Source organism: Peromyscus leucopus, chromosome 17 (genome assembly GCF_004664715.2).
Source record: "Peromyscus leucopus breed LL Stock chromosome 17, UCI_PerLeu_2.1, whole genome shotgun sequence".
Classification (NCBI taxonomy): domain Eukaryota; kingdom Metazoa; phylum Chordata; class Mammalia; order Rodentia; family Cricetidae; genus Peromyscus; species Peromyscus leucopus.
The window spans coordinates 20,092,508-20,378,745 of record NC_051077.1 but is presented as its reverse complement, the minus strand read 5'-3'; the positions used below and the strand labels follow the sequence as shown (position 1 = coordinate 20,378,745).

Here is a 286,238-nt window from a genome sequence, read left to right as displayed (position 1 = left end):
TGAGTGAAGGGATGCTGTCACTGGCTTCCGATATGTTTTTCAAGAAGAGAGACGGTATTTTCACAAGGGGTCCATCTGCCGATTTTGTTTTTTTTTGGTTTTTCGAGGCCGGGTCTCTCTGCGTAGCTTTGCAGCCTTTCCTGGGACTCGCTCTGTAGACCAGGCCGTCCTCGATCTCACAGAGATCCGTCTGCCTCTGCCTCCCGAGTGCTGGGATTAAAGGCATGCACCACCACCGCTCCACAGGACTACTGAATTTTGTGACACAAGGGCCGGGAAGTTTGGGCAAGTCTTTATCAATTCGAAAGATGTATTTTTACGTGTGTGCCCGTGTGTAGGCCATGTGAGTGCAGGTGCTCACAGAGACCAGAAGAGGGTGTCAGATTCCCCTGAAGATGAAGCTCCAGGCAGTTGCCTTCAGCCTGACATGGATGCTGGGAACTGAACTTGGGTCCTCCGGGAAGCAAGATAGCTCATCTGAAGCCTAAGCCTGTAGCTAGTAAGTTCCTTTGGGTGTGGGCACCCGAAACAACGATACTTCTAGAAGGCTCGTTGCATTCAGAAAATAAGTGCTCCTTTACACCCTGGCCTGATTGGAGGCCCCTGTGGATCCAGAATCCAGGTCCTCCACTCTGCAGATTTAACTTCACAGTGGCAGGCCTGAGAGTTACTGCACTATCCCCTGGCAGAAAAACTGAGAAGAGGGCCTCAAAAGACGTACTGTGGCATCTTTCAACAATTATTTATTAGAAGACAAAATATATTTTACCAATGGAATGAAGCATGGCATGACTTGGTATTTTAACATTTTGGCCTATACTGTGGTTTTTGCCTTTACTGGGATTCAAAGTTTCAGCTATGTGGGAACTTCTTAACTGTATAAAAATGGAAGTGTTTGCTTCTTTTACTCTAGTTCAGTTGAGTGAAGAGGCTTAACTTTCATCAGATCTTAACACCCCTCTAAATAAACACTAAGAACTATTATATTTGTAATCCTTTAAATTTTGTATCTGTAAACATTATTTTAAACTCCAGTTTTACTCTGTATAATTATATTGTTCCCATTCACAATCCATTTTGGCAATAAAATTTTCATATTTATTTCTGATCTTCATTGACTTATTCCTCATTCTAAACTCAAGAATTAGGGAACTCAGCAGTACTACTCTTAGAAATTTACAGCACATTTACCCGGATGAGAATTTCCTAGCAATACTATTCATACCTGTTCATTAATGGCCAAAGACTGGAAACAACTAAAATATTCATCAACAAAATCTATGGCTTGCACATCCACTGAGAATAATGTAAACAGAATGTAGTTAGATGCAAAAACATTGGTGAATTTCACAAAATAATATTGAGAGGAAGTCAGAAGGAATGCATACTATGAATTTCCACATAATAAAATTGTGTTTTGGAATTTGTAATAAACATGACCAAAGTGCGATTTACATGGAAATCAGAATGATGATTCCCTTTAGTAGGAAAGTAGTTTTCATCAATGTGTTGTAAGATTTTAAAAGATAGGTTTTTATTTATTTATTTTGTGTTTTTGTTTGTGTGTGTGTGTGTGTGTGTGCTGTGTGAGTGCAGGTGCTCACAGAGACCAGAAGAGGATCTCTTGAAGATAGAGCTATAGGGGATCGTGGGCTGCTTGAAATGGGTGCTGGGAACTGAACTTGGGTCCTCTTGGAGAACAAGTGCTCTTAACTGGTGAGCCATCTCTCCAGTCCCCTGCTGTGAAATTTTTAGATGATAGTTATTTTCTCCTTTGTGTTTTTTTCTGTGATTTTAAATTTTCTTTTTTTTTTTTTTTTTAAGATTTATTTATTATGTATACAGCATTCTGTCTGCATGTTCACCTGCAGGCCAGAAGAGGGTGCCAGATCTCATTGCAGATGGTTATGAGCCACCATGTGGTTGCTGGGAATTGAACTCAGGACCTCTGAAAGAACACCCAGTGCTCTTAACCTCTGAGTCATCTCTCCAGCCTGATTTTAAATTTTCAACAGTCAACATGTATTACTTACTTCTGGCAGGGAAACTAGATGTTAATTTTTTTTAAAAATGCTATCTTCTCACTTTATCCAAAAATTTACTTTTTTGGTTTCAGTTCCCTATAGTTAACCTTGGCCTAAAAAACAAACAAACAAACAAAGAACCAGAATAAACAGTTCAAACTTTAAGTTGTCTGCTATTCTCATTAGTATTATAAAATTTCATGCTGGCCCTAACTCATTTTGCCTGGAGTCAGAGGAGTTGCCAGCCAGACACAGAGGGAGGAGGAGATGAATGTGCCATGCTAATAAAGGTACCTCCATGTGGCAGAGTGTAAATAAGAAATATGGATTGATTTAAAATCTGTTTGGGAGGCATCTAGGCAGTGGGACCAGGTCCTGTGCTCATTGCATGAGCTGGCTGTTTGAAACCTGGGGCTTATGCAGGGACGCTTGGCTCAGTCTGGGAGGAGGGGACTGGACTTGCCTGGACTGAGTCTACCAGATCGATCTCAGTCCTTCGGGGAGGCTTTGCCCTGGAGGAGGTGGGAATGGGGGGCGGGGGAAGGAGGGGAATCCATTGGCTGATATGTAGAACTGAATGGTATTGTAAAAAAAAAAAAAAAAAAAAAGAAAAAAGAAAAAAGAAATGTGGATTGATTTAAAATGTAAGAGCTAGTTAGTAATAAGCCTGAGCTAGCGGCTGAGTATTTATAATTGATATTAACTCTCTGTGTCGTTACTTGGGAATTGGCAGGCAGGAAAGAAAAGTTCACCTATACTTGGGGGCCTAGGTTAAGACCAAACACTACTGTTTTTTTTTTTTTTTTAAAAAGTAGCAGTAAAATGACTTTTAATGACATTCAGCTATACTTACAGATCAGTGCCTTGCTCAGCCATCATCAGAGAAGCTTCCTCCTGCAACAGATGGGAACACATATAGAGACCCACAGCCAGACATTATGTAAAAAGTGAGAGACCTTGAAACACACAGCCCTAAATGGGATGTCTCCATCCAATCCCTCCCCTCAGGGTTCAGAGAAACCCGTGGAAGAGGAGACAGAGAATGTGTAAGAGCCAGAGGGAACAGAGAACCAAGAAAACAGGCCCTCTAAATCAACATGAGCAAAGCTCATATCAACTTACACAGTCTGAAGCCTCATGCACAGGGCCTGCATGAGTCCGAACCAGGTCTTCTGCACATGCACTGTGTCTTCCAGATTAGTGTTTTTATGAGATTCCTGAGTGTGTGAATGAGTGGGTCTCTGATTCTTATGCCTTCTCTTGGGCTCTCTTCCTTCTGTTTGTTTTGTCCGGTTCCAATGTGTTAGCTTTTGTTTCATCTTATTATATTATAATATTACATTATAATTTTCCCTTAGAAGCCTGTTTGTTTCCTAATGAGAGACAGAAGAGAGTGGGTCCAGATGGGCAGAGATGGGGAGGAACTGGGAGGAGTAGAGAGAGTGAGGAAACCATAATCAGGATTTTATGAGGAAAAACATATTTTCAATGAAAGGAAAAATAAACAGATTAAATATTAACACAAGTAAATTAACCCCAATACACTTCCCAAAGCAAAGTTGCTGATACTCCCAAAGCAAAGTTGCTGATACCACACTTTCTGGCCACACTAAAAATTAATCTGAAAGATAAAGAGCAGAAGAAAAATACCCTTCTAAATTGTTAGGAAATTAAAAAGCCTTTTCCAGACTGGAAAGACGGCCCGGTGGGTAGGAGAGCTTGCTCCAGATGTTTGACCTCCAGCACTTAGGTAAAAACTGCATGTGGTCCATGCCTCTGTGATCCTAGCACTAAGGGGACAGAGGCAGGAGGATTACTGGAGCTTGCTGGCTGCCAGCCTCACTCCAAGTTCAGCAGACAATGATAGAGAAGGATACTCCATGTTCTCCTTTGGCTCCCATATGCATACACAGGAGCAACATGCACAGACACATATATTATGCACACACCACACACACATACAACACACACACACACAACACACACACACACACACACAGTATTTTTCCAAATCATTTTTGAGATAAATAGATAAATGCTAAGCCTACTTTGGTAGCCGCAGAACACCTTCCTGTACCAAAAGATGCTAGAATGTAGAGGTGAAGGCTGCCTGTTGGCACCAGCTCGACTTCTCCATGTTCAGTGAGTTGTGTTGATGCTGTCTTCAGCGAAGGAGCCTTGCTGTCCCTTTGTGGAGAGCAGCCTACCGTCTTGGCTAGTTTTATGTCAACTGAAAAAATATTTCCTTTGTCTTTTGATATGTATGCTGCACTTTCTTTTGTTTCCTTTAGAGGGCTAATAAGTATAAATATTTTTGTTAACTAATGCTAAAACATACTCTGCACAGACTCAAATGAAAATAGTGTCTGTTAATTTCTCAGTCCTTTACTTAAAGAAATTAACCCAATTTTCATTACTTTTGTTAATATCATCTGGAATTTTAATTCTATATTTTATTTAAATTACTACTACTACTATTATATATATACACACACACACACACACACATATATATATATATATATATATATTTTGTTTTTTTGAGACAGGGTTTATCTGTGTAATTTTGGTGCCTGCCCTGGATCTCACTCTGTAGACCAGGCTGGCCTTGAACTCATAGAGATCCACTTGTCTTTGCCTCCCGAGTGCTGGGATTAAAGGCGTGCTCCACCCCCACCTGGCTAGCAAAGATTTTCTTATACACCATGTAATAATACTAAATCAGACTGGAGAGATGTCTCAGAGGTTAAGAGCACTGACTGTTCTTCTAGAGGTCCTGAGTTCAATTCCCAGCAACCACATGGTGGCTCACAACTGTCTGTAATGAGATCTGGTGCCCTCTTCTGTCCTGCAGGGACACATGCAGGCAGAACACTGTATACATAATAAATAAATAAATCTTTAAAAAAATACTAAATCTTACAATACGCTCCATAGTCACAGTTTACTCTTGTTCTAATACTGTTTAAATCATTTTCTTTAAATCAATCCTCTCATGAGGATTTTATCTGTAACCACACTTTATGGTTTATCATCACATCTCTTTAGGGAACCTAGAACACTTTCTTGGCTTTGTCTTATTTTTCATAACCTTAACATTTTAAAGGATTAAAAAAAAGTTTGTATTTTTGCATGGGTGTTTTGTCCTAGTGAGTTTAAGTGCACCATGCATGTTCAGGTGCCCACAGATGCCAGAAGGTGTCAGATCCCCTGGAGCTGGAGTTACAGGCATTATTTGACATACCAGGCATACCGGAGTGTCCGGAACTGTGCTCAGGTCCTCTGCGAGGGCAACACCTGCTCCTAACTGCTGAGCCATCTCACTCAGCCCTATGGCCTTCACATTACAAATGAAAATTTAAAAAAATAAAAAAGATTTATTATTTCTCTCTAGGTGTATATGTCTGTGTAAATGTACGCCACATACATGTGGGTGCTCAAGAAGCCAGATAGGACGGTGGATCCCCTAGAGCTGGAATTATAGATAGTAATGAATCTTCTGATATGGATATATGGGTTTGGGGAACAGTGTGCTGATCCTCTTTCGGAAGAACAGCAAGTGCTCTTTTGTTTTGTTTTGTTTTTTTTCTCTTTCTGTTTTTTTGAGACAGCAAGTGCTTCTAATTGCTAAGCCATCTTTCCATCTCCCAACCTTACCATTTTAAACAAAAACTCTAAAGCAAACATCATACTTCTTGGCCAGCAACTGGGTGCTTTCTCACTTCGACCAGCAAAAAAGCTAGGATGTGTGTGTGTGTGTCTGGCCCCATGTTACTGCTTCCCTCGACAGCACAAGCAAAGTTCTGTGCCGTTCAACGGCGTCTGCAATGAGGTGGGCATAGAGCCAGGAGGACGCCAAGTTTGAGATCAGCCCCGAAGGCATAGCAAAGCCTTTTCTCAAAAAAGCTTCAGACAAACAAAAAAAGAAGAACAAAATGGCATCTTCTCTGGCTGGAAGCTCATCAAACCTTGTCCACGCAGTCTTCCTCCCATATCATTGGGATGACAATTTTTCTTGCTCTGTACCTTCTGTATTCTTCCTGTGTTTGTCTGCATGTGGAATGCATGTAGTATACGTTTGTGTGCATAGGCACGTACAATCCTTATGCATGTGGTGTACCTGTGTGTGCATAATTGTGTGCTGTGCTCATGCACACGTATGCATTTGGAGGCCAGGTTTTTTTGTTTTTTATTTATTTATTTATTTATTTATTTATTTATTTATTTATTTATTTTTCATTCACTATCTACCTTATTTGTTGAGTCAAGGTTTTGTATCAACCTTGAACCCCAAGCATGGAGCTTACTGGTTTAGCAAAATTAGGCCAGAGCAATCCAGGGATCTGTCTGTCTTTCCACTGACCCCCAGGATCGTAGACACGTGCCACTATCCCTGGATCTTACATCTTACTGGGGAGCCAAGCTGCGTTCCTCACGCGTGCATAGCAAGGACTTTACTGACTGAATCGCCTTCGAGCCCTCTATCTTTAATCTTAATGGGAGGAAATCTGGTTCTATTCTAAAACTCTATTTTTACTTTAATTATGGTACCTTAAAAATAATTTCCAAAATTAACTCTGCTTCCTTCCCCTAGGTATGAGTGGCTCTCAGATGTTAGCAATATAAAATGGGGAATTTTTAATCTAAAGTTTGTAGTGTTAGCAGTCACTGCAAGAATTTAGTCAAGGTCACAGTGAACTCCATTTTAGCAGACGCTGAAAATGCCATGTTTAAATTTGATAAGATCCTTCCAGGGTCTGGAAATTGAGGTCCAAAGATCTTTTCTTAAAACTTGCCCAAAGCCACATAGCTATCACTTAAGTAAATATTTATATTTATGTTACACCATATTCCTTTTTTCCCCATGAAGGTCCCCAATCTCTTTATTCTCTCTGCTTTATACTCTTATTTCAAATGAGATTGTATTCGATTTGAATTGATATATAAAGATGAGGGTCAGTTCCTAGGTATGTCTTACAATTTGTTTTCTTATTCTTAATTCAAGACATCTTTATCAGAAATACTGGCCTGTTGACTCCATTCCTATTTCTTATCCTGTCTCCCTACCCTTCTTCCTTACGGGGTAGATAAAACTGGCGTACATACTTGGAAAAGCTCGCATCAAAATGGTTTTCTACGGAAAGCTTTCTGGTCCTTTCTGGATTTTTGCTGTTGCTGTTGTTTTGGGGTCTCACTGGATAGCCCTGGCTCTGCTCTGACTCCCCACCTTCCTGCCTTCGCTTCTTGATGGCTGAAATCACAGGCACCCAGCTTCCTGACCTTTAGGTTTTCATATTTTTCAGGGGGACCGCAGTATTTGTACATGTTATCAGACAAACGCTCTTTCCATCATGGCACCTCATTTGGGTTTCCCAGCTATCCCCCAGAAGTGGCATTGCTTCAGTCTTTTTTTTTTTTTTTTTTTGATTGAAGACTTTGAGGCACAGGTGAAATAATTTCCTAAACATACACAAATAATGTGTAGAAGAAGGAGAACTCAAACCTACAGAGATCAGATCTAAAACCCGCTTCTTCTCTCCTCTTCTACAGGAGTAGAAGTTTGAGAAAGGGTAAGTAATTTTCCCTAAACCTCAAAAACTAGTTTGTTGGGAGTTTTAAGATACTAGTCATGTTCTAACTTTCATAAGCCAAAGTCTTCACAGTTTTGAAGCAATGAACTGTAATTTCAAGATAGTTATTGGTACATGGAAAGTGCTGTTCACCAAACACTGTGAAATTCAATCCAAATAAGCGATAGCTGCAGCCGAGGGGCTGTTTGTTTATTGGCAAGAAAGCTGCCAGCTTGAATCTTCTAGTATCTTCTCCATATGGCGAGTGATGGAGAAGAGACATGTAATTGAAAGTCAAACAGGCTTCTAATTCACTAGGGGAATTCAACAGTAGTGTTGACTTTGCTGTGGCTTAAAAAATGACTGCATCTCCTCAAACCCTCTTGATGTGAAAATCCCGACCCTGGGGAAAATGTACAAATTGATTTCAGAAACAATAAACTTCTGGGAACAAAGAGGGGGGGAAATCTTGTTCTACTTAGAGTCATCATAGTTAAAATTCCTCTGCTGAACTGTGATCTCTGTTGGGATATGTTGGCAGGACCTTGCTCTGAATGATCTCCAAGAGTGGCATGCCAGGAAGGCGGATAGAATGGTGATGATGCTCAGCATCAATCCTTAGCAGCTGGGAGCTCTTCACCCCCCACCATGGGTACCCTGAGTGACTGCAGCCCCAGGAGCACAAGCTTAGAAAACACTCTTCGCCCTTGAAAACTCTCCATAGCCCCGTCCCAAGAAGAGATAGTGTAGGAACCGCAGTTCCAATAGGAAGATGGTCCAACAAGATGGGCGGTGGCAGCCACAGCCACATCGGCGGCAGCAGAGATCAAGGCATTGGTGGAGTGGTAACTCGCCCTTATTCCTTATTCACAGGAAAGGATCTGTTCTCCTGCTACTCACCAAGCCTGCCTGCAGTTCTTGAACTCTTCAGTGTTCGGGATGTAAATGTCAAGTCAGGCCATCAGATTCAGCAACCAGTCAATCAGTCAGTTATTCAATGAACCAACAGCGGATAGGTTTATGTTTTACTTTATGTTGCATGCACTATTTATTGCAAATTTAAGTTTAGTTGTTTACCTTATATTTTTTTAAAAAAGATTTATTTATTTATTTATTATGTACATAGTGTTCTGCCTGCATGCAAGACAGAAGAGGACACCAGATCCCATTATAGATGGTTGTGAGTCACCATGTGTTTGCTGGGAATTGAACTCAGGACCTCTGGAAGAGCAACCAGTGCTCTTAACCTCTGAGCCATCTCTCCAGCCCTGTTTACCTTATATTTTATCTGTCATTCTCACCTCCATGGTGAGGTGACTTTATTCCTTGATCATTTTGTCAGCCAAAGTCTCTGACAGGCCTCACAGGAGCTAAAGCGAACATAAGTCTATTTTTTCTATAATCTTATAGTATCTGTGTTTTTACCTTATCTCTTTATATTCTTATGTTGTCGCATCTGTGTGTGTGCAGGTATATGCCTGTACATGTATCTGTGGAGGCATGTATATGTCTATACACGTATGTGCATGTGGAGGCCAGAGGACAACCTCAGTTACTGTTTCTCAGGGATTGTCCACCTTGGTTTTTGTTTTGGAGACAGTGTCTGTCACTCATCTGGGATTTATCAAATAAGCTGGGCAGGCTGGCCAGTGAGCAACAGGGACCTACCTGTCTCTACTTCGAAGAATGCTCTGCCGTATCTGGTTTCTGCTCCATCCCATGAGTTTTAGGAATGGAACTCAAGGCCTCACTCATGAAGAACAAATGGTGCTCCACCATGTACTTCTCTCTTTATATCCCTCCCCTCCCCCAGTGTAGCCATGGAAATAGGAACGCTCGCCTGGGACCAGAGCAAACTAGGCCCAGCAAAGGCAAGCTGAGATGCTGCCCCTCCTGACACACCCTGTCACATGGTCTTTGTATGGGACACATTCTAGAACAGGAGTTCCGGTCTACAGAACTGGGTATTCTTCTTTTCTTTTCTTTTCTCTTTTCTTTTCTTTTCTTTTCTTTTCTTTTTTCTTTTTCTTTCCTTTCCTTCTTTCTTTCTTTCTTCCTTCCTTCCTTTCCTTCCTTCCTTCCTTCCTTCCTTTCTTTCTTTCTTTCTTTCTTCCTTCCTTTCTTTCTCTTTTGTGGTTTTTCAAGATAGGGTTTCTCTGTGTAGTTTTGGGGATATTCTTAATTCAATAACGCTTTGTTTTTGTTTTGTTTTTAAGAAAGAATTTTGCGGTGCAGTTGGGCTAGCCTTGAACTCATGATCCTCGTGTCTCAGCTCCTGAGTCTTGGTATGATAGGTGAGTACCCCAGGTCTAGTTGAACACGTTTGTTTTCTTTATATGGTTTCTTTGTGTAGCCCTAGCCATCCTGGAACTCGCTCTGTAGGCCAAGCTGGTCTCGAACTCACAGAGATCGGCCTGTCTCTGCCTCCCAAATTCTGGGATTAAAGGTGCGAATTACCACCACCCTGCTCCTTTAATCAATTAATGGTGTATAATATGAAGAGATTTTCTAATGTGAAATTTTATTCATTTATTTATTTATATGAGTGCTCTATTTGCATGATGGAAGAGGGCATCACACAGAAGAGGGCATTAGCTCCCATTATAGATGGCTGTGAGCCACCATATGGGTGCTGGGAGTTGAACTCAGGACCCCTGGAAGAGCAGACAGTGCTCTTAACCACTGAACCATTTCTCCGGCCCCTGTCAAATTATCTTTATAACATTCACTTAAGTCTTATGTGGAAATACTTTTAATTTCCAAGAATTGTTTCCTTTCTCAACTCATTTGTTTTGTAGGCCTGCATCTTTTTCAGGCTCTTGGTGAATATAGTTTTATTCTTTGCATATTTTCCTTGTATAAAATGATAGGCTTTAGCTGGGTGGTGGCAGCGGCGGCGGCGGCGGCTTTAATCCCAGCACTTGAGAGGCAGAGGCAGGTGAATCTCTGAGTTTGAGGCCTACAGAGCGAGTTCCAGGATGGCCAGAGTTACCCAGGGAAATTCTAGCCCCACCCCCACCCCCACCAAAAAAAGATAAGGCTTCCTGATAATGTTTCCATGAATGTATGTCCTGTGTGCCCCATCCTCCCTTCCCTTTCCTCTGGTCTTCTTCCTTTGTGTAGTTTTTTTGTTTTGTTTTTGTCTTTTGAGACAGGTCTCTCTGTGAATTCCTGGCTGTCCTAGAGCTTACTTATGTAGACTAGGCTGGCCTCGAACTCAGAGATCCATCTGCCTCTGCCTTCCATGTGCTGGGATTAAAGGTGTGTACCACCATGCTTGGCTGTCTTTGTGTTTTTAGATCTCCAAATACAATTATTAGATGTTTGAAGGGAGTTTCTGCTTCTCATGAAATACATTTATTTCTTCTGCCATTTTTCTTAAAGCTTATCTTCATGTTCTTCTTTTGAAATTCTGGGACTGTGCATCATCTCCCTGCTCCGTGTGTGTGTGTGTGTGTGTGTGTGTGTGTGTGTGTGTGTGTGTGTGTGCGCGCGCGCGTGTGCGTGTGCGTGTGTGTGTGTGTGTGTGTGTGTCCCCATGTCCTTGTGTGTAGGCCAGAGCCAGAGGTCAACATCAGGTGTTTTTTTAGTATTTGAGATAAGATCTCTTAGTAAACTCAGATTCTGCCAAGTCTAGCTAAGCTGTCTGGCCAGTGAATCCTAATGATCTGCCAACCTCTGCCTCCCCAGCCCTGGGGTTTCAGGTGTGTACTGGTGTTCCTAGCTTTTATATGTGTGCTAGGGCACCCAATTCAGGTCCTTATGCTTGCACAGTAAGTACTTTGCCAACTGAGTCATCTCCACAGCTCCACGACTAAAAATTGTTATAGGAATTTAGCAGAATCACTGTATGGGTAGATATTAGAAAGAAGAGCTGTTTTTTTTAGAAGTACTTTGACCTTGAAGAATCCTTGTGGAAAACAGCGATTGTTTCTCGTGATCTGTATAATTGTTTTGTGGAAGGGACTTTGTAGCCATCCCATGACTTTGGTCACAAGACACCTCAGGCAAACCTGAGGCTCTTGTATTATTGTGTATTGCCCAGGATACATAATAATAGGACTAGAGGCATGGAGGCATGTGATGCTCTCCTTCAGCAAGACATGTAAATTGAGATTAGGGACCTTTGTATGAGGAAATACTTTGTGTAACTTTCAATAAATATACCTTTGTATGGCTGTTCGGGGTTCAGTCCATCAGAAGAGGCTGTGCCTTCCTGCTGATACATAGGCCTTAAAAACTCATTGTGGAAAAAAAAAAACTCATTGTGGCGGTATCTTCTTTCTTTAATTGACCCGTGCTACATGGTGCACCCTGACCAAAAAATGTTAATGAAAAAATTGTAAAAGTTAACAAATATTGACTAGAAAGACTATGACTCTTAACTTTGGTATACAAAGGAGATATCCGGTCTGGCATTTATATGGCTTTCATGCTATTTTTCATTTTTTGTTTGTATCAGGTATCAATCAGCCCATTGATCTAGTTTTAGTATATAAGCTACAGAAAACTTGAAACATTGTCTAAAAGGATAAAAAGCCCTTACTTTACCCAATAACAGCAAGGTCTGAATAAAATTATAATTAAGGTTGGAAGTTGTTAAAAACGGATTTATTCAATTCAGAATTGTCAGGGTGTGAGACCAAAATGAGCCATCTTAGAAATAAGACTAAAATGCTTTCACCCTAAAACTAAGGCCTAAGATTTCTCCTTTTGGGAATAAGCCATTAGTTACTGCAAACCAGTCAGTTCAGATTCCAGAAACCAGGAAGTGTAAAAGTACAGAGTCACAAGATAGTCACAAGGTAAAGACCTGCCAGACTATGGAATGTCCTCTTCCTGGTTTCCAGGGTAACTGACCACAGAAATGCCCCCACCTGAGGGCAGCCAATGAGAAATGGTGGCAGGCAACCACTCCCTTAGAAGTAATTTCTAGAAGTCCCTAGAAGCCAGCCAATCAGAATTGTATCCATACTAGCACCCCTAAATGATGTAACCTTGTGACTTTTCCCTTTAAAAACTGAGCTTGCAGACAGGTGGGCACTTCCTCCAGCCTCCACTGCGTTGGATGTATTGGACGAAGTCCCTGCCTAGGCTTGTATATCCAGAATTAAACCTTGCTTTTGCATTCCAGCATGCTCGTCTTTGGTGGTCTCTCTGGGGGTCACGATCTGGGCACAACAAGGGGAAGATGAAGAGTAGCCAAATCCTGTTTATTGCATGTTATATAGGAAAAGGTAAATTAAGACACTGGATGCCACCTGGAAAGAGTGATCAGCCTAATGCATTAAACATTGTATCACAGTGGCATAGCCGTTAGCCCTGAAAACACTGATTCTTTTTGTCTTTGTGAGCAAATGAAGACAGTGTTCAAAAGGAGAAATAAGAGTAGTGTGGAACATGGAAAAAATAATAAACCAACTTGAGACAGTGTCCATTACAGCTGAACCATGTGCTGCCCTTACTCATCTGGTGTATCTATATTTGAGGATAAAGCCTTGTGAGAGGTAATTAAGGTCAAACAGTAAATAACTCCACAACTCTACTTTGATAGCACTGGTGTCCTACTAAGAGGGGGTACACACGTGGGGACTCTGTACACAAGCAGAACCTAGAGGTCGTGGGAGGACACAGGACAGGGTGGCCACTTGAAGTCAGAAAGAGTGGTCTCACCAGGAGCCAACCCTGAAGGTACCTTGATATCAGAGCTTTTAGATCTGTGAGAAAACACATTTCTGTCGCTTAGCCTCCTGCTCAGTGGTAGTTTGTTAAAGTAGCCTGTATTAGTTATTTACTTGTCTTGTTGTGATAAAAAACAAAAACAAAACAAAACACAACACCTGGCAAAGCCCCTTAAGAAAGCAGTAATTTATTTTGGCTCACAGTCTGAGGATACAGTGCGTCATGGTGGGAAGTCATTCGGATAGGAGCTCGAGGCAATTGGTCACATTTCATCCACAGTCCAGAAGCAGAGCTGTGAATGCTGGTCCTTGGCAGTCTTCTTTCCCTTTGGTCCAGCAGTTAGGATGGGTCTTCCCTCTTTAATTAGCCCAACCTGGAAAATACCTAGAAAAAAATCTCAGACATGCCCAGAGAGTTGTCTTCAAGGCGTTTATAGATCCTGTCAAGTTGACACTCAGTATAAACCATCACAGAGCCTGAGCTGACTGATACAGGGTCCTTTTATTAGCCTGCTAAGATCCTTTACAAACGTTTTCAAAGAATGCTGCTCAACTTTTCAGTCTCATCCCTTTCTTTTGTACTTGTTTGCTCTATTTTAATCATTTCTGGTCATTGTTGTAGTGGTAGCTTTAATCAATAAAATCTCATGAGTTAGGGATCTAACTCCATGTAGAATGGTTTGTTTAGTATGTGAAAAATCCTCGTTTTGATCTCCAGTACCAATAAATAAATAAGAATTAGTGTTTGTGACATTTTTTAGACTAATGAGGAAAAATATAGTACCATGTGATTTTTGTTCTTTGGAAAGACCATTAGAGTTACAATATAAAAGGTTTCTCACAGGTTCACATGTTGAAGGCCTAGTGTCTAGTTGGGTTGAACTATTTGGTGAACTGGTAGAAACTTCAGTAGGTGAGTCCCGACTGGGAGAAGTAGGTCACTGGGGACATGACTTTGAAGGACATCTTCTTCCTAATTCCTTTCTCTCCTCTCTTTGCTTTCTGGCCACAGCAAGATGAACCACTTTGCTCTGACATTTTTTTCTGACATTTTAAGAAGGCCCAGAAACAATGGAGCTATCCAGCCGTGGACTGAAATATCTAGAACCATGAATCAAAAAAGTAACTTTCTTCTGTTTATATTGTTTCACTTAAGTATTTGTCATACTAATGAGAAACTAACAGGACACTCCCCCCACCTCCAACACATACACAAAATACAATTTCTAACTCTGATTTAGAGTCAGTTTGCCAGTACCTTTATTTCTGCACACATTAGAATTGCTTTCTTTATATTTATGCATGTAAAACTATTTGAAAACCAGTGACCTTCCTTATCAGCCTACAGAGGTTATGGTGTCTTTTCCTACAAAGTAGTTAAATGAAGCTATTATTATTTGTAAACCTCTTAAGATTTCTATATTAAATATCATTGGTTTCAGTACCTCACATGGTGATATATATAAATGTTGTTTTTTTAGTTGCATACAAATAAAATTCTGAAAATTCTTATAGGTAATCAACAAATCCAATGTAAAAGAAAAGACTCAAATGAGTACTAATTATTAATGATATGTGAAATGCTGTCTTACATGTGAAGTCATTAGTTTTTAGTGGCAACTTATGACACCCTCAGAAAGCTCTTAGCTTCTGAGTTTGTTTTTTGTCTATAAAAAGAAAGTATTCCCAGATCCTGTTTGTAGTTTCTTCTTAGATACACGGTTCACAGGAGAAATTGAGAGTCTTAGGATATGACTTCTAAAATTCTTTCAAGTTCCAAATTCTCTTATTCATATGCTGTGTCTTAGAGTTTCCATTGCTGCGAAGAGACAACATGACCATAACTCTTTCTTTTTCTTTTTGGTTTTTCAAGACAGGGTTTCTCTGTGTAGCTTTGCGCCTTTCCTGGAACTCACTTGGTAGACCAGGCTGGCCTCTAACTCACAGATCCTCCTGCCTCTGCCTCCCGAGTGCTGGGATTAAAGGCATGCGCCACCACTGCCCAGCCACAGTAACTCTTATAAAGGAAAACATTTAATTGGGAATGGCTTACAGTTTCAGGGGTTCAGTCCATTATTGTCATTGAGAGAAGCATGGCAACATCCAGGCAGACATGGTGCTGGAGGAGGAGCTAAGAGTTCTACATCTTGAGCTGCAAACAGGGAATGAACTGTTTATCATTCTGGGTGTAGCTTGAGCATATGAGACCTCAAAGCTAACTCACAATGACACACTTCCTCAAACAAGGCCACACCTCCTAATAGTGCCATTTCCTATAAGTCAAACATTCAAACACATGAGTCTATGGAGATTATACCTATTCAAACTACCACATGCCATAACTCAGTCTGAGCTATATGGCATACTGGAACATTCCAGTACTTTGCCTCGAGACCATACCTTCGGGCACTGGAACATTCCAAATTGCAGGATCTATGAACAAAAGCCAGAGAATACAAACAATGGAGAAAAGATACAGCCTTATTAACTCTCCTAAGGGAAAGGTGGTAGACACATCTTTGAGACACAGGTGTGTTAGTATATTCTAGGTGATCTGTGTTAACATAGGAGTGTTCTCTAAGAGAAAGAACTGGATACTGAGAGTGGTGAGCATAGTATTGTGTGCAGGATTTCTGGATAACAGCAAGTCAGTATCAATTGGATTTCCATGACTGTAAACCAGGTAGGGCTATCAGAGTAGTCTTTGCAATGAATACCAAGAGCCCTGGAGGGTTGAATAAGCTCAACAAAGGCAATCTGGACTATAGTTTCCCAGACAGGGATTCAGGACCAAGGTCTGTTTCCAGAAGAGAGAGATGCATGGGGACCAAGCAAATGAGTGGGTCCATTAGATTGGCTCAGCCTGGAAGTCAGGAATTATCTAAGATCTATGAGAAATGCACTTGGTGGAATTCTTGTGTTGAGTGGGAGATTAAACTAGACAAACCAACTAGGTTTCTCATTTCTTATTTCTCCTCTTTCTTCACTCAGTCAGGATCTCTCTTATCCCAGGCTGGCCTCAACCTCATTGTGTAGCTAAAGATGGTGTATCCATGCCGGGCGGTGGTGGCGCACGCCTTTAATCCCAGCACTCGGGAGGCAGAGGCAGGCGGATCTCTGTGAGTTCGAGGCCAGCCTGGGCTACCAAGTGAGTTCCAGGAAAGGCGCAAAGCTACACAGAGAAACCCTGTCTCGAAAAACCAAAAAAAAAAAAAAAAAAAAAGATGGTGTATCCTACAACACCTGGTTTTGTGTGGTACTTGAGATCAGCCCAAACTCAGGACTTTGTGCATGCTAGGCTGACCTACCCTTTCCTTCCCTTAAAAAAAAAATCAAAGTAAACTTCCTAGGATGATGAACCAGGAGTTGGGGTGGGGCAGCTTCTCATGTTAACCTCCACTAGAAATATAGTTCACTCGCATTGCTTCTTCTTCTTCTTCTTTTTTTTTTAAGATTTATTTATTTATTATGTATACAGGAGAGGGTGCCAGATCTCATTACAGATGGTTATGAGCCACCATGTGGGTGCTGGGAATTGAACTCATGACCTCTGGAAGAGCAGTCAGTGCTCTTAACCTCTGAGCCATCTCTCCAGCCCCTCACGTTGCTTCTTATATGCTAGGTCACATTTGAGTTGATGTCCCCCGACCTCACTTTCCGTGACTTCTGTCTTCCTTTTGCTGAGTTCCTTGAATTCTGATTACTGGTTTGTGTGCCACTGATTTGATTTCCCATTTTATTGACTTTTCCAGTTTTGAGGATGGAACCTAGGACATTGTGCATCTAGCCGAGCACTCTACCACCAATCTATATCATTAGCTTGCTTGATGTCTCATTTCCGATATGAAACACTGTCCAAGCTTGAAAATCTCCCTGGACACAGTTCTGATGTTCATCTCCTGTGCCTCCCATTACTACCTAATGAGACTTTCCTTGTGCCTCAGGGGACACACTAGATGGGCTGTTTTAATTCAGCCTTACTGCTGAGAGGGGAAAGTTGGACAGAGTTCTCCATCATGATGCCCGTCTTCTGTGTAGATTCTAAACGAGGCAGGAAGTGACCTGAGCCAAGTACTTCCAAACTATACTTTTCAAGAAGAGAGCATTTGAGGACAAAGATTAAATTATAGGAATGTAGAGAGGAGAATGAGATGAAGCTATTTTTTGAGCAGCGGCTAAAGATATACTTGGAAAAGGGAGACGACTGTCGTAGGTTTGAGTTCCCAGAAGCGAACTCTGTGTCATGGATTCATGTGTAAGTCATCTATTAAAGAGGTTGCTTCTAAGAGAAGCTGGCAAGGGAGTAGGGGCTGTGGGACAAAGACTGGAAAGAGGCCGAGCAAAGCTGAGCATTTAGTATTACATTAATTTCTTACTGCAGACTAGTGACAATGATTTATCATCTCACAGTTTCTGAAAACCCTCAAATTCGGGCACAGGAAATAGGCTTCTCTGTCCAGGGTCTCATGTGGAGCTGTGGTCTGCCTGAGACTTAGAGTCCTCATCTACACTCACTGTTGATGATATTCACTTTCCTGTAGCTGTAGAATTCACAATGACTTGTTTCTTCAAAGTAGACAACGCAGTATCTTTTTGATATTAGGAAAAGGTACAAGTTCCCTTTTAAAGATGCGCCTACTACATCAGACTTGCCCCCAGCTAATCTTCTTTTTTATGAATCAAAGGCAGCTGATGAGAGACCATAGTTATCTGTACAGAATCTTCTCACTTTTTCCAGATGATGTGACACAATCATCAGAGGACTATTTTATCACATCCACAGGTTCTGTATATACCCAAGGGTGGGGTACTACTGCCCTCTTGGAATTCTGCCTAGAAATCATAGGTGTATTTCAAACTTCACTGTGATCTCCTTGGGAGCTCTGGAGTAGAACTCATGCTACAGAAATTGTGAGAGTTTGGAGTAAGGCAGCTTGACTTTCATGCCTTCTCCCCAGTCAGTAAGACTTCTGGGGCCAAGTATGAGATTCTCAACATCTTGGACTCTACAGGGATGGGCAGAGGCTCTGGTAGTTCCTAGGCAGTCCCATGAAGAAACTTGCAGGTTCAAGCGTGATAAACAAAAGACAAAGGAGGGATACATGTGAATAAAAAAGGCATTGTATGCCCACTCTACAAGAAAGAACTCAAACCAGACACTGCTCGGGTAACCAGAAACCAAAGACTAGATAGCCCAGAGACCTAGGGTAAAACCAACACTACAGCTCGAAAAAAAAAAAAAAAAAAAAATGATCCCCAGGCTGGAGAGATGGCTTAGAGATTAAGAGCATTAGCTGCTTTCCCAGAGGTCCTGAGTTCAATTCCCAGCAACCACATGGTGTCTCACAACCACCTGTAATGAGATCTGGTGCCCTCTTCTGGCCTGCAGGCATACGTGCAGGCAGAGCACTAGACATGATAAATAAATACATCTTTAAAAAAATGATCCCCAATGACGTTCTGTTGTACTCACAGATCAATGCCTTATCTAGTCATCATCAGAGAGGCTTCCTCTGGCAGCAGATGGGAACAATGTAGAGACCCACAGCCAGACATTATGCGGGGAGAGAGTCTAAATTGGAGGTCTCCATCAAATTCCTCCCCTTAGAGCTCACTTTGAACCCACTCCTACAGGCCTGGAAGCTGTCGTTGTCCTCAGTCTTTCTCCGAACTCAACTACTGACTACAATCTATGAATGGCAATGAAGCAAGTAGATGGTGGTGGTTGTGGTTTGAATGAAATGTCCCTCTGTAGTCTTGGACATTTAAATACTTGGTCCCAGTTGGTGGTGCTGTTTGGGTATGTTTAGGATGTGTGTGGCCTTGCTGGAGGAAGTATGTCATTGTGGTAGGCTTTGAGGTTTCCAAAGCCATGCCTCGTCGTTCACTATTCACTCTCCCTGCTTGGTGTGTGTAGTTAAGATATGAGCTCTCAGTTTGCTGTTCGAGCTCTCATGTTTTCCTGCCATGATGGCGATGGACTCTTTGCCCATGAGAACTGTAAGCCCAAATAAACCTTTCCTTCATAAATTGCCCTGGTCCATGGTGTTTTCTCACAGCAATAGAAAAGTAACTAATACAGTGGGGGAGCTGGTGAATCCCCACACAGGCAAGAAGGACACATATCACCTGTATAGGATTTATGAACCATCAAAAAAATTACCCACAAGTCAGTCTGGTTTTTATTATCACTGTGTAGTGATAATAAAATTTAACATAGTGTCAGTATTAACCTATTTCTTCAAGCTAGTGTAAAGATCCACTCCAACTTGGTATCTCTCAGCACAATATAAGGTCATGATGACCTTACCCATGACCACTTCTCTCAACAGTAAGTATATAGTCTGATCTCTGTTTGAGCCTCAGCCCCTGGGAGGATTTCCCCTCACCACCATTTTCCAGGACCACTCCTCATGGGACTGTAGTCCAGCCATGTCCATCTGTGGCTCCTTCCATTGACTGGCCCTCCATGAGCTGTTACAGTAATTAAGCTCACCATGTCTCTGGCCAGTAAGAGGCACCATTTTGCCTTTACTGTTCCAGAATACCATTATCCCCATTGTCATGAAGAGAACAGTTCCATTATGGCATCTTGGCAGTCAAGAGCCCACAATTACATCAAAGGTTCTGTGTTCTTCTTCCAATATAGAACAGTATAGTATAGTACAGTATAGTACTATACATATGTAGCTGGAAGTTTTCCTGTGTCCTGCAGCCACTCAGTCCCAAGTAAACACACAGAGGCTTATATTAATTACAAACTGTTTGGTCTATAGCTCAGGCTTCTTGCTAGCTAGATCTTACATCTTAAATCAACCCATTTTTATTAATCTATATATCACCATGTATCTCATGACTTTATCTGTGTTTATTACATTTGGTCCTCTAAGGCTTTCAGTGTCTCCCCTCACTCCACCTTTCTCCCCCTTGTCTCTTTGCTTGGATTTCCCACCTGCCTATAACCTGTCTTGCCACAGGCCAAAGCAGCTACCTTATTAACCAATGGTAGCAACACATATTTACAGCATACAGAAAGACTATTCCACAGCACATGTGCATGTATATATATAAAACAGTATATTATATACTATTAAATTTAATTTTAGGTGAAAGGAGTGTCTTCTGGCTCTGTGCTGGAAACATGGATAACTGGCAGACTCATGATCCTTAAGTAATAGATTCATCCTGACACAGTTTTGTCTCTGTGACTTTTTTTTTTTTTTTTTTTGGTTTTTTTCAAGACAGGGTTTCTCTGTGTAGCTTTGTGCCTTTCCTGGAACTCACTTGGTAGCCCAGGCTGGCCTCGAACTCACAGAGATCCGCCTGCCTCTGCCTTCCGAGTGCTGGGATTAATGGCGTGCGCCACCACCGCCCGGCTCTGTGACTTTTAATACCACCCTCAACACTCTGCCAAAGCATTTCTGGCATCTCCATCTCTTTTAATGTGGGCTACCCCCACCAAGTTTCCAAAAGCCATTTTTTTTTAAAGATTTATTTATTTATTATGTATAGTGTCTGTTTGCATGTACACCTGCATGCCAGAAGAGGGCACCAGATCTCATTACAGATGGTTTTGAGCCACCATGTGGCTGCTGAGACTTGAACTCAGGACCTCTGGAAGAGCAGGCAGTGCTCTTAACCTCTGAGCCATCTCTCCAGCTCCCAAAAGCCATTTCAATAGCACATTAGAGTGGATTCCACTGCCAGGGCATGAATCTTAAGTCACAGGATAGTACTTTGATATCACTAGTCTCTTCATCATCTAGCTTAACATACTGACCTTCATTGCATTACCAGACTGACTCCTGGGCTGATCTTCTGACCTTGAAACTCCCTCAGTGAGTACTCTATTTCCTTAGCAGGACCAATACCCCATAGTCAGGTCACAGTGAGATTTGTCTCTTATTATTGGTCCAGTGACAAGGAAGGGAGCAGGTCACTGAAGCAGAAATGAGTAAGTACTGTCTTGGGAAACACATGACATCTGCTTGTAGCACGAATCTTAAAAGGTCTTATTAACAAAAAAAAAAAAAAAAAAAAAAAAAAAAAAAAACCCTGAGCCAGGTATTGGGATGAACACTCAAAGATCAGAGAGACAGAACAAGCTGCAGCTAACCTCACCTCGCCAACTTCTCAGCCAATCCTGTTTCCTCAAACTGGAAGCCTCTGAGTCCTCATCTGGACTGAATCTGAACTTCACTGCTGCTAAAAGCCTAAAAGCTTAACCAGACTAGTTCCTGGTCCTCATGCCTTATATACCTTTCTGCTTCCTACCATCACTCCCAGGGATTAAAGGCTCACTTCCTGGGATTAAAGGCGTGTGTCACCATGCCTGGCTGTTTCCAGTGTGGCTTTGAACTCACAGAGATCCGATGGATCTCTGCCTTCAGAATGCTAGGATTAAAGGTGCGTGTGCCACCATTTTCTGGCCTCTCTATATAGTGGCTGTTCTGTTCTCTGACCCCAGATAAGTTTATTAGGGCGCACAATATATTGGGGTACACAATATCACCACATCTGCTTTACTTAAAGTCTCTCTGTCATCTATAAGCAAGGGACAAACTGCTGTTCGGTAACAAGAGAATGGCCCCTTCAGCAGACACAGAGGGCTTGAGGTTCTTAAGAGCATCTATCCGATCTTGCTATCCTGTCTCAGGTTCACACTCCTCTCCAACAAGACCCTGCCTCTGGCCTTGAAGATTCGATGAAGCTGCAAACTGAGGTTTCTCTGAAGCTTCCCCCTTTTGCAGTTATGGGCTGGCCCGGTCTTAAGCACTGCACCCTCTGCTTTCCGGGAGGAGAGAGGTTTTTAAGTGGTACCCAGGAGGCTTTCTGACTTTCACACCTGAGCTTGTCATTTTTCTCTGCAGTGCATCAGTGATGCACAGAAGCAGTCATCCCGTCTCGCAGTCCATATCATTACCATTTCTTTCATTTTCAGAAAACAAAGAAATCGCACAAGTCAGTTCCTCTCCTTCTTCTGTGTCTTATTCCATTTCACCACCGAAAACATCTCAAGTCCACAGTATGCAGGGATTATCTGTCCTCCACTTATTCCACTCATGAGGGAACCCTAGTGGCACATGGCCATTCATGCTCCAAGTTAGAACCCCATACATCTCAGTTACTTTTCTGTTGCTGTAATAAAACACCAGGACCAACATGATTTATAAAAGAGTTTATTGGGGGATTATGGTTCCCAAGGATTAGAGTCTTGCTGTGGAATAATGCCTTTGTACTCTGGTCTAATAAAATGCTGATTGGCTAGTAGCCAGGCAGGAAGTAGAAGCAGGATAAGCAGACAAGGAGAATTCTGGGAAGAGGAAGGCTGAGTCAGGAGACACCAGCCTGCCATCCAGGGAGTAGCATGTAAGGACATACAGGTAAAGCCATGGAACACGTGGCGACATATAGATGAACAGAAATGGGCTGAGTTTAAATGTAAGAGCTAGTCAGTGGTAGGCCTGGGCTAATGGCCGAGCAGTTTTAATTAATATAAGCCTCTGTGTGTTTACTTGGGTCTGAGCAGCTGCAGATCAGGTGGGACACAGGAAAACTTTCAACTACAGAGTCTAGAGGTGCAGGTGGCTGGAACAGAAGCTGAGAGTTCACATCTCTAACTACAAACACGAATGAGAGAGGGATAACTTGAAATGTTGGGAGTCTTTTGAAACCTCAAAGCCCACCTCAGTGACATACTTCTTCCCACAAGGCCACACCCTCTAATCCTCCCCAAATAGCCACCAACTGGGACCATGTATTCAAATGGCTGAGACTTATAGGAGGACATTTCATTCAAATCACCACACCATGTTTAGAGTCAGTTCCTAGGGCCCCTTTCAAAATCTACTCCCTTTGGTTCAGTTTCCTTAAAAGCAGACTGAAATAAGGGTTTGTGAGGCAGGGCTTTAATAACAGGCATCCCCTGGAGAGACACACGAGGAAGTAGAGAAACAGGACAGAGAAATGGAAGGTGGAAGCAAGTGTGCAACTTAAGGGCAAAGCCTCACGTGTTGGTTAGGAACTCAGGAGTGGAAGTAGAGGGTGGGAGTGGGCTGGAGGAATATGGATGACAGAGGAATCAGGAGACTTCTGTATTGTGTCTATTGAATCAGGGTGGCAAGGAGTCTGTGTGTGTATGCGGGGTATATGTGTGTGTGCATGTAGTGTGGTGTTTAGTGGTTCCTCAGTGTCAGAGAGCTTCTTCTGACCCACACTTGTTTTTTTTTTTTTTTTTTTTTTTGATTTTTCAAGACAGGGTTTTTCTGTGTAGCTTTGCACCTTTTCTGGAACTTGCTCTGTAGACCAGGCTGGCCTCGAACTCACAAAGATCCGCCTGGCTCTGCCTCCCGAGTACTGGGATTAAAGGTGTGCGCCACCACCGCCCAGCTGGCCCACACTTGTATTTCCACTTATTCATTTGCCATCAGAACAAATGTGCCCATATTTCAATATTAATAGTATAAAGGATCACGGTGACTAGTTCTCTGCCCTTTGCTTCACTGGGGATGAATTGCTACACCATGCTTATTTATAGTCACACAAAGCAAATAGGACAGTGGACATCGATGGATCTTTAATGCATACCCATCAGCCTAAGGCCTCATTAACAAGTGCTTTGGATGGGATCACATATAATCATAGTTAAGAACCAAACCAAAGGCCAGCTCTTAGAAATTATCCAAATAAGAACTAACATCTGGTAGTTCTGATAGTGGGCAGTGGCATGAAGTTGACCAAGTGACATCCTTTATTGGGCTGGTGTATCCAGTAAAATTATTATATGCCAAAGAATTTTTTAGGAGGCTTGTACTGATGAATAGTCTGCATATCTTCTTAAGCTTAAAAATTAGTGGAGGAGGCACATAAACATATAGTTGTATATGACAGTTGTACTATGTGTAAAAATAGAGGCATAAATGGGCTCTACATACTGTATAGTTACTTAGAGGATGTCTTATTGTAGCCTCAAGAGTACTCGGGAAACTAAGGTGATAGATAACAGAGACAGAAGACCCCGGAATCTGTGGTCTTTCTCCATAGAGATGAAGTGGGAGTGTTAAGCTGTATCTGCTTCTGACTGCCGAAGCTTCAGAATGACCGAGGACATGGCTTAAACTGTCACTGATCCCCCACCCCTCCCACAGCTGAGGACTGAACCCAGGGCCTTGCACTTGCTAAGCAAGTGCTCTACCACTTGAGCTAAAACCCCAACCCCTGTCATTGATTCCAAAAGGCCTATCGTGATGGCTGCCTACAAATACAAATTGTTTCCATCATAGATGCTGGGGCAGGGAGTAAGAGCTTAAAGGCTACCTGCTTTAGGAAGATCTTCCTAGACTCTACAGTTAATTTTTTTCCTGCATATTCTACCTCCTATGACATTCATCACATTATATAATATATTGCAGTTTGTGCCCCCTTCCTAACTTGTGTGTCAGAATTTTGGATTTAGAGGCTCTATCCCATTTATCTGGGGCTCTCTAACGCATCTGGTGGAATAATTTACATGTGAGGTGACAATTACCAAATATTTATAGATAAATGAGGGAGTAAACAAAATGGCAAGACCTTATTACGGAGTTGGGGAGGTGAATTGTGTTTTATGAAAATGTAATTACAGTATTACAGACTCAGGTCTTCAGTCATATTCAGAATAATAAGGAAGGGCTTTGAAGCTATACCATCAAAGATATAGAACTGAAAATGAAGGATGATATTTCAGAATAATAAATGAGTGAATTGAGCATCAACTACATGCAAGATATAAGATTAAACAAGAATGATGAAATCCTGCCCGCTGTGTGTATACAAAACAATAAGGAAGCAACTATACTGTGAAAACTGTGTAGTATTCAATGAACTTGTGTACTAGGAGGACCTAATTTGAGGGACCTGTAAATGTGACAGGCAGAGACATGCAGAATGAGCTCAAGCATATTCATTCTTTAGAGGTACTATGGTCTCCCCCACTCCCCACACACACACACACAAAAGAAAGAAAAAAAAAAAAGCCGGACGGTGGTGGCGCATGCCTTTAATCCCAGCACTCGGGAGGCTAGAGCCAGGCAGATCTCTGTGAGTTCAAGGCCAGCCTGGTCTACAGAGCAAGATCCAGGGACAGGAACCAAAACTACACAGAGAAACCCTGTCTCAAAAAAAAAAAAAAAAAAAAAAAAGAAAAGAAAAGAAAAAGAAAAGGGAAAGGGCCTTCTAGAGAGGAACAACTCATCTGAAGACCCGTTAGAGAAGTAACTTGATACTCTGATTCAAGAAATTAAAACTATACCAAATTAAATATACAAGAAACAACATGCTTGTAACTAGGTTCCATCCAAGGCCTGATTAAAACCACAAAAACAATTTCAAATGCATATATTCACAAGGACAAACAATACAGAGTTAATAATGAACTTTTGATGTTAGTACATTTTGGGAAAATAGTATGCAGACTGAGGAATGATAGCTATAATAAAACAGAGAAAATTGAAACCTACATCTTTGTTTTGAAGGATTTTAAAAAAGAACAAATGCATTTCCTGTAGAACCAAAGAAAGAGTTAGATCCCGGAATCCCAGGAACAGTGGATGATTAGAGATAAGTAAAGAGGCTAAAGTTGATGGTTATTTGAAAAATATGAACATAAAACACACTCTCTGGTTCTCCTCCTCAGGTTTCAGAGCTAGACATAACTCCTCAACTCCTGCAGGACAGGGCACCAGATGCTTATAATCTCGAGAAATTAAAATGAAGATTTACGCTCGAGGCAGTCACACAGAATGATCATGTGGGTCAGTGTAGAAAGTTTGCCTCACATGTATGAAGCATATGTCAGAAGAATCCACACCAGTAAGCCTCTCCGACAGAAGACACTTGAAGACAAAGGTGAAACTATCCAAGAGGCTACAGGGAAGAACAAAACCACAACAGAACAGCAGTTAGGCAAATGAGGGACAGGAAAACACCAAATACCACAGAGTCAACAAAATGACAGGAATAAACGCATCCCTTTCGAGAATAACTGGTATTAATAATATCAGTTCATTAACTAAAGGGCACAGACTAGCAGATTGGGTTGGGAACTAGATTTCGTTAATCTGTTGTCTCCAAGAAGCACACCTCCACCATCAAAGATAGGAACCAGTTTAGGGCGAGAGAAGGTATTCCAAGCAAATGGAGGCAGGAAGTAAGTAGATGCCACTGTTCTAATGTCTCATGAAATAGACTTCAAACCAGTACTAGTCAGAAGGCCACTTTGCACTGATTAAGGGGGAAAACCCATCAAGAGTACATTACAATTCTAAACATGGATACATTAAACATAAGTCAACCAATTTCATAGAACAGATACCACTATCTATAAAGTCAAAGATTAGCTACAACACAATATTAGTGGGTGACTTCAGGATCTCACTCTCGCCAACAGGCCATTGCTGCTTCCTCATGTGTCTTGGGTTCCAGAACCCCAACTAGGGGCATCAAGGCAATGAAAAAAAGGAGAGACACATATACAGAAATGCTATCAGGTGGTCTGGGCTGTCGGATGAAGATGCCTGCTATTGCTGTATGAAAACCCGATAATAGTTGGCATGGCTCGTGTCCTTCAGAGACGCTCTTGGGGCTGCTTTTTAGAATGACTTTGTACTATGACTGTCCAGCCTCCCCAAATCCCAAGAATCAAAGGAAACAGATACGAGTGGTCTTCCCAGCGTGGGCACCATGGCTGTGGTACCTGTGCTGGGGAAGCCATCCCCTGGGCTGACAGTGAAGGACTCAGGTTAACCAGGCAGTTGACTGGGCGGTTGAGTCAGAGGCTCAAGCGTTAGGATGGGCAGTTCCTTCATTGTCCAGTGGATGTCTACAGCCGGATCTGCCTGCTTTCCCTGGCTATCTTCTCCTGCCCTTCATCTGTGCCACCACAGCTGCTGCCAGCTCCTGCTTGGTGCCCTGAGTAAAATCTCACACATGAAAACTTTCAAGTTTTACATGGTGAAGAAGGAGGAGGAGGAGGGAGAGAGAGAAGAAGAAAAAGAGAGAAGAAAAGGAGAGGAGAGTGTGGTGTGTGTGTGTGTGTGTGTGTGTGTGTGTGTATGGTTTGCGCAGGCAAGTATGGAGGCCCAAAACCGACTTTTGGTAGTTGGTTCTCTCCTTCCACCTTGCTTTTGAGCACGGTCTCTTGTTTCTACTCTGCTAAGCATTCCAGGCAAGGTGATCTACAGATTCCAGCAGACTCTCTTCTCTCTGCTTCCCACCTCTCTAGAAGAATGTTGAGATTGTTGGGTGGTGGCGTGGGCACACGCCTTTAATCCAGCACTTGGGAGGAAGAGCCAGGTGGATCTCTGTGAGTTCGAGGCCAGCCTGGGTTACAGAGTGAGTTCCAGGACAGGCAACAAAACTACACAGAGAAACCCTGTCTCAACAAAACCAAGAGTGCTGGGATAACAGCTGAGCCATCAGCTCTGCCTTGTTTTACAGGGTTTGTGGGACTCAAACTTAGGCCATCAGCTTGTATGACAAATGTTTTCTACCACTGAGCCATCTGTTTTTCCCCCTTGAAAATTCTTTGGAAGACTTACTTGTTTTTGTTTATATGGATGGGTGAGTGTCTGAAGTGGTGTTGGATCCCCTGGAACTGGAGTTATGGGTGGTAGTGAGCCACCAGGGGGATGCTGGGTCCTCTACAAAGAGCAGCAAGTGCTCTTGATTCCTGAGCCATCGACCCAGCCCCCTCTTCTTTATTTTTGGCTGGGATCGAACCTAGGGCAAGGCAAACATTCTATCAGAAAGTGTTTTGAGCCAAAGTCCCAGTTCATGTTTAAAAAAATATTAAATTAATTGAAAAGAAAAGGAAGCCATATCACTTCCTGTTTCCTCCTCCCAAGTGCTGGGATTAAAGCCACTGCCTGGCTTCTAGGGCTAACTAGTGGCTAGCTCCGCCCTCTGATCTCCAGGCAAGCTTTATTTGTTAGAGCACAAACAAAATATCACCCCATGGAGTCTTTAAAGAGGTAACTAAGTTCGAATGAGGACATTAGGGTGGGTCCTAATCCAATATGGCTGCCCTCTTAAGGAGAAAGAATTGGGACACATGGGCACAGAGGGAGAGCCCAGGGAGAAGGTGGCTATTTACAGGCCAGAGAGTCCCCTGAAGGAACCAACACTATTGACACCTTGAACTCAGACTTCTTACCTCTAGAACTGTGAGAACATACATTTCTGTCATTTTAGTCTCCTGGTCTGTGGTGCTCTGTTATGGCGGTCCTGCAGACTGAGTCAATGGGAAACAAAAGGCTTTCTCTTTAAGATCAGGATCAAGGTAAGGATGTCCCCTTGCCAATCCTACTTAACATCCCATTGAAAGTCATAGCAGATACAATAGGAAAGAAAAGAAATGTATATGGATTTGGGGAAAATAAAACCGTCCTTGTTTACAGGTGAAAGGATTATTTACATGCAAAATCCCAGTGAATAAATAGCAACAAACTCCCAAGCCCCAACCTTGTCATAGCAAGGTTTCAGGATAAAAGGTTAATATATATACACACTATGTTATATATTATCGTGTATGTATATATACTATTATATAATATTACATTATAATATATAGTATAATATTATACCTGCATGAATAAACGGCTTTTTTTACGTGCTAACAATGAACAGCCACACCTCCTAATCTTTCCCAAAGGGTTCCTACAACCGGGGATCAAACATTCAAATATAAGAGTCTATGGGAGCCGTTCTCATCCAAACCATCCCAGGAGGATCATCTCAATATTGTCAAGATGTCACTTCTTTGCCAGCAAGTTAGACCCCCATTAGTAGATTCCGTGAAAGCCCAACCAAATGCTCAGAAAACTGTGCTATAGATATAATTGAGTTTAATTTTTTTTTACAGTATAAATGTTTTCATCTGCATACATGTACATGTCACAAAATTTAAAAAAAAATCTGTAAATCTCCCTTGCTTGTCCTTCCAGAATGAATCTAGATAGATAGAGTCTTTTGCCTATGCCTGGACTATATACTGTAAAAAAATTTAGACTTAACTATATAACTGATGAGGCAGGAAGAGTCTTGCTCGATGTCAGTGGTAGGTGTCGCAGTAGAGAGAGAAATTCACCAAGATGCTAAGCCTTCATTTTTCAGAGGAGCAGAGGGACTCAGTCCCGTTACTTTATTTACACATGCACAAGATGAATTGGGGCTGGGAAAGGTTCCAACTACCAAAGTTATCTTGCTCTTGCTGCCCGAGAGAGCAGACAACCCACACAAATCTCAGTCCCTTTTGATTATGGCTAGTTAGGTTTGCCAGGAGCATCTTCGGATCAAGGTTGGTGCCGCTGCTAGCTCCCGCGTAGCACCAAGTGCAGATTCTCCAGAGAGACAACATTTCTTCAAGGTCCAAATGGTCTCAAAACAATTTCTCAGGCTCTGCTGACTTACCCAAACATAGCAAAGGCTTTGCTGAAACATTTCTCTGAAAGCCAGACACAAAGACTTTACTGTACATTTTACTTAAGGTCAGACATAAAGCCTTTACTTACATTATCACTACAGAGGAGGAGCGAAACCCGGTTCTCTTTTCCATGTTTTACCCTGTGAGAGTGGATAAGAGAAAGGACCGTCTTTTTGTGCCAGACAGTAGAAAGATGGACAGACGGATGGTCTGACCAGGAGGGGGTTAGGTGAACACTGTTATACAGACCGGGAAGAGTTACTCACTTCTTTGGGAGGGAGGGGATCAAAGTCGTAGGAGAGTCATTACTCTTTATGGATCACTGTCTGGAATCTATCCAGTCATGCTTCCAAGGCATTAATCAGGAATAGGGACTGCTCTAAGAAAATATCCCAAACTGGAGAATTTATAAACAGAACTTAGGCTTAACCTTTCTGAAGGCTTCTGGGAAGTCCTATTAATAACTTTGATATAGTGTCAGCGTAGAAACTCAGTTCTCACTTCACAGAGGTAAGAGTTTGTTCCGTTGCCATTTGAGTGACCACAGTCTGGGAACACAGTTAAATTACCCCAAATTCCACGCTTCAGTGTGGTAATAGTTTGATAAGGTTTTTATATTAACAGTCACTTTTAAAATGCCCTGGTGGAACGTTTACATAGGGGGGTTATAGCAAAGTGGGGAACCGGGTGTGGTGGTGTACCCATTTCAGCAGTCAGGAGACAGAAGCAGGTGACTCTGTGAGTTTGCAGCTGGTCTGGTTTCCATAGTGAGTTCCAGGCCAGCAGGGCCACATAGTGAGAACCCATCTCAAAAGGCAGGCAGACAGACAGACAGATGAAACAAGACAGGGAAACCGCTGCAATAAGCTTTAGGTGCTATCAACAGCATTCTTAGCCCTTTGGTTTTTAAACTAGTGGACTTCCTGTACATTCCAAAGAGTTTGCATCATGATCACAAAGATATTAGGCCAGGGACATCAGAAGCCAGTGAGTGGCCATTAAGAGGGCTAAAGATGTCCTAAGATGAATCAGCTGTGGACTGGTAACATTCTAACCCCTTCCTGTCACTGAAGTTGTTCCCCACCCCCCACCCCCCAGACAGGGTTTCTCTGTGTAGCTTTGCACCTTTCCTCAACTCACTCTGTAGCCCAGGCTGGCCTCGAACTCACAGAGATCCACCTGGTTTGGCCTCCTGAGGGCTGGGATTAAAGGTGTGCGCCACCATGCCCGGCATATTACTGAGGTTCTAATCAGCTCATCACTCCCGCACAATGTTATGGTGGGAAGAGTTGTTCTCTTTTGCTCGCAGTAGCTTGCTTGACGTCCTGGCGAGAACCACCGAAAGGAGGGATTGTTTTAGTTCAGGGTTTCAGAGGTCTTAGCCCATCGTCATATGGCCCCATGCAATTGTGCAGAGCATCATGATAACTGGGCAGAGCTTTTCACCTCATGGCCCACAGGATGCAGAGAGCTGCAACAGAAAGAGCTGGGGAAGATAGACTACCTCGTACAAGAACAATCCCCCAGTGACCTGCTTCCTCTAACCAGGCAGGAAGTTCTACCGATTCCCAATAGTTGATTCAAATGTAATCCATCATTTGATCAAATCATTCATTAGGGTAGAGCCCTCTTGATTTTATTATCTCTAGAAACATCTTCACAGATATACCAAGAGGTGTGCCTTGTTGGTTTTAAATATGGCGCTTGTTACATTGCGAGAAAGGTCATGAGGCATGACAAAACCCAGTATCAGAGCTTTATTAGGAGGAGGGGGACAGAAGAGAGTGACCAGGCCCGTGAAAGACACGTGGGCCCGCGCGGGGTGGGGTGGGGACCAAAAGAGAAGGGAGAAGTCTGGCTTGATAAGGATTTCCCTGGACATGTGCATGTGGGCTTACGGAGCTAGGGCACGTATGCGCAGATTGCGTAATCACACAAGCGCGCTGATGTCGTAAGACCCCTTCCTTAGCTACTGAACTGCGCATGTGCGGTCATATAGCTGGAGGAGTGGCAGAATGCTAACATGCCTGACCACTTTCCTGAGCATTTCTCAAACTGTCAAGATGAAAAAACAAAACAAAACATAAAACAGCCCAAAGAGCCAGCTGATGAACTGGTGAATTTGGAATCTAAAGAGAGCTCCTTGCTTCAAAGATGGCTTCTTCCTTCTGCGTACTCACATAGAGCTTGCTTAAGCTAGCTGCGCAAGAGGTGATAGAGGGCTGACTTGAGGAGAAAGCATGCACATAGCTGTTGAGCAAGTAGGAGCCGGGGAGAAGGGCTAGGAAAGAAAGTGTCAGGGCAGCTCTGCCTTGCTTGCTCACCCTTTACAGTGAGGGCTTTTTCTCCCAGACGGAAGATTGAGGAAGCTGTGTTCAAATTAGAATTGCCTCTCCGTGTTATGAAAGAATCTAGGATCGAAAAGTCTTTGCATTTTTATGTGCAAGCCCAGCTGTAATGCAATAATTTGCATGTATATAGCGACATCCATCTAAGGCATGAACGCACCTCCCCAGCACTAACCCATTAATTCTCACATCCTTGAAAAGGAGCTGGGGAGCAATGATTATTCCCACTTCACAAATAAGAAAAATGTAGCCACGAGAGGCTAAGTGATTCGGTGAGAATAGATTGAACCCGTGGAGGGATTAATAGTGGTGTTAATACAACTGTCTTGGAAATGAGTTATGAGTGATTGGTTCAACATAGGTCGACACGAAGATACCTCAGAATTTTTAGTAAATTGGCATCTCACTTTGGCTTTATAACCAACCGACTCTGATGATTATTCAGGTTTTAGTCAACCTGAATGATGAATAACCAAATTTATGTCATGGGATTTCAAGTCACATTCCTCTCTATTAACTTTAGAGTCCAGGAGTCACAGACTCTATCATAGAATTATAAGATCAGGACAATGACAAAGAACAGCTCTCAGTTGAAACAGATTACAAACAGTAAGCAGTTTAGTTTCCAAACTCCTGGTAGCCAACTTTAAAAGAAGGACTTGGGGCAAGGGCAGTAGCATGTGAGCCTGTACCCCCAACTATTCGGGAGCTAAAAGTGTTGTGGGGTAGCCACCAGAGACAAGTACTAGGACACAGGTTTAAGCCAATATAAAGTTTTTATTGACTGGTGGTGTGCCGAGTGGCAAGACTACCACAGAGCCGATATCCAATGCAAAACACACAGAGATTTATTGATAACAAGCAAGCCCGGGCTTGGTCTTCCCTCATCTACTTGCTGCATGGGAGTGTTGGACATGGTCACACCACTGGCTGGTGACTGCACTGGATATTTGGGGTCTCAGTGTAGCCCCAAGCCCTTCTCAGGGTGAGTTTTTAAGCACAAAACCACATCCTGGGTTGACAGTTAACCATAAGCAGAACTACAGAAGCCAAAAAGCAAGGACCACCACGGAGACCGAATCCCATATGTAAAAGCAAAGAGCCTTTATTTCAAACTCCGGGGCTTGGTCCCTCTGTCTGTCCAGTGCAGTGGTGAGAGCAGAGAGCCCTGAGCCCAGGCAGGGTGGGATTTTTTTTTATCATAGCAGAGATTGTGGTGAGGGGATTTTCAGGGTTCAGGACTCTGATTGGCTGACAATTGTCTAGGGGTATTTGTAAAACAAAAAAATAGGTGTGTGCTAGACTCAGGGACATCTGGCCACTTATCTAATGGTTAGAATGTTTGGAAAATTAGATACTTCCCATCCCTGAGGGGAAAAAAAAAGCTTTTCCTGGATTTGGGTGTTGCCTGCCAGTAAGTCTATCACAGAAGCTGTGTCTGGGCCCCTAAGCCTGTCATGGCAGCTGTGTGGTCAAGCTGTTTTGGGGCCACTCCACAGTTAATACATAGTTAATACATTTAGAAGATTTCTAAGAACTATGGACTTGGATGGATTAGGTCTTTGTTTTCCTTTTGGCAGGTGGTTCTGTCTATATGCTGCCTTTTTTGTTCGTTTGTTTGTTTGTTTGAGACAGGGTTTCTTTGTGTAGCCCTGGCTGTCCTGGAACTGGATTTGTAAGCCAGGCTGGTCTTGAACTCACTGAGACCTGCCTGCCTCTGCCTCCTGAGTGATGGGATTAAAGGTGTGCACCACCACGGCTCAATCTATATGCTAACTTTTATGGCATGAATGATACTTCCAACATGGTGTCCTTTGTGCTATAGTCTTGGCTTCTGTGACATTCCCCACTGGTTCTATGGGCATGTGTCAAACTGTAGAGTCATCTGGGGGCAGGGAGTTATATTGACTTTTTAGGAGTTCTTTTTTACATAGATAAGCAGGCAGTTGTACAAGCAGGGTCCTATAGTTGGAGCTAGGAATAAAAGGATTAATGGTCTAGCCATGACTGTAAGTAGAGTAGTTAACCAGGGGGACAGGAGAGAAAGATTGGTTTCAGTTGTTAGATTCTTGATGTCATTTGTTTGTTTGTTTGTTTCTCCAGACAGGGTTTCTCTGTGTAGCCTTGTAGTCTTGGCTGTCTTGGAACTCACTCTGTAGACCAGGCTGGCCTTGAGTTCACAGAGGTCCTCTACCTGCTTCTGTCTCTTGAGTGCTGGGATTCAAGGTGTGTGCCACCACTGGCTGGCATCTTTTTTTTTAAGGTTGTTTTTTGCCATGGCTGTATTAGTGAGGGTTCTCCAGAGTCACAGAATGTATGAAATGAATCTCTCTCTCTCTCTCTCTCTCTCTCTCTCTCTCTCTCTCTCTCTCTCTCTCATATATTTATATATAATATATATATAAAATTTAATTTATTGGAATGATTTATAGGCTACAGTCTAACTAATTCAACAATGGCTCACTGTGAATGGAAAGTCCAAGTTGCTCAGTCCCATGAGGCTCGGTGTCTCAGCTGGTCTGGAATCCCAAAGAACTAGGCTCCAATTATGTGCTGACAAGTCGAGGGCAATCAGGCAAAGAATGAACACACCCACTTCCTTCTTCCATTGTCCTTCCAGCAAGAAGGTGTGGCTCAGATTAAAAGTGTGCCATCCAGCCTCAAGATCTGGATTAAAGGCATGTTGTCTTCCTGCCTCAAGATCTAGATCACAGGTGTGCCCTCCATTTTTGGATTGTCGTTCATTCCAGATATAGTCAAGTTGACAATCAAGAATAGCCATCACAATGACTAAACCTCTTTTTTAAATTGTCCCTGACTGATTAGCATAGAGGTAAGAAGTTTCTCTCAGTGTCATATAGAGACCTCCTTGTCCAATTCTCTTCAATCCTGATGAACAACCTCAGCTAAAGAATCTGGCTGGAATTTCAGATGGGAAGCAGAATTTTCTAGATGGTCCAGGTCTGTATCTACATAAGCTTTAAGTGCCTTAGGGTTTTAATCCCTCCTAAATAGGGCTGAAGTTCCAACTGCAGTGGAGCCCAGGAATGAGAATGGGATGGCTCATTGTGCATGGTGAAGCCCAGAATTTAGATAGAATTTAGATTTAGGTGGGCCCTACCCTCTTTTCCATTATAGATGAGTACCTGTTTTATAACATGCACAAAGACACAAGGAGTGGGTTCTCCTTCAGTGTAAACAATTCAGAAGATGCACACTTGGTCAAACCATTAATGCAAGCAAGTCACGTAGTCTCTGGGGCCTGGCAATACATTTGATTGCCATTTCTGGAATTGACTTGCTGGGTACGGCTACAGGAATCTGCATAGGGGGAATTATATAGGGGTATTTTGGTGACATTAAACAGGCACCCTTCCCCTGGAGGTCCCCCAGGGTGAGCTTAGGTTGGTCCCTTTTATGGTTACTAGGGTTGGAAGTGGAACATATTGTTTGATTAGTTTCAATCCCAACATAATATGAGGGCTTGGGGTCCAAGCATAACCAGCAATCCTGACCTATGTCTGGTTGAGAATGGCTGAGGAAATGATATAGTCTTTTTAGCATCCCTAACACTGATAGGCTGGCTTCTGTTGCTTCCTGGGCCTTTATCTTTGAGGTCACCAAAGGAATTCCTGAGGAAATTGGAGTTTTGGGGCTTGCCATCTTTGGGGGCTTGTATTCCAGGGGTACTCAGATGGGTTGGTTTGGGCCAATGGGCTGGGTGACTCTAGGTGCAGGTATCGTTTGGATAGTGAATTTGCTGCGTGGATCTGGAGCATTTAGGAATGACCTGGCTCCCCAGGTTCTAATGGTTTTCCAGTTATGACCTTCAGCTTCCTGCTGGGCCCTAACCATTATGGATATTGGATTGTATTGCCCGTGACCACAGCTAGGTACTATAAAGGGATCCATGTGCTCCCAGGAGAACTTGGTTTTGTAATCCCACTGGGCACAATGATATTTGCCTAGCTTCTGGCAGCTCAGAGTGGGTGGTGGTGGTGGTGGAAGGTATTAGCTGGACTGGCATAGTACTGGATAGATAGAGCCGCACCCCCCCCCCCCCCGGCCCTGCCACTTCACCAGTGGACCGGCAAACCCAGGGGTGTGTTCCTTCACAGAAGTGAGTGAACCACCCCCCAGTAGCCTCTGGATGTAATAGTTTACAGAAATCTATCTGGAAGGTGGGTTGGATCTTAGTGGATAGATTGGCTATGAATTCCCCAGTTTTGATCTTTTTAAATTCTCATACCCAAGGTCCTGGGTTATGGGAGGGGGGTTGGCTTTTCCCATGGGGAGACAAAAAAGGACAAAGTAGGACAACCACAATTACCTTCATTACTGTTTTGGGTTGAGATTCTTTTTACCCACACAAAGTCTCCAGGCTGGAACTTGTGGGCAGGCTCAGACACAGGCAAGGGTGCAGCCTCTTCAACACTCTGATGACTATCCTCTGGGTCTTTTGCAGGGCCTACAAGGACTTGAGAGTGAAAGACCCTAGCCCTTCAGGCTTACACCCCCAAGCCTCAGGAAAAGAAAAACTTCAAGCACCAGGAAATGAGAAACTAAAAATCTAGTTCCAAGGGCAACCTGACTTAGCCATTGTTCAATCTCCCCTGCAACCATATAACAATGTAAAGAGATTTCTGTTAAGAGATGTGCTCAACTGTGACTGGGATAGTTGCAGGTGTTCCAGGAAGGACCACTGTGACCTTTGTGTAAACCCCACTCCTGCCCTGATACCCTCCTTAAGGTTTCAGGAAGAATGTACCTGTTGATGTACCCCCTCTGTGATCACTCTGTGATCAGACCATGATCTTGTGAAATGAAATTGTATGGGAATTGTAATCTTGTGGGTTTTGTGGGTTTTTCCTTTATAAGTCCTTATGGGGCTGCAGTAAGATGCAACTTTTGCTCTTGGGAGCAGAGGAACCCTTCTGTACAGAAGCTTAATAAATCCTCCTGCTATTGCATCAACTGGACTGGAGTCTGGGTTCTTGGGGCGCCCACTTGAGACCCTAAACTTTGGGGTCCAACAGAGAGAATGGCTGGTAGTTCTTAATACAGGGTTCACCTGACCCTTAGAAGGGTAAAAGGTAGAGGTTGGCCCAATTTTCACTGGTTTCAAGGACATATTTTAAAGGTATTTGTTTGTTTGTTTATTTATTTATTTACCCTTTTTTTTACCTGTCTTGAGCTTTGGAGTTTTTTTTTTTTGGTTTTTCGAGACAGGGTTTCTCTGTGTAGCTTTGCGCCTTTCCTAGAACTCACTTGGTAGCCCAGGCTGGCCTCGAACTCACGGAGATCCGCCTGCCTCTGCCTCCCGAGTGCTGGGATTAAAGGCGTGCGCCACCACCGCCCGGCGAGCTTTGGAGTTTTTACTGGAGTTTTTAAATCAACATTTAGGACCTTTGTCAAATTTAGGGAAACTTTGGTCATTATAGATGTAACCAACCGTCTTATTAAATAAGAAACACAGAAATAATGCAAAAGAGAAAGCCGAGAGGTCAGAGCTCAGAGCTAAAATCTCACCCTTCCGCCTGCGGTGTCCCAGCTTCCCGAAGGAGACCCCCTTTCTTGTCGGTTCGTCTATTTAAAGTATTTTGTTCTGCCTTCTCATTGGTTGCAAACCCAAACACGTGACTGCCTCGTCACTGTCTGAATGTACAGCCCCCCCTAGGTCTTAAAGACATATGTCTCCAATGCTGGCTATATCCCTGAACACACAGATATCTATGGGATTAAAGGTGTGTACCACCACCGCCACACTCTTGCTATGGCTCTAATAGCTCTGACCCCCGGGCAACTTTATTTATTAACATACAATCAAAATCACATTTCAGTACAATTAGATTACCACCACAGGTCATGAAGACCAGGCCACTGTTGGACCCCAGGGAAAGGCACAACTCAAATCCCGGCATGATTTCTCGGTTTGAGTGATGAAGCAGTTTTAGTTGCCTCCAGATGTGTGGCCTGGTGGAGCTTGGAGACCATCTGTCTTCTAATAATGGCAGAGTACCGGTCTCTCCTCTGGCAAGGCCATCACCCCTGTGTTTCCTGTCTGGCATCTTTTCTTTTGGTCCACGTGGTTTCTTTGGTAGGTTGGGCTCTGGGTCAGTTCAGGTTCAGGCAGCATAAAGAAGATCTGGAGAGCCCCACTGGGTCTAGGGTGGCCAAGTCTGTTGTCCTGTTCCTTTGGGCCTCTGGGTATTCTCCTTTTTCACCTCCTTTCCAGCTGAGGTAAGCAGGGTCTCCCCGTTATAGAGGGCACTATGGACGTGGGCTGTCGCAAGTGCAGACCGACTATCTGTGTAGACAATCTTTACCCCAGCACAGTGCCTGGGCAAATACCAGGTGAAGGGTTTGGGTTTCTCTGGGTGACTTAGCAGGGCCAAAAGGATTCGGGTCTGCAACAAGACGGCCCGGGTCTCAAGGTGAGGTGGGTGGTGGTAGTGGGGTGGTGTCCTGAACCAGAGAAAGCCACTGGTCAGTACAGGGGAAAACTGGTCAGCGTGGCTGGGGTTCATGTTTCAGTCTGAACCATCACTGAGTCACCCAGCCTCTGAAAGTGGGCCAGCTGATTTCACAGAAGGTCTGGAGCTTTTCTCTTTGAGGAACAGACATACCCATCCTTGTCTGTAAAACTCTCCTTTGGGCCATGGCAACCGACTCTCACCATAGATGCTGGCATCGCCATAGCAACAGCAGCAGCCTCTGCAGTAGCCATAGTCACTGCCAGGAGTGGGGCACGGCGCAGCACTGCTGTGAGCCTGTGGGAAGTCATTCCAGGGGCAGCCGTGGGTGGCTGCGGTCCCAGGACATCTCACGCTCCCTTTTATTTTAGATCTGGTTTTCCAACCAACTGTCAGAAACACACAGGGAGACAGTAAAGACAACTAGGGGTGGCCATCACACATTCACACACCTAACAGATCTGGGGAGTCCAGTGATGTCTCACACGGGTCCTGGACACTAGATCAGCCACTGTGTCTGACCTCTTCTTTGTACTCTAAACAGAAGGCGTCTTAACCAGACTTACCTCCAGAGGTGACAGACAAGGTGACTTTTTACTTCCTTTCCTTTTGGGGTGGAAGCGTCAGACTCCTCTGAAGTGCTAGGCAGTAATTGATCCGAGTGAGCCCTGGGGCTCTGGAATATCTCAGGTTGTACACCCCCAGGAGCCCTTGACCACCACATTCTACCAGACTCCAAGGGGCTCCAGGACCCCTGGTGTGACAAGGTCTGATCTCTTGGAATCTTGGTGGCACCTCCAGAAATGTCGTGAGTTATTCACTAGAGAGGACTACTTAGACATGGGTTTACACCAACACAAAGTCTTTATTAGCAGGCCGGCAACTACATGGGGTGTTCGGGATCCCAAGGCAGCCCTAAGCTTTCCTCAGGGTGAGTTTTTAAGCACAAAATCACATCCTGGGTTGACACACCTCAGTTAGTAAGAACAATTAGCCTGAAGCAGAACTACAGAAGCCAAAAGCAAGGTGAGTACATGTAAGGACTTTCCCAAAACTACGGGCATTGATTGATAGACCCCAGACCCAGGGTACTACCTTCTCGGTGGGGCGCCCCAAGAACCCAGACTCCGGTCCAGTTGATGCAAACACCAAGAGGTTTATTGATGCAGCTGTACAGTCGGGCTACTCTCCTCCCAAGAGCAAGAGTCAGCCCACTGCAGCCACATGGGTACTTTTAAAGGAAAAATCCACAAAAGCCATAAGATCACAATTCCCATGCAATTTCGTTTAGATTGATTTATGTCTAGAGGCTAATTTCTCAAGATCATGGTCTGATCACAGGGTGGGTACAATCACGTCTGCATGCACATTCTTCCCGAAACCTTAAGGGGGATATCAGGGTGGGAGTGAAGGTTACACAAAGGTTACAGTGGTCTTTCCTGGAACACTTGCAATTATCTCAGTCACAGTTGAGCGCATCTCTTAATAGAAATCTCTTTACATTGTTACATTGTGGCGGGGTGGTTGGGTAATGGCTGAGTCAGTTTTCCCTTGGAACTAGCTTTTTAGTTCCTCATTCTCCTGGGGCTTGGTGTGTGTGTGTGTGTGTGTGTGTGTGTGTGTGTGTGTGTGTGTGTGTGTGTATGTAAGCCTGAAGGGTTAGGGTCTTTCATGATGAATTAGGTCTTTGTTTTCATCTTGGTAGGTGGTGCTGTCTGTCTACATGCTGACTTGTGGCCTCAATGGTACTTCTATCATGGAGTCAGTTGTGCTAAGTGAGGTCTGGGGGCCTGTTACAAAAGCAGGATTATGAACAACAGATGGATACCTACTCTATAAATACATACGTACATACTATAGTGATAATAAAGATTTGGGGGCATGCAGCTTTTTTGGGGAGGTTATCGTCAGAAACATGCTAAAGGAATTTAACTACAGGAAAGAACAAAGATGTTAAATGGCCAGTACATGGACTATATCTCGATTGTATCGGTGGGTAATGGACTTTATTACTTGGGACCTTTCCTCTGTGAAACTATGTAGAATATACTTCAGAATTGTCTCATTAGGGACAAAACAGTTGAACTGATGTTTTTTGTTTGTTTGTTTTTCTTTACTTATGATTTGTTTGTTTTGAGACAAGGTTTTACTACATAGTCTGAACTGGCCTGTAACACTGTCACTTAGCTTGACCTCCAACTAGTGACCCTCCTCTTTCAGGACCCCCTGGTGCTAGTGTTCCAGGGATGCTCTACCAGACCTGGCAAGAGGCGAGGCTTTTATTTACCTCTTCCTGCTCCTCTTCAGATGAACATAGCTCCCGTGGCTCTTCTGTCTGCTCTGCGGTCAGAGCAGCTCCTGCAGTCATAGGAAGCCCCAGACAGGCACGTTAGGAAGACTCTGCTAATGCTGACATCTCACATCTAGAGCTACTTATGACCCTCAGGGTGAGGGCATTGGGTAAGACCAAGGCCCTGACTGCATCCACTACAATATTCAATAGTCAACACACCTACCGAATACCTATAATAGACTGGATGCTTTGTCAGATGGGACAATTTCTCTGAAGTATAAATTTTGATTATGGCATTCTCTAGATATTTGTCTTGCAATTCAGATCTGCACCAAATTGGTTGCACTATGAGGAGAAATGCAGAGGAACTTGTGAGAGGTAGAAAAACACAGTGTAGCTGGGTGGTGGTGGCGGTGGCGGCGGCGGTGGCGCCGCACGCCATTAATCCCAGCACTCGGGAGGCAGAGCCAGGCGGATCTCGGTGAGGCACCAAAACTACATAGAGAAACCCTGACTCGAAAAACCAAAAAAAGAAAAAAAAAAGAAAGAAAGAAAAGAAAAAGAAAAACACAGTGTAGTCTTAATGTATTCTTTCCAACCAGGTTTGGCTGAGCGGTGATTCCCTCACCAGCCTGCTTCTCTCTGCATCCCAGTGTCTAAGGTAGGACTGGGTGTGTAACAAGGGCAGGCGGAGTCCTCTTGTGCAATGACCCTTCTTCAGTTACGCTTCAATTATTTTTTCATCTAATCAGCTATTGCAGAAGCTGATTGGAGTTCCTATTTCTTCTCTCTTAAACTGACTCAAAGACACGTGTTCTTTCTTCTTATCACTTTGCCTTTTTTTTTTTTTTTTTTCTGTTTTCAACCCGACACTCCATTGTCAGAATCAATCTTTCCTGTGACACAGCTCATATAGCGTCTCCTCCCCTGGTCCGCTGCTCTCACCAAAATGGCTCTTCTGTGATGACGCTGGACTCATAAGATTTACCACTCTTGTCTTGTAGTCATGACATTTTCTGCTCTTTTTCTGACTTTCAAAGTGAAGGGAGGTGAATTTTCCCGTAGGCTAGTGGATTGCTAATGAGAAAAGACATATGCTGCCCTGGTAGCATTTTAGACAGAGCTCTCCAGAGTCAATGCAGTAACAGAAGAATGGTGAAAAATATTAAGTTAATGCCACATCTGTTTGACCTGATAGCCTTCCTCTGAGGTGGACAAAGACATTAAGAAAGATGCACCAGTAGGAGCAGGCAGAGCTGTGGGAGGTAGCCCGCATGAGCAAAGCCAAAAGCAGCAATAACAACAACAAAATGATTCTCTAATTCTAACCACTGAAGGTAAGGACACACGGGGCCAAAGACACAGACTGGATCCATAACTGACTTTTGCTCCATGCTTTCGCTTTTGGAGACACTCCGTATACTGTGATATTAGCTGTTGCTGATGGGGAAAGAGGAAAGGGAGTGGAGATTTGGCATTTTCATGCTTCAGAAAAACAATACCAGAGTTGGGAATATAATTCAGTTGAGAGAACTCTCTGAGCATGGGTGAGCATCGTGAGTATCACAGGAAAACAACACAATTTCAAATGGAAACTGCAAGAGCATTACTCTTTGAGGACTCTTAGCCAGAAAGGAAAGGCAAACAATAGAATGGCTTCCATGGGTGGTGATATTGCGTTCCCCAATATATCGTGCACCCTAATAAATTTATCTGCTGTCAGAGAACAGAACAGCCACTAGACAGACACAGAGGCCAGAAAATGGTGGCACTCACACCTTTAATCCTAGCCTTCTGAAGGCAGAGTGTAGCTGGAGGGCTTCTCTCCAGGTTCCCCAAGCCCCGCAGTCCACAATCCACTTATAATAATCACTCAGACGCTTATATCACTTATAAACTGTATGGCCCTGGCAGGCTTCTTGCTAACTGTTCTTTTATCTTAAATTAACCCATTTCTATAAATCTATACCTTGCCACGTGGCTGGTGGCTTACCGGCGTCTCTACATGCTCTTCTCCTGGCGGTGGCTGCAGTCTCTCTCTCCCAGCCTTCCGCTTCCCAGAATTCTCCTCTCTCCTTGTCCCACCTACCTCCTGCCTGGTCATTGGCCATCAGTGTTTTATTTACATACAGTGATATCCACAGCAGCAGAGAGATCCATTTGGATCTCTGTGAGTTCAAAGCCACACTAGAAACACCTAGGCATGGTGATGCATGCCTTTAATCCCAGGAAGTGATGGCAGGAAGCAGAAAGGTGTATAAGGCGTGAGGACCAGGAACTAGAGCCTGGTTAAGCTTTTAGGCTTTTAGCAGCAGTTCAGCTGAGATTCATTCTGGATGAGGACTCAGAAGCTTCCAGTCCGAGGAAACAGGATCAGCTGAGGAATTGATGAGGCGAGGGAGCTGTGACTTGTTCTGCTTCTTTGATCTTCCAGGGTTGATCCCAGTACCTGGCTCCAGGTTTGTTTTTATTAATAAGACCTTTTAAGATTCGTGTTACAGCTATGAAAGGATATAGGGTCGAAAACCTAGCAAGCAAGTGAGCATCCGATCCTGAGATACTGAAGTCTCTAGCAGGCCCGAGCAGGGCAAACATGGCGCCGGCAGGTCTTGTCCTGTCCTCTTCCCTCTCTCTTGCTAAACTGTTGACTACATTTCTACAGCTAGCCACTAAGGTCTGCTCCCTTATTTGGCCACTTTGTTATGCCTGACACATTCCTGAGGCTGATCTCCAAGGTCCAGCTATCAAAACATCAAAGTCCAGCAATCAAAATTCATTATTTTGACTGACTTAATTAAAAGACCCAATCAGAACTTACCAGCATGTCCTAGCTCATTCTAACACAGACCTCTTTCCCCCCTCTTACAATTAACACTTGCAAAGCTATTTGCTGCTGTTTCTGCTGATTCAGAGTCAGCCACCTTTGTCTTGCTTAATAAGGGATCTCTTTGTGTTTGGTTTGTGCCTGGAAATTGATGTTTGGTTGTGGTCTGTGCCTAATCCAGGGTCCAGAGGGGAGCACCCCACAGTATGTAGGTCCCTTCAGATACTATCAGGTAGAGTTAGAGTGTCTTGTTTCTTTCTTTTTTTTTTTTTTTTTGTGTGTGTGTCCTCTAATTTTACATGTATGGGTGTTTTGCTTGCATGTATGTCTGTGTACCGTGTGGGTGCAGTGTCCGCAGAAGCCAAAGAGGACATCAGTACTGTGGGATGGTCTATATGTCAAATTACTCTGATTGGCCAATAAATAAAACACAGATTGGCCAGTGGCTAGGCAGGAAGTATAGGCGGGACTAACAGAGAGGAAAAAAGAAAAAACAGGAAGGTGGAAGGAGTCACTGTCAGCCACCGCCATGACAAGAAGCATGTGAAGACGCTGGTAAGTCATGAGCCATGTGGCAAGGTATAGATTTATAAAAATGAATTAATTTAAGCTATAAGAACAGTTAGCAAGAAGCCTGTCACGGCCATACAGTTTGTAAACAATATAAGTCTCTGTGCTTACTTAGTTGGGTCTGAGCGGCTGTGGGACTGGTGGGTGACAAAGATTTGTCCTGACTGTGGACAAGGCAGGAAAACTCTAGTTACACATCAGATCCTCTATAGCATCTGGAGTTACAGGTGGATGCTGGGAATAGAGCCTAGGTCCTCTGAAAAAGCAGTCAGTGCTCTTTACTGCTGAACCATCTCTCCAGGCCTTGTTTCTGTCTTTACTCAATCTATTCTGGTTATTTATTCAATGCTTTATTTAAATCAAACCATTTGGGTACTAAAATAAATGGATTTAAAATTAAAGTCTTATATGAATACCATAGGTAAAAAAAAAATAACAATATCCAAGTCATAACATCAAGCTAACCAGATCCTGCAAGGGCCCGCGGTCTCTTTCTTGCCCCAGCTCTGCTGATATCAACCCTGCTGAAAAGGGAGACTAGCAGTTATCAAAGGTGCAAATCCTACCAACACCAGAAAGAAAGTGTGATTTAACCTGAAGAGTGGAGAGAAATGAAAGGAACAGTTTTCTTTTCCTACAATATTTTAAGCTGTGTGCCTGTGGTACTTAAAATTGTTATCTGTAATGACTGACTTCATCTTGTTTGACAGTCCATGTAAGCAGAGGCATCCTCGTTTAGCTGTTAAGAGTTATTGAAAACGGCCTTCCTGGTCTTATTTATCTATTTGTTTGTTTGTTTGTTTTTGGTTTTTTTCTAGATAAGATTTCTCCTGTATAGTTTTGGTGCCTGTCCTGGATTTTGCTCTGTAGACCTGGCTGGCCTCGAACTCACAGAGATCTGCCTGGCTCTGCCTCCCGCATGCTGGGATTAAAAGCATGTGCCACCGCTGCCTGGCCCTTCCTGGTTTTAAACTATGAACTTTGCACATACAAACCAGTGATCTAGAGGAAGTCTCTCTGCTAAGGTTTATCTATGGACTTGAAATAACAATGCCACTTCACAGGCTGATTGTGAGGATCAAACTCATAGGCATATGAAATTTCTGGAAAAGCTCTTGGCACAAATTACTATTGTTCTACAAATGTCAGCTGTTATTATCCTATGCTTCAGGACACAGCTGCGTGCCTGTCTTCCATCTCTTAATGTTTTTATTTTTCTGCTCTAAACTCCCCTGTCTCTACTCCGACTCCCACATTCTCAGTGGGTGGGTCAGTTTGGACTGACTCTAACCTGCTCCAGAGAACACATCCTATGCTTGGATAACACCAGAACATTCCACCTCCATCTAACCTCACTCAGAAATTGATCTAATCTAAGATGGACCAATGAAATCAAATTTCAGGACTTTTTATTGGATCTATTAGAAGAGAGTTGCTGAGATATTTTGTGTATGTTCTAACAAATAAAGCTTGCCTGAAGATCAGAGGGCAAAGCCAGCCACTAGTTAGCCATATAGGCCAGGCATTGGTGGCACACACCTTTAATCCCAGAACTTGGGATCTCATGCCTTTGATCCCAGTACTTGGGAGGCACACACGCCGCTAATCCCAGCACTAAGGAAGTTGAGACAGGAAGTGATATGGCTGGACAGAGACAGGAATATAAGGCAGGAGGAGATAGGAGCTCAGTCCTTTAGGCTGAGGAGTTGGTGAGAGGTGGCTGTGGCTTGTTCCTTTGTCTCTCTGATCTTTCAGCATTTTCCCCAATATCTGGCTCCGTGTTTTTATTAAGACCAATTAGGATTGGTGCTACTACTATGAGTTCTTAGGTCACCTAGGGCTGTAGGAAGCCATTTTTGTTTTAACCACATCTGGGAGGCGGGGATAGTTTACACAGAATGAAATGAACACAGAAGAAGGCATGGCCAGCAGAGAAAAAAGAAGCCATGATGACTTGAATATTTGAATTTCAACCTTGATGAAATATAAACTGTTCATTTCCAGTTACATGATCCTTTTTTTTGTGTAAACAAATTTGCATTGCCTTTTTTTATATCTGAGAACAAGAGTTATGGCTAATGTCATTTTTTATTGATTGATGGCTTCTTTCTATTGCTTTCTTTGACTTGGCTGTGTATTTTTAATATAAGATCAGCCTTTTTAATGTAATAAAAATATATAACTCTTTTAGGTGTATAACATAGCAGTGCTTAATATGCTCCCAGTATCATACACCTATTACTAGTATCCATTTAGCTGAACCTTTCAAAAAGAGCAATATTTGAGTTAAATTCTTTTTGTTATGATTTGTTTCCTAAGAGGTCTAGTCAGTTGCTAGTTCAAAACCATTACATGAAATTAACTTATGAAGGCAATACTTGTAGGGCAAAGAAATAATCCATCCTCAGGTCACAAAGGAGCTATTTCTCTAAGATACATATTGTACATTCTTGTACTCTGAATACCTTTTAGTTTAATATTAGTATTCTAGAAGGGCCCAGAGCAGGAAGGCCTTCATTAAGTAATAAAACTGGTTTAATATTCACATTTAGAAACACAAATGGATGTATGATGTCTTTGGATTCCCATTGGCAAGTCAACCCACTCCTAAGGCCTCTATCCTAATATGCGCAGTGCTCAATATTGAAAGCACTTAAGACTTAGAGTCTGGCCAGCTAGCCTGGCTTATCATGAGAAAAACAACAAAAATACCCAAGGTTTGAGAGAGGGCTTTTGTGTGTGCATGCGCGTGTGTGTGTGCGTGTGCGTGTGTGTGTGTGTGTGTGTGTGTGTGTGTGTGTGTGTGATACTGTAGGTTGAGTTCAAGGCCTCTAGTATTTTAAGCAAGCACTATATCACTAAGCCACAACCCCAGTTCTGCCTTGAACAAACTCCCTCTGCCCTCTTAAAAATAAATTTTTAAAAATGTATTTTATGTGTATAGGTGTTTTACCTGCATATATGTCTGTGCACCATCCATGTGCAGTGTCAACAGAGGCCAGATAATGGCATCAGATCCCTTGAACTGGAGTTACAGATGGTTGAGCAATTGTGTAGGTGCTGGGAATCAAACCTTGGTCCTCTGGAAGAGCAGCCATTGCTCTTAAATGTTGATCTCTCTCTCTCTCTCTCTCTCTCTGTCTCCAGCCACTAATTTTATTTTTAAAATCAAAACAATTTTATCTATTTGTACTGTACTTACATCATTTTCCCCCTCTGTCCTTCCTCTAGCTCCTTTAGCACCTCAACCAACTTTCTCTCAAATTCATGGCCTCATTTTTCTTATTATTGTTTTATGCATAGGTATTCATATGTATATGAATTAATATATAAATACAACCTGCTGAGCTCATTACTGTTGCCATATGCATGTGTAGTTAGAGCTTACCACTTGGTATTAGATAAATAATTAGGGAAGTCTGTTGCATAGTATCCACCAGACAAGACTACTTGGACATGAGTTTAAGCTAATAGACGGTATCTATTAGCCAGCCCCCAGAGACTACACTGGATAGTCAGGATCCCAGTTCCTTTCTCAGGGTGAGCTTTTAAGCACAAAACCCACATTCTGGGTTGACATATTTCAGTTAACAAGAATAGTTAGCCTTAAGCAGAACTACAGAAGCCAAAAAAGCAAGATTAGTACATTTAGAGACTTTCCCAGAATATGGACTTGGTGGATTAGGTCTTTGTTTTCATTTTGGCAGGTGATGTTGTCTGTATGCTGAATAGACATGCTCTATATTTATGACCTGAATGGCACTTCCATCATAGAATCTGTCATGCTAAGATCTGGGGCCTGTTACAAAGTCATCCCTGAGAAGGACTGATTCTCTTTTTTTTTTTTTTTAATTTCAAGATTTATTTATTATGTATACAGTCTTCTGTTTGCGTGTATCCCTGCAGGCCAGAAGAGGGAGCCAGATCTCATTACAGATGGCTGTGAGCCACCATGTGGGTGCTGGGAATTGAACTCAGGACCTCTGGAAGACCAGCCACTGCTCTTAACCTCTGAGCCATCTCTCAAGCCCCCCAAAGGACTGATTCTTCCTCTCAAAAGTCCTTCATTGCTGGGAGCTCTTCACCTAGAGGTGCAGCCTTGTGAGATTTTCCCTATCTAAGCAGCATGTCGGCCCGTGTTGTCATTGTGCAGGTCTTGGGTAGGCAACCATATTGAGAGTTCATGGGTACAGCTTCTCTGTCATGTCTAAAAGACACAATCTCCGTGGATTTCCTGGTCCCTTGGCTCTTAGACTCTTTCAACCTCCTCTTCTGTGATCATTCCCTGAACTTCAGGTGTAGGGCACCCCAGGGTCAGTGTTCTTTGAATCCTATCCAGTTGTGGCTTTCTGTAATTGTTTCTGCTGCAGAAAAGAAGCCTCAGATATTTGAGACAGGGTCTCATGTAATTCAATCTGTCATCGAACTCATTGCGTAGTTGAGGATGGCTCAGAATGGATCTTCCTGCCTCCTCCTCATGAGTGATGGGATTACAGGCATGAGTCACTACATGTGGCTTCATTGAACCTTTGTCCGATGAAAGTAAAGTTTTTCAATAAAAGTAACAGAACTATAAATCCATGTCCTCTTTGCTTGCTTTACTGTATCCATTTTTTTTTTTAAAGGATCTGAATGCTTGGCATCTTTGAAGCAGGGTGTACTGTTGCAGATAGGAACTTACATGCTTGCATTTTCGCATGCATGTTGAGAGGGTTACATCTAACCAAACACGGAAAAAGTAGGTCAGCAAGATGGCTGAGTAGGTAAGGATGATTGCCAGCCACCAAGTCTGGTAACGTGGGTTCAATCCCTGGGACCCACATGGGGAAGGAGAGAAACTGAATCTCAAAATTGTTTTCTGGTCTACACACACACACACACACACACACACACACACACACACACACACACACACACAAACACACCACACACACATACTCACACACATGCATGCACGCACACACTAAATGTATAAAAATATGAAAAAACATAGACTTTTTTTCCCCTAAGACAAGGTTTCTCTGTGTAGCTTTGGAGCCTTTCCTGGAACTCGCTCTGTAGCCTAGGCTGGCCTTGAACTCACAGAGATCCACCTGCCTCTACCTCCTGAGTGCTGGGATTAAAGGCGTGTGCCGCCGCCGCCGCCGCTGCCGCCGCCGCCGCCGCCGCCGCCGCCGCCGCCGCCACCACCACCCAGTAACATAGACCTAAAAAGAAAGAAAGAGCTAAAACTTGTGTGATAATAACCACATCTTGTTTAATTCTGCTTGGGTTGCAGAATAAAAGGTTTTTTTTTTTTTTTTTTTTTTTTTCAAGACAGGTTTTCTCTGTGTAGCTTTGCACCTTTCCTGGGACTCACCGCCACCACCGCCCAGCATCTCTGGGTATTTTATAAGTTTTTTGCCATCATTATTTTAAAAAATTAAAATTAGGTTAACCCTTCCCCAAACAGGAATCATCTGTGATTTTCGCAAATGTTTAGTTACTAATTGATTCTCTTTCATTTATCTATAATAAATCAGCATTTCTTATCAAAAGATCCTGCTCTCTACTTACCAGCAACCGATGCAAGATTGTTCTCTGAGAATTATCTTTTAATTAAGCGCCTCCGTTTTATGTATCTCTTATGTAACAAACACTTATGTGCTTAGGTGTCAGGAATGTGGTAGTGAGACACCAACAAGCTTTTCCTGAAAATACTGTAAATGAACATTTTCCAAGTGAGAAATTTGTCAGGTTGAGATTTTGCTTTGGGGAAAAAAAGATGCAGAGAAGGGGGAATAAACGCACAAGGCCAGACTTAAAGACAGTCATCCTAACTTCCACAAGCTGGAAAGGAGAGGGAGCCACAGAAAGGCGGGCACTCCACATGATGTCCTTGGATTAGAATCACTTAAAGTGGCCTCTACTCCTCTGCCCTAGCGCAGACCATCATTTATGAGACATCACACAGAAAGGGTGACATTCTGTGACTGTGAAAGGGTGATGGAGGATGCAGCTTGCCTTTATGTAAGAAAGCCACAGAGCCCAGAACCAGGAACAAAACAGATCTGCTTTATTTTCCAAGGAAAAGGGAAAAATTTTCTCCGTGTGTGTGTGTGTGTGTGTGTGTGTGTGTGTGTGTGTATGTGTGTTTGTGTGTGTAGAGAGAGAGAGAGAGAGAGAGGTTGAGAGAGAGAGAGAGAGATTGAGAGAGAGAACAAGAATCATTGCCAGTCTCAAATGTAAATGCCAAAATCCCACACTGACCTGTTTCCAGAGCTACCTCATCAGCTGGCCAATAATGCCCAGTAGAGGCGAGGTTTGCCCAGAACGGCAAGAACCATCCTTGCTGTTTGAATGACTATTCGTGCTGGCAGCAGTTTTCAGAAATAGAAAATGCTGGGTAGAAGGGAAGAAAGGTTCCTTCCCATTGTTTATTCCTCTAAAATACCAAAATTGAAGTGTATGTATATGTATGTGTGTGCGTGCGTGTGCACACATATGTTGTAGTAGGAGAATCTCACAGATGACTGGCAAATTGGCTGTTATTTATTTTAATCAATTGACTCCAGGGAATAATTGCTTTGCATTGAGTGGAATGATAATTTTTTTTCCTCGAGACAGGGTTTCTCTGTGTAGCTTTGTGTGCCTTTCCTGGACTCACTTTGTAGACCAGGCTCGTCTTTCCTGGACTCACTTTGTAGACCTGGCTAGCCTCGAGCTCACAGAGATCTGCCTGGCTCTGCCTCCCAAGTGCTGGGATTAAAGGCGTGCGCCACCGCTGCCCGGTTGAGTGGAATGAAATTTAAGACTTACCAGCTACCAGCCCTATGATGATGATGGTGAGAATGATGATGGCCACTGCTGTTTATTGAAAATTTGGTATGTGTCTGGTACAATTCTTCACATCATCTACTCCTACAGCAGCCAAATGCAGTAGGCAGTATCATTGCCTTTGCTATATATACAAGGAGATATTGTGGCTGGGATGATTTCTTTGTCCAGCGTGACACATTTAATATACAGGCTTATCTGAAATTTGAAAGTAGACTGGTAGAATTTATGTGCTGAAATCTAATTATTAATATGATAGTATTTTAACTGAGGCTTTCTGGAGGTGATTAGGTCATAAGGGTGGAGCCCTTAGTAATTAGGATAGAGAGGCTAGAAAACTAGCTTTCCTTTCTCAGAGTGAAGATGCATGAGAAAACAATGGTTAGCAAACCAGAAAGTGGCCTCCACCACAACTTGGCCCTGATGGTACCTCCTTGGATTTCCACCCTCCAGAACTGTGAGAAATCATTTTTCCTGCCAGCTGCTCAATTTATGGTACTTTGCTATAGCAACTCAAGCTGACTGAGGTACATATTGCATAGCCCAGCAATGTCCACAAGGATATCATTGTCACTCGAGGCTTCTAGAAAATGTGAGACATTCCATGACCAGTTGCTAGTGTTATTTTTCTCCATACAAGATACATTGGATAGTAAGAGAGCAATTGAAGGATAGGGCGAGAAAGCAATGGGAAGTCAAGGCTGATAAAGCAGAGCACTCTGGAGGGACATATGAAAAGTTGCGAGGAGTTCAAGATCCAGAGGAAAATCACTGTCTGCTGCCCTAGGCTTCTGACCATTGGTCTGCAATTTTCATGTCCTCGAACGCAGCACAAAAGCCACGACCTTGCTTTATGTAGGAGGCAACTGAATGTTTTTGCATTAAAACAAAATTTCAGGTCTCTGTATTGGATGAATGAAAACACAGTATCTTCATGAGCTTTCCAGTGAGCATTTCTCCAGACACATCAGATTTTTCTTTGTGACTGTATTAAATCTATGAACTTCCCATGATCCCTATGAATTTGCAGAAATAGAGAAATAAGTGACCAAATTTAAGGTATAAAATAGATCCTATTTATTTTCATTTTCACTTTAATTATCATTTTCAAATTTAAATTATATAGCTGTCTATCAAAATGTGCAAATAAAATATTCCTACCTTGACACAATCAAAATAAGATATCTGGGAATATAACTAAATTACATGTTTATCTTCAATTTACCTGATTCATTTCCTCGTGAAGAATGTATTTGATTTTTAGATATTAAAAAACACTGCTATCATATTGCATGAATGAGCATTGATGGCATTTACATGAAATGTACTCACCAGACAAAACTGCATAGACAGAAAGTAGATGGTGGTTGTTTAGAACTGCGGAGTAAGGAGTTGAGAGGCATAGAGACTGACAGCTAATAAGTATGTGGTTTGGAGTGCATGCACTTGAGAGAGGGTGATGAAATATCCTGAAATGAAACGAGTGATGCTTGTGAGCCGTCGTCTTTATTCCCCCTTAAGCCCCAGATTTGCACATGGTAGTGGTTTTGTTTAGAAATATTGGCATAGCAGACTCACGTGGTTGCATTCAGAGTTATTCAGTGGTGTCACCCAAATGTTTATATATCTCATCTTTCACAAAGTTGGAAGGTGGCCAGTGATTTTTCAGTCTTATGCAGAGTGCAACGAGAGACTGTAAATGACTGTTGTTAGGCATCTAAATTTAGCTCAGCCATAAAATCATCTGTTTAAAACCAGGAACTACAGCATAAAGGAAATTATACTTAAATAACAATGCTCCATCTGTAGAAAATCAAAGCCAATTACACTGAAACATCTTTGTCCTCATTGCTGAGGACCAGGCAAGTCAAGAGGATAATCCCTTTAAGCTTTTTTTCTCCTGTTTCCAGTTGTGAAGTGAATGAATAGATGCACCCAGGAAATACATTAAGGGAGATCACATATGTTAAAGAAAATAACAGAGTGTCTAGCATATGGTAGCTATGTGAGAAATAAATGATACAGTAGTTTCTTAATAAATAGAAGGGAGCTGTTTTCTGCTAAATAAAAAGCGGGCTTCTGCTTGAAGCCAGTTCACTAATGCATAATTATTATTTCACTGTATGAGAGATTCAGGGTGCAATTAGCGACTCTCAGTACAATTTGCTAATTGGGGCGGGGGCAAGAGGATAGAACGTAGGAAAATCATCGATTCTTTTCAGCTCGTACGTTTGTCAGTGAGGAGAAAAGGATGCCTGTCTATTTGGCTGGTGTGTTTAACCTCTCACTCTCTGACCTCCTTTGAGACCTGGCGGGAGATTTTTTTTTTTTTTTTTTTTAATTTTCACTTTTCTGTTTTGAGACCCACATATCAAGAAGGTGAAGAAGTAGAATGTCCCAGGAGATAAAAAACACTCTCCAAATTAGTGGCATCAGCCTTCATGCTGATTTGAGAGGGGTGCTGAGTGCCCGGCTACCATGCCAAACGGCTTTGTCCTGCAACAGTAACGGGACACGGAGAGATTAGAGAATTCAGAGACAACACGGAGCACAGCAAGCCACCTTTGGATTTTTATTGAATATTCCGAGTTGAGAAGCATCTAACGATACCTTCTTCCAGCTCGGAAGGTGGGGGTGGGGTATGATGAGGGTGTGGGGTGGGGGTTGGTGGGTTATGGGGGTCGTTGGGAAGTTGATGAAGATCTCCAAGTCATGTTCGGCGAGTCCTGAGAACAGACATGAAGTTTGTAACCTTCCTAAAATCTGAGAGTGACAGCTTTAATTTTGAGGTTAACAGAAGAAATGAGCTGACCTTCTGTGGGCTGAATATGCCTGCCATCCATCCATCCATCCATCCATCCATCCATCCATCCATCCATCCATCCACTACTTTCATTCTTGCGCATAACTCAATGAATAATCAGTCAGGAATGTGCCGGGCCCTTTCTTATGCCCTGAAGAAAACCTACCGAATGAAGGCTTTTAAAATCAATAGTGATGCTGAGGAGGAGATATAGAAAGAAGGTCCCAAGAAGGAGAGGCCCAGTTTGGCTCACATTCACTGGAATAATGGTAAGAACGGCCATGAACAACCTGGAGAACACGGAGTGAACACTGGGCTGGCAGCAGGAACTGCGAGGCTTTATTGTTAGATGAGAAAGGCCAGCCTCAGGGAAAGTGAGTGGGGAGGTAGAGAAGCCTCTGTTCTTGCTTAATCGGCCCGGAATGAATTTTAAAGGTCCCGGAGGAGGGTGGATGAGCTCTTCGGTGGCAACTTTGGTGGTGTGGGTGTGGAATTAGAAAGGTGGGGTGGGGGAAGGGCAGAGAGCCTGAGTAAGTGACTTGCTTTATTTGTCGTTTTCTTCAATGACACAGTAAGGGATTTCAGGACAACCTCTTTCTGGCTGTGCCACGCACAGTTCCTGTTCCCCAAGGCACTCACTGTTTCTTGTGTCTAGTACGCTCTTCCAGGGATGTTGTGTGTGTCTAAAAACAAACGTAAGTATGTAATGCATCTTGTTCCCTTTTCATTCCAATGGTATCAGATTATGTGGAGAGAAAACACTGAAAATCTTCTGTAACCAGTGTTATAATTTTGTGGAAGATAAATGGGTTGATTCTGAATGTAATCAGGTAAACAAAAAGATCATCTATTTGTCAGAGATCAATTCCTCTGGGAAAAGGCTCCTATCTGTGTGGGTTATTATAGCTACTTAGGTTTTTGGTGCCCTTTTCTTGGTTGAGAAGACTACATTTTCCTTGTGTGTGTGTATATATGTGTAGGTGTGTGTGTGTGTGTGTGTAGGCCAGATGTCAACATCTGGTGATGTTCCTCAGGTGTTATCCACCTATTTTTTGAGGCAGGTTCCTCACTGGCCAGAAACTTCCTTCATTTCTTGCTGGCCAGCACACCCCAGAGACCTTCTTGTCTCTATTTCCCGAGTGCTGGGCCTGTTACCGGGCCTGGCCTTTTTATATTTGTTCTGGGACTTGAACTCAGGTCCTCAAGCTTGCACAGAAGTGCTCTACTGACTGAGGCATCTCCCTGGCTCTTGTCTGACATTCTATTAGATATTCGGAAGCAGTGCAAATCTCATGGCTCTTCACAGCTACTTCCATCTGACCATCCACAGAGCTCACACCTCCCTATCTCCAGTGTTCTAGCCCTCCTCTCCCATCCTCCACCAAGCAGCCAAGCCTTTTGCCACTGTCTGTGAGTCTGTGTAGTCTTACCTCTGGACTCCTTTCTTTGGAGGGGATATTCGCTTATGCGTTATGTTGGAATTCCCGGCCACTCCCCCAGCCCTGTGACTGACATGTGCGGTTCAGTAGCCAAGCAAGGGGCCTTATGTCTTACATAACCTGTGCGCTGTGTGATCTCGCAGTTTGTGTGCAGCATGATCAAGCAATCTATGTGCATGCGTGGCATAGCTCTATAAGCCTGTATGTGCATGTGTGGGGAACCCTTAAAAAGCCGGTCACAGACTCCTTACCTCTCTTCTGCTCTCTTTTCCTCCCCCATCTCTCCCTCTTCCTCACGTGTCTTTCCAACAGGCCTGACCACATTCTGTCCTATCTCTCCTTTCTCCTAATAAAACTCTGATAGATAGTGAGTTTTGTCCTACCTCGCGGCTTTTCTCCCGTGGTAACAGTACAACTTAATGAATAACATTGCGCTGCATCAAAACCAACACCTTAGACCGTTGGTTGTCTGTCTGTGCTGGGGTGGCACGCCTTGGAGGCTTTGGTGGTTTACTTTCTGTTGTCTGGAATGTGCATCTATGATAGTTTGCATGTCACATATTGTCCACACGATCATGCTTTGTGTGCTTGGTTGCCAGCTGATGGTCCTGGTGTCAGGTTGTGGAGAATTTTGGGAGGTGGGCCTAGGTGAAGGGGTGTCACTGGGAATGTACTTTGGAAGGTTATACCAGACTCTCTGTGACTTTCCTCTGTCTCTCTCCTTCCCATCCATAAGGAAGTAAAATCTTTCTACTGTTGTCCCACCACTTTGATATTCTGTCCAAGTGCATGTGGCCAACCAAGCATCATCGACTGAGCTCTTGGGAACCATGAGGAAAAATGCACCGTTCCTCCCATAACTTGCTTTTGCTAGATAGTTTTGATGGTGAGCTGAGAAAAGTAGCTAACACAATGTCTTACCAATGTCTTCAACACATTAAAATACCCATTCTTTAATTAGCTCTTTGAGAATTTTGTGTGTTTTGCTCATATTTGCTCACATCCCCCAACTCAACGCAGATTTCCTACCTCCCTATCCACTCAATGTTGCGTTCTTTTTTTTTTTTTTTTTTAAACAAACCTATTAAGTCCAATTTGTCCAATATAGTCTTGGATGTGTGGATTTCTATGGGGTATGGGTGACTTACCAGGACTGTACTTTTAGAGAAAACTGATGCTCCCTCTACCAGCAGCTACGGTTTGCCAGTAGCTCCTAGACTAGTGGTAGGAGGACTTCATGCCCATCTCTCTTCTTCATGCTGAGATTCGGTCTGGCTTCAGTGTCACAGGTCTTGTGCATGCTTCATAACTGCTGTCAGTTTCTATGTGCAGCTGCCCGGCTGTGTCCAGAAGACAGTGTTTCCCTGTAGTCATGGTCACATGGAAACCTGCTACTGGAGTATGTATGTACAATACACACAACTCCATTTTTATTTAAAATATGTGGTTGAAATGGAATTACCTTATAATGGGGCAGGTAATGCCCCTGCTAGACAGCACAGGCTAACAAAATAAATAAAAAAGGCTAATGCCAGGAATAGATGACCCTGTATGTACTTATTGGCCAGTAAGGCTCCATGGATCCTAAAACATGACAGGATATTGCCAGTTCTCTTGGTTACCCCCTAGAACTTCACAATAAAAGCCTATTGCTAAAGACAGGACATACTTGAGTCATAAATGTAGAGATATCAAGCTGGTACTGATCTGGAAGCTTCATCCTTATCAGCTGGTTTCATAGTTTCATTTTTTTTGAGACAGGGTTTCTTTGTGTAGCTTTGCGCCTTTCCTGGAACTCACTTTGTAGACCAGGCTGGCCTTGAACTCACAGAGATCCGCCTGGCTCTGCCTCCCGAGTGCTGGGATTAAAGGCGTGCGCCACCACCGCCCAGCTGGTTTCATAGTTTCATAGGTGCTATGCTGGAAGATAAAAGTAATCATCAGTCTTATCCAACTGCAAACATTGTGAGCTAAAATACTGAGAGGACTGACAAGAAATGGCCACTGCAATATTGGCCCCCAAATCACATGAGTAACCAACCACTTTCTGATTGGATTTAAGGCTCTCTCCACAAGAAACCTATACCTGGCACCATTATCATCACCAGGAACCTGTGGCTAGACAGGTTGTAGGCCCTACTGGTTGAGAACCTACCACCATTACTCTGCTAAGTGGATACAGTATTAAACAGATTCCTAATGGTTTATCATATACCCATAGATTGATGTTTCATCACTCATCAGAGAAGTTTCTATTTGCAGTAGATGGTGATTAACACAGAGACTCACAACTGGTCAATGTGCAGAGAACAAGAGACAGCAAAATACTCAGCCTTAAATGGGACATCTGCATCATACTCCCCCTCCCAAGGCTCAGGGATCATTGTAAAAGAGGGGAAGAGTGTAAAAGACATATATGCCCCTTTTGTTTAGTGATCTGATGTTATTGCTATAGTGGACCAAGGTGATATTTGACCAAATGCCTAGAAAACCCAGTTCCTTTTAGGCTATGTTTTGACAGACAGTAAATTAGTTCACAGCACTCTGTGGTAAGACAGCCCATGAGAATGCAAGTTTTCTTTCCCATCTTTCTGATACAGATGTACCAGAGGGCATTTCACAGCTCAGTGGCCACACACAACATCCTAGAAGCAATGTGAATCTGCTCAAACAAAGAAACCATACCTGGGACGACAGGTACAGGTGCAGCGTTTGATTGAATTTGAGGTTGCTTGTTGTCTTCTTCCAAAAAAACCCAATTTTTGTAGGAGCCACACCAGATAATGAATAGATACATGATTTGGGCCACTAATTCTGGTATTTTTAAAGTCTTTAAAGATAGATGAATCTCTGCTGTTCATTCCTGGAATCTCTCTCCTGCTACCCCTCCCTCTTCTTTTTTTAAAGCAAGGTCTCACTGTGCAGGATTGGCTGGCCTTGCTATATAGACTGAGATGGCTGCAAACTCACAGATACCTTCCTAGCTTTGTTTCCCCAAGTTTCTGGGATTAAATTCATATGATTATGTGCTCATATATAATATTGATTCTTGGCTTGATGTCACTGCAGGACTTTTGTATGTCCTTTTACACTTCTGTAAAGTTTACCCCACAAACCAAGTAGCCAGTGTCAGTATTCTGCCAAATATGTCTAATCCAATAATACATACATATCATACATAACTACATGTGCATGTTTGCAAGGTACACGATAAATTAATTCTAAACAAGATTTATAAATATCAATGTGTTTTATAGATTAGGATGAACAACAATAAATACTAAGTGGCAAGAACAGGGAAGAACTGTTTATGGGAATGAACATGGAACATTGACTCTGAAGAAGTCTGTCAGTTTCTTAAAGGTTGCTTTTTTTTTTTTTAAGATTTATTTATTTATTATGTATACAGAAGAGGGTGCCAGATCTCATGACAGATGGTTGTGAGCCACCATGTGGGTGCTGGGAATTGAACTCAGGACCTCTGGAAGAGCAGTCAGTGCTCTTAACCTCTGAGCCATCTCTCCAGCCCAAAGGTTGCTTTTAAGACAGGGTCTCACGTAGCCCAGGTTGGCCAGGAGCTGGCTGAACCTGAAAATGACTCAGAACCCCCAATTATCCTGCTTCCACCTCTGGAATGCTGGGATTACAGCCATGAACTCTACTACCTATTTGAGGCAATGCGAGGGATCTCCCTGGTGAGGCTGTCCAGTGATCTAAACCTCCAATTTGTTTAAAAATGAAACAATACTTGTCACATGATCCAGTTACCCCCTTCTAGACACCTAGCAAAGAAAAACAGAAGCAAATGAATCTAACAATATTTGAAACTTATTTGTCACAGTGGCTTTATTTTTAATACCAAAGACTTGAAACAATCTATATACTCATGAACAACAACAACAAAAAGTAAAACAAACAGATCTAGTGTATCCATCTGGTAGAACCACACTTATAAATACAAAGAAGTGAGGTATTGATGCACATAATAGTGTGGATGAATCTCAAAATAATCACAACGAGTAAAAGGAATCAGGCAGAAATTATATATTCCATGAATCAATTTAAATATAACTGTAGAAAATGTGCATTTATTTGATGCAAAGTCATCTGGTGGAAAATAGATTGACAGCTTCCTGGAGCTAGGAGAGACTAGAAAGGAGGGGCTAAGAGAGGGAAGGAGACTGGTGGTTTTTTTTTTTTCAGTGCTGATGGTTGAACCCAGAGCTTCATGCATGCTAGACCAGCATTCTACCTTTGAGCTATCCCCCGAGTCCTGAAAGTCTAATCTTTTAGGTGATGGGTGGACTTATTATTTAATTTTAATGGAGTTCTTGTGGTCACATACATAATCAAAAGTTACGAAATTATACAGCTGAACCACAGTGGGCTTTAAATGTTACTTTACACATCACTAAGGATAGTTTAAACACATACCACTTTTGACCAAATAACTCCAGTAGCAAGATATGTGTAAAATGTTTACACTTTGGTCGGCATTGTAAAAAATATCTACCATAAGACAATAATTAAATGAATCCTGATACTTTCATGTAATAGAATACTAAGTTATTAAAATAGTTTTGTTAATATTTACACATAAAGATATTCAAGATATTTAAAATACAAAAGGTAACTTACTTGCTGGTGAGGATATAAAGTGGTACAGCACTTGCAGATAACAGTTTGACTGTTCCTCAAAATTGAACATGAAATTATTATATTACCTCTGAATTCCTCTTCTAGGTACACATCTATAAGTGTTGAAAACATGTCTTTGCAAAAACTTGGACATGAATTTTCATAGCAGTATTAATCATAGTTTTCAACATGGAAGCAATCCAAATGTCTCACTGTTAAGTGGATATACAAAATGTGGATTTTACGATTACAGTGGGTTATAATCGATTGGGACAGGGATGAAACACCGAGACAGGCTAGTTAGCATGGACTAAGCTGAAACCATAAGACAGAAGAAGAAAGCTGGGTGCTGGTAGGTGGTGGCGCACGCCTTAAATGCCAGCACTCAGGAGGCAGAGCCAGGCAGATCTCTGAGTTCAAGGCCAGCCTGGTCTACAAAGCGAGATCCAGGACAGGCACCAAAACTACACAGAGAAAACCTGTCTCGAAAAAAGACAAAAACAAGAACAAAATTAAAAAAAAAAAAAAAAAAAAAAAGGAGAAAGCCGGGTGTGAAGGCTATATATTGTATGAGTCTACTGATATATAACATACCTAGGGCCTACTGGGGGTGGGACAGAATAGAAGAAAAAACTCCCAAGTGACTGCAGATAATCTGCAACTAGTTTAGACACAGGGAAAGAGGAGCCAGATTCTCACTCAACAGAGTAAGACATCGGGCCTAACCCATACCATGTGCATTAGGCCTGGTCATTTGAGAAATGATGGCTAACTCACTTGAGGCAAAGGAAGGGTATTAATTTCTCTTAATGTATGAATTTATATTTCATCCTCAAAAATATTTTTCAGTACCTTAGATATAACTTAACCTTAAAGGTCTCCCAAAGAGAAGACAAAAGAATACTGTTAAAAATGTTTTCCTGATTTTTCCATTTTTCTCTTGACTTAGAATCCATACCCATTTTCAGCTCCTCTGTGCCTATGGACTTGGGCCTCTGTAGAAGGAGAGCTCAGGATTGGGCTCCAGATGAACTGTGCCAAACAGGACTATGTAGGAAGTCATCTTCAGTAACTCTTCAGTGTGAGCATCCCCAGTGGGTGGAGGATGCTTAGCTTTGCCCTGCTCTGTCAATCTTGTTAACTGAGCAACAAGTGTACACATGGGGGCATTGGACAGGTGTCTCATGGCAGACTGTCCGTGGCAGGTAGATCATAGCTCAGTCTTTCTTGGTACTGGATGGACACAGCCTAGGGATCTAAGTGGAATGTGTTCCAGATGCAGTCTGGTGACTTCTCATCTCATGCAGTTTTGCTACTTCCTTCTGTAGATGTGTTAACTAGACAAGTCCTTCCTTATTTGTCAGTCACAGTGAGGACCTGATTTCCTGGTCAAGGCTGCTGTAAAGGGTGGATAAGGACTCCAAAGCATGCTGCTTCCTATGTGACTGGTTTGTGTGTATATGTCACCACCCTCATGGTCATTATGGATAGTGAGAGACGTGTACATGAGTTCAACGAAGAATGTCAACATAGCTTTCCATGGTGGAGAGGGAATGGGATCAATCCAGCTGAGAGTCAGTATGTTTTTCAAATCCATGGACGAAACACTGGTTTGTCATACACAAAAAGGAACAGGATGTCCTACAAGCTGGAACTCTAATGACTAAATCCATGTTCTGTGAACTATGGAACCTGGCAGAGGAGGCAAGAGTCTGATGCTCTTCTATGTCTTGTCTCCTTCATTTCCTCTCACCAGTTTTTTTTTTTTTTAATCTCCAATCAATCTCTTCCATACCTAATTTTACTGCATTGATCATGTATCATTGTACTTAGTATCTGACAGGAACAACTTAGAGGAGGATTCATTTTGAGAGTTTTCATTGGTCATGGCTGGCTCCATAGATTCTGGGCCCATGGTGTGGCAGAACACCTGGGCGGCAGGGACATGTCGAGCAGGAGCTGTTCAACTCATGGTAGCTAGGAAGAACAGAAAGAGGGGTTTTCCCAGAAGGCGCTTCAGCAGGATGAGCAGTAGCACATCCCCCTAGTGACCTGCCTTCTCCTAGAACCTACCTCCTAAAACTTCTAGAACCTCCCAGAATAGTGCCACCACCTGGAGACCAATCATCTGACATGACTCTGTGATGACATTTCACATTTGGAGCATCTGCCTTGGATTTGTTTCTCAGGTGAGCTAGCCTAACACAAGCTGTGCCAAGAATGTGCCAGGGAGACAGGTAGTTAGACGTCAACTTGAAATTTATTCCCTAGCTGTCCAACAGGCATAGAGGAGGGTAACTTGGTAACTTGATTGAGAGCTGGCAAACGAATAGTTCCTATCAAAAGGTGGTGAATCAAATGTAAGAGGTTTCATTGATGGTGGACTTTAGAATATATCCTGTCCGGGAAGAAAGATGCAGATGTAATAGTGGAGGCATTTGAAAGCTATGCAGTGGAAAAGATCTTCAAAGATGGTCGAGTTAGGCTTACTGCTGCCAAGTTGAATTCATGAGAGCAGTACTTAATAACTGACCGTGTGAGGCACAGGGTCTCCTGAGTGGCTTCCAAAAAGATCCTAACCTTCTACAGTGTGACAGGGCAGACAGGACTGAGCAAGCTGAAAACTAGTTGGAATTGCAAAGATCTCTAGGTGTGTGGGTCTTCATCCAAAAAAAAAAAAAAAAATAGGTGTTGGGACAAGGGCAAAGGGATTCTGGGGCTCTGGGAAAACCCCAACCTGAAAATGGAAAACTGAGATGAAGATGTGTAGATGGACGCCCTTGAATATCTATTCTAGGCAGACATACCCCTACTTAATCTGTCAGGCTTGTGATGGTGTCTCCTCCCTCTTGGTAAATGCTAGCACTTGTATTGTGTGTGCATACTGCTGCTGCAGAGACCACAGGGAAAGTAGCATCTGCTTTCCTCAATAGCTTCCCTGCTTGATTATCAGAGTTCATGTTCAGTGAAGCCTGGGTGGGTACATGTTGGAATCTGTTAGGGAAGGAGATGCTACAATTGTTAAGCCTCAAGAATCAGCTTGACTATCCTGACAGGAGTCCTAGGAGTACCCGCCTTGGGCTATATTTTTGAGAGCTTGATTAAGTGATCTGGAATTCAACTTTCTCAAGACCCCAATCTTATACCTCCAGGAACGAGGAAAACTCACTGCTATGGCTTTGTCTGGATAAAGCCAACACCAGCACTTAGTGAAGGGGAGATTCCTGAGTTGCTCTCCAGAGGAAAGAATTCTGTCTTCATTCTATTAATAAGGTCACACTGTAACACTGGCCAGAGGAAGAGATGAGGAGGCCGAAGAAAATGAGAGTTCCAGAATGTACCCAATGGACCTTCAGAATCCTGCCACTATAGCAAAGCTTTTAGGGACTTGACAGTCAAAATCATGCCAGGATATCTTTAAAGTAAAGGACAAATATGTGCATCTTACATCCCTCCTACACAAAGGAAGGTCAGCCTGTGAAACCTTTTTGAATTGGAGGACAATATATTCCATAAGTAAGAATATTGTTTTGACCTATGTGATATAGGTTTTGAATAGGGCTCAGAGCAGGACATGGTTGTGTGGCATGCACAATAACCATATCTCTTAGTCCATATGCTTAAATAGACCCAATGGCTTTGGAGCCGTCTGTGTAGAAAAAGGATGTAGCAGGCAAAGCTGGAGTGATGGCAGGTTTTATGGAGAGAATCAGCTCCCACAATGCAGCCTCTGGGATTCTAGGATAAAACCATGCCAACCACTGTAGAGGAGAAACAGTAATGGAAATATTATCAAGCCCTGGCAGAGATAATGATTCTGGATTATGAGAACAGAATTGCCCATTATGATTTGGATTCTAATGAAACTTCTAATTCAGAGTTGGACATGTGCAATGGAAGTCCATGATCACATCCTCGTACATCCAATTACAAAACTGAGTAGGACCAGAGGCTTTGATTATGTGGCATGAGCAGTCTGCCCAAATGGGCGCATCCTTATTACTCTCAATGGGCCCAACGGCAACTCTCATCTCCTACATGTGGGTATGTGAGAACTTCAAGTTATGAATCTGGTCATATACTTTGTATTCATAGTTCCCAGATACGGGCCAATGGCCTAGCTATCTGTTGAGGAGTTTTAAAGTGTGTGTGTGGGACCAGACATTTGAGACATCCTGGGATGCAAATGCATTAGGAAGAGTTCCGTGTCATGTATTAACAGCTATCATGGAAGAGGCATTGAACAAACAAGTAGACAATGTGGCTTGGCCAGCTGACCTAACCCTGCCATTGATGATCTCAGAACTGGCATAGGAGCATGGTAGCAGAGCTAGATATCCCACAAGGGAATTTGCCTCATGGTAAAGGAGGGGGATGGCATAGGCCTGCAATGCAAATATTAGAGCATCCAGAAGCCAGCCTCATAGAATGCAGAAACAGTGGTTCAATCATGTAATCTATAGTAGGCAATCTGAGGGATGGATTTTCATAGCAACCAAGGGCTCTTGTTTGCATTGTCCAGATCTACAGCTCTATGTAAATGACCCACTAACCCTGCCGTCATGTTCTAAAGTCAGTCACCATGTTGAGACTGGGGGGTGCTTCCCCTCAGAAGTTTTGAGAAATAACTAAGTGTGACAGTGATGTTAGGCAGGGCTGTACCTGTAAGATACTGACCTTTTCTAAAGGGCAGCTTTGGTTTAAGCTCTCCCCACAGCTTGGATGAAATCTGCATAGAACTGCATTGCAGTTTAATAAATATGTTCCCTATTCTTTCATCCTTTCTCCCCTGCCTTCTATGGTTTTTTTCTTCATGGAAGAACCTGATTTATGGTTTGACAGCTTTCCCCTTAGTTCATTCTCACTGGCACTTCCCTTAGTAAATAAATCTCTTGCACATGTAATCTCATCTTGGCATCTGTTTCTTGGAGGATCAGGACTAACACAGATGGCTTGGACATGTGCTGGTGGGTGTCTAAGAAAGAATGTCAAGTATGCCAATCCTGCATGCTGAGTGTGGTCAATTTGCAGTGGCTGCCAGGAGAGGTATCGAGAAGTATTCTAGCATTATATCTGGTCCATTGTAATGGATGCTGTGGTCTACTGGGAAGAGCCACAGTGAGGGCAAAGGAGTAGGGTCTTGATCTTTCACTGGTCACTCCTGCTGAACTGAAACGTTCCACAAAACCCCATTGTAAAGGGAAATGGTACAACTATGTGTGCTAGTGTGTGCCTGTAATTCTAGAACTCGGGAGGCCAAGGCAGGATTCTTGTGAGTTTGAGACCACCCTGGGCTCCCCGGTGAGTACCAGGCTAGCTAAGGCTTCACAGTGTGACTGGGGTCCTGACTCAACAAAGTAAGTAGCTGGGGAGGTAGCTCAGTTTAGGTAGAGTGATTGCTTAGCATACGTGAAGCTCTAGATCCAACCCCCACCATTGTATAAAGGCAGGTATGGTGCTGCGTGCCTACACTAAGGAGATCAAGATCAGAAGTTCAAGGTCATCACTGCCTACACAGTAAGTTTGAGGCAGCCTGAGATAACTGAGACCCCATTACAGAGACATTAAAAAACCAAAGCCAAACCCAGGAAACAAATAAAAAAAGGGGGGAGGGCATGATTAGAGAGCTACTGTATGTAAAACTTTTGTAATGTGAAGGATACCATTAATGATAGCAAACGATTAATGTTGATGGTTAGTGAATAACAATTGCATTAAAAACTATATAACTATATAATGTGATTAATTATGTATAAGCAATAACAATGCTTAATGATAACCATCAATTGCATCATATCATTAATGATCCTAAAGTGATACTGAATGGAAGAGATTATATGGCTGTATTATATAAGCCATAATAGCCCCACAATGAAAGATGCTAAGTCATGGAATCTAGGGAAAAAAAAAACAAAGTGTAAGGACTTGTTAGTGTTTTCCCTCTTGAGCTGGAGGGACTGTGCTCTGATAGCTGACGTGAATTTCTTTCTTTGGAGGTTTGCCTCATGGAGCCATCATGACAGAATGCTACTCACGAATATTACTCATTCTCCTTTATCCGATTTTATATTTGCCAAGGAACATCCTGATGTTCATTGTATTTGAGCAAAATTGTCGACTGAAGAAAGACCATGCTGACCAATTGGCTAAGGGATTCTAGTCTCTCCATCGCTCATTTATTTCCTTTAAAATGTCATTATTAAGATAAAAAATAAGGCTTATGATAAAATAATTACTGACCAGTAGGAAAGCCAAATTCAATGTCTGTTTCTTAGACACAGCTTCTTCCAGTTTCCCCAGGAGTAACACTTTTTTGTTGTTGTAAATTACTTCATTTCTCCACTGAATATCTGGCACTCAAAATATTTTCTTCATGACCTTGTTTAGAAGGACTTCCTTATGAATTCATTCAGAATGAACTAAAACTGAGTTTCTAAATACACAAAGCTGGGAGCCAAGCCCTCCATTCAGAAGCCATTTTTCAATGCATGTCATGTCTTTTGTTAAGTCTTTTATGACATCAAACACTATGTTTTGTAAGAAGTGTGAGCTTTGTCTACCATTCACAGACTACAAGACATCAATTTGCAAAGAATAACGTGTAGTGCCGGGCTCCCTGCGGTCTGTGCTTTATTCAGCCTGATGAAGAACCACTTGTTTTTGTGTGAATTGTATTACTTTTTACATCTACCTCCTCCTTCCAAGGATAAAGATAGTCTTAGTTCTAAGTGTGAATCAACACTTAGATTCACTGCAGCAGTATGATAATGAACACAGGGGAAAATTTGCGATGACCTAGATAGGCTCTTTCTGTTTGTTTCTTAGGATTATTGTCCCTTTTCAGACTCAGGACAATTCCTGATGTGAAAAGTTAGTTCTTGAAGATGAGTAAGCCTGGGCTTTCAGTGTTGAAAATTTAGTAAGATTTTTCCTTAATGGAGAACATCTGAATTTCTTTTGAAAACACTTCCCCGCTAGGATTTAGAGGAAAAAAAAATCTTGAGCTAAAGATCTTTAATGAAATTATGATGTTAGGATCAGAAAAGACAATGTCCCCAAATATTTTTGAGGCCTATAGATAGATGTGTAACTTTTAAATCCTTGAATCAAGGTTTTGCTTAGAGAGGAACTGATTTTTTAAAATGTTATTTTAAGGCAGATGAGTTTTATTTATTTGAATTATTATTTTTTTGAGGCTCTGAGGGTTGAATCTAGGGCCTCATCTGTGCCAGGTAAGCACTCTATCACCAAGCAACATATCCAGTCTTCTTTGTATTTTGAGGCGTGGTCTCATGAAGTTAGAGCAGCCCCCAAAGATGATATTTTTTTTGATGGTACAAACATTGTAGTGTACATTAATACAGAAATCTAGTTGACTATGGGGTTAAGGTCAGAAATCTTTTTGTATAAAAAAGTTTTTTTTTTTTTTTTTTTTTAAACCCTCACAAAAGCAAGAAATTTAGTCTCTTACTCTTTCTTGAAGGTAGAATTAACTTTCATGTCAACAGGTGTTATCAGGAACATTCCCCAAACATTCATAGAGTCACTTACTCCCTCTTTCATTAGAGCAACGTGGCATTACTTTGTAGTACATGGGATGCTATAGTGTAAGACAGGTGTTATGTGGCAGAAACACCTTTGGGAGTGGCTGTGATGTAGGATCACTGCATTTACTCAGGAGAGTCAGAGGGACAAGCCCCTGCCTCCACTCTAGATTTTAGTTTCTGATGTCAGAAGTCAGATGAAAGTCCATAGCTATTTGAGATGACATTAATGTATGACAAAGATGCTCAGTGGTAGAGGAATGTCATTTCAGCCGCCAGACCTACAGACTAGACTGATAAGCTTGAGTCCTTTAGATTTGATGTCAGTGACTGTTGGCGGAGGAGCTTTAGTAATTTGCAACTACTTATTCTTCTTTTCAAAATTTAATATCCCCAGGGGTTAGGTAAGATATAAGGTTGGAATGCAAATCTGCATATGGCTTTAGTATCAAATTTTATCTCTGGCTTGGGAGACATGCTCTCTGATTGAATGGAGACATTAGTAGCTTCCCTTATACTGGAGTTCTAAGTATAGTTTGCAAAATTTAGTATCTCACAAGACCATCATCATGTGTGTCTCTATGATCTGTTCTGATATATGACGCCAGTTTGTTCTGAGAAATTATAATTTGATTATTTCTGTCCTTATTATCATACTTGAAGAATGAAATTTTCCTTCTGACTTTTGCATTGCAGGAATTGAACTCAATGCCTCATGCATGCTAGGCAGGAACTCTGCCACCAACCCCCATTTCAATCCCATAACTCTTACTTTAAATACGGCACTGGAGGAGTGTTGGGGACTATTATTTTAAGGTGTGTTACTCTTGTTTATGTGCATTTAACTCTGTGAAGCTGTGTTACTTTGCCTGTCTAAAACACCTGATGGTTTAATAAAGAACTAAACAGTCAATAGTGAGGCAGGAGAAAAGACAGGTGGGGCTGACAGGCAGAAAGAAACAATAGAAAGAGAAATCTGGGAGAAGAGAGGTCTGGGATCAAGAGAAGGAGGAGGACAAAAATAGGGAAAGGTAAAAGCCCAGAGGCAAAAGACAGACGGGTTAATTTTAAGTTAAGAAAAGCTGGCAAGAAACAAGCCAAGCTATGGGCGGGCATTCATAATAAAAATAAGCCTCTGTTTGTGATTTATTTGGGAGCTGGGTGGTGGGCCCCCCAAAAGAGCAAAACCAAACAACAGAGGAGTGAGTCTTTTTAGTGTGGTCTGGGATGAAATAAAGATTTAGAAGGTACACTCACTTTCCTGCAAATGTTTTATTCTGGCTCAATCCAATGATCAATTATCAACAATCTACTAAAAGAGACAAAGGCACCATATTGGCCCACATTTGGTCTTTTCAACATACTTTGAGATCTGACAGGGTTTGATTTTATAGGTACTATCTAAACATGGTTTCAGAAGTTAGACCAATTGGATTTAAATGTCTAGAGACAACAAAAATTTGCAGGCACCAATGAATAGTGAAATAAACACATGGCAAGGTCAGCATTTGGGGCCCAGTGCGACTGAAGTGACTTCTGAAAAATAAAGAGTCCAAACTAATGACACATAGAAACCAGTTTATTGGATTGTCCGTGATACTTTGAGACAAATTCAAGTTATTTTATTTTACTTCATATAAACAGAGGAAGGGAGGGAGGTTCTGAATTTCCAGCTTTGTTCAGCATGTATGCAGTTAGCATCCACAAAAGCACCATTGAATTATGGAGGAATTAGCACCACAGGATTTTAGGACCTAACTGTGAACATGCATCACTGAAAAACTTGGAACATGAAAACTGAATTAGTATGTGTTATGGTCCATTATAAACAATACAAGGCAATTTCTGACTTCTTTTCATACAGTACAATACAGTCACAACTGATGCGAACCTTTGAACTACGATACAGGACAAAAACACCTTGTACCCTGTTAACACTAAAGCAGTTACAGATTTTTAAAAAATGTTTCTTATACGAGGCAGTGGATTGAAATGACCCCCACCCCTCAAAATTTAAATTCATAGTTATATAGTTACATGATCTCTTAAGAAAGTATTTTCAAGTCTACATGTCTTCTCCCTCAATGCTGGCAAACAGCGATTTGGAAATTGAAAGACTTAAAGAATTAAAACACTCCCCCTCCCCCACATAGCAAACCGGACTGTCGAGAAGTCCTCCAGCGTGGTGGAGGGCTTTCTGCATAAGGTCAGTTTGAAAATGATGCCAATGGCGTCGATACCTGTCTTCCTTTCCGTGCAGGAATGCCAAGTACAGAAGCCTTGCACTCATGATGAACTTCGGTTCATTTCTTTCACCAAATGCCTTTATTCTGGAGTGGAACATAAAGGATTTAGTCCTTAGTCCTCAACTGTTTTTGTAGTATCATAGGGCTGTTCCTTATGCTTGGTCTGACAACAGTGAAAAAGGCTGAGATTCTCTCTGGATTTAGGGTAATTTGTGAGCTAAAGAAAAAATATTAATTTAAATTTAGCAAGTAAGAAATTTTAAAGGGAGTTCCACTATTTTCACAGTATAAACCACTACTAATATAATTGAAAACCTTTCTGGTAGAAAGCATGTAACAAACCCTCCAGTTTTAGCCTAGGCCAATTTTGGCAAATGAAGATACTGTATAAGAAATGTGCAATAAGCATTGATACAGGTATATTCAGATCTCAATGTACTGATGTCATGGAAAATATATTTTTACTCACCAAGAGAAGAATATACCTGGAAATATCTATGCAGACACAGGAATCAATCATGTATCTGCCCAACATCTAATTCTGGAATAGTGATAACAGGGTCATTAGGAAAATGTACTCAGTAACAGTACGGCAGCAATGTTATGTTGTCTATATTTAACAGTGAAGCATGTTTGAAAATAGAATCAATACTGTATGGTAAGTTTACAATTCACCATTTCTATACTTGTAATACATGCGTTTGTTTTCCAGTTTTTAAAAAACCCCACTAGGATCAACATCTTTCAGAACAACAACCTAACATTAAACAAACTTCCTAAGGAAAATTCTTAGCATCACAGAGTTGAGAGAAGCCTGTTACTCAGCATCACAGAATACTCAATAGATCTACATTTAAGATTGTGCATGCCTTGACATTAACACACCTTTGAGTTAATAGGTCTTACTTTAAAAAGAAAACAAAGATACAAACCAAACAATTGACACAGATTTTGTTTTTAGTCTTTTCTTGGTAAGGAAAGACCTGATAAGTTTGACTCTTCCATATCATGACATGATGACTCTGTCTAGAAAACATTTACATTTATTAAAATACTTAAAACTAGAGAGAGAAAAAGGGTTAAAGTGTAGAAAGATTTAAAAACAAGTAACATCATGGAAAATGCTTTCTTAAAATGTTTAGGTACACTGCTTATAAACAAAATTGGAAAATATTAGCCTATCATTTTTATGTTGGCAGATGTTAAAGATCAACATATGAAAAGTTGATACTTTTGAAATTTTTTTTTTTTCTGAATAAATCCATTGTATAAACTGACCACTGATTTTCTCAAGAGGAACTATTTATATGCCAGTATGTTTACAGGAGTGATTTAAATTTGGTAATTCACCAAGTCTGGATGACTTGAGCAAAGAAGAAACAAAATGGATTCTGAATACTTCACGGTTATATTAAAAAAGCTCAGTCAAAACAAAACTAAGTTATGATAGGCTAGTTTAATAGTTCTGATTGCCCTCTTATTTGGTAATTATTTCAAGATAAGGTAGAAACAATTAAAAAATACAATTAACAAATAAAAACTGTCTGAAGTTTTTTCACTGAAAGTCTTTATATTTTACATGGTAATTTCAAATGATTACATTAGGCAGTTTTGCCATTTCACATATACTTTTTATTTATTTATTTTTTACTATTTTCATTTCTGTATTATTCATTGTTTATACTATGTAACAATTTTCTGTTAAATTAAAATAGTTTACTTTATCATTTTATATTCTAAGTTGCTTTAGAAAAATGTATAACTAGGATAAATTTATAAAAGGATAAAGAATATTTTAAGGGACTTTTAGACAAATTCTATACAGATAGTCCAGATAATAAAGTGCCTTCTTTTTTCAGGTGATTTTTTTCACTAAAATATTTTAAGGCTTTGCAAGAAACCCAACCCTACCAGAAGTCTGATAGTATATGGGGTTACATTATTAATTAGCAATCTTTTGTAGTGCTTATGCCATTTAATCTTTCAATATAGATAGCAATTTTTAGAGTTATAGTTAAAAGTTCTAATTTGCATCAATTCTGAATACATTTTGAAGGGAAGGGGAAATGTATAATTCCTAAATGCTGTGATTTATAGGTAAGACTCAGAAGCTGTTAGTAGCCAATGGACCTCAAAAAAATTCAACAGATTTTTCAAACTGTGGCAAATGGGACCACTTTGTTTTTTACTTATTTGTTCAGAGATTCTATTTTTCCTTCATTTAAAAATAATTGTGCAGCCTTAAGTGGGGAAGGTTAGAGAAAACCAATGGTAAATTATTCAGATACAGGCATGATAGAAGCCTTCTACTGCAATATGTTTATGCATAATTTATGTTGATGCCATCTTCTAATGTTAGCATTTATACCCACCCACTTTGCTTATGACCCATTGGTATATTATAGTAAAATGCCTGTGACCGAACAGAAGTTTATATATATGTACACACACATATATATATATGATCCATATCCATATAGAAATCCATTTATCACATGTCTTATTTCCCTTGGGGGAATATGGGTGTGTTTTAAGCACATATATATAATTGGTTGTGTGAGAAAATTTAGATTTTGGGGTAAATTATGACTATCAGGATTTCTACCAAATTATTTTAATCAATAAACACTACCTTAAATGTTTGATTATTGTTTTAGATAATTTTAACAAGAAAATTGCTCATATTTAAATCAGCACAAGACTAAATGCTCATGATACCTAATGGTCATGGTTTTCCTGTTCATCACTGGATTGATTCAGACTGTTCTTTGAAGCTGTTGAGGTCAGAACATAGAGGAGAAAACTCAGTGGGAGAATGGTCTGTGTGAAACATCACACATCACAAACCAAACAGGAGTTAACAGTGGGAACAAAGTGCTGGTTTTAGTAAGAGTAATTCTAGGGTTAGAAAATGTCCAAGCGGTGTGAACCGTTATAATTGCACATTCCCTTTTCAAAGTGCCACAAGTTACTATACATTTTTCTAAGATGCACACAATTCTACTTTTTCAAACTCTAAATATGTATATAGGTTCATCTTTTGCATACTAGTACAGTATCACAAACGTCACAAATATAACCAGGAAAGGTGAGCTATAACCATCAAAAAACAGCATAGTGTTTTCAATCGGTAACTGTTAAGAGCCCACGCCTTTATGAGGATTCACGTCTAAGTGCAGTGAAAACATTCCACAGAACCTGACGACACCAGGGGAGCTTGTTCAGGCAAATGTTAGTAATTCTCTGCCATGTGATGCACAGAAGTCTTATACTTTAAAAAGCATACTGGCTTAGCTATTGTGTTTTGTCTATTTGACTACGTATTATACTTACTCTCTTTAATCACTGAAGCATGAGCTGATAACCAACTTGGAAAACAGTATTAAATACTGAGGTTTCCCATCTTAACTGCTCAGTCTTATGAAGCACAGCAAAAATGTGTGATATTGATTTTACATGACCCTATCTCTCTTATTTAAATAGAAACACTAAATGGAAATGTGTTTTAGAAGTTATATTTAGAAGTTATCTTAGAAGAAATATAAGGATAAAAGGACAATGGAGACCAAAGCACCAAAATATAGAACAGATCAAAGAATTGTATGATAGATCCCCATATTGCTGAATTCCCATTTTATCAGGTAAGTACTAAAAATGGTTCTTTGTCATGTAATAGCTGTATTGACATATAGTTCAAATAACTGGCATGCATACAAATTGAAATTTTGAATATTTCTACTATTTCCAAGTGTAATGAAATTAGACTTGAAGTTGTGTCTCTGAAAATTGTGATTAAAAACTCTATCATTCAGGGAAAGGGAGACCGGAAAGCCAACGGTCACAGATATCTCGGTTCTCTTACGCTAGAGGCTGACTGGGTAGAATGCTCCATTCGAGTGAGAAGGATGGTTAGACCGTGAAAGTACTGATGCTAAAATTAGGATTAGCTCATCATCACAGAACACGAAATGGCTCTCTGGAAGGTCCACTTCCTTCTTCTGCAGTTTGAGAACCTCCTTCTAAAGCATGGTTCTCAGCTTTCCTAATGCTGCCACTCTTTAATACAGTTCCTCAGGTTGTGGGGACCCCCAACCATAAAGCTGTTTTGTTGCTGCTTCATAACCGTAATTTTGCGACTGTTATGAATCATAATGTAAATACCTGATATGCAGGATATCTGATATGTGACCCCTGTGAAGGGGTCACTTGGCCCCCAAAGTGGTTGTTACCCACAGGCTGAGAACCACTGTTCCACAGTGTAAAAATGACTTAATAAAGGCGCCTGAAGGAAATGCCCAGTTATATAAACCCTCCATCTTTGTGGCTAGAGCAGGAGACAAAAACTGATATGGCAGTCTTCTAAGAAAGCTGACAAATCAGAGAGGCGCATGCCTGATAAACTGTTGGTAATGTTCTCTCTCCTCTACCAATCCTAGCTCAATACACTGACAGATTAATCACAGGACAGGTAAATATCCACTCTCAGAATCTTCTCACAGATTTTTGAGCCTAAAATGAATCCCTTTATTAGTTAAGTAATGGGGGTTGATCGTTTCAGCATTTAAAATTTGTTAGAGAAATACTTACAAAACACTGAAATGCATGAAATTCTTAATCAAAATTGCAGACACAGAAACTCTACATTATACATAAGATTGCAACTATATTTAGCTGATTTAATACCCCAAATAGTTTAATACTGTGCAGTCTTTCTTGCTAACACACACATTTTTGACAGTGGAGGAGCTGGACAATGGTATTTACATAGAATACAGGCTGTGGTAACAGTGCTATGCTTTGCTATAAATACTGACCATGCAAGAGACCCATTCTTACTATATTATTCAATCTTGTCTTTTCTTCAGCTGTTATATTTACAGAATTCTCATTTGTAAAATGCCTCACAACAGTTATAGTGTGCATTTCTCACTGTATCCGGATGAGGCTGGCAACATTAATCAGTTGCGTGGGTAGTGGTTAAACTGGGTAGAGCTTGTAAAAGTGGAGTGTAGCTTTTCTGCTCTGTAGGTAGTGACATGGTATCTATCACTCTATGCCAAGTGTATTTTATGATCTTTGGGGCCAAAGACTGTCGTGAGTTTTTTCTTTGAGACCACCAGCTCCCCAAATAACGACACAGACTTATTATGAAAGCTTGACCTTAACTTAGGCTTTTCCCCAACTAGCTCTTATAACTTAATTAACCTGCTTTTATTAATCTACGTTTTGTCACATCGATTGGTTACCTCTCCTCTGTACTGTATGTCTGACTTGTTCAGTGTCTCACTGACGACCCTCTGCCTCTCTTCTTCCCAGTGTTCTCTCTCTCTCCAGAAATCCCACCTATTCTCTCCTGCCTAGCGATTGGCCATTCATCTCTTTATTAAACCAATCAGAGTCACACTTCTTCACACACTGTAAACAAATATTCTACAACAAAAGACAGGATCTTGCAGTGTGCTCTAATAGTCAGACCCAGCAGGGGAATTAGCTCATGCAATATGCAAAATAAATACCCATTGATTTAATACATGTGAATCAGGACTGAGAAAATAGACTAATAACCTTTATATTATACTTCGCCTAGCACTGTCTCTCCATGAAGAGCGGTGCTGGCCTCCATTACAATACAGTAGGAGGCATCACTATCTGAAGAGCAGGGTAGATCTTCTCAATCTTATGTTACTATGACATAGCCCTTTGAAGTGTATTTTCCACGGTACCAGTGACACCACTGACTACAACCTTCCCTAAAACTCGGAATTTTTCATCTTTACCTCTGCCAGGTGTTCTAGTTCAAAGCTGAGCTGCTGCATATAGCAGCCAATCCTCTGCTGAAGCGAATTCAGACATGGCGGTGAATTAAGGAAATAAACCACACCGCTGCAGCCAGGAGCCTGAAAATGGAGGCTATCCGAAGGAGTGAAGAGTCAGTTCCACCCCCCTCAGCTGGGATCTGAGGACTGTGGCTAAAGTGGGAAAGCCACAGCCCAGGAGGAGACAATGATTTCCTTGGACGGAGTGACTCCTGGGCTTAGACTAGATGCCAGCAGTCCTTTCTAGCTCTACAATTATTTATTGTGCTAACTGATTCTTCCGCTGACAGAATGGGGATCTGGGTGGCACTCAAAATTGATTTTCTCTTCCAGAAAAAAAAGGCAAGTTAAACCCTAAAAGTTTGATGGTTTGGAACTCTCACACAGCTCTGAGTATTGAATGTTCTCTTTCAATAAATCGTCACTGTACTTTCTTTGGCAACAATTTTGGGAAAAGTATCTTAAATCCTGATAATTCTAATTAAGTCACAATAGTACGTGGATGCAATAATACTTTGTATTGCCAATAAAATTAGTACTTAGGAAGCGGTTCTACTCCCACCGTTTTCCAGGGGCTCACTGGCTACAGAACAGGTCACTTTCTGACCTCATTTCCCACTGGAAAGAGAGGAGGATGAATTATTTCCGTGAAAATCCAAGTGGCGGTTTTAAATAAAATTAGTGGAAAATTTATGGCTTTTGATGTTAAGTCTGAATTTCTAACTTAAAAATCACTTCGTATGTACATAACGTCAGCATTTTTAGTAACTGAGAAGCAACAACAACAACAACAACAACAACAACAAAAATGTAATGAAGCAAAAAGCTTAAAAAGTGAGAAGCCAATTCTCTTCGGTGAAGGTCATTAAACTAGGGCCCCGCCTGTGCTAAGTCCACGCTCAGCCACTGAGCCAACACCTCTAGCCCCATAAAAACCTGGTTTTCGCTTTCTAGACCCACAAGTAAACGTAAGGAGGAAAGGTATTTACTATAATAGCAACTTTATATTATGCTGGGACTTTTCAAATGCCCCTCAAGCAGCATACATACACCCAGAAATGAAGTCTATAATTCTCTAATTCACAACCTGTGAGCTCTCTACCTTCCTCACGTTAAGCTGATATGATTTCTCATGTTCAAAAGGGAATAGGGGCTATATCCTGGTTTTTCCATCAGGCAAGAAATATTATTGGCAGGTAATTAAAATTAATTACCACACCTGAAATGATGATGGACTGTTTAGATATTGCTCAAAAGAAGTTAGCAGTCATTAGAATTGAGACTATATCCTTGAAGCTTATTATGATGGTTCTGTAAGTTTTCCTTATGGGTTAAATTATACTAATGAGGTTCTCTCGGTAATTCAAATCTAACTGGCTTTTTAAAAATGAGAAATACAACGTAGGCCAAATTCTACACAAAAGTAGGTCACATTAAAGAGAAGCTTCATGTCAGTGTTTTTGAAATTATCAGACTGAAATACGAATAGTGAAACCAGGAGAAAAATAAGTATGACTGAGTAAAGGTGGCAGGCAAGATGGCCCAGTAGGTAGAGGTACCTGCTGTGCAAGCCTTGTGACCTGAGTTCGATCCCCAGAATCCACCTGAAGGTGCGTGGAGAGACCTGACTCTATAAAGCTGTCCTCTGACCTCCACAAGTTCACCATGGCATGCATGCCTACCTCCAGACCACACACACACACACACACACACACACACACACACATGCACATGCATTTAAAAAAGCCCGACAAGGAATTTGTAGGGGTCCTAAGTGGTAGGCTGGAAGGTAAAAGGAATGAGAATACAAGTGGCTATGAGATTTGGAGAATTAAAATAAGTCAGTTTTATTAATATCTTATCACCGCTCTGGCTACTTTTCATCTCATTTGGGTATCTTTTCCCATGAACTGATAGAAGCATTGTGTTGCTATATGGCTCGTTTCTACTGCCAAATAATCATTTAAGCATTGAAAACGATGTGTGATCCTTCTAGAATGGCAAGAGAGTAGCTGTTATGCATGCTATTGGTATGTGTCAACATGCTGGGATCCTGCTGTGTTCCCAGTGTTGAAGGTGGAGGAGGTTAAGGATGCAGGTTAAGGATGCTATAGTCCAGTATACCTAAAGGGTATACCTAAAGGGTATACTGGACTATAGCATAGCATACAGCACCCAGAGTCACAGTAAATATTTGCTCAAATCCACTGACTCTGAGTAAAGGAGCAAAACTTAGAATTAATATCATTTGAATGTTTAGAAAAACCCAGATCTTGATGTCAGTCTTAATGTACCTATTCACCTCAGATTTATATAACCTTTCCTTGGAATTACAGATCAAACTGAATTTTGAACTATAAGACTGAGTTCACTAGGTCCATGTTACATCATCTAGAATGTATAACAGCTACCAATGTATCAGCACATCGATAAAACAATGGAAGTATTCCATCTATCAATTTTCTTTACAAGACAAAGATAGGCCCAGGATGGCCTTGAACTTGTAATTCTCCTGCCTGAGCCTCCCAAGTACTAGGATTGCAGGTATGCTGCACCAGGCCCAGCTCTAGTCCAGGGTGTTTTGATGAACTAGACACTACAGTACGAAGTTCCTCATCTGGGATTATTAACATTTACTCTGTGAAGTCACAGCATAACTTTAAGTGAAGGAAACAGTTTGACGGCCACTGCCATCACTGATGGGTTCTCACCCACTTTCTCTGTTTTTAGTAGAATAACTCAAGCACTCCAAAGAGTACTTCTTGATCCACACAGCCCCAGTTAAAGCGAGAGAGGTGCCTGAAAGTTATGAGGACCGTCACTTAAACTCTTGGACAGTATTTTCTCACCTTGTATTCTTACTATTTGTTTTCTGTCAAGATATTAATAAATTCAGATACACAATTCATATCTGTTTTAAGAAGACATCAGCAAAAAAAAAAAAGGAAACTACTGTGAAACTCAACAACATGGGTGATCTAACAGGCAAATAAAAGAAACTAAAATGGAAAAAAATAATTGCTAAGTTAAATAAAATTCTAGAATATGCAAATATGTGCCAAATTAGATCAATGGTTGCTTTTAGAAATTAGGAAGGTAGGTGTGCTGTGGGAATGCTGACCGGGAACAGGAACACAGGAACTTTCTGGGTAACGGAAATCTCCATGTCTCCATAGTCACTGAATATTGACTGAATGGTACAGCATCTGACACCATGGAAACTGTGTTTCAATCAAAAATTGAAAAGCATTACAGCGAAATACAACTATTCTTTCAGAAGAATTGAAAGGTGGGTGCCATTTTTTTTCTTTTCAAAACTTTCCCCTTCAAAAGCTCCCACGAAGAGTAACATAATCTGGAATGGAACCCAGGACTAATACTCTGCAGGGGTCATGGGTTTTAGCTCAGGGAAGCAGCAGGGCACCACCAGCTGGGAAGGGAGACTGACTCAGTACAGTGAGTAGGTGGGAGGGAAGCAAGACTTTATCTTATGCTGCTTGGTAGACATTAAAAAATATATATGTAGTAGTCCACGTTTGAAAGCCTTGGGATGCCAGTGGCTGGTTCCTAATTTATCACTACCTCACCATTATAATTTGCCCTGTGTTCATCAGTTTTAAAGAGGTTACTTTCTGAGTCAAATATCCAATGGATGATTAGTTTCCTACAGAAATAACCTTATTACACTTTATGATCATTCTAAAAATAAAAGAAAATTATATTAGTTCTGAGAAAGAAATGCTAATATACAGAACAGAATTTGCTCAAAGTGATGCCAAGTATTCATCTGTAAAGTTGAAACTGTAATCAAAAGCCAATCATTTCTCCAATTTATTCCTTTTGATAATTTCAATTAAAGTCTACCAAAGACCTTTGCTGTCCCATATCCACACGTCATACAAAGACATCTAAAATAATATTTCACTATTCATAATTACCTCCACCTGAGAGTAGAGGGACACGGTGAAAAAGTCAAACAATGTCACTGCACAAGGAGGACTATAGTAAGGGGATGTTGAGAAAGTAAACCAATAACCTCATTTCCCTTAAATTGCTATTCCTTACCTTGAAAAGTGGCTTTTTACTCCCCATTATAAATTCAAATTGGTTAAAAGTGAAAGTGCCGTCATATCCTAAATTCATTTGAGCCACAATCTAAAGAAGGCTGAATCTCCTAATCCATAATTACTATCATAGCCATTAACAGAAAACGGCATAAATACAAGTTGGTATAATAAATTAGTAAAAAGGTAGCACAGGTTCTCAGCTATAAAGTTTTCCTCTGACAGTTCAATTACACTACCAGCCTCTGTGCCTCTCAGAGGAAACAATAAACACTTGTGCGATGAACACAATGGACAGTCAGGTGATGTTTCAGGTAAACATTTCTGGTAGTTGTGCAAATCTCTAAGGGTCAAAAGAAAACAGAGCTCCTGTGCGAGATAAAAGAAGAAAAATACAGTTCACCTATCCAAGAGGGAAAGCAAGCCTGTGATCTGCACAGTATTCTTAAAATGAGCCCACACATACTCTTATAATTTTTTTTTTTTTGTGTGTGTGTGTGTTGAGGGTCTTAACTTAGTAGCCAAGGCTGGCCTTGAACTCACTCTGTGGCCTTAGCTGGACTAGCATTCCTGCCTCTGCCTCCTGAGTGGCTGAGATCAGGCATTTGACACTACACTGTACTTGTATCGATGTTGGTTTCAACTTTAGGATAAAGGGGTGAGAAAATTCTTGTAGTTGAGAGAAAACACCTAGCAATATCTTAAAACAAATTCTTCCACTGATTCTGAAGCAAAAGATGAACACTTACTAGTAGAGAAACCTCTTTACAAGACCCAGGGCAAGTTTGAAGTGCGCCGTCAGGTGGTTTTGAAGAACGTCTTTATAAGTTTTCCCTATCTTCTATGAGGGTAAAGGAGAGTCCTTCAGGATGAATCAAAGTTGATGGCATATGCAGACAAGTAGCTATGAGGTTGTCAAGTCATATGGCTATCCATGCCAGGATGAGGAAACATGCAAAGTAACTCTTTTAGTGCAGGGGCAACTGGTCTTCATCGTGTGAACTACCTAATGCTTGCCTTTTATTGATGGAAACATTTTTTAATTTCTTAAACAAATCTTATTTTCTTAATGATGTCTTTGGATGAACAGACAATATTAATTCTGGGGGAGTCTATGCATAATTTTTTTCTTGCCTTTGGTTTTCTGTCCAAGCAGTTTGCACTCATGTATCCATGCCCGTTTGCAAATAACTAAAACACTTCCAGGATGAGGAGGAGTTCCGCTTCCCTGCCGCTGCTGCCTGGGAAGTTTTGTGTGACGTGAGTGAGGCTCCCTTCCAGTTTGGCATGGTTTTGTTGCATTTCCTGTGCGACCATGCATTTTTATGGGCTGGGAAGAATTAATAATGTTGTACACATTTCTTAAGTGTCACCATGCGACAGATATTTTGCTATGGTTTCATTATCTCAGAAGGTTTAATTTTCTGAAGGAAGACACGGCTCCCCAGCAGGTCTTTTGCTTTGGAATTGACACATGGCCCTGGAGATGGAAGATGGCCCAGAACATAGTGGGTGATCAAGTACAAACCGAATGCTGAATGAATAAATTTTCAGAACACTATTAAATTAAATTAAATACCCCAAATTATACAACTGATAGAATTTGGACCTCAAGCCAGGGCTGCTGACACCAATGTCTGTACTATTTACTTTGCTGTACTGGTGCCTGAGAATTTAGGGAGACAGGACCTAGAAATATCATTAAAACCACTGCTACTGCACAAGAGAGGAAGAAGTAGATTATGATTTTTTTTTGTTTCATCCTTTTTATAGTAAAAGGCAATTGTGGAACTTCTATTAAGCTCTTCCTTGATAATTCTAGTCATACACAGCATTTTAAAGTGCAATTTACATATATCATTTTTAAATATACGATAATTTATAAATATATGGTAATTCTTGCAGATTAGGCCTGCCTGCACATGAACTTTTTATGGCCATAAATATACGGTCAGAATAATCCAATTTGCATATAAAACTCAGAAATTAGGATGGCTAATTCCTCAGCAATGCTACAATTCTGGTAAACTGGGAATACCAAGGACGGACTCATTTATTTTGTGGAATTTCCTACTTAAAGCTTTGATCAAAGTGTTATTAATCCTACTGAAATGGAGCTATTTCTATTGTGTTTTTTTTTCTTGCTCTAATAGAGATGCATAATGAACATGACAGAATTTAAGTGTGGAACTGAGTGCATTGCAGTGTCCTAGACTCTTTACTTTTAAACACTCATGAAGGGAACAGAGACGTGGCTTCTTGAGTTAGTCTGATAAAAAACTGACACATTACCTTCAAACAGATCTTTGAAGAAGTCTGCTTTCTAAACTTAGGTAGTCACTTGTAACTAACTCTCTTGTTCATAAGAGAATAGGTTCATGGTATGCATGAAGTTCTCAAAAAATAAAATATTATGTTGAAAAGCCAATAAACTAGACAAATATAAAACGTGAACATGGGGAAAAGATGCATTGGCTGATTTCTTAGACCTACTATGCAAGTGAGGTAGTTAAATTCACAATGCAGGTTCAATGACAGGATGCAGCGACAGGAGGACAAGAAGGGGTCAGGTGGCTCAGGCAGGGAGATGGATGCATGTGTGGAGCTGGAAAGCTAGGCTGCTGTGTTGTCCGAGTCCAGGTAAGCACTCTGTAGATACATGATCACCAGAGCACCGAGCTGCTCTGTCTTCTGCCAGGGCTCAAACCCACCATAGTCACTGTAGATCTGAGCCTAAAAGACCATATGAAAGCAAGACAGCACCTACAATGTCAATTTATTTCGAGTTTCTTTCTTTCTTTTCTTTTTTGAGATGGACTTTCAGGTAGCCCAGGCTGGCCATGAACTTGTGTTCTCCTGCCTCTACCTGTGAAGTGCTGGTTTTAATGGGCATGCACCTCCACATCTGCCTAGAACGCAGTTTTAGAAACTCTATAAAAACATTTAAACTGACCAACTTTTTGTTTTCAAGTTTGCCATCTAGAATTTGTGTGTTAGTATGAAGGCTTTAATTATCAGTGGGCTCATTAACACCTTGTTATTTTAGTATTACGTAGGCTGGTGATTACAGCAAACCATGTCATCTGCCAGGGCCTCAGTTTTTGTGTGTTTTCTATGTCTAACTGGGGTTAGTGATATTCAACTAATTTAAATCAGGATAAAATGAGGATGAGGTCGAGTATGTGAAAGAACTCTGAAAACTCCAAGGTATATATAAATCATGATTTAAAGTTCCATATTCATTTCCAGCCTCTAACTAAATTAGAAAATATTTCATAATTAGTGAATAGTCACTGGAAAATGTTCAGGATATATCAGTTTTTTAGACCACAAATAACTGATATCTCCGAGTGGTCGCACTGCAATGTTTCCACGTGAGAATTCGTGTATCTGCTGCCTCACTCACACATCAAGAAAAGAATCAGGCTGTTCCATTTGGCTCATCAGTGACATAACCATCATAGTAAAGAATACTGGTAGATGTGTATGAAGTCTATTAGGTGAAAAGGAATCGTGCTATACAGTGACTGAACTAAAGTAAGGTGAGGCAGAATACAAATGCCTAAGGTAGGGAGAGCAACTATATAATACATGTTCCCACTTCTTGCCTCCCAACCACAGAAAGCACGGTAGCATTATACGATGAGTCTTCATGGGATTGCATAATCACCCCTCATGTGTGCTGCTCAGGAAGTCATTACCACTTGAACACAGTAGGCATGAGATGAAACAGATTGTTACTTTCATCTCAGGACAGCCAGAGAGATTTGGAACGATAAAGACAAAATTACCGTCTAAAATTGTACTGTTGTATTTGTCTGTTTGCATGAGTGGACTATATTTAGAGCACTGACAGAATGTAAACAATCATATTTACATTTAGGATCAATTCTTGAAAGTAAGACACAGCTAATTACGATAGCTTCAAACACTCTTCTCATATGTACGAACACACTGCCTGGAACATGGCAGATAAAGGAAATATGTGTTGAATGAAAATACAAGTTGGATTAGGCTCCAAAAGATGTTTAGAATCAAGTAACATTGGACATGGCACAAACATGTCTTTAAGTCGAATTCAGAATGTGTAGGAAACAGAAGACCTGATATCAAATTGCACCTTAATCTGTGAGGCATCTCTGAAACAAAAAACGACATAGTATTCCCTAGCAGGTTTTAAACGATCACCTTCATTACCACTTGCTACCAATTGGAATTTTGTTAAGTGCTATGATTTCAAAGGCAGAAAGGGAGCAGGAAGAGGGATCGAGGTAATGAAGTGAAGAGGTGATTTATGCAATCAGCACAGGGCAAGGTGTGGAGGGGAATGCAAAGGAGGCAGAAAGAGGCTCTTGAAATTGATATTCAAGTCAAAGAGATATTCAAGTCAAAGAGTTTTCATATGGGAAACTAAGTTTAAAGTATATTTAATCAAGATTTAGGTTACATGTCTAAAAATCTCATCAAACTATGAGCACTGCCTACTTAAAGCTTTTGTGTCTAGTTAAAATTTATATATGATCATCAATTAATTTCTGTGTTTGCTTACACACACACACACACACACACACACACACACACACACACATACACACGGTCAATCATGGGGACTGGGCAAATTAGAAGTAAAACTGCAAAGCAGCCATAACTAACTACGAGGAATGCTAATGATAGAATGGTCGGTAAATGTCAGATGCAGCAAACAGAAGGAGGGCCACAGGAGGAAACTGAAGATGGCCAAGAAGGTGGCCGCCTCCAGGGATGCAGACATTAGAAGGAAGGGTCCAGAGTGCACCTATCCTGCTCCATCCTCTCAAATGATGAGGGCGCAGAATAACATGCCCAGAGTTAAACGACCTGTCCTAGGCCCAGGCCCAGCTGGAAAACCCAGATCTGGTTCCTGAACATAGTGCCATTCCCTGTAGATGCACTGTTACACGCCATGAGTTCAAAGGCAAGACTAGGATTCTTTTAATTTCCGCCCAGATTTAAAATAAGAGGGGAAGTAATAAACACCTGGAATTCTTTGGCTTTCTTAAGTATAGTATAAATACAGCACGTAGTTTAGCATTCATATGCACTTTAGTTTAAAGCTATGCGGTGTAACAAATGTACTAATAGTAACTTATATTTAGAATTATTAAAACTCTAGAGAATCAAGTTCTGTGTTTACCTAAGATTAATCTTTTCTATATAAAATGTAAAAGTTTCTATCAAATAATACGTATGTAGATTCTACATAAGAAGCCTAACATCAGATGCAAATACTTTAATGGAAGGACTGTTTGAACTGCAGCATGTTATATCTTCAAATGTAAGTTAGAGCCTTTAAAAACTGCTGAATAACAAATGGCAACTAATGAACGGAATCACATATACTTACCCAATTGCTCATAGACTTGCCTAAATATGAATATGGTTTAATACTGTTGAAAGAACAAGAATTCAAACTAGCATTAGTTACCAGAAGTGCCACGGGCATTCTATATTCTAAATAAATTTAGTATTATAATAAAATAGGTAAAAGATTTTAAAATGAAAACTCAGAACTTGGGGACTTTCCAGGCTAGAATTCAGTGTATCTACAGGTTCTTATTGTAAACTATTAATGCTAATCTCATATCAGAGACTACAGATGGAGGAATGGCTAAATCGTGGCGCTGGGAGCTTGAACTCTAGAGAGCGTGGGGCACTAACTGCAGCTCTGGGATTTACGTGTGCTAAGAATATACAACGAAGGAAGATTTGAAATAGTTGTTGCTTGGTTTGCTACAGAACCAATCAGTTGTAACACACCTCCCTAGTTAAATCCTTTTAATTTAATGAAAACATTTTCCTGAATGGGAAAAGAGAAAACCTTGTGTTGAGTAGTGTTCTTATGGCCAAAGTTTCTGAAAATATGGGACTTTATTTTATACCCACATTATTTTATACCCAATTATATCACTCATAATAGTTTTATGCTAAACAGCTTCATACTGTATTAAGCAAAGATTTTTGAAATTATTTAACGAATAGTAACACTGTCAGGCTCTAGGAAAACATCCAACCTGATAAATGAATTGCTAGAAAAAAATAAACCTCTGCTGTTCACTGGAAAGAGCCATATGAAGTTGAGTATTTAAGTCGCAGCTTCAAATCCCAAACAAATAAGCGAGCACAAAGTGGCCACAGGTCCCCCAGTTCTCAGAATAAAAGCTTACTCTCACTGGAAGAACTCCCAGGACAAAATATCCTCCACTCAGTCCAAGGATTACGTGGGCAATCTTCATATGCGCACAAGAGCTTTGCAATTCTAACTCTTTTTGCATGCTAGAACTGTAAGTAGATAAGGTTCTTATTTGGTGGGAGCAAAGTGACAATAACTATACATCCATTATTGAGAGAAGAGGGGTTAAGAAGCTATTTGCACGTTAAAAAAAAAAAAAAAAAAAAAAAAAAAAAAAAAAAAAAAGGCTGTGAGGAAAACAGGATGGGACTAGGCCAGGGAGAAGTGGGGAGATTAACGGTATAGGAGTTCAGTTTTTCCAGACAGCAATGTTCTTCAGATTGGCTCCCTATACATAACATGATCGAACACTAGGAAAATTTTAAATGGTTAATTTCATGATACACATTTCTGGACAGAGAAAAAGATGATTACTAGAAGCGAGGCATTCAAAAATACCCCCACTTAACGATGTTAGTTACATTCCTAATATTTTAAAAATTATGTGAGACTTCGGGGGTCAGGTTGTGAGAGCCTGCAAAGACTTATTAACTCAGGCTGCGGAGAATTTCAGAGAAACCTAGGGAGCATTCAGCCAGCGGAGAGAAGAGAAGCAAGGGCTGCTGGAACTTGAGTTACAGGTGGGGAGGGGATGGAGGTTGACAAGGGTGTCCTCAGTGTAGTCCTCACTGGCTACAGTGACACTACAAAACTAAACACGTGGATTTACGCCTTATGTCTCGTGCGTTTAAAGCAAGCAACAAATATTATTTGTTAACACTGTTAAAAAAGATCACCATCTACGATGTCATGTTACAGTATTTGAAGGTAAGCAATGTCAGCTAGGAAAATGAAATGTTTACAGTTTAAATTAATGGTAATGAATAGCTCTCAACTGGAGGTGGTGGCTGACACCTATATTTCTAGCACTCTGGAGGCAGAGGCCGTGGGAGCAGGAGTTTAAGGCCAGCTAAAATTACCTAGACAGTGTGAGGCCCCCCCACCCCCGACAGCATGAGACCTTGTCACAACCGCCACCACTACCATCACCACAAATACCACCACTACCACTAAGCTTCCAGATAATTGTAACAAGATATGAACAAGACCATTAACAATGCTAATTTCAGAACTGCTCTACCAACTAAATCATAATCCCCGGAGATGAGAATCCAAACTGATCTTGTTATTAAACTATGTCACTAACGCTGAGTATCATTGGACTAAAATCTTCCACTTTAGATTTCTGAAATTTATTTGTGTGTGTGTGTATGTGTGTGTGTGTGTGTGTGTGCGCGCGCGCGCAGGTGCATATATGGAGATTTAATGACATCCCGCTGGGGTTGGTTCTTTCCTTTCTACCAGGTGAGTTCTGGAGATTACGTCATCAGTGCTCTTACCTGATAAGCCATCTTGTTGGCTCAAATGGACTCAATTTTAAAGGGAGAAAATGCTGTTATTTTAATGGTGCTTAGAACTCTTCAGAAGCAAATACAAATGTAACATTTAAGGGGATACTCTCTGACATCATTATGATAATAGTTTTTCTAGTTCCTCAGAGGCACAGTGGAGATTTTTATGCTGTTGTAAAAGGAGACTATTGGTTTGAATTTCTTTGACTTGTTAGAGGAGACTCAACCCTAGGTGAGTCACATGGTAATAGATGCTATCTTACTGAACTTGAACTTTTTAGAGCTATAATGAGATCTTTTCTAGCTTTGAAGCTGGGATGACAAACAGCATATATTTGGCATGAATATTCTTCTTTTCTCTCTCTCTCTATATATATATATATATACAGATTTCCAGGCTTAATACATTTTATGGCAAGTGACCAAATATAACCACAAATGAGATGAAACCCAGTTCCTATTACTTCATCAGAAGCAAGGCACAGAGGCAGACTGGAATGTCTATGAATGCTGATAATTTGTATGTATATATAACTGTTATAACCACTTTATCTAATTAGAAAAGCCCAAGTAAAATTAGTTCTGTAAAAACATGTCTCAGTGTTGGAGAGGGAACCCAGGGCTCCCAGACACTAGGTAAGTGCTCTGTAGCAAAGGTACAGCCCTCAAAACTAGTGTTTGTAGTTAGAAATGGGTGGAAAGGTTTTGGATAATGTTTTCAGAATAATCCATGGCAATTTGAAATCATACTTCTTTATTCAATCTGGCCAATGAACAGAGGTGAATGCCAAAGTCCCATGTATTATTCCTAATAAACGCCCAGAGTTGGAAAGATGTAGGTAACAACTCTTTTCTCAATGCATACTGCACTAAGTACCCACCTAGTCTGCCTATACAATCTCCATTAGGCTGGCAAACATGGAGTAAGTTATTTATTAAAAATGAAGTAATTTTAAGTGTTATTTTTTTTTAGATAATATGCTTAATAAGTGCTCAGGGGATCAATCTACATTGAAAGCAATGGGTCCAACTGCTAGCCAAGAACCATAAACTACATTATATAGTATCTCTATCTTGTAAATCTAAACGATGTTATATAGTTCCTCTATCTTGAGAGAAGACCCAGAAGGATGGTGAAGATGGTGTTATGTGTTTTAAAGGCAATGAGTTTATTTTGACTCACTTATATATCTCAAGAAATAATCAGCATTTAAAGCCCTTAAGTCTATTAACCTAACCCATGAATCATTCATCTTACTTGATATACATTACAAAATATAAAATTTGGAGACTAATTTCTAGGTTCCTTCAGGTCTTAGTAGTTTATATTCAATAAGCTTCTAAGTAATTTTTGAGAATCATTCACTTTCCTTTACTAAGATTTATATGCCAGAATGACTTAATAAATTAAAAACGTGCTTCAGTACCCAGCATGATGATTTTCGTGTCTTTATAATTCATCCCTGCCAGATATGTCTTGAGATAGCTGTTGAAAAGTGAGAGGGAATCAGGAAGGTCATTAAATATAATGAGTATAAAAAGAGAATAAAACAATGTATCAAAACTCTAGTCAACTTATCAACTGTTGCTTTCCATTTGTGGCTATCTCAAGGCAGTCTAAGTAGCAGCCTTCTTTCTACCAGAGTACTAATTCTAATTTTTTCTTCTAGTAGCTCGTAGGTCAGATAGATTCTCATCTATCACAGTGGTACTTAATGCCTCAGATCAGTAGCATCCATTTCTCTAGATGTGTTAGAAATGAAGTCTTAGACTTCTCCTCACCCCATCATTCCCACTGCACAGAAATGCAGGTGGGTATCAGCAGTCTGGGGGTTAACAAGCCCTGAAGGTGACCCAGGAAAGTTTCAAAACCATCGCTCTTAAGCAATGGGGGAAAATATGGGCCTGTAAATGGAGCATTGATCCTGTTGGTAATTCAGTGTGATAGGGATTGGAATAATGTAGCCAGAGTATGGAGGAAGGGTGAGCTATCAGTCAGATGGCAGGGAAAAGTTGTAAGAAACAAGCAAACTTCTCAATAATATTCATAAGATTTATTTCCAGACTAATTTAACATAACCAGTTACTTTCAGCTCATGAAAATAAAAAACTGTAGAACCATAGTGAGCATTGTCTTTTCTGACCCTAGGGACAGAACCAGGATGATCCATCTATGGTCCCATCATCTGAATCCTTTAAAAATTACTGGTAAGTACTTGAAACAGTTGACCAGGATTTCAAGTTCACTCTATAATCTACACTTAAGATCAGGTAAGTTCTATTTATGAACAGCAACTTAAATCAAGTGAATAAATCTTCATTTAAGCAAATGTCTCTTGGTGACACTAATAATCCCATTTACAGGAAATAGTTTTGGATAAAATAGTTCCCAGTAATCAGAAACTAATTTATTCTGAGTGGGGACAGACTATGCTTCATGTTTTATTTTGGTGTGTGTGTGTTTCTGAGTAAGTCTTACAGACAGTCTGGCCTAACTGAGCACAATCTTTGTTTTGGGTGTCAATTTGGTTGACAAATATACTAGTTGAGAAATATGGAGCCAATTTTTAAATCTCTGGAAAATTAAAATGAAGACAATAATGTTGTTATACAGATTAGAAACAGTCTATATGAAGGGTCCGGCAATGTCGTAATTTAAAGTCGGTATTCATTAGTGGTTATTAGTACTAATAAAACCTTTATTGATACCCTTTTACCTTCACTTCTCTCTTTTTTTAAGACAAGGTCTTATGTAGTCCAGATTGGCCTAATTTGCTAAATAGCCAAGAATTATCCTGAGCTTTCTACTCACTCAAACTCTTAGCTAACTATGGTCAAGATGCCAAGAGTGGCTGAGTGAAGGACTGGTCCTCCTTTGTCCATACATATCTAGCTTATTTCAAAGAGCAGCTCCGGACTTTATTAGGTTTTAATTGACAAAATAAATAGGGTGAAAGTAGGGCCATGGTGGTAAAAGTCATGCTCTTACTGAATCCCAGTTGGGTACAGTAGGTGGGAGGGAAAAAAGATTATTAGTGAACTGAATTCTAAAATTCTCCTTTTATATCTGGTTATAACATGGTAAACTTTTTAGAGTACTTACTAAACATCAAGAGATTTCATCCTGTTAAGAGTTCTAGTTGTGAAATCATTGGTACAAATCTTGCTGCCAGTCTGAAGACCATGGAGGCCAATATGGCAGTTTCTGAAGCAGAGCAGCAAGTGCAGGAATGTTCTGGATTTAAGTACACATTGCTTTCTTTATTCTTAGCTAATTATTTTATGGTTTCAGTGTTTGGACCTGCTGTGAAGTTTTTGCATTTCAAGTGTGTATTTTTAGGTAAAGCTGTGTGCAGTGTCTCATGGTAGGCTGAGGAAAATCTATACCAAATGACAAATGAACTAACACTGAGCTTCCAAACACCACCAAGAGGAGCCATTGAACCAAAAATATATTGCTATTTTGAGGAGAGGGAGGAGAAAACAGAGAAGGAATTCTGTCTACAATAGTCAATTCATTCTATGGAATTTGTTCAGAACAGACCAGCTAAACTGCTACTACGAACCACCACCAGGCAAAAGACATGGAATGTTTTGGGAAAACAGAATTGTATGCACATCAGTGTTTTTAAGACAATCAAAAGACTTATGTGCTTATGCTCTTTAAAACACAAGTAGGTTACTCCTAAATGCTGTCTTTGATAGGCTGTTGTTTTTTTGGCACGTGGTGGCACTGTACAATGGAGGACTAGAGTGCCTACAGGAATACCCCTATTACCATAGCCTATCTACTTCTCCACTCATCAACCCTTGTATTTTGTCAAGGCCTAAATAATAAATAAACCATTATGATGTTTAATCTTAGCACACTCTAGTAAGTACAGACCCATATAACAGATCTATACTGTTCTAGGTAAGTGTTCTTGTGTTCAACATCAGTATTTGTAGGGTAGTATTCAATATGGCCAAGGAATAGAGGCTCAAAGTCAGTACTCCATTGTCTGGGACACTATGACGACACTAGCCACATACCACTTAGCATTGTATTTTACGATTATTTCAGAAATAGCAATGGGACAATGACACTAGGTTTTCAGAATCACTTTGTCATGCCCAATGTGAGAGATGATTATAGAATATATAGAAGAAACAAGCCAGACTTCTTCAGAAATGAGACTTCACATTTAAAAATGTTCTCTTCAAAAGATAGAGTGGAAGACAACAGTAGCATAAAGTATAAGAAAAGGACAAGGTAGTTAGTAGGGTAGTATAAAGGGTAAGACAATGTAGTTAGTATTGTAGAATTAAGTGGAAGACGATGTAGTTAGTAGGGTAGAATAAAGGGTAAGACAAGGTAGTTAGTAGAGTAGTATAAAGGGTAAGACAATGTAGTTAGTAGGGTAGTATAAAGGGTAAGACAATGTAGTTAGTAGGGTAGTATAAAGGGTAAGACAATGTAGTTAGTAGGGTAGTATAAAGGGTAAGACAATGTAGTTAGTAGGGTAGTATAAAGGGTAAGACAATGTAGTTAGTAGGGTAGTATAAAGAGTAAGAAAATGTAGTTAGTAGGGTGGTATAAAGAGTAAGACAATGTAGTTAGTAGGGTAGTATAAAGAGTAAGACAATGTAGTTAGTATGCAGCAAGTGGTCTTAAGGGTCCAAGACTTTCTCTGTGTGGCTAAGGGGATCCACAGATGCCACGGAGCTGACACCACTGTGGTTTCTGTCTAATTTCCAGGGCTGGTATCCTTCACCTACTGACTCTTTCACACTCCACTGATACAGATTTTAAATTTAGGAGTGAACCCAGCACAGTTTTTTTTTTTTTTTCCACATGAAGAATGTACCTATAGAAGTTACGTTATTTCTTCAGGGCCACCTCATGTATTATAGAGTCAGGTCTTATAACTTTCTCAGTTTCTCTGTCCATGGTTAAGTAGGGATCGGGAATAAGTTATTTCTCTTATTCACGTCAGACTGATTTATTGTCATAGAAAAAAACCCATCAGCTACTGCCCTCCTATTTCTTTTCTTTTTGCTACTTTTATGCAACCTCATAGAATCTACAATAAATAAAATCCCAAAGGGTATTATCCCACAGAACCACTTTCTCTATAGTACTTTCTGATGTGAGAAACTCTGGCTTTAGTCAGCTACATCAGTCAGATTTATACCATTAGTTTAATAAAGATTAAGAAGAGAAACTTTCTCAAACCCTTCAAACTTACCCTTTGAACAACTCAAATAACTTAAATACTATAAGAAAATTTAAGGGTCAGTTCTTTCTTTCTTTCTTTTTTTTTTTTTTTCAAAGATCTTATTTCCTAAAAAGCAAAACCAAACCAAACCAAAACCAAACCAAACCAAACCAGAAACTTTATAAAAACGAAGTATAAGAGGGTGAAGTAAGAAGACACACCATTGCTCTTGAGTGTCAGAATCAATCTTAGTGGAGACACTCTTTTATTTGAACAAGCCGTTTTTCCTCATGCTTGTGTAAGGAAGTGCCTTCCCAGCCACACAGGGATGTGTGGACTGCGCTTCAGTGGGTCACAGTATTCGATAAAAACAGACAATTGTCACAAAGAAAACACAAAGAAGGTAAAATTTAGGAAGGACAGTTTACCAAAAACATCACGAGAACTTTGACTAGGAATTGGAAATCGTTAATAATTTGCCCTAGATTTAAACACAATTCAGTTTTGAAGGTGAAGTTGCCTTTTGGGGGACTATTCTCTATGAATACAGAGAAATATGTACACACCATTTAAGTTTAAACAATATGCAAAACTTGGCCAGTTTCACAGATCCAACAAAGGATGGTGAGTTATTCATTAAATAGGATACATTTCTCTCATGATTTTAAAATGTTTAAAAGGGTATCTACTGAGAACACCTCTCTCATTTTGAACAGCAAATCATGCCACCAACCACACAGATACTACTATAAAGTTTAAACCATGTCTTTTCATTTTCAAATTTTATTCTCAGAAAGTTTACAGATTCCAATCTAAAGAATCCCTTGGGGGCTGGAGAGATGGCTCCGTGGTTAAGAGCACTGACTGCTCTTCCAGAGGACCTGGGTTCAATTCCCAGCACACACATGGCAGCTCACAACTGTAACTCCAGTTCCAGGGGATCTGGCACCCTCACACAGACATACATGCAGGCAAAACACCAATGCACATAAAATAAAAATAGGTATGGTATTAAAAAAAAAAAAAAGAATCCCTCAATCCATGTTTAAGATACACGTTGAACTACATTAGATCTTTTACCCTGGTTGCTTTCATTTATAACACTGAAGGGTTCAAGGGCAGAATATCCAATGTTTCAGGGTTTTTTTGGTTTTTCTTTTCTTGGTAGTCAACAATGCATACCTGGCGAACATGAGTTATGTCCCCTTCCCCACCAGGTAACGTGGGAGAACTATTAAAGTAGTTTTGCTTACATTTTTCAGGAATAGTAATACTTGCCACTTTCTTGTTTGTCTAAACTTACTTTTTAACAGTTATATTTGCTATTCCATATTCTTCCAGCACATGACTTAGCTGTACTTGTAGCCTCTTCCTAAGTTACACTCTTTCCCCAAATCATCAGAGCCCCAGGATTTCTGACAGACTCTGGTCTATTAAAAAACAAGGAGGGAAAAAAGCCCAACTTTTTTAGGGTTGGGAAGGTAGCTCAGTGGCAGAATGCTTGCTCAGCACTGGCATGGCCCTCAGTTCCCCAGTCCCATCACACCCACACCCACACTCACACACACCCACACACACGCCCCAAAACAAATTCAAGAAACAAACAAAAGAACTAGTGCTTTAAATGATTAGGAACAGTGCTGTTTCTTTGTGTAGACTTGGATTTGAAAAGCAGTTAAATAAACTTTATACCTTCTTTATCATACAGATAAATATTTCATGTTAATAAATCAAGTGATTTCAACAAAGTCATAACATAAACTCTTTCACTGCTCTTTACTCTTAATGGCAGGGTCTTTGGATGAAAAAACAGTGGCACGGTTTGTCAAAATCGAAAGCTATAATTTGTTAAAGCTTTTAAATATTAGTGCTTTCCACCAGAGAACATAGTTAACCTCATCCACCACTTGGCTATATTATTTAATATCCAGATCCCCCCGAACTAATGTGTTACTTCAGGAGAAAATAGCAATATGTTTTGAGAGAGGCAAAAATAGGGTGATATGGAAGGTGAGCTGGTTAGGTATGAGGAAGGAAGGGGACTAGAAGGTGAAACTGCATATCTGTACACCTAAAAATGAACACAGACGTTTATAATCTAAATCGATACCAATGGACTTACACACTATTTTCTTGATGTCTTTTCTGAATAATATAAAACCTAAATGATATGCTAACCAAATAAAACATGACATTTCGTAAAAAGGAAAAAATTTCTTAAATGCCAGCCCTAAAGTTGATACTGACAGGAAGGTGCATATGCTTACGCCTTTAAAAAGAATATCTGTATATACATGTTTGCACAAGAGAGTGACTCCCAGAGGAAACACAAGAAACTGATAAGACTAGCTGCTACTTTTCACAGTTTACTGTAGCATCTGATTATTATGATTTTGGAGACAGGGTTTCATGGAGCTCAGGCTGTCCTCTAAACCTGCTACAGAGTCAAGGATGACCTTGAACTCTGTTTCTCCTGCCTTCTTCTCGCCAGCGTTGGTGTTACATGTGGTGTGGCAATCAAACCCAGGGCTTTCTGCAAACATTCCATCAACTGAATTACAACCTTAGTCCCATAAACCTGGTATTATATGAATGTTTTTCCCTATTAAAAATGCTAAAACTTCCTATTAAATTGAAATGATTGAAAAAAACGTCCTATCATATTAAGAACAAAGAATGATTTTTTTCATTAGTCAAGAAAATAGTAAAAATTTCCCGTAAAATCTACCTAGGCATATTTGACCACACTTCCTTTATGCTAGGCTTACTGTGATCTAAAAACCCAATTTTCACACAGTATTGACTTGGGAAAGACATCTTTCCTGTACTCCAGTGCTATAGTACTGTAGACTATAGACTGTCTCAAGGAATGCTAAGTCTGTATTCATTTCCTTCGATGAGCTAGTCATTAGCCACAATTTCTCTATGGAAGTCAAGAAATCCTTAAGGAAATTTCAGAAAGATTGTAATGAATCTTATCTGGCAATGACAGATCTTTAATCTGTACCATTCTGGAGGCACAGAACCAATGTTAACTTCTTTTGACAAAACATCTTGGTGAAGATGTTTAGTGTTTGGGTAAAGACAGATTTCAGACTAGGTGGTGACTCACCAAAGCCCTTACCTAATGTTTGGAAGAGGATTTTATGGTTTCAGTGAAAGACACTTGGAAGGAAGCAAGAAAAAAAATGTACATAAAAATCTCATTTTTTTCAGACAACCAATTAAAATTCAAATGAAGCCTCATTCACTTAAATATTAAATAAACTATAAAACAAATGTAAAGGAATGACAATAAATACATCAGTTTTCAATGGTAGCTGCTGATTAAAAATGACTATCTGAGAGTATATTCCAATTTCATCCTCTTCAAATTGTGCAGCTCAGATAAATGTTTATTTTACTGAAAATATTTGCAAAATTACAATATAAATACATGATTATATTAAGATAGGATGACTATATATAATGTTTCTTATCTATAGATATAAAATGAATGCAATAAATATAGCACACTCTTGATGAATTGTTAGTACACAGTGTTTCTCAGTAAAGTACATACAACCTATTATTAAGCAACAGTTATCTAGTTTTCAAATATACATCTTCAAATGTGTTCAGGGTAGAAGGATACACCAAATCCCCCAGTCCCCTTGTGAGTTGGTGAAGGTTAATACTTTTGCAGATTTTGAAATATCCTATTTACTTTAGCAACTTATAAAGCTCTTTATATTCCTTACTTGAAACTTTATTTCTTTAGTCTGGTGATTTTTTTTTTTTTTTAAAAAAACATAAGCTAAACATACTTTTAATTCTAGTGCTATAGCATGTTCTGCCTTTTCATTAGTAACTTAAACACATTTTAACAATGAAACAGAATTATTAAAAAAGTTATCTGGCCAGATTCCCCAAATGAATTTTTAGAGTATTATGGGAAGTCTCAAGTAGATATAGTCTGAACTGCAAAGCTAATCTGGATTAGGAATAGTTTTATATTATTCTAGTCCTTAATACAAATATGAAATCTACCTTAAAATGCCTCGTTAAATGAACCGAGAATTGTTTTAAACCCATCTTCTGTCCTTCTCCATTACATCGACTCAATGGAAACCTGTTACAAGAGTTCTAATACAAACATGTGCATGCAAGGATCACCCTACAGATTCTAACTACATAGTTACTGAAACACATCCTGCCTGGCGAGGGGCATAAATGTACATCTTCTATATACAAAAGGTAAAGTGCATTATTAAATTAGTGAACTGACAGATTGTCTGCCTGGACCATATAGCTTTCAAATAGACAAATGTGAAATTCTCCCATTAGAACCAATTATTTCAATAGGCTCTAAGTAGCTCTTCCACCCTGTCATTTAATTTTTTGGCCATGCTCTTTAGTGCAAATAAGCTTGTGTTTGACTCAAGTTTAAGGGACATGGCAGTTTGGGGCTTTAAGAAGGAAAATAATAAAATGTGGCAGAACTTGAATATCTTTATAATACATTGCATCTTTTGCATATAAGCGGCACATTAGTGCTGCTTTCAACTGCTAGGAGCACACTGCCAACTACTGAGGAACCCGTTTCCAGATTTTATACTATTAGCTTATATTATTACAGTTTGAGTCTGTCCACATTATGCTCAATTACTATGTGCAAACATCATCAGTGTTTTAGCATTATACAGTAAACTAGTAATTTTGGTTACTAACTTCAATGCTCATTTTTTACTTCTAACATCCAGTTTCCTTAAGAGTTTAATGCCTTCAAGGCAAGGATCCTGTTATTTTGAAGAATACCATGTACACTTGCAGCTCCATTTATGTTACAAATGACAATAAATAAAATTTATATTGCACAGATAAAAATAGCTTATTTTATAAGATACATGGCAATACACATCCTAAATCCAGATGTTTGAACTGGATCACACTTAATTATGGCTAATGAACTCTTGGGAATTTTTTAGGTATCAAAAAAATCATATCATCATACCATTTTTCAATGAATATATTAACTATGTAGAGGCAAACAAAGGATTGGTAAAAGTCTTAGTGATTCTAGAGTGTGTTCAATTGCCAGTATATATGTATCTACCCAATCTGTAGTTTTGAGGTGGCAAGAACTTTGAAGTATACATACAAGGTAGAAAATCTGGCTATTTAACTAGTTCTTTACTTAAATAATTAATGTGAAATGAAGCTAATAATATGTATATACAGTGAATTAAATATATTTATCTTCATGTCTGACACAGTACCACGTGTATATATGCACGTATGTATATACACACTCAAACCCCATCAGACTAAAAACCAAAAAGAAATCAGTGAGTCCTAATGGATATAAATATTTTAAAAAGGAAGATAAGATTTTCAGAAAGAGCATACACTCACAGCAATAGTGATAGGAACAATTGAATAATGGAATATTCACAGCTCCAGTTCGCCGAAATCTGACAGGTTGATTATTATTAATAGGCACTATGATGGGCAGCAATAACAATCAGTAGTACAGTAATTCAAGTGCACACCACTCCTTCATATACCCAAAACTACTTTTTAGCAAGCCTACATAGTTACGTTATTTTACAGTTAGGACTGCGGAAGAATCCTTGCTACTTTTAGTCTCGACACCCACCATGTGCTATGAACTTTAGTACTAACATTATCTTCTAACCTTCAGTTGGTCCATAGTGATCCAGACGGTTCACAATGACAATGAACTGGGTGAGATTCCATCATAGTACTTCGAGAAACGTGTAATAAAATCTGCAACCAACACCAGCCTGTATGCCTGGGTTACTAGCTGCTTGTTCTTAAGTAACATAAACCAATGAAATCCATTTTCTTAATTCATTCCATAGTTTCTTTAGTGACCTAAGTGTAATGTGTTTGGGGAAAAGTTCTGGAGGGAAAACTGTTACAAATGAATTCTGAATTGCTTACAGCATGTCAGAGAAGAGTCACATTCTGACCTCAATCCTAGCAGCCAGCTCTCACCCATGAGAACTGTATCTGGGGAGTTGAGATCAGTGTCTGCCTCTTAAACATGACTATATGGACTGACTGTGGGGCAGTAACTGATCCCAGGACAAAACACAATTTCATTTAGAAGACAGTGTATCCCAACAGATAAAATTTCAGTCAGCTAATAAGGGGTGTTGGTACAGGTGTATTCTATACCCACTTTTTAAAAAATTGCTTGAGTGTTTAAAAGCTCAGGTGGCACTTTCTGGAAAAGTGATTTTTAATACAGGCAAATGGATACGTCTTGGATAGAGTAAACCTCTTTAAGAATTGTTAAGGAGCACCTTGGAAATTGCCTGAATTTTCCTTTTAAATGTTTATAATCAATCTTGTTTCCAAATTTTGTATTTCCCAGACTGCAATTTTGTATTCTAAATGTTTTGGTTTTTTTCTTCTCAGAAAAAAAAAAAAAAAGGTTTTTTCTTCTGGACTTAAAGTATCTGTATCAATATCAGGTTTATATTGGAAGTTTGACATGGTTTTAGGGGCAGCAAATGCTAACGTGCTACTAAAATGTATTAGTAGATGTATTTTTACATCAGTCAACTGGTATGCCAGCCCTATGAAGCAAATGAAAGGGGAGGCGTAAGATACAACACTTTGAAAGTCCATGACATATTTCGAGGAAAAACGATTGCAAATTACCACAAAAGGCTAAAACATCAAAAATCTCCATAGCAAAGCCACTGGGTGAAGCCTCCCTCTCAACAGTGACAGAAACGTAATCCCCAAAACTTTGGAAAGTCAATAAAATATGTACTATAGGAAACAGAGAATAATCAATTAAAATTCTTCCATGGCTTTGATACGGCAACGAAAACTGTAGGGTTACCACAAAATTTGAAATTATAGAACACTATATATAGTAACTGTTAGGAATACGATACTGTATTTTTAAAGGTTTAATTATCTAACGACATCTGCTCTTTTAGAGTGGTACTAGTTAATATTCGGTTACCCAATGAACAATATATTCCTACTTGTACTTTCATAAAGAAATATACTATATTTGAGGTCAATTTCTATTTCTGTGGTAACTGTCCTACAGGTCAACTTGGCAACTTTTAATAGAGTATGAATGGGACTTTCTTTGGGGGGAGGATTTGTTAAAACAGAAATTCATACTTTTCATATTAAGTAGATGCATCATTTTCAGGATTATGTCATAGTGCAATGTAAATCTTAAGTTAGGGTGTTTAAAAGGTCAGAATGTCACACTTTGTGCTGATCTGCATACTTCAATCGTCTGGAGCAGCTGAAGCAGCTAAACTATTTAGCTCTGGGGAGGTTAGAATTCCCATGAGAATTCTAATGATCTATGCATAACATAAAGTGAGAATCAGACTTCTTGAAGTATAAACTATTAGAGGTATTACTAATAACAAAGGGCCCAAAAGAGGAAACACTTCTTCAAATGATTATGGATCAGTACTTTTAGCCAATTAATGATTTTTAAATTTTGCCTGATGGAGTTCAATTTCCTGCTAGTCGAGGCATTCTTGTTCTTCACCACTGGCCCTTCTGCCATCCATTCTCTTTTCTTTATGGCTGTTGCAAATTTTCCTCATCTCTTCTTCATACTTGATAAAATTCTCCCCAAACCTTGTCCAAGCTTTGAATGGAACAGTAATAGTATTACGGTAAGGTGGCCTCACCTCACTTACCTTCAGGAAAATTCCATATTTATTAGAGCCCACATCAAAGTAGAACCTTTTATTGTCCACTCTGAAAGAGGTCCCCTCTGGGAGTTCAAGTGGCTCGTCGTCTCCACATCTTCGCTCTTCGATATCTCCTTCGCCATAGTCTTCAATCAGCTGAACCAAGGCATCACGAAATTCAATCATTCCTTGTGCTGGGAGGACGATAGTCTGTTCCTGGCCCAAACTGTGGCCAAAATAACCTATCATGCCAGTGCCCCGCATCATGGTCTGTCTAATCCTTAGGAAGCGACCTCGCTGGTTCTCCTTCAGGTCTAGGTAGTATTTCCTATTGTCCCTCTCTATATAGTCTGTTTTGAGGACACTGTGAGGATGCTCTTCGGACCCCACCGACACTGGTGAAGAGGGTGCAGGGTGCTTCTGCCGCCTCCTGGAGACTTGCTCTTTGCTCTGGCCATGCTCTTGCCTGTGGCCTTTCAGGCCCAGGTGGGCATAGTGTTCGATGAAATCGCCTAGACAGTCCTTCAGCTCTGCTGCCACCGACAGGGAGAGGGTCAGTTTACTCTTTCTGATATTGTCCTGCCGGCCTCTCCCTATCCAGACTTCAGCTATCTTTAGGAAGCGGCCCCGGGAGCTTTGCTTCACGTCTAGGTAAAACCTCTTTTTCTGGATGTCCACTCGCTTGGAGGCCAGCTCCTGGATTTCGGATGCGCCCCCAGCCTGATTAGGGGTGGCTGACGCGGAGTAGTGGGGGTAGTGAGAGTGCTGGGCCTGGGGATAGAGTCTACTCTTGCTTAGGCCAGAGCCCCCCACATTCTTGCCTCCGCGGCCACGGCCGCCGCCGCCGCCACCGCCGCCTCCCCTTCGCCTGGCTCTTTCCATCTTCAGCTGCAAGTGACAAACAGACACACGGGGTGGGATGGGGGAGGGGGGGTTGAGAACAATCGCAGACGCCCCTGGGTCCGCACTGCCCCCGCCGCCGCCGCCGCCGCCGCCCGGAACCCCCACTCCAGCCCGGCTCTCGCGCTCCGGCCTCGGCCGGCTCCGCACCGCGCGCACGCAGCATCCCCCCGGCCGCCCCGGGGCCTCCCGTTCCGATTCCCCGCATGCCGCCGGCCGCCCAGCTCCGGCTCGGCAGCCCCCCGGAGGAGGGGGGGTGGTCCCCCCAGCCAGCCGACACTCACATCATCTCCGTCACCGCCACCGATGCCCTTCACGACCACCACCGCCGCCGCCGCCAGCTCTCGGCCCCTCCGCCGCAGCCGCCGCCCCCCCGCCTCCTTCCCCGCCGCCGCCGCCGCCGCGCGCTCTGCCCCCGCCGGAGCAGCGGGGCAGGGGCATCGCCTGCGGCGCCCACCGCCGCCGCCGCCGCCGCCGCCGCCGCCGCGCCGCGCCTCCTGCGGCCGCTGCCTGGATTCGGGCACCGGCCCGACGCCGCGGGGAGGGCGGGAGGGAGGCGGGGAGCTGCCGGCGGCGGGGCCGGGCTGCGGACCCCGCCTCCCCAGCCGCGCTAGCGGAAAGAGGGGGGCTCGGGCTCAGCCTCTGGGCGCGCCCTGACGGCAGCCAACGCGCGGGGACCCGGCGTGCGTGAGAGCCGGCTGGAGAGGTGGCGGGAGCCTCTGACTTCCCGCGGCTCGCCCGCACCTGTTTCGAGACTACATTTCCCGGCGTGCCCGGCGGCCGTCGGCTTTGGGCATGCGCGCTGCGCCGGCCTACCGGGATGGCTGCGGTGGGAGGGCGGCGGGGCTGGGGGAAGTTGGGCGGGGCCGCGGGCAGAGTGCAGGGGAGGGCAGTCCCCAGAGCAGGAGTGCACCTGGGCGCCTGCCGGCATAAAGTTAGTGTGTGTGGGGGCCTCCCCCCGGTGCCCGGGTTGTGGGCTTTGGTCCTCAGCCCTCCATAAGTCATCCTGCTGAAGGAGGAGACCCGTTGATCTAGCTGGCTGTTCTCAGGGTAACGTGTCTTCCACGCTTTCGCTTCTCCTCTCTGCGTACCCTGGGCTGTGCTTTGCATCTTGCACCCTTGGGGCCCCCTGGCCCGCGCTGGACAGACCCTTGGGGTTGTGTTGGGGGAGATTCCTAGAAACGGAACCTGCCTCCTTTCTCCTTCTGATTCCCCGGGAAAGGGGCCTCAGAGCCACAGGCCTCCTCTGATCCCGCCAGTTAATGGACTTTCCGGCCCTTCCGCCTGCAGCTGCGGTTTCTTAAGCCCTGAGAGTCCGACTTTCAGAGGAGGGTTATGCTGACATAACTAAGTCAGGGGGAGCAACCGACTTTCCACGCTTGGGCAAATTGTATTGGATCTCTTAAGTTCAAGCCATTGTTCTTAATGGGCTTTTTGTCTTGTTCAATATGACCCGTTCTCCGATAGACGTGATGTGTAAAATACCTGGAGAGCAATAAAATCTTTAGGATGCTAATTCAGAGTCCCCACATTATAATAAGTTAGGCTTTATTTTTCTTTGGTTTGTTGAGACAGGGTTTCTCTTTTTGTAGCCCTTCATACTTTTAGCCCAGGCTGTCCTCGAACTCAAGATAGTCTTGCCTACTCTGCGATGCCATCCTGACCTTGTGTTAGAGACTGTATGCAAAGCCTGGGGTGGATAGGGCAGTTGAGTACTTGATGTCATTGAATACTAGTCTTTCTCTCCTCTCTCCTCTTTGCCTGAGGATGGAATCCTGGACATCCCAGTTCTGTGTGAATTAAGCATATAATTGTTGAGCTCTGCTCAAGGCATTAGAGATAACAAGATAATCAATCAGGGAGGAAAACCTATCCTTTTAGAGCTTATATTTTAGTGGTAAGAGACACACAAAATGCCACGTGTAGTATGTCAAAGTAAAAACGAAAGGAAGAGGAGTGAAGGCCAGTGGGAGCTGGGAGCTACAGTTTTCCAGTAGGTCCTCACTGTGAAGGAAGTGAGAGATGACCTGGTGGGCATCCCAGGGAAAAAGAAAGTGCAATAGCCTGAATGAGGCTTCTTGTAGTTAAGAGCAACCTGGAAGGGCCATTAAAGGCAGAGAAAATGAGGCAGCTAGTGGAGACCAGAGAGTCTGTGCAGGATTTGTTGACTGTTTTGGAAATTTGGTGCACCATCCTCAAGAGTTGGAAAGCTACTGGAGACTGGTCAGAGAAACAACTTTATTAGAATAATCCTTATCCCACCACTCAGGAAGGCAGAGGCAGGCAGATCTCTGTGAGTTCAAGGCCAGCCTGGTCTTACAGAGTGAGTTCCAGGACAGCCAGAGCTACACAGAGAAACCCTGTTTCAAGAAACAAAAAACAAACAAACAAACAAAAACCCAAAAAACAAAACTTAAAAATTGTAATATACACACATATGTATAATATAATTTGCCAACTTAATAATTTTAAGTACATTCAGTGATACTAACTATATCTTCATGTGCAAATGTCATCACTATCTACTTTTAAGATTATTTTTCATTGTTGTTGCTTTGGGTTCTTGTTTTTTTTGGATGCTGGACATTGCTCATGCTACATATCTTTTACTGAGCCACACCCTAGCCCTATTTCCAGAACTTTCTCTTCATCCTAAGGAGGAACTCTGTAACCATGGAGCAATAACTTCATTGCTTCCTCTTCCCAGGCCCCCAGAAATTTGTGATATATCCTTTCTCTTATGAATCCACCCATTTCAGATATTTCATGTAAATAGAACCATAAATATTTGTCCTTTCATTTCTGACAGACGAGGCTCAGTGTGCTGCCAAGGTCTATCCATGCCGTGGTGTTTAGCGGAGCTGAGTCCCCGTTTTAAGGGTGAGTTACATTTCATCATGTATGTGTACCACATTTTGCTTATCCTTTAAACTATTGATAGATAGGTTGTTTCCTCCTTTTTTTGTTGTGAATTCTGCTGCTCTGAATGTTGTGTGCATATCTGTGTCCCTGCTTTAATTTTTTTGGCATATGTCTGTGTATGGGAATGAACTTTCTGGAGTATATGATAAAACTTTTTAAGCAACTGCTGAACTTTCCCACAATGGTAATGCACAAGAGTCTCAATTTCCCCACATCCTTGTCAAAACTTATTCCCCTACTTTTTATTCTCATTGTAGTCCTCTTAGAGGGCTATGTGGGGTAGTATCTTATTTCTGTTTTGATTTGTATTTCTTCAGTGACTAATGTCATTGAGCGACTTTTCATGCATTTAATGGATACTAGTCTTTGACAGAGTATGTGTTATTGTCCTTTGCTCATTTTCAAAATTGAGTTTTTTAAATTGTGGAGTTATAGGACCTCTTCATCATATTACATATAATGACAGTTTCATATTGATATATATATAATTTTCAAATAACTTTATCATATTTTGATTTTGAGATAGGGTCTTGGTATGTAGCCAGGCTGTCCGTGAATTCAAGATTCCCCCTGCCTCTGTTTACCAATGCTGGGATTATAGGCATGCTCTACAATGCTGGACACTTCTTCACTTTTTCATTATGTTAATTCCCAAAGTTTTCAATTTTGATATGTTCAAGTTCTTTCTATATTTGTACCCTTGTTATTTTATCTAAGTAATTTATGACCACTTCCAAAGTCATGATTTTTTTCATTCTTATTCTCTTCTAATTTTATTTTATTTTATTTTTTTAGGGCTAGCTCTTTTATTTGAATTTGTATTTAATTTGAGTTAAGGGTTCAGCTTCACTCTTTTACATGTGGAAATGTAGCTTACAAGTGAACAAGTTTTGTTTTTGTTTTTAAACCTGCTTGGTTAAATTTATTTCTAGGTATTTTATTAATTTAAATGCTGTTGGAAATGGTATTGCTTTCTTTCTTTTACATTATTCATTTTGATATAGGAAAACAGCAGATATTTGTGTGTTAATCTTGAATTCTGCAACTCTGTTGAATTTATTTATTTATTTATTTTTGGTTAGGTTTAGTAGCTTTCTTGTCAGTTCCTAGGGTTTTTATGTATAGGATTGTGCTATCCGTTAAGATAGAAAAGGTTTACTTTTCTAGTTTAGATGCTGTATTAGTCATGGTTATCTAGATATGTGGTTCTCAACCTTCCTAATACTGCGACCCCTTAATGCACTTCCTCGTGTTGTGGTGACCCCCAACCATAAAATTATTTTTGTTGCTACTTCATAGCTGTAATTTTGCTACTGTTATGAATTATAACGTAAATATGTCATATGCATATGGTTTTAGGTGACCCCTGAGAAAGGGGCATTTGATCCCCAAGGGGGGGTCATGACCCACAGGTTGAGAACCACTGTTCATTTCCGATGAAGAGCTTGTTGCGATTGGAAACAAGGTCGTCACCTCAGGGTGAAGATGGGGAAGGAGGTTTACGGAGAGAGAAATGTTATGAAATTGTTACCATAGGGAGGGACGGTAGTAAATAGGTAAAGGGAAAACTGCAGATTGCCAGGAAGTACAGATGACTCCCTTCGAGTCGGACGTTTAAAGGGAAGACCAGTCAATTTGAGTGTTTTTTTTTTTTTTTTTTTTTCCTAACTAATTCAGCAGCATCTGTGTAGGCAGCATCTGTGTAGGCAAAGGGGATGGAAGAAACTTCCTTTCATTTAGTTAGGGTTAGTTTTGTAGGAGAGAATAGAACCAAGAAGGGCGCTGAAGCCAACCAAGGGAGTGTGCAAGGGAACAGTTAAAGCTTTGGAATTCCAGCTGGTCACCAAGACGTGTAGACGAGAGTGGCGCCTCCTGCCTGCTCTCAGCGCTCAGGAAGGTTGAAATGGGGGTACGTGGGAGGTCAGCCTGGACAACATAGTGAGAGCCAGGCTGACCTGGGTTGCAGAGTGAGATGCTGTCTCCAAAAATAAAATTACAATTAAAAAAATTAAAAACAAAGTAGAAACCACCCAGGGGTTGAGGACCGTGAAAACCACTGGATTACAGATGATGGGGGTGGGGAGCCAAAAGATTCTTGGAGTTGAATTTCTTAGGGGAGATAAGCTTGAAGAGTAGAACTGTTGGTTACAGAATGGTGGTACACCCCTTTAATCGCAGCACTCGGGAGGTAGAAGCAGGCTGATCTCTGTGAGTTCGAGGCCAACCTGGTCTACAGAGTGAGTTCTAGGACAGCCAGGGCTACACTAAGAAACCCTTTCTGGAAAAACCAAGAAACAAACGACAAACTAACCAACCAGAATGGGATATGTAGAACTTAGATTGTGGGGTAATTCATTTCCTCTTAATGACAAGAATTGGAGGACAGGTAGTGAAAAATGGAAGACAGTGTCTCCCTTGGATGTTTTACAACACAGGTTGTGGATGAGGGAGGAGCCAGGAGAAAGGGTAGACTGGAGATAAAAATGGCTGTGATAATGATGGTGATAGCCAATAATTCCAGATATATTGTCAGAAAAGCTACTGTGACCTAGTAATTTCCTATCTAGAAATTTATCCTATGGAAGTAATTGTTAAAGAAACCCATATGCACAAGGAAGTTCACTGAAGTTTATCTGTATTGAAAATATTGGGTAACCTGTCTTTAGATAAGAGCCGAGTCATGGTAGCTAAAGAAAAGAACTCTAGACAGACTTTAAGAAATTAGATCAAGACTTGTGATTAGGGCTGGGCGTGCAGTTCAGTGGTAGAGCATGTGTCTAGCGTGCAGAAAGCCATAGGTTTGATGACTAGTTCAATATAAAAAAAGATGGCTACCGGGTATTAATTATTAAAAATTCTTACTGACAAGAATATTTTCAGTGGAAAAACCAGAGTCAAATTGACTTCAGCCACAGCCAGTTATTTGTTGGCCTCTTATAAGCTGCTTCCTGAAGCAGGGTGGCCTTCAAACATTTAGGCTTTGACTATCTTTCTGACCATGCTTTATTGCCTACTATGAGGCCATTTTCATGGTGGGCACCTCTATGGTTGAAAGATTGGCTTGCATTAATCTTGAATATACAGTTCTTCATTCACATCTAGCCAAAAGTAAATTGTCCATCTTCTTAGCGTGGAAGTAGAATCGTAAGTATTGCTGCTGTTGGACTCCTTGGAACTAGTGATTATAGCCAGAGGACAGTGGACCAGAGAACTGAGACCTGGGTTATGTTTATTATCCCTGAACAATTGTCATGAGTAATTCCTGCTGGTCTTAATTAGGCTTTACTTTGGTACTGCTGATGAGATTAGTTCTAGGCAGAAAGTTTTAGTGCTAGTGCATTTAGGTTAGGAAAGGCTAAATTTTGGAGAGTAGAGTGTTATTAAAATGTATTGTACACTGTGGGCCTGTTACCCTCTTTCTTAGTATGTACCCATGCATATATTTACTTTTTGTGGTGGTGGAGATTGAATCCAGGCAGTCTGTCTCTCACAGAGTGATGTCACTAGCCCCAAGTGTTGAGATAACCACTCTCCTTTTCCTCCTTTCTTTCTTTTTACCTTTTATTTACTTTAAGAAAAGATTAAACTTTTTTGATACATTTGTTCTTGGGATGCCAATTTGAAAAGGTATGAAGCAGTACTTACTATTTTCAGATTTATATCATGGCTGGTTTGCATGAAAGATGTAGATGGGGTGGGAGAGGAAAGAGAAGACGAATGAGAAAATATCCTGCTTGATAAGAAACAAGTTATAGAGTGTTGAGGCAGGTTCACATACCTGACGCTCAGTCTCATTCTGTCCGCTGTAAGGTCACCTGGTGACTGGTACAGATTCTCCTAGCTGCTTTGCCTTTGTGTCTATAGCCAGACTGCTGTGTCTGTGGGTTCCATATTTGCATATTTTACTGACTGTCAACTGGAGCTTTTGGAGGTGAAACGTTTTGATATCTCCTATAAGTACATCTTTTAAAACAGTGGGGCCAGTTCTTGCAGTCCTGCAAATTGTCTTTAAATTCAACTCGTAAAAATTTGTCAATGCTGGTATATCAAAATTATTATCATAGCCAGTTTTGTTGCCCTCATTTATTGAAAAACTTGTTCTTTCTCAAAGATTAGAAACGCCTCCTAAGTTTCAATATTTTCCCTGCCTGGAGCTGACCATGTCTTCCTTGTCCATTCATTCTCTGATGGGCGCTCATGTTATTCCCATTTGGCCATTGTGAAGAATGCTGTGAACATGGGAACGGGTGTATCTCTAGGGTGCCGATTTCATTTCATTTCTGGTGTATCCAGCATGGAGACTGTGGGATGATATGGCTCATTTATTTATGTATTTATTATTTCAGTACCAGACAAGTCTCGACCACTAAGCTTATTCTTTTTATGAGAGGATGCCCTGTTTCTCCAATGCCACTTACTGAAGACACTGTTGGGCTTTTCTTACCAGTCTGGCAGTGCTGAATTTCAGCCCAGTGCAGAGCTTTGTATCCTAATGTTAAGCATCAGTCTCATTTAGTTATCATTTTCTGAAATTGCAGCTGAATTATTTTGTTTCTTAGTTTTGTTGTTGTTGTTGTTGTTGAAAGTTTTGAACTGTTTTTCCAGTGCTGGGGTCGTAGCCTAGGGGGCTTTGTGCATGCTCGGCAGGTGCTCTGCCGTAGAGCTTCATCTTCATCCCATGTTTTGAGATGAGGCCACTGTTTGAATGTAGCCCAGGCTGGCCTTGAACTCTTGATCCTTCTCCTTCTGTCTTTTGAGTGCTGGGGTTACAGGCATCTTCCAGTACCCTCAGTAGAACTTTCTATTTTGAAGGTACAAAACTTACTACTCTATTATTTATGGTTGTTTGTTTATTCAAACAATTTATTTTTATTTAGCGTAAGAGATTAAAGAAAAGATCTGACAACACAGTTTTATTTTTAGTTGTATTTATAGATTAATTAGAATGCTATTATGGAAAACTTCAGATAGACCTAGCCTAAATGGTAAGGAAGTATATTTTTTATTTTTACTTGTTATTTTGTGTGCATGTATGTATATGTGTGTGTGTGTGTGTGTGTGTGTGTGTGTGTGTGTGTGTGTGAAGACATGAAGTTGATATTGGATATGTCCTCTGTAGGCAGAAGTCTCTTTCCTGCCTTCCTGTTTCCAAATAATTGACTCGGAGGTACTGTTACTTATAAATGCTCAGCTAGTAGCTCAGGCTTATTACTAACTAGCTGTTACACTTAAATTAACCCATAATTCTTATTATGTTTAGCCACATGGCTTGGTAACTTTTCTCAGTGCGGCATTCTCATCTTGCTTCCCCTGTGTCTGGCCTGCGACTCCTGACTCTGCCCTTCCTCTTCCCAGCATTCTTAGTTTGGTTACCCTGCCTATACTTCTAGCCTGGCTACTGGCCAATCAGCGTTTTATTAAACCAATTCGAGTGACAAATCTTTACAGTGTACAAGAGCATTATCCCACAGCAATGCTTGATCACTTTTCACCCTCTTTTTTGAGACAGGGTCTCTCACTGTACCTCGTGCTCACTAATTCAGCTAGACTGACTAGCTAGTACCCCAGCAGAGACTCCTGTCCCTGTCTCCCCTACAGCAGGTTTACAGATGGGTGCTCCCTGCCTATTTTTTTTTATTTAATTTTTATGTGGGTGCTCATGCTTCTGCACAAGCACTTTACTGACTGAGGCATTGCCCCAGCCCCTTTGTTCTTTTTGAGACAGGGTCCCACTCCATATCCCAGGCTGCCTTGACACTCACTATGTAGCCCAGGTTGGCCTTGACTAGTGACAGCTATCCTGCCCCAGCCTCCCCAGTGTCCAGATTACAGGAGTGCACTGGCATGCTGGGCAGGAAATGTACTATGAAGATGCAACTTGAAGGCCAAAACAAGCCTGGGACTAATAAAAGCTCACCATCTCTGCTGCCTTCTGGCTTTTACCCCATGTCGGCTTCATTCACGGTAGCAAAGTGGTTGTGGAAAGTCTGAGCTTTACGGTCTCAATTAGAAGTCATCACGTTAGGCCATTTTCCTGAAAGAGCAAGGCTTTTATTCTTAGAGATAGCCTTAGCAATCTCAAAAATGGCTCTTGTGTCTGTTTGGACTTGAATAATGTATTTTGTTCTTAAACCAAATGCACGCTATGGCTTTGATCTTAGGCCTGAGTTTCTGAGTCACTGTGCAAAGGGGAATTTAGGCCAATTGGGCCACTATAGGAACTGGCTTAGGAGGTAACTGTACATTATCTGAATTAAATTTATTGGTGTGATAAAGAGAGTCTAGTGCAGAATGGATGCTGTCTAGGCAACCATGAGTGTCCACTTAAAAATGAAACCTATAAAATTTCATCTCAGGCTCTGTGAAGTAAGAGTAATAAATTTAAGAAGAAAAGTAGACACCTAAGCAAGTTTGAAATGGACTTACTTGAAAACTTTCTCGGCTGTTTCCCAGTTTATAATGATTGATTTTAGCCGAGTTGCTAAAGCCACTGGCAGAACAGAGGAAATTCATTAAAAATAATGAATTATTTAGTTGGACAGTGAAATTCAGTTCTAAAGCATTCCCCTGTGTCATGGATTCAGTTCAGGTCCAGTCATCTTCCTGGTTTATGGGCAGTGCAGCACCTTACCATGACACAGGAGAGAGAGCAGGAGGGGCAGGGGGAGTGGGAGGGGAGGGGAGGGAAGGGGAGGGTGAGGGTCAGGAGAGGAAAGCAGAGGAGAGAGAGGAGGGGGGAGAGGGAGATGGAGGGAAGGGAGGGGAGAGGAGAGCAGAAAAGGAGAGAGAGGAGTGGGGAGAGGGAGATGGAGGGAGGGGAGGGGAGGGGAGAGCAGAGGAGAGAAAGGAGGGGGAGAGGGAGATGGAGGGAGGGGAGGGGAGAGGAGAGCAGAAAAGGAGGTGGGGGGAGAGGGAGATGGAGGGAGGGGAGAGGAGAGCAGAAAAGGAGAGAGGGGAGGGAGGAGAGGGAGATAGAGGGAGGGGAGGGGAGAGCAGGAAAGGAGAGACAGCCTGTTCCCTTTGTCTTGTTGCTAGCCTTGTGATTTCGTTGTCTTGCTTTGATTGATTTACATTTGCGCCTTATTTTAGTTGGCCCTTATTAATACAAAACTGTGTCTCATATAATATTCGACAGGAACATTTATTAGAGACCTAAAAGAAATAGGTATCTCAGAAAGAAACCATCCTGTTCCTACTCAGAATTGCTTTGACTTACCATGGCTGGGTGCTAATAGGTGGTTTTATTTAGGTTTTCTTTTCTTTTTTTTCAATTTGGGCTGTTTGGAGGGAAATTAAGACTAGCAAAAATCTCTGATAGGTTAGTGAAAGTCTTAAGATCTATTTAATTAAGGAATCTAATGGGAACTTTGTTATAGATTTCTTAGTTACTCTGTTTTCCTCACTCCTGTCTCATTCCTATTTATATGTCTTTAAAATAATCTATAGGTTTGTATATGTGTACATCAATATGCATACTAGTTGCTGTAAGTGTAGCCAATATGTACAGTCTCATTTCCTGAAAATATGCAAATATGACAGATTAAAAGAAATCAAGGTCAGATTTTTTGTTTTCATTTTTTAAATCAGCATATAAATATAAGTGTGCTAGCTACCATTATGACATACTTAAATAAGAGGAGCTTTTGTGGTTCTCTTGCCTCCCATCTTTTCGGTCGCTCTTTCTGCCCTTCTTCCCTCCTCCCTCCAGTCTCTTCCTCCTTCATTCTGCATCCCCTTTGTCTTCTCTCCATCCCTCCTCATTGCCTACTGTTACTCTCCCGTGGTTTCCTTTCTAGATCTTTAGATGTACTCACTTTTATACCTGTTTAGAGATGTACATGTGCAGTAATATTGGGGGCCCTAATAAACTAGCCTGGGGATCGGAGGACAGAGCCAGACACTAGATTAAACATAGAGGACAGACAGTGGTGGCACGCACCCTTAATTCTATCACTGGGAGGCAGAGATCTGTCCTGATCTCCATGAGTTCAAGGCCATACTGGAAACATCCAGGCAGTGGTGGCACACACTTTTAATCCCAGTACTGGGAAGCACACACGCCTTTAATCCCAGGAAGTGACATGGCTGGGCAGAGAAAGGTATATAAAGTGTGAGGAAACAGGAACTAAAGCAGTTCGGCAGAGATCCTTTCCGGTGAGGAGTTGGCTGTGGCTTGCTCTGTTTCTCTGATCTTTCAACTTTCACCCCAATATCTGGCTCTGTTTTTTTTTTTTTTTTTAATTAAAAGACCATCTAAGATTCAAACAACATACATGTGTATATTATAGGGTAGGATCCGGGTGTGAGGGAGAACGTGTGGCTTTTTTTCTTCTGAGTCTGTGTTATCTCACTCAGTATTCTATTTCCCAGGTCCATCTATTTTTCCTGTACATTTCATTTTCCCTCATTAAACTAAAAATGTAAAAAGTTGTTAAATTTAAAACACACATTTGTGTTTGTGCCTGCACATATGTGGAGACCAGGGTCAATGGCCTGGTCACCAAGCTCCAGGTCATCCTCCAGGAATACAGGGATCATTGTTCTTTTTTTGAAATGTGTGCCACAGTACCCAGGTGTTTTTTTTTTTTTTTTGGTTTTGTTTGTTTGTTTGTTTGTTTTTTAATGTGAGTGCGTGCTGGTGGTGTAAACTCTGATCTTCATATTTGCATGATAATCATTTCAGCTCCTGAAACTATTTTTATTGGAAGTTGCTTTGCAGTAAAAATAAGTTAATTGTGTTGGTGAAATCCAAATTGTCTAACCAGAATTAGGACCCATGATAGCCAAACTGAATTGCTGGAGCCTTTAAGTTGCTCTAGTTTATAAGTTTTCTGTGTTATGTTATTCTTTTACTTACCCAGTTTTATGAATCTACCAGTCATTGAAATTTCTTTTTTGTATTTCTTTCTGTATCCATGAATAGTTGGATGAGAACATGAAAATGATTAGATCGTAGTTGGAAGCTTCCTAAATATAATTTGTGTGTAGTTACAGAGAAAAGAGAATAGATTCATATTAAAATTCAGTACTCTGACTCAGGACCAATGGATAAAAGTGAAATATTGGGTAAATGAGTCTCCTCTGCTCTGTCTTTCTCCTCCTTCCTCTCTAGTTAGAATGTCCCGCCTAACCTTATTCTGCCTCATCATTGGCCAAACAGCTTTATTTAGCAACCAATCAGAGCAGCATATTTTACAGCATACAGAAAGACATTCCCCCATAAGTTAACTGTTGATGAAAAAAATATATTCTTTGTTTCTTTTGTCTGGGTTTGGTATCTCTGTCTGTATCCATATTCTGTTGTCTTTTTTTTTTACTAGCATATATTAATTGTGCATAATAGTAGGTTTCAATAGGACCTGTATTAGTTATATATTAATACGTGTATTTCACACATGGTTTATAATGTATTTTGGTCATATACCACTATTGCCTTTTACTGTCACCCTTCCGCTGGTCTTCCTTGTCCCAAATAGTCCTTTCTATTTCATGTCACTCTTTTTCTCTTCTAGAATATGAGAGAAACATACAATATTTGTCTTCTCTGAGCTTTACACCATGATGTCCTGTTCTATCCATTTTCCTTCAAATGTCATGATTTTGTTGTTGTTGTTTTTTTGTGTGATTGAATTATACCCCATTATATGTATATTGGCCACTGTGCTAGTTAGTTTTTTGTTATTTGTTTAAATAGACGGTCTCACTTAATGTAACCCTTGGCTGGCCCAGAATCACTATGTAGGCGAGGCTGGCTTTGAACTCGTAGAGATCTACCAGCCTCTGCCTCCCAAGTGCTGGAATTAAAGGTATATTCCACCACACCCTGCTTAAGATTTATTTGCATTTTATATGCCTGCCTGGTACCCAGACACATCAGAAGAGGATGCTGGATCTCCTGGAATTGGAGTTAGAGATGGTTTTGAAGCTACCATATGGATGCTGAGAACTGAACCCAGGTCCTCAGCAAGAACAGCAAGTGATCTCAACGGCTGATCCATTCTTTGCTGTAGCTCCAAGTTTTTGTCAACTTGACACAATTGTAATTACTTGGGAAGAGGGAAACTTAGTTGAGGAACTGTTCCTATCAGATTTGTCTGTGGAACATTTTCTTGATTCATGATTGATGTGGGAAGGCTCAGTTCACTGGGTGGTGCCAACCCTGGTCAGGTGGTCCTCTGGTATATAAGAAAGCAGACTGAGCAAGTCAGAGGGAGCAAGGCAGTAGGCAACATTCCTCCACGGTCTCTCCTTGAGTTCCTCCTGCCTTTAGGGTCCTGCCTTGGCCTCCCTTGATAATGGACTGTATCCTATAAGGCAAAGAAAAGAAACCCTTTCCCCTTTCAGGTTGTTTTGGTCAGTGTTTTATCACAGCAACAGAGAAGCAAGCTAGGATCATAATATATTCTTTATCCATTTAGTTGTTTATAAATATCCATTATGATTCCATAATTTGGCTACTATGAATATTGTGATACATATAACTGTACAGTCTATTACATGTTGACTCTCATTCCTTCAAGTATGTTTTCAAGAGTGGTAGAACTACACTGTATATTAGTTCTATTTTTAGTTTTTTTGAGGAACCTCTATAGCATTTTCCATAGTAGCTGCACTAATTTACATTCTTCCTAATTTCAGTGACCTACTGCTCATTCAAAAATATTATTCAATATCCACATGCTTGTATAGTTTCTGTAGTTTGTTTTGCTATTCAGTTGTAGTTTTCTTCCATTATCTGAGTTATTTCAGTTGTTTTGTTATTTATTTATGCAAATTTGGGGTCTGTCTTAGGGTTTCTAGTACTGTGAAGAGACACCATGACCATGACAACTCTTATAAAGGAAAACATTTAATTGTGGTGACTCATTTACAGTTCAGAGGTTTAGTCTATCACTGTCATGGTGGGAAGCAAGGCAGGATGTAGGTAGACATGGTGCTAGAGAGGGGGCTGAGAGTTCTTACATCTTGACTCATAGGCAACAGGAAGTTGTCTGAGACACTGAATGTGGTTTGAGCATATATGAGACTCTAAAACCCACCTCTACAGTGACACACTTCCTCCAACAAGGCCACGCCCACTCCAACAAAGCCTCCTAATAGTGCCACTCCTTTTGAGGGTCATTTTCTTTCAAACCACCACAGAGTCTAAAATGTGATTTATTTTGAAGGTAGCTCCTTGGGCTATTGAAGAAAATGTGTATTCCTTAGCTGTTGGTTGAAATATCTATAGAAGTCTGTTCATTTGATCTGTGTTTCAGTTTCTCTGTTTGCTGATTTTTTGGTCTGAATTATCTGTCTATTGACAAGAGTTGGGTATTAAAGTTACCCAATTTGGATCTGGATCTACTTATCCCCATTATATCCTGGTGTGTGTGTGTGTGTGTGTGTGTGTGTGTGTGTGTGTGTGTGTGTGTATGTGTGTGTGTGCGCGCGCATGTGTGTTTCATGTGACTTTGCATGTTGGTGTGCCATATATATATACATATAGAATCCTATCTTATTGGTAGACGTCTTTCTATGTTACTATGTAGTGACCTTCTTTATGCCTTTTAATTTTGACTTGAAGTCTGCTTTGTCAGATGTGAACATAGCTGTTCCTGTTTGATTTTGGTTTCTGTTTGCTTAAAATATTGTTTCTCCATCCTTGCACTTATTTAAGTCTGGGCATATATTTGCTGGTGAGATGAGTTTCTTGCAGACAGAAAGCAGTTATATTCTACGCCCCCACCCCCAGTGTGGAAGATCAAATCCAGGACCTTGTGTATGCTTGGCAGGCACTCTTATTTACTGAGCTAAATTCCTTCATTGATTCTGTATGTTTTAATTAGAGAGCTAAGATTATTTGTGTTTAGAGTTATTATTGAAAGTAAATTTCTCCATTCTTCATTTTAGACACTTGTTTGTTTACTGGGTTAATAATGTTTTATTCTTCCCTAACTTTTATTTGTTTATTGATATTTAATTATCTGAACTTGTGCTTGTATATATCTTTTTCTTCTTTTGTATGTTGTATTCCTTATCTTTGCAATGCTGGTATAGTTACTTTAGTTTATGCATATTATTGAAGGTGTTCCCCCCCTTATTTTATTTTATTTTATTTTATTTTTTTGGTTTTTCGAGACAGGGTTTGTCTGTGTAGCTTTGCGCCTTTCCTGGAACTCGCTTTGGAGACCAGGCTGGCCTCAAACTCACAGAGATCCGCCTACCTCTGCCGCCGGAGTGCTGGGATTAAAGGCGTGCACCACCACTGCCCGGCCCTCCCCCCTTTATTTTAAAGAATGATTTTGATGGTTATTGTAATCTTATAGGGCTTGAAATATATCTATCCACAGAGCTCTCCTAGTCTTGGTTACTTGCTGCTTAAACTGAGTGGGTCCAGTCTGTGTCTGATTTGTTTGTTTCTATGTCTGCTTCTCTTGTTCTTTTCCACCCAGGTATTATGATATGGTGTCCTCTGGTTCTTTGACCAGCAATTACTTCACAGTTTTAGGACCTAAGAGTAGCTCGTTCTTAAATAATAGGACGCTCCTGCCTTCTCTAGAGTCACTTGGCTGCAGAACTCTGAAATATGGGGAACAATGTAATGAATTTCTTCTTCAGCATTAGCCTACCCACAATGGTCTCTGTCATACCAAATCCCCTTGTTGGGCTTAAGGCTTGAGAGTACTGTGGGTTTTTTCTTGGTTAGGAATGCAATTCTTTTGTCACAAGGTGGCATTTCTTACTTTGTGGTTACATCTTTGGTTTCCCTGCCACCTGGTTTCCCAGGAAGCTCAGATTGGAGCTGTGGGCTGTTTCTACTTTTCTCTGCATGGCTTTTCTGTTTTTCCATGTTTTTTCTCTTTTCCTGACACCTCTCATGATTCCCAATGCTCCTCTTTATTCTCCCAAAACAGTCTGTCTTCTGTTGTCCTGACTCTTCACAAACAGTGTTACACAAAGGTAGCAGCAATCTGCCTGGGACTTACCCACAGAATTTGCCTGGAATCCTGTACTCATAGACTCTCAGTCCTTCCAAGAGATCTCAGTATACTACAGGAGATGAGTCAGGAGAACAGTAAAAGGCCATCACTACTCAGCAGTGTTCCAATGCATGATGGGCATGGCAGCACATGCCTTTCATTGCAGCCCTTTGGAAGCGGAGGCTGGAAGGAAGGTCATGAGTTTGAAGCCAGTCTGGGTTTACATAGCAAGACACTGTCTCAACAACAGGCATACAAAAACAAAACAAAATACAGAAACCCCAAACAAAACCAAACCCAACTCAAGTATAATTATAGTTTAAAAAAATCTGAGATCATTGCTAGATAGTGCTGGCACATGCTTTTAATCCCAGCACTTGGGAGGCAGAGGCAGGCTGATCTCTGTGAGCTCAAAGCCAGCCTGGTCTACAACAGTGAGTTCCAGGACAGCCAGACTACAGAAAGAAACCCTGTCTCAAAAAACAAACAAACAAACAACAACAACAACAACAACAAACCAAAACCAACCAACTAACCAAACCAAAACCAAACCAAAACAAAACAACCCACCTTGATGGTAGCACACACCTTAAAAAAATCTGACATCATTTTTATTGGTATTTATCTTATTAGCAGTGTGGTCAGTAAAACTAATAGTATGTGGGCTGGGCTTAGTGTTAGGGTGCTGGGCTAACATATGCTTTCATAGGTTTAATTTCCTGCTCTGAAAATTAAACTAAATACAAAACCCCCACCAACCCTAAAATTATGAGATACAGTAAAATGACTAACATTACAACATTACAACAGGAATATAATTATATTATGCAGATGAGGAAATGAGATTTTAGGAAAACAGTGGCTTGCTCAAGGTCACATTAATACTATGTGATCACATGTCAAAGCATATTTTTTTAAAATTGTTTATTTTTATTTTATACGCATTGATGTTTTTTGCCTCTGTGTATGTTTGTGTGAGGGTGTCAGGTCCCCTGGAACTGGAGTTACAGAAAATTGTGAGCTGCCATGTGTGTGCTGGGAATTGAACCCAGGTCCTCTGGAAGAGCAGCCAGTGCTCTTAACCACTGAGCCATCTCTCCAGCCCCCAAACCATAACTTTCTAACATAGATCCTTACACATATATAGAATAAACACAGCACATGTATTCAGTTCATGAATGAGAATCAGTATAATGAAATTGTTTCAGAAAGCTGCAGATTATATAGATGGGTAGAAAGCAACATAGAATGAGATGTGTGGGTGAGATCACTAGACTTTTAGGTTATTTTTTGGCATGGGACAGACTTCTGTTATACTTTTACTAGACAAAAATTTAGAAGCTAACGCGTACCATCGTAGACTGAGTTATTAAGTTGTGAGGAAATGGTTCAAGTGTGTCCCATAATGAAATAATTCTTATGTGACATTGAAAGGCCCATCTTACTCTGTCTTTTCAGTTTTGCACTCATTTTCTTGACACAAACCAAGGTCAGAGCGGGTTCCCTTCCACATTGCCTCCTTGCTTCTTTACATTCAAATCTTCAGCACCTCAGCAGTCCTTGTCAATGTCAGCTTCTCTTCTTTGGTGCACAGTGATGTTCATATGGTCTTCTTTTTCAGACTCACTGTGAACTTATTGGCCATAGTAAAATTTCATAACAATCCATAGTGAGAAATTAAAATTATAGCATAAATATACAACTACTTTCCCGTAACATTTGGTTAGCAGATTTCAGAGTAATAAACATTTTTACTTTTTTTTTTCTTTTTAAGAAATGAGAATTTCAACTACCAAAATAAAATTGAACCATCTTAGGTAATTATGGAAACAATTTTCACATTAAGCAGTTTAACTGCCTATCAGTTAAGTATTGTTGAATAATTGTATATTAGTTATTAATGTTATTTAGTAACAATTTTATCTTATACTAGAAATGATGATATTGGTCGTTTAACTTAATTAACAGTTTCTCCCCTTTTTGATGCTGTTAGAAAACATTGGGATGTCTTATTTAGTTTAGCCCTCAAGCAATCAGCCAAGGCAATTACCATGTTAACAGAAGGCATTCATTTCCTTACCTTAGCTAAAGGTTTGAGGAACAAAGAAATCTCTCAGCTCATCTGATGAAACCCAACTTCCTCTTGAGACTGGCATTAAGTGTTGGTTCTCCGGAAGATGGCTCAGTTCTAAATGGAGAAAACATGCCCCTGAGCTCTTGTTGTAGGGTGGGTTGGAGTATAGCTTAAAATTCAAGTAATTAAAAAGCTACCCTTTCTTTCTTTCTTTCTTTTTTTTTTCTCGATACAGGGGTTTTTCTGCGTAGCTTTGCGCCTTTCCTGGAGCTCACTTTGTAGCCCAGGCTGGCCTTGAACTCACAGAGATCTTCCTGGCTTGGCCTCCCGAGTGCTGGGATTAAAGGGCGTGCGCCACCACCGCCTGGCCAAAGCTACCCCTTCTTAACTAGTTTGGAATGTGAGCTTAACTCTTTTTTTCATTTTAAATTGATAATTTCATTATGCATATAATGTCTTTTGATCAAATCTACCCGTCATTCTCCCTCCAAAGCCTACCCTTCCCCCATTTCCCTCCCATTTTCATGTGCTCTTTTTTTCTTTTTCTTTTCCTCTTTTCTGTCTCTTTCCGTCTCTCTCTCTCTCTCTCTCTCTCTCTCTGTCTCTGTCTCTGTCTCTGACTCTCTCTCTCTCTCTCTGTTTCCATCTCACTCTCTCTTTGTCTCTCTCTCTTCCTCTCTTCCTTTCGTTCTTAAACACACTGAGTTTCCTTTTGCTGCCTCTATATGCATGGACTTAGGGACACCGAAGATGTTTAGGACCACTGCCTATCAGGGACTGCATCCTTAATCTTGTTCCCCCAGCAGCCTCAGTTGACAGGAGCTTTTTAGCAGTGGGTGGGGCTTCACAAGCCCCTCCCTATTCATGCTGGGATTCGGCTGGCTTGTGTTGCAGGTCTTGTGCATGCGGCCACAGCCTCTGTGAGTTCTGTCAGCAATCTTTCTGCCTCCTCCTCTGCAGCGATCCCTGGGACTTGGCCTGGGGTGTGATCGAGATGTCACATGTAAAGCTGGCCAGTTTTTGTTTGTTCTGAATTAACTTTGAAATCTTACTGGTATGATTTTTATTGGCTAAACTAGAAATGATACCCGACAACTTCTCTTAACCATCTCATTGCTGTCAGATAGACTCTCTTAAGGTGTATTTTTTGACACATAATTTATAATTTTGACAGGTAATTGATTAACATTTATTTGCTAGTTCTACCATTCCCAAACAAAAAGTCTACTAAATTAGCTATCATGAGGCACATTTTGCAACTAATATATAAAAACATCTGGTCATGGTGGTGCATACCTATAATCCCACCACCCAGGAAGATAACACACGAAGATTGTGGGTTCAAGACCAGTCTCAAAGGAAACTGCCTTGGAACAATACAGAAAAATTAGCTAACATGAAACAAAATACATTAAAAAAAAAAACCCAGGCTTTTACCAGAAGTTACATTCTTATTAGATATTCTATGAAAGCATCCATGTACAGATGTGTGTGTGTGTCTTGTGAATGTGTGTATGTGTACATGAGACACACACACACACAAACACACACACACACACACACACACACACACACACACACACACAGATTGATTACTAGTGCCCTTGGTGATCAGGCTATCAGATCCCTCTGTAGTCACAGGCAGTTGTGAGCTGCCCAACTAGGGTGTTGGAAGTGGGTCCTCTGTAAGAGGAGTAGGAACTCTTAACTGCCAGGTCATCTTTCTAGCTCCAAGATAATGGTTTTGTAAGCAAATTTACTTCTAAATTCTTTACCTGGTAGTATCTAGACCCAATTTTGTACGTAAATAGGTATTTCAAATTAAAATGATCCTAGTGTTTCCCATCTGCAGATTAGTTACTGAGGTCTATTTTGGCTTCAACGTTGTGCTGAATTACTTACATCACTTTTGTAAAGGTCATTTGCTGAATTAGTTCTCTGGTATTTTGCCAGTGATCCACTCTGAGTGCAGCACAGACTTATTTTCTAACTCTATACTGAAATACTTTACTAACAGCCATATTGGGGTGTGTGTGCTACGAGATCCTGTCTTCTGCTCATGACAGAAATGTTTCACTGATCAGTTCATAGAAGCTTGTGTTTACCTGCATATGACCTACAGAAGATCAAGCCACTCAGAGTCTTAGAATGTATAAATAGGGGAGACACTAACTGGGGCTCACTCCTAGTGAGGCGATGCTGGGAATTGATGGCTCCTGATGGGGGAGAGAGTAATTTTTCTTTGGGAGTGTGGCCATTGGTAGGTTGCCCATGTTCCAGGGGATGGCCCCACACTCATACACATATAGGCAGCAGTCATTGGGCTCAGTGGGTTATTAAAAAGTTAAAAATAGAACTTATATACAACTCAGCTGTGCCATTCCTGGGAATATGCCTCAAAGATTGTTTAGTGTACCCTAGAGGTACTTGCTTAATGGTTTATTGCTGTTCTTTTCACTATAGCGAGTGTGTAAATTGTGGACATGAGAGCGGAGAGAGAGTCTAAAACTATGTAGGTAGGGACCATGAAAGGGGGACAGGAAATGCCGAGAAGGGGCAGAGGGCAAAAGGTCACATGGGGCATTGTCTTAGTTAGGGTTTCCATTGCTGTGATAAAGCACCATCACCAAAAGCAACTCGGGGTAGAAAAGGATATAATTTCCAACTCTCAGTATAATTTCCAACTCTCAGTTCACACTCCTTTACTGAGCAGAGTCGGCAGGTTCTCAAGGCAGGAACTGAAGGAGAGGCCATGGAGGAACACTGCTTACTAGTTTGCCCCTTATGGCTTGCTCAGCCTGCTTTCTTATACACCCAGGACCACCTGCTCAGAGACGACACCACCCACAACTGACTAGGCTCTCCCACATCAATCATTTGTTAATCAAATGCCTCACGTGCTTTCTTACAGGTCATCATTTTTTTTGAGACAGGGTTTCTCTGTGTAGTTTTGGTGCCTGTCCTGGATCTCTCTCTGTAGACCAGGCTGGCCTTGAACTCACAGAGATCCACCTGGCTCTGCCTCCTGAGTGCTGGGATTAAAGGCGTGCACCACCATCGCCTGGCATTTTCTCAATTGAGAGTCCATCTTCCTAAATAACTCTAGCTTGTATCATGTTGACAATAAACTAGCCAGGACAATTGACCCCTTGTCAACCTGACACACCAATGCCTTACTATTAAAACATAACCTTTCCCTTCTTGTTCATCCTCAAGATCTCATATTAATATCACAATATAATGCATAAATATCTTTAAAAGTTCTCTATTCTTATATTTTTGGTTGTGAGCCTACCCTTTAACGGCTGAGCCATCTCTCCAGCCAAAAAGTTCTATATTCTTTAAGTATTCAAAAACTTTAAAAGTTAAGTCTCTTTAAAATATCCAAAGTTCCTCTAAAATTACAGAGTCTCTTTAAAATACCCAAGGTCTCTTAACTGGGTTTCCTCTAAAATCAAAATAAGTAACTTTCTTACTCCAAGAGGGAAGACCAGGGCACTGTGACAGTCAAATAAAAGCAAACCCCGAGTCCACATCTATAACTAAGTAAGAAATTGCCCACAGGCCAGTATTATGGAGGCCTTTTCTCAATTATGTTTCCCTTTTCTCAGGTACCTCTGGCTGTGCCAGCTTGACAAAAATCTAGCCAACAAAGCCTGAAAGCAGAAGGCAGGCTACTGTGGTAGCAGGGCTCAAGGAGTGGGGAGTTAGGGAACAGGGAGAGGTCGGGGAGAAGGAGTGTGAGAAGCGAAATAACGAAGACAAAATTTTCTTGAAAAATGCCACAATGGAACCTAATTGTCTGTATACCAATAGAACATGAATAGGTCATACATCTGTAACAGGTCATACATCTGTAATTTGTCACCAACTTTTGACTGCTGTCAGGGGCTTTGAAATTTTGGCAAATAGGTACTTAACCACTAATAGTTAAAAGATGCTTTAGGTTTATAAAGTACGTATGTTTACATGAGTTTGTCTTAGTACATTAGAGTTGATGGGTAGGGAATGGGGTGGGTCTGGGAAGAGGTGGGTAGAGGAATGAATATGATCAAAACACTTTGTGTGTAATTCTCACAGAACTAACAAAAGGCAGAAAAATTCCTTTATATTGTTTAATAGCGCCAAGTCTAGTAGGCTGCCCCTAAATCTTAAGTGGTTGCCGTGATTGCTTCACTTCTGCATATTTCATCAGGAGACTCTTCACCAATGTATTTAAAACTCTACTCCCCACACGACATTCAGGTAATAGGAACCTAACTCAAGGCTTGAGGAATTTACTCCTCTAGTTTAGTAAAAATCAAGTAGGAATATAGATTCATTTTATTATTAAAAATAATGTATTAGGAGTTTTCATACTTGAAGTCTGGATTATATTCTAGAGAGTCCTCAAAATTAGTAACAGATTAAGATAAAGATCCTCCAAGAGGGGTTGGGGATTTAGCTCAGTGGTAGAGCGCTTGCCTAGAAGGCCCTGGGTTTGGTCCTCAGTTCCAGGAAAAAAAAAAAAAAAAAAGATCCTCCAAGAAACTCTTTCTTTTAGGGAGCCTTTCACTTCCTCAGCTAAGCACATAGTCAAAGTCTTTAATATGGAAGAGCTGTTATGTCTTCAGAACTGGATCTTCAAGTAGATTTGTGATTAAATCTAACAGTTGTGCTCAGTCAACTTAGACCTTAGGAGAGATGATTCTGTAGAAAATCAAAGATGCTGAAAAAATATGGTACTTCATATATTCAAGGATTATCTTCATGAATGAGATAAAAGTTATTCTTTTGAAGGAACAAAGCCATAGCATATTAGAATTTTGAAACTGCTACAACCATAGAACTCATTTAAAATGGCTCGTTTATTTTAAAAGGAAGAAATAATGCATAGTTAGTAAGCTTGAATTACTACATTTGTTTCTTTGTAGTTCAAGTTCTGTTCTTGAGTCTAGGTGTTACATCTTACACTAACTATGTACGTTGGCTTCATTTTTCAGTCCTATATGTGGGGGCTATCTCTGAGTTTCCTGTCAAATATTTGTCACATTTATCCATAGATATTGTCAGAATTTGCAACTAGGGTATTTCAAAGATGAACTAAAATACAATGGAAGCCACTTCACTGCAGAGGAAATTTCCTGATTGGATGTCCGCACTGAAAGCAAGATGTGCTGCAGAAGAAAAGAAGGTAACTGTTCATTGATTATTTGTTCAGATGGGAAATTTTGTTTGAATTTGACTGTGCAGTGAGTCATCCCATTGCTTTTAAGCATCAGGTCATTGTTTAGGAAAAACTTTCTGTTGTGTGAATGAATCAGTTGTCGAAAGGTAAATGGGACTCAATTTTAAGTCAGTTTTATAAAATGAAAATCCCTAATATATTTTTTCTTTTTCTGTATCTAGTTTTCATGATTGATGTTGTTGATTTGTTCCAATTCATATAATAATTTAGACAATATCAATGGTGGTGAATTTTTGGTTAAAATAGTTCAAGTCCTTGGAGACTTAAGATCTGGTAATTCGCCACCAGCATTTTAAGGTCACATTATTGCATCTAGGATGTTAATACAATTATCAGGAAAAAACAAATAAATTAAGTGATTTTATGAAAATAAGAAGTTTGAAAATAGAATGGAATGGAAAAATAATTTTACAGCTTTGCTTTTGTTAAACTGACCTATGGCTTCTTATTCTAAAATGTAAAACTAAATGCTATAAATTTCTTCAATGGACTTTATTATTTCAGTGAAGACTTATTATCTACTGTGATGTTTATTTGTGCCTGTTTTGAATTGTGCTTAACTCAAGGCATGTATTCAGAAGAGTGTTCTGGAAGATGATCTCCCATTCTTAGAATTCACTGGATCCATCGTTTACAGTTATGAAGCCAGTGATTGCTCTTTCCTGTCTGAAGATATCAGGTAAGGGATCTAAAGTTCTTGTCATTAAATTTAGACCCTTAAAAAATACTTGTAAGAAATAGTGGGTGATATTTATGAGTGCCTAGTTTTACAACGAAAGTGTATTTTAGAAGTATTTTTACATATATCATAGCTAAGTTGTATTCTACTTTTTAAGTACAAAATAAACTCACTAAATTAAATTAGTAAGGTGCCTATTTGTTAATTAGTAATCTTTTCTGCTTCATTAGATAAGTTTTGTTTGTTTTAGTGCTTGAGATGTAATGTACAGGAAATTATTGAACACACTGTTTACTAATTTAGGGAAAAATGAAAATATTATTTAACCTCTAACTGTATTTTTGTATCTTACTAAAACATCAACATATTAAGTGATGGTTATGAGTCTCTGTTTTATTAAAATTTTATTTTTATTTTAACTTTTACAATGTGTTTGGATGCCTGGTCTGATAAATGTTTGTATACATGTATGCAGATCCACAGAGGCCAGAAGAGGGCTTTGGATCCCCTTAAACTGGAGATACAGACAGTTGTGATCTGCCATGTGGGTGCTGGGAATCAAACCTAGGCCCTCAGCCAGTGCTCTCAACTGCTAAGCTATCTTTGAGGCCATTCTGTTTAGTTAGTGATAGTTGCCCCAAATGGTCTGTCAAAAGAGCCTTAGAAATTACTGTTGGTACTTTTAACAGTTGCCTGTCTTGGTTCATTTTTTGAGACTATAACAAAATTCCATGACCTGACAAATATGTAAGTAAATTTATTCCTTACAGTTTTGGAGGCTATAGCGTCCCAGAGAATGGATTGGCATCTAAAAGGGACCTTTGTACTGTGTCTGTAATGTGGTAGAGAGCAAAGGGGTAGAGAGCAAACTGAAATTATGCCAGTTCCCGGATAGCCTCCTACTCTCCTGAAAAAGACTGTCTATTCTGCGGTTGAATTGCTTGATACTATTTCTTTTAAGTTTTTTTCTCTGTTTTCTTTATGCTTCAGTTTTTTTTTTTGCTATGTCCAAGTTATTTCTTCTGCAGTGTTTGATCTACTGTTTAACCTCCCCTGTGACTTTTAAATTTTAGATGTGTTTTTTTTTTCTTTTATTATTTTTTTGTTATTGAAAATAGATGTTTTAAATACAACATAGTCTGGTCATGGCTTCCCCTCCCCCAACTCATCCCAAGTCCTCTCCACCTCACCAGAAAAAGAAAGAGCCAAAGAAAAAACACAGGAAACACAGAGATGCAGAGACACATACTTTCACACATAGGAATCTCATAAGAACACAAAATTGGAAACCAAAATATATATGCAAGAGACCCATTAGGTAAAAAAAATGCTCCCTACCATGATGACAATGGACTAAATCTCTGAACTGTAAACCAGCCCCAATTAAATGTTTTCTTTTTATAAGAGTTGCCTTGGTCATGGTGTCTCTTCACAGCAATAGGAAAATGACTAAGACAGAAGTCTTCTTAAAGACTTTATAAAGACCTTTTAATATTTTCTGGCTGTTTATTAAAAGTTGTATATGTCACAGCTATGCTCACCAGTCTTTGGTTTGTCCTTCAATTTGTGAAGGATGTTATTAGCTATGGAAAAGTAACAAAACAAAACAGTCAAAAACCATGCAGTCAATCCACACAAATTTCCCTTTGATAGCATGCGTCTCTCTGACGGTGATGTGATCGGATTTGACATGGAATGGCCACCTGTATACAGACAAGGGAAACGAAGCAGAGTTGCCGTGATCCAGTTGTGTGTGGCTGAGACCAAATGTTACCTGTTTCACATCTCTTCTATGTCAGGTTGGTGTCTCTGTGCCATTTTTATATGGCCGACAATAATAATGTATCAACCTTCTTCCTGTAAAATTAAGTTCTTTCACTAACAGGCTTCCTCTCATGATCTTATATTTACTGAAGTATTTGTGTCTTACCTGACCTTTATATCATTTTCCTGTGTTAGAGAATAGAGAACTGAAGTTAAGAGGTCTAAATGACCAGGACTAATACAGTGTTACTGTTAATAGAGGTGGCATTCAAACTCATTTTTTCTAGTCAATTTTTAGTCAGGACTCTTCGCATTAAATAAGAAAAGAAACAGTTAAGGTGAATGTGATTCTAAATTGAAGCTTAATATAAACATCAGTTTAACATACATGTAATATGCATAAGAATAGTAAATCCATTATACTTAACAGGGTTATGGAAATAATCATTGAATGTTTTAGTTTTCCCCCAGGGATTAAAAATGTTACTAGAAAATAAATCAATTAAGAAGGCAGGTGTTGGAATTGAAGGAGACCAGTGGAAACTTCTGCGTGATTTTGACATCAAATTGGAGAGTTTTGTGGAGTTGACGGATATTGCCAATGAAAAGGTAGAAATAATATATGTATTATTTTAATAAACACGGTAACCTGTGTTTCACAGAATGTGCGTTTTCTATATAAATGGGTTCCTGCCCCCCAAATATGTAATGTAAGCTATATGTTGATTTTGGTGGCCATACAGAAGTTCAGAGCACAATAATGAAAACCTTGTGATTTGTTGTCTCAGCATGCACAGTTGCCTAGGCCAGTGTTCATCCATCTCTACTGCCAGCTCTCACTTCTCTCATGCATTTGCACACTTGAGTATTGTATTTCAAAGAGATTTATTCCCATAGCATTGCCTGTGTAAAGGTGACTACAGTGCAGCTCTTGATACAGAGCTTTGAGCGTCAGTTTGACCTTTCACACCTTCACCTAAATTTCCAATATTAATAATAAATGAAATATTTACATTCTCCTACTTAGCCAAGTATTCATTTGGCCAGGAAGTCAAAAGCATTCTAACCCTTTCAACTACTTTCTAGGAACAATATCATTAATGTTTAAACATTTTAATCTACATGTTAGGGGACCTTGGAGTTAAATTCATAATGTAGACTATAAATGAGGTTTTAGTGATGGGACGTTTGTTTATTTTGGTACTTTTCTGGTTTAATTTGTGGTCGGGTCATTTGGTGGTTCTTAGGAATAACTGACAATAAAGGAGAATGTTTGGTCTATTACCTTTTCATGACTTCCAGCTGAAGTGTGTGGAAACTTGGAGCCTCAATGGTCTGGTTAAACATGTCTTAGGAAAACAGCTTTTGAAGGACAAGTCCATCCGCTGTAGCAATTGGAGTAATTTCCCCCTCACTGATGACCAGAAACTGTATGCAGCTACTGATGCTTATGTATGTATTTAAAGACCTCTAATTATGATGTCATTTTTATTCCTCGTACTGAATTGCTTTAGAGAAATTGTATTGTGATTGTGTCATTAGTTAAAATATTTTATTTTAGTTTAGCATCAAAATTGTTTAGGAATACATCAGGTGAAATCCTCCATGTTCATTAGAAAGTACCAATTAATGGATTGTGTAGTGGTCATTCTGTTCACTGTCATGAAGCCATAGTGAAGTCCAATTTCTGTGTAAAAGAATGTGAACTTACTGAAATCATGAAAGGCTTAGGCTTAGCAGGCACAAATGGTTTGATGATGTATTTTGAATATAAGCAATTCTGAATAAGAAAAATCACAGGCTTTCTATATTTAAATTAGCCTTATTCCCTATATTTATATTTAAAATGTGGAAATTTAGAAAAATTGCTTCCAAATTTAGTTGCTGCTCTTCTTAGATGTATTTTCATATTTATAATCTGTACATACTGGAATCTAGGATGGTCTTGGAAATCATTCTTGTAGATTTTGCTAGAGAGGTAACACCTATTTTTATTTTGGTTATCTTTAACTTGTACTTTGTTTTTCTGTTGCTTTTTTATAGGCTGGTCTTATCATCTATCAAAAATTAATGAATTTGGGTGATACTGTACACGTGTTTGCTCTAAATAAAGGTATGTTGTGGCCTAAAATAAAAGGTAAAATGTGAGTTTCCTGTTTTGTGTGATTTGTTTCAAAAAGTCAATGTGTCTTTGCAAAGTATTATGCTGCTACTTAAATGCCTGAACAGTATTGCCAGTGACAGTGAAATGCATCAGGATTAAGGATTGGAGTTTTAGATACTTTCCCTGTGGGAGAGTAGGGCTTAAACCTTCTTTTTGTAGGGTTGCTACTCTTCAGTCCCATAGACTTGATACTTACTGTCTTTGATAACATCAGGGAGGCAACCAACTTCCTCTATACACAATACGTTAGTTAGTGTGTATGAGATGTGCTAGAGTGTTCTAGTTTGAGCTGTTTTCTTCATTCAGCTTCATTGTCTTGTGAGATGTTTTGATGGGGTCATGATTGCAGAAGGAGGCAAGCAGGTAGGGGGATAAGCAATAGCTTTGTTGTTACATAGGCCAGTGGTGGAATCTTAGCCATCTTGTCTCTTTCCCCATGCTTGTCAAGTGGATAATAGCAAACTATCTATGTCATGGATTAGTTGTGACTATTAAAGGGGCAAAACGTACAAAGCACCTCTGCGGATGGCCAGAGAGAATGGTTACAAAGATTGAACATTCCTAATACGTAATCTGAAATGCTTTGAAATTGAAAACTGTCTGAGTGACAACATGATTTACATATTCATTGGTATTTGAAAATGTTTCCTGGAAAAGGTGATGCGTGAGCTAATACCTGAAATAGGAGCAGACATTTGCTGGCCAAGGCAGAAGGGAAAAGGCTAGACAGGTACAGAGTGTGAGGTGAAGTATCTGTAGCTTGTGCAGTGTGGTAAACTATTGACTGTGATGGTGTCATGTAGGAGAAGCAGAAAAAGGCAAGGAGACAGGCTTTACGTCTAGAGACTTTACGTTCCTTCTGAAGAGCAAACAGAAGCTCTTGAGGTTTTTAAACACGGGAGTGAAAATGCACTGTATTTAAAACAAACCAACAAAACAAGCCGAGGCATAAAACGAACAGACTAACAAAAGGAGCCATAAAGAAGGAAAATGCACTGTGGGTCAAAAGCATGGCGGGAAATCCTTTTGGGAGGTCATGACGGTAAACCAAGAGAGAAGGAATGGCAACTTAAATTGGTTATTTGTGTCAAGGTTTGACAGAAGTGAACAGCTTCAAAACCCATTTAATGGAGAAGTAGAGTCAACAGATTCTGATGTAATGCAGTCATGTGCCAAGGATCCTCCCAGGTTTGGGCAGCATGAAAGATTAAAACCCTGGGAAAAGAAGAGCAAGGTTTAGGGGTGAAGTGTGACAGTTGTTTTTTAGATATGTTAAAGGGGGGAGACATCTCAGATAGTAAGAGGGTGGTGGTCTGTGGATGCCTAGATCTGTAGGTTGTACCTCAGAGGACAGTTTGTTAGTGATAAAACGCTAGAACTAAGGGGCCCGGGGAACTCTTGGTGTCTAATCCTTGCGTGGTCGAGGGGACACTACAGGAGTTGCCCAAGGTATGGAAGGAAATGAGGACGTACTGTGTGCAGAAAGCCAAGGGAGGAATATTTGAAAGAGGAGGGTGTTATCAACTGTTTATTAACCATAGTTGGCTATCATTTGTATAATTAACCATTAGTTGGCCATCATTTGTAGCCTTCTCTACTCTACTTCTAATTCTTTAGTTGTATTGGTGTTTTGTGTGACAAAAGAGTATTCCAAACAGAGGGTATACTTTTAGAACAAAAAGGGTCCAGAGGCTTTGGTGGTCTAAATATATTATAAACTTAGCAAGAAAAGAATTGAATAGTATAATGATGTGGGTAGGAATCATACTAAAATTATATCAATCATATTACTCTGAATAATGGAGAAAGCTAGATCTAAGGAATATGATTTTAAGTGCATATAAATAATATTTTTTAGAAACTCGATTCAGAAAGGGAGTAGTCATTGCTCATATATCACAGATTTGTCTAGTGTTCATTACATATCAGTGTTTATTGTGTATTGATTTCATTTGACAAGCAAGGGAAAATGCTATATGGCTGTCTAAAGGAAGAGTTGTGAGTGCTTAGATGAAAATACAAAGCCACTGAGGGTAACTGCTTTCCTTGTGTAAGGGACAGTGAGTACAACCAAAGAGAAATGAGCATGAGGGAGATTTGTAGCCAACAGTCTGGAAAAGAAGCTTGGGTCAGGTCAGTTAGGGCATCCTATGTAGAGTGCAAGATTATATGAAGAGTGGATTTTGGTGAGAAAAGTCCAGATTGCAGCATTGGAACTGCAAAACTCTAGGTGGTTTTGATACCCATGAACATATCTATCTTAGTGCTTTCTGTTACTGTGATAAAACACCATGAGCAAAGGTAACCTTAAGGAGTGGAGTTCATTTTGGCTTACAGTTCCAGAGAGATGTGGCAGGACAGAGGTGTGACATAAAGCAGTAGGCATGGCAGTGGGGGCAGGAAACCGTTAGATCGCATCTTGAACAGCAGTCTCAAAGCAGAGAGAGGTAGTAGGGAGAAGCTATGCATTCTCAAAGCCTCCCCCAGTGACATGCTTCCTCCAGGAAGGCTACACCTCTTAACCCTCCCAAGTGGAGCCAGCAAATGGGCATCAAGTGTCCTAATGCCTGAGCCTGTGGAGATATTTCTCACTGAAGCTACCACCGCGCCTAACTGGAAAAGTGAGTCCAGATTTCACAGCGGAAGTTGGCCTTAGAGATGTAGAATGTCCTGCAAGTGGGGAAACCGGAAGAGGTCAAATCCGGAGTGAGTGCCATCAAGAACAGAAGAGGCATCAGCTTGAAGGTCACACTGGCGTCTAGAAAACGAACAGGCAGCAAAGAGGATTGAGAAGGGGCATCAGTGAAGGAGACAAAGGAAGTGCTTTAAACAGGAAGGAGCTGTCAGCCACTTGAAACCTCTGAGGACTTGAAGGAGGTGGGGATTCAAATCAACAATTCCTGTTGAGAACGTCATCGCCTTCCCAATGGACGCTATGCTGCTGAGGGGGGGATGCTGAGCTGGAATTAGGGGCAGAAAATTTGAGAATGAGCAGCACATATTGGAAGCTTAAAAGAGAAAGAAAGGGTATAAAATTGTAATCTTAAGAGGAGAAACGTGGGGTCTGTGTCATGAGTTTAAAGTGAAATTGGCCATTATCACTTTGTTTTATTTTCAAGTATGTCCAGCTACGTGGGTGTTAGTTAGCTAAAGAAGTTGAGTAGGAATTGTGCCACGTTAAGTTCCATGGAGGTGGGTAGAGAAGAAAGAAGTTGAGAGTCCAAGGAATGGACACTAGTGTGGCTAAGAAAGGAAAGGAAAACATGGTGGAGAGAGTAGATGGTGTGTGGGTGGGGAAAAGGCAGAGCCAGTAGGCTTCGTTCTGAAGTGTTAACATACGGAGTCGGGGAAAGCATTCTGGAAAGAGGATGTTTGTATTTGGAGTGCAAAATGGTCATAACTGAAAGATTGTAGAGCTGCGGTGGTTTTATTGGGTAGTTTTGAGGTCAGGGGTCTGATTCTGGGAATGAGTGGCTCAGATTAGATGAGGAAAAGATTGCTGGAAATGGAAGAATCGAGGATACGAGGTCCAAAATTGGATGGAGCATCTCTGTGGGTATACAAATCACTAGGAATGATCACAGAAATAGTAGTGGAGGGAGAGACAGTTAACAAATAAATAAACTTAGTCATCATGAATAAAAGGATGTGATGTCACAAGATGACTGGCATTCTGGAATAGCAAGATTTGTGATCTTATGTCATGTGCTTCAGGAGAGCCTGGGCTGTTTGAGGGATAGGTAAAATGGTGAAGAAATTCTAGCTAAGGAGATGGCTTCAGAAAGGAGAGCAGCCAGTGCTCTTACAGCTGAGCCATATCTACATCCCAAGCTGTGGTGGTGCAAGTCTTTAGTTTCAGCACTGAGGAGGTAGAGGTAGGGCTTCGAGGCCAGCCTGGTCTACAGAACGAGTCCCAAGACAGCCAGGGCCACACAGAGAAACCCTGTCTCAAAAAGAAACCAACCAACCAACCAACCAACCAAACAAACAAACAAACAAAAGACAGGCTTCTTGCCCTTGACACAGAATGTCACATCAAATGGAATGACATTGAGAGTTTGGAAGGTGGCCACAGATTAGAAAGGCTCAAATTGTATTTTGCTGATGACTAATTAAGGCTATGAAGAGTGACTCTTGGGCAAGGTTTTTTAACAGTGCTAAGTCCCAATTCATGTGGTGTTATATTGATTTTGGAATTAGAAACTGTGTTAGGTGAGTTTAGAATCTCACTTCTCTTTTCCTTCTGTCTACGTCAGTAAACTTTGAGTTTGGAATTTACTCTAAATTTCAAATAGGAAAATTTGAAAAAGAAGTTTGAAAATGGAAGTGAAGAAAGTGATTTAGGATTCAAGAAGGAAGTGTTTGCCGGGCGGTGGTAGCACACGCCTTTAATCCCAGCACTTGGGAGGCAGAGGCAGGCGGATCTCTGTGAGTTCGAGGCCAGTTCCAGGAAAGGTTCCAAAGCTACATAAGAGAAACCCTGTCTCCAAAAAAAAAAAAAAAAAAAAAAAGAAAGTGTTTTGTTGGAATTCATTGTAGGGAACACATGAAAATCTGGGTACTAATACATATTATGATGTGATTAAATAAAATCTCTGCTTTTTAATTTGAATATTAATAGTATTTTTTTTTTTTTTAGCAGAGGAAAGCCTACCTAGTGAGATGAAGAAACAGTTGAACTCAATCTCAGAAGAAATGAAAGACCTAGCCAAGCATTTTCCTGCCACTTGCAGAAACTTGGAGACTCTACAGAGGTTAAATACTGTGCTTTTTAAAATATTTATTTTATTTTTAATTGTGTGTGTGTGTGTGTGTGTGTTTGTGCATATGGGTGCAAGTGCCCACGGAGGTCAGAGGTTTCAGATTGCCCCTGGATCTGGAGTTCCAGATAGTTGGGAGCCACCTGCACAGCTTGTGTGTGTAGTGGGTACCAAACTCAGATCCTCTGCAAGAGCAGAACCCGTTTTTAATCACTGAGCCACGTGATTCTGTCACAGCTGTGGTGCTATTGTGTTCCCCCAAATATTGTGCACCCTAATAAACTTATCTGGGGTCAAAGAACAGAACAGTCACTAGATACAGAGGCTAGAAAATGGTGGCACTCACACCTTTAATCCTAGCATTCCAGAGGCAGAAATCCCTCTGGATCTCTGTGAGTTCAAGGCCACATTGGAAACAGCCAGGCATGGTGACTTACACCTTTAATCCCAGAAAGTGAATCTTTAATCCCATGGAGTGATGGCAGAAAGCAGAAGGGTATATAAGGCGTGAGGACCAGGAACTAGGTTGGTTAAGCTTTCAGGCTTTCGAGTAGCAGTTCACCTGAGATTCATTCTGGATGAGGACTGAGAGGCTTCCAGTCTGGAGAAACAGGATCAGCTGAGGAATTGGCAAGGTGAGGAAGCCGTGGCTTGTTCTGCTTCTCTGATCTTCCAGCATTCACCCCAATAACTGGCCTCAGGTTTCATTTTATTAATAAGAACTTTTTAAGATTCCTGGTACACACAGCAATACCCTGCTTCTGGTACCAATTCCAATCCCCTTTTATGTGATTTTCTTAAACATGAATTTCTGATTTTTACAGAATACATGCTTGGTATAAATTATGTTTACCTAAGGCTTTGCTTCATAACAGCAAGCTAAGTAGGCTTTTTTAGCATCAAGAACTCACAGTAGAGTAGTTTGAGGTTTATTGCAGAAAGTTGTCGCGTTTCTGAGGTCCCTGATAGGATCGGTGTTATTTAGTATTGTTTAGTCTTTGATTTTAAATTCAGTGTGCTTGCAGTGTATTTGACTTTATGCTGGGTGTTGAGCTTGTCTGCTGCTAACTGGTGAGCACGCTAAGAATCTTAAGGAAGGCAAAGTGCATTATACCTTGTGTGTCTTCACAGGCCAGTCTTTAGGATTAGAGTAAGTCCTTATGTCCTACTCTGATGTTAGTACAGGATAAATAAGACATTATAGTACTGTTAATTGAACTGTGTCACTGTTGCTATAGCAACACATTTATTTCTCAATTACATTGAATCATAATTGTTGCTACCACATTACTCATACACAGTTGTTACATATGAGCAGCTGTGTATATAGTAAGATTTATAATATTGCCAGGCATGGTGGTACATTCCTATAATCTCTGTACTCAGGAGACTGAGGCAGGGGAATCAGAAGTTCAAGACCCGCCTGACTAACAAAAGGCTTATGACATTTTATTATTTTATAGTAAGTCTGTTATTAGATTTTGAATTTAATTAAAAAACTTTTAGGTTTTTAAATATTATTTTATGTATATGGGTGTTTTGCTTGCATGTGTGTCCATGCACATCTTGTAAGCCATGTTCCTGAGGGGGGCAGAGGAGGGTTGGAGCCCTTGGAACTGGAGATACAGTTGGCTGTGAGCTATCATGTGTGTGCTGGGACCCAAACCTGGGTCCTCTGGAAGAGCACCCAGTGCTCTTAACTGCTGAGCCGTCTTTCCAGTCCTGAATTTAATTTTGATCTTGATTTTGTTGGTGTTACTACACACTTTGACAATTTAAGGTTGAGTCAAACTTTAGAGGGTTGTTAATTGTGCAGTTTCATTTTGATTTTTGACAGTCCCATACAATTTATTATGATCATATTCATCTCCATTACACTCTCTTTTTTCTCCTTATTCATGCTGACTCACTTCTTAAGTAGTTCCTTTTCTTCTTCCATGTCTTGTGTGTGTGTGTGTGTGTGTGTGTGTGTGTGTGTGTGTGTCTCGCTGAATTTAATTAAGAGTATTTGTTTTTGTTTGTTTGTTTGGTTTTTTGAGACAGGGTTTCTCTGTGTAGCTCTAGCTGTCCTGGAACTCACTCTGTAGACTAGGCTCGCCACAAACTCAGAGATCCATCTGCCTCTGCATTCCGAGTGCTGGGATTAAAGGTGTGCGCCACTATTGCCTGAACCATTGGGAGTATTATGTGAGCATGGTTATGGGGCTGTTGACTGGACATTGGCAACTTCCCAGTGACTATACTGCTGAAGAGAATGACTGCGCCTTTCTAGGCAACCACTAACTGCAAAGCTCCTCAGGGAAGGATGGGGTCTCTAGTGAGCTTTCCTTGTTCATGGGGGAATGTTGAAAGGCCCTGTCTTTTGCAGGTCGAATGCAGGTAACCATAGCTGCTGTGTGTTTATGATTTCAATAGCCATGTTGTATCTGGAAGGAAATGTTTCATAGCACTCTTCTAGATCTCCTGACTCTTACAGTCTTTCCATCCTGTCTGTGACATCCACTGGGCTTAGGAAGGAATGATATAGAGGTCCCATTTCAGGCTGAACATACAACAATCATTTATGCTCAGCACTTTGACTATTATGAGTCATCATTAGCCATTGCCCACTGCAAATAGAAGCTTCTCTGACCAAGACTGAGAGCAGCACTATGGGTAAAAATATAAATATTTAGAAGACAATATGACTGTGTCCATTTAGCAGTATGTCAGCAGTAGGTCCCTCTGCTAGGGCCCATGACTTCCCCAGCCAAACGTTTTGACCATATTTACACCACCAGTCATATATTCCCTCCTGAAGGTCCAGGCTTCAAATGCTATGGGATGTTCTGTATGGCAAATGTGTTAATAAATAAAACACTGATTGGCCAGTAGCCAGACAGGAAGTATAGGTAGAACTAATAGAGAGGAGAATTGAGGGAACAGGAAGGGAAGGAGGAGACTGCCTGCAGCTGCCGCCAGGACAAGGAAGATGTAAGGTACAAGTAAGCCACGAGCCATGTGGCAAAGTATAGATTAATAGAAATGGGCTGAATATAAAGAGTAAGAGCTAGACAATGATAGGCCTGAGCTAATGGCCAAGCAGTTTAAATAATATAAGCGTCTGTATGTTTATTTTATAAGTGGGCTGAGGGACTGCCGGGGCTTGGCAGGACCCAGAGAGGAAACTCCAGCTACATTCAAATCCTATCAGAATGCTGCTGGCCACCCACGACCAGTCATGCCACTGTCTCACCAGTAGGTACATCTTTCTTGGAAGGTTGGTACTGTAGCATCCATGGTACACAGTCGGGTAACACCCTTGATGACATCCCCCACCCTCCAGCAGCCTGCATGATACCTTTTCCAAGTATGAATGCTAGCTGCAGGATAGAAGCATCCAGTCAGTTCTAGCTTGATTTTTCTATGTCTTGTAATAATGCAGTTTTCAATGTGGAAACAACTCCTGGAACAACTCACACATTGATAGTTTATTTTCACGGAAGAGCAAAGTTTCATTTGAACCATTAACATAAAAATTTCCTTGAGCTACATAAACATTTTAGATTATGTAAATCATTAAGACTGAAAAATTGGAATACATATCCCCAAAACCCTTATTATATAAGAAAATATATCTCTTTGCTTATCCAACTCCGTTGACTCTCTAATTTCTTAATTTATTATACAATTTTTCTTTCCATAGTTCTGAGGATTGAGCTTGAGGCCTTGGGCACTCCAGGCAAGCATCATGGAGTTTTCATTAAATGTGGCCTGCTCTTTGCAGTTCTGCGCAGTGTTTCTTATTTAGACTACACTCAGAATGTGTTACCTCCAATTTCTAATTTTAGTTTCTTTAAAATGGAGTGATAATTCAACATACTTGAAGTCATCTGAATACAGAGTCCTAAGAATTTTTCTTTTTTCTTATGAGCTTTTAAGTTATTTTGACTATAGTCAAATACTTTAACATTTTTTAAACATTTTTTTTTATATATTTGTATCATGTTTCCCCCTTCCCCAACTCCTCCTAGGTCCTCCCCACCTCCCTACCCACCCCTCTATCTCAACAGACAAACAAATAAAAATAAAAACAGACAAAAAACCAATAAGAAAAAAAATACCCAAACAAAACAAAACAAAAAGCCTACAGAAAAAGCATGGAGTTCATTTTGTGTTGGTTTACTGCTCCTGGGCTTGGAGCCTGCCCTGCAGTATGGTTGATATGCTCAGTGACACTTTATTGGAAAAAACCTGATTTTTCCCTTCCCATCAGTATCATTTGCAAAGAGCTTTTTTGTTAGGTGTGCCGGGATTTTGTCTGTATTGAACCTTTACCATTCTTATGAATGCTACCATATAGTTTTGGGGAGTTCATGTGTGGGTCAGTCTTGTGTCTGGAAGACAGTGTTTCTGTATCCTTTTATTGTAGAATTTAGACCATTAATATTGAGTTATTAATCAATGAACAGTGATGTAGCTTGAAATTTAATTGGTTTTATTAATAAATACCCAGAGTCAGATATTAGGGTGAAAGCTGAAAGATCAGAGAAGCAGAGCCAGCCACTAGTTCTTACCTCTACAAAATCCTCAGCCAAAAGGGGACAGAGCTCCTGTCTCTTCCCACCTTATATTCCTTTCTCCACACAGCCACATCATTTTCTGTTTCTGCCTCCCTGGTGCTGGGATTAAAGGGGTGAAATACCAAGAACTGGAATCAAAGGCTTGAGTCACCACTGCTGGGCTTTGTTTCTCTTTTAGACTGGCTCAATCTCATGTAGCCCAGGGTGGCCTTGAACTCACAGAGATCTGTCTGCTTCTGCCTCCCGAGTTCTGGGACTAAAGGTGTGCACCACCACTGCCTGGTCTCTATGGCTCCACACTCTGATCTTCAGGCAAGCTTTATTGGTTAGATCACAAACAAAATATCACCACACAGACTTTTTATTTTTTACTTTTTGAATTTTGTTACTTTGTGGTTACATTGTGAGTTTTCCCAGCCTCTTCTGATTTACTGGTCTGGGATTCTTCCTTGCATTTTCTTGGGTGTGGTTAACCTCTTCAGACTGAAGTTTTCCTTCTAGTGCTTTCTGCAGTGTTGGATTGGTAGATACATATACTTGATAATGGTTTTATCATGGATTTTTTTCTCTCCACCTATTGTGATTGATAGTTTTGCTGGGAATAGTAGTCTGGGCTGGCATTTGTGGTCTTTCAGATCTTGTAGAACATCTATCCAGGCCCTTTCTGGCTTTCAAAGTCTCCATTGAAAAGTCAGGTTGGTACTTTTAATGGCTCTGCTTTTATATGTTATTTGGTCTTTTCCCCTTACAGCCTTTAATATCCTTTCTTCTGTATGTTTAGTGTTTTGATTATGTGTTGTGGGGAATTTCTTTTCCAGTCCTATCTTTTTAGTTTTCTGTATGCTTCTTGTACTTTGATAAGCATTTCTTTCTTGAGATTGGGGGAAATTTCTTGTTCGGTTTTGTTAAAAATACTCTTTGTGCCTTTATGTGGATTTCTCCTTCTTCTTCTTCTTCTTCTTCTTCTTCTTCTTCTTCTTCTTCTTCTTCTTCTTCTTCTTCTTCTTCTTCTTCTTCTTCTTCTTCTTCTTCTTCCACCTCTATTTTTTGTAGGTGTGAGTCTTTTCATAGTATTTCAGGATTCTGGTTGTTTTGTGCCTGGATCTTTTTAGATTTAACTTTTTTTTTTGACTGAACTGTACATTTCTTCTCCCTTGTTTTTGAGACCTGAAATTCTTTCTTCCATGTCTTTTGATGTGTTGGTGAGGCTTCCTGCTGAGGGTTTTCATTTTCATTTTGGTTGTTTTTTTGGTGATTCTATTTATTTGTTCAATTCCACTTTCATGTCTTAAGTTTTTTTTTCATGAAGTGTTTGTATTTTTATTGTTTTTATTAAGGTGTTTGTTTATATCCTCTTTAATGTCCTTGAACCATTCATAATTGCTATTCTGAAGTTCTTGTTTGTGCTTTAGCTAAATTGCCTTTCTTGGTTCCTGTTGCATTAGAGTTGCTGGCTTCTGGAGGAGGCATGTTGTCTTGACTGTTTATTTTATTTACTTATTTATTTATTTATTTATTTATTTATTTATTTATTGTCTTGGGAACTGGCATCTGGGGTTATGATGTTTGAGATGTTTTTTGGTGTGGATATCTGTCTTTGATGGGTGGGTATTCTGTTTTTACATTGCTGTTGCCCACCCTAGGTCCTAGCCAAGTATGGTTGCTGTGGGGTCCCCGATAGAGAGTGTTTCTGGGAGTCATCAGGTGTCACAAAAGAATGACAGGCTGAAAGTCAAGTGGGTAGAAAAAGAACTTGGGGGCCCTAGGTCCACACCAAGAGGCAGAGTCCTCAAGGGATGAAGGTGGGCTGAGAGTAGGGGCTCCTGGGGGCCTGCACTGGGACTAAGAGTAAGTTTGGAGAGATCTAATGGAGGACAGAAAGGATAATAAAGGTTGCTTCTAGCTTAGTGTGGCCACTGGCGGTCCCTGGTAGTGTGGTTCTGAGAGTTGATGGTTGCCACAATAAATGGAGATGGACTAGAAGCAAAGGTTGAAAGGGGTTGGGGGAGGAACTAGAGGACTCTAGGTCCACCATCCAACAATTTTTTTTTTAACAGAAATACGTTAGCTCTTCTTGTGTGTTTAGTCCAGAATTGAATGGAATAGGTTTTACTTTTTGTTGTTGTGGGTGTATCTTATTGATGAACTTTATATTTCATTAAATTAATTATCAAAGAGAAAAAGGAAAAGCTGGCATAAATGAATTTGGGACCAAACACTACTGACTGTTATTGAATATGCAACAATACTAGGATCAGAAGTACTTAATTACACAGGCAAGTATAGACTACCACTCATAATCATGTGTGGCCGTGTGGAAATGAAATTTTAGAACAATGGGTCTTCTTCGTAACTTGTTTAGTAAGAACCTTTAAAACTTGTCTTTATGATTGATAAAATTAAACTTGAATAATTTTCTTGAATTTTTTAGGGTTCCTATAATATTGAAGAATATTTCAGAAAATCTATGTTCATTGAGAAAGGTGATATTTGGTTCTACAAACACTGAGATTAAACTGGAGCAGGGGAGTAGTTTTAACTTAATGTCGCCGGAGGATTCAGCTGCTGTTGGAGACCAAGAGAAACAAATGGGAGAACATGGCGATTTTCCTAAAATTAAAGAAGAGGAATGGGACCCAGAATTTGACAATTTACTGGAACACAATGAAGTTGATGTCTATAGAAATAAAGTGAAGGAAGAAGAAGGTGGATTTGAAGATGAAGTAGAAGACAATCTGTTGAGAGAAGAGATGGAAAGAACTTGTTTGATGTCAGATATTTCAGAATATGAACTCCAAATTTTGAAACAACAGACTGAAGAAAAAAAATGTAATGATGTTTCTCACCAAGCTTCTGAGGTACTAAATTGAGAGGAAATAATATATCCATTAGTGGTTGGCTCACTTTGTTGTATAAATATGCACAGAGCAAATATTTTAGGCTTTGTAGGATGTATAGTGCCTGTTGCAACTGTTCAGTTCTGCTGTTGGACTGTAAAGTAGCCACAGACACATGCAAAGAGTTATGCCTTGTGTGCTTCAGTAAAACTTTACAAATACAAACAGAGGGACACCTTAACTTGTGAGACTTAGTACAATAAATAGGGTTGCATAATTGAAAGATTTTATATTGTCAAGAGAACATTTGTTGAAATTGCTGCCTTACAGTTTATTCTTTCCTTCCTTCCTTCCTTCCTTCCTTCCTTCCTTCCTTCCTTCCTTCCTTCCTTCCTTCCTTCCTTCCTTCCTTCCTTCCTCCCTCCCTCCCTCCCTCCCTCCCTCCCTCCCTCCCTCCCTCCCTCCCTCCCTTCCTTCCTTTCTTTTTCTTTTTACGTAATAGGTAATAGCTTTTTGGTGGATACTTCCTAAATGTTTACTCATCCAAACTTGATTTGGGGATAGGTTTATTTCTACACATAGAAATTACTTGCTAGAGTGAAAGGGTGCTTTGTTTTTCAGGCGTCTGTACTGTCCCCTGGTGAGCCAATGAGCTCTTGTTTCCTTCCTAATTTTCATTAGCTTACAAATTACAGGAGACATTCAGAATCTCTGGAGTTTTTGCAGTTTTGTTTTGCAATAACAAATTTTATTTTAGATTTTGAAGAGATTGTATAGAATTATTTCTCCTAATTTCATTATAGAAATGGAAACCCAATCTTAGATATATTCCCTGGGTTTTATAACATTTTGCTAATTGTTTCTATTGAGCATGTAAATGTATGTTGTTTGAAAATTTTCAAAATAATCTCATACCAACCACTTGTGAACCAGACTTTCTCTTTAGAAAATACTGTCTTTTGCTGACATGTGCATTATTCTAATTCTGTAGAAATTTCTCACTAGATATGCACTTTAATTTATATAATAGAGAATTGTGATCATGATTTTTATTTGACAAATTTTTTATACTAATTTTATTGCCATTTTATTTTATAGATTACTAGCATTTTTTAAAATTTGTTTAAGACCCTATTTAGGAAGCAATAAAACCTTTCCTTTCTCAGTTAAAAAATGTATTTTAAAATCTTTTGATAGCTTTAAATTAGCATGTTAATTAAAGCTATTTTCCTTTTTCCATTTCCAAAGTAAATATTCAGCATTTGGGGAATTATTTCTACTCAATTTTGTGTGTGTGTGTGTGTGTGTGTGTGTGTGTGTGTGTGTGTGTGAGAGAGAGAGAGAGAGAGAGAGAGAGAGAGAGAGAGAGAGAGAGAGAGAGAAGATTCACATTTTATTAGACACCTGATTTTTTGGGGTTGCCAGATCATTGTAAAGATTCATTTCCAAACATTAGCAACAGACAAGTAAATAATGTATCTGATACTTTTTCAAATATACTAACACTGATTTATTTAAAGATAATATAATTATTTTATATTGGTCTTTGGTATTTTTAAGTCAGTATATATAAAAGGACAATTACCTTTCTTTGTCTGTACAAATTTTTTCAACATGGTGTAGTTTCACGTATCCAAAAGTTGGAGAGGCTCAGTTTGACATTAATTGACCTTAGAACGTGTACTTTTGTTGTTATTTTGAGTGTAGATTTTATTTCCAATCTGTTTATCTAACTTGCCTATCTTTTTAACTATACAGTTTCTTTCTCTTTGATTATATTTAAAAAAATCATTCTTCCTTTCCCTTTCCTCTGTCTACTCATCCTGTAAACATATAATTATGCTTTATACATTGGCCTATTAAAGGAGAGGAAGATGTCTAAGTATGTCTAGTGAATACAACAGAGAGTGTAGAATCAATGACACAGAAAGTTAATCTTCAAAATACTTTCTTTTAAAAGCGTTTATCTCCCACTGATGATGAAAAGGATTCCTCTTATATAATTGAAAGTGATGAAGATTTAGAAATGGAGATGCTTAAGGTATGTTTGAAAAAATGATGTCAGATTTTTTTTAAGAACATTTAAATAACTAAAATGTTTCCATTTCTAAATCAGATGCTATCACAAGGAAATTAATGCCCATAATTTAATATTGGACAATTTTTTTTCAGTTTCCATTTCCTAATAAATAAGTAGTAACTTAGGTATGACATCATGAGTTCTCATGTGTGTTCTGTGGTCCTTTTACGTCTCTCTCTGGAATCTGGCCAGTGACTAAGCACTTTAGCATGAAATTGATTTCTTGTTCTTCCTGTGTTTGCCACATTTTAGATGTTCTGTTTTTGCTAATTGAATCATTTACAGTTCCTGGTTTCTCTGACTGTGGGATTTTCATACTGAGTACATGTAATTTTATAATGACTGTTTACTCTGTTGTCTTATCAAAACTGAAGTATAAATTTGTGTATTTTCTATCCCTTCACTTAACCTCCAGTTTATCAAGTATCATGAATTATATATGGACAGGAAGAACCAGACTGTGAGAAAAGGGAAAGGCAAAGTTTAGTTAAATCAATCGAAAAAAGAAGCAAAATAGAAGTGTGCTTTTGTATCTACTTTCCTACCAACTTTAGTTCAGTGTAGTAATGTTCTAGTTGTTTAGTTTTGAATCCTAGTAGTGGCAATCACAGAAATAATAGGGTGTGGATTCCTAATTAACTTGTAGATTTGAATCCTCACTTTTCCCTTATGTCCAGTGCTTACATCAAAGTTTACCACAGAGCCTGGCTCATCGTTAAGACATTTAGCTCATATGAAGCTAAATCATATTTGCTGGTTCCCTTTCTCTGGTGCATTCTGTTCAAGTGGTGCATGTATAGGATACTTGTGGACATCTGTAACATATTTTATACCTTGAATAATCTCTGTTCTCTGAATATATTGGTAGAGTTAAAGAAACAGAATCACCCGTGTTTTTTCATTTTCCTTTTATAGGATTGAAATATTATGCTTTCAAAGTCATTCTTAAAGCCACACTAAAAAAAAAGAAGGCCTCATAAAAAGTGAAGATAAGAACTTTGATTAAATGAATATTCCATGTCATTCCTTAGTAAAAAGTTTTATAGATAAAGTAATTTCAATAGTACTAATATTTTTGAAATAGGGGAGAAAATGTATAATGTCAAAAACAATTTTATTTTACGTAAGTAGTATTTCTCTCCTAAAATTATTTGAATCTTTTTTTGACAAACACATTTATTGCTCGCTTGTAATTTAATAATCATCTTTACTCAAGAAAAATGTGACTAACATGTAATGTCAAGAAATTTATTATGGAAATAGCATTAAAATCTGTATTTTACTACTTGGGAATCTAAAACATTGAAGTCCAATAAGGAAAACTGCCTAAATTACGCAGATTTAAAATGTATGATCGATCTCCCAGGGGCAGTTCATTATATGCCATTGCTGAACCTTGTTTATGCTGGCCGTGTTCCAGCCTGGCCTTGCGCCTTGCAGGCATTCCCCAGCACATATTTATAGAGGAGCCACATGTTCTTTTGTGCTGTTGCTTGCACATCTGCCAGTTTCCCATGAAATTGTAGGCTTTGTTAATAACACTCTTTTTGTGCTTAGTAAAAAGATACGACATTGTCAGTGTTTTGCTTTTAAAATTTCGTTTAAACTTTCAGTCTTTAGAAAACCTAAATAGTGACATGGTGGAACCAACTCATTCTAAATGGTTAGAAATGGAAAGCCATCCGAATCTTCCTCCGGAGGAGGACGACGGAGATGGGAATGAAGCCATTAAAGAGGAGCAAGAAGATGAGGGTAAGAAATAGGTTGGGAGCTGCTCACCTTTCACTGACTTTTCACTGATTTGGAGTTTAATGACTTGGTGGCATATAGTTACTTCTTAGGTCTATATACCAGCCATTTAATTCCTTGGTGTTCTTGTCTCTCAGGAAATTGGTGAATGAAGCCTTTCATCCTTGAGTTATAGATTTGTTTGGGTCCTAGTGACAGTGGTGAAATAGTTTACTTGTTGTGGAATATTATTTTAAGGTTATTTTAATATTATTTTGTTTGTTTATGTTGCATTTGTTTAACTCTGTGAAGCTGTGTTACTGTGCCTGTCTAAAACACCTGATGGTCTAATAAAGAGCTGAACGGCCAATAGCGAGGCAGGAGAAAGGATAGGTGGGGCTGGCAGGCAGAGAGAAATAAATAGGAGAAATCTGAGAGGAAAGGAGAGATCAAGGAGTGACAGAAGGAAGTAGCCAGAGAAGGAGGAGGACTCCAGGGGCCAGCTACCCAGCTACACAGCAAACCACAGAGTAAGAGTAAGATTTACAGAAGTAAGGGAACGGGAAAAGCCCAGAGGCAAAAAGTAGATGAGATAATTTAAAGTTAAAGAAAGCTGGCAAGAAAGAAGCCAAGCTAAGGCAAGGCATTCATGATTAAGAATGAGCCTCTGTGTGTGATTTATTTGGGAGCTGGGTGGCGGGCCGCCTAAAAGAGTAAGAGAAAATCCAACAGCATTACTAACTGCTTATATTGAATAAATGGTCTGGTTCTAAGCAGTCTGTTCCCAGGAGCTTGTTGTTGAAGTAGGCACCACACCAGGGAACTTTCTTACAGCAAAGAATGCAGTCAATGAGTGTGCAAATGGTGCAATTATGATTTAAGTGTAGATAATAGTCAGTTTATCGGCTTGTAGAGTCTTCTCAAAAAGTAGAACTCTCACTGTACTCAGACTATATTATTGTGTGAAAATGTGGAAATTTCAAAACATATTGTAGGTGGAAGGTATTTACAAATATATGGATAAAACATTTTCCTCTGCTTTCTTTTATTAAATGCAGTCATTTGTTTGATCTTTCTGTTAAGAGTTGGTAAAGGTGTGAGATAATACTTTTCATATGGTTAATGATACCTTGTTATCAATGTGCGTTTGACCGTTCCTTTGCTGTTTGTGAGTCTGCCTCTAAGGATGGACAGTGGTGGGCTCCTTGGCAGAGCTAACAGAGCCCCGGTGCAGTGCAGTTAAGATGTTTGGCTAAAGATTTAATTATCTACATTTCCCTAACTAAACTGGATAGATAACTAGATTAGATCAAGGTAACTGAATTTATGTAACTAGATTTAGTTTTAGACAACCAAAATTTTGCTTTTTCTGTATACTTAATTTGGAATGCTAATATAATTTTTATTAACACAAATTGAAAATTTTTTCTAATATAAAGTTTAATTGGCATATTGGTTGCTTTGGTTTGGTTCATTCTAGATGTTAGATCTTGTAAGTGTACCAAATTAGAAAATGCTGGGTCTTTTTTTTTTTTTTCCTAGTGTTGGTGAATTGTGAAGTCGAAGTACAATTCTAATACTTTAGTAGTAATCAAAGGGTTTGTCTGGTGTTGTGACAGGTACCTAGAGGGTCAAGTTTGATTAGAATGGAAAGAAATTAACATGTTACATGTCACTGTATTCTTTACAAGAAGCCAGTGAAATGAACATTTTCCTCCTCTTACGTGATATATTTGTTTTTGAACATAAATGTCAATTTTATTATCTTATTTATTTTTAAGACCATTTATTGCCAGAGCCCAATGCAAAGCAAATTAGTTGCCTCAAGACCTACTTCGGCCATTGCAGTTTTAAACCGTGAGTGTGATCTCAATTAATTAAATCATGTACTTAAATTTTTTTCACAGAGAAAAAATATAAGTAATCCATTCCTGTAACAGTAGTAGCAAAACTTTACTATAGCCATACATGTCAAGTGTATATAATATGTGACTCCAAAGTTATTTGAAATATTAATTATATAAGTTGTTTTGTTCTTTTAATAAGAAAGAAAGCATTTTTTTCTTTAACTGAGTATTTCTATGTAGAAACTACATAATAAGAAATGAATTTTCTCTCATTGCTGATTTACCTTTCATTAAGTATGAACTTGGAGGAAGCAAGTGTCCCTTCTGTTTTGTGCAAGTGTCCTATAGCACATTATCATAAGTCTCTATGAGAACAGTCTGTGTGGAACAGAGATGTTGTACTGATATGTTTAACATATCAAAATATATTTACATCTAGAGGGCTGTCTTAGTCAGTGTTCTACCACTGTGAAGAGACACCCCGGCAACTCTTATAAAGGAAAACATTTAATTGGGGCTGACTTACTCATTCAGAGATTCAGTCCATTATTATCATGGTGGGAAGCGTGGTGGCATGCAGGCAGACATGGTGCTGTACATGTAGCTGAGAGTTCTACATCTGGATCAGCAGGCAGCAGGGAGAGAATGTGAGCCACTGGTCTTGGCTTGAGCTTCTGAAACTTTAAAGCCCACCCCCAGTGAGACATTTCTTCCAACAAGGCCACGCCTACTCCAACAAGGCCACATGTCCTAATCCTTTCAAATAATGCCACTTCTATGAACCTATGAAGGCCATTTTCATTCAGACCATCACAAGATCACATCAATAACTAGAAAAATGAGATGAACAAATGTGAGATTAGAAACAAGTAAAAATCTAGACTGGGTGTTTCCAGTTTTGAGAAATTGAAATAGAATCCATAGAAACATTTCTTCTTAGTTTTTTTCAAAATTAAAATATATCCTATGTACAGAAGGACACACATAGATGTATAGAGAAGGAAGTTCTGACAACTTAGCATGTCTTATAGACAGCACTCAGATAAGAATAGATTGTCATCTGCTTAAGCAGATCTCACCTCCAGTAGATTTTCCCCTTAACTATCACTTTTTTATAGGTTTCTCATTTCAAACCTACAACATTCCCCTTACTTAGTTTAAAATACTGGTTCTTTTCGGTGTATAGTATAAAGCTGGGGGTTTATTTTATACTTTTGATGTGTGTAATAAAATTTAATGCACATGCTATATGAAAACTTGTTATTTGGTCAGTCTGAATGAGAGGTTGATCTAAGGGTGTTTTTGTCTAAAAATTCTAGGACTTACACATACTTATATAGGAAACTGAAAAAGTCTGAGTTTATTAGAGAGCAGAAGTTAAATAGGTCTTAATTTGTGCATTGGATTGTTATTGATAAAGCACTTTACTTTTTACTTTCAAGGGTTCAGTGGAAAGTCATTCATTCTGTATTAGAAGAAAGAAGAGATAATGTTGTTGTCATGGCAACTGGTAAGTTACACTTAAAGTAAATAATTCAATCATTTAAAAATCATAAAGGTGTTTAATCTTTCACAAACTTAAATAGAGGAGAAAGTGAACATGGAAAAGGTTTTATATTTATGCATGACTTACCTTATAAGTGTATTTATTCTGCTATGCAAGCACACTGTAAGAAGAAAGTAAAACATCCAGAGGTTATTTTTATTTTTGTGTATGATTTTTATTCAAGGATATGGGAAGAGTTTGTGCTTCCAGTACCCACCTGTTTATGCAGGCAAGGTTGGCATTGTTATTTCACCTCTCATTTCTTTAATGGAAGACCAAGTTCTCCAGCTTGAGTAAGTAATGGTTTCATTGCTGCATCATTCATTGCCTTTGATAAGCAAGCCAGCAAGAGCATGTTAAGACAGGATCTTACTATGCAGGCCAAGCTGGCCTCAACGGCCCCAGTTTTCTCTGTTCAGTGTCCACCTGCCCAGCTCTCCTCCTGTGTTTATTCTAGACATGAAATATCAGATGATGGATGTAAGTCTAGTTCACAGTAATATGTTTTTGAAAGTGACTTGATCTTATTTAATTAGATAGATAGTCCGGGATACTGTTACTCTGTCCTCTTGCCTTGCCCTGCAGGCTTTGGGCATACAGAGCCTGCCCTTCCACACCTGGCTTGCATTTATTGGTAGCAAACGAAGTGTTAGTGGAAGAGTTTACATTCATTCTTGAATTCTCTAATTCAAGGCTACCAGATTGTCCTGGGCAGGCTTTAAAAAGATTTCTTGCTTTATGCCAGTTTACTATGGCTGTTTCTAAAAGCCATATAATTTTTTTTTTTTCCGCTCTGCTGTCTGGTCTCTTTAGCTTGATATAAGTTATATATATAAAAGTTTACTTTTTAAACTATGTTCTTATTAATTCTCTGAAAATTTCTTATATATTTGGATATATACATCCTCTTCTAAGCCTAAAGTTTACTTTTTATCTATGAAAACCTTTAAATTTCTTCTTGAAAAAGCCACATTAAAAAGTAGTCTTCTCATCAGGCTTTTGAAGGAGTATATCAGGTTAGCAAGATGTGAAAAGAAAGAATACTAGAAAGAAGAGGAATATATATTATTAAATCTCTTCTTTGAGAATGAAGTTAGTGTTTGTAATGTGTGTATTGATGCAGATATTTGTCTTTTTAGAATGTCCAACATTCCAGCCTGTTTACTTGGATCAGCACAATCAAAAAATATTCTAGGAGATATTAAATTGTGAGTAATTTATATGATTTCAGATTGTAAAATGTTTATAGTATAAGAGAATTTTATGTACATTTTTATTTAAGGTATGACTAAATTGTCCATATTTGAAAAGTCTTTATAAAAAAACTTTATTTTTGAAATTATAACATATTTACATTTCTCCTTTCCTTTCCTTTCTTCCAAACCTTCCCTTATACCCCTCCCTGTGCTCTTTTACACTTATAACTTTTCCCCCAATAATTGTTATCACACGCATATGTGTATATACATGTATATTCCCAAGTGGAATCCACTCAGTCTGTGTATTGTTACTTGTGTGTGTGTTTTCAGGGCTGACCGTTTAGTAGCAGTGTGCTAATCCCCTGAGAAAATCACTTCTGCTCTTCGTTTTTGTTGCCTGTAGATCTTTGTGTAAGGTCGAGGCCTCATTGTTTTCTTAATTGAATACTTTTCTGATGTCTAGACAGCCCGCATGTTGTTTATCTAATCTTTGATGATGAACATTTGAGGCTTTTCTGTTTAGAGGTGGTGATAACAGGCGAAGTGCACTGAACCTTCACGCAGGAGTTTTTGGATGAGTGTGTGTTTTCAGTTCCCCGTGTGCATGCTTAGGAGCAGAATTGCTGGGTCATGTGCCTATTTCATGCTGAACTTTTTAAGGAACTGTGATCCCACCATTCACATCTCCAGTGGCACTGTGTGATAAGTCCTATTCTTTGCCAAACCTGTCATTTCTTAGTCGGTCTTTGGTTTTAGCCACTAATTGTATTTTCAGGATCTCATTGTATTTTCAATTTGCATTTTTCTGGTGACTAATTTTATGTTGAGTATCTTACGTTTATTGCTGTGTGTATACCTTTGTGGAAGCGACTGTTCCGATCTTTTGCCACTTTCCATTTTTTAACCCTGTTTTGGTGGCAATTTATATAATTGTGGATACAGATCTCTTATTTATATGTACTTTATGGATACTTTGCTAGTTTATGGTCTTTCTTCCTCTTTCAATAATTCTGTTGAGGGGGGTAGTTTTGTTCTAGCTCCATCTCTTCTCTCCTGGGTCCCCTTTTTTTCTCAGAAATGAACTGGTGTGTGCAGATTGCTTGCTGCATGTCTGCTCATGCTTCTGTGGACCTGTTTGTCTTGGTTACCATAGCTATTTTAATAAGCCTGCCTGTCTGGAGAACAAGCCCTCCAATTATGCTCATTGTTTTCAGAGTTGCATTAGTTTTTCTGGCTGCTCTTTAGTTCTGGGAATGTTCCTGTGTCCATTTTAACCAAGATGCCCTGAGTCTGGTTCTCTAACAGCTAATATTCAAGAAACTGGGATACACTGAAGTTAGCTAACTCGTCTCAGATCAGTTTTCTTGTAGGAAGGAGAATTGAGACCACACCTGGGTAGAATGACACCAGATTTTATTATTTTTATTGTTTCTTACAGTAATTAGAATACTGTATTGATTTCATGGAGACAAAGGAAAGTTTATTCTATGCCTAATAAATTCCTAGTGGAAATACAATGTTTGACATGTAATAGAAACTCAAATATTTGTTGAATGGATGAATTAAAAACAAACTTTTATCTAGAAAATGAAGTCTAATTTGATCTGTTTTTGTTTGGTAAAGTGAAGACACCATAAGTAGTTTCTAGCCTTCATTATAAAACCTGTCATAATAGCAAGTTAACATAAATAGTTTAAGCAAAAAGTGAATTTTATTTTAAGGATAAAGGAATTTCACTTGGCTCTCACTGAGAAAAACTGGGTATGGAGAACACAAAAGCCCTTTCTTTTTACATACGGTCTCCTTTCATGTTTTCTTTCTGAAGAGATCAGTCACCAAATAAAAGATGGCTGCTTTGCTTCTCTTGCTTTGACATGTTATGTTGACTGGTTACTTCTTGATCGGGTGTTCATATTCTAGGAGGGATTGCCTTTAACTGAGCGTCTATCCCTGTCAGCAGAATACAGAGAATAAATTGGGATATTGAGGTCTTAATCACGAGAGAACAAGGAGTCTGGGTTTTAGCTCTCACAGGTGGAGTGTGTGGATGTTGGATAATACAAAAAGTTTACAAAGGCTTGATCATCTAGCTTGGGTATTTTGTTTTGGGACTAGACTGTTAGAAACAAGGATCTGGCTTGAAATACAGCCTTCATGCCAAATGCTCCCTGACAGGAATTACTGCATTTTATTTTGATGAGTTGAAGATAAGTCAAAGAACTACCACGTGTGCATGTGTGTGCATAGCATTCCTTTGTTTTTGTGTGATCGGCCCTGTTATGTGACTTAAAAACCTATTTTGATTTTAAGTTGGTACTCTTGATTGCTTTCTTTATTGGAGTGTTTCCTTTTCTGTTTCTGTTTTGGTTTGTCTTTGCAGAGGCAAATACAGGATCATATACATAACTCCAGAATTCTGTTCTGGTAACCTGGACCTACTCCAGCAACTTGAGTCTAATATTGGTAAGTAACAAAATAGGACTTTTGTGAACACAAAGGAAACCCATGGATGGAGACTAGACTTCAGAAAGGTTGATTTCAAATGTTTGCTTCTCTCGGAGCAAACAAATTTATAATAACCTGTAATTCCTCATTCCATAGAGGAGGGACTCCAGGGTTGGTATTATATTTGTATACATGCAGGCATGTATTGCTTCTTACACTATAAACTCTTTTGAGACAAAAATACTGTTCTCATTCATTTCTGTTTCCTCAGTACAGGACTTGGCACATAGTTGTCTTGTTTCTCTGTGCCACTGAATGAATGTTAAATCCTAGATTCTGAGATTTGTCCTTTTTCATCTTCTGAGGCTAAATTAAATTAGTATAGTGTTTCTTTATTCTTGTTCACATGAGTCACCCTTCAAACTTTAGAAAAATGTTCTTAAACAGCTTATGCCCTAGAACATGTAAATGTGAAATTGGTCAAATGCTGTGACGCTGTTTGTACTTAAGCACTTTCATATGTCTTTGTTCATTTGTTTGGTGGTGGTTAGGTTCAGCTGAGAGTTCCAAAGGAGACCCATGTCATCCATGTTTGAAACAATTTGAATTTTGTCCAATTGTAGGATAAAATTGTCTTCCCAATTTGTAGAATCTTTTTGAAGAATGAGGTTAAGTAATTTCATATAGATTAAGTATTCAGCATTGTACTGGGCTGGCTGGTTTTACGTCAACTTGACACAGGCTAGAGTCGACAGAGAGGAGGGAATTGAGAAATGCCTCGGTAAGATCGGGCTGTAGGCAAGCCTGTAGGGCATTTTCTTAGTTAGTGTTTGATGGGGGAGGGCCCAGCCTACTGTGGGTGGGGCCATCCCTGGGCTGCTAGTTCTAGGTTCTCTAAGAAAGCAGGCTGAGCAAACCATGAGGAGCAAAGTCAGTAAGCAGAGTCCTTCTATGACCTCTGCATAAGCTCCTACACCAAGGTTCCTGCCCTGACTTCCATCAGTGATGAAGGTGATGTGGAAGTGTAAACCAAGTTTTCTTCCCAAGTTGCTTTGGTCATGCTGTTTTATCACAGCAATAGTCCCTTGACATGGACCATATCACTTAACATTGTGTGTTAGGAATATATTTAATAGTTTCTCTTAACAAATACAGTGAAAGCAAACATTTTTATTTTAGTATATGATGAAACCAACAAAGAATGAGGGCATAAATTAACATTTAAGGCAGTGGTTCTCAATCTTCTTTTTTTTTTTTTTTTTTTTTTTTTTTTTGGTTTTTCCGAGACAGGGTTTCTCTGCGTAGTTTTGCGCCTTTCCTGGAGCTCACTTGGTAGCCCAGGCTGGCCTCGAACTCACAGCGATCCGCCTGGCTCTGCCTTCCGAGTGCTGGGATTAAAGGCGTGCGCCACCAACGCCCGGCATCTCAATCTTTTTAAGGCTGCAACTCTTTAATACAGTTCTTCATGTTGTGGTAACTCCCAACCATAAAATTATTTTCATAGCTACTTCATAACTGTAATTTTGCTACTCTTATTAATTGTAATGTAAATATCTGTTTTCTGATGGTCTTAGGTGACCCCTGTGAAGGGGTCATTTAGCCTCCAAGGTGGTCCTGACCCACAGGTTGAGAACCACTAATTTAAGGAACTATATTATCAGTTTAGCTCTCATTGGCATGTTTTCGCCTGAAATGGAAAAAAAAAAATTGAGATGTATCCTATTAGTCTATAAAAAGTTCTTTTGAGCATTTTCCTATGGGTTAAGCTCAATTACCCTATAGATCAATTTCATGGTTATATCTAAAAAATTGGTATCCATGTTTCTGGTATTCTCAGTATATTTTATTCCGCCTTAGTATTTGTTTTAGTTTTATAATGATGTTAAATGAATAATTATTGAAAGTTAATCAACATTAAGTGCTTTTTACAAGTAGTTATAACTTTTTAACTTTTTGAGAAGGGTAGATTGTTAATACTGCAGAGCTGAGGGTGTAGCTCATTGATGTTTGCCTAGCGTGCTCCAGGCCTGAGTTCATGCCTCATCATGTTTAATGGTTATTTGTTTTTTGAGATAGGGGTTCCTCCAAGTGCCAGGATTAACGGCATGTACCACTACACCTGGCATGTTTAATTTTTTTTTTTAATTTTTATTTTTACTCTGTATGCTGGCTGGAGTGAGTGTCAGAGGATAACTTGCAAGAGAAGGGAGGTGGTCCTCTCCTTCAGCCATGTTGGTTCTAGGCATTAAACTTGGGCTATTAGGTTTGGAGGAAAGTCCTTTTACCCACGGAGGCCTCATATTCTCCCTCGACATTATATGTTTTGTGCATTGTGGTTTTTCTCTTTCATTTTCTTTTCTCTAAGAAAGAAGCATTTGCTAGGTATGGAAATATGGTCTCAGTTCTAGGAGGCTGATTCAGGAGGATCAAGAGTTTGAGGCTAGTCTGAGCTCCCTTCTCTTTTAAAAATAAATACACAAGCAAGCAAGCAAACAAATCCCCACAACGTAGATAAATATTTTCATCATTAGAGCGGAGGTTTTTTGCTTTTAATGGATGAAAATGTTTTCTCTGGGTGATTTAGAAAAAGGGATAAGCTACATGAAAATTTTGTTTGAAATATTTCCTGTAGGCTTTTGCTTACAGGAAATTGTAAAATGCCTACAAAATGAATATACTCGGGATGTTATTTGTACAGTAGTCTGACATTTAACTAATCAGATTTGTCATTTTTAGGTAAATGTTAAATGTTTTTAAGGAGTCTGGATCTGTTACAGAAATGGCAAACACACTTCCATACGGGATGCTTTCCCAGCTGCACTTGCCCTTGTCTTTTAACTTTGGGAATGAGACTTGAGTGACAGCTATACTTGAATGAAATATGTATAGGACCTGGGAAGACATTTGAACTTTTGCATTCAAAGTGAATGTGAGCCAAAGCTTAACTAACTGAACTAACTATGCAGGTCAAAGTTCAACTCCATTCACACCTTGTCAGATCTGTACCTACAGGCTTCTACTGCATTTAACTTAAAATATGGTCATTTTAATTCCTAAAGTCAAAATAAGTGTGTGAGTGACACTGGAATTTTCCCAACACTTGGTGGTATTGCATATATGTGTGTGTGTATGTGTGCATGTATGTATATGTGTGTGTGCTATATATATAAATACCCACACACATATATATGTAAAGCAAAGATATATATACATATTTACACCCACACACATACTCTCAGGACTTCACTGTAGTTCATAATCTTAAGGAATGGCCAGTGTTTCTTTTGTCTCCTCTTAAGAACCATGAAATCCTTAAAGTTAAGTGTGTCTTGGTTACCTAGAAAAGGGTTAATTTAATTAATTTATTTAGACAGGGCCTTCTGTAGCTCAAGCAAATCTTGAAATCTCTTGTGGCTGAAGATGAATTCCTGACCCTGTAATTAGATGCATGTCTGCCACATTGGCTCTTGACAAGGCTTTAGATCGTAATGGCCATGTAGTAATAACAATGGTAGTATAGTTTTATTAAGCTCCAATTGGTGCCAGACCTTATATGAATACTTTATGTGCATGTTCTAATTTAACCTTAGAGTAGTAAGAAGTGTTAGGTGCTGTTTCTACCTACTGTGTATTATTTTAATTTATGATGATGGTAATGATGATGATGGTGGTGGTGTGTGTATGCATATAAGTGTGTGTGTGTGTATGTGTGCATGTGTGTACAAATACCACAATGTGTTTGTAAAGGTCAGAGAACAACATTGGGAGTCAATTACTCTGTCCATTGTGGGTTTTGAGGGTTGAACTAAATTTGTCAGGCTCTCAAGGCTTTTGCCCACTGACCCATCTCAACAGCTCTATATTGTAGTTTTGAGGAAACCGAGAACTGGAAAGATTTATAACTTGCTCAATGCTTTGTGTACAGCCAGTCTGATTCTAAAGCACATGTTTTTAATCATCTCACTGATAGAACATAATAGCAAGTAATAAAAAGTTATTTTTTCTCTTAAAAGAATTAATTTTATAATAAATGGTAAAGGCATTACTAGTCAGTACATTGAAATATCTGAAGATGTTTTGATGGATGATCATTTCAAGGCACTATTGATCTTGTTTTAGTGTAGGGCAGAGTGAAGAGTTATATTCCTTTTGACTTACTTTGTACACGGTGGGATTTAGTTCTTTCCATTCCATTTTATGTTAGACAATGTGGATGTCATTGTGTCTTCACGCATTGGCATTTCAGAGGAACTTCCTGCAATATGATATGTGCTCGATCATGGATAATGATGTACTTAATCTCAATAGAAATGTGCTGACTATTTGTCTCCTTTGATAGCTAATCTATGAGATAAGATTAACATTATTGCCAAAGAGAAATAGAATGGTTCTTTTGAAAGGACATTGTTGCAGATGGTTTATAAGTGATAATTTTGGGACAAAGTAATAGTAAGCAATTCTTGTCTTTGAGGAATACTGATGAAAGCTGAAACATAGTATGTTGTTAGAATTAATATATAAAAATTTCCTTTATTCTAATACCCTTTATTCATTTCTCTTCTCCCCTCCTATTTTTATTTATGAGTTTTGATATTATCTGGTGTCATTTATGCTTCTTATATGTGTGTGTGTGCCAAACATTTTTATTTGGGTTATAATTTCTGTAAGGCACATATTCTAATAGAAAAAAAAAAGATTAACTTAGATGGTGTTTTTTCTTTTTAAGCCTTATTTTTCCATGCATATTTTCTTTTTTGTAGGTATCACACTTATTGCTGTGGACGAGGCTCACTGTATTTCTGAGTGGGGCCATGATTTTAGAAGTTCATTCAGGACACTGGGATCTCTTAAAATAGCACTCCCATTGGTAAGCTTTGCCAGTTCTGATGTCCCCACCCCCATCTTAGCTGAGGATTGAGCCCAGAGCTTCTCCCACTAAACTCAATTCCAACCCCAGGTTTACTGTCAGGAAGTGACATTTTTACCAAGTACTCTCCAGGACTGAGTAATGTATGAACAGCAAGGTGTCAGGTGTAAGCAAGAGAATTTATTTAACTTTTGAAATTCTAGCATTGGCTTCCTTTTGAGGTTGGCATGTATCGTATTAAAGATACTCTCTACCTGGAATGTCCAGTCTCTGATGTTGAGCTCCTCCCTTGTCATCTGTGAGTTTACCCTAAGAACTGTAAAATTGTGTTATTAAAACAAAAAAAATCACAAAAATATCTCAATGTTTATTTTGTGTTATGTCATATCCCTAGCCATTAGGGCACAGGTTGGATACTCCTACCTGGGATAAGAGTTGTCAAACAGGTTCTGAAAATATCAGTTAAAAACGGCAGTTATTACTCTTTAATGACACTGGATACAGCTCCAAGAACCCCAGTGGGTGCCCGGAACTACCCCTTTGTTATAAATTAGGGATAGTGGAAGGCTTTTAAAAATGAAAAGCTGTGACAATATACTGTAATAAAAATGCCCACACTCATTATTCTTGACCATGTGGGCCATTATCAAGTAGAATAGAGTACCCAACCACAAATGCTTCCCTAGCTTGAGTGTTGTCTGGTAAATGAGAGGGTTACGGAATGGCTAACTGGTGAGAAATATGAATTGGGTGCGTGTTCTGGACTTGGGGAGAATGGAGTGACAACATTGGACATACAGTGCAGAGTTTCATCACGTTGCTCAGAAATGGTGAAAAACTTAAGACATTTAAATTGTTTTCTGTTTCATGTATTTAGACTGTGTTTGATCACAGGACTCTGAAACCATAAAAAGCCAATGTGGCTGGAGAGGTTAGGTCTGTAGTATGAGTTTGACATATATTTCTCTCAATTCTCTTTTTTTAAAACATTCCACAAAAATGTAGTTACTCTGTTCTTGACTAATGGGTCATTATAAAAGTGGGGTGTGGACTGCATCATCCTATTCATCACAGTTGGTAGAAAATATCTGGGTTGTTTCTGGGATTTAGGATATTATGGATGAGGATACTGTGAACATTTGTATATACCCGCAGGGTCCTTCAATAGGTCAATGATCATATAACTTGTGTACATAAGTTTTTCGTTTTCTGGGATAAATGTCAGGATTGTGGGTGCTGGATCCTGTGGGAAGTGCTTGTTTCATTTTTAGGAAGATCCACAGTACTTCTTTCCAGACTGGCTGCACTATCTTGTATCCTCTCCCCCAGCAGCGTATGAACAGTAGTTTCTTCTCGCTTTTGTACTGTTTTGTCTTACTGCTATGTATTAGCAATTATGATAGAGGTGCAGTGATAGTTTGTGTTTTCAGTTTGCGTTTTCTAATAGCTTGCCGCTTTGAAGATCTTTTTGTATGCTTCTTACTTATTTGGTAAAATTCCTGGTTTAATTGGGTTGTGTTTTGAAACTTTTTTCCTGATAAGTGTGTGTGAGAGAGATGGGGTGGGGAGAGTTTGTGTGTGTGTGTGTGCGCGCGTGTGTGTGTGCTGTACTCTATAGTGCAGCGCCTGTGTTGATATTGGTGTTTTTCTCTGTTGCTCTTCACCTCATTTTATTTGAAGCGCAGTCTCTCCCTAGCCAGGGAGCTCACCAGCTGTGCTTGAAGGGCTGGCTGCCAAGCTCCTGGGTTCTTTCTGTTCAGGAATCCTGGGGTTATAGGTGTGCATGCTGTGCCTGGTTTTTGTGTTGGTGCTGGGGATCTATACTCAGGTCCTAATACTCACTGAGCCATTTCCTCAGTCCCTCTGTTAACTTCTAAGAATTTAATTAAAAGAACTTGAGTCTTTGGTCAGATATTTAGCTTGTAAATATTTCTTTATAAGTTTTATTTTTCTTCAGTTTTATATTTTTATATTTTTTTTTGAGACAAGGTTTCTTTATGTAACCCTGGCTGTCCTGGAACTCAATTTGTAGACCAGAATGGCCTCCAACTACAGAGATCTGCCTGTCTCTGCCTCCTGAGTGCTGGGATTAAAGGTGTGCACCACCATTCCTAGCCACATTGTCTTTTATAAAGAATATAAATTTGGATGAAATCCAGAATATTGATTTTTTTTCCTTAATGGATTTTGTCCTTAGTCTTAGATCTTGAAATTTTGTGCCTATGTTTTTTTTTTTTCCAAAATGTGTATGTTTTGAATTTAGGTCTAAGAGGGTGCAGAGATGGCATGTCAGGTAAAGAGCTCACCATACATACAAGTGTGAAGACAAGAGCTTGAATCCACGGAATCCATAGAAAGCATAGTAGCATTTGTCTAATCCCATGCTATGAGATGTAGAAACAGGAATTCCCCTCCCCCCATTGGATGAAAAGTCTGCCTTTTAACTACTGAATTGCTTTTGCCCCTTCTTGAAAATCATTTGGATGTATGTCAGTTTGTTTCTTGGTCTTGAGTCCACTGTATTAATTTTGATTGTATAAACAAAGTGGCCTCTGATTAGATCCTGATGATAGAAAGGTCCTCCTGAGCACATTTCACAGTTAAATGGGTGAAACAGAGAAAAACATAGAATGTTATTATCCCTTTGGTAAGCTTGTCTCAGTTTCATTAATCACTAATCTTACATATTAATAGCAAACTGCTATCTTTAAAAATACTTCTTTTTGTTTGGGTTTCTCATGAGGATTTGATTGAGCAGGAATTAAGTAAACAAAACAAATCATCAACAATAGCAAAAACTTAATGTTACAGTTAGCAGCTGTGAATATGGGATGAGAAGAAAACTGATGTGGTTTGAGGTCTGAGTATGGGTCTGGTTTTGGGTCAGGCACTCTTGTCTGGGATAACTCAGGACCCTTCATCAAGATAGCCATTATTATCATCATTTCTTCAGTTGTCACAGGACAGCACACTTCCTGGATTTCTTTCTTTCCCACCATGCCCTTCTCCTCAAGTCTCTTCTGTTCTTTGTACTTCCTGTTTGATTAAGGTCAGCATGCCTGGTACCTTAGTCTTTAGACACACTGTCTTTCCTCTGTGTTTATCTTCATGGCTGACTCATATAGCATACAGATTTAAATGCCATCCATCTATGGAGACCTCTCAAATTTACATCCCTGTTGTGGGTTAATACCACCAACATATGACTGAGTTTTCTCTGCCTACTTGCCAGCATTTGGTATTGTCACTACATTTTGTTTTAGCCATTTTATTGAATATAAATCACACATATTATAGGAGACTTATAGGATGTGTATATACACACAGTTGCCTACTTAAGAGTCTTCTATGTAGGTTCCTAGTGGGTACCTCAGACTTAATCTATCCCAAACTGACTTCTGGTGACCTTCCCACCCTGACACTTTTTCTTCAGATTCTCTCACACAATTAAACTAGAGATCCTTCTGCCTCAGTCTCCCCAGTGCCTGGATTGCAAATGTGTACCTGGTAAACACTATACCTGGTAACTTTACTTTTTAACCTCTCTCTACCGTACATTTCAACACTAAGGAAATCTTGTGAGGTCTTCCAAGTGTATCCAGACTCTGATCACTTCTCTCATGATCCCATAGTCTCTGGTACTAGCCTACACCCTCTTTCACTTAGGCTATTACAGTAACCTCTTGGTTTCCATCTCCAGTCTGTTTCAGTACAGCAGTCAAAGTGATACTTCTGAATATGTCTGGTAGATGTGTGTCTTCTGTGCAAAGTCCTATTGTAGTATGCCATTTCACCAAATAAAGGCAAAGATTGATAACCACATCTCACTGAGTTTTATGTTATAGAGTCTTTCATGTTCATGGCAGTAGATTATTAATGGAATCCATCACTGGATTAAACCACTGGATCAGATTAGAGCTCTCATGATCCAGTCACCTCTCAGTAGTTGGGTCTGATACTTGGAGAGTCACCCTTCCACACATGGATAAGACAATTTGTGTCTAAACCATAACAAGAGGGAGTTTTTCTGTTTCTTTTGGTTTATGTATGCAGGGGTAGTATCTGACTCTTAACAGCTGATCAATAATTACTTGAAGGAATGAATGAATTCTGGCCAGAAGGCTTGGAATTAATGAAGTAACTTTTCTACATAGGTAGCTATAAAAGAGTTGGGTGGTAAATAGTTATACAGCACAGTATACTATAGTATACTGTGCTGATTTCTAAACAAATGACTTCAAAGGGACAAACTGCACCTGAAGTTTTTCTGGTCCTGCTTGGCTCCCACAGCCCTGCAGCCACTTGGACTCAAGTAAACACACAGAGGCTTATATTAATTAAAATTGCTTGGCCATTAGCTCAGGCTAACAATTGACTAGATCTTACACTTAAATTAACCCATAATTCTTATTTATGTTTAGCCACGTGGCTTGGTACCTTTTCTGAGTTCTGTCTTTACATCTTGCTTCCTCTGTGTCTGGTTGGCGACTCCTGACTCAGCCTTCCTGTTCCCAGAATCCTCCTCTCTGCTTATTCCACCTATAATTCCTGCCTGGCTACTGGCCAATCAGCGTTTTATTTATCAACCAAATCAGAGCGACACACATTCATTCACAGCATACCGAAAGACATCCCCAGCAACAAACCCTAAGTAGCTCCTAGTCCAGTGAGGAGGTTGAGTTCCACATCTGGGTAAGCAGAAGCAATAGAAACAAGTGATACGTTATGCATAGAAAGGCACAAGTAATACAGGAAGACGAGTAGTGCCAATAGCACAGGTCACATGGGGGAGCAAGTGAAGGTGTGCTCACAGTGCAGGTTATTAGACACTGCTCTGCAGGACTGGTTTCCACTAAGTTAGAATGGTTTAAAGAGATAGAGAGAGCTGTGCAATTGGGAATCAGGAAGAGTGCTTTTGTAATCTTTTCCTAGGCCTTTGATTCTAGAATTATGTTAAAGGAGTTTTAAATATTTTAAGCAGTTCTTGAATACTCTTCAGGTGGAATTAAATCTTTTATTATGTCTAGCTCTGGACATAATGAGATCATTTTCAGTTCTTTCAGTGATTAAGCAGCGTATTCCTCCAGTTGAGAGTCTTGGCAGGTTGTTCTTCAAGCAGCGGAGGATCCTTTACCCTGGGTTTTTAAGAACTTCTCTGTTAGGGAGTGGCAAGAAATGCCACCTGTGGGATCTCAGTTTTCTCATTGTTTTTGGTCTTACTGTTTTGAGCCATTACACTGGGATTACTGTTGTAAACCTGGATGTATCACACCAAATTATTATAGTGAATCCAAAAATACTAGAAATCAACCAAACAGTTGACACAAAAAGCCCATTTGGAGGGAATTATAAAAGTGAGCCCAGAGAAGGAGCGGCAGGTAAAAGCTTTGCATAGCCTTCAAAATGTGTCTTCAACTAGGAGGAAGTATGTTAGAAGTCCATGAGACACATTGGCTTTTCCTATTACTTTGTCCCAAGGACCAGCACACAGTAGACACTGAGCAGCTGGAACAAGAGAATAAATACCTAAAAGCTGTGTGTATTTTACAGAGTGTGATCTAATTTGGAAACAGAATGGCTGTATTTTCAACCTTTGTGTCATGGAGTATATAATTAAGAGCCACCTAAATGTATAGTGTCATAAGATTAATTTGCATTATATTATGTGTATTATATTTTCTTGCTTATATTGCCAAAAATTGGTGAAAAGAAACTGACCACGGCAACTCTTAAGAAGGAAAACATTTAATTGGGGCTGGCTTACAGTTCAGAGGTTTAGTCCATTATTGTCATGGTGGGAAGCATGGTGGCCTGCAGGCAGACATGGTGCTGGAGAAGTAACTGAGAGTTCTACATCTGGGTCTGAAGGCTGCAGGAAGAGTAACACTGAGTGTGGCTTGAGCATCTGAACCCTCAAATCCCACCTCCAGTGACACACTTCCTCCAACAAGGCCACACTTCCTAATAGTGACTCCCCTAGGAGCCTGCGAGGGACATTTTCATTCAAACCACCTCACCCACCTAGCACATTTTGATGTTTTGTCTCACTTGCTGTTTAGTTTGATGAGACTGATGCTATTATTATAGTCATTTTACAGAGGAGAGAAACTGCAGCTTAGGGAGTTAAACAGTCAATTCCCACATCTAATAAGGGACAAAAGCAGAATTTGAACCATAGTAGGCTTGTCCAACTTAGGTTGTCCAACTACTGTGCATTCTTTTGTCTGATTTTTTTCTATTAGCTTTTAGAAAATATATTTATGATCATTTCCTTACTTTCATAAACATGTTATCTGTCCCCTCCTCATACATTGTATTCCTTCTAAGAAAGCCTAGTCTGTTTTTAATTAAAGCAAACCTCATCTTCTTTTTTAAATGAGCTGTATACTCAAAACTTCTCTTATCTGCAATATGTAGTTAAGTGAGGAGTTTATTAGTACATTTATAAAGTGATAAAAAACCTTTATGGTGATAAAAATTCTTGGTTCATGTAAGGTTAAAAATGTAAATGCATAGGCAATTTTAACATTTCCTTTTTAAATGTTAGCTAAGGTGTGTTTTTTTTTTTTTGGTAGTCAGGGTCTCACTGTGTAGCTGGGGCCAACTCCAACCTTGCTGTCTTCCTCCTTCTTCCTCCTGAATGCTGGAGTTACAGGCGTGTGCCACCACACCTGATAAGGTCCTCTAAATACTAAGCATTCCTTATTCTCAGACGTTGTGTTTGTGTCTTATATTAACATAGATATATCCATTTTAATGCTTAGTTATAGAAACTAATTTCTTTAAAAATTGAGTTTTTTCATGACTTAGTCACTAACAGATACATTCCCAATGCAGAGAACAGTTCGATTGTTAGCCCAAAATAAATGAAATTAATTTTGGGTTACATTTTAAAGTAGTTTCACAAAATTTAAAAATTAACAATTCAAAAAAATGATTCCAATTACTTGGTTTCATTGAACTAGTTTATTTTTATATGACTTCAGATGCTTTCTAATGCAATTAAGTTATATTAATTGTAAAAGTAGCTATTTCTTGGCTAGTGCTGAGAACCAAAATTTTCTTAATTTAGTGCTGAGGACCAAACCCAAGGCTTTGTATGTGCTAGGCACCCTCCCACCAAGCTACACCTTCAGGCATTTAACTGTTCCTCTCTGTGTATGACTGAAAATAAGCTTTATATTTCTAAACTCACAAAAATTAAATAATGCTTGAAGCTTTGTCTAAATCTATAGTATTTTTTACTGGTAATATTTATTTTATACTGAACATTTTAATCTTTATTAACTTACATTGTCCAAAATAATGAGTTTCATTATATCTCTATAACATATTTAATGAACGTGGATCATATTCATTCCCCAAGAAATTGTATTTTGTTTTAATTTTAAGTCAAATTATACACATATTTCTTTGTAAATTGGCAGGCTGCACATGCATTTATACTTAGCTATAAGATAAATGCTTAAATTAGTTTGTGAGGTAGTCACAGTATATTTAAGTAACCAATTTTATGAGGATATTGTTTCCTCTATCTATAATAGGTAAAAAAGCATTTTAAAAAGAGAATTGTATTCTTAGCAATAGAATGGCTAATGATTTAGAAATAAATTTTAAGTCTACTTATTTTCTTCTGATAATGCAGTGGTACCATGGTTAAATGTAATTCCCATTATAATAGTGATAAAACACGAGACATTTATATGGGAGGTCTTTTGCTCACCTACCTTTTACTTTCTGAAAGTAATATTAATTTTTTTTTGCTACCTACTGTGCCTCCTGATTTTGCTGCTCCTTCTGTCAAGAATTGCTAGGCTGAGAATAGACTATGACTTGGTGTCTTAAGGAATCAGTCAGTCCACGTTTCACTCTCGACATATTTGATATGTACAGTATGGCACTGATAACTCATTGAACCCGAAGAGAGGTTGTGAAGGCTGTTGAGAGCATTGCTTCTACAGCTGAAAAGCTGTATGCTAGTATAACTTGTGATGAAACCTACTTGCCAAAGAAAAGATAAATTGTTTTATGAAGCTAGGTTATTAAATTATAACCCGCCAGGGCTTGTGAATTGTGAATTACAGATTATTAAAAAAAACAAATATAATATAATCCCTGCTTCTATGAGCACTAGAGTATAGATGACTAATAAGTAGTTTTAATTTAATGGAACAAGATAAATTGCATTGAAATCTTATGGGTTTAGTGCTACTAAGTAGGAGATAATTTTTCTCTTTTAAAAAATTTTTTTCTTCTTTACTCAGGGCATGTAGCTCAGTGGAAGAGCACTCACATGCCATCCCCAAGATCCTTGGTTTCATCCCCCACATGACAAAAAGAAATAAATATTTAAACAAAACAATAGCGTGAGAGACTTGGATGTGGTTCCTGTGTTGTCATGACGGTTGCTTTGTGAGAAGACAATGAGAATCAATGCACTTCCTGTCATTTTGAAATCTATTACCTTGTATCTTACCCAGGTTCCAGTCATTGCCCTCTCTGCTACTGCAAGTTCTTCGATCCGGGAAGATATTATACGTTGCTTAAACTTGAAAAACCCTCAGATCACCTGTACTGGATTTGATCGACCAAATCTGTATTTAGAAGTTAGACAAAAAACAGGAAATATCCTTCAAGATCTAAAGCCATTTCTTGTCCGAAAGTCCAGGTAAAGATATCATGACAGATGAAATTCTTCTTAAAGAAATTATTTAAATTTTTCTAGATGTTTACTGCTTCAAATTTTATGTAGCTTTGGTTCAAGTTAAGTGTAATACTTTATAATCAGGTCAGTGGCCTAGATTAGAGGACATTAAATATTAAATATTTTTATTAATTTTTTTGAGAATTTCGCATAGCATAGTTGATTGTAATTACCCTTTATTACTTCCCCAACTCCTCCCAGATCCATTCATCACTCTACTACCTGACTTCACAACTACTCTCTTTTTAAAAAAACAAACAAACAAATATATTCATTTTCATTTGTGCTGTCCATATACTTCTAGGTAGGGAGCCAACCACAGGTGTATGGACAGCTAGTCAGGAGCTATAGCCTTAAAGAAAACTAACCCTCCCCATCTCAGACACTATCAGCTGTCTCTAGTGCCTCAGTTAGGGGTGGGGGCTCACAGAGTCCTTCTCACGTCATAGTAGAGCGCTGACTGGCTTGGTCCTGTGCAGACAACCACAGCTACTCTGAGTTCATGAGTGCAGTGGTCCTGTCATGTCCAGGAAACACTGATTCACCCCAGTTTTCTCTGACCATTGGCTTTTACAATCCATTTGTCCACTCTTCCATGATGTTCAAAGCATGTATATTTTGTGAGAGGGAAGCAGAAGGGTAGATGGGCAGGAACTAATTCTTTTGATATTGTTTTTATTTTATGCTATTACTTGAATAGGGCATATACTTGTAATAATTTACAAGTAAATGAACAAATAAGACATGAACCTTTCTTATGAGTTCTATCTACTTTATTAATTACATGACCTACCTCTGCTATAGGGACTTGTTTTTTTAATAGTCTAAATGGAGTCTGCACTGTTCCAAGGACTGCCCTAGGTGCTTTATACAAGTGAGCTTGCTAAATCGTCTAACTGACGAGGAAGCTACCGATCTTCGTTGTACTGATGAAGCTCGTCATTGTGCTTCTATGATTTGTTTTGTTAAATATATTTTGTATGTTTTATTTGGTATGCTAAGAACCTTTATAATGCCGTATTCTCTGGCCTGCCTGCTGAGTGAAAAGTTGCTATTTTCATGATATGAAGTAGTCTGAATAAAGTCAAATAATTTTCTCCTGCCAGTACAAACACAAAAGAAATCCAGGTAAGTAAGAACTTAGAGTATTGTTAGTGTTTTGCACTTCGAGAAAGGATAAAAGTGGAAGAGACGGACCCGAGGCCAAGGAAGCACTGGTTCTTGTTGTGGATCTTAGGGGATAATTTAAGGAACAACTGAGCTATACCTGTTGTTCAGAACAGAATAGGAACAGAATGAATAGAATAGTTTTTGCTATTCTAGCGTCTCCTTGAATACATTGTACAACACTTTCCTTTTATAGCAAAGGGACAAGTCCTCTACATTTCTACAATTATGTCACGACCTAACCCCTAACCTCTGGTCCTTTCTCAATGCACATTATTCCCAAGATCTATGGCTCTTCCTCCTTACAGTGACTCTCTCCCTTCTTAAAGATCGAGTTTTTAAAGTGCCTTCCCCGTCTTCTTTTCTGGTGTTGCATTTTCCTATTTTTCTGCCTTTGTTTGCCAAACAATATTCTATGGAAATGCTTTCTTCTCATTTTTATGTTAATTCTGCTAATTGAGATTAATTTTTAGCCCAGACTACTATAATCTCCCCTAACACATCTATCTCCTTGGTTCTACTTGATGTATTCTATAGATAACTTTCAGTTTTATCATCTGTCATATCTTAATTGAGTAATGTTTTTTTTTTTTTATTTTATGCAATGATGAAACTATTCAGTTACCTCTTAAACAATCAAAGACAAGTCTACTGTGCTGCCTTGCAAGAAGTATTTGTAGCCAGACCTTATAAATTTGAAAATCAAGTTTTCTTTTAAACAACCAGATTGCTGATTTTAACTCTAATTTGGGCCAATATTGAATGCCAGATTTCTGACCTCACATGATTTGTTTCCATGTTTGTCCACAATGTTTGGGATTTTAGAGAGCTCCAGCACTGGCTTTTGGGTCTGCTGACTCCTTAAAGACTTAGTAGAAAGCAAAGATTGTGAAAGATAAAAGCCCGATACCCTGAAGCATACGTATGATAGGTGTGTTTGCCTTCTCCGTCTCTGCCTTCTCCACAGTTCTGCCTGGGAATTTGAAGGTCCTACTATCATCTACTGTCCTTCCAGAAAAATGACAGAACAAGTTACTGCTGAACTTGGGAAACTGAACTTAGCCTGCAGAGCATACCACGCAGGCATGAAAATTAGTGAACGGAAGGATGTTCACCATTGGTTCCTGAGAGATGAGATTCAGGTATGAGGACCAACTCTCTTTCTCTGAATTCTTCATAGAAATAGAAGTAGCCATCAAATATTTATTCACCCAATTTTTCAAATAATTTTGTTGTATTAGGCATAGTGTAATTACTCTGATAAGGGCAATCATTCTATAGTGAAAATAAGTGTAGTGAAACCACACAGTTTAGTGAAAATAACAAAATGTATCTGTTGCTGAGCAACACAGAGGGGAAACACTAGCTCTGGCACAGTAGGTTTTGTAATGAGAGTGGCCGTGTAGGAATGTGGCACCCGAGGAGAGTCTAAGTTTGTCAAGTTCACCACGTCAGTAGGTACTGAGGGCAAAGTCACTGGTTGCAGACCCCAGGAAGGAGCAGCAGGTGCAGAGACACTGTCCTGTGAGAGCACAGGGGGCTCAGAGAAGGAGGAGTTTGGAGTGGGTGGACGGGAAGATGAGTAATGGGGATGGCACAGTGAGGGGGAGGGGGAAAGCGTAGAGACCAGCGGGAAGTTGGGTGGTTGGCCAGCTTAAAGATGAGAAGGACCAGTGGGTACAGGCACTTGCCTCCCAGCCTGAAAGCATCAGTTCTTGACCTTCCTATTCTTTCCCATGGTAGGAACAGCTCTTATGCTTGTTTATAGATGTTTGTCCACATTCATTAATGTTTTTATTATTTCAGTGATAGGGCAGTTTGTTGGCTGCATCTGGTTTACTGCCAGTCTTAGTTACTTTTCTGTTACTGTGCTAAGATACATGACCAAGGCAACTTACAGAAGAAACAGTTCACTGGGGGCTTGCAGTTCCAGAGGTTGAGTCTCTGATCATCATGGTGGAGAACACGGCAGCAGGCAGGAGGGCATGGTGCTGGAGCAGCAGCTGAGAGCTCACATCCGGATCCATAAGCACCAGGCAGAGAGAGCTAACTGGAATGGCATAGGCTTTTGAAACCTCAGAGCCTGCTTCAAGGCCTACCCCCTCCAACAAAACCGTATCACCTAATTCGTTGCAAACAGTTCTACCCCTGGGTATCATTATTCAATCATAGGAACCTACGAGGGCCATTCTCATTCAAACCACAACACTGCCAAGATATAACTTGATTGAAGCATTAATATTTTAAAAGATGGCTTAAAAATCTTCAGTGGTCCTTTCCAATGCAGAAAGTCACTAATTTGAGTCCATCTTATAAAAATTAAGGTTTTATATCAATAGTTGCATTCTAGCTAACATCAGGTAGTGTTTTGTCTAACAGATAGGCCTGTAAATTCCTTCCTGGCCATTATTCAGAAGCTTCACATATTTTCAAACCTTTCCCTTTTTTAACATGGTGAAATACATGTTATCATTTGTGTACAGTTTTGTCTGGGACTCTTGGAATTGATTACTTTCTGTCGAGTGTTTATTGAGTTCTTAATGAATTTATCAATGTAACAATTATGTAACAATTTATAGTCATTTTTATCATTTTCCAATGGATTTCTGTTTTATGGCAGCCACAGAAGCTGACCTTTGTAGCTCTTCATATGATAGACTGATGCTTGAAACTGTTTTCTATTTATACTTTTAGAAAAAAAATTCCTTATTTAGTATCTACTCAAATCAAATCACAAGTGCATCTAGCTTTCCATTGTTTGCATGTAACTGTTTGTTCTCAAATTTTATTGCAAACTTTAGCTTTATCCTTCCTATGTTTTAAAATACCTTTTCTTGAATGGAATTATGAATAACTTATTTGGTAAAATAACTTTAATTTATACCTGAAAGCTTATAGGCATAGTTTGAAAATCTGGTTAGTAGATTAGTTGACATCAAAAGAAAAAATCATCTGGTTATGGTTGGAATTATATTGCTTATTAATTACTAGCTGTAGAGAACCTCTTTTCTTTGCCTAAGTTCTCACTTCCACATTTGTGCCATGACTACCATTTTCTCATCCTTATTTTGCATGTTTTACTTTGATTTCCTATATTCCTCCTTTCCTCCTTCCTGTCATTCCCCTGGCCCATCCCAGAACGCATGTTATTAACAACACTTTCATCTTATTTGGACATGCAACTACTTCTGTTGTGTCTTCAGTAAAGTGTCTTCTCCTGTCCCCTCTCCCAATCCTTCCCACTGACTCTGGGGTGTTTATTGCTGTATCTTGTCGTAATTGGCTTGTACTGCCATCTTAATTTTTTTATTAGTTTTTGTGATTCTCTATTGACTCCCCACTTAAAATGTTGCAGTTCACTTGTCTTTCATATGTGTTACTGTTCTTTCCCTCCCATGCCTGTGAGTTCCTAGACCCTTTTTCCTTCCCTGTAGATGCAAGTTTCTGTCCTGCCCAGTCCTGCAGCCGTTCAGTCCCAAGTAAACGCACAGAGGTTTATATTAATTGTGAACTGTTTGGTCTATTGCTCAGGCTTATAACTGACTGACTCTTACACTTAAATTAACCCATAATTCTTGTCTATGTTTAGTCACGTGGCTTGGTACCCTTTCTCAGTCCAACATTCTCATCTCACTTTCTCTGCATCTGGTTGGCAGCCACATCTCTGCCTTTCCTCTTCCCAGAATTCTCCTAGTCTAGTCGCCTGGCCTACACTTCCTGCCTGGCTCCTGGCCAATCAGCATTTTATTAAACCAATATGAGTGACAAATCTTTACAGTGTACAAGCGCATTATCCAGTACTTCTCTGTTGGTTTACATCATAATTTGGGTTAACTGTTATACAGTTATTAACCTAAACACTTTGTCTTTAATCCTTATAATATATTGTTATATTTTTGCTTATTGTTTTATAGTCTTGTTTTTAAAGATTTTTTTTCTGTGTACTCATTACTAATTCTTCTGAGTTTTTTTTTCCCAGCCATACAAATGCTACTTTAGTAGGTTCATTCATATTAGGTTGTTTGAACAGTTTTATCTTCTTGATATTATACCCATCAAAAAGATGTAGCATTAACTGCATTTCACTCTTCAGTCATGAATGATGTAGTTCTTAGAATAAGACATTCTCTTATCAGGTGAGGACACTTGAAACTTCATAATAATACAAGTTTTATTTACGATAGTAACTGTTTCTCATAGCTGCAGTTATTCAAAGAAACTGCTTTATTTGCTTCGTACAGAGATGAATAGAAATCATATTTTATGGTCACTAACCTTTATTTGTATTTGGATAGATAATCTGTAAGTGAAGTTGAAGTTATATTGAATTGAAGTTATATTGAATTCACCTTTACATCAGTGAACGAGCTATTATTTTATCATTTTAAGTTTTAGTTATGTTGAAATGTGATTTTCACTGTGTTATTGTTTCTTCTCAGTGTGTTGTAGCTACTATAGCTTTTGGAATGGGCATTAATAAAGCTGACATTCGCAAAGTTATTCATTATGGTGCTCCTAAGGAAATGGAATCCTATTACCAGGAAATTGGTAGAGCTGGTCGTGATGGACTTCAAAGTTCTTGTCACTTACTCTGGGCTCCAGCAGACTTTAACTTAACTAGGTAAAAATGCTTATTGCTTTCACCTTACAAATTTCTTTTTCCCTTTCCAATAAGGTATTGGAGGAAGTGTCTGAAATTTCAAGTGATCTGTGAGTATATTTAAAGGGGTCACAAGCAAAAAGTGAGCGAAACTAATAGAACACCCATGAAGAGTATTTGTGGAAAGTATTGTCACAGAGGAGATGATCCAGTTCTACCAGTATCTGATTAGTGTGAGGAGCTAACAAGATCAGGACTCTCCTTGGATGTAACATAGGTCTTACGGCATACTGTCCTATTGTTGTACAGCAGTGATCAGTTCCCACCCTTTAAATCCTTAGGTGATATGTCTCTCATTTTATCTCATGAGATCCCAGGTATTTTGCTAAGTTTTTTCTCCCAGTGCTATGATGGTGCTTATTCTAAAAGATGTGTTTACTTCTTCTTCGACTCTCTATACTATTGTTTCCATGATTAGTTTCATAAGTTTCACAGCCATTGTTCATAGCTGTGAAAATTGCCTTGTTGACTTTGCATGGATAATCATGTCACAGTGTATTGACAGAGTGCTCTCATAAAACCGTAAGTTTCCGTGTTCGCTGTTGAAATTTAAGAAAAGGGAAACTATTTAACTTAAATACTAAGTAAGTTGTCACTTAAGTTCTGTCAGATTATATTTGAAAGAACAGCTTTAACTTGTGTGGGAGGCCAGCTCCCACCTTTTGAAGGGTTCATAAGAGAGAGGGATAAGAAAATTACTAGATAGAAAGAGAGACCTAATTGATGAGAAGAAACTCAGGATAGCTTCAGGAGAGCCTGAATCACTACCCAATGGCCTCGAAGGTTTATTCAAAAGGCTTTTTATAAATTGCAAGGGGAGAGGCAAAAGACCTCCCCCTTACAAGATCAAAGCACACCACATAGCTAAGTGTCAACCCTTCCTGGTGAACATGCCTGTGGCCAAATCATCTCCTTATGCAGCCGTGCTGGGTAAAGCAAGCTCAGATTCTCTGACCCTGAGTAATTTCTCACTAAATAGCCTCTGTGGGCTCCCACAAAATTGCAGCATCTTAGGGGCAGCATTTACCAGTTTATCTCGGAACCAGGGAAAGAAACCAGGATAGCTCAAGCAGTGAGCTTGCCAATATAAGGGGGTTCTCAAGGGTTTTTCCAGGTTGATGAGTAAGTTAGGGTCTTCAGTGGACATATTAGTTCATTTTATTAAAACGATTATTGAGCCTACCCCAGGCAGGCATTGTTCATCTTCATCACTTTTCGGGGTGTTGAGTGAATGCCATGTTCTAAGAGCTGAACTTGGTGCTAAGGATGCAAAGGTAAATAAAAGCAGACATGGTGCCTGCTCTTGTAGGACTTGCTCTGGTTGGAATGGTAGATCTTAACGAGAGAACTGTGTATGTATGTACGCATGCATAGTGTTCTTTTCACTATTCTCATTTTTCATTTGGAACCATCAATTATTACATTTTTTAAAAGGTCATATAAATATATCTTTGTTCTTGTTTGTTTTAAGACAGAGTCTCACTCTTTAGCATTGGCCAGTCTAGAATGTAGACCAAGCTGGCCTTGAACTCACAAACATCCCTCTACCTCTGGAATGCTGAAATTAAAGGTGTGTGCTACCACCTCTGGCCCAAATAAGTTTGATAAATGTTATGTGTTAAGTGCTATGAAAGAAAGTTGCTTAGAGAGTGTTGTTTACCAACTTGAGAAGTCAGGTCAGACTTCCCTGAAGAAGTGGCAGCTAAAGAGAGTCAGAGCAGCTGGGCGTTGGTGGCGCACGCCTTTAATCCCAGCACTTGGGAGGCAGAGCCAGGCGGATCTCTGTGAGTCGAGGCAGCCTGGGCTACCAAGTGAGCGCAGAAAGGCGCAAAGCTACACAGAGAAACCCTGTCTTGAAAAAAAAAAAAAAAAAAAAAAAAAGAGAGTCAGAGCAGATAAGTAGAAAGGTTTATGGTAAGATCGAAGATCTTTCTTCTAGGAATATTCAGTATATTTTGCTTTGTGACATGTAGCGCTGAACTCTGTCCCTGTAAGCAATCATTCTTAACCACTGCACTGTCCCTCCAGGCCAGGAATCTCTGTCTTTATCAACCTTTTTTGAAACTAATTTAAAGTAAGTTGGATAGAACACATCTATGCAAGATAGTATTAAATTTGGAATATATCAAGTATCAGTTGCTTAACACCAGACCTTATTTTATTTGTGCATTATGCTAATATGCTAGAAACATTGTAGGCCTGTGTTTTCTACTGCAAGTTCATCAGTAGTTACAGTTCTGGTTTACTTGGGTTTTAAAAGATATGCTAAGAGGTTTGTCTCCTAAGATTGGTCAGGAAGTAATGGTGGTGCCAGAACACCCCCACAGTTGTCACTTATTATAAATGGGTGTTGGTCTAGGACCCTCAGATACCAAGAATCTCACCATGCGCAAGTCTCCTGTACAGAACAGTACAGTATTGGTTTATGGCTGTGTACTCCCTGTATACTTCGTCTCTAGCCTAAGTATACAATCTGTTATAAAGTAAATGATGTGTAAATAGTTTTATGTAATGTTTAGAGAATTCTGACAAGAAAAAAAAGCCTCAACATGTTCAGTGCAGGCGCAACCATTGTAAGTGTGGTAGGGCTTTAACTTGGGTTAACCCATCTCAAGTGCTGAGTTAGTGGCGCAGAGGATTACTCTTTGTGTCAGTAACAAAGGAGCGAAAACTGTAGGGGAAGGATAGAACAGAATAGAGCAAGGATTGAGGATGAATTTGTACCGTCAAGATTTTGAACTGCAAGAGTCCCTGTAATTTATAAAAGTTTAAGGCCATCTCATGCTAAAGTTCTGTGACTAGGAAAAGAAACTTGTCTAAGTGATCGTGCAATGATTTTTGCTTCCTGGTGTTTATATTTGTTTAATTTTTGTGATGCTGGGTATCAACTCTTGGCCTCACTCATGCCAGACAAGCGTATGCAGGCCACACCCTCAGTCACTGTTGTGTAATTTTATATTCCTTATTCTGTGATTTTGTATTTCTTACCGCAGAGCAAGGCACAGGCGGTGTCCTGATAATTCTGTTTACTCTCTTTCTATTCCTATCCAGTAGATACTGCTGTCTTTTCTTTCAAAGAGAACAATTTAGAGAGTAATCGTAATCTAATGAATCTTTGACTATGTGCAACTGATTTAATGCTAATAATTTTAGAATTGTTAAAATTTTTTTTTTTTTTTTTTTTTTTTTTTTTTTTTTTGGTTTTTCAAGACAGCGTTTTTCTGCGTAGCTTTGCGCCTTTCCTGGAACTCACTGGGTAGCCCAGGCTGACCTCGAACTCACAGAGATCCGCCTGGCTCTGCCTCCTAAAATTTGTTTTTTTTTTTTGTGAAATATTATATTTAACTAATTTAATAGTAGTAAAAGAAGAATAAAAATAATAAATATTTTATTGAGTTTCTTTTTTTTCAAATGAAATGAACATGTAAATGAACATGGATAAGATTATTTAAATGTATTTCATCCCAGCCAAATATACTAAGATACAGTTCTGAGAATAGGCATTTGTTTTCTTGATTCTATCCCAGAAGGATGAGAAAAACTAAATAAAACTTATTTTTTTAAAATCTCTGAGCTAGTAAGTATAAAATTAGATAGTAGCATAGGAATTAGTGTTTCCAGTTTAGGGGATTTGGAGGAAAAATAGATTGTGAATGGTCCATTGAAAACATAGTTTTGAATAATGGATCATTTGTACATTCAAACTTTCTAGAACCCCTTGCGAATTGTATACAGATATTTTGATTAATCAGAAGGCTGGGTATTGCAGACATTAGTGAGTGAAGTCCATAATGATGAGGTTCGGTATTCACATTTAGTTATTATATATTCAATTAGAGTTTCATATTGCAATAGCTAAAAACCACTTCGTGCAGACGTTTTGATTGTTGGAAAGATGTGACAACGCCACCTGGAAGACTTCATCACCTTGTGTTTGAAATACACGAACCTGGTCACGGAAAGTAGAAAGCAACAGCTGTGCTGAGCTGCGGCGGCGCTGACTTACAGATACCAACAAACGTGCTGTTATTGTCACCCCACAGTGACAGGAGGAATTCTCATACTTTACTGTTGTCCTTAAGTGTCCCCACAGTGCGGAGGGACAGCGTTGGAGGGCTGAGCTGTCCTCTGAAAAGCCAGTGGGGTAAAGGTTCATGCTAGAATGATGAGCCTCTTTAAGTATTCCTTACATAGATGCTTTAACTTTCTCATAAAACATCACTTACAAGATACATTCCTGAGAAAAGTGCAGGATCCATGTATCAGAAAGCTCACTAGAAACCATGGCGTATGCAGTCTGTGAATCAAACTGAACACTTCAAAGTCATCGATGGAATTCTCTTGTAGGGGCCATGGCTGGGAACAATACAGGCCATTTCTAGGGGGATAGAAACATTCTTTATTCTAATACAGTGGGGAATTCTGTGGGTTATTAAAAATAAAATAACAAAATCGACAGTGTAATTTTACATATTCCTGTGATTTTTCAATTGGCAGGCATCACCTTCTTGAGATACACAACGAAAAGTTCCGATTATATAAATTAAAGATGATGGTAAAAATGGAAAAATATCTTCATTCCAATCGATGTAGGCGACAGTATGTATTATTTGTTTTTATCAGTTAGAAGCATAGGCCTTTAGATGGTACTTTTAAAAAGTTAATTAAAAGTATTTTTAAAGAATATTTGCTTTATACATACTGAATTTTAGGACGTGTTTATTTGTGTTTAAATAAATTGATATGAGGTATTGCTGTCCCAAATAAATACAGTGGTGATGGTAATAACCTCGTTCTGGGTGGTGGTTTAATATGTCCACATTTATTCTCTAATTTAAAACTTTCTCTTCCTCAGAATCATCTTGTCCCATTTTGAGGACAAACGACTACAGAAGGCCTCCTTGGACATTATGGGGACTGAAAAATGCTGTGATAATTGCAGGCCCAGGTAAAAATTCCTTCTTGATGTATATTCTAGAAACTGTTGTTTCTCTTTCTTCTCAAAGCATGTTTTATTACATTTTTATTGGCTGGTGAGTAGTTTTTAAAAATGGCATAGAGCCGGCGGTGGTGGCGCACGCCTTTAATCCCAGAACTCAGGAGGCAGAGGCAGGCAGATCTCTGTGAGTTCAAGGCCAGCCTGGTCTACAAAGTGAGATCCAGGAAAGGCGCAAAGCTACACAAAGAAACCCTGTCTCAAAACAAACAAACAAAAAAAAGGCATAGTTACTTTATTTAAAATAAAACAATGTGAAGAGGTTTACTTTTATACAATAAAGCCATAAAATGGTAGGCCTAGTTAGTCAACTCTTGTATTTAACTATAAGTGGCCTAAATGTACTCATTAAAGGCATAAATAATCAAAGTGGATTTTAAAAGCATACTATCTGAAGGTTTCCATAAGGTCCAGTACAGTTATTCAGATAGGTTAAAAATAATGAAATACAAAACATTGTGAAAAATACTAATCAAAAGAAAACTTAAGTTACTATTTTAGTATTGTCAGTGGGGACTTCAGAGCAAAGCATATTATCAGAGGTAAAGAATGGTGTGGAATAATATGAAAGTGTCAGAGTTCTTCAGAGAAATGGTACCAAGGACCCAGCAGGGGTGAGGGCGTGAGCGTGGGCATGGGCATGGGGGAGGGCATGTGTGGGGGGAGAGACCACGAGGAGGAGAGGAGGGTTGAGATGGAAAGAACAGAGAAGAAGGGGGTGATAATGGGCATTGTTGGCAAGTCTTAAAACTTGGAGCCTAAGTCAGTGGTCTGGACACTATGTCAGGCAAGAGCTGATATTACAGAGTTGAAACAGAATTCCTAGTTCAACAAACCAGTTTTTGCTAAGACTTTGAACTCAAAGAGGGTGATTATTGAGTATAACTTCCTTATCTAGAGTTATCTGATCGTAAATAGTATTCACATCTACAAAATACTTTTGTTGTGGCATCTTGACACATCTTGTGTGGCCAAACAACTGAGCCCCATAGCATAGTCTCTTCGACGCATTAGCCATATAGCCCTGAAGACATAATCCAGAACGTGCAGATTTCACATAAGAACCTACAGAACTAAAAGGGAGAACAGAAACCCACAAGAGTATTTGGTGACATTCACACCTGCTTACAAATCATTAATAGAATCAATGGACAGAAATGGGTAAGGGATGCCAAGAGTGAGGACATGCCTGTAATCGCAGGACTCAGGGGTTCAGGCAGGAAGACCAAGTATCTGAGGCCAGCCTCCCCTACCAGTGACTTCAAGATGACCCCAGGTCCCATGAGGAGACTGTGCCTTAACATACCAAGAACAAAAGCAAAAGCAGAACTCAATGACAACCATGGCCCACCCCAAAGCCCTGAAATTAAACCCCTACTAAATTCATGAGGAGACAGAAGAAATAAAGAGGACTACCAGCAAACCAGTTCTAATTAATTTCTTAAGAGCATTTTACCCATTCTTTTCAAGGGCAGCTGGAATACTTAGGGACATGTATTTTCCTGTGAATCATAAAACAAACCCTGACAAATGAAGAAATACTCTATTTGGATAAAATATGTTTTTTACTTTAATGGAGTCAAGCTAGGAAGCAACAGTGGGAAGAAAGGGAAATCTCCAAACCCTTAGAAATAAAACAGTGTACTTCTAAATAATTTGTGAATCAAAGTCATACATCAAATCAGAAAATGTTTTGAACCCATGTAATAAGAATATGAAATGACTGGGATATAACTAGTATGCTTCTGCCAAGATAATTTGTAGTGTTAAATGCAGCATTAAAGAGTATATGTTTCAAGCAGATCACTAAGCTTTTACTTTAATGGGCAACTAAGAGGAGAATCAACAGGAAAAAGGCAATAAAAATAATTGCATAAGCCAGTGAAATAGAAAACAAGACCAGTAGAGAAAAGTTGGTTCACTCCAAAGTTCATTATTTGTAAAAATCAAAAAAAAAAAAAAAAAGTTTGACAAGACTAACAGAGAAGAGGGGAACACAGATTACCAATATCAAAGTGAAAGAGAATTTTATTGCAACCCCATAGTGAGAGGGCACAAAGAGAACTCTCTGAACCAATCAGTTTACAGAAACTCAGTCATACAGATCTCATGGACCAGTTTCTTAATGTCCTCTAATTGACAGTGTTCAGACACTGTGAATCACAGCCGAATGCTCGCCTAACCACTATAAGCACTGAATTCTCCCCTTAAAACCTCTGAGAAGAAAGCTCTCTAGCCCACATGGCTTCAAAGACAAATTCTAGAAACATTTAAATGAGGAAAGAACCCCATTCTACAGTGTGGTTCCAGGTGCATATTCCCCGAAAGACAGAACTGTAGGGGGGACCCGCAGCTGGCAGAGGTTAAAGACAGGGAGAATGAATGGATTGGAGAGCAGTGCATTTGTTGGGTCTTGATGGTGAGGGTTCAATGAATCTGCACGTAGGGATATGCACGGTTTAACTATATTATACTATAAAGAAAATAAGCACAAATGCCACCTCTTTGAGTTAGTTGTGTCTCTAGGTCAGAAGCAGCACTGTTGGGTATAGAATTTTAAAAACTTTTAGAAATTAGCGCTAACCACAATCACGTGGCGCTGCCCTAGCTGGGATTCTGCTATTCTGCTTTCCTTGAGCCTGCCTCTTCTGAGTGCCTCCATGAAACTTAGCTTCTGGGTACAAGAAAGCACTGTGTGGGTTGCTGTATTGTGATTTAGATCTCATGTATTAGATAACATATATTTAAAGTGGTAAGATAAAGTATGGGTCATACTTTATGGGGACTTGATAACTTTAAATACTCTGAAGAGAAAGTCATCTAGCATCCCACCAAGGAGATAAACGAGCGAATAAGCCTAAACAGGGGCTTTTCTTTTTTAAATCCAAACAGAATGTTTTTATCTGGAATATTGACTGCATTCCTATTGCTATTTTAAAGATACATCTGATGTGGAAAGTAGTTGAATTTGGTAATTTAAATGTAATAGTTGGTAGTCTCTAAGGATTTCTTTTGTTCTCAAGCTAAACAATTCTTGTTTGCAGTAATGTAAATTTGCATCAACCTGGAGGATGACTACGAAATTTAACTGCTAAATGTACCAGCATGACAAGTTTATGAGCTCCAGTGTTGTGTTTTAAAATTACTAGGTTTCAAACTAGCATGGTACTGCATAGCCATTTTTTAAGTTAGAAACTTTCTCATTAACCCCCTTTTCTGGTGTAACGTAACACTAGTGTCCAATATTTATATAATTGATCACGTGGCACTGCCCTAGCTGGGATTCTGCAATTCTGCTTTCCTTGAGCCTGCCTCTTCTGAGTGCCTCCATGAAACTTAGCTTCTGGGTACAAAAAAGCACTGTGTTTGGGTTAGTTGTATTGTGATTTATATCTCATGTTTTAGATAATGAACATGCTTTCGGGTGTAAATAAGCTTTGTTTGTAGTTTTGGAAGCACTGGACACGTGAGATATTTTTAACATGGTTCACGGTTGCATCTTTTTATTTCTAAAGGAACACGCTCTGCTTGTGTTTTCTTAGTATATTATTACTCTTCTTCAGATTGAGTCATTGCTATTCCACTAATGACTCAGAGGACACATTCCAAGACTTTGGCCCCCAAGCATTCCAGCTGCTCTCTGCTGTGGACGTCCTACAGGAGAAGTTTGGAATTGGCATTCCAATCTTATTCCTCCGAGGATCCGTAAGTGCATCTGTGATGGCTTCTGGGACAGTTTCTGACAGTGCTCTCCACTGTCGTGATGATAGCTCTGCCTTTAGGTGGCTTGCTGTAGTTCACAGCCACCTTGAGTTCCAGCTTAACCCTGCACTCATTGCTTTGGACAGATCTTGTATCACGTCAGATGCTGTTTTTGTTGTTGTGAACTGGTGTTCAGGTGTGCACTGCAGACTGGAAATAATGTATTAGCTTACCACACTGCAATTGCATTAATCCCTAGACTGGCATTGCTTAGGATAATTAAAGAAAGTTAACTTTCATTGTGTCAAGGGACTGGTAGGACAAAATTGTATCTTTTGGTACCCAGGTACGATTATATTCTTTGTGCAAAATTTTAGTTTCAGGAATTATTTTGTAAGTGTACTGTGTTCAGTAACAGTGTATGACAGTATATTCTTGCCTCTGATTGTATTTCAAGTCAGAAGTATGTAGCATTCTAAGAAAGTGTTTTGTTTATTTCGGTTCTTTACAAGTGAATAGCCGAGTTTAATTGAACTGCTTTCTGTTTTGAGTGATTCATGTGCCCTCGTTATGCTGGCAGATGTCAGGCACAAATACACTTAAGACCCAATCCTCACGCTTACAGAGCTGGTTTTCTGTGGTCTTTCTGTTTACTTAATCCTCACACTTACAGAGCTGGTTTTCTATGGTCTTTCTGTTTATTTAATCCTCATGCTTACAGAGCTGGTTTTATGTGGTATTTCTGTGTATCCAATCCTCACACTTACAGAGCTGGTTTTATGTGGTCCTTCTGTTTACCCAATCCTCACACTTACAGAGCTGGTTTCCTGTGGTACTCCTGTATATGGTAATTTTACTTCTGAATTCGAAATCTGGAAGTTTAAGAATTGTATAGTAATATCATTTAAATAAACCAAGAGTAGAAGGCATGATACTTTGCAGAAATATCTCCTGATTAAAAAATATACTTTATAGTAGAAGTTAAATGTTCATTTTGTGTATAGAATTTTAAAATCATTAAGGTAAACTTTTGCTTGTTAAATATTCAAGTGCTTCATGTAAATGTTTTTACTTTCACTTAGAAAGTAATCTATGGAATGAGTTATGAAATGTTTTTAATGAAACACATTGAAAACTTGTATTACCTTTTCAAGTGTCATTCCTTTCAAGATAAATGGTTTTAAAGGGCAAAATTGCTTAAAATTTTAACAATAGAAGTGTTATCTAAGGAATTTTTATCTTTATCAGTTCTGCAGGACAGCTCAAATATAATTGAAACCTATACATTTATTTTCTATCTTTGTCACCTTCAAAACCTGTGTCTCCAATGTGAGTAATTTATAAAAAGTATCCTTGTTTTAATTTGGTGTAATCCGGCTATATCCACTATCAATAAATAAGTTTGTTTCTAGACAAACTTCAAGTGGTCACAAGAGGGATCGGGTTTCACTTATTATTTGAAAACCAAGTCAGACCTCTTCTACAGACAGTGTCTTCTGGGAGTCCTCAAATTAAGCAGCTCACCTCAGTGAAACTTTATACTACCCTTGCCAGCTCCAAGTGTAAGGCTTTTAAAAAAGTATCACTTAATGGAGAGCTGTAGATGCTCACAATAGTGAAAATAAGGCAGGTCACCTGCTCCTGCTTTCAGTCATCCTGATATCTATTGGGATATCGTTGAAAAATTATAACTGTAATTCTCTTGAGAACTAGGCAACTTGTTCCAATTTAGGACAAGTTAATACCTTTGTAGGTAATTTTAATATGTAAGATGATATATCAAGCCATTTTTTGGAGTTACTTTGAAGAGATGATGTTTATGAACATAAATATGGTTTTTGTAGAGCTTGATTCTATCTTCCATGTTTTTTCTAAATATTATGAATAGTTACTCAATTTATCCATAAATCGGTAGAGTGGAGTTTAAATTTTTCTTTTAATGTGTCTAATTAGGAAGCAACCAGTATTGTCTAGAGAACTTTGTTTTAACTGACTAAACAGTTCTCTATGTAAAAATCTTAGACATTGCTGGAACATGTTGTAACAGCCAATGGCTATAATTTAAAGAAAAACATGATCATTTACATACCAAGAGTATCAAAGTGCTAATTCTTTTTTTTTTTTTTTTTGGTTTTTCGAGACAGGGTTTCTCTGTGTAGCTTTGCGCCTTTCCTGGATCTCACTTTGTAGACCAGGCTGGCCTTGAACTCACAAAGATCTGCCTGCCTCTGCCTCCTGAGTGCTGGGATTAAAGGCGTGTGCCACCACCGCCCAGCGGGTAAAGTGCTAATTCTTATCATGGCCTCAGAATTAGACACTTAGACAATATTTTGGGATGTGTATGAGTGTGCATGTATGTGGATGTTCTCACCTATGTGTGCACATGTGAACATCAGAGGTGGACATTGAGTGTCTTTCTCTGTGACTCTCTACCTTATGATTTTTCTTTTGAGACAGTCTGTCACTGAACCTGGAGTTCAGTGTTTTGGATAGACTGACTTGCCTGGAGACCTTGACATCCTCCTGACTCTAGCTCCTGCCACCCAATGCTATAGTTATGGACATATGTTACCACACCCAGCTTGTTTCATTAAGTAATAATTTCATTAGCTTTTCAACAATTTCATACACGTATGCAATGTATTTTGGTCATAATCACTCCCTGCCGCTATTCTCCCAACTCTTCCCAGATCCTTCCCTCCACCTCTCCACCCCATCCCAACTTTATGCCCTTCCCCGACCCCGGTGATGGGTATGGGGCCATTTACTGGAATGTGTCCAACGTTCCAGGGGCTACATCCTTAAAGAAGAATGACTCTCTCCTTCCAAAGCCATCAGCTTTCAATAGTTGCTCAGTAGGGGCTCATGAACCTCTTCACCCCTTGCTGAACATGATACTAGCCTGATTGTGTGCAGGCAACCATAGACGCCATGACTTAATGGGTGCAGTGGTCTGTCGGGTCCAGAAGGCACTGTTCGTTCCAGTTCTCTACGACCGCCAGCTCTAACAATCTTTATAACCCACTTTCGGGATGAGCCCAGAGCCTCGTGGAAAAGGAGTGTCACATAGAGGTCCCATTTGTGGATAAACACTCTACAGACATGTACTCTTTGTACTTTGACCATTTGTGAGTCCATCCCTGGGACCTGTGAGCTCCCCACCCACAGGTTCCGGCCACATTTATAGTGTCATGGATGTATTTCCTCCTGTGAGGTGGGCATGGGAGTGTTAGGGAGGGTACTTAAATCCTGTCAGGAAGTGCTTGGTTGACCCTATAATATTCATGCCACTATTGTACCTATGGCATATCTGGCCATGCCAGTTGTTATTTTAGAGCACAGGGTTAACAGCTGGGTAAGACTTGGTGACTTTTTCTTGCCTAGCAGCCTGCATACCACCTTCTGGTACTGTGAAAGCTAGCCAGTAAAAAGAAAACTTCCTGGTCAGTGCCAGCTTGATTTCCCCATGTCTTGTGGCCAAGACATGCGGTGTCTTCAGCAATGCAGACTTACACCCAAGTTTTGATGGGAAGCCAATAACAGTGGCCTATAGGGCGTGGTCTATAGGATAAAATAAACAACAATTTTTTGTTTGTTTGTTTGTTTGTTTTTGAGACAGGATTTCTCTGTGTAGCTTTGGTGCCTGGCCTGGAACTCACAGAGATCCTTCCTGCCTCTGCCTCCCAAGTGCTGGGATTCACCACCACCCAGTTAAAAGATCTTGTTTTATTTATGTGCATTGGACTTTTGCCTGTGTGTACGTCTGTATGTGGGTGTTTGGATTCCCTGGAACTAGGGTTACAGACAGTTGTGAGCTTCCATGTGGGTGCTGGTCATTGAACCTGGATGCTCTGGAAGAGCAGCCAGTGCTCTTAACCGCTGAGCCATCTCTCTAGCCCAGCTGAGCAACCAATTTGAGAGGCGATATCTCACACCTGACACTGGGCTTTTTGTTTGGTGAACTTCCTTGAGTAGCATTATCCCCTGTGTAGGGTAACTCCAATTAATCTCTGTCATATAAGTGAGTGTGTGTGTGTGTGTGTGTGTGTGTGTGTGTGTGTGTGTGTTAGGAAGCTTATAAAATAGGAAGTTGCCATATGGGCTTTTAAAACAGCCTTTAGTGTTATCTCTCCCTACCTACTTCTCCATCCTACTTGTGCATCCTACTCTACTCTTAAATCATTTTTCCCTTTACGTCACATCTGTTCTATTATTCTCCCCTAAGACTTTCCTCTCTTTCCCCACCCCTACCAATGATCCTTTTTAGATTCTTGGATTCTACAGAAATTCCAAATGAAATATACTATTCTAAATATTCAATAGTAGGATCCATGTATAAGTGCGAACATGTAATGTTTGTCTTTCTGGGTCTGGGTTCTCTAACTCACTATAATGTTTCCTAGCTCAGTCCACTTACCTGCAAATTTTATGATTGCAGTTTTCTTTATAGCCAAATGAAATTCCAGTTGTGTTTAGGTACCACATTTTCATCATCTACTTCATCATTTAGGCTATTTAGGCTTTTTTTCTTGTCCTAGCAATTGTGAATAAAGCAGCTATGAAAATAGGTGGATATGTGTCTCTGTAGTAGGAAATAGAGTCCTTTGGGTGTATGTCCAGGGATGATTTAACTGGGTCATATGATTGATATAATCTTAGCTTTCTGAGGGCTCTTCTTACTGATTTCCAAGGGCCTGCACCATTTTTCACTTCCACAAATAGTGCACAATGGTTCCCCAATCACTGTCAGCATTTCTTGTCTTTTTTTTTTTAATCTTATCCTCAAAGAAGTTTCAACTTGAATTTCTGACAGTTAAGGATGGTAAGCACTTTTAAAAACATGTCCTAGCCATTTGTATTCCTTCTCCTGAAAATTCTGTTTTGTTCCATAGCCCGCTTTTTTTTTTTTTTTGTTTAACTTTTTGAACTCTTCATATATTGTGTATACTAACCCTCCTCGAGATGTGTAGCTGGCATTCCCGTTCTATAGGCTGTTTCTTCAGTTGAGTAACAGTTTCTTTCGAAGGGCAGCCTTTTAATTTTATGAAGTCTTATTGTTGATTAGTGGTCATATTTTCTAGATAACTGGGGTCCTTTTCAGAATGTTCTTTCTCGAGCTTGTATACTAAAGTGTACTCCATATTCTTTCTTCTACAAGTTTCAGGTCTAACATTGAAACGTTTGATTCATTTGTAATTGATTTGCCATACCTACTCTCCATCCAGGCGCTGGGGATCCAAACTCGGGTCCTCATATTTAGAGATCAAGCACTTTATCCACAAGATTTTTCCACAAATCTCTGAGCCCAGAGATTTGACCTATGTAGGTGTTAGGACTGTTGGTAGATTTATGCATGTATGCGTGTGTGTGTGTGTGTGTGTGTGTGTGTGTGTGTGTGTGTGTGTATGTCTGTATATATGTGTTTTAGAGATAATATCATGCTCAGATTGGCCCTCAACTTGTGATTCTCCTGTTTAAGCCACCTGAACACTAAGATTGCAGGCATGCACTACCACAATCGACTGTAATTGTTGGTAGTTTTATTCACTCTCCAAATTTTTAAAAATATATAACAGGAGAGTGCTATGCATTTTAATATTCATCTGATTGAAATATGTTACTATGGGTTGGGTCTGCTGTTCAGTACTGAAAATTCGGTTAACTGCACAAGGCCCTTGGTTCACCCAGAATTATCTACTAAACCACTGAAACTTTGGCCATGAATATCTTTGGGCTATAGGAACTGGAAAGAGGCAGGGTTGGCAGGGGAGGAGGAGTCAGCTAGAAACTTAAAGTCTTCTTGAGCTATTGAACATCTGTTTTTGCATAGGGCACTATCTTTATTATGTAGAGGCTAGAGTGCTGAACTAGATGAGGGTTAACACCTAGTGTCAACCGGGTTACTTGGGAGGAAATAAGTATAACCTGGTGCAGAAAGAGACATGGGACACTTGGATGGTTGAGGACTGTTACTGAAGTTTGGAAGAGAGCATGCCCAGGGGAATCAGGGAAGTGTGTGAAGGGGCCACTGGATTTTTGTGGGGGATTCAGTCGATTTGGGGGTTATAGTTGATGTAGAGATTTGGGCATGGAAGGAGGGAAGAAGAATGAAAGATAATGTTATTCCCAGCAAGAAAAAAATTGACTTCAAAAAGCAACTTGAGTTTTGAGGAAGTTAATTTGGAGAAGTAGCAAGTTTTTTTTTTTTTTCTTTTTTCTCTCTCCCATTTTTTGTTGTGCCTGGGTCATCAGCTCTCTTTACTCTTGCTTTACCGGCAGTTTATGGGTTCTGCACTGTAATGGGTCCACTTGTTAAACCTTATTGTTTTCAAGTTGACTTTTAAAAAGCAGTATGAACATTCCCCTTTTCAAGATTACATGCCCTGGAAATGAATAAATATGCATTGTGTGTGTGTGTGTGTGTGTGTGTGTGTGTGTGTGTGTGTGTGTGTGTGTGAAGGCTCTCAGAGCTAAAAATTGCAAAATAGATACTATATTTTCTCTCTGATGACCTTCTCATCCTAAGTAGCCAATGGATAACTTGGAAAGGTAACTAGAACATTTATGCAGTTAATGTGGATGTCTTGCTCACAGTCAGATATCATTAAATATTTATCCAAATCTTTATTGTAGGGGTGGGGAGGTGGCTTAGTGGTTAGGAGCACCCACTGCTCTTTGCATAGGACCTGGTTTGGGTAGCTAGCACCCACATGGCAGCTCACAGTCTTCTGTAACCCCAGATTGAGAGGAATCTGATGCCGCCTTCTGGCTTCCATAGGCACATGGTATATATACATACATACATACAGGCAAACACTCATACAAATAAAAAAAGAAATATTTTTTAAAATCTTTATTATGGTGTTTTAAAGCAGGTTGCTCAGTTTAGTTTGAGCTTAAATATTTTTTTAAAACAAAGATATAAAATATCAAGGAATAAAGAGGTTTCTCTGCCTGGTGGTTACCATGGAAACATGGTTATATAAATTTATTTACATAGCACACAGTTTTCACAATGATTATTGATCATAAAGGGAAGAGGTACTTTCTGCTAATTAGGAAAAGTCTTATTGCTTCATCTCAGTGAATGTGCACAATCAATTTTGTTTTTTTCCAATTAGGAAGGAAAAAAGACTATGAATAATAATCTTTAGTGTCCAGAACTAGTAATTCTAGTTAGGCAACTTAATGCTTTTGCTGTTAATTGTAAACAATAGACTCTCCTGCTACAAAGTTCAGCCCTAGCGGCTATTCATGGCTACTTAGGGAAAACTGCACACTAATGAAGAATATTATGGACTACATAGATATTAAAATGGTTGCTATAGTCAAAGAAAATAACATTTTCCCCTTAGTTTTACTATTTATTTGGCATGGACAACTGAAATGAATTCTTTTGTTGGAGGTAATCACAGTGCACTTTAATAGTTGTATTCTCCATGTTGTGTATTAGTGCCTAAAACACATTCAGCTGGCATGTGTTTGACCAGAAACTGTATTCAAATGGACCCACAATGAGCTTTCGCATCCACATGGATTACTAGTGAGGAGAGTGCCACTTCCACCTCTATTACTTACTTTTTTCATTGTGATGATCAGATGCCTGGGTAGAAGTAACTTAAGAGAGAAATTGGTTTTGATCCTGGTTAAGGGGAAACAGTCCTTCATGGCAGGGGAGGCGTAGCTTAATGTGGATTTGTCCATAGCATTGGAAACTCGCAGCTGGCCATATCACAGTAGCATGTAGGAAGCAGAAGAACTCAGGCTGGAAGCTTCGGCAGGCTGTAACCCTCAGATCTGCTACCAGTGATCCATTTCACCAGCCGTGCCTCCATTTCCAAAGATCCCACAACCTTTCAAAGGAGTGTCTCCAGCTGAGGACCAGTTTTTCAAATGCATAAGCCTGTGAGCCATGATTTTAATCGTTACAGGGCCTGGGTCACAATTATGCATGATCCTCTGTAATCATGCATGCTTGCAATATTGTCGGGGAGTGGGCTTTGTCTCACATCCTGCTTGTACTTGTCATGCAAATGATAACATCTGATTAACAGAACTAAATCATGTTCAGAATTCTAGATGAAACCAGAAATGTGTATGTGACTTTCCAGTTTGTGTGATAGAGGGCACTGTAGATGCAGGTTGTAATTATAGATGAATTTTAATCTATGATAATCACCTCAGAGACTTCATACACAAGTAATTTCTATGATGCCATATGACATATATACTACCATGCACATTTAAAATAGTTAAATGTATAGAATGAATGAAATAGTAAGAGGATGAAGGGAAGAGAAGAGTACTTTATAGAGACGTAGAGGTGGGCAGAGTCTTCTCTGTTACAGGACAAGAAACATGTGTATGACAACTTCTCATGTTTCTAGAAATTAATGATTGAAGAGTCTCTCATAAGACTTCTGCCATCTCTCAGAAGTATCACTGCTCCAACATCAACTAGTTAACAGGCAGTTTGTGCAGGTGTCTCCGGTGATCAGCAGTTAAGTCAACTTGGTAATGTGCTGTGAGCAAAAGCACAGTGAGAAATAACTATTCAGTGAAATCCATGAATTTTTGCCCAACTACAGGTCATATTTCTTTTATCACTCCTGTTCTAAAATTGTGACCAATTTTAGAAACTGTTACTCAAAATTTTAATAGCAAAGATGGAATATTCTAGGCACGTATCCAAACCTATCCACTGGGAAATGCATCTGAATTATGTGAGAATTTTTCTGTATTTAAGACAGAATTCTATTTTCATTACATATTTGTCAATTGAGTGTTCAGAATGAAAAGGATGAACTTAAAAATCTGAGAAGTTTAAAAGCTGAAATTTGTGTTTAAACCTGAAGAATTGCTGGGTAGGTTTTTGTTTTATTTGGCCTGTTTATTTAAATAAGCATTTTTAGATACTTTATTTCCAATTTCAGAATTCTCAGCGTCTTGACGATAAATACCGCGGTCACAAGCTTTTTGGCACTGGCAAAGACCGAGCAGAGAGCTGGTGGAAGGCTCTGTCTCACCACCTCATAGCTGAAGGATTCTTGGTAGAAGTTCCCAAACAAAACAAATTTGTAAGGACTTGCTCCCTCACAAAAAAGGTAAATAGTGCCGACATCTACCTGTTTGTCCCAATCCGTCCCACTGTGCATTAAGATTCTTCTTGTTTTTGATAGGGTAGAAAATGGCTTGGCGAAGCCAGTACACAGTCTCCTCCGAGCCTTATCCTTCAAGCTAATGAAGAGATGTGTCTGAGGAAGGTTCAGCCGCCAAGGTTCTTTTTTCTTTTTCTTTTTCTTTTTCTCTTTTCACTTTCCCCCTATTAACTTGAAATCTTTAGGTTTTGCTTAAGTGATTCAAATTCTGTCAGTTTACAGACATTGTACAGGTAAAATCAGTGTCCCACTGGAGTGTGAGTGGTAGAAGGGAGTCACGGGGAAGGGTAGGATATAGAACGCTTTCCTGGTTGATGTCAAGTATCTGACTACATCCGTACAGAGCTGTTTTCTAAGATAAGGCTAAAGAAGTGTTCCTTACAGAAGAAAACAGGCTCAAGGAATCCTGCTTTTCACCTTCCACAGCTCACGCTCTGCAGTCCATGTGGTGCGAAGATGAAGGATTTGAAATTGCATTTCTGTGCTTTTATACATTCTGCTATTATATTGAAACTACAAATTACAGTCACCCTGTGGCCATATAAAATAAAAAGAAGAGCCAGCAAGTTTTCTTGCCTCTTGCTTAAGGCAACATGGGGTGATGATACAGAATTGGTGATTCATACCTCCCTAGTGTAGATGTAGGAAGGTAATATGCTTGCTGCCTGCTTTTTAGTATCATGCAAATGTTATTGATCAGGTATCAGGTTTTTTTTTTTTTTTCTTTGAAACTTTTTTTCAGGGAAGTCAGTGTTTTAAAAATATACATTCTTCAAGGGTAATATAATCGCTACTTCTCGGAGTAGTGTGATGACACATGAATTGGATGATTACATTTTAACTCAGGAGATACTTTAATTTTGCTGTGTTTCAGTTCTAATCCCATATCTTCAGAAATGAAGCAACATTCTTCTGATGAAAAGTCAATTGGATTAACTACTGAGCAGGTTTGTTTTCAAGGGATGGTTCTTATCTCATTCTTCATGGATGCAACCCCGGGTTTGAAATCTTGTGTTTGCATTGCTGCTAGTCAGAAGAATAGCAGATATAAAACCCACAAGCTGCAAGGAGAAATGTAGTGAATAGAATAAAAATACAATATATGATTTCTTGAGCTAATAAAGAAGTAGAAGTATTTCACAAAGTAATTTATTTTTCTTTTAAAGTGTATTTCATAAATAATTTGTCTTGAGGCTTTTAATATATTATGATACTTATAGGTAATAAATAAGTATGATTCCTAAGTATTCTCATTAAAGCCACACACACCCTCATCCCATCTTCAAATGAACATATATACATATATATGTATATATATACACACACACCCATCCCATTTGCAAATGAACATATATATATATGTATATATACACACACACCCATTCCATCTGCAAATGAACACATATATACATATATATATACTTTATACACACACACCCATCCCATCTGCAAATGAATATTATACACACACACACACACACACACACATTTCACACATACACACAGACACACACACACACACCCATAACTATCCCATCTGCAAAGGGACATACATACTTTTTTTGTTTTATTAGTCTCTTAGTAACTACTACAGATTCTTCATGCACAGGCTGTCTTTAGCTAATTAGATCACGGTGATGGGCAAACAGTGAATTAAATCTCCTAGTGTACCACTCATGGAGTTGAATCACCCCTGTAACTCGAGCTTTTGTGTCTTAGGACATTCTTTGGATCATTTCATCTTTTAGCCTGTGGTGGCTCAACAGCTTATTTATTTGAAGACTTGGTTACTTAGGGGAATAATTGTTATTGTGAGTTTTTTTTAAAATCTTATTTTCTTTGTATTTAAATGTTTTTGTAATTTCTTTTTTGTTTTTAATGGACTTTATTTGTGGAAACATAGTCTAATTTGGAGAGAATGTATTCATTCAAAGCATCTGAGAAATCTTCTGGGAGTAACATTCCTAAAAAAAGGTATAGAATTTTAATTTTAATTTTTTATATTTGCTTATATTATTGATACTACTGTTTTCCTTTCTTTCCTAAAGAAAAAGGACTATCAGATTGCAAACGCAGGTGAAATCAGAACATAGTCTCTGTGGTTCTGGAAAGAGACGCGTGGGAAGTTCGGGCGGTAGACTGTGCTTCTTGGGCACCTCTGTTCACAGCGCTTTGTGTTAAAATGCTAAGCACTTTTAGGCTATTTCTGAGTTGGCCACTACTGTTCTCATTCCGAAGTCAGATATATCAAGGGCCGGGCCATTAACCTGTTTGTGAATATATAGCTAATGACATTGCTGGATCACATCTGTGTTTGTCTGCCTCGAGCATTTAACCACTGCTACTATGTGTTTGGGAATACATAGTCCCAACCCATTTTCAAATACAGGTATTATGGCAATGAGACTGGAGATGTAAAAACTGTTAGAGAATAAAGCTAAAGTACCCATTGTGGCTTTAGTTTGTTGTCTTCTTGTCCTGGGGAAGGAGCCAGGGCCTGCTTATACTAGATAAGCACTCTACCACTGAGCCCCAACCCAGCTGGTCACACTTTAATCTTACTGTGTGACTTGCTGACATAATAGAAGTGTGGAACCTGTATAGAATCTAATATCCTGTCTGAGAACTGGATAATAGAAGTGTCGCGGCTTATATTATATACAAAGATTAAATGGGCTGTGCCTATATTCATATGAGATTAAAATGAATATGCCATAAGACCCACACACTTTCTATGCTTTGCTCATTTAGATTCACTACTTTGGATCTGATAAAACATCTGTCACAGTATTAATTTCCTTATCTTAAACAATTTCTTTTTTTGTTTGGCTGTGTGATGTGCAATTACTAATGTTTTATTTAAATATAACGTTTAAGGAGTATATTTGACAGTGTCCATCCAGTATCATGAAGCATTTCTACATTTAAATGTTAACTGTATTTTCACATGGCTGCTTTGTAATACAAGCACCATTTTAGGCTCCAGGGTTCAAAGGGAATATTACAGACATTGTTACCCAATGTTAATAATCCAGTGGGATATACAGGGAAAGGTACATAAAACTATAAAACTACAATCCATGGGACTTGAGAGATGGACCAGTGGTTTACAGCACTTACTCTTCTTGCAGAGGACCAGGGTTCAGTTTTCAGCACCCATATGGTGGCTGGCAAGTATTTATAACTCCAGTTCCAGGGAATCTGATGTCTTCTTCTAACTTCTTTGGGCACTAGACACACATATGCACATACATACATGCAGACAAAACATTCATACACATTATTAGTAAATAAACATAAAAAATTTTGTGATATTACTACACAACTCAGCAGTGGCCTAGAGACTACTTAGTAAGTAACGAGTAATAAACTAAAGCCTGGAGGAATAAGTGCAGGCCAGAATATCCTGTTCCTTCTAAGCACTCAGGTCAATCTGAAGGGAGCTGGGAGCTAAGACATGTCTTCAGTAAGCTGACAGTGACATGATCAGAGTTCGGACTTGGAGCATGGCCTGGCAGACTATTCCGTAAAGGGTCAGGCAGGAAGTGTTTTAGGCTTTGAGGGTCAAAACTTTCATTGTAGCTGCTCTGCCTTGCAGATGTAGTTGAAGCAGCCATTGATAATTTATAAGGCAATTAATGTGCCTGTATTCTTAGAAAACATGAATTATAAACATTGGAACTTAAATTTTGTGCATTTTATACAGGTTATAAAATATTCTTCTTTTGATCTTTATTCTTTGCCTTTAAGTCTAAGTAAAATAAGTGGATTTTATAGTGGCTCCAGGGTGATTACTCTCTTTTTGATCATTCCTGTGAAGAATGGATTGTAGAGAACCCAGAATTGTGGTAAAAGCAAAAACAGGGATGTTAACACCAGTGTTTTTACAAGAGGGGACGGTAGTAGAGAGGAGGAATGTGCAGTGGGCACAGCGAAAAGGAACAGTAGTCTTGTAAGACAGGAAATAGAGTTGCAGGACTCTTTGATTGAAAAGATAATGGGTTAAGGAAAAGGAGTTCTTGAAGGTGTTTTTTAGTACTGGATGAGAATGTCGTTCTTTTCAGTGGGCAGCTAAGAAGCACAGCTTGAAGGGATTGGATATTTAGGGGCTAAGGTTGAAAAACAAGAGCTTAGGGATATATTATTGAGTTCTGGCTACCTATGGACTAGTCCAGAAATTCGTTATAGAATACAGACTTAGTATACAAGAGTAAGCAGGATGCTAACATATCTGCAACTGTGTGTGTGTGTGTGTGTGTGTTTCTATGTTCCTGTGGGAGGAAAGTTCACATGTGTGCCTGCACATGTGGAAGCCAGAGGACAACTTTGGGTATCATTCCTCAGGAGACATCTACTTTGCTATGTGTACTACCCCAATTCTCATAGTGCCTTTACTTTTGCTACATACACACACACACACACACACACACACACACACACACACACACATCTCAATCTGCATATGAGAGAAAATGTGATACCACATTTATCACAATAAGTCTAGCTTATTTTGGTTACATAATCATCTCTAGTTTTAAACCATTGTCCTGTGAATGTTATAATTGCATTCTTTACAGCTGAATTAAACTGCATTGTATACATGTATCTCATTTTCTTTATCCATTCAATGTTGATAGGCATCTAGTTTGGTTCCATATCCTGGCTATTGTGACAAGTAAAGCAAATAGGAAGGATGGACAGGTGTCTTTGTGGTATGTTGACTTAGAGTTCTTTGGATCTATATCCCAAAGCTGCCATTCTATGGTAGTCCTAATGTCTGAGAAATTCATACTGATTTCCATAACGGCCACATTCATTTCTATCTCTCGAGCAGTGGAGAAGGCATCCTTTATTCCCACATCTTTGTCTGTGTTCGCTGTTTGTTTCCCTGGTGATGCCCATTCTGCTGGAGCGAGATGAGAGAGCAAAACAGTTTGTTTGTTGGTTTTTTCTCATGGCTGAGAGGGTTGAACATTTCTTTCTAAATATTTATTTGCCATTTGTATTTTAACCATTTGAGAAGTGTCAGTTCAGTTCATTGACTTACTTATTGAATGGTTTTAGATTTGGGGTATATTGAGAACTCTTTATGTATTTTAGATATTAAGTCACTGTTAAATATATAATTGGCTAAGATCCCCCACACACACACACACTTGGCAGGTTTCTCTACACATTGACGATTGCTTCCTTTGTTTTACTGAAGTTTTTTAATTTTATTCAACCTCATGTGATTTTGTCCTGCTCTGTGGAATCTTTGCCTATGTCTGTACCTCAAGGTGTTTTCCTATAACAATTTCAGAACTTTAGGTATTTTAAAATTTTGTACAGGCTCAGACTTACAGATCTATTTTCATTCTTTCTATATCTAAATCTTCATCTGTATATTTATCTATCTATATCTGGTTTTCCTAACGTCCTTTGCTGTTTTTTTTCCTCCACTGTGTATTTTTGAAGCCTTTATTAAAAATCAAGTAGCCATAGCTGTGGGTTTAATTCTACCACTGTATTTCCTTTGATTTGTGTGTCTGTTTTTGTGTTAATGCCATGTTTTATTTTATTTTATTTTTACTGTATCTGAGGTGTATAATTTGGGGAAAGTTATTGCAATGTTTCCAATTTGCCTTCTGCTTAGGATTGCTTTTGCTATTGGGAGTCGTTTATGCTTCTTGTCGAATTTTAGGATTGTTTTTTTCTCTTTCTATGAAGAACCTATTTTGAATTTCGGTAGATATTAGATTGAATCGCAGATGCTTCTGTAATTTAGTTATTGTCACCGTATCCTGCCAATCTGTGTGTACTGGAGGTATCGCCATTTGCTAATGTCTGCAACTTTTTCCTTCAAAGTTTGAAGTTGCGGAAGGCTTTCGCCTCCTTGGTAGGCTTATTCCTAGGTTTTGAAGCTGCTTGAGTGGGTCCCTCCTACCCGCAACTTCTTAATCAAGTTCTTTAGTTGAGGTATAGGGAAGCTACTGACTTGAGAGTGTTGGTTTTTCAACCCACTTCCTTGCTGAAAAAAATGTTCATGAGGTCGGAGAGTTTTCTGTTACATTAGGCTCTCTTAAGAATACCATCTGCAAGAAGGAATAATTTGGTTTTTTCTTTTCTACTTGTATCCCTTTGTTTCTTTTCTCTAACTGCTTGAGCATAGCCTTTCAGTACTACATTGACTAAGAATGAAGAAAGGTGGGAATCTCCTTGACCCTTCCAGACTAGTCCTGTCACCTGTCAGACATGGCCATAGTCTGGTACAATTGATAAGCCCATGTCTCTGGTGTTTCTGCAGCCATGACTCACGGCTTGGAGATGACAGTTGAGACCCGCTATTGAGCAGCAAAGACAGAAGCCCTAGCTGAGGGTGTTTACTCTCGAGGCTGCTTTGTGTTGGTAGTGGAGGCCGTAAGAGATGTGAGCAACCTTGACAGCATCAGTGTTTGTGTTGTCTTTCATCTGTCTTCTGCGGAAGAAAACCTTGGAGACTGGGGATGGAGGGTGAAGGAGAAAATATTCATAAGGAAAACAGACCTGGAGAAAGTTGTGAGAAGCTTGATTTCATAGGCACTTGTAACAAATATCCTTCGTTTCCCAATATCGGGGAAGTCCGGCCATTAGCAACTTGGTCTTTCTTGGCACCCATGTGGATCTCCTGTGCAATTACAATTTCATTTTTGCAGCTTTTTTTCTTTGTAATTAGCTTATCAGTGAGGAATGCTTCTTTTGAGCTATCTGGTTTGCCTCCTAGTCCATTTCCTTTCTGACAGTTTGGTACATTCTCTACAACTTTTGAAAAGTCCAAAACAAAATTGTATCTTTTGTCATATATTTTCTTCTTTGATTTTGAAAAAAATTTGAGTAACTCTGCTATTATTCCTACTATTCTTCTAATATTAGCTATATTCCTCTGCTATTATTGCCTACTAACAAGAGTCGGTGATTTCAGGAACAGACCATGCTCCTGTTGATTAGAGGAGCATTCTCTTCTCTGTGGATAAACAGTACATGGTTGAGAAGGAAGACTGGTAGATGCTCTCCTTAAGCCACTGTGAAGGACCTGAGAGGCACTTTTAACCATAGCTTTATAGTACATCATCTCATCCAAAATGTTTAAAGTCGAGGCGGTTGCAATTGAACCACAAATTGTCTTACTTATGTTGTAAAGAATAACTGTTAGCTTTGGAAAGATTCTTATTTGAAGTATGAAATAAAAAGTAAATGAGAGAAGAAGAAAAGTATATTTATTTTCTTTTAAATATTTTAGTGTCGGGATGCAGTCGCCAGGAACATCTTGCAGCTCCTCACAACCTGTCATTTCAGCCCAAGAGCTGGACACGAGGGTAAGGTGTTTGTAATGTGCTGATTAACTTAGGAGTGGGTGGCCAGCAGTCTAAAGATGGGCGTCAGCTCGTTTTCATCCTACGGGAGAAAGTAGGCCCTGGAGTTCTAAGAGTAAAGGCGACTTCTCTCTAACTGCGTTTTGAAAAGTGCTGTTGTTTCTTCCTAGACTGCGTTATATGCCAAGTTGGTGGAGGCAAGGCAGAAACATGCTAGTAAAATGGATGTGCCTCCGGCTATTCTAGCAACAAATAAGATTCTCCTGGATATGGCCAAAATGAGGTAAACTGTTCATGTTCCGATTCTCTCTGATATAATAGATTTCTAAAAGGTGTTGTTAGGTAATAGTTTGACCACGACTTCCGCCTGTGATCTGACTGTCACATCTCCCATGCTGCTGCCCTGATCTTTAGATGCCTTTAGTTCCATGTCTCCTTGTGAGTGAATCATATTTATAAAACCAAATCCATCGCCCACTCACCCTCTGTAGCCGGTTGCCATCTGAACCCCCTTCTTTCTGTAGTTCTAAGTTTTTAGTTATACTGGGTTGTTCCTCATGACATATTTAAAACCTCGTTTTTGTTTTCAGTCCTCTAAGTCTCTCTTTCTTCCTCTTATTTAACAATTTTCAGCTCTTTTCATTTAAACACTCTTGTGTCTATCAATCTGTGCCTTCCTTCATATAGTGTTACGTCAGACCTTTCCAGGCCTGTTCTATTGCAAAGGCCTCTTAACTGACCACTCCCTCACATCTGATATACTAATAACAAATTAATTATATGATCTTGACTTCTTGGACTTAGAGGTTAAGCCCTTCTATTTGTTGACTTAAACCTACTTTTTTTTTTTTTTTATTTCAGTACAGAATTTGGAATGGTTTCTGTGACCTGAATTGCTTCTGTTTCTAGGCAATGTCCCATTCACTTTCATGTATGTTGTTTCTGCCTTGAATTCCTTGACTCTCTCAATTCCTCTTAGGAAAGCCTTACGCTCTGACTTAGTTATCGTTTCCTCTATGGTGTGTTCCATTGTGTTTATCAGCCAGTTCCTCTCCCTTGAATTTATCAAGGGCTTTCAGGTGGCTGCTGAAGTGCTTCTGTGGTGAATACTGCTTTATTCGCTTTTCGGTATGATTAGTTATAAACATATGTCACACATTAGAACTTAAACTCTGTGACTAAAAGTATCAGTTTCCCACTTCCTTGTGACTTTGATATCAGCTAGCATGAAAAATGAGGGGCTCAGCTAGTTCTACATAGGTTAGAACTTATTTCCAAAGTTTTGTCTATTGGTTCCTTTAAAATTTGTTTCTGTCATTAAATTTCACTTAATAGGCACCACTTTAATGCAGGATGTTCTAATGATAATGCACAGTAACTTACACATTCACTATTGTTTAAAAAAATAAAGATTCTAAGATGACTCTTTACTCTGCAGGAAAGATACTTACAGTACATGAGTAACCATTAATTACATTGGTGAATTTTAGGAAGGAGACATTAAGCAGTCTTGGATATTGGACATAATGGAAAAAATTGAGCTCTATGATTCTGTGGGTATTGTTTAGGTTTAAAAGTAAAGCACAGAGGTTGTAGCATAATAAGGACATTTAGCAGGTAAACGTTCTAACTAGCAGCTTGGACTTAAAGCAGATCTGAAGTTCAAGAAACAAAGATCCAGATAAATGCATTGAGTTAAAGGCCTGGTGAGCCAGTTTGCTGTTATAGGGGACATTTCATAGGGAAGAAATATGAAGGAGACTTTCTTCTGAGTTTCTTAGCCTTTCTTACTGTCCCATTCAGAACCTCAGGGCTTTCATTTCTGTGAATAATATGGAAAACCTAGTGGAAGCCTGGGTGTTAGCTTATTTGTTTCTGGTCATGGCCTCTTCACCAGTTAATACTTTCACTGAGTTTTTGTGGTGTTAGAAGTGAAGTGGAGCCTTTATTTGTTAATTGTTTACATAGCAAACCTATAAGTAAAGGGGATTGTGTAATGTGACCGTCTGTAGAAAGCACTGGTTTTGAGTGTTAGAAATGTATACAGTTACTGAGTACAGTGTGAGGCTGAGCATCACTGTATTCTTGGAGTGATTCTGTCTTGGTGGTTTCTTCATAATTCTTCCTCTTTTGTAAACAACAGACCAACTACTGTTGAAAATGTGAAACAGATTGATGGTGTCTCTGAAGGCAAAGCTACCCTCTTGGCCCCTCTGTTGGAAGTCATCACACATTTCTGTCAAGTGAACAGTGTTCAGGTAAGACCCTCGGGCTATAGAAGCTCTTAGAGAAGAACACTTTTGACCACCTCAGAAGCAACACTTTCTCCTTCATTTGCATTTCTGCCTGGACACTTAGAAAATGGATTCAGATTGTTTTACAGTCAATGGTTATAATAAAATGTTCTTTCTTTTGGTGTGAGTGTGTGTGTGTGCGCATGCACTTGCGTGTGCGTGTGTGTGTGTGTGTGTGTGTGTGTGTGTGTGTGTGGTAGGATCCATCTGATGTGGGTGCGGGAAATAAAACTCAAATCCTTTAGAAGAGCAACACATGCTCTTATCTACCAAGTTGTCTATCTAGCCCTCTATCAAGTTGTTTTTTTGTTTTGTTTTGTTTTTTCCAGTTTTTCTGTGTAGTTTTGGTGCCTGTCCTGGATCTCACTCTGTAGACCAGTCTGGCCTCAAACTCACAGAGATCTGCCTGGCTCTGCCTCCCGAGTGCTGGTATTAATGGCGTGTACCACCACCGCCTAGCTCTATCTAAGATTTTACATGATGCTTAAAGGCCAGAGCTCTAGTTGGGATGTGTGCTATAGCTAATTGTTTAATATGTCAGCATAAATGCATATGTATGCATATACATGCATATATACATATATAGTTATATACATATCCAGATATAGTGAGGATATGTTTCTTTATGTTTCTATATGTGCCCATTATGTGATATACTGTGTAAACTTGTATATTGATTCTGTCCAGTGTTCACTTCCAGAGGATTAGGGGATTAACGTAGAGACATTAATTAGAACATTATATGGCTGCTTTTGGATTCTTTCTCATGAGCTAAAGAGAATATGAGAAAGTTTGTTGCATGCTCTCTAGTTTATTTATCCTTTTAAATCAGCATGTAAAAAATTCAGCTTCTTTTTGCATTCTTCATGAAAACTTGGTTATGTAGAGATTTTGTGTTATGTTTTCCTGTAATGCCTTACAGTCAAATGTTGATCATTATGTTGATGGTATTATTATGTCTGTCATTATGTTATTATTATTATTTGTGCTGCATTTAAAATTCTGTAGACAGACCTCTTTTCGAGTACAAAACCACAAGAGGAACAGAAGAAAAATCAGGAAGTGGAAAACGGGGAGTGCTCCCTCTCACAGTCTGTGGCTGTCACGTATTCTTTATTCCAGGAAAAGAAGATGTCCTTGGTAAGTGCTGCCTTCAGGGTGTTTACACTGGGGTTTGCTCGGCTTTTACTATGGAAATTGTGACTTGGGGTTCATTACTTCGTGTCATACAGTGAGTGCCATCTTTAATCTTCTGTCTCTGTCAGGTAACAGCAGCAAGTCTGGTGTGACCATGATTACTTAAAAGAGACTGAGTCACAGTTAGGGAGAACACAGCTGTAGCTCAGGGAAGGTGCAGCAGGAGCGTTTTATAACCAGTTTAAAACTATTAGGGTATAGTTTTTTGAGACAAGGTTTCTCTGTGTAGCTTATTGAAAACTCACAGAGAAAGTATTAAATTGCAGGGTATATATTTCTATAAATGTGGCCAAATAATACCAGATGTAGACACACCACACCATTAGCTATGAAATACGAGAAGCTTTGTAATCCAGAATATGTGTAGTTTTTAATCTTCTGCACTCTCAGTGTAGAGAACTTACCTACCATGCAGGAGCCCCTGGGCTCTATCTGGAGCACTGCCAGAGAAAGTAAATTCAATAAGTTATCAGAAACAAAGCACAAAGCTGTGAAAGCATGCTGTTACATGTGTATGATGTGTATACTGTGAAAGTATGCTCTTATGTGTTATATGTATTGTTTGTCTTAATGTGTATTTGGATATGTTGTGTCTCTTACATTGTATGATGTGTAAACTGTGAAAGCATGCTCTTACATGTGTATGATGTATATACTTTGAAAATGTGCTCTTACATGTGTATGATGTATATACTGTGAAAGTGTGCTCTTACATGTGTATGATGTGTATTCTGTGAAAGTGTGCTCTTACATGAGTATGATGTGTATACTGTGAAAGTATGCTCTTATGTGTGTATGATTTTTGTTGTTTTTTTTGTGGTATGTAAGTGTGTTTACGTGTGTATGATGTGGATACTGTGAAAGTGTGCTCTTACATGTGTATGATGTGGGTACTGTGAAAGTGTGCTCTTACATGTGTATGATGTGGGTACTGTGAAAGTGTGCTCTTACGTGTGTATGAGGTGTATACTGTTTTTGGAAGTTATTGAAAGATCTGAAAATAACTTTGTAAAAATTTGCTCTTTACTCTGTGTCTTCCAATACATATTGCTCCATTTTTTTTCCTCCAAAACTATGTTGGACACTCTTTTCAAAATCTTATAGCTGTGAAAATGGTCATAGTTAATATTTCTTCATTGTTCTAACGTAAGTCTTTGTGGCTCATGAATTTTTATTCTATGAGATGGGGAACAGATCACCAGAATAGGGCACTATGAGAACCCCTGCTCTACGTTCGTGGCCTCTCTGATACTAAACTGATTTGGAGCAGCTCATATGGGTCAGGGCCTGCCTTTCCTGCCCACTGTGCATCAGGGCACACTTTATCTTAGGGTCAGATGGAAAGAAGAATGTATAGTTCTTCACTTAAAATATCTAGATAGTCAGGTTCCTCACTTAAAATTAGAAAAGCCACTAGCCAAGAGACCAAGTGATTCCATTAGCTATTTTGTAAATAAAATACCTGGTTAGTAGGAATTTCAGTTGAATCTTGTGTAATTGTGCAGTCAGTAATGTGTACTTGTTGAATATACCTTATATGTATGATTTGACCATGTACATACATTAATGAGTATGGTTACCAAGAAAGTTTGGAATGGGCTCCAAATTTTGTGAATAAAGTATATTCTAATACTCAGTAACAATACATAAAATATATTACATTTTATGATTAATGATGCATTGAATGAAATATCTTTATTTATGTCTTATGGTATTATGCAGTAGTGTTTGATTTTGCAAAATGATTGTTGATTATCTGTACCTCCCTGGAGTCTTAAGAGGGTCTTGCTAGTTAACCACAAAATTAAATGCATCTGAGGACTAATTAGTGATGAGCAATAATACAGTTAGTTGGAGGTAATTTGATGCCTAGTATCAAATAACCCCGATATTATACACACATGGTACATACTTTTTAATGGAAAAGACTAGACATTTAATGAAAGCAATTCAACACCTACTTGTGAAGGATGAAATTAGTGCCCTAGATGGTGTGCTCTGTGAATGAATCAACATTCACACATACAGCCTGAATTCAGACTTTCTAAATATATTGAAAGAAATATCATGGATGTTAGCATAATTGAGTATCAATACTTTTTGTTTAAAAAAACACATTTTTACCTAATACATATTGTAAATGTATTTGGAGCCACGTCTGTTTAAAAAGTTTTATAGAAATCTTTTCCAAAGCTGGTCATCATTATCGTAAGGTCAGTAGTATAATAAAAGAGTGAGCAAGCATCCTTGTTAAACTGTAGCTACTGTTTTATGAATGGAGCCTATTTGAAACACTGCCGTCTTCTCAGGACCCTTCTAAAGAGTGCTTCTGGAGTCGTACATCATCACTGAGCATTTAGGAGCTGTCTTCTTTGAAATTTATGTAGCCAAAGCACCATGTCCACTTTCAAGAGCCTTATAGTACAGCTTCCTATATTTTCAAACAATTGTAACAGTTACCCGACTTACATAAAGTGGCTGATGGCTGACACCAAATAGCTTTTAAAGTGAATACAGAGGGAGAGGGGGTTGCATTTTTGGCTACAATTGAGTGATTTTGTTTTAATCAGTATACAGAGTGGAATCTGTGGAGGTCTGTTATAGTCGTTTTGAAGAAATATTTAAAACGAACATTGTTATCCATTGCTTATTTCTCAGTGACCATGTGCTGCCTGAAGATGCCAGCTACTTTCTCCCTGTGAGATGCAGTAGGAAGGTTTTCACTCACTGGCTCTTTGGCTCTTCCCCTGCAGCACGGCATCGCTGAAAATAGACTCCTGCCTCTCACGGCGGTTGGCATGCACTTAGCCCAGGCGGTGAAAGCTGGCTACCCCCTGGATATGGAGCGAGCTGGCCTGACCCCAGAGGTTCAGAAGATTATTGCTGATGTTATCCGAAACCCTCCCGTCAACTCAGGTGATGAGCGCAGCCCTTCTCTGCAGCCTAATGAAGTAAACAAGTGCTTCACTCAGTTCCCTGTTAATAGCACTGACCCTTCTGCTTGGGTGAAACTTGCCTTGGCTGACTTTTTGATTTAAGGAAAGAAATTCTTCCTTCCTCAACAGAAAGTATACTGAAAAAATTCTCTCTTTTCAGATGATAAGCTTCCCACTCATGTCCAAATCAGGCACATTTAAAACTCCATCTTTCTCCATAGTCCTTCCCAGCAGCCGACTGCTCCTCCTTTTCTCCTAAACGTCTCTGGGTCTCTGCCGCTGGTTTCTCTCTCTAACAGCAGTCAGTGGCATCGGTCACTGACATGGCAGCCTCATAGCTCCAGTAGAAGAGCTTCTTCTCCAGGCTTGATAGACGGCTAGCTCGCCAGTTAAAAGTACCCAGCTGTTCTTCAGAAGACAGAGGTTCAGTTCCCAGCATCCACATGGTGACCCACAGCCACCTGTAACTCCAGTTCCAGGAGCTCTGACACCTTCTTCTGAGCTTCTGTGGGGACCAGGCACAAATATGGCATAACTGTACATGCAGGCAAAACATCCATACCACCACCCCAAAAAATCATTTGTTCTCATCCCACTGAGGAACCTCAGCTGTGACACAGAGCTGAGCCCCCTGCTTGCCTCGCGGAGATGTTTAAGAAGTGATGTACTTTACAGAAGTAAAGTAGAGGCATATTAGAGAATTTTCCTCTTAAATACACAAGTATACAGTCAGAGCGTTAAAATGGTACATCTGACTTTTAAAAATTCTTTCTGTTAGACTAGAGTAATGATCATCTTAAAAACAAAAAAACTGAGTGAATTCTTACTTTTTATTACCTGAAATTCTTTCCCATGTGGAAACAACTAGAGTTGTGTCCCCAACCCCAAGAATTTGTAAAGTGATAAAGCAACAGAATTACCTAGTGAGAATCTTTCTCAAATACAGTCTGGCTATTATTTGATTTTCTGTGCAGACCTGGGTATAGAGAAAGCATGTCTAGACATGCCAATCTGAGGCTTAGAGTGGTGCTTATGCATCTATAATTCCAAGTTAATGAATTGATAGTTTTGGAACTTGGTCAAAGTAGATCTGCTAAGGTTAACTTTAAATTCCTAAATTTTAAGACCCATAAGATTTTAGACTTTGTGATAAAATATCCAGAGTAACTCAATTGTGAGTCATCTTACGAGAAAACTATGAGTCTTCCTGACATCTGACCAGTCTGTTAGACATGAAGGCGGAGTGAGGAGAATAGCATTTACAATGCAGGTTTAGATTAAAGTTGTATCAGTCTTTATCCATTGTTTCAGGGAAAGCTAAAGACTGGAATTTTGGCTAGAAATACATTGTCTCTTAAGACTCAGACACATTTTGATAACATGGTTGGGCAATGTTATGCAGCATTGCTTCCTTTTTTTAAAAAAAATATTGACAATCCTGTTTGCTGCTGATTGGCTGCCTTCCTGAAACCGTGGACTGACAGATGGAGTTAGTCTAGACAGGTAGATGCAAAGGCTTTGGCAGAAGACACACCAGTGAGTCAGTCTTATCTCTGACAATTAATGCTTTAGGACCATTAGCACATGACCCAAACCTTTCCAGGTCTCAGGTTTTTCATGTATGAGACAGAAAGGAATACTGTTTTTATCTTTTTACAGAATTATGAGAAGGACACTGGATACCAGCCTTGGTACATCGTACATAGTAAATAGTGGCATTAGTGAAGGATGGTGATGAAATAAATGATAATCTCTAAGAGCATTTTAAAAATACCCTTCAAAGCTCATTACTTTTATATTCTATCCTTTTTGATAGTTAATTAAACATCTATGAGGTTGGAGCTGGAGAGATGGCTCAGTAGATAAGAGCACTTGCTGCTTCTACAGAGAACCCAGGTTGGGTCCCCAGCATCCACATGGTGACTGTCAAATGTTTGTAACTCCAGTTCCAGAGGATATGGTGCCCTGCTCTGGTCTATGCAGACACCATGGACACACATACAGTGCACATACATACATGCAGGCAAAGCAGTCATATACATAAAATACAAATAAATCTTGAAAAAAAGAATATATGAAGTTAATAAGTACGTGTATACGAAGGAAGATTTCAAAAACCACACAATCAGTCCTCAGTATTGATTTCATGTCTCCACAGGGATATAAAAGTCTGTGGATGTCCAAGAGTCTTCTATAAAATGTAACACTCAAATGCATGTAACACATATCCTGTACTTTAAATCACATTATATCACATATAATATGTAGCTAGTACAACATTAAATGCTATGTCAGTTATTACAATATATTGTTTGAGAAATAGTAAGGAGAATGTGTGTACATGTTCAGTACATGTTTTTTGTTTGTTTTGAGACAAGGTCTTCCTGTGTAGTCTAGGCTGCCCTTGAATTCATCTTCCTCCTAAGTCTGAGTGCTGGGACTAGACATATACCACCATACCCCGTCCATGGTTGATGAAACCAGGGTGTGAGACCTGTGGCTTTGATGAAGAGCCAATGGATAACAATGGTAAATTGTATTTTATAGAAGCGTGTGACTTTGAGAATTCTCCAAGCTATGGTGGTCTTTTGCGTGTTTATATACTAAATAGTTGAGCAATATTCTTGAATAACAGCAACAAAAAAAGGACTTCTAACTCAACTCATTACCACGTATCTATAGAAACTGTCTGACTTGGCTATGGTAAGAGTTGAGTTGCTGTTAATTTAGTTTCTAAGTTGTGTGATTATAAAGTTATGGAACTTTTGACCAAGAAACAAAAGTAGAAACCCTTTTCTCTTTCGCATCCCCAATCTGTTTTGCATAGTGATGGGGGCCTAGGGAGCTGCAAAAATAATTTTAACATCACATATAAGATTGATGATTTACCAAGTTTTAATTTTTACTAATGCCATTTTAAGTCATACTGCCAAATAACTTAAAATTAACTTAAAAGCTATCAAAATAAAATGTAAATTATAATTTTTGTTAAGATTCAGGTTTATTAAGTCTCTTGTTTGACTAAAATAAATTAATTTTATCCCCTTTAATGTTTTCTAGTGCCTTTAAATACTGTCTACCATATGAGCTTAGTAATTTCAATTTCTGATGTTAGAAGATTAATTTTTAAATCATTTTTTTATCTTTTAGAATTTCATACACAAATACTGTTTTTGCATCATTTCTACTCTTCTCTCTCTCCTATCCAGTTCATTGCTGTTTCCTCCATCCCATTTCAAATTCATGATCTCTTCTTTAATTATTGTTATCACACATGTGTGCATGTGCACATACATGCACACGCACACCCCACAGACACAGAATCTACTGAGTCCATTTAGTGTTCTCAGTGTACATATGTGTAGACAAGGCCAACTTAGTAACTTTTTAAACTATTTCAGTATTTTAATGAACAAGTTTGTTTGAATTTAAATTTTATACAATTCCAAATTGAATTTTTTCTGTGTTTTTATAATATAATAGTAACTCAAAAATAGAGTAATTGTGAATTGAAATCTTATTTTTGTACACTCTTGTTTCCCATCTAGATTTTCATTCTGTCACTTTGTGTTTTTATGATTTTGTAAGTTTTTTATTAGTTTGTCTATGTTTATATAATTTCAAACTTCTTTTGTTACCTTGAGTATCTTAACTATGCTTATAAGATGAACTATGAACCAATAGCTGAGGAGCTCCCATGGAACTGGACCAGGCCCTCAGGATAAGTGAGACAGTTGATGAACTTGAACTGTTTTAGGAGGTCCCCAGGGGGTGGGACCAGGACTTGTCCTTGGTGCATGAGCTGGCTTTTTTGAACCTAGGGCCTATCCTGAGACACTTTACTCAGCCTTGGTGCAGGGAGGAGGGGACTGGACCTGCCTCAACTGAATCTACTGGGCTGGGCTGACTCCCCAGGGGAGACCTTGCCTTGGAGGAGGTGGAAATGGGGGGTGGGTTGGGGGGAAAGGGTGGGAGATGGGAGGATGGAGGATGGGGGAATCCGTGGCTGATACGTAAAGTTAAATTAATTATAAAATAAAAATATTTATATAAAAAAAGATAAGTAAACTATTTAATGAGGTACCTAGATAATACTCGGAATAATCTCTCCCATTTCTTATGTGCATGGAATTGGAAAATTAAGGGTAGCTTCCACAAAGGGGTGACATGACCTCGTTAAAACACTAAATGGGTATAACCAGTGCGACCATTCAAGTTCTGGGATATGCAGGAGGGTGGCGTGGCAGGAGGTAGAGTTAATACAGGTGACCAAGCTGTCATGCAGGATGACTTCAAGATAGTCATAGCTTAAAGATAGAACACGCTTGCAGAAGTGTGTAAACTACCAATGACACCTACAGTCATACAAACTCTATATATACCATCACTATCAGTAGTTAGGCTAGAGGTAAATGTTTGTGTGCTATAGCTTTTTTAACATGTTTTTAATTTTAGAAGTAAATTTTATTCAAAAATGAAGTAAGATTCTTTTCAAATAACCTTAGTATAACATTATTTATAGTTCAGTATTTTGATTATTTTCTAAAAGTTAGTTTTAATACTATACTTATACCATAAAATTAAGGATGTGTATTTTCATTATCTAATTTAATAACTCATAGAAGAAAATGCATATAATACAGTATAGTTAGTTATATTAATTGATTGAAAAATGGGAAAATTCAGTGACTTCTCTGGAACAGCACTACCCAATAAAAATATAATGTTAACCCCAAGAACAACTTAATTTTCTAATGTCTACATTAAAAACTAAATAGATATGATTAATTTTAATAAGAGTTTAATCTGTTCTGTATACTAAATATGATTTCAATGTTGAATTAATCTAAAGTTCTTAGCAAGCTATTTTACATTTTTTTTTCTCTAGTAAGCCTTTTCAGTTAGGCATTTTATGTTTATAACATGTCTTCTGATGCTAAAGTTTAATTAGAAATACTTTAGCCAGTGTGCTGGTGCATGGGTTAATCCCAGAGCTTGGGAAATGGAGCCAAGAGCATTAGTAACTCAAGATCTTTATTATCTACACAGTGAGTCCACAGCCAACTTGGGCTAGATGAGAAAAGAGCAACATCAAAAAAATACTGATTTGTATTTAGCTTTCAGAAACTTTGAAGTTGAACAAAGTGAACTGGTATAGTATTGGTTTTTAAATTTAATAATTCATTTGAGTTAATTCCAGATGTTCAGTAGCATGCACTTGGTTAATGGCTATAGTATTAGATAGAGCACAATTTAGAGGTGACTTACCAGTTTACATCAAACTGCAATGTATGTAACCTGGGAACTAGCAACCCCACTCTGAGCAATCCAGAGATACGGAAAAATGCATGTACTAAAATGTTCATCGGAGCACAACTGTAAAGAAAAATTGAAGACAATGGGAGCTCACAGTCAAGCCTGCTGTATGCACAGAGCGGAGTACTGCTCAGTGCTGGTGGGACTTATGTGATAATCAGAATGTTGCATCGACCCCAGAACAAATACCATTTTCATTGGGTTCACAGGATAATCTCATTAATGATTTTAGTACGTATTTAATGCATAGTCCTTTCTCAGATGATGCTTAGCACCCGTCTTACATTTTAAGCCTGGAATGTATGTAGGTAGCCAAATGCACTACTTTTTTGTTAGTTATTTTTATCTGTGCCTTTTTAAAAAAAAAAAAATCTGTTTTGCATGAGTCCTTGAGTAGCAAGCCACAGTCTTTGGGAGAAAAGAAGAACTAAACCTGGAAATATCAACATTTTAAATTCATGTTTTCAAGGTGTCATTCAAAAATTTCTTGGCTTCTGATCACTGAGTTGAATTGAGTGGCAGGAATGCTTGATGTGTTTTATAAACTAAGTGGAGATGAATAAGTAGGTTCTGGGTTGCTTCGTTTTCTTGTGCTTGACCTTGAAGGTGAGTATGACATGGAAAGGAGAGGATGTGCTCCAATGACAGGTAGTAGTTTATCTGTAGGAGATGCTCCACGGTGTGTAAATGGGACTGACTGATACAGCACCAGTTAATTGTGTTGCCACCACACGTGCGAGCTCCTTCATTCTGAAAGCAAAATCCTGTGACAGAGTTCTGTCCTATGTATACAATGGGGTTGACTTTGAGCACTGCATGCCTCCAATTTTTAATTAAAACAATATCATGGTGAACATAGTCTCCTAGGAAATTCACCTATGATAACCATTTTATGTAACTGATGTGGTTTGTTATGCTATATATTATTGATGTAATTATCTTAGAATATTATTCACAATTATCAATTAGTTATAGTTTAAGAGTAATTTTTTTTGTTTTTTTTTTTTTTGAGACAAGGTTTTCTGTGTAACAGCCTTGGTTGTCCTGGAACTTACTTTGTAGACCAGGTTGGCCTTGAACTCACAGAGATTTGTCTGCCTCTGCCTCCTGAGTGCTGGAATTCTTGTGCCACCATGCCTAGCAAGAGTAATTTTTAAAAGAACAAATTTTGTGTGTGTGTGTGTGTGTGTGTGTGTGTGTGTGTGTGTGTAAGTTCATGCATACACGAGCACAGGTCTCTGCAGAGGCCAGAAGAGGGCATAAGATTCCCTGCAGCCAGAATTATAATTACAGGTGGTTTAAGTACTTGATGTGAGTGCTGGGAACTAAACTTGGATCCTCTGTAAGAGCAATGTGCGCTCTTAACTGTTGAGCTATCTCTCCAGCCCTGAGAATAAATTTTTAAGAGAAATTAATTTGTAACCAGTATTTGGAAATTGAAGCACAGTTTCCTTTAGCAAAGGGTCTATGCATGGTTGTTGTTATTCTCAAAAGACAGCTTAAAGAATGACTATGTAGCATCCTTAATATTGACCTGTCCTAGAGCTAAGGGCTTGGGCAGAGTCCTTGAGGGGAAACCATGATGTGACTCCATTTCCCTTAACGATGTTACCATTCGAAAGACAAAAACTTTCTTGGGCAGTTTTCTTCCTTGCACATGCTGTTTCATCATGCTCACCTCATAGGTGTCTAAATGTTCTCCTTAACTCGTGTTGGTCTGTCTTTCTTATCTTTCGCAGATATGTATAAAGTTAAACTCATTAGAATGTTAGTTCCTGAAAACATCAACACGTACCTTATCCACATGGTCATTGAGACCCTTGAGAGTGGTGACGGCGGAAGCCAGCCTTCCTGCGACCCCAACAGAAAGAGATGCTTGCCCAGCTCTGAAGAGAGCGGTGTGAGCTTTAAGAAAAGCAAGGACGTAGCCACTGATAGCAAGGTATTAATTACATGTACAGTGTTTACAAAGTTTCTCTTTGTATGCTCAGTGATCTGTTGTAATATATAAGTCTGTACGTGCTGTTCCCTTTGCTGTACAAAATATTTAAGAAAAGCTGTTTTTAAAAAGGCAATAGAGGAAATATAATTTATTGTGTAGAATCTCAGCTTAAATTTTACCTGTATTGGCTTTGTGATCTAGAAAAATACACCTCATTCTAGAGATGTAGTTAATGGAGTTAGCTTTGTGTATCATGACAATGTATATGGTTTATAGAAGTGAAGACAAATTTGATTATAAATGCTTCCCACTAATTGATTCTCATGCTCTAGTATGAAGATTGTATTCTACAGGTGGATAGTTATGGTTATGCGCATAGCATAGGGAGTCTTTTGTATAGTTAGAAAAAAATATGCGTTCAGTGTTATTTTAGATGATATTAAAATGCTTTAAAAATGACATTTTGCTAGCCAAGTGGTGGTGGCGCATGCCTTTAATCCCAGCACTCAGGAGGCAGAGGCAGGTGGATCTCTATGAGTTTGAGGCCAACCTGGTTTATAGAGCAAGTTCTAGGACAGCCAGGGCTACACAGAAACCATGTCTTGAAAAAAAAAAAAAAAAAAAAAGGTTTGACCTTTAATACCTCCAGGGTCTACATGACGTGCTTATAGTTATTGCTGAGCTTTTAATAACTCATTGAAAATATTCTAGCTCTCCCACAGCAGGCTTGGTGTGGTAGCTTGTAGCTGTTAACACTTGTGTTAGAAGTGACGTTCTACATTTTAGCACTACAGTAATCTCTGTAGGGTTTCCAGCACTGGACTCTTATTCTTCTCAATAGTGTAAAAGTAAAGAGAACTGATTTTTTAAAAAATTAAATTGGTCTTTTAAAATTCTTTACTTTTAGCTTTACTAGTTAGCTTTGTGTATTATCTTGTTTTCTTAAATATAAAATGTTAATATTTGAATATTCAATATGAAATTTCAATATACAATTCCTTTTCCTAATTACCTTTGGCTTTTTTCCTTACCTGTGAATATTTTGAAACCTTTTAAAGGCAGAAAACACAATAAAATATAGAAAGTAATTGATAAAGCATATAAAATCATCATTCTTGAAATGGTGTAAATTATACCTTAGGCACATTTGACTTAAATTAAGCTACCTTATTATAAAAGCCTTTAAATGTGTCCAGTAAGTAAATTAACTTGGCTAAGTTCTTAGGAGTATTCTTTTTGTTTTTTTTGTTTTTGTTTTTTCGAGTATTCTTTTTGTTTTTTTTTTTGTTTTTTCGAGACAGGGTTTCTCTGTGTAGCTTTGGAGTCTGTCCTAGATCTCACTCTGTAGACCAGGCTGGCCTCGAACTCACAGAGATCCACCTGGCTCTGCTTCCTGAGTGCTGGTATTAAAGGCGTACGCCACCACTGCCTGGCTCTAAGGATTATTCTTTTTAGCATGAGTTCTGAGCTTTATTCTCAGACTCTAGTGACTCAGCATCATACTCGTTTTTGTACCGTTGTAGGTTTGTAGAGCACTTACCTACTTCAGATAGTCATTTTTGTTTTTGTTTTTTTTCATGTGCAGATGGTATAGCACAAAACATTCCTTTTGTGTTATTAAATTCTTCTTCAGGGATTTTTGACCAGGTTCTAAGGAATTTGATAGATGAGTCCTAAAATCACATGCAAAGTGTTATGCATGTGTATAACTTGTTCTTTTTCTGAGAAAGGGATCTATGGTCGTCAGGAAATTCTCAAAGCAGTCTACAAAGCAAAGATTGTTTTTTTTTTTTTCTTTTTTTCATTTATCCAGTGAGTGTTTTTGAGTGCTTGTTGCTTCCTGGCCACTCTGCAAGGAGCCATGACTGAGCCAGTCTACTGGCCTTCTGCTACCACGGGTGTCAGAACCTGTTTTCTCTTTCATGTGCTCAATAAACTCTTTCTGTGTGTACATGTATATACTTGTATATATGCCTTTCTAGGGCATCACATTCATTATCTTTTAAAGTTTTTTTTTTTAATTGTTTTCTTTAAAAGCTCTTAGACTTGGGGCCTTGTGCATCAACCCAAAATAAACGTGTCATACTATGTAGATCAGAAATAATGTCCAATTTTTTACTTAGCAAATTAGTGCCTGAACTTGAGTATCTTGAAAGACAATAGTGAAGCCAGTGAGATGTTCAGTGGATAAAAGCTTTTGCCTATGCAAGGCTGATGGTTGCGTTTGATTCCTAGAACCCATGTGAAAATGGCAGATCCAGTGGCGTGCATTTGTAATCCCAGCATTCCTATGGTGATAGGGAGGTAGAGGCAGGAAAAATGCCTAGAAGTTTGTAGGCTAGCTAGCGTGGAGTAGACGGCACAGCAACATGCTAGAAAGAAAAGAAAGGACCCTTGAAAGATGCCTCTGACTTCCACATGGGCATTGTACTATATGTAGCACACATGCGCGTGTGTGTGTATACACACACACACACACACACACACACACACACACACACACACACATTCTAATAATAATAACAAATCATCTTTAAAGTGGATGGTAATGGAATTTTAAGTAACTGCTGAAGGAAACGATATAATTTTTTTCTCTTTTATTTATTTATTAGATTTTTCACCCCCACAAGAATTCTATAGCTATTTCTATTTCATTTTGTTTGGTTGAGGAGAATTATTCAGGCTGTCTGAGTTACTTTTACAGCTCTTATGCCTTTTCCGTTATATGAATATTTCTTTGTCTTTCTGTTTTCTATAGACGTCATCTGAAGTGTCAAAGAGAAAATTACCTGAGTGGTTTACCAAAGGAAGTGTGCCCTCGGCTGAGATGGGCAGCTCATCAGTGGCCAAGACAAAAAAGAAAGGTCTTTTTGGTTAGGATGACTTATGTGTCCTACTGTCTTCATTCCTGTAAAGAATGAAAAGAAATATTTTAACTTGGAAATTTCTTGAGGTCCAAAGTAAAATGCACTTAAGCATTGAGCAGCTGGCGTCCTTCATTGCCCATTCACAGTTGAGATAAGGCATCTGAATCATCTAAGACTCCGAGTACAACCTGGAGTGCGAAGTTGGGTTTCCCTTCAGAGCCCTTGCCTCTCTGTCTTGTGTCTCAGTCACTCTACTTTCCACAGTAATGGACGTGGGAAGTGTAGATGTTTCTTTGATGTGGAGAACGGGTAGAGGTTGTGTACTGATTGATATGAAGCAGTCTTAACTTGCCGGGACGGTGTCCTGTGAATGAAGACAGCAGGCCCGTGTTACGGATGGTCCTTACTTTCTTAATGCAGATGCTCTATGTGCACTGCCAGACAGTGACCACTGGCTTCCATGTAGATGGGGGAAGTGCTGAAAGGATTCTAGTCATAAAAGCAACTAAATGCTGTGCATTTTCTACAGAATGTCTATGAGTTCTCAAGTAAAGCAATGTCCTCCATACTGAATATTAAACATGTTTCATTTTCATTTCTTTATTTACTATGAGTGCCTTCAATGTTTGAAGAGGCCAAAATTTAGTATGTCTTATGTTTCACAAACAACTTAAAAATTTAAAACTCAACTCTGTTCTGGGTAAACTTTTGCTATTTAACTTTAAGCAATTCACCATATAGCTTTTGAATCTATTTTTAGCCTTTGAATAACTTCTTTTGTAAATAGAAATGAACTGTTATTAAAAAAGAAGAAATACATGCTTGAATTCAGAGTAGTTGAAAAAAAGTTCCATTAGGAGATAATCAAAAGCTGCTTTTTGTAACCTGCTAAAGTTTTATATATTCATTTTCTTAATTTGTTATAATCGTAATATGTGAATGAACCTTATTATAAAACTCTCAAACTATACTTAAAACATAAAAATGCCCATGTTCTCATTCTCTGCTTCCTACTACAGAAGGTAGCTCCCATTGACCATGTCATGGACATTCTCTAGTTACTTCTACTTTCTGTGCCTTAACATGTATTTCTCCAACACGAGTTGCTTGCCCTATGGCCTTGAACTTCATGCTGGGTGCAGTGGCCATCTGCAGGAAAACCCCTGCTTAAATATTTGAACTATGAGTTGAATTGGATTTTTTTTTTAAATTGAATTGAAAAGCAAAAACTTGCTGGCAAAAATTATACGTGGTTCTTTAGACCTGGTTATTTAGCAGACATTTTCTCAAGACCGAATGAAGTTAGCCTGTTGCTTTAAAGAAAATTACTTACCAGTATTTATTCTCAGTAATAAAACTGAAATTTATACTAGAACTTACAATCTTGGTGAACTTGTATCCTTCGCTGGAAACCTGGGCAGCTTTTCTTGACCTGAAAATTTTTCTAATGAGATGGATAAAATAAACACATGATTTTTTGATACTATTTAAAGCTTTTTCTATATCTAGAACATCTAAGTAACCCAATGGAGGTGGAAAAAGTCTCAGTGTAACCAAGAACGAAAAGCTAATGTCTGTAGTTTCCTATTACACACCACAAATAATCTTTAAGAAACACCTATGGTTTTGGTATAGCTACTGTTATTTGAAAAGCTATTAAAATAGCCTGTCTTTTTCAACTACATATTTGTATGAATTTGGGTTTTCCTGCTATACCTCAGGCCAAGTAGCATGTCCAAATAGACTGACTGCGGAAGACTGGGACACTGGGACCTCAACTTCTCCTCCAAAACTCACTTACACAATGAGAACATTTACAGAAATGAAACAGCCATCCTTGACAAGTTTTTATGAAAATGTGTTATTAAAAGGAACAGTATTTATGTTAAAGTGTAACTGGTTTACTATGGCTATTTTTTTTTTTTTACTATAGCTATTTTTAAACGAATCAATAAATCTTTGGAAAACATCTCAGATATGAGTGTATATCTGTGTAGCTGCACATATACTGAGTAACTACAGAAACCAGGAAAGTAAAAAGTGACCATGAGGGCGTTGAAGAAGGAGCCTGGGAGTGGGGGTTAGGGGGGAGAATACCACAGGTGCTGTGAAGGGAAATGGGAAGAACAAGGCAGGGACTTTAACTGCAGTGGGTTGGAGAACAATACAGAGGGAGAGGGAGGGGAAACTAATACTAACCATGTTTGAAAAGCCATAGGGAAGCATTACTTTATGATTTATTTAAAAATACATATCTATGTATAATTGGGCTTGGTTTGGTTTCTTCAGACAAGGTCTCAATGTAGCCTTGTTTGGCTCAGAGCTCACAATGTAGAACAGGCTGGCCTGGCTGTGTGGTGTGTGTGTGTGTGTGTGTGGTTTAAATAAAGTTATACTACCTTGGGTGGTAATGCTCCTTTAAGGAACAATAGACTAAATCCTACATGCTAAGTATGAAAAACCTCCCTTCCCATTGTTGGTCAGGGAAGTCCAAGAGTCTCCCCAGACAATCTAGGCTCCTGCCTGCAGCCTTGGTTGCCTCCGGGAACTTGAAGGTTAAGAGATTGTCGCTGAAGACACCACACCCTCCGGACACAGGGTTTGGAGAAACTCCACTGGAACTGACATGGAAGCCCCTCCCTGAGGACTGGCTCTCCTAGTGCTGGAAGATGCTATGCAGACTGTGAAGAAAGAAAAGCAATCAGTAGTCCTCTCCACCTGTAAAGCCTGTGTGAACCACGACTGTGATCAGTGTGGCAAGATAGCTCCAAGGTACAGTAGTGACACTCGGGGGTAACCAACAGCTGTCTGATTGGGCTTACAGCCCACTGAGTTGGAGGGAATTCATATCTAGTACTGTGAACCTAGACAACTACCCATGGCTGATGAGTTCATGAACCCTAGAGGAGAACCTACTACCGCTGCTTTCCTAAGCCAGTAAAACTTCTAACTTCATTCTAACCACTTATCCTTTCAGTCAAAGAAGTAATCTCTCACCCCTCATCAACGAAGTGTCTTTTTGCAGCACAGACCATTATAGAAATCCCCAACTGGTCAGAAGGTAGAGAACTGACCTTGGGTTGCCCAACCCCAATCAAACATCTACAACACAATCCCTTCATGTGAGGGTCAAGGAACATAGTGGAAGAGAGGATAGGAAGATTGTGGAAGCCAGAGAATCAGGACTTCTGCTGTGGGATAATGACTTGTATATATGACATGAAAGCTACATCCATGAAATCTCAATGATTCAGTCACCTAGACAAGACCGGCATAGTGACATCACCACTTGACATGCCAACACTGGTGGAGGAAATCTCACAAGGCCCCACCTCTAGAGGAAGAGCCGTAGGTGATCAGCGGCTGCTGAGAGAGGGCATTGAATCTTCTAGGGACCATCCTTCTAATAGATTATGCAATCCGAACATAAAAGCAACGCTAAATGGACTTTATATATGCATGTGTTTATGTGTATAACAATACTTAAAGAAGGGGTCATGTATTTGAGAGCGAGTTGCAGGGGGGGCACTGTGGGGAGGCTGGAGGCAGGGTGGGGAGGGGTGGAAATGCTGCAAATTGAGCACTCATTTATGAAATTCTCAAAAATTAGAAGTATTTCATGAAGGTGGAGAATTCTCTTTTAGTTTCTAAAATGGTAAATGTTAATGATGTAAACCACATTAATAAAAGCTCTTTAGGACCCTCTGTTTTTAAGAATATGTAGGGTCTTGCAACATGTTTTGAAAACTGTTACAGTATATTATTTGTTATATGGGTATACTATGAATTATTTAACTGACTTCATATTGCTTGATAGTGAATACATTTTTTTTCCTGCTAATTTGAACAGCAGTTCCTTTGACTTTTTTTTTTTTTTCCTTCAAATTTGTGATCTGAGTTTTGGGATTGCAGATGTGCAACACCATTGCCCAGGATTGAACATCCTTGAAATGAAGCTCCTGCAGGACACACAATGCCTTGTGGGATCTGCCTGTCTATTATCTCTTGTTCCCACTGATACTGTTCCTGAAGATGCCCAAGCTGGCAGTATGTCCCCACTGGCTGTTCTTTCCTCTTACAGGACTCTCTGTCGACGATGGCAAAGTCCTTCTCATCTGATCAAAGTGGCAGGGAACTCACCCAATATGCTAAGGACTGTGACTCCCATTCCAGCACTGCCCAGTACACTGAAGACCATGGCTCCCATCCCAGGCCCTGTTACAACAAAACAACACTATCTTGATTGATTTGTTTAACATCATAGTGCACGGTAGTCTCTTACCTGTTCCAACTTACCAAACAGTACATCCCACTTCCAATATACCAGAAGTTGTGCTCAATGTATTTGTTGTGGATGTCGCTCTATATAAATAAAATGCTGATTGGCCACTAGCCAGGCAGGAAGTATAGGCAGGACAAGCAGAGAAGAGAATTCTGGGAACAGGAAGGCTGAGAAAAGAGACGCTGCCAGCCACCACCATGAGTACCAACGTGTAAGATACTGGTAAGCCACGAGCCATGTAGCAAGGTATAGATTTATAGAAATGGGTTAATTTAAGATGTAAGAACTCGATAGCTAGCAGCCTGAGCCATTAGGCCAAACAGTTTAAATAATATAAGAGTCTGTGTGTTTATTTTATAAGTGGGCTGCGGGACTGCCGGGGTTTGGTGGGAGCTGGAGAGAAAAACTTCAGCTACATGTGTTTATGTATGATGTTCCACGAGAATATGAATTCAACAGGAGGAGGAGCGATTTTTGTCTGTTTTGTCCACAGCTGTGTCTGCCACCTCGAAAAGAGTAACTAACCCCAGGCAGGAAACCAGAAAATGTTGAATGAATGAGTGGGAGTATCCGCATGCTATAGGATCCAGCCAGAGCTGTTTCAGCTGGTGAGGCATATGGACTCTTAGTCATCTCTACAAGTCTATCTAGTCATAGGTCTGTTGAGATATTTGGGTCACATCTGGTCTCAAATCACAGGGACCACAAAAAAGCTTCCATGTATAACCCCAGCCATCAGCGACATATAAAGTCCATAGCCCTGCTATTTATTAGCTAGGTGATTGGATAAATCACTTAGAAACTCTAAGCCTCATTGATATACTTGGTAATGTTTAGAGCTATTACTGGGACTAGATATAATGTGTCTAGATAGACTGTTTAACAGTCGTCAGAGCTGGGCATAGTGGATGATGCATATAATACCAGCAGAGTGCAGGGTAGTGGCCAGACTGCAGTGAGACGCTGTCTCAAACAGACAAGCAAATAATCTGTCCCTATTGCAGTTGTTACTCCCTTGTAACTTTAGGAGCATCTACCAGAAAAGACAGCATCTGGGTGTCCAGAGTAAGGCAGCCTATCTCACAGACACGCCATGGACGTCCCCATGGACCTGGTCCTGTCTCTAGTTGCACTCAGCTGGAAGTCTGTGCCAGCAGCCTAACGTGGACTCATTTCAAGGCAGATTCTGGCTCTTAGTTGACTTAACACATTTATCAAGTACCTACTGTGTGCAGAGCATAGTTCTGGAGCCAGGGGACACAGTAGTGACCAAAGGAAAAGCAATACGGTTCCCCTTAGAGAGAGTAAGGAGAAGGTATGGAGTGCACAAGAGCATGCGTAGTTCACACTGGGTGAGGGAGACCTTGCAGAGCTGTGAGAGTTAATCGTGTGTAGCTTGTGACTCCAGCCTCGGACACATCCGTCCACTATAAGCCTCTCATGGAAACCACTGTATAAAAGAGGAAACAGGCTTGGGGCATTTGGAGAACAATGTGCTTGTGACTAGTGAATAGGAGCGATTGTCGTTTTTTTCCATAGGAAAACCACAGGAGAGAAGAATCGGGAGGTCGCCTACCAGCTTGGTGTCAATGGGTCAGTTAGACAGTTTTGACGTGTAGAGACACTCAGCTAGATTTCTCAGTGTACCAAGGTCATGCTTTTTGTTTAACAACAGGAAATATACAGAGGGATGGACATTACAGAAGGAGTTATCAAAATACTCTGGTTCATGAAGTGGATCTCCTTGAGAAATCCCCCTCCCCCAATGCTCTTTGTTTTGGTAGGAGTAATTCATTATTTTCATTGACTCATTTGAGTTTTGTACTATTTTAAGCATCCTTTAAGAATGTGTGAGCCCATGTTGTCTTAAGTTATTCATTGGCTTTGGCTTATTTTCACACTGGCGAAATGATCTAGCGTTTTTACCACACTGGTTCAAGACCACCATCTGCTGGTCAAAATGGGCAATTTCAGGTAATGTGGTTTGTAGGAAAAGCGGGATCATTTTGGGGTCTCATTTGGCTTGGGCCAGTCCATTGATCAATATGATCACTTATCTAGTACAAAACTGAAAACCAAGAGGAAAAGATGGGCGTGGTGACCTCCTTTCTGTTGTGGACAATGGGAACTCAAAAATTTAAATGTATAGCCTGCCGTAGGCTGTTCACCAGACACTCACCGAAGAGCAAGTGTGACAACCAGCAAAAAGAAAGTGGGCCTGTGTTCAGTACCTGTGGCGGGTCATTTGAATATGGAAATGGTGTAGAGAAACATGGAAGTCCTCAAAATCTTGACTGCATATGTATAAATAATATATATATGTGTGTGTGTGTATATATATATACATATATATTAGACTGATCTGATCGTTCACATCAGACAGTGGCCTCTGAGAAGAGAATGTGAACCTCACCTGTGTAGGAGCTTGGCCCGCTTCTCCAAGATGAGATCTGTCCCATCTGAGGAGGGAAGGACTGTCCAGGTGTACCATAGGAAGGCGTTTCAGGTGGAGGGAGCAGCCAGTCGGCACACAGAATGGTCCTTGGGAGTGACAAGATGTGCCCTTTTCCCAGAGGCTACCGTGCAAGGTGGGCTGTGCCTGGTTGGAAATCAGCAAGCAAACCTTTGGTGTGCTGGGCCCGGGGACTGGCTCCTGCCACTCATTCGTCCGTTTTCTTTTTTCCTCCGCTGCTTTGATGATTTCTCTTATTCACAGCAGGCCCTCTGCGGTACTTTGCAGGAGCTGCCCCCCCCCCATAAGACTCAGGCGTTTGAATCCTTGGTCCCCATTTGGTGGCTGGGAGGCTTAGGAGATGTGGCGTTGATGGAGAACATGGGTCACGGCGGTCAGGCTTGGAGGTTTCAAAAGACGCCATTTGTGCGTGCTCTGTGCTTCCAGTCTGTGGTTCTAGACGTGAACTCAGAGCTGCTGCTCTGCCTCCCTGCCAGCTCAGCCATCATGGAATATTATCCTTTTGGAGCTCTAAGCTCCCATTAACCCTTCATTCTCTAAGTTACCTTGTTCGTGGTGTTTTATCAGAGCAACTGAAAAGTAACTAATACTCTCTCTTTGCCCAGACTTATGTCCACATGTCTCTCTTTGTTCTTCAAATCGTGCTTCAGGTATGGTGAGATGGCTTAGATTGCCTGTTGCCAAACCTGATAACCTGAGAGAACTGACTGACTTCTGTAGTTAACCTCTGATCTCCACACGTAACTAGAGCACGTGTGCTACCCTCCTCCCCCAGATGAATAAAATGGGGAAACAAAAAATGCAAAGCACAGTTTAACAAGGACAATTTTTATTATTGTCTCCATGTAGTGAAGGTCACCAGGTTAAACTTTTCACTTCGTTGACAATCTCCAAATAGAAAGCTTAAAAGGGAGAATTACTGCCTTGTGGTTTCAGAGGGTTTTAACACATAGTCTTCAGTCAGCTCTGTTCATTCTGATCCCGGTCCTCGTCTCATTCAGGTTGCTGTGACCAAAACACCCTGACGAAAGCAGCTTAGAGGAGAAAGAGTCCATTTTGGTTCACAATTCCAGATTATTGTCCGTCATAGGAGGGAAGTTGAGGCAGCCGGAACTTGAAGCAGTCCCATCACATCTGTGAGCAAGAGCAGTGCACACATGCAGCCTGCTTGCTCGCTTGCTTCCTTGCACTCAGCTTGAGTTTACACAGTTTTGGATGCCCTGCCTAGGGAATGGTGCTGCCCACAGTGGGCGGAGTCTTCCCACATCAATCAAGTTGTGGTGTTTGCAGGGAAATGCTAAGCAAAATGAGGCCGACTCAAGAAAACAAATGTATATTTTCTCTCATATATAATCTTCTCTCTCTCTCTCTCTCTCTCTCTCTCTCTCTCTCTCTCTCTCTCTCTCTGTGTGTGTGTGTGTGTGTGTAGATCATATATGTAGATCAGGGAAAGAGATCTTAAGGGACAGGAGATGAGGAAAAAGTAATTAGAAATATGTGATATGAAAACAGAAGGAAGGACTGTTGGAGGGAGGGCATTTGGCATTGTGGGGAAGGGAATGGGAATAAATGGGGAATGAAAGAGAGAAAGAAAATGAATAAGAACAAAGTGAAATGATGTGAAAGTACGCAAATGCCATGATGGAACCTAACGCCTTGTAGCTTAAGGGTTCCAGCACTGAGAGGGGGAGGTGGACCCAAGCTCCACCCCCAACCAAGAAGCCATCTGCAGTTGGCACCTGCCAGCAAAGGAAAAATTAGTCTTCTTCAGTGGAGTCTGGCTGAATATATGAACCATACTTTTGGGCAGGCCCTGTGCTCAGGAGTGACCTGCACCTAGATGACCAACATGAAATTAACTCAATAGTATTTCTATAGACTTTTTGTCTCACGTGGCTTTGCTTAGCCATTTTTTTTTGTCTTGTTGATATTTTGCTTGTGTATTTTGGTTTCCAGCTTTGTGGGGTTTGTGTGTGTATGTGTGTGTGTGTGTGTGTGTGTGTGTGTGTGTGTGTGTGTGTACATGTGTGTACATGAGTTTATGGTTATTTGTTGCTGTCTTTTAGAAAGAGAAACAAGGGCCATGGAGTTGAGTGGATAGGGAGGTGGGAAAATTTGGGAGGAGTTGGGGAAAGGGCAAAGTGTGATCAGAATATAATGTATGAAAAAATTTTTTTGTCAATAAAAAAAAGAAGAAGAAGAAGGAAGACTGAGTTTCCTAAAGGCCAGTGGATTAAACCATCACGGACATCATGAATTCCTTAAATGTTGATGCTGGCTATGGCAGCATCATTTGCTTGATGCCTTTGTTTACAAAAAACGGTGACAATATTCCACTAGTTTTACATTGCTTTCTTTTTTTTCTTTTACATTTATAGTAAAAACATACCTATGCAGTCTGGCTGAAGGCATCCACAGGCCTGCCTGGTGCCACTCAGTTCAAGCAGGTGAAAGACACCCAGGGGCCAGCCTGGTCCTCACAGTCCCGGCTGGCTGAAGACATCCACAGGCCTACCTGGCGCCCTTAGGAGGAGTAAGTACATGATGGAGACATGTGAGAGAAAGAGAACCAGAGTGGTTCATACGCTGTGGAAAGAGGCAGAGCTGAAGAAGCAAAGACGGTGAGGAACAGGCTGAGGTGGGTTGCCTGCTTGCCACCTGCGGCTGGGGTGATGTCCAGGCTGGGGCTGCTGCCATGGGCTGTGTCTGGGTCCATGGCCCTACAGCAGCCAGGGTCTGAGATGAGGTCCATGTTACCACCACAGGCTGTGTGGATGCCCTGGGTCTGATCGGTCACCTGAGACCATGTCGGGGTCAGAGGGCCATGCTGCCACCAGGGCCATTGTGACATTCGGGCCCAAGCTGCTGCTGCAGGCCATGTCTGGGTCTGTGGTCCCCCTGTAGCTGGGGTCTGTGATGATGTCCATGGCCCATGTTACTACAGAGGGCCACAGGAACCATGCGTGGTTTTATAATTATACCTAAATTAATTTTAAAACTGAAGGGGAAAAAAAACTACTTACTGCTGTGAAAAGCTACGTAATCCCACCTTTAGAAGAAAAGAAGAAGCAAGCATTATCTGTACCCTTCTTTTTCAGTACTGGCCTTTTCTTCTCGTGCCAAACAACCTTGATAACCTCAGACCAGGGTAATACCGAATCAGTATTTGCATTCCCTGTGGTGGAGTTCTTCAGTGGTCAGCTGACCACACACACAAAGACACACAAATAGAAGCACATCCTGGACTTAGGCAGGTGTCTGTGTCTATGAAGATTCAGGAGTCTGGACGCTGACTTTACTGAGCATTTACTGCAGTGTTCATTTGTGGGGGAAAAAACAATCAGAACGAGACAGATAATTATTGATTTGTGGGGAGATAAAAAGTGAATGCTTCTGGTTCTAAGGCTGCCCTTGGCTTGCCAATGATTGATTTTGTTTCTGAGAATAACTGGAGGGGGATTTAAAGCAGTGGGCATTTATGGATTTTCTTCTGCCCGTTGGTCTGCGTGATGTGCCTTCTCTGCGTCCACAGAACACCCTAGAGCTTTCGGAGGCCCTAAGCTCAGGTCAATTATCATCATGCCCACATTCATGGGCAGCAGGAATCTCAAGGCAACTCAGAGTCCTTTGGGCAGAGTGGAATCACGCCTACTTTTCTGCCTTCATGTGGAAATCTACCTTCGACCCGTGGTGAGACAGTCCCGTGGCTGTGCACAGTTCTCAGGGCCTTCTTGAATTTTCTTTCCTGCTGTCCCCACCACAGAAAAAAATGTAGCCTAAAGGCTCATAGACAGAGTCAGAGCTCTGCTTGCTCATCCTTGTTTAATTATATGATTATTTCTAGTCTCCAAATCTACTGCCTTGGAGGGAAAAGTTCATTTATGGAGAGAGCATGTCCTTAAATATCATTCTGCTTAGATACAACCCATCTGCAGGCTGCTCATCCCCAGTTGTGATAACTATAATCACAGGATAACACTGAATTACAAGTTGTTAGAGAGGGCCCTTCCTCTCTCCCTCCCTCCCCCTCCTCCCTCCTCCCTCCTTTCATTCCAAAGTCCATCCTGTTCGTCTTCTCTCCTTTCTTTTTCTTTCAGTTTTGTAGTGTTAAGGATTGAAACCAGGGCCTTGTACATGCTAGGCAATTGTCTTAGAAAACAACATGATCAAAAGCAAACTGCAGAGGAGAGGGTGTATTTGACTTCAGGATATAGTGCATCATCAGGGAAGCCAAGGCAGGAACTCAAGGCAGCAATCTGCAGGCAGGAACTGAATCCCAGACCATGGAGGAAGGCTGCTGGTTGGCTTGCTCAGCCTGCTCTTTTGTATCCCCAGGATACCTACCTAGGGTGTCACTATCCTCAGTGAGCCAGGGCCTCCTATCTGTAGCAATCATTAATCAAGAAAATGCCCTATAGGTTTGCCTACAGGCAATCTGATGGGAGCAAGTCTTTAATCAAGGTTCGCTCTTCCTGGATAACTCCAGCTTGTCTCAAGTTGCCACAGATCCACACCTCCAGCCCTCGTTTAATTTCTAATTGTGAAAAGCACCAAGGCAGCTAGACAGCCCTGAACTTCACAACTTAGCTATTTCTTCCCGTGTTTGTCATGGCAGGAAATGTCAGCGGAGGCCGTGCCAGTTGCTGTAATGGACCCACCTATCTTCATTCCAAGCCTACCATATCAGCACTCCCACTCGGCACATGGTAGCTGAGGTGGCACTGTGGCCGTCCCTTTGGTACACTGATTGACCTTTAGTTTTCTGAAATTGCTTGTAGGGCTAAGCTTTATGTCCTCGAAACCACCAGTTAAGCTTATCTTTTTATGAGTTGGAGAACATCATCTGTGCTTGCCTAGAGCCTGCTGGCAGAAGTCGGACAGAAAGCAGGAACCTCAATGTGGTGACAGGCATTTTCCAGATGTTGTTAAGGCTGTATTCTTTTCACTCTTCACAGGATGGTGTTTGCTGTTCTATAACTCAGTACAAATTCATGTCTCTGACTCTTTATTCTGGAACTCATGCTCTTGTTTCTATCTGGTCCCTTCTTCAACATTCTTACTTGGGTACTTTCTGTTCTTCCTCTGGGTACTTTCTGTTCTCCCTCTGGGTACTTCCTGTTCTCCCTCTGGGTACTTCCTGTTCTCCCTCTGGGTACTTCCTGTTCTTCCTCTGGTACTTCCTGTATTCCCTCAAGAATACTCATTCCATAAGAAGACATTTTTCTTAGTTTCTGCCTTGAGTATATCATGCATCTCCGTGAACTTGCTGGAAAAGATGATATTGGCCTTGGACCAGTTTTCAACTAGGACAATAAAGTCAGTTTCAGGTTGGTAGTTTTTTTTTTGTTGTTGTTGTTATTGTTGTTCAATTCTAAGGTTATGTTCCTGTCAGTAGACGTGCTAAGCAATCACCTAATTTGTCCACTAGGAAGCAGGTTGTATAAATAACGAAGTATAGTCTAAATAAAGAAAAGCTCACCACTTCCTAAGAGGAGACTGGCTTTTTCTTTAAGAATAATTATCCCCAGTATTGTGTTGCAGTATAGTGGTCCTTTCTTGATGTTTATGAGTGTTTGGTCATTCACATGGGCCTCACCAAGTTTTGGTGTCTTCTTTGTTTATCAAAGTATCAAATAAATACGGTTGGGTTCTTTTAATGGACAGTCTCTTGAAGGTGAAATGATACTGAGAATTTGTCTCAAATCATTCCCTTCACATGATAATCCTAGCACCTTTTCCTATCTCTCTTCAATAATCTTGGCATCATTAGCTTGTCCTATCTGCTGAGCACATTCTAGAAAACTAGAAACTCTTCCCATGACTTCTTTGTCCCTTAAACTAGACTCAGTTTTTATTATATACTTTATCTCTTTAGGAATAAATCACTTGCCACCTTTGACACACAGACTTTTGAATGGAGAACTTACTGTGGTTCAAAAGAATTTAAAAGCCACATGAATATGCCTACAGATTCCTTTAGGAAGGTGTGTACTCATGTGTAAGGCTTTAGCTCCATGCCCCAAAGCAAGAGGTCCATCTCCTGGATGTTCCTGTGCTTCCCAAGGTGCTTAGGCTCCCAGATCTCTAGGGATATGTTTGTAGACTGCCCAACTTTGAGGTTTTCATTCATTCTTTACTCTGATTTCTTCCTGAGAGTCATAGGTTCTTCCCTGTAAGCAAAATGGCTCTTACCGTTTTCCTTGGCTAAAGTACGTACTGGTCAGGTTCAGAGATGGATCTAGCCTTCTCCCTCAAGACGTAAAAAAGCTATCATCCCTAGGAGAAAGGTATTTTTCCATTGTGAGGAATTTTGATGAATAAAGTTGCCTCTGTCTCTGTAATTTTCATTCACAGCACATTTTCAGAATTAGTTGAGAGGCAGGGTGTATTTGGAACTTCATGTCCCCAGACAGCTCTTCATTTACTTTTCCTGTCTGGGACAGATACTGCGTATCAATTGTCTCTACATTTTCCATGGAGCCCGTTCTCCATCTGATGTATATTTTATTTTATTCTGAGAGCTCCTTCTGGCCACAGGATGACTGCCAGGGGACACAAAATATCGCACAATGGGACAAGTTATACAGACTGTCTGTCTTAAATGTCAAGGCCTGGCTGAGGTGGAGAAGTTGCTGTCCTGGAGGCATCAGGACTGAACTCTCAGGATCCTGGGCTGTCGATGGAGCTGCTGTCTCCCTCTGCATCATAGTTAGTGCTAGCTAAAGACTGGAGCTGCTTAAGTGATCTCACTTTTGTTTGTGACAATGGCTGCTGTACTGTAGTCAAACATTAAAGCGAAGCAAAATATGCCTCACTTAGACTATGACAGGTTTATTCCTATCTGAGACAGGTACTATAATGATGCTAAAAAGGAAAGTGTGAGTGATGGGCTGGAGATGTGGCCCAGCAGTGAAGAGAACATGTTGAAGAGGACCTGGGTTCAATTCCCAACACTCACAATGGTGGCTCCCAACTATTTGTAATTCCAGTTCAAGGCTTTCTGATGCCCTCTTCTGGCTGCTGCAGGCACTGCATGCACATGGTGAATATATATATACACGCACGCAAGCAAACACTCATACCTATAAAATAAAAAGTAAAATATTTTTTTTTAAAGAAAGGAAGGAAGGAAAAGGAACAATGCAGTCTCTTCTAAAAAAATGAAAAGGACACAGTGGGAAAGGAGGGCTTGGATGTGAGAGAAGTTGGAGAAGGAGTAAGGAGTCACTATGAGCAAGATACATTGTATGAAATTCTCTAAGAATTAATAAAATATATTATTAAAGTGGCATCACAGAAGTTGATATGGGGTTGACTATATTAGAAGAAGAAAGTAAGCTTCCCAGCTCGGCAACAGCATATAGAGAGGCTGGCTGGGTGAGCCAGTACAGGGCAGGAGAACATGAAGGTCTTGCTCAAAGACCCATGAAAAGAGTAGGAAAGTACAAATTCCAAAGTAGCACATGGTGTGATGTGGCTTTTTAAAGGGACCATTTTGTGTGATAAATAGGAGGGGTTGTCTATGAAGATACTTAGAAAATCTAGAGATATGTGTGTCAGTCCCTAAGGCTATTTTCTCCTACAAATAGTGAGTGGTGTTCTGTTTTGTTTTGGGATATTTATAGTTTGACACTGAAATGTTCTCTACATGGTCACATTTTGAATGCTTGGCCTTTTGTAGCTAAAGTTTTTTTCAGTCCTGCCTGGCCCACAGTCAGGACAAATCTCTCTCACCCGCCAGTCCCGCAGCTGCTTAGACCCAACCGAGTAAACACACAGAGACTTATATTGCTTACAAACTGTATGGCCATAGCAGGCTTCTTGCTATCTACTTCTATCTTAAATTAACCCATTTCTATTAGTCTATAAGTTGCCACATGGCTGGTCGCTTACCAGTACCTTACATCTTGCTTGTCATGGCGGCAACTGGCAGTGTCTCTCTGCCTCAGCCTTCCACTTCCCAAAATTCTCTTCTCTGCTTGTCCCACCTATACTTCCTGTCTGGCTACTGGCCAAACAGCATTTTATTTATACAGAGCGATATCCACAGCAGCCTTTTACTTGTATCATGATTTGAAAGGCTATGTGGCATATTAGCATGTGGGCCTTGGCTGGTAGAGATACATTACTAGGTTAGGCCTTGGGAGGTTGGACCTGTTCCTTGTTCCAGCCTGTGTCCTGTGCTTCTTCTTTGCCACCACGTGACTAGCCTACCACCCCACACTTCCACCTTCACAGACAGATGGCCCCACTGCTGTGATGAAATCTCTCTGAAACTGTGAGCCAAATAAACCTCACCCCTTAAGTTGGCAGGAAATTCGTCCTAACAGTGCAAATTATAATTAACAGAAAACTCGGCACCAGAGAAATGGGATTGGGACTGTTGTAAACCTGACATGCGGTTCTCAGGCCTTCGTAATGGGTTGTCAAGAGGAATCTTGGAGCTGAGGCCAAAAAGCCCTAGAATTCTGCAAGCAGAGATTGATGGAGCATTCTAGCGGGAGTTTAGGAGACCAGAATGCCAAGGGCAATGTGGACAGTAAAGACTGCTTATTAAGTTACAGGTAGGAACAAGGACTTTATTGGCAATGAAGCCATAGACAGTCTGCATTGTTTCTTGTTGGATATTCTATCACAGCAAAAAGAAAAGTAACTAATGCACATACCACCCGGGAGGCACCCATTGAACATACTGAGCAGGTTACTACAAAATGTGCTTCTTAGCAAACATCAACCAGGTGGCTGTGTGAAGAGTTAGTTATGGACGGCAAGCCAAGAACCGGGTTTGCAGTTGACCTTATGTTTGAGTTATGTTTTGCTTCATTACTAAAGAATTTAAAGTAGTTTATAAAAATACAGAGCAAGATAACCAGAATTTTATGAAGAAATTAGAAGTGGGTATAGGGAGATGGAGAGGTCATGAAATGTAGGAAGAGGAATCTTAGGGTAAAAACTATATCCTAAATTGCACATGCCTTGAGCAGAGATAAGTTGATACTTACAGAGAATGAGGTATGTTGTTGATATAGTAGATACCGTCCTTTATAACATCACTGCCACAGCTGACTTGAGGTACACAGATCCCATATTTCTATCTTGTAGCGATAACACCTGCGCTACCACCACCCGTCACCAAGTCTGAGTGAGGGGCTGTGGATCGAAAAACAGAGACTAAAGACAGCTGGTCATTCGCCTCAGCAGAATGCCCAATGCCATTTATTTAAAGAGGGAGGAAACCTTAAATGGGAGGACCCCAGAGGGTAGAAGTTCGCTACTGATGTTTACAATCTTGCATCTAATCTGTTAACACCCAATATGCAGGATACACAAACAAAGAACTTCCTGTAAGCATTCAGGAGGGTGGAAACTGGCAGGGAATTAGCATAGGGAGAACATCTGGTCAAGGCCGGCAAGCAAGGCGGCAGCTACCCAAAATGGGGGGCCAGGGCCCTACACTATCTGTACCCTCAGGCAGACTGTACTTCCCAACTTCCCTTCTAGGCAGGTCAGGGGGCACCAGTTGTAGTGAAGTGCCGTGATCCATCTCGGGTTTGACCTCATAGAACATCTCTTGCCTTGTCCAGCCCTCCCTCTCTTTCTGCATAGATCCTGGCAGGCATTTGCTCCCCGGAGTATGACCCTCCCCTCCTCACTCCTGCCGCACTTTGGGCTTTTGACAAAAGAAATTAATCTTTTTCTTACAGGCATACTGGAACTTCGCATTGCAGCCTAGCCTCTCCCGGTTAATACACACTCTACTGTGAGTAGATGTATACAACTTTTAGAAAAAGGGGGGAAATGGTCATTTTGAGTTGGTAGCATTAACTTGGTGATACCATAGCTATTATTATCACCTTCGTCTGCCATTGGCGGGTCCCGTTCCCTTCAAATGTCATGACAAATTTCTGTTCTCTTCTAGGGGTTTTGGTCAGCCCTATGAAATATTTATAATTCACTTTAAATGTAAAAGAGCTTTCAACACCCTCTGCTTACACATCAGTCTTTCCTGTAATTTTCTCATCGGTTTCTTTGACAATTCCTTGAGGTCCAGTGAAATGTGCTCTTTTAACCTCCACCATCGTCACCTTTCCTTGTTTCTTTGAAAACTATTGAGTACCGCCCCTTGTACGGTTTTCATCGTGGGTTCATGGGTCATCAGAACCAATAGTAAATGAGAGAAAGAGAAACCACAGTAGTGTTGGAAGGCCTTGCTGGTCAGAGGTTGCAGTCCATCATGGCCTGGCAGCTTTTTCCATAGCTTGGAAACATGAAGACTCCCTCTTTTTCTCCCTCCCAGTGAGACTTCCTGCTCTCTACCTGCCCTTATCTAGAGAATGTCTCTGGGCCCAGAGGCCTGACCTTATGTGAAAGCTGTCTCTGAGCCTGGATGCCTGATTTATCTCTAGGGTGACCCTTGGCATAGTCCCCTGTTGGAAGCTTTCCCTTGCTGCATGTATGGTAACTAAGACTTGTACTAGGAGCTTTGCTATAGGACCCTACTGCCACATAGGAAACCTATGATAGGAGCGTGACACTTAATGCAAATTAGGATTTGTCCCCAGATTTCCTAATCTTATATATTCCTTATACTGTGGAATAAAGTTGAGCTGATTCACTTAAGTCATGTCCTGGAGGACTGTCTCTGTTGTACCCACAGCCATCTGAACTCTGTTTCCTGCTTCTGCTCCCTCCACCCTCATAACTTAATGCAGTGACGATCCTGAGGAAGAAGCAGAACCACACAATAGGATAACGTTACAGGGTGTATGCTAGGGGCAGCTCTGGTGTTGTGCTAGGTCATTGGCTTGAGAGCATGGTGCAGCCTGCTGAGCTAGCTCTCACTGCCCGAGAGCAGATAGCTCAGCATTGGGAAAATGTGTAAACCATCTACTGAAGTGAGTTGTTTATGGTTTTATTGTTGTTAGTTTTTAGAAAAATGCTTCAGAAGCAGGTGGTTTATAACAAATCAGTGCTAGACTTGAAAACAGGACATTATAAAGGACATCGTATGGCTGTTGGCTAGAGATTTCAAATCAAGATTTTGAGATGTTATCATAAAATAATTTAGCATAAGCCATTCTGTGATGAGTAAAAGTCACACACCCATGACAACTAGTTCTCTAATTGTGAGTAAAGGTGAATTTTTTTTTATCATCCACCCATTACATTGTGACTGGAAACCAAGTTTTGGATAAGTATTGAGTGGCAGAACTGTGACATCACTTCCTTATAAAATCAGAATGGAAACTATTCTAAGTTCTTGGGGAAGCTATTTTCAATTTGGGGAAGGCACATATACTTTATTAGTTGAGGTGGGAATGGCCAAATGCCAGATTTAGAAGACTTGAAGTTTTTCTCCCCATGGATTAAACCAAAAATTCAATTTTATTGTTTCACTTTTATTAAATATATATAAAAAAATCTAGGAGCTTCTCCAACTCTAAAACAAATGAACAATGAATTCCAAGGGCATATGTAATATAGCATAGCTAGGGTCATCTTAGGCTTTCCACATCACTGGGAAGAAAACAGCTAAACTGAAGTATTACTTGCTTTAGGGAAACCCTTCAGAATGCACCATAGCCCTCGTTGAGAAAATATTCACAATACATTTTGTTTTGCATTGCATGTTTGGCATCAAAATCTTTTTTTTTTTTTTTTTGGTTTTTTTGAGACAGGGTTTCTCTGTGTAGCTTTGCACCTTTTCCTGGAGCTCACTTGGTAGCCCAGGCTGGCCTCGAACTCACAGAGATCCGCCTGGCTCTGTCTCCCGAGTGCTGGGATTAAAGGCGTGCGCCACCACCGCCCGGCCAAAATCTTAAGCATTACCATACACCACTCACCAAGAAAATTCTTTGTTTCTTTCCTCTCCATATTTAAAAATGTGTTTGTGCCAGGGTCTTAATATATGAAACAAAGTTCACAAACGCTAAATTTATTGTTTAATTTTCAGGAATCAAAGGGTTACTATTTTAACAATAACTATACTGTTTCTATTCGGCAAAACTGTTATGTAATAAAATATCAGAGATTCGGAGCCACCATTTACAATGCTCAAAATTCTCAAGGGAAATACTTTTTTGAGTGCTCTACTATAATTACCAAATTAAAATAATAAAACAGGGAATGTAATGAAAACATTTGATAAAACTCTACCATTTCCTTTTAACCTCTGTGTTTGACTCTTAGCTATTTTCTTTGATAACGTATTGTGTATTTTTAAAAGACTTGGTTTTATTTTGTGTGTATGAGTGTTTTGCCTGCATGTATGCATGTGTACCATGTACATTTCTAGTGCTCACAGAGGCCAGAAGAGGGAGTTTGATCCCTTAAATTTGGAATTACAGACAGTTGTGAGCTGCCACGTGCGTGCTGGGAACTGAACCCAGACTCTGCAAGAGCACCAAGTGCTCTTACACGGAGTCATTTCTCCAGTTCCTTCGTGTATTTCTCCTTTAAAAAAAATAGTTTATTAATTCTTTGAAAATTTCATAAAATGTATTTCCGTTATATTTATACCCCTCCCCTTTATGCATCTCTTGATTCCACTGAATTAGTTGCTTTTCTGTGGTTATGATAAAATAGCTTGACAGAAGCAACTTAGCAGCGAAAGGGCTGATTCTGTGTGAGCGTTCCAGAAGGAAGGAGTCTGTCACTGTGGGCAGGACATGCAGCAGGCAAGGAAGGCGTGGGGCAGAAGCCAGAGGGTGACATTACATTCGAACTCGGAAACCAGAGAAAGTGAACAGGAAGTTAGGTCTGGCTATAAAGCCTTAAGTCCAAATCCAGTGATGCCTTCCTCCAGTCAGGGCCCACTCACTGTCTTTCCATTTGGACAAACACATCCCCCAGAAGCTTGTTTGTAAAAAGATGCATGGCAGATTAAGTTTGTGAGATTTTGTATGTTTGATTTTCATTCTATGTCTACACCTGAATGATTTTCAACCATGTATTAATCCTCTCCTGCTACCAAAACAATATGGCAGACATGGTGGCTACGCATGCTGAGGGAAATTTGATAGAACTGTAGAATTCCAAGACTGTGTTAATAAAGTTAACCTCAGATCAGGTGGTGGAGCCAGTGACTAGTTGACAGGAATTAGTCATAGAAAGGATAGAGGAGCCAGGAATACGAATAGAGAGACTCATAGGAAGGAGTAGGGAGGGACTTAGAGATGAATGGTCTTTTTGGTTTGGGATGAGTGGAGTGATGATTTTCTTCCTGGGTCTCCAGCCAAAAAGGAAGGTCAGCTGTTTGCTTCTTGGCCTCTTTGAGCTAGCAGGTTTTCACCCCAGCATCAGACTCCCGGGTCTTTTTTGGTGAATAGATGACAGAGACTTAGTTAAAACCTATATTTGGTGGCCAGGCCACAGTCTGAGCAGCAACGTGCAGGGCTGTGGGGAACAGAAGGCAGTTAAAATATCAGTAGGTAGAAGTGTGGCACTAAGCCAACAGAAAAACAACACACACACACAATAGGCACTTTCTTCATGGATCTGGAGACTGGGAAGTCCCAGATCAAGGTGTGCTTGATTCAGTTCTGGTAAGAGCTTTCTTTCTGGATTGTACATGGCCACCTTCCTGCTGTGCTCTCTCAGAGCCTTTCCTTGGTGCGTGGGTGCAGGGAGAAATGGTCTAGTGAGTTTTCTGGTGTCTCTTTTTCTAAAGGGCACTGGTGTTAAATCATAGACTCATATATGTATGAGTCTTTATGTAATCTTACTTGCTTCCTTAGAGGCTCCATCTCTAGATAGAGATGCACTGGAGAGTCAGGTTTCAGCACAGGAATTAGTATCTATCTGTCTGTCTGACTGACTATCTATCTATCTATCTATCTATCTATCTATCTATCTGTCTGTCTGTCTATCCGTCTATCTATCTATCTATCTATCTATCTATCTATCTATCTATCTATCTATCTATCTATCAATCATTTACCTGTCTGTCTGTCTATCTATCATCTATCTATCTATCTATCTATCTATCTATCTATCTATCTATCTACCTATCATCTATCTGTCTGTCTGTCTGTCTATCTATCATCTATCTATCTATCTATCTATCTATCTATCTATCTATCTATCTATCTATGCACCAATGTATCTATCTCTTCCATATACTTGGAAAATTATATATAGAATACATATATATTTATCTAGATTAGAAATAGTTTTTCCTTATACGTTTGATGGCAATTTCACATTCCCTTGTGTCATCTAATGTTCATAAGAAATCCTAGACCATCTTCATTAGTGTTGTTTTGTATCAAATTGTTTTGTCTTCCTGGAAGTTTCTTATATAGAATTATTGATTTGATCACTTAATCTTCCCACTGAATTTTATCTCCTAGATTTTATTTCTTTGTTCTTCTACTTCCAGCCTCTCTGTTGAATGTTGATATCACTACTCACAGTTATGAGACAAGACACTAGAGGTATACCATTTCCCCTCTACTACACAAGAACAATGACCCCGATTATATTTGCTAATAAGAATAGACAATTGTAAGTACATACTGATTATAAGAAGCTGTGTGCAGCAAAGATAGCACATTGGAATTGCAGCAGTGATTGGCCCTGCCATCTGCCACTGTTTGTGATAGCTATAATCAGCTTTGCGTCTTACCTTGCTTTTGCATTGGGGAGATGCAGGTGTTTAATGATGTGGTGTTAGGAAATATGATCCTTGGCATCTGAAATAGTCAGACTCATAAAAACAGAGAAGTACCATTCATGGTTCCCAGGGACCAGGAACAAGAGCAGATAGGTTCTTGTTTTATATGGACAGAGTTTCAATGTTGCAAGATGAAGATGTTCTGGATATCAGTGGCACCACTTGGCTATATGTAATGCCACTGAACTACGCACATGTAATTGGGTTAAATGATAAATTGTATGCTGTGATTTTGTCATAATGCAGAGAATGGGAGAGAGGCAGAGAGAGTGAGCCACACAGAGAGAGACAGAGACAGAGAGACAGAGAGAGAGAGAGAGAGAGAGAGAGAGAGAGAGAGAGAGAGAGAGTACTCAATTATCCGTAACTACACCAATGCTGTAGTTACTGTGCTAGTGTATTTGGTTTACTATCTTGAAAAGACTGAGGCATTTTTGATGCTCCCACTGTATCTGTTCCACCCGCATAGTCCTCACTTCACAGATGAGCCACCAAAGTGGGGATTCTACCCGTGACAAAGTCTATTGTATTCCCACTCTACTTCCTGGAATTGAGGATGCAAACATAGATCGGGTTAGGTCTCTGGGACTATTGGACCCAGGAGGAAATCCACAGTCTAAGATGATTTGTTGAAACCCCAACCTCCTGTGCTAGTTGCTTTTTGTCCATGTCACACAAACTAGAGTCACTTAGGAATCGAATAACCTTCAATTGAGGAATTAACTCTATCAGACTTGCCTGCGGGCATGCTTGTGGGACATTTTGTTGATGGATGCCGGGGAGCTCAGGCCACTGTGCTGCCAGTGTGCAGGTGGTCCTAGGAAGTATAAGAAAGCAGACTGAGCAGCAACCTAGGAAGTGGTGTTCCTCCAGGTTCCTGCTTGAGTTCCTGTCCTGACTTCCTTCAATAATGGGCTCTGATTGGGATGGATAAGCCTTTTCCTCCCCCAAATTGGTTTTATTACAACTGTAGAACGTAGATAAGGACATTTTCCTAAGCTTCCACAATGACAGATGGACCTCTATGGTGTTCTCAATCTTTGGAGAATAGAGTCATTTCTGAGTAGAATCTAGTAACTCCAAGAGGTCTGCAATTCCATCTTCTCCTGAAACTAGTTATTCTCTTAAATGGTGATGGGCACCTTTGGGAAGCTTCAGGGGATGCTCAATCATAAACATCAGTGGCTGTATTTCTGGGTACTTCCTCAAAGTTCTTGCTCTGCCAAGGGATTCAGAGTCTGTGAATTTTGTAGGCATGGGGACTAGTTAAGAGGTTGGTGATTCCTCACTGTGGCAACTAGACACAGGCATCTCCTCTATAGACACAGAATGTTCCATCTTTGAATGTTAAATTATGCCTCTTGTAGCCTGCCTGCCCACTTCACAGACGGGGATTCCAGAACCAACTGGCAATCCCACTGAGTCTCCTGAGCCTGAGGCTTCTATAGTTTTTATTTTAAGTATTACCAAAGATCCATGTGGTAAAGATTTAATTTTCTGTATGATGCATTGGGGAAGTGGGAACTTTTGGAGGTGAGGTCTATTGAAGTCTCAGGTCATCAGGGGATTCCTTGAGGTGTTAATAGGACCTTAGCTCCATCATCTATCTTTCTTTGTTTCCTGGTCAGGAGATGAGCAGTTCTGCCTCCACACACAGTACCCCTGCGATGTGTTTTTAACCTTATCATAAACCCCCAAACATGTGCACCAGCAGATCATGGACTAAAATCTCCAAAAGCATGGATCATAATAAATAAGTCATCTCTCTTTATAACCGGATGGTCTCAGGAATTTGTGGTAGTAATAATGGTTGACTCAGTCTACAATGAGGACATGTTTCTGTGCTGTATCGTGGCCATTGCCCCCACTTGCTGTGATGGTAAAGGCCGCCTGTTCTCTGCTATTCGGGGGTTTCGTTTTCTCTGATGAAACCGGGGGCGTGGTTCCACTGTAGCATCTCTCCTGCTATCATTGGCTTGTAAGGACAATTAACAAAGTCAACACACATGATTAAGGATGCTGGGTACTTCCTTTCACCAACAGATGTTCTTCTCACCAATGAGTGTTCTCGGGTTGTTTTAGCAGGTTGGATTGGGTGTGCCCACCTCCATCTCATTGAGCTTTCTGGTTCCTTTTTTTCTATAATCAGCCAAATTTTGGCATTTTAACACCATTGACTGTGTATTACCGTTGGGTTCAGGTTTCAGCTAACCGGTCCAGTAGCTTATTAACATCATTCCCTGAAGACAAAGACAATTCATTAAATTCTAATTCCTGTGTGCCAACGAATCCACAACAATGCCTTAAGTCTGATTAAACTCTCTTTTCAACTTCCCTGGTGTCATATCCTTCACGTCACTCCCAGACATACTCTTTAGAATCCTGTAGCAGACCTAGCATTTCTTTATCTGTCTGTCAGCATCAAACTTCCTTCAGGAACTTGGAGACAAGAGAAGGCTGAGGGAGGCAGAACCCAAGGAGAATCAGCATCCAATTTTGAAACAATTACTTCGGGTACGGTTGGAGAAAAGATTTTGTTTTGTTTCTTGTTTTTGTTTTGTCTGTCCAAGAAAAGGATGTGTCCCTTAGAAGGAGAGTGAGGAAATATTAGTTCCACTTTATGGAAGGTTTGAAACAGTTTGGGGACTTAAAAACCTCACTGTGCTGCTCCAATGAACTACTCCCAAACTTGGGTCACCTTTCCTCCATTGCTGGCCCATGCTCTTATCTCAGTGAAGAGATGAGAGGGAGATGGGAACTTAACAGGTTTTGCACTTCTGTATTTTTTAAAAATGTACTTTGTTTTATATGTATGTATATGTACACACACACACACACACACACATACACACACACACACACACACACACACACGAGTGTTTTGCCTGCATGTGTGCATGCATACTATGGGTGCCTGGTGCTTGAGCGTCTATGAGACTCAAAGCTCACCTTCACAGTGCCACACCTCCTCCAACAAGGCCACTGCCTTTAGTGCCTAATCGTGCCACTGCCTTCGGGGGCCATTTTTTTCAAACCGTGGCTACGGTCTTTGTCATAGCAATATCTTCCTCCCCTGCCCTTCCTGTGATGACCAGGATGGCAACACAGACTGTTGGTCTCTCAGCGTCCCGCTTTTTCCTAACGGTGAAGTGGTCTGTGCATGTTGCAGATCCATGAAAAGCTCAACTCAGAGGCCCTTTTGAAGGATTTTCCTGGGGCCACTTCAGACAGCAATTACTGTATCAGTGGGGGTCTTGCCAAGAGACAGTAGCAAAATCCAGATTAGCTTTCTTTTTTTTTTAATTGTTAACAGCAACTTTATTATTTCACTGATGAAAAAGTTGTAATTGTGATGCATTTCACATAAATTTACAATAGTGGAGGTTATACACAATTTACATTAAGTCACCAAATTTCTGTTTTATAGAATCAAATCACTTTGATGTGTCCTGTTGATGACATAGTTCTTAATGGATAGCTGAGTCCAAATATGCAAAATATAGCTTCTGCTTTTGACCATGGTGCTTTAAAATTCTTCAACATGCTTTAATATATTCTGGCTGTAGGGATATATTACACGTAGGCTTTACCTTGCATTCAGGGAAAGCCCAAGCTGAATTTCACACACAGTACTCCTGTCCTTTAAAGTAATCTCAAATAGGACCAGAGAACAAATAAACAAGTATGATTGGGTTAGTACTCCCCATTAATAAAGAAAATACACAATCAACAACGCAACAAAATAAAAATAAGGAAAGAGAGCTCCATTAGTAGCCAGGTTAAGTGGGTTTTGTTTCCAATTTTCACAGATCACAATAAGTTTAAAGAGCAGATCAGTCATGCTACTTGGGGTGATCAGACAGACTTAAACAATTATGAAGTGAGTTAAGGTCCTCAAGGTGTCTGGAGGTGCTGGGTAAACACATCACAGGTAAGGAATGGGAAACCTACCTCAGCATTTCTGAAAGGCACGAAACAGAGCAAATTAACAGATTAGCTTTTAAAATGGAATTTGCAAAGGTGTGGGCAAGGCTTAAGGAAACCAACAGGAGATGATATTTACTAGAGTTTAAGAGAAGAACAACAGGGCTGGCAATGTTGGCACTTGCCCGAAGACAGGCCCCTCAGTTAGGGTTACTACTGCTACGACACAACACCACGACCAAAGGCAAGTTGGTGGTAAGAGGGTTTATTCTGCTTACACCTACACATCGTTGTTCATCATCAAAGGAAATCAGGACAGGGACTCAAACAGGGCCAGGACCTGGAGGCAGGAGCTGATGCAGAGGCCATGGGGGAGTGTTGCTTACTGGCTTGCTCTTCATGGCTTGCTCAGTCTGCTTTCTTATGGTACCCAAGCACAGCACCACTCACAATGGGCTGGGCCCTCTCACATCAATCACTAATTAAGGAAAGGAAATGCTCTACAGGCTTGCCTACAGCCCAATCTTATGGAGGCAGTTTTTCAACTGGGTTCCCTCGTCTCTGACTCTAGCCTGTGTCAAGTTGACAAAAAATTAGCCAGCACCATGGGAGATGGAATAGAGGAAGAGAAGTCATGCTGTTTGAATTAAGCTGGCGTGGAGTCAGCCACATGCTGGACAAGCAGCCTTGTGGTGGTGGTGGTGGTGGTGGTGGTGGTGGTGGTGGTGGTAGGGACTTTAGATAAAGTGAGAAAGTCCAAAGTATTTGGGAGGCGATGCCCAGGCTGAGGCTAGTATCTGAAAAACAAAAACAAAAACAAAACAAAAAAGAGATAAAAAGAAGAAAAAGGAGACGTTATGCCTTTCCATGACTCAGAAAACCAGGCAAACACACCAGAGCCTCATTGGATCCCTTAGGGATTGCACCAGGCCTGGACTTTCTGGGGGAAAAAGGTACATTATCCCATTAAAGGGATAATTATTCCTCCAATCTCTTTGGCATGGATTATGGTGAACCAGCATTCCTGAGGTGTGATCTCTTAGCCAGGTGATTGACCAGCCCAACTGGATTAACTTTTATGTTTTAGGTATTTGAGGGTGTTGTATAACAGTTTCCCCAATGGGCCTCCAGTGTTATTGTAATGATAACTGATCGCATTCATTGTGGTCAGTTTGAGGGCAGTTTAAAGCCCCTGGTTTCATCTTTAACCTTGGAAGTAGCTTGTGTTTCTTACCAAAAGGCCAGTGCTAGAGTATTGGTTTAACCCAGCCTTGGAAAGCCAGTGTGTGAAAAATGAGTTACAAACAGCTTGGTTTTCTGTTACAGTGTTTAAAATGTTCCTCCTGTATAACAGTAATCTATATTAGTGACCAACGATCCCGTCATCATCTGGGAAGAAGCTGATACACTGATATTCATCTCTCTCAAATGGTGTGTGGGAAGGAGAGGGGTGGAGAATGATCCTTTGTTCCACCTGTTTCTCCATCACATCTCCTATCAATGAACTTGGAGGTGGAGCAACATTACCAGAGTTTTGGGGGGGGGTCCCTTTGTGGTCACACTGGAAGAACTGTGGTCTCATTTTAAGGTTGTTAGTCTCATTAATAAGAGAATTTCAGAATGAACTCAAACAGAGGCTTGAGGATAATTTTATTAGAGTTTGAAAGAATATCTACCCGTGTAGTAGAATATTATTTTAAGGTGTGTTACTTTTGTTTATGTTGCATTTGTTTAACTCTGTGAAGCTGTGTTACTGTGCCTGTCTAAAACACCTGATGGTCTAATAAAGAGCCGAATGGCCAATAGCAAGGCAGGAGAAAGGATGGGTGGGGCTGACAGTCAGTGAGAATCTATAGGAGAATTTTTGGAGGAAGAAGAAAAGAGATGGAGGAGTGAAAGAAGAGGAAGAAGAGCCAGAGAAGGGGAGGACTCCAGGGGTCAGCCACCCAGCCACCCAGCCACCCAGCCACCCAGCCACCCAGCCACCCAGCCACCCAGCCACCCAGCCACCCAGCTGCACCACCAGCAAGCCACAGAGTAAGAGTAAGATTTACAGAAGAGGTAGGGAAAAGCCCAGAGGCAAAGGTAGATGGGATAATTTAAATAAAGGAAAGCTGGCAAGAAACTAAGCCAAGCTAAGGCCGGGCATTCATAAGTAAGAATAAGCCTCCGTGTGTGTGATTTACTTGGGAGCTAGTTGGTGAGGCCTCCCCCGCCCAAGAGCCAAAAAACAAACAACAACATATCCATGCAGGAAAACTGTAAATCTCAGCAGTTACCTGGAGGAGGAGAGTGGGGGAGAGAAAGCAAGGCCACTCTCTCTCTCTCTCTCTCTCTCTCTCTCTCTCTCTCTCTCTCTCTCTCTCTCTCACACACACACACACACACACACACACACACACACACACACACAAACACACATACACCAACAAAAAGGGAAAGGTGGTGACTTTCTGATGAGTTGGAAGGGTGGGCAGACCTAGCCAAACCTATTTAGCCTGTGGGAACTATGGTAGGAGAAGGGATTTCTGGGAAAGAAAGTACAGTATTTATTCAGTAATTATCTATACAGTAATTATTCCACCTATCTCTTTAGCATAGCTGCCTTCCTAGGGGCGGTGCCGACTTCCTGAGAGGTGGATTTGGTTCAGGCGATTGGCCCACCTAGTTGGAATGTTAAGTCTCCACCCAGGGCAGTTATTTCATTTTTTTTTGACCAGGAGTTTTCCTTTACTGAGCCTTTCTTGCTACTCTAACCACAGGTTTTGGAGATTTAAATGTTATAAATGTTAGGTCTTAAACACCGGGTTGAGGGGAAGAAACTGGGATGGTGTCTTATTGCTCACTAGGGTGAGAGGTTGGGTGGTAACCAAGAGAGAGAACGCTGGAGGTATTGCAGGAGGGGTTGAGAAGATGCCCGTCCACGCGGTCCACCCTGAGCTGAGACATCCTGATTGCAGCGGAAGTTGGGAACCCAGGAGAGAGTTCCAAGATAGAGAAGGCAGTTTAGGTCCCCGAGTTCCAAGCTGTTCATTGTGAAGTGAATAGTATTGGTCTTCTGGCCTACTCCTTAGGGACCTGCCCTGCGTCCGGACCCAAATTCCCCCTTAAGAGGAACCCCCCCCCCACTCCTCCTTCTTCCTCTTCCCCTCTCTCTTCTCCATGAGGCTTCGGGCATCTCACCTCCACTTTCCTTTATCTCTTTTTCCCTTTCTCCCTCCTCCCCCTCTCCTTTCTTCTTCTCTCCATTCCCTCTCCCCTCCACCAAAAACAAACGTTCCACATGGACATGTGTCTGCACGGGGTGAGTAACTTTCCACCTCTTCACCCGCAGCCTGCAGCAACATCTGCATGGCCTGCGTGTCTCCCTCACCCACCGGGCACCTTGGCCCAACCTGCCAAGGCCTCCCTGGCGCTGTATCATTCATTACAGATAGAAGAGGAGATTATGCCAACTTGTCTTTAGACTTATCCCAGCAATAAGAGAGACAAGAAGAATCTACGGATTGTTAGGTCCAAAGTGCCCCCCTCCCCGCCCCCTGTAAAGGGCACTGCTGGTGAAAACGTCCTACCTAAACAGAAGGACTGTGGTAGGGTAAACAGAAGCCTACAAAGGCGGATTTACGTTTACCAGGAACTTCCCTTAATTCTCCCACAAAGCCTAGAGCATCTAGTTTCTGGTCATTCGGAACAGGGAAGAGACATCATCAGCTCCAAGACAACCTCCCCTTGCCCCCGTCCCCCCCCTCTGTCAATAAAATCCGCTTGTTTTCCCACTATATTGCTTCTCTCTGCCCACCACCCCGATACAGCCTTAGCGGTTTGACCTCCCAACAAATCTTTCTTTCTACCTATGGAGAGATCCAGTTCCGCGCCCTCACTTACATGGTTGTAAGAGGAAGGAAGCTACCATTCTACTTCTGCTCCTCAGGCATTGAAAGCCAACAGGGAAATGATGCTTTGGGAGAATAGTTAGGGGGTTACTTTGGGTCACACTTTGACCTTGGGTTGGCCCAGATGATTGTTTCTTAAAAATGCAGTGTCTGGGGGTGCCTCCTTGCTCCCCACAATGACCACAGCCATAGGTTCAGAATGTGACTCAAAGCTTGTTAAGGCAGGGAAGAGCTGGCCCTTCCTCTCTCTAGGGCTGTAATTAGCCTGGTATTTTCTGCCTTTTGTCATGGTAAATGGTGCCTGCCAGTGTTTTGCGTGGGCTTAAGCTGTGAAACGAATGACTCACTCCTCTTTCCCAGGAAGAAATTTAAACTTTCTTGAGGGACCATAGTGCTCCTCTGGCTCCAAGTGAAATCCATTTTTATTTCCAAATCACTCACTCTTTTCAGTGAGTTTCCACTTCCTGGCTTGCTTTTGGTCTTGTTTTCTGGGGAGGCTGTGCATGCATTTATCCTGTGTGCCAGGACTCTTTAGCTGGTCTCACATTCTTGCAGGTCTTGATAGGTAGCCAGCTTCTCCATCCATCAAACCCACCCATTGCTCAAGAGCCTGTTTGTTTCGGTCTAATCGTCCAACGTCCAGCGCTCCCTGAGTAAGGGCCACAAAGAACAGAAGGAGAGGAGAGCCTGTCTACAGAACAAACTCCTTCAGGGCACCTCTCAGGATCACCAGAAAAGGGCTTTGGGACTTTTTCTCTCTTTGGACCTACACTTTCGTTTCTGAATTGATTTACTAGAAAAGCCTCCACCGAATGGAATGCTCCCTGGGCCATCTGCTTGCAGTTTTAGTGAGCACCTCACCTTGCAGCATTAGACTTGATGGTCTGTAACAACAATGTGCGGTTTGCGGTCACCTTCAGCTTCCCGTTTGTTCAGAGCACCGGCAGAAGTAGTAGCAATAACGAAACCAATGGCTTGTCCCTCGCGACAGGGATCTAAAATAGATCAGAATAACGTTAAGGATTCTAAAAAGCCCATGCTGGGCAAACTTCCTAAGGATCTTCTTTTAAAGAGACTTCAGGCACCCTCAGGCCTTCCTTTCCCACCATCTACAACAAACAGCAGGTGGCGCTCTGTCCTTCATGTCCGCCATTATTTCTCTCTGGTATTTCGCCACATGGAGTGTTACTGTCTTAGGCATTTGCTGTTGCTAATAATACAACATCACAGTGTTTTATAGCACAGGCAATTTATAAAGAGGCTCTTTTGACTCACTGTTCTGGTCCAAGACCAAGACCAACAGGGTTACATTTGGCGATAACCTTCTGGCTGGCAGCACCCCAAGGTGGCACAGGGTGAGAGACGGAGAATATGCATGTATGTCTCCTGTGGTCTTTTCACAGTCTTTTGAAGCCACCAGCATTTGGTCACGAGGCTCCAGTTGAATGACTTTATCTAATTCTAATTACTTTCCAAGGACTCCGTCCTCAACGTCATAGCCATATTGGTTCCACTCTCTGGATGCTTCACAATACAGAAGTTGAGTTTCAGACAGACACACCATATTCCAACCACAGCAGCAACTCTGATGGAACTTTCCAGAGTAACTTCTTATTTTTTTTGTATTTTCAGTTGTAAGAAGCAGAGTTTCCTGTATTTTCTTACATAAAAAAAAAAAAAAAATTAAGGTTTTCTTTGAGGGGAATTCAAAGTAGGTGCCATCCGTATTCAGCATGGGTTTCCCCACCCCAGTTAAAGTTCTCTGTAAACAGCCTCACTGACATCACCGTGTGCATCCTTGGCGATTTTAAATGAACTCAAGTTGACAGTGGAGATCAATGGTCACAGAAATGTTACCTTCAAGTGGCTGATGGAGTCCTGTGGACATCTGCATATCCATCATGGAAAATGTGCAAAGAACTCAATTGTAAGATGGTAACCAGCAAAAACTAGATTACAGGTACCACCTCACTGATATGACAGTTGCTTCTTTGCAACGGAATGAGTACTAAGAAAGGTGTTGACATGGCTGCTATTCCGTAAGTGTTGGTAGAGGATTATTCCTGTACCACTTTTTGATATCTATTCACGCTTCTGAGACTTAGTGCTCTGAGAAGTTTTTAAAGTGTTGTGTTCTGCATTTTTATTTTCCTATGTCTCATAGGGCAAGCCTCCATTTGACCCTTATTTTAACAGTTGTCCTTTAGCAATGACGTCATCCCATATGGAGGAGGACTATTATGCCTGCTTGGAGTTCCCATGTGAGTTCCAGGGAAATGATGAAAGATGTCCAACACTAATGGAAATCTTTTTTTTTGATGAGCTATTTTTAGACATGAAAAGAAACAATCTAGGACATGGAATTGAAGAAATATTGGTTACATGAAAAGAATTTGCCCTGATTTATAGATTAACAGAAAACTGACTTGAACATTCATCGAGGTTAACAAAACCAGTATACTCAATGTTACAAAAAGAAATGTGGTAGCATGTGGGGCAGGCATGGTGCTAGTGAAGTAGTTGAAAGCTATGTCCCGTTCTTCAGGCCTATATGGAATGTATTCCATTCGTATTCCCTGAGGAATGGGGCTTGGAAGATATCCTCGTTTGCTTACTATTGCTGTGATAAAGACCATGACCAAAAGTTATTTCCAGAGGGAAGGGTTTATTTTAACTTTACAATTTACAGTGGTAGTCCGTCTTGAAGAGAATGGAACCTGGAAGGAACCTGGAAGGAACTGGAAGCTGGAACTGAAGCAGAGGCCATGGAAGAACACTGCTCACTGGCTTGTTCTCTGTAACTTGCTCAGTCTACTTTCTTTCTTTTTTTGTGTGTGTGTTTTTGTTTTTGTTTTTTGAGACAGGGTTTCTCTGTGTAGCTTTGCACCTTTCCTGGAACTCACTTGGTAGCCCAGGCTGGCCTCGAACTCACAGAGATCCGCCTGTCTCTGCCTCCCTAGTGCTGGGATTAAAGGCGTGCGCCACCACCGCCTGGCTCTCAGTCTACTTTCTTAGACAACCCAGGACCATTTTCCCAGGGTTGGCGGCACCCACAGTGGCCTGTGCCTCCTCCCATACCAACCATTAATCAAGACAATGCCAGATAGACTTGCCTGTAGGCCAGTCTTATGGAAGCATTTTCTCAATTGAGAGTCCCTCTTCCCAAATGATGATAACTGATGTAGAGTTGACAAAAACTAGCTGGGAAAGAAGGAAAACCTTAGGATTGGTAATAGATTATGGTGAGAACAGCCAGTTTATAAATGTCATTGTTTTTGTTTGATTTTTAAACAAGTTAGGCAAAAAGATGCCAGGGATAGAACGTCAGAGGGAAACTGGACATCAAAGTATTTCAACTCTATAGGATGGATGCTGGGGAGGAGGGTAGGGAAGACAGGAAGACTGGAGAATTCCCCCTACAAATCCCAGCTTTTACTATAAGACATTTAGAAGCACCTTAAGTCCATCTGGGTGTGTGTCTGATATACTTAGTATTTTTCTTGGTGAAGACAATGTGTAATCATGCATGAGCTTTTTCCTCTCTTCCCTTTTAGGTAAGGCCTCCCTACTCAGAATAGGCTCAAACTCATGATAACCCATATTTTAAGATTATAGATGTGTGCCTCTATGCTGGTTACAGTTAGGTTTTTGATGCTTTATTTCTCCTAACATGAGTCAGGATTATTTTAAATGTAAGGTTTTGAGAAGATAATTTATCCGGAGTATCTTTAAGGATGACTGGCTCTTTATGTTTTCTAAATGTGCCCAGGCTGGTCCCTTTTGCTTATGTGGGATGACTTTTGGACAACAATGTCAGTAGAGACTTGTGGGGTGTGTGTGTGTGTGTGTGTGTGTGTGTGTGTGTGTGTGTGTGTGTGTGTGTGTAATTTAACTTGGAGGTAATAAAGAACTTATTCTATGGATTTCATGCAGTGGCTACTGGAAGAGGGGATGGACTTCATCTAGTATTTACACAAAACTCCCAGTCTGAAAGTAAGGAATGGGAGAATTTTGGAGGGGCTCAACAGTTTGGGATCAGTTATTCAGCTGTATTATAGAAGAATATTTTATTTCTGGAGTCTAATTTTTCCCTAGACAGTTACTATTCATACTTTTGCAATTTGGTGCATTTTTATATTGCTGCTGAAGGATTTGGGAATTCAAAAATGTCCTTTGTGTTCCTTGACTATTTTTTTCCCCTGCAAGGTGTATTACATTGTATGGCTGGGCATAATTTGAGCTGGAAAATGATAGAGAGTGAATGTTGGCTCAGGGTATAGTTTGATCTTGAAGTTATTTTAGCAAATGTTCAGTTTCGGCTATTTCAGAGCCTTTGGGCATAAAAATCTTATCCACATGAGCCCAAGAAGTATATAGAAGATACAATAATAAATATATAAGTGGGAAGCTCCTGAAAAAGGCAGCCAGACTTCATGATATTCTAGGTTTCTTCCCTTGAGAGAGACAGCTATATTTTTTTTGTTCCCAGCAAACCTAGTTGTTAGGGCTTGGAGGTAACATTAAAGGGTGTGTGTGTGTGTGTGTGTGTGTGTGTGTGTGTGTGTGTGTGTGTGTGTTTGTGTTTGATTTCTATTGCTGGGATAAACAGCAGCAACTTGGGAAAGAAAGAGTTTCTTTGTCTTACACATCCCAGATCATAGTCCATTGAGGGAAGCCAAGGCAGGAACCTGGAGGCAGGAACCTGGAGGCAGGAACCTGGAGGCAGGAACTGAAGCAGAGGCCATGAAGGAATACTGTTTATCCCTCATGGTTTGCTCAGCCTATTTTCTTAGACAGCAGCAGGACCATCTAGTATTTACACAAATACACCCAGGTGTGACACTCTCCACAATGAGCTTGGCCTTCCAACATCAACCAATCAAGAAAATGCCTCCAAAGACTTACTTAGAGGACAGTCTTATGGACGCATTTTCTCAATTGAGAATCCCTTTGCCCAGAGGACCCTAGCTATATCAAGTTGACAAAAACAGCAACAACAACAACAACAACAAACCAAAAAGAAAAAATCTAGCCAGTGCAGTGTACATAGAGAGGTATTTTTGATGTGCATGGTAAAGGGAAGCCATGCTTTTTTTTTTTTTTAATTTATTTACTTTTTGCTGTTATAAAGGGAGGGTTGGTGTGTTGGCTGTGCCCAGCTTTTCTGTTAGGAAGCTTTAGTCTGCTGGAGGGCATCGCTTGGACCTGGCATGGCTTTGTGTTCCTGATTCCCTATACCATCCTATTAGACTTTGTGTTTCAGCTTTGCGCTAGCAGCCGGTTTCCCGTCTCTGGTCTCCCCGGCTCTCCAGCTTCTCAGTGTTCACAGAGTAGGTAGTTGAGTCAGGTCAGATCTCTGCTATGCTTTCATGGGTTGTATAGAGGTGATTATTATAGCTAATAATCTAGCCAGGTGTGATGGTACGTGTCTCTAATTTCAGTGCTTGGGAGGTTGAGGAAGAAAGATCACCAGTTTGGAACCAGCCTGGGCTACATAGTGAGAACCTGCCTCATAAAAAAATTTGGTTGTGAGACTGTCTGTAAAAAAGGTAGTTCAGGGCTAAGTCAGGGCCCTTGCTTTGCCTTTTACACCTCCACCCTAAAGAAAGTATGGCTTGATAGGCTGTTGCTTTTGTTCATAAAGCAAGACCTTAGCAGGTACACCCCAGAAAGCTACAAGAAGAGAAAGGACCAGGAGAATGAAATGTAGTCCACGCTCCCCAAGTCATTTACTCTGTCGAGTGGTTATTCTCTATTGCTGTTAGAAAACGGGAAGGCCAGCTTTAAGTGACCCCATTCTTAGGAATCTGGCAACAGGTGACTTCCCATTGTCTAGCTTTAAGTGATATCACTCTTATGAATCTGGGTATAAGATGGCAATAGGCGACTTCCTCTTAGGTGAGAAGCAGTTTGCATTCTTGGTCCTTCAATGGCAGACAAACTGCTCTTGTTGGTCCTTCTCAAACTTGGTGGAAGGAGATTTCCACCATTCATACATCTCAGTGGAAATACAGGGCTCTAAGGGGAGAGGCCTGAGAAAGCAATTCTTATGCAACCCCGTTATTGCTTCATGATAGTTTGAGGAGCTTTCAATCATCTGGGTGGTAAATTTTCCCTGGTGTCCTAGAGTTCTGGCTTTTCTCATGGTCATATATTTGCATCTATTAAAAACATGCCTGTTCCCCCCCCCCCCCCCCGAGACAGGTTTCTCTGTGTAGCTTTGCCTTTCTGGAACTCACTTTGGAGACCAGGCTGGCCTCGAAATCACAGAGATCCGCCTGCCTCTGCCTCCCAAGTGCTGGGATTAAAGGCGTGCACCACCACTGCCCGGCCATGCCCTGGTTTTTGACCAAGAAATTACTCCAACAACTTTATTACATTACTTATTAAATTTGAAATGTATCTTCTTGTCAAATTATATTCACATTTTAGCTTCAGTATTTATATTACTTCATAGAGTCCCTCACTCATCTATCTGTAAATGTCTCTGTGTTGACACACATTGCCCATAGATGAACACAGGTTCACCTCACGGATATTTACATCTGTGGTTTCATTATGATCTTTGATCCAACTTATACTTGTGGTAAGGAATATTTTATTTTCTACCTCAAATTATATCAAGTGTTTATTTAAGGTAGCTCTCTAAAAAATGCTTGAAAGAGGTGGCCAAAATGACCTTGCAGGAAGTCGCTTGCTGCAAGCCTGGTGAATTGAGTTCAGTCTCTAGTGCCCACAAAGGTGGAAGATGACTGACTCCACAGAGCTGTGCTCTGACCTGCAAATGCATGCTGTGGGATATGTGTCACACACACACACACACACACACACACACACACACACGCACGCACGCACGCACACATGCACACACACACATACTCCACAGAGACAGAAAGACATAGAGATACAGAGAGACAGACAGAGACAGAGACAGAGAGACACACAGGGATGGACACACACACAGGCATACACATAGAGAATGAGTGAGCTAGTGAGCAAGAGTCAGACAGAACACATTTTTAAATTACATGTAAGAAAACATGGAGAGTAGAGTGGAGGAAGGCAGATAGAAAGGAAGAGGGACAGAAACGTCAGTTAGGGATGTAGTGGCAGCGGCCACAGTGAGAAATGGAAATAGAGGCATCACACTCAAGTGGTGACCTGGGCTGGACTTGAGTTCTGTTGGATATGAGTGCTGCGGGTGCCCATGTCTGGACCGTGTGTCGGACCAGAAGATGAACCACGTTGCTGGGAGAACAAATACCAGAGAAAGTTTGTAGGGAAAGATGAGTTTGGGAGCTAATGCTCCCTGTGTGTTTCTAAGGAAACAGGCTGAGTGGGAGGCAGATGCTCAGCAGGTCCTATAGTGGCGGTGGTGGTGGAAGCTGGCAGCAGGTGGAAAGCTTTGGGACCTTGGAGGCACCAGAAGGACGACAGGGCAGGAAAGGGAGCTGAGGTGGCCCACCTAGCCTTTTCCAAGCTGCAGTTCTACCCACCAGCCACCCTATTCGTCTGTCTTCTCTGCTTATCTCGACCGAGAAAGTCCAAGGCAAGCATTCTCCAGGCTCAGGTTTCTTGGCTTGGAGGAGAAAGTTGTGATTAGCAACCGCGTACTCGTCTGTTGCTGAAGTTCCTATGTTAGCCACTAGATGGCAGGCCGAGTTCACAGAAATACACAAAGCAAACCACACTTTTTTTTTTCCCCTAACAAAGGGAGGAAATTTATGAATGCCAAAGATTGTGTCCAGAAGTGAGAGGAGAGAAACCTTAAAGAATTACCTTTGTATTGAACAATTAATTTGAGTATAAAATATTTGATACATATTGCCTTTTTAGTCCTCATTTCTTTAATACTCTTGATTTGAGACGTAATCAATAAAGATTAACATAAAGTGCCAAATAACCACTGTGGTCCAATTCTCTACTTCAACAACACATCTTAGTTTTGGAGTGGGGGTGGGGTGAGGGAAGCAGATGGGCTCAGGGTGGGCTCTAGACTCTGAGAACAGACTGCTGTTGACATTAGACCCTAACTAGTGTATTCTTGGACAACTACTGTCCCTACCTGGATCTGGGGTTCTTCATCATAAAATGACATTGCAGTTCTTACGAAGACAGCTGGCATTGGGGGTGCCTGGGTTTTTAGGAAGTACATGAGACCATGAAGACTCTGAAGTAGAAAAAGCAGAAGAATGTGTGGAAAGGTCGCCATTTGCAGAGGCCAACCTATTAGGTTGTCCCTGGGGGTGCTTTAGAATGTTAAAAACATTGCTTTAAAAGAAATCCCAGAAACAGTGCAGTTTAGAAATCAGAGCACAGCAAAGTTTTGGTGCAGTGTGTAAGGGCTGAGCAATATGGCTTGGTTTCACATTTCAGTGGTAAATACTGGGGAGTTGAAGCCTGAAGATAGAAGAATTTTTTTTTTTTTTTTTAAGATTTATTTCCTTCTAGAGGACCCAGGTTCAATCCCCAGCAACCACATGACAGTTTACAACTGTCTGTAACTCCAGTTCCAGGGGATCTGACACCCTCACACAAATGCACATAAAATTTAAAAAAATTTAATTTAAAGCAGATCGATTTATTTATTTATTTATTTAATGTATATGCGTGCTTTCTCTGCGTGTATGACTTTATGCCAGAAAAGGGCATCAGATCTCACTATATATGGTGGTGAGCCACCATGTAGTTGCTAGGAATTGAACTCAGGACCTCTGGAAGGGCAGACAGTGCTCTTAACCGCTTTGTCCTAAAAGCAAAACAAAATATGTCTATATGTGTGTTAAAAATATCTACTTAAATTATCAGTTATTCAAATGCATAACAACAATTGGATGTAAATATAACATGTATATATATTTAACATATATAATCATTTATCTATTTGTTACCCATGTGCTTGTCTATCATCTGCCTACTTGTCAATGATAGGTAAGTAGATATACTTCTTTTAAGGAAATGGCATCCTGTGATTTTGGGGCTCTGGCTAGTCTCAAAATCTGGTCTAATCTGTAGCCCATACTGGAAGGTTGGTACTCGAGAACTGATATTATGCGTGTGAGTTAATATTGTCAACTTGACAGGACCAAGAATCACCCAGGAGATGAGCATCCAGGCACACCTGTAAGGGATTTATCTAGATTAAGTTAATCGGGGTGGGAAGACCCACCTTAATTGTGTGTGGCACTATCCCAGGGACTGAGGTCCCTGGACTGAATAAAAAAGTGAAAGCCAACAGAGGATAGAATCCATCATTTTTTTGTTTCCTGACTATGAACGCAGTGTGACCAGCTTTCTCACAACTCTGTCACCATGACTCCCCAATTCCCACAATGGACCGTGCTTTCAACGATTATGATCAACTCCTTTTCCTCTACATGGCTTTCATCAGGGCATTCTGTCCCAGTAAGAGGAAATGTTAAGTAACGGAGCATAGTTCGAAACACGAAGGCCGGCTACCGCACGACTTCCTCTAGCTAGGTGTGGGTATTCTGTCCTTCATTCTCTTGAGATCCTCAGCTAATTGGATGACAATCTGCAATAGTAGGGAAGGTAATTTGGTGTAAAAAAAAGTCTGCTGACTTAAATATTAATCTTGTCTAAAGACACCCACAAAAACAGCCAGAATAATGTTTGACCAAATGTCTGGGCTCTGAAGCCTAGCCAAGCTGACAAAATTAATCATCACATTGGTGACCTCTCCTATGTCTTTGTGTTTAATTTATGTTACTTATAAAGAAAAAGAGTTAAGTTTCATTTATGTTTATTTTCCAAGTGTTTCAATTCTTATCTCTTATTTGGAATATTTAGCTAGGGAAAATTTGTTGTAACTACTTAAATATTTATGGCTAAATCTATTATCCTATTTGTTTTATGTTTTACTAATTCATCTTAAGGTCTTTCTCAATTCCCCTCCTGGCTTGTGTGTCTATTGATGATATCTCAGTTTTGTTTAAACATGGGTTTATTGACTTTTCACCCTTGGAAGGTAATTTTACTTGTGTTTGTAGAATTGTGTTTGAAGAGTAAGGTCTAAACCTCATAGTTCAGTTTCAAAATTCTATTTGATTTGAGCTAGTTTTCAGTTACAATATCTCCCTTCTTGTCTTGTTAGGTTGAATATACCAGCCATACTATTTTAAACTTTGTTTTTTGAAAATTTTAATATTTGGACTTCCACTGATGTGTTTTTATCCTAATTTATAGACAGTTCTTTTTGATATCTTGTAGTTTTACATAGAATGTTATATGTGGTGTAGATAAAATAGAATTAGACGTTGAATGTCTGGACAATGCCATTTTTTCTCTAGTGATTACATTTTTTTCTTCTGGAAGACAGGCTGAAGGTGAATGACCTTAATTAACCCTGTCTGATCCTGGCATGTTTTAGAGATCAGCATGAATCTTTGCTGGTGCTACCTTTTCTTTGTTGATTCTCTCACAAGAGTGAAGGGCTGTTCTGTGTAGCCAGGCTCTTTTCCAAGACTAAATGGCCTGTAGTGGGCCATGTCTTCACTTCCAGATCAATTCTTTTGGACTAAGGGACTGTCTTTACATAGTGGCATAATTATGTTTGATGTACCCAATCAGCTGTGATGAGGGTAGAGGGACCTTGATTAGGTTAAACCAGTCACATCCCTTCTGTGGGCAAGGGCTTGATGCACTTCCACAAACTCACATAAAAAGCACTTCCTAGAAGTTGGAGTGAAATGCGGTAGAATTTATTGAGTCTCAGAGACCTTTGCAAATAGACCCAGGATGCTTTCATGAGGCCTGAACAAAACTGTATACACACAGGAGGAGGATTGTGAGGCCTGGAGGCTCTTTTGCAGTTGTTAGATGAGGAGGTATAAAAATTTCAGAGGCGGCCGGGTGGTGGTGGCGGCGGCGGCGGCGGCGGCGGCGGCGGCGGCGCACGCCTTTAATCCCAGCACTTGGGAGGCAGAGGCAGACAGATCTCTGTGAGTTCGAGGCCAGCCTGGGCTACCAAGTGAGTCCCAGGAAAGGCGCAAAGCTACACAGAGAAACCCTGTCTCGAAAAACAAAACAAAACAAAAAAAATTCAGAGGTAGAACTATAACCTATCTAATATGTTGACTGTGAAGAACATTCAGCTAAACCCTGGGAAATAAATTCTAAGCCTATTTTACCCCTGACCACTATGTAGAATGGAACAAGGCCCATCCATCTCTACATGTAAAGTTCCAGCACAGTAAATGAGTAGGGATCCGCCCGACTTCTCAGACCCTGCCCATGTAGATGTGTGCTTCTGTGTTTATTGTGGATCTGATGGTACCCACCTCAGCAGAATAGCTTATTATTTGACACTCTTCATGAGATTATTCTTAAGTAAAGAATATTATAAATATTTTCAGTTTTATTCTTTTGTAGATAGGAGTTAATATTCAAAAGTATTTTTTTTAGTTTTAAATGTTTGAAAAGACAGCAATTGCTGTCTTTTTACCTTCAAGTCAATAAAAATAATTAACACATGCTTCACCTTTTTATAAAACTTATTTTATTCTCTTCCTCCCCTTCCCCATGTGTATGTATGTGGTGTGTGTGTGTGTGTGTGTGTGTGTGTATGTGTGTGTGTGTATGGTGTGTTTGTGTGTGTGCTTTACGTATGGAGACCATAAGAAGGAGTCAGATCCTCTAGATCTGGACTTACAGATGGTTGTGCACCATCTGACATGGGTGTAGGAAACCCAGCTGGAAGATCCTCTGGAAGAGCAGGCTATGACTCCAGGACACACAAAAATCATTTTTAGAAGAAAAACACCAAGAGGAACTTCATACTGGTAAACTGCAATGTGACCATTTTTTCTAGGAATATGAAATTATAAAGAAAAGTGAAATTATGAGTAAGGAATTTTATGCACATCATAAAATTGTAGAATATTACAACTTAACTGATGTTCGGAAGGGTGTGGTAAGGAGAAATCTAATATGGTCCCCAGATTTCATAGACTGTGGTGCATCCATAATTTTCCCCCAATTGCTCAATTAATCACTAGTGTAGTCACTACTTAGATAATTTTTTTTTTAGATATAATTAAATTTCTTAGGCAGTTGACCTCAAGATAGATTATGTTGTCAGGTCTCACGTAATAACATGAACCCTTTGAATCTGGGTCAGAGGTAGAGGAAGAAAATAATTGACATGAGAATTTCTTAGCTATTGACTTGAAGGTGAAAAAGACTATGTGACAAGAAATGTGAGCATCTTTGAGGAGAGGAAAACAATCCCTGGCTGATAACCAGCAGGGAAATAGACACTGTTCCCACAGCTAAAAGTAACTGAACTCCAACAAAGCATGGAGAGCTTGGGAGATAAGATAGTTTGGTCAGAGTGCCATAACAAGAATTGGAGATCTCTATTGGGTCCCTCCTCTTGGAGCTTGGGGAACCCTGTGGAAGCCAGAGGGGTCGAGGACACCAGAAGAACATGGCCCACAGAATCTACTAAGCAGGGTTCATAGGGGCTCACAAAGATGGAAATGGCAAGAGGGAGCCTTCCTGGGTCTTTGCTATGTCCTCTGCATATACATCACAGTTGTGTAGCTTGGTGTTCTTGTGGGACTCCTAACAGTGGGAATGGTGGTGTCTCTGACTCTTTGACGTGACCTTGGGACCCTTTTCCTCCTACTGGGTTGCTTTGTCCAGCCTTGGTACGAGGGGATGTGCCTAGTCTTACTGTATCCTGTTCTACAGTGTTCTGTTGATATTCCTGGGAAGCCCATTCTTTTCTGAAGGGAAATGGAGGAGGAGTGGATCTGGAGGAGGGAGGAGGTGTGTGTGGGAACTGGAAGGAGTGGAAGGAGGGGAAACTGCAGTTGGGATGTAGTGTATGAGAGAAGAACAAAACAAACAAGAAAGCAAAAGTCAATAGACTGGGTTACTCTTATGGTTTGGGTTCTCAATGTCCTCCCAGAGCTCCTATGTGGAAGATTTCCTTCCAGGGCGAGATATTGAGAGGTGGGACCACTGGAAGGTGCTTGGCTCAAGAGGACTCTGTGTTCATCTATGGTTTCATCTATTGAATGAGTCGTAGCTTGATGTGGTAAGGGAGGAGGTGGGAACTTGAGGGGAAAGGGTCAAGTTAGGAAACGCAAGTCACATTTCCCACACCCCTCCTTTGCTCCCGTTCTTTCCCAGTCTCTCTCTCCCCCTTTCTCCTTCCCTCCCAATGTCCTTCTCCCATGAGTTTCGTTCAACCACGCGCTCCTTCTGTGATGTTCTGTCTCACCGAAGGTCTGCAACTGAGCCGAGGGACCTTTGAACCTCGCAGCCCCAATAAACTTTCCTCTTCAAATTGATTTATTGGCCTCCTAGTCATGTAGGCAACTGGGGTTCTTCCTAAACATCAAACAAAGGAACAGCTGACAAGAGCCTCTTTGCCTCAAAACCCCCTTCATTTTGTTTCTAGAACTTCGTATCTAGGTCTCAGAAAAGCATCCTCATCCTGTTTGCAAAGGTCTCTAAGGCTCAGTAAATCCCACCATCATTTCCCTCCAGCTTCTAGAAATTTCTTCCGCTGGGTTTATTTCTATGCTCCTTGCTTCACAGACCATTCTTATTTGACTCGCTTACGATACTTGTTAAAAAAGCTAATTCCTGGTCCTGCCACAGGGGACTGACTCAGTAGGGGAGGCCGATGCAGTTAGAGCCACAGAGATGCTGTTGCACACTTAATGCCACAGCATGTGCCCTCTCCTGCTTGCCGGCTCCTCAGAGGGGATGGAAAACATCTGTTCATCATTCTATGCATAATAGACCATAGCACAATTTTGATTACCTCATTCCCACAAGACTCCAGTGAGATGGTTTATCTTATCATTATTGGAGAGTAGCCAATATTAAGAACCTTAGATTCTTACCTCAGCACATTGTCTGGTTTCTGGAGGCCACCCTTCCATTGCTTATTCCCTTCTACTATAGGCCAAGTACGGTGCTACCAAAGGAGAAAGGTTATCGGACATGCTTACGTGACCTCTATGATGAAGACTCCTCTTTCAATTGTTACTATTTAAAGGTCCTGACACCTTGATTTTAAAGTATACTAATACAAGAGATTTATATTTCATATCAGGGTCAAGGATTCGGACTTTATCCATACTTCTCTAGAAATAAAAGTTGTCACCATATCCTCAGTAAGGGGCCTGGCTTGATGGGTTCGAGTCTTGCCTTGTCTGCCCTTAGTTGGATGTCCAGTCATTTGATTTGATGGCTTTACAAACTTACGTTTTCTTTGGTCAAGGTGCTTCTTGTCTATTTGGGCATAGGGTTGCTCCAAGTCCATTGGTCCTTTGTTGATATCATGCAACATAGTTATGAACCTCTGGCATCTTAATGCTAGAGTACTCTTTGGGACCAGTGGTAATCTTCCCTGAGTGGAGGGATTACTCGACTGTGGGCTTTTCTTTATATAAGTATGTTCACATTTGAAGTGAACTTAACCAGATAGCTTTCTTGGTGTGTATGTATGTGTCACACTTGATCGTAGGCACATGCATTTATGTGTACAGGTGCAGGTACATGTGTATACACATTTGTAGAGATCAGAAACTGGTGTAGTATTGTAGCTAGAGTTTTCCTGCCTTGCCCACAGTCAGGACAAATCTTTGTCACCCGCCATCCCACAGCTGCTCAGACCCAACCAAGTAAACACAGAGACTTACATTGCTTACAAACTGTATGGCCATGGCAGGCTTCTTGTTAACTGTTCTTATAGCTTAAATTAATCCATTTCCATAAATCTATACCTTGCCATGTGGCTCGTGGCTTACCGGCATCTTATCATGCTGCTTGTCCTGTCTGCGGCTGGCAGTGACTCCTTCTGCCTTCCTGTTCTTTCTTTTCTCCTCTCTGTTAGTCCCGCCTATACTTCCTGCCTAGCCACTGGCCAATCAGTATTTTATTTATTGACCAATCAGAGCAACACATTTGCCATACAGAACATCTCACAGCATAGTATCTTCTTCAGTTATTTTCTACTTTATGTTTTGAGGCAAGGTCTCATGATAAACATGTAGTCATGGATTCATCTAGAGTTAATGGCTGGCAAGCCCTAGAGTTCCTCATGTTTCCAATTTCTCAGTTCTGGGAATATAGGCATGCATTGCCACACCTCACACCTATTTTACCCTGTGGTGTGTGTGTGTGTGTGTGTGTGTGTGTGTGTGTGTGTGTGTGTGTATGCATGCATGCACGTTAGGTATCCAAATTTAGGACCTCATGATTATATGGCAAACATTTTACTGACTCAGTCACCCTTTTATATCCCTAATTAGCATTTAACACTTAAAATGAAGTGGGTGATAATCTGGGAGAAATAGCTTTAATGCAGTGTGGAAGTCAACTGTTTATTACTACATTTAAAGGTAGATATTGTGGACTGACCAAAAACATGCCCAGTTCTCCTTAACCTCTCAGTGTAGTATTTTAGACTCTGTTCACATGGCTGGCTTTCAGAGATTAGAGGGTTTAAAGCATTAGGTGGATCCTAGTGCTGGCAAATTCTATTAGTGATGCTTTGCAGTTCCAAGAAATAGAAAGTATACTCTAGGCTCTTTGTTGCTCAGTGGTGCAAACTGACTATAGCTTGAACCTCTGCCAGCTCATATCTGCTCTGCCTCAGGCAACAAAGGAGCTTTTACCAGAAGAGTAGAGACAACTGCATGGTGTAGTAAACGTTCTGGTCGTTGGCAATGATGGAGAGAAGGCAGCTTGCTTCTGACAATGAATTAAGGCAGTGGTTCTCAAGCTTCCTACTGCTGTGACCCTGTAACACAGTTCTTCATGTTGTGGTGACCCTCAACCATAGAATTATTTTTGTTGCTTCTTCATAACTATGCTACTGCTATGAATTGGATCTAAGTATCTGTGTTCTTCAATTGTCTTAGGCAACCCCTATGAAAAGGTTGTTTGATTCCCACCAAAGGGTCTCAACCCATAGGTTGAGATTTTTTTTTTTTGGTAATAGACTCTATGTAGCTTTGGCTGTTCTGGATCTCGCTCTGTAGACCAGGCTGTCCTGGACTCACAGAGATCCACCCGCCTCTGCCTCCTGAGTGCTGGGATTAAAGGTGTGCACCAGGACACACGACCTGATAATGCATTCTTGCTGGGCCAGTCTTCCTCTGTCTACTCATTTTGAAGAGAAGTTTGCCATCTGATTTCACAGTACGATTTATTATTTTAGCTGTTTGCAATGAATTTAATATTTAGGTAACATCATGTCAGTCAAGATATCCCTGTAGACGGGCTTTGTTTTTTTTTTTTTTATTTATTAAGAAATTTTCTACTCACTCCTTGTGCTATCCACAGATCCCCCTCCTCCCTCCTCCCACCCCCAGCCCTCTTTCCCAAGCCACCCTGCATTCCCACATCCCCCAAATCGAGGTCTCCCATGGGGAGTCAGCAGAGCCCAGTACACTGAGCCTAGGCAGGTCCAAGCCCCTTCCCACTGCACCAAGGCTGTGCAAGGTGTCACACCACAGGCACCGGATTCCCAGAAGCCTGCCCATGTACCAGGGACAGATCCTAATCCCCCTGCCTGGGTGCTCCCCAAACAGTTCGAACCAAACAACCATCTTCCGTGTCTAGAGGGCCTAGTCCAGTCCCATGGGGGCTCCACAGCTACCAGTCCACAGTTCATGGGCTTCCACTAGTGTGGCCAGTCATCTCTGCACATCCTCCCATCATGATCTCAACGTCCCTCGCCTGCAGTATCTCTCCTCTCTCTCATCAATTGGATTCCCAGAACTCCAGGCTTTGGTTTTTGATGCTACCAAACCAAGAAGATTCATGAGAGGTAGAAAATGCAAACTATCTTTTCCTATACTTTCCCATTCAATATAACACAGAACTCTCCTGTGGCAGGTATGTAGGTTCCTCTCTCACACTGGGTGGGTATCTACAATTTAACCCAACTATGAAACTACCTACAATTAGGTCAGACACCTTAGGGCAAGGGCTCCACCATCTCACTAGCCTGTCTTTATTTCAGATGCTAGCTGCCAATCTGAACCTCAAGAATTAATTGCAGACAAGTGGTTAAATTGAGGGTTCACATGTCTCCTCGTAGTTGTTTTTTAAACCAACTTGACACAAGCTAGAGTTATCTGAGAAGAGGGAATCTCAGTTGAGAAAATGCCTCCATCAGATTAGCCTGTGGACAAGTCTGTAGTGCATTTTCTTAGTGAGCAATAATGTGGGGGGGCCCAGCCCATTGTGGGTAGTGACATCCCTGCAGGGGTGGTCTCGGGTGGTAAGAAAGCAGAATGAGCAAGCCATGTGATCAAGCCAGTAAGCAGCGCTCCTCCATGGCCTGTGCATCAGTTCCTGCCTCCAGATTCCTGCCTTGAGTTCCTGTCCTGACTTCCCTGGCTGAGGGACTACACAAGCTATAGGACGAAATAAACCCTCTCCTCCCCATGTTATCACAGCAATATCAACCCTAGTGAAGACAACGTGAATCCCTCTCATCTGTAGCCACTTTCTAGAGCAGCTCATAGAACTCCAGGAAATATTTTCCTTACATTTCCAATTTATTATGAATTAAAAAGAATATGAATGTTCAGCACCAGAACCTTGGTCTCCATGGAGTCGACATGCTCAATCCCCCTGGCCTGTGGACAAATTCACCAAATCACGAGTTCCCCAGATCTGTCCTTTAGTTCTCAATGGAAGCTCCAGTGTGTGTATGATTGATTAAATCATTGGCCACTGGTGATCAATCTCAGGCAACCCAGGTCCTGGGTGCAGTGGTGCTGAATGATCCAATTCTCTAATTCCCTAGGAACTGGTCTGCGTTCTGGGGTTGCGGATGCTGTACCGCTATAGGCGTAAAGAAGTAGGGCCACGGGACTGTGGACTGAAATTTCTGAAATCAGGAGTCACGGTGAACCTCTCCTCTCTTTGTGTGGCTCTGTCCCAGGCATTTGATGCAGAGATATAATGCTGACTAGCTAACACAGCCTCATCTACTCCTGCCAGAAGGACTGGTTTGTCACAGTTCACAGCTTTTTTGTCCTCTGGGAATTGTGGACTGAACAAACCTGCATCACCGAAAGTAACACTTCTGCTGGTGTGTGTGTGTGTGTGTGTGTGTGTGTGTGTGTGTGTGTGTGTGTGTGTGTGCATGCAGTCTACATTCAGTCCAGTCATCACAGGGGCTCTTGGGTTTAGATAACTTGCCTCATCTTGGGACAATTTGCCTTAATTTGTCCCAGAATTGGATCCTTTTGGAATTCTTTGAGGATTCCATGAGCTTCTTAGGCATCTATTGATGAGGGGAGGTTTGTAGGTTGGAGTTGATAGTAAGAGATGTTACTGAGCCATGATCCATGATAGGTGAAGGGCAGCTGGCACTGAGTAGCTGTTGGAAATAAAATGGGTGCGATTGTAGTAACAAGCAGCACCATTTGAAAGGTGTCCAGATGGGCTATAACTCCAGAGAAGTATGGAAATAATTAATAGCACACATTCTTCCTGGGTTTGGTATAATAGGAAATCAATAAAGCATTACCTCCCTATATGGCTCACTGTGGGAACCCAGAACAAGTAATATGGAATTATGCTCTGAGACCTGGTCTAACACAAAAACTTTGAGACAGATCTGTACAATGTTCCATGGGGTGCAAATCTGGATGAACCTGAAATAGGAGTGATACACAGCAATAAGCCCAATACCCATGAATGGGTGGGTGGGGGGCGCACACACAGACACTGTCACTGCCCACTTCTCTCCTACCCTTCTATTCTTCTATTGCTTAATGTCTGATTTCAGTTTAGTGGACCAGCTCCATTCTTCTCTGTCCCTTCCTCCCTTTTGTCTCATTTCTTTTTGATGGAAATCTTTCCCAAGAACACAAATTGTCCTGGTCATGGGGCTCTCCCCAAGTGCTGGGATTATTTTAGGTTGCTTTAATATGTCTTCACTATTTTCTATTTCTGTGTGATATTGATCTGGAGATGCCTTATCTCTTCCCTTCATCTTCTGTAGCTCCCCTTCGAGTTATGTTTCTGTCTTCTATTATTCCTTGTGGCTTCTATACCAATTGTTAACACGTTTTCCTTTCTTTTCATTTCATAATTCATTTCACCCTTAGTAATGGCTGGCTCGGTATATACAGTATCATTCCTGTTCTTTTATGCTCTGAATGATTGGAGTTGAAGGGGTGATCCTGAGAATTCTGGGTAGTATTGAGAAGTGAACTTAGGGTCTCATCCATGCTAGGTCAATGCTGTATTGCTGAGTTACAGTGTAAGTCTGGGAGTGATTGTTTTACTTGGTGGTCACTCTATTTCATAGCAGCCATATCCATTGGTTGTAGTTGTGTTCATGGTTTCTATTCTACTCTTGAATAGGGCTGCAGATGTAGACTGTTGTTCTGAGCATGTGGGCTGGTTGCTAATCTGCTTAGCCAAACACCCAATCTAGAGGGAAGGAATGCCATCTCAGTCCCACTATAACCTGCCTAAATATTGCAAAGCTTCCAAGGAAATAATAGAGGTGATCAGAAAAAAAAAAACCTAACCAAGGACCTAATCTAAGGTGCACAAGTCTCAGTGTAGAAACATAATCAACAAATTCAGAAAGGACACACAGAATGCTGAGCATGTTCAAAGAGAACACAAACAACTGAATCAAAGAAGTAGGTCAGTACAGACTATGAAAGAACTTAATAAAGAGATAGAAATACTGAAAAAGATCAAATTGAAAATTTGTAGCTGGAAAGCTAACAAAAAAAAATCTTTGGAAAACTTCAGCAGTAGGATGGATCGCATGGGAGAAATGACATCAGGGTACGAAGACAAAGCAGAGGAACTGGAGCATTCGGACAGTGACAAACATAAGATAATAAAAGCATCTGAACAAAACAAACATCAGGAACCCACGGGACATGATGATTGAAGGACAGAAATCTACAAATCGTGGGCATAGAGGAGGGAGAAAAAGTTCAAGCTAACTGTAGAAAATAAATAAATAAAGCGAAATGTCCCATCTCTAGGGAAAGGGCTGGTCAGAAGAGGAGGCATTTCAAGTGCCAAACAGACAAGATCAGAGAAGAACTTCACATCATATTACAGTTTAAACAAAAATCATACAGAACAAGAAGATACCGAAAAGTGCCATTGAGAAGCACCACATCACATATAAAGGGAAACTCATCAGAATGTCAGCAGATTCCTCAACAGAAGCTCCCACATCTGGGAGGGCAGGGGGCAGTTCATCCCGAACTCTGTCATATAGTAACTACCAACACATATTCCTATTTACAGCAAAGCTATCTTTCATAAGCGAAAGATAAATGTCCCATGATACACACAGACTGAAGAAATTCATGACCACGAAGCTGTCGCTGCAGAAGATATCTGGAGAATCCTCCACACCGAAGAGAAAGAGAAACACCTCCGTGGGAACCATAGGAAAGAAGGAACAACAGTAGAGCCGTAGATAAGCAAATAAAGATTCGGGAAGCACCAACATGATGACAGTAATTAAATGCATTTCCATAATAACTCTGAATGTTAGTGGCCTCAATTACGCTAACAACAGACATAGACTAGGAGGTTGGATCGTAAAAGAACTCATCTGTTTGCTGCATATAACAAACTTACCCCAACATAAGGACAAGCACAGCTTTTGGGTGAAAGAGTCGGTAGAAAAAGGCATTCCAAGCAAAAAGGACTAGGAATGAAAGCAGGTGTAGTGATACTAGTACTTGGCCAAATGGTCTTTAAACTAAAACGAGTTATGAGATAAATTCACTTTGATTAAAGGGGCAATCCTTTAGGTTGCTATTATAATTCTACACATAAGCATCCAATGGTGGTGCATCTAATTTCATAAGCCGAATGGTATTGGGGGTGAGTGCACAGACGGATCTCAGTGCAATAATGGACAATTTCAATATCCTGCTCTCACCAGTTGATAGGTTATCTGGACAAAAAAAATGTACAGAAATACCCAGAGTCAAACAACATTATCAATTAGAAGGACTTAATAGATTTATCTAGGATTTTCTGCTCTAACATTGCAGAATGTACACTCTTCCCAGCAACCAAAGAAACTTTCTCCAAAATAGGCCACATTTTAAGACACAAAGAAAATCTCACCAAATACAAGAAAGTGGAATTAATTTATTATCAGCTCACAGAGGAATAAAACTAGAAATCAATAGCAAAAGAAACCACAGAACATACATAATCTTTAAAATTTTTTTTATAATTATTTTTATTTTTTTTTATGTGTATAAGTGTTTTGCCATGGATGTCGGGTCTCCTGAAACTGGAATTACAGACAGTTGTGAGCAGCCATATGGGTGCTGGAAATTGAACCTGGGTCTTTGGGAAGAGCAGTCAGTGCTCTCAACCACTGAGCCATCTCTCCAGTCCCCATACATAATCTTATGGACGGTGAATGACACTACTGAGTGACGAATGGGTCATTGAGGAAATCATGAGGGAAATGTTAAAAAGTCCCAGAATCTGGTAAAATAAAAACACAATGTGTCATAACCCATGGGATTCATTGAAAAGTATTCTGAAAGGGAAGATTATAGGTACAAATGCCTATATTAAAAACCAGAGAAATTTCAAGTAAATAACTTCATGATATACCTCAAGATCTTAGAAAAACAAGGATAGGACAAACTAAAATTCATTATACACAGTAAATAATAAAGAGCAGGGTAAAAGTCAATGAAAAGAAAATGAATGTAACAATACAAGAATCCTTTCTTCCTGTTCCCTCCCCATACCTCTCTTCTACCCACCCCCATCCACTCTTCCTCTGTCTCCATTCAGAAAGGGTAAGGCCTCCCATGGAAGTCAACAAAGCATGGCACATCAAGTTGAGGCAGGACCAAGCTCCTCTCCGCTGCATCAAGGCTGAGATGAGGCATCCCACCATAGGGAATAGGTTCCAAAAAGCCAGCTTATGTGCCATGGACAGGTCCTGGTCCCACTGCTAGGAACCCCACAAATAGACCAAATCACACAACTGTCACACACACACAGGGTCTAGGTCTGTCCCATGCAGGCTACCTAGCTATTAGTCTAGAGTTTATGAGCTCCCACAAGCTTGGGTCAGCTGTCTCTGTGGGCTTCCCCCATCATAAGCTTGACTTCCCTTGCTCATGTAATCCCTCCTCCCTCTCTTCAACTGGACTCCTGGAACTTGGCCCAATGCCTAGCTGTAGATCTCTGCATCTGCTTCCATCAGTTACTGGATGACAATTAGGGTGGTCACCAATCAGAATTTAATATATCTAAGACATGGTGCTGGAGAAGGAGCTGAGAGTTCTACATCTTGATTGGCAGGCAGCAGAATGTCACACTAGACCTGGCTTGAGCATTTTAGACCTCAAAGCCCACCCCCTAGTGACACACTTCCTCCATCAAGGCCACACCTACTCCAACAAGGCCACACCCCCTAATAGTGCCACTCCCTATGAACTTATGGGGGCCATTTTTATTCAAATCATCATACATATTCAGTAGTTGCATGATATAATAATTTGTAATACCCAAGGTTCATTATTATTTGAAATTAGTCTATACCCATTTCTAACTGTTCAAACATATTTCCTTCTGTTACTCTAGATTATTAGAAATATACCATTTGATCAAAATCTCTGCTTTGAAGATACTTCATAATACTGTATTGCTTTGACAAAATTTAATCATTTTTTATACATGTGAACAATAAAAATGCTTTTATCATAAAAATTTAGTATTTTAAATAATATATTCCATAAACTTGATAAGTGAACTTTTATCTCCTCATTATTTGTATTTTGTTGGGCATAATGGACACATTGTACTTCTGGCATACTTTTTCTGGATGTATTTTTTTTAAATATCCTTAGCATAGTCTCTAACTTTCTCACTTTTTTGCAAAATGTGAAAAAAGTATCCTATTTTATTGTGCACTTATTTATTTCTTTCATCCTATATTTTGGTTTTTAAATAATCGACTTTATTGAAATACATCCTAAAGGTAAGATGATGTGGCAACATGGTTGGAGCTAAAGGGGGTCATTAGGTTTGGAAAATAATAGGTCAGGCACAGAGTGGTAGATATTACCTGCTTCCACAGAGGTTGAGAGAAGAGTAATGGTTACCAGAAGACTGGGGAAGTTGAGAGGCAGAGGTGGGGAAATGTCAACCCACAGATTCTAAGTTGTAGTTAGCAGAAATAAGCTCTGGTGTTCCTTTGGACAGTAGTGAGTATAGGTCAGTGATTCTCAACCTATGGGTCACGACCCCTTTGTGGGGTTGAACGACCCTTTCCTGGGGGTCACCCAAGACCATCAGAAAACACAGATATTTACATTATGATACATCACAATAGCAAAGTTACAGTTAAGAATTAGCAACAAAAGTAATTTTATGGTTGGGGGTCACCACAACATGAGGAACTGTATTCAAGGGCCACAGTGTTAGGAAAGTCGAGAACCACTGTTATAGATGATGGTGTGGTGTTGTCTGTTTCAAAGAAGGTGGAAGAAAGGATTGTCAGTATTTTCACCTTGAAGAAATGATAACAGCTTGAGAGGAGATAGACATGTAAATCCTGCTTTGAACATTGCATGATGTGTACATGTACAGTGCATTACTGGTACCTCATAAATGTATACTTGTTATGTGTTGATAAGGACACAAATAATCCTCGTGGAAAAAGGCAGTTATTTTGTGGTCAGTTTGATAAATTTTGATACATTTATCTATGTATATGCTTTCCAAAGTAACCAGGATATGGAAGATTTTCATCTGTCTATCCGGATCTCTGGAGACCCTCTGCAGGCAGTCCATAAACCTTCCCAACTCCAGGCAGCCCTTGCCCTGATTCCTGTTAGTGTAGACTGCTGGCCAATTTCTAAATTTTATGTGTGTGAGCACGTGATATGTGCATGTGAGCAAATATGCAGGTGTGTGTAAGTGTGTGTCATACACATTTTTGGAGGTCTTTTATTGTTTTCTATTTTTTTTAAAGATTTATTTTTATGTATATATGTATCTCTTTGTATGTGTCTGTTTGAATATATGCCAGATGTATGTGTCTGTGGAGGTTGAAGAGAGTATTAGATTCCCTGGAGGTAGAAATAGAGGCAGTTTTGATCCAGGGGATGTAGGTTCTGGAAACTGAACCCAGATCCTCTGAAAGAGCAGCAAGTGCTCTTAACCGTTGAGCCATCTCTCCAGCCCCTCTACCTATGTTTTGAGATAGAGCCTCAGGCTGAACTTGGAACTCACTATTTTTGCTGTGTTGGTGAGCCTGGTTCATCAAGGCCCTGAGATATACCTGTTTCCACCTTCCCTTCAGTTTTCCAGTGCTGGAACTGGAGACCTTGCATAGTCATATTCCTTTTAGATCTTTGTGTATGTTGAGGACATGCTTATGCTTGCAGGGCAAGTACCATTATGCATGCAGCCATCTCTTCACTCCCCAGCTGTTGGCTTTATTTACAGTTGCATGTGTATTGGATCTTGTATCCCGGATTCTTCTGTGGCTTCATTTGTTTAGGATAGCATCTTTTAGTTCATCCAGGTTCTTGCATCTATCAACAGCTTTTGTGTTTTTCAGAGCAGCTTTTCATGACGTGGGTACATCATCATTTGTTTACTGACTCACCTGCTCATGGACATTTGGACAGTTTCCAGTTATTGGTTATTATACAGAAAGCTATTATGAACATTTTTGTTCAAGTACTTTTGCATGAGCACATTTTTATTTTTCTCTGATTTGTTGTCTTGTATGCACAATACAAAAATCACTATTAGAGAGCTTTCAGGGTTTCAAATTTATGAAGCTTCTTTTATGCCTCTGTTTGTGTGGTCTATCATGGCAAATGTTCTATGTGCTGCTCAAGAGAATATGTTTGCATTTGTTGGGTGGAATGCTCTATAGCTGTTTAAGGTGAAGTAGTCGATATCTCCCTATGAGTTGTTGGCAAGAAGTCCCCAGCGATTCCACCCCCCCTGCAAATAGAGGATATTGTCATTACCCATAGCTGCCCTAGATGCTAAGATATTATTGCTGACGACACCACATACTTTGGATACAAGACTTGCAGGAATCAAGCTGGTACTGGCAGCCTCTTCCCTGAGGACTTGTCATCATTATTGGAAGATGTTATGCAAACTACTATGGGAGAAGACTAATCAGTTGTCTTACACAGCTATAAAGCCTACAAACCACAACAATGACCACCTTGGCAAAATATCTCCAGTAGTACAATAGTGGCACTAATGTCTTGGGGGTAACCAGTAGTTGTCTAGTTGTATTTGAGGCCCACTCAATAGGAGGCAACTCATGTCTGGTACTGTAAACATAGTCAAGAACCTGTGGCTGGAGGGGTCGTAGATCCTAAAGGAGAACCTATTTCTGCCATTTTACTAAATTAATATGCCTTCCAACTATATTCTAATTATTTATCTTTATACTCACAAACAAGTGTGACTCTCACCCCTCATTAAAGAAGCTTCTTCTTTTTCTTCCACAGAGTCTGCTCCAGAGATCCATAACTTGTCAGAAGGCAGAGACCAAGTGACCAAGGGATGCCTATCCCTAATTGGTACATCTACAACATTACCCCTATACCTAAGGCTTAGAGAGCCTTGTATAAGAGGTAGCAGAAAGGCAGTAAGAACCAGAGGACCAGGATCCTTGCTTCTGGGTCGTGTCTTCTAGATATGACAGGAAAGCTGTACCCGTGAAATCTCAACAATATGGTTGCCTAAACAAGACCTGAACAATGACAACACCAGTCAACTTGCCAATGTGGGTAGAGGTGGGATCTTCACAAAGCCTCACCTCAAGATGAAGAGCTGTAGGCAATCAATGGCTGCTGAAAGAGATTTAAGTTTTTTCTATGGATAGGCCTTTCTCTCTCTCTCTCTCTCTCTCTCTCTCTCTCTCTCTCTCTCTCTCTATATATATATATATATATATATATATATACATACACACACATATGTGTATATATATATGTATATATATGAAGGGAACTTATTGGAATGACTTACAGGCTGCAGTCCACTTAACCCAATGATAGCTAGCTGTTGCTGCTTGTTTTTGCTCTTTTGGGGTCCCACCACCCAGCTCCCAAATAAATCACACATGGATGCTTATTCTTAATTATGAATGCCCAGCCTTAGCTTGACTTTTTTCTTGCCAGCTTTCCTTAACTTAAATTATTCTGTCTACCGTTTGCCTCTGGGCTATTCCATTCTCTTATTTCTGTAAATCTTACTCTTACTCTGTGACTCTGGCCCCTGGAGTCCTCCTCCTTCTCTGGCTATTTCTTCTTTTTTCACGCTTCCATCTCTCTTCTTTTTCCTCTTCCCAGACTTCTATTTATCCTCTCTGCCTGCCAGCCCTGCCTATCTCTCTCTCCTGCCTTGCTATTGGCCATTCAGTTCTTTATTAGACCATTAAGTATCTTAGACAGGCACAGTAACATAGCCTCACAGAGTTAAACAAATGCAACATAAACAAAAGTAACGCACCTTAAAATAATATTCTACAACAGCTAGCTGTGAAAGGAAAGTTCAAGAATATAGTGTTTGCTCAGTCTCACAAGGCTGGATGTCTCAGCTGGTCTTCTGTATAAACTGGGATCCCAAAGAAGTGAAGAGAACAGAAGTGCTAGCAGGGAGAGGGCAAGCAGGCAAAGAGAGAACGTTTCCTTCGTCTGCGTCCTTACATAGACTTCCAGCAGGAGGTGTGGCCCAGATTAAAGGTGTATCTTCCCACCTCAAGATCTGGATCAAAGGTGTGTCTCTCCTAACCTTAAGATCCAAATCAAAGGCATTCATTCACCTTCCTGCTTCAAAGGTCTGGGCTAGAAGATTTACCCACTTCACACCAAGCAGAAAATCTCGCACAGGTGTGCCCTCCATCTCTGGATTGGAGTTCATTCCAGATGTGGTCAAGTTGATAACCAAGAATAGCCATCACAAAGGCCAAGCAAGCAAAAGGCAAGGTGATCTTCCTTCTGCCATGCTCTTTTGTGTTTCTACAGCTGCCAGAACATGCCGCCCACAATCAGGGTGGGCCTTCCCACATCAATCAAGGCAGTTCAGCTACTTCCTCAGATGAGGATCCCTCCTCAAGTGATTCTAAGTTGTGGCAAGTTGACATTAAAATCAACCATAAAATACCAACATTGTTCACCCAAATATGGCATATACTTTCCATAAAAGACTAATGGGGGCCACAAAAATTCACTGAAGCTGCATTGGTGATGTGATGTGCATTGGCTTATCATATTGAAGGAGTAGTCTAGCATGTCACAGACCAGTGGACCCCAGAAACCTTACCGAACTAGTCTCTGTGTTGAAGTTTTTCTGATTTGCATGCATGCACCTGAGTATCTGCTGTGGAATTCCTGCCTGGGAGGTTCTGTTAGCATGATGTCACCATAGCTACCTATCAAGATATCAAGTGGGCTGAAACAATTGCGTTTAGAGATGTGAAATGTCATTGTGTCACAATTTTGGAAAGTTATGCTTCTGGCCCTGCCAAATGCACAGAAATACTTGTAGTATCTTTAGTCTTGGGGATAGAGAAAAAGTAGTTCCCAGAACAGTGTCTGTCACTAAGAATAACTTGGTTGCTTTTTAACTATGATTCGATTTAAATAAAGAGCCACATGTGCAGTAGCCTCCCCAATTAAAGTCATCACCTGATTGAGTTATCAGTGATTTAGTGCTATCTCAATGCTCCAGTTGTCCTCTGGTATACATCAAGTGATAATTCAAATGGCTGTATGACAGGATTCCCCAGCCCTGCGTCTCTCAAGCTGTAGCATTAAGTCTATACTTTTATGTAAATACAGGATACTACTTGTGCTGGCTAGTTTTATGTCAACTTGACACACCAGGGTCATCTTGGAGGAGGGCACTGAGTAATTGAGAAAATGCTTCCATAAGATTGGGCTATAGGGCATTTTCTTAATTAGTGATTGATGGAGGAGGGCCCAGCCCACTGTGGGTGTTTCCACCCCTAGGCTGGTGATCCTGGATTCTATAAGAAAGCAGGCTGAGCAAGCCATTAGGAGTAGTTAAGTAAGCAGCACCCTTCCATGGCCTCTGCATCCGCTTCTGCCTCCAGGTTTCTGCCCTGTTTAGGTTCTTGTCCTGACTTCCATCGATGATGGACTACAATGTGTAAGGGTAAACCAAATAAATCCTTTCCTCCCCAATTTTCTTTTTGGTCATGATGTTTCATGACAGCAATAGAAACCCTAACTAAAACACCAGTTTTCAGTTTAATGTTTCGGTAAGAAGAGGGAGACCAGGGAGCTTCTAGGTAGCCCTTATTTTTATGATAACATTTATCAAGTGGACCAGGAAGCCACTGTGGGTATTCTAGCAGTTGGCTACTGTGGGGAGCGAAGGAAGCCTTGAGGGAATGTGTAAAGAGCAGGTGAAGTCCTGAGAACGTGTATTATTGACATGAGCATGGATCATTGGAATTTGGCAAAGCCTCCACCGCCGGGGTGAGGTTCAGAGGGATGGCAAAGCCTTCCTCTGGTAAGCGTGTTAGTTACTGGGAGTGTGTGCACCACCTTGCAGCTTCAGCCTCCTCCTCCTGATATTTACAGCCCGAGACTGCTCAGACATAGATACTCTACAGAGACTTCTCTCGTCTGTGCTGCACATAATGTGACAGGAATCTGAGTCACTGAATGCCGTTCCATTAGAGTGTGCATGGCCCACCTGACCTAAGGTTTTCTGCATGAATGTCTGTGTGTCTGTCCTTTCTTCATTCCCTCACTACCGTAGTCAAGTTTCCAGGACCATCCCAGGAGGGATGTGGTAGATTCCTGTGTATTCCAGTTATATACATAGAAACCAGTAAGACATTTCTCCAACAGGTTCAGCATCCCAATAGACTGACTATATGATGGACTTAGATCATAACTTGGCACCTACTTTCCCTAAATTTTCACTTTGACCTGAGGATTGGATAAGTGTGTTCTAGGTTTATGTATCCGTACATCAGGACCAGTGTAGAAGATGACTCAATATCATAAATATGTCCATTATAACCCATATTTATGTGGCTTCTTGATTGGTGGCTATTTTGCTGGTCAAAAAGTCCTTTTTTGTTAATAAATAGTATTGGCTCAGTTATATAGAAATATAGAAAAATGGATTTTGATTGTCATTTATTGTGATATAGAAAATTAGGCTCCAGACAAATCATAGAGCTTGATATTCAAGGGAAAACAATGTTTTTAGAAAAATGTGGAAGAGTTTCATAATGTGAGAGGGGAAATTTAAAAAAAGAAGAGTATTAACAATCAATCCACATGAGTCTATTAAATGGGTAACAGAATTTATTAAGATATAAATTGAGGAAATACGCTCGGGAATACAGATTGGAGTAGACAGCAGAAGTCATCCTCTGAACTGACATGGAGTGAATCCACCTCCCAGGCAGGAGCAGGGAGAAGGGGCATGTGACCCTTCTCCAACCCCTTGCAAGAGGTCACATACAACAACAGGAAGCACTGCTTCCTTTGGGCCGCATAGCCCAAGGTCATGGGTAGAGCAAATACCACTATAGAAGAGTGTTTTAATATGGGTGAAAATTATTTGGACACACACTTCTCTGTTTACTCACTAAACATGAAATGATGTTATATGATGCCTGTCACACCAGGACTCAAGCTTACATTTCTTGCATACTTCCCACTAGTGCTTAGGAAAGTCACCACCAAGCTATAAAGAGAGAGAAGAGCATGGGGAAACAGAAAACAAAAGGCTCAACACAAGGAGAGTACAGTTGACAAGCCCAGAATGCTTGTGAGGAGAGATCACTGGATAGCCAGTACACGCCAGATGCAGTGTGCCTACAGGGTGGCCAACACCGCTGGAGACCATTGAGGTGATGGAAATATGTCTGAGAGGATGAAGCTGCTAATGTACTTGGAATGATAAGTACCAGGTGAGAAAATGAAGAACTTCATGTGATAACTTGACACGACCTGTAATCACCTAGGAGACCAGCTTCCAGGCATACCTGTGCAGGATTGTGTATTAGATGAGCATCTGGACATAACTTTGATAGACCACCTTGACTATGTTGAGATGAGCAAATGCACCTTAGTTGTGGGTGGTTCCAGTACCTGGGCTGAGGTCCTGTACTGAGAACAAAGGAAAAGGTGGGCAAAGCATTACTATTCCTTGCTTTCTGCTTTCTGACTGTGGATACAACCTAATTACCTCTCTCAGGCTTTTGTCTCCATGATTTCCCTGAAATGATGGGTTCAAACCCTAAACTCTGAACCCAAAGTACCCTTTCTTTCCTTAAGTTGCTCTGGGCAGTTTTGTCACAGAAATAAGACAAGTGACTAATGCACTAGATAATATCATGCTAGTTGGATGGAAGGCAGGAAATATATCCATGCCTGTGGTTACCGAAAGAGGAAGAGAGTCTGCCTCAGCTCTGATGTGGGTAACTCTTAACAGTGAACAATGAAAACATGAATTCCCTCCTCTCCAGTGGACCTTTAGTTCAAGTAGACAGGTTTTGGTTACCCCCAAGATAGAACTGTCTCTGTTACGCCTTTGGGAATATGTTGCCATGCTGGTCATTGTTGTGGCTTACAGGCTTTACCACTGGATTATTGGTTATTTTTCTTCCTAAGCAGTAACTTCTGGTACTCTGAAAGCTAGTCCCCAGGGAAGAGGCTTCCAGGCCAGTTCCAGCTCAATTTCTCCCAGGGGAACCTTTAGTTACATCATGAACCAGGAAACAGAACAACTGAGAGACCTGAATTCCATGTGCTCCCTTAAATATATGCCCTCAGGGATGTAAAGACTTCCCAGGGGGCTCCACCTCTTCTACAGCATATCCTAGTACTGCCACACCTTTAAAACATGGGCATTTGGAGGACATTCACCATATTCAAGCCACAACACTAGCCATCAGAGAGATGCAGATTAAAATGTCAAGTGATACTAGCACACATATTAGAATTGCTAAATTGAAGAAGTCCATTTAGGTCAAGCGTTGTCAAGAATAGGGATAACAGAACTCTTGTACAATGCTAATGGGAATGTAATTGGTGCCTCCACTTTGGAAATTGTTTGAAAGGGTTTGCTTAAACAGAAGATGTATGTGTTCCATGACAGTAATTGGTATATACTCCAAAACGCACACACATCTTTCTCTAAAGACAGGAAAATAACAACAATCATGGAAAATTAGTGAGTAGATAACATGTCTGAATTCTGAGTGGACCACTACAGCCCTGCATACGCATCTCCTCTATTTGAATCTCCTTTTTACTTTCATTTCAAAACTTCATACATTTTTACTGTTTTACCACATTTAAAAACTTTTTGTTATGCTCTGTTCTTTTCAGAGAGTAGTTGTGTTTCTTGTCTTCTGGTAGAAATCAAAAACTTAAACTTGAGAATCCAACAGTTACTGAAGTCGCCTCCTGATTGCTGTGGTGGATGACTTTCAAACACTTGCTCTTATCTTGGCCCTTCATAAGGAAAATCTCTTTTATGGTCTTGCTTTACTTTTCCCCTAGCATTCCTTTTTTTTTTCTATCAAATTTGCTCAGATCCCTTCAGATCTATTCTATAGCAACATGGTAGTATGTGGAGATGACCCCTGCCCTCATTCTGTCCTTGCTTTATGGAGAGATTCCCTCTAGGAAGGAGCTAGCGTATACATATTTGTTGGTTTATAGTTAACCCCCCCCATAGGAGCTAACATATACATATTTGGTTTTCTTCTAAGAAGTATCACAGACCACTGCTAAACCCTTTGATACTTTAGACATATATGCAGAGCACCCTGCAAGTCCCAGGATGAGCATCCTCACAGCTGCATGTCTAGACTTTTTGCTCACTCATCCTGTCCTACTTCTCTCTGTAACACACACACACACACACACACACACATACACACACACACACACAGCTTAGCTAGTAAGTAGAACATTGATATACTTACAGCCAGGATACACTCTATTGCACATATCTTTATGGCTTATACTGTCACTGCTCAAGAGGCAGTGCGACCTGGGAGAATGGAGTCCATAAATGAAGTTGACTGAAGTCTCATGCAATAGCCAACTTTATCCAGAGCCATAGACAATTTATAGTGAGGATTGAGAAAGGTCACATGAGTAAAGTTCTTACGAGTTCAAGCTATATACAATCATAAAGACAGGCTGCATGTGACAAAAACATGTCTTTCCATAGAGGCCTATAAGGATAGGTACACGATTGAATAACATCAGCAAGCAATAATTAGTAATATGCAATAAACTTACTCCTATTCACCACACCTCTGAGGACCATGAAAACATATCCCAAGAATAAGTCTGTGTTTTGAAGAAACTGGGTTCACAAGACTCTTGCCTTATTTTCTTGGAGTGTTCTTACGAGCATTCAGAATTCTCCTCATATGACTCTATCCCAGGATCATGTTCTGACATTATACCCCCTTTTGTGTGGTTTTGGAGTACTATCATTTTTCTAGCTCTTATTTTTTTTTTTTGCCAGTCCTAGTGGGTGGCTCCTCTTGGGTACCACTTTTCTAACCACTTTTCCAATGTTGCATCATATTGAAGGTGAACAGAGAACCATGAAGCTATTTTGAGATAAAAATGTGGGTTGTTGGCTATGTTCATGATTCATTTCTGTCCACCAGCTTCACAATGTGTGGAGTTCCATCTCATATTTAGGTAAATATTTAAATTGGGGAATTTTGAGAGTATTATTTTGAAATGAAAATATTAATTCTATTTTTCCCTAAATTACCTGGCAATGTAATAATATTCCCATTGTTGTTCTGGAATGTAAGAGACTAGGGTAATTTGAAATATTAATAATAAACTATCACCACTAGAAAAAATGAACTATTTTTGCTTCCAGAAGATGATCCATTTATGTTGTTTCATTTAAGTCTGTTTTTTATTCATACTTAGACCAAAGGGTCATATTTTCCATTCATCACTTTTAGGGTCTGATCTCAGGCCTCAGAGGAAGTTTGGTGCATATGGTCTCCTTTTTCTCACTCTCTTTAAATAGACTATTGTGACCAGATGTGATTATTAAATTGTCAGCTGGACACAGCCTAGAAACCCCGAGAAGAAAGTCTCAACGAGGCATTATCTAGATCAGATTGGCCTGTGGGGTTTGACTGGATTGCCTTAATTAGTATGAGAAGACCCGGGGTGAAAGTGGGGGTCACCACTCCTTGGTTTGGGGCCGTGGACTGTGTAAGAGGAGAGAAAGCCAGCTGAGTGTTAAACATGCATGCATTCATTTCTTTTTGCTCCTGAAGGAGGATGTGCTGTGACCAGGGGTCTCAATCTCCAGCTGTGACTTCCCCACAGTGACGGACTGTAAAATGGAATTGTGAGGTAAAGCAATCCCTTCCTTCCCTAAGCTGCTGTTCGGTGGAATATTTTATCACCGCAGCAGAACTCAAATCGGCAGTGGGCCTAGGCACAGTGGTGAAATAAACGAAGTGTGTCTTCAATGTCATACAGTTTCCACGGTGACTGACACTTGTCCTTTCTCTTCCCTCCCCGTCTCAGTAAGCGTGGGGTATTATGAGACACCTCTACCAGGAGTACCGAGCCATTCCAGCGCTGGTGTTGGGAGCTTTGTGCTCTCTGGGGACAGGCCTGTTACCATCTGCTAACGGAACTGCTGCTATTTAGAAGAATAGTATTTTCTTTCTTCCCTTTGGGCCCATCTAACCGCTGGGTCCTGGATTTCTAGGATTCTGTGTCTTCAATGAGATGAAATGGGTCCTGTGATCTGGATGTTTCCGGCCTTCTCATTTAAAGGAGTAGTCTTATTAGGAACTTCCAGGCATTACATACATCATGATTTCCAATTCACTGTGGGGTAAGCTGGTGGTCAGAAACTTTTCATGTGGAGGGGCCATATCATACACATTTTAGGCTTTACATTTACAGAACCTCTGCCCATGATTCTTGGATCACTATAGTTTTATGTCTCCCATTTGCTCTGGGTTTGAGAAAACAACACAGGAAACAGCAGAAACAGAACCCTGGCTGTTTCTTAGTGGGGGATTCAGTGAAGTATCACCATGAAGTTGGAAGTCCATTAGGAAGCTATTCTCCCGCTCTCATAGTGATAGCTTGATTCCTGGATCACTTAAAATGATTTTGAGAGCTGCATTTCCAGCCTGCGAATGTGTGCTAGAAAATGGAGATAAGCCATCCTCAAGGAACGACGGAAGCCTCCAAACCGTACTCACCCCCTGGTCCATGGGAATCGATTGCCTCTGTGGGCCAGGTGTGAACAACCTGTTCTTTCCGGTAGATGAAGCTTTTGCTGTTTGAGGTGTTGGGAGTGTGATTGCTGATGGCTGGGGATGTTCGGCCTATTTTTCAAGCTTGAGCAAACACAGCCTTAAGTTGGACTACTCTCGGTTGATTTATGACTCAGGAATGCTAAATTCCCACACTGGAGTCTGACCAACAGCTACATTGTTCTGTACACTGCCTGCTGCTTCCTACATAGATAATTACCAGAGGCTAATTTACAGATGCCAGCAGGAACGGAAAGGAGTGAATGGCTGCCCACAGAGCCAGGAATTGAATTTTATCAGGAGTCACAGAGAAGCATGTTTGTTCTCAAAGGAAAAAAAAAAAATTCCTGAAGAGTGACTAGTTAAGAACTCTGACAGCAAAATGAGTTATCCAAAGAGCAGAGTGGAGTTTAAAATGTTTAGCTCGAGAATCGCACAATCTGGATTAAAACCCACATTTCCTCACTTCATAGGCAGATACCTTGGTGATTTTTTAAAAAAACATCTCTAAAGTCTCAATTCCCCATCAGCATTATCAACATAAGAGTTAAATCCTCAAAGTTGTGATAACTATATTAAAACATGCACACCTCTATCACAGTGTCTGGGACCTTAACAGCCTGTAACAGTTCTCACTATGTTCTAGTTTGTATCTCTCGTCTAGTGTTTATCCTGAATATTGTCCTTCATTCACCAACCTTTGAATATTTTATTATTTGTCCAAAGTTATTGGAGATTTTTGTGAGTTTGCTTGCATTACAGAATACAAAATGGAGGTTTGTGAATTCCAGTGAATGGCCCAAGGTTCGAGAATAATGGGAGCAGAATTACAATTTTTTTCTTTTAGAATATTATTGTCTGACAGTTTCATGCATTCGTATGATGACTCTTAGTCTTTCCACCTCCCACTCCCCTCTCTCATCCTCTCCTCCCACTAGATCCCTTCTCAGCAAGTCTTCTTCTGTTATGTCTTCTTGAGTGTGGCTTGCTGGGTTTAATTAGAGTTTCTAAGTGTGGGTGGAAGGTTATTTGCTGGAGCAAGGGTAACTTATCAATGACTGCACACTGCAGGAAATGACCCCCAGGTCCCTGTAAGTGTTAACTGCTGATGGTCCACTGTGGGAAGTTTGTGGACCCCTCCCACTTCTGTGAGGAAATGTGGAGAGCTCAATCTCGTGCCGGTCTTGTGCAGATAACCACAGCTACATTGAGTGCACGTGTGTAACGACTGTTGTCCTATCCAGAAGACATCTTTGCTCTGCATCTCCTGCATCCTCTGGCCTCCACATTGACTTTGACCCTCTCCTATAATATTCCCTGAGCCATGGTGTGTGGGATGACTCATCCCTAATGGGCTTGAGGGTCAGAAGGCCCAAACAAGTAAAAAAGATACTTTCTGAGAGCCAGCCTGGGTCTGCCTGATGGTCTTAGCAACAGCAGCTGAAACATGATCTGGAGATGACCCAGACCAATGAGAGTCAGCCATGTCACACCAACAGTTGCATATTCATCAGACCTCCCCCCAGGGTGGGGTGGAGGGTATATAAGGCTTGCCTCTTCCTGAATAAACTGAGCTTGTTTCAACATTTTCCCAGAGTCTGTGTGATTTGACTCTGCGCCTACTTGGCCCCCGGCCCCAAAGGGAACAACAGCAAGGACCCTGCTACAATAGTGGGGTGATATGGCTGTCCCATTTAGGACTGATGACTACATTGTCGTTTATTAGCCAATACTTCAGCTGGTTCCAGGTGTCTGCATTAACTGCTACCTCCTGAGGTAAGCTTCTTGGGTGAAGGCTAGACACTGCAATAACCTGTGGTTATAAACATGAGTATTTAGAAGGCGGTTTCACAGTATGACCATTTGGCCAAACCTAAGTAATGGCCTCCTCCAGGGACTAGGACCTTCAGCATCATGGGGTCTTTATCCAGTTTATAGAAACAGGCATGAGTTCCCTTCTGTGGAGCATATATATCTTAAGTCCAATCAGAGAGTTGTTGGTTATCTCTACCACAGTCATACCACTGTTGTAGCAGAGGGCACATGTCATCTGGGAGGTCACTTGTAACTTGCAGGACTTGGGATGGGTAGGGCTGATGAGCCCTTTTATCCTCTAGCAACCTAACCAATAGGGAAGCCTAACCAATAGGGGAGAAGCTACCAGCTCAGTTCCTGTTTGATTTCTTTATGTCCCATGACCAAAGTGTGCAGTGTCTTAAGCAACAGAATCTTCCCATCAAGTTCTGGCGGGTGGCCAAGAGCAAGGACAACATCTTGTCCTGTCTGGGTAGTGCGTGGGGTCCTTAGACAACAACTTATGGGGAGGAATCCCATACCTGGCACTAGGATTTTTTTTTTTTAATAACCTACGGCTTCTGGGATGAGCATTATCTATCCATGGAGGGCACTTCCATTCAAACTCTCTTCCTTTGTCCTATATTTTTAAATAAGCTTATAAACAATAGGTTTCCATATGACTTTTTTTTTATTACTGTTCTCTCCTCCCTGCTCCTCTCCCCTATTCTCCCCTGACCTCTCTGCTTAAACCTTTCTACCCCTTCCAGTTTTGTTCCCCTCTACTTTCATGTTGTATGTGTTCTTCTATCCCCTCTCCCTTAAGACTGCTTTCCTCCTCCTCTCACTCTAATGCCCTATGTTTCTGGTCTTTACCAGCATTCAGTGTTACACACTGTAAATTTGTAGCTAACATCTGCTGTAGTGGTTTGAATGAGCTTGGCTTCTCCATGTTCAAAGAATTGGGTAGGTGTTGTCTTCAGCAACAGGGCCTTACCGTCAGTTTGTGGAGAGCCACCAGACAGCCTTGGCAACAGCCCTGGTTGTTTGGGGGTTCCTATGAGTCCTCTTTGGCCAAGAACTCCATGACATGTAGCCCATTCTTGGTACTGGAAGCTTCATTTGGTGACAAGGGATGGTCAATTGGGGTCCTTTCTTTCCTGTTATTTGGCAATTCCATTTAAATCACCTTCATATGTATATGAAGTGTCTACTATATTAGGTTTTCATACTACCCCTAAAATGACCCTTAATTTTAGCTGCTCCTTCCCATGTTCCCTCACCCTCCCTGTTTGATTCCTCCCATTCCAGTCTCTCCCCTCTCATCCATCTATATATAACTATCGATTCTATTTCTCTTTCCTAGGGAGATCCAACCCTCCCCCTAGTCACGAATCCTATACATAACCTCTCTAGTTATTTCTTTTGTGGTTTGCTCATTGGTGACTTAACAGCTAACATCTACATATAAGCAAATGCATACCATATTTATCTTTCTGTGTTTGTAACCTCACTCAGGATGACTTTTTTCTAGTTCCATCCATTTACTTGTGAATTTCATTTTTTTAAGTGGCTGAGTAATATTTCATGGTAAAGTTTCTGAGGAACTGTTACACTGATTTCTATAGTATCTATAAATATTTGTATTCCCACCAGCAATAGATGAGTGTTCTTTTTACTCCACGTCATGAGGTATCATTAATTTTATTGATCTTGGCCATTCTGATATGTGTAAGATGAAATCTCAAAGTTGTTTTGATTTGCATTTCTCCAATGTTTGTGGACGTTGAACATATCTTTAAAAGTGTTTCTCAGCCATTTGAGTTTCCTTTTTTGAGAAGTCTCTACTTAGACCTCTAACCTATTTTTAAACTGGGTTATTTGTTTTCATTATATCTAGTTTTTTTAGTTCTTTATATATTTGGGGTATTAGCCCTCTATTGGATGCATAGTTGGTACAATATTTTCCCATGATGGCGTCCTTTGCTGTACCAGAAGTTTTTCAGTTTCATGAGGTCCTATTTATTAATTGTTGACCTTACTGCCTGTGCTCTCAATATTCTATTCAGAAAGTCTTTTCCTGTGCCAATGAGTTCAAGGCTATTCCCCACTTGCTCTTCTATCATATTCAGTGTATCTGACCTTATGCTGAGATCTTTGATCCAACTGGAGTTGAGTTTTGTGCAGAGTGACAAGTACAGATCTATTTGCATTCTTCTATATGTAGCTATCCAATGACCAGCACCTTTGTTGAAGATGCTGTCAATGACATCATTGTTGACAATATTGTTAATTAGAATTAAAGGCAGCCTTATGATTGTGATTACTGTCAAGAGTAAGCTCTTTGTCCCGTAAACATCCTTGTGACATACATTTCATGGCCAGTGCAGAATACCCCAGGAATTTACAATACACAGTCATTGGAGAAGGCGGCCCATGGGGTTTAGAACTTGAACAAAATATAAAAGTATATGATAAATCAGCTCTGCAAGTAGCAAAGTATATAAATAAATACCCCTCTTTCCCACTGAAGAACTATATAGACAAATTTACTTATATCTGAGAACAATACTTCAAAACCAGAGATTTATATTTTTTCCTTAATAAATGAATAATTATCTCAAAATGGGTAGTTCTCTTTAATGTGAGATACTATTGCATAAAAGAAAATGTATGAGTACCCTGAATTAGGCAGTCAAGACTTAAATGATTACTTTCTGTATTAAAGCTCACTGTATTTCATCAATAGAGTGTTGCAGTTAAGTAAGCAGGTGGTGTAATCAGACAGATTTGCTTTGGTTTTGTCCTTTACTATCTACTATGTGACCTTCAAGAGGTACTTAGCTCTATAGTCCTCTGTTTCAAGTCAGTGGTCCTCAGAAACCAAAGGACATTTGGCAATATCTGAAGCTGTGGTGTGTGTGTGTGTGTGTGTGTGTGTGTGTGTGTGTGTTCATTCATCTGGAGGGGGGAATATATTTGCATGTAAAGAAGCCAAGGTCAGCATTAGATTTCTCCCTCTTTTATTCTCTATGTTATTATTATTTTTGAGACAGAGTCTCTCACTGAACCTGGAGATCACCACTATCTAGATTAGCTGGCCAGCAAGTGTTCCCTCTGTCTCTTCACCCCACCTTCACCCTAGGGTAGGGGTTACAGAGATGACATCACCACACTTGACTTTTATGTAAGTCCTGGGGATCTGAATTCAGGTCCACATGCTTATGTGGCAAGCACTTGAGAGACTAAGTCATCTCCCTAGTCCCTTAAGAAACTTCATTGTCAACAACAATAGGGTTCCTATTGGTGTCTAGTGGGTAGACTTGGAATGTACAGGACAGCCCCACAACAATAATGTGGTGTGGTGATATTGTGTCCCCTAATATATTGTGCACCCTAATAAAGGTGTGGTGGCACACACACACCTTTAATCCTATCACTTGGGAGGCAGAGATTCATCTGGATCTCTGTGAGTTCAAGACCACACTGGAAACAGCCAGGCATGGGGACACACGCCTTTAATCCCAGGAAGTGATGGCAGGAAACAGAAAGATATATAAGGGGTGAGGACCAGGAACTAGAGGCTTTTAAGATTTTAGGCTTTCAGCAGCAGTTCAGCTGAGATCCATTGAATGAGGACTCAGAGGCTTCCAGTTTGAGGAAATAGGATTGGCTGAGAATTTGGTGAGGTGAGGTTAGCTGTGGCTTGTTCTGTCTCTCTATTTTTCAGAATTTACCCTAATACCTGGTTCTGTGTATTTCATTTATAAGACTGTTTAGCAATTAGTCTACAAATATGGCTCAAACTGTCAATGGTTCTGCTGTCAAAAGCTTGATGAAGGGACTTTATTATCTGTCCTTTTCAATTGATAAAATTTGCTCAAAGCGGTATACATAATCTAAAAAAAATAGACAGATGCAGTCATGATATTTATTTATTTATTTATTTATTTATTTATTTATTTATTTATTTATTTTTTGGTTTTTCGAGACAGGGTTTCTCTGCGTAGCTTTGCGCCTTTTCTGGAGCTCACTTGGTAGCCCAGGCTGGCCTTGAACTCACAGAGATCCGCCTGGCTCTGCCTCCCGAGTGCTGGGATTAAAGGCGTGCCCCGCCACCACCTCCCGGCAGTCATGATATTTAAATTAGAGATAATTCTGTGCATCACTGAGAGCCAAATGGATATTCATTATGCTAGACAGAATTCTAGACTCTGATACATTAACTGAATTTTCTAGTAGTTAATAGTTACTAAAACAGTTAACATTAGGATACTACTGGTTATCTTAACATATACTAGTAAACGGTTTTCTCTGATTACTCTGTAATTTGGTTGTGCATTAAATCTTTTTTAAACTACTATGTACTTTATGTTTAAAAATATGCTCACTATTAGATTCACATGGTTTTCACTGTTTAGCAACTCAAACTTTAAAACTTCTCAACAAAACAATAAATGTCAGCTAGATAAAAACAATGCAAACAGTATCATGTTCACCAAACAGATGCATGTCGTGGAAGGAACACAGTGGCAGTATGGGGCAAAGCTGTGATAATAAGCAGCTCACACATGCTATGTGCCCTGCCTGCAGGGCTACAATGGGTACTAGACCACCCTAAGGAGGGAATGTAGGGACAGGAGATACAAAGGAAAACACATCAAGTCTAGATTCTGATCAAGGTGCAACTTTATTTTTCTCCAGAAGGGTTTATATAGTTCCTGCAGGGTGGGGGGAGCAAGAAGCTGTCATCTGCATAAGGTGGGGCAAGCTAACAGGATGTTTGTATAGGATGTTTACAGGGTGAAAGGGTCAAGGGCTCTGACTCAATGTCCTGTTGCTAGGCAACCTGACTGTAAGATGATCTAGTTACCTGTCTTATGGGGGGGGGTCTGTATTTTTCCACTAACTAGAGATTCTGTCCTTGTCCCTGACAGCTATGAAGGGAGTATTAACAGTAACTGGGCAAGTTGTGTGATTGTGAAGTTAGTTGCAGCACAGTTCCTGCTCCCAATGAGAGCCTGCTGGCAGACCCTGTTTAAGCTGATGCTCCTTGACCCCAGTGCATGGGGAGAATGCTGTGTAAGCTGATGTTCCCAGACTCCAGTGATTGGGGAGAATGCTGCCTAAGCTGAGGGATGGTTTCATGTGAGCTCCAAAAAGTCAATTGCTCTTAACGAAGGTAGGTATATTCAGGCACAGCTACATTAAATTCACATTGTTTTTATAGTAAGATAACAATGAAGCTGATTATGTTGTACATCTGCTTGACAACTTTTAGTGGTGTCCTTTACTATTCAAATTAAGTTAAATTCAACTTTGAGTGAATGAGTGTGTGTGTGTATGTGTATATGTGTGTATGCATGCATGTGTGCGCGCATGCATGCATGTGCCTGTATTTGGGATTAAATCCAGGACCTCATGCATGAGAAACCTGCACTCTACCACTAAGTCCTGCACTCTGTAGCTCCCGAATCCTTGACTGAGTTTAAGTAGCTGATAGCTGTAGAAGATGAACACATACCACTGGTTTCTACCTCTTGCTGCCCTTCAGTTCGCACTTTCTAGGGAACTTTCAGATCCTCAAACCTGTAAGGGTCACATTTTATCTCTGTAACCCCCAAGGTTGTTGTCTCTATTTAGAATGTTCTCCTTCACCTTTGTCCCCAAGCTTCCTGGTGACATACCCGTCTCTTCTTCAGCGTCTGCACGCATATCTTGTCTCATCTTTAATTTTTAATTCTCAAGTGTTTCAGTAAGGACATTTAAATCACCAAATAAAATCTACATTCTCAAAACAAAACAAAACTGTTTGAAATACAGTCCTGAGTATTTTCTCAGTGATGTGCTGTCTCTATTTATATTGCATGGGGAGGATTCACTATCTACTGAACCATAGACTTTCATTCATAGATTGGTTTTTTCACAGCTTATGCTGGTTTACAGCTGAACGGAGCCACACAAACAATTATAGGAAAACGAATGGAATCGATAAGGAATGAAAATGAAGAAGGCAGAGCGCATGACTGAGTCCATACTCTGTGACTAGTCCACATGGCATCTTCGATTATTCTCATAATCATGGTTGAGGGGTGATCTCTTTCTGTGTATGACCCTGGATTCCATGGCTGGATCAGTATATTTGTGCTGTTAGCATCTCTAAGTGAATTACTCTAACATTTAAAAATAGCCTTTCCTAAATGAAATATAATTTGCCTCCCTAGAATAATACTTTGACCTTCTCTTTAGAATGTAAAAACATAAAAATAATTTTAAGCCATGGTGCTTAGGAGGCTGTTGTTGACAACTCACCATCTGATATCAGGAGTCCATTTTGGCTCAGTTTGAATTCTGATTTCTAAGATGGCTCTGCCCTTGTTCCACAAGTCCCCTGGATTTTTAACTGGTACTATTAGATAGTAAACTATACTACTATGCCAACCTGTCAGTGAATGTTTTCCTTAAACATAAGAGAAGGTTTATGATCAAATGCCAACACTGTTTGAATTTTGTTTTACTTGAATAGAAGTTCAACATTATACACAAAACATTAGACTGTATAGATAGGTTATGATATCTAAAGAAGTGTGGAAACATTCTAGAGCAGCAGTTCTCAACCTGTGGGTCATGACCCTTTCACAGGGGTCACATATCAGATATCTTGACTATCAGATATTTACATTCTGATTCATAACAGTGATAAATGTACAGTTATAAAGTAGCAATGAAGTAATTTTATGCTTGCAGGGGGAGGCGGGAGTTACTACAACATGAGGAACTGTATTAAATTGTTGTAGCATTAGGAAGGTTGAGCACTGCTCTAGAGGTTAGAAAATAAGGAAATAAGTCTTTCACGTAATAGAAAGGTACATCTAAAACACATACTGAAGGATGCCAATATTTGAAAGGTAAAATATGCAAAATTGGGGACAGCATACACTGAAGCCAACTGTGCATTCTAGTCATTAATGATGTTCACCAATAATTCTGTTCATCTTCTGTGTACAGTCTAGAAACTTAAGTTAGGTGTGACTATGCGATTTGGCTTGGCCAATAGAACAGAAATGACGGAGGGGATCTTCTAGAGAGAAAAGCTTTTAGAACCACAGTGAAACCCCTCAAGTTCCAGTTTCAATGCCCCCTGACTGCGGATGTTCCTCATGGTGGGATTCTAGTAGGCTGCGGCTGTTGGGGACAAAGAGCAAGATGTGTTGAGTAGTCTGCTTCTTTCCTTTTGGCCATGTGACTTTGGAATTACTGGCTACAATAGTGTAAGCAAGACTACCTCATTGACAGAATGGGCTATACCTCACTCAGAAAACAAAATTCAGAATGTTAAAAAGACCATTTATTAATTATTGGAAGCCAGGGGGAAATTAGATGTGGGAACAAGTGAGCATCTAGAAAAGAGAGATATGATGTCACATCATTTGAATGAAAATAGAGTCCAATTACTTTTTAAACTTTGTTCTACTAGTTAGGTTAATAATTGCTTAGAATAATTAATTATGCATCTATTAATTTACAATATACAAACATCATACCCCCATACGTTTGACTTCTAATAAATCCTGAAAACTCTCAGACTACTTGATTAGAAATAGCCAAATACTTGGAATATGTTAATGCTAGATTTTACAGAATGACTGTAGTGGAAACCTTTGGAAGAACTAACTATTGCCAAATTCTAGTTTTGAAGCATGCTGTTTAAGAATTTTGTACTTTGATTTATAGATTAGAAAAAAAAAAAACACATTTAGATGCTGGAGAGATGGTTCAGTGTTTCAAAGCTTGTAGAAGACCTGGGTTCCAGTCCTGGTACTCACATAGCAGCCCACAGCTGCCTGTAACTCTAGCTTCAGGTGATCCAATGCTGTCTTCCGGCCTCTTTGGGTACTAGGCTCACATAGGATGCAAT

General features: G+C 40.3%; 2 protein-coding genes across 6 annotated transcripts; one reads left to right on the top strand and one right to left on the bottom strand.

The window, feature by feature from the left end:
- Positions 1-69,043: 69,043 nt before the first annotated feature.
- Positions 69,044-101,570, bottom strand: Purg (purine rich element binding protein G). 3 transcript variants are annotated; one of them, XM_028877192.2, is made up of 3 exons: positions 101,296-101,570; positions 100,118-100,999; positions 69,044-69,945 (listed from the first exon to the last, which is right to left on the bottom strand). In XM_028877192.2, exons 2-3 carry the CDS (start codon positions 100,991-100,993, stop codon positions 69,841-69,843), a joined length of 981 nt encoding a protein of 326 aa, XP_028733025.1. In that variant the 5' UTR covers positions 100,994-100,999; positions 101,296-101,570; the 3' UTR covers positions 69,044-69,840. The 3 variants fall into 3 exon arrangements, with proteins under 3 accessions (XP_028733025.1, XP_037067571.1, XP_028733024.1); XM_037211676.1 differs by having other exon boundaries at positions 69,044-69,812; positions 101,296-101,391; XM_028877191.2 differs by lacking the exon at positions 69,044-69,945 and having other exon boundaries at positions 93,509-100,999; positions 101,296-101,391.
- A 308-nt stretch (positions 101,571-101,878) lies between these two features.
- Positions 101,879-214,918, top strand: Wrn (WRN RecQ like helicase). Of its 3 annotated transcripts, none has more exons than XM_028877196.2 (35): positions 101,879-102,061; positions 103,821-103,891; positions 124,012-124,142; positions 124,763-124,875; positions 126,529-126,674; positions 127,100-127,248; positions 127,942-128,091; positions 128,683-128,752; positions 133,446-133,557; positions 140,557-140,983; positions 142,923-143,003; positions 144,656-144,794; positions 146,552-146,627; positions 148,060-148,127; positions 148,348-148,456; positions 149,303-149,371; positions 151,743-151,825; positions 156,568-156,674; positions 165,155-165,342; positions 167,513-167,687; positions 170,985-171,166; positions 175,703-175,804; positions 176,061-176,153; positions 179,765-179,906; positions 188,837-189,007; positions 189,083-189,180; positions 189,936-190,008; positions 190,965-191,035; positions 196,320-196,395; positions 196,563-196,675; positions 198,536-198,650; positions 199,695-199,826; positions 202,637-202,799; positions 209,875-210,077; positions 212,836-214,918. In XM_028877196.2, the coding sequence occupies exons 3-35, from the start codon at positions 124,062-124,064 to the stop codon at positions 212,953-212,955; spliced, it is 4,197 nt and encodes a 1,398-aa protein (XP_028733029.1). In that variant the 5' UTR covers positions 101,879-102,061; positions 103,821-103,891; positions 124,012-124,061; the 3' UTR covers positions 212,956-214,918. The 3 variants fall into 3 exon arrangements, with proteins under 3 accessions (XP_028733029.1, XP_028733027.1, XP_028733028.1); XM_028877194.2 differs by having other exon boundaries at positions 133,443-133,557; XM_028877195.2 differs by lacking the exon at positions 103,821-103,891 and having other exon boundaries at positions 133,443-133,557.
- The last annotated feature ends 71,320 nt before the right edge of the window (positions 214,919-286,238 follow it).

Excerpts from the sequence above, each read along its gene's own strand:
- Purg (XM_028877191.2), bottom strand. The coding sequence starts at position 100,993 with ATGGAAAGAGCCAGGCGAAGGGGAGGCGGCGGTGGCGGCGGCGGCGGC.
- Wrn (XM_028877195.2), top strand. The coding sequence starts at position 124,062 with ATGGAAGCCACTTCACTGCAGAGGAAATTTCCTGATTGGATGTCCGCA. Across the intron at positions 143,004-144,655 it reads TAGAAATGGAGATGCTTAAG|TCTTTAGAAAACCTAAATAG; the intron begins GTATGTTTGAAA and ends TTAAACTTTCAG. Across the intron at positions 148,457-149,302 it reads GACCAAGTTCTCCAGCTTGA|AATGTCCAACATTCCAGCCT; the intron begins GTAAGTAATGGT and ends TTGTCTTTTTAG.